The sequence below is a fragment of the Vigna unguiculata genome, chromosome 7 (assembly GCF_037176805.1).
Source record: "Vigna unguiculata cultivar grain cowpea cultivar isolate G323 ecotype 2 chromosome 7, ASM3717680v1, whole genome shotgun sequence".
Lineage (NCBI taxonomy): Eukaryota > Viridiplantae > Streptophyta > Magnoliopsida > Fabales > Fabaceae > Vigna > Vigna unguiculata.
The window spans coordinates 33,374,970-33,630,919 of NC_140798.1; the positions used below are offsets into that span (position 1 = coordinate 33,374,970).

The 255,950-nt window shown below is 30.8% G+C and overlaps 26 protein-coding genes and 1 pseudogene across 37 annotated transcripts in view; 9 read left to right on the forward strand and 18 right to left on the reverse strand.

Annotated features, from left to right (window-relative positions):
- The window catches only part of LOC114190712 (sucrose nonfermenting 4-like protein), a 9,671-nt gene extending 6,098 nt beyond the window's left edge, over positions 1-3,573 (forward strand). For both annotated transcript variants that reach the window (XM_028079693.2, XM_028079692.2), the window contains exons 9-15: positions 943-1,074; positions 1,405-1,549; positions 1,616-1,789; positions 2,327-2,390; positions 2,508-2,577; positions 3,056-3,173; positions 3,260-3,573. In XM_028079693.2, the coding sequence (XP_027935494.2) occupies positions 943-1,074; positions 1,405-1,549; positions 1,616-1,789; positions 2,327-2,390; positions 2,508-2,577; positions 3,056-3,173; positions 3,260-3,354 (798 nt within the window). In that variant the 3' untranslated portion in view covers positions 3,355-3,573. The remainder of the gene's footprint in view (positions 1-942; positions 1,075-1,404; positions 1,550-1,615; positions 1,790-2,326; positions 2,391-2,507; positions 2,578-3,055; positions 3,174-3,259) is intronic.
- Positions 3,574-8,257: 4,684 nt separating this feature from the next.
- Positions 8,258-21,967, reverse strand: LOC114191618 (protein ALWAYS EARLY 2). 5 transcript variants are annotated; one of them, XM_085676145.1, is made up of 20 exons: positions 21,721-21,967; positions 20,765-20,875; positions 20,302-20,397; positions 20,078-20,140; positions 19,570-19,647; positions 19,070-19,232; positions 18,152-18,414; positions 17,605-17,977; positions 17,373-17,450; positions 15,962-16,221; positions 13,928-13,978; positions 12,196-12,477; positions 11,912-12,090; positions 11,532-11,814; positions 10,827-10,982; positions 9,984-10,115; positions 9,707-9,847; positions 9,409-9,621; positions 8,797-9,090; positions 8,258-8,667 (listed from the first exon to the last, which is right to left on the reverse strand). In XM_085676145.1, exons 1-20 carry the CDS (start codon positions 21,727-21,729, stop codon positions 8,503-8,505), a joined length of 3,390 nt encoding a protein of 1,129 aa, XP_085532271.1. In that variant the 5' UTR covers positions 21,730-21,967; the 3' UTR covers positions 8,258-8,502. The 5 variants fall into 5 exon arrangements, with proteins under 5 accessions (XP_085532271.1, XP_027936714.1, XP_085532270.1 ...); XM_028080913.2 differs by having other exon boundaries at positions 20,302-20,400; XM_085676144.1 differs by lacking the exon at positions 21,721-21,967 and adding an exon at positions 21,170-21,188 and having other exon boundaries at positions 17,605-17,974; positions 20,302-20,400.
- A 2,541-nt stretch (positions 21,968-24,508) lies between these two features.
- LOC114191620 (putative linoleate 9S-lipoxygenase 5) lies at positions 24,509-29,946 on the reverse strand. The gene is made up of 9 exons (XM_028080915.2): positions 29,660-29,946; positions 27,555-27,850; positions 27,218-27,458; positions 26,741-27,079; positions 26,532-26,617; positions 26,274-26,381; positions 25,869-26,173; positions 25,514-25,777; positions 24,509-25,436 (listed from the first exon to the last, which is right to left on the reverse strand). Exons 1-9 carry the CDS (start codon positions 29,850-29,852, stop codon positions 24,683-24,685), a joined length of 2,586 nt encoding a protein of 861 aa, XP_027936716.2. The 5' UTR covers positions 29,853-29,946; the 3' UTR covers positions 24,509-24,682.
- Positions 29,947-38,686: 8,740 nt separating this feature from the next.
- Positions 38,687-41,170, reverse strand: LOC114192353 (peptidoglycan-binding LysM domain-containing protein). Its single transcript, XM_028082051.2, has 2 exons — positions 40,640-41,170; positions 38,687-39,666 (listed from the first exon to the last, which is right to left on the reverse strand). Exons 1-2 carry the CDS (start codon positions 41,063-41,065, stop codon positions 39,292-39,294), a joined length of 801 nt encoding a protein of 266 aa, XP_027937852.1. The 5' UTR covers positions 41,066-41,170; the 3' UTR covers positions 38,687-39,291.
- A 392-nt stretch (positions 41,171-41,562) lies between these two features.
- On the reverse strand, positions 41,563-43,598 carry LOC114190527 (microtubule-binding protein TANGLED-like). Its single transcript, XM_028079451.2, has 4 exons — positions 43,250-43,598; positions 43,020-43,162; positions 42,738-42,793; positions 41,563-42,619 (listed from the first exon to the last, which is right to left on the reverse strand). The coding sequence occupies exons 1-4, from the start codon at positions 43,328-43,330 to the stop codon at positions 41,742-41,744; spliced, it is 1,158 nt and encodes a 385-aa protein (XP_027935252.1). The 5' UTR covers positions 43,331-43,598; the 3' UTR covers positions 41,563-41,741.
- Positions 43,599-44,995: 1,397 nt separating this feature from the next.
- LOC114190177 (P-loop containing nucleoside triphosphate hydrolases superfamily protein) lies at positions 44,996-49,305 on the reverse strand. Its single transcript, XM_028078971.2, has 12 exons — positions 49,144-49,305; positions 48,995-49,069; positions 48,708-48,850; positions 48,481-48,577; positions 48,095-48,358; positions 47,718-47,997; positions 47,213-47,374; positions 46,716-46,931; positions 46,595-46,632; positions 46,315-46,478; positions 46,120-46,233; positions 44,996-46,027 (listed from the first exon to the last, which is right to left on the reverse strand). Exons 1-12 carry the CDS (start codon positions 49,148-49,150, stop codon positions 45,227-45,229), a joined length of 2,361 nt encoding a protein of 786 aa, XP_027934772.1. The 5' UTR covers positions 49,151-49,305; the 3' UTR covers positions 44,996-45,226.
- Positions 49,306-51,592: 2,287 nt separating this feature from the next.
- LOC114191122 (DUF1995 domain protein, putative (DUF1995)) lies at positions 51,593-54,887 on the forward strand. Its single transcript, XM_028080305.2, has 9 exons — positions 51,593-52,003; positions 52,340-52,427; positions 52,762-52,875; positions 53,102-53,184; positions 53,363-53,477; positions 53,754-53,845; positions 54,010-54,075; positions 54,295-54,388; positions 54,553-54,887. The coding sequence occupies exons 1-9, from the start codon at positions 51,738-51,740 to the stop codon at positions 54,655-54,657; spliced, it is 1,023 nt and encodes a 340-aa protein (XP_027936106.1). The 5' UTR covers positions 51,593-51,737; the 3' UTR covers positions 54,658-54,887.
- A 144-nt stretch (positions 54,888-55,031) lies between these two features.
- LOC114191121 (mannosylglycoprotein endo-beta-mannosidase-like) lies at positions 55,032-60,577 on the reverse strand. The gene is made up of 11 exons (XM_028080304.2): positions 60,350-60,577; positions 60,110-60,248; positions 59,745-59,972; positions 59,480-59,538; positions 58,945-58,993; positions 58,312-58,542; positions 57,787-57,956; positions 57,481-57,685; positions 56,537-57,208; positions 56,206-56,433; positions 55,032-56,033 (listed from the first exon to the last, which is right to left on the reverse strand). The coding sequence occupies exons 1-11, from the start codon at positions 60,484-60,486 to the stop codon at positions 55,227-55,229; spliced, it is 2,925 nt and encodes a 974-aa protein (XP_027936105.1). The 5' UTR covers positions 60,487-60,577; the 3' UTR covers positions 55,032-55,226.
- A 12,854-nt stretch (positions 60,578-73,431) lies between these two features.
- On the reverse strand, positions 73,432-76,005 carry LOC114192715 (rRNA processing protein-like protein). 2 transcript variants are annotated; one of them, XM_085675503.1, is made up of 3 exons: positions 75,916-75,999; positions 75,778-75,799; positions 73,432-74,657 (listed from the first exon to the last, which is right to left on the reverse strand). In XM_085675503.1, the coding sequence occupies exon 3, from the start codon at positions 74,650-74,652 to the stop codon at positions 73,783-73,785; it is 870 nt and encodes a 289-aa protein (XP_085531629.1). In that variant the 5' UTR covers positions 74,653-74,657; positions 75,778-75,799; positions 75,916-75,999; the 3' UTR covers positions 73,432-73,782. The 2 variants fall into 2 exon arrangements, with proteins under 2 accessions (XP_085531629.1, XP_027938308.1); XM_028082507.2 differs by lacking the exon at positions 75,778-75,799 and having other exon boundaries at positions 75,916-76,005.
- A 3,669-nt stretch (positions 76,006-79,674) lies between these two features.
- MIRO1 (MIRO-related GTP-ase 1) lies at positions 79,675-88,181 on the reverse strand. 2 transcript variants are annotated; one of them, XM_028080820.2, is made up of 15 exons: positions 88,019-88,181; positions 87,697-87,936; positions 87,006-87,138; positions 86,588-86,737; positions 86,292-86,468; positions 85,878-86,126; positions 85,689-85,757; positions 85,523-85,578; positions 83,879-83,960; positions 83,193-83,404; positions 83,038-83,107; positions 82,768-82,880; positions 82,011-82,161; positions 81,430-81,616; positions 79,675-80,059 (listed from the first exon to the last, which is right to left on the reverse strand). In XM_028080820.2, exons 2-15 carry the CDS (start codon positions 87,912-87,914, stop codon positions 79,986-79,988), a joined length of 1,941 nt encoding a protein of 646 aa, XP_027936621.1. In that variant the 5' UTR covers positions 87,915-87,936; positions 88,019-88,181; the 3' UTR covers positions 79,675-79,985. The 2 variants fall into 2 exon arrangements, with proteins under 2 accessions (XP_027936621.1, XP_027936620.1); XM_028080819.2 differs by having other exon boundaries at positions 87,697-88,159.
- Positions 88,182-92,477: 4,296 nt separating this feature from the next.
- LOC114189912 (uncharacterized) lies at positions 92,478-95,983 on the forward strand. Its single transcript, XM_085675427.1, has 11 exons — positions 92,478-92,687; positions 92,776-92,868; positions 92,946-93,038; positions 93,130-93,568; positions 93,751-93,805; positions 93,905-93,994; positions 94,074-94,131; positions 94,208-94,252; positions 94,328-94,765; positions 94,871-94,931; positions 95,655-95,983. The coding sequence occupies exons 1-9, from the start codon at positions 92,478-92,480 to the stop codon at positions 94,457-94,459; spliced, it is 1,215 nt and encodes a 404-aa protein (XP_085531553.1). The 3' UTR covers positions 94,460-94,765; positions 94,871-94,931; positions 95,655-95,983.
- A 7,610-nt stretch (positions 95,984-103,593) lies between these two features.
- LOC114189562 (uncharacterized) lies at positions 103,594-105,623 on the forward strand. The gene is made up of 6 exons (XM_028078160.2): positions 103,594-103,696; positions 103,796-103,829; positions 104,035-104,121; positions 104,219-104,405; positions 104,866-105,133; positions 105,229-105,623. The coding sequence occupies exons 1-6, from the start codon at positions 103,640-103,642 to the stop codon at positions 105,433-105,435; spliced, it is 840 nt and encodes a 279-aa protein (XP_027933961.1). The 5' UTR covers positions 103,594-103,639; the 3' UTR covers positions 105,436-105,623.
- A 1,249-nt stretch (positions 105,624-106,872) lies between these two features.
- LOC114191661 (seryl-tRNA synthetase / serine-tRNA ligase) lies at positions 106,873-111,613 on the reverse strand. 2 transcript variants are annotated; one of them, XM_085676265.1, is made up of 10 exons: positions 111,372-111,613; positions 111,214-111,284; positions 110,962-111,123; positions 110,760-110,865; positions 110,193-110,386; positions 109,588-109,691; positions 109,318-109,501; positions 108,712-108,891; positions 107,723-107,926; positions 106,873-107,208 (listed from the first exon to the last, which is right to left on the reverse strand). In XM_085676265.1, the coding sequence occupies exons 1-10, from the start codon at positions 111,502-111,504 to the stop codon at positions 107,095-107,097; spliced, it is 1,452 nt and encodes a 483-aa protein (XP_085532391.1). In that variant the 5' UTR covers positions 111,505-111,613; the 3' UTR covers positions 106,873-107,094. The 2 variants fall into 2 exon arrangements, with proteins under 2 accessions (XP_085532391.1, XP_027936785.1); XM_028080984.2 differs by lacking the exon at positions 106,873-107,208 and having other exon boundaries at positions 107,502-107,926; positions 111,372-111,612.
- Positions 111,614-113,130: 1,517 nt separating this feature from the next.
- LOC114190914 (uncharacterized) lies at positions 113,131-118,486 on the reverse strand. Its single transcript, XM_028079991.2, has 9 exons — positions 117,803-118,486; positions 117,066-117,314; positions 116,670-116,963; positions 115,788-116,453; positions 115,636-115,704; positions 115,273-115,440; positions 114,767-114,983; positions 114,318-114,662; positions 113,131-113,716 (listed from the first exon to the last, which is right to left on the reverse strand). The coding sequence occupies exons 1-9, from the start codon at positions 118,397-118,399 to the stop codon at positions 113,628-113,630; spliced, it is 2,694 nt and encodes an 897-aa protein (XP_027935792.1). The 5' UTR covers positions 118,400-118,486; the 3' UTR covers positions 113,131-113,627.
- A 261-nt stretch (positions 118,487-118,747) lies between these two features.
- LOC114190682 (putative GPI-anchored protein At3g06035) lies at positions 118,748-119,711 on the reverse strand. The gene is made up of 2 exons (XM_028079659.2): positions 119,514-119,711; positions 118,748-119,425 (listed from the first exon to the last, which is right to left on the reverse strand). Exons 1-2 carry the CDS (start codon positions 119,641-119,643, stop codon positions 118,926-118,928), a joined length of 630 nt encoding a protein of 209 aa, XP_027935460.1. The 5' UTR covers positions 119,644-119,711; the 3' UTR covers positions 118,748-118,925.
- An 11,145-nt stretch (positions 119,712-130,856) lies between these two features.
- Positions 130,857-132,295, forward strand: LOC114191886 (NADPH-dependent aldehyde reductase 1, chloroplastic-like). Its single transcript, XM_028081332.2, has 4 exons — positions 130,857-131,030; positions 131,169-131,545; positions 131,619-131,977; positions 132,086-132,295. The coding sequence occupies exons 1-4, from the start codon at positions 130,908-130,910 to the stop codon at positions 132,106-132,108; spliced, it is 882 nt and encodes a 293-aa protein (XP_027937133.1). The 5' UTR covers positions 130,857-130,907; the 3' UTR covers positions 132,109-132,295.
- A 569-nt stretch (positions 132,296-132,864) lies between these two features.
- On the reverse strand, positions 132,865-138,432 carry AMI1 (amidase 1). The gene is made up of 10 exons (XM_028081331.2): positions 138,177-138,432; positions 137,895-138,047; positions 135,838-135,962; positions 135,552-135,677; positions 134,927-135,109; positions 134,568-134,715; positions 134,283-134,451; positions 133,644-133,778; positions 133,361-133,522; positions 132,865-133,151 (listed from the first exon to the last, which is right to left on the reverse strand). Exons 1-9 carry the CDS (start codon positions 138,284-138,286, stop codon positions 133,388-133,390), a joined length of 1,284 nt encoding a protein of 427 aa, XP_027937132.1. The 5' UTR covers positions 138,287-138,432; the 3' UTR covers positions 132,865-133,151; positions 133,361-133,387.
- Positions 138,433-139,091: 659 nt separating this feature from the next.
- LOC146884816 (uncharacterized) lies at positions 139,092-140,325 on the forward strand (annotated as a pseudogene).
- Positions 140,326-143,634: 3,309 nt separating this feature from the next.
- LOC114189960 (RING/U-box superfamily protein) lies at positions 143,635-146,036 on the reverse strand. Its single transcript, XM_028078690.2, has 7 exons — positions 145,826-146,036; positions 145,350-145,444; positions 144,943-145,022; positions 144,807-144,862; positions 144,582-144,694; positions 144,210-144,274; positions 143,635-144,140 (listed from the first exon to the last, which is right to left on the reverse strand). Exons 1-7 carry the CDS (start codon positions 145,998-146,000, stop codon positions 143,843-143,845), a joined length of 882 nt encoding a protein of 293 aa, XP_027934491.1. The 5' UTR covers positions 146,001-146,036; the 3' UTR covers positions 143,635-143,842.
- A 298-nt stretch (positions 146,037-146,334) lies between these two features.
- Positions 146,335-148,664, reverse strand: LOC114192813 (root phototropism protein 3-like). Its single transcript, XM_028082634.2, has 4 exons — positions 148,338-148,664; positions 148,174-148,243; positions 146,961-148,052; positions 146,335-146,881 (listed from the first exon to the last, which is right to left on the reverse strand). The coding sequence occupies exons 1-4, from the start codon at positions 148,469-148,471 to the stop codon at positions 146,513-146,515; spliced, it is 1,665 nt and encodes a 554-aa protein (XP_027938435.1). The 5' UTR covers positions 148,472-148,664; the 3' UTR covers positions 146,335-146,512.
- Positions 148,665-156,049: 7,385 nt separating this feature from the next.
- LOC114192288 (HSP20-like chaperones superfamily protein) lies at positions 156,050-158,235 on the forward strand. Of its 2 annotated transcripts, XM_028081966.2 has the most exons (3): positions 156,050-157,047; positions 157,606-157,687; positions 157,792-158,235. In XM_028081966.2, the coding sequence occupies exons 1-3, from the start codon at positions 156,147-156,149 to the stop codon at positions 157,793-157,795; spliced, it is 987 nt and encodes a 328-aa protein (XP_027937767.1). In that variant the 5' UTR covers positions 156,050-156,146; the 3' UTR covers positions 157,796-158,235. The 2 variants fall into 2 exon arrangements, with proteins under 2 accessions (XP_027937767.1, XP_027937766.1); XM_028081965.2 differs by having other exon boundaries at positions 157,606-158,235.
- Positions 158,236-159,964: 1,729 nt separating this feature from the next.
- On the reverse strand, positions 159,965-161,879 carry LOC114189548 (nuclear transcription factor Y subunit C-3-like). 2 transcript variants are annotated; one of them, XM_028078141.2, is made up of 2 exons: positions 161,620-161,879; positions 159,965-161,042 (listed from the first exon to the last, which is right to left on the reverse strand). In XM_028078141.2, exon 2 carries the CDS (start codon positions 161,039-161,041, stop codon positions 160,256-160,258), a length of 786 nt encoding a protein of 261 aa, XP_027933942.1. In that variant the 5' UTR covers position 161,042; positions 161,620-161,879; the 3' UTR covers positions 159,965-160,255. The 2 variants fall into 2 exon arrangements, with proteins under 2 accessions (XP_027933942.1, XP_085521294.1); XM_085665168.1 differs by having other exon boundaries at positions 159,965-161,045.
- An 18,558-nt stretch (positions 161,880-180,437) lies between these two features.
- On the reverse strand, positions 180,438-183,131 carry LOC114191476 (Heavy metal transport/detoxification superfamily protein). The gene is made up of 3 exons (XM_028080656.2): positions 182,819-183,131; positions 182,647-182,722; positions 180,438-182,367 (listed from the first exon to the last, which is right to left on the reverse strand). Exons 1-3 carry the CDS (start codon positions 182,846-182,848, stop codon positions 180,776-180,778), a joined length of 1,698 nt encoding a protein of 565 aa, XP_027936457.1. The 5' UTR covers positions 182,849-183,131; the 3' UTR covers positions 180,438-180,775.
- Positions 183,132-195,476: 12,345 nt separating this feature from the next.
- On the forward strand, positions 195,477-198,880 carry LOC114191648 (Protein kinase superfamily protein). Its single transcript, XM_028080954.2, has 6 exons — positions 195,477-195,927; positions 196,211-196,458; positions 197,200-197,585; positions 197,863-197,992; positions 198,148-198,237; positions 198,358-198,880. The coding sequence occupies exons 1-6, from the start codon at positions 195,624-195,626 to the stop codon at positions 198,529-198,531; spliced, it is 1,332 nt and encodes a 443-aa protein (XP_027936755.1). The 5' UTR covers positions 195,477-195,623; the 3' UTR covers positions 198,532-198,880.
- A 1,057-nt stretch (positions 198,881-199,937) lies between these two features.
- ERCC1 (nucleotide repair protein) lies at positions 199,938-203,463 on the reverse strand. 2 transcript variants are annotated; one of them, XM_085676087.1, is made up of 9 exons: positions 203,193-203,463; positions 202,976-203,096; positions 202,677-202,780; positions 202,139-202,238; positions 201,917-201,993; positions 201,358-201,457; positions 201,134-201,205; positions 200,971-201,039; positions 199,938-200,831 (listed from the first exon to the last, which is right to left on the reverse strand). In XM_085676087.1, the coding sequence occupies exons 1-9, from the start codon at positions 203,408-203,410 to the stop codon at positions 200,517-200,519; spliced, it is 1,176 nt and encodes a 391-aa protein (XP_085532213.1). In that variant the 5' UTR covers positions 203,411-203,463; the 3' UTR covers positions 199,938-200,516. The 2 variants fall into 2 exon arrangements, with proteins under 2 accessions (XP_085532213.1, XP_027936756.1); XM_028080955.2 differs by having other exon boundaries at positions 202,961-203,096; positions 203,193-203,461.
- Positions 203,464-214,971: 11,508 nt separating this feature from the next.
- Positions 214,972-216,591, reverse strand: LOC114192535 (E3 ubiquitin-protein ligase ATL6). Its single transcript, XM_028082283.2, has one exon. It carries the CDS (start codon positions 216,406-216,408, stop codon positions 215,305-215,307), a length of 1,104 nt encoding a protein of 367 aa, XP_027938084.1. The 5' UTR covers positions 216,409-216,591; the 3' UTR covers positions 214,972-215,304.
- A 29,390-nt stretch (positions 216,592-245,981) lies between these two features.
- Positions 245,982-247,492, forward strand: LOC114189603 (transcription factor bHLH94-like). Its single transcript, XM_028078216.2, has 3 exons — positions 245,982-246,564; positions 246,705-247,115; positions 247,217-247,492. The coding sequence occupies exons 1-3, from the start codon at positions 246,073-246,075 to the stop codon at positions 247,310-247,312; spliced, it is 999 nt and encodes a 332-aa protein (XP_027934017.1). The 5' UTR covers positions 245,982-246,072; the 3' UTR covers positions 247,313-247,492.
- Positions 247,493-255,950: the final 8,458 nt, after the last annotated feature.

Here is a 255,950-nt window from a genome sequence, read left to right on the forward strand (position 1 = left end):
CGTCCAATTACCAATCATTTTGGCTTTACATGCGACTAGTTAATCTCATGAAATATTTTAGTGAATTTTTCTAAGGAGAACATTGAATATGTGCCTGCTGGATCCTTGATGCTTTGTTCTTGTGAAACTTTTAATTCTTTTTCCCCTCTCCTCACTGTGTCCTTGTTGCAGCAGCAGTTGTATATCTTTTCTTGCTTCTGTTCTGTCCTATTTGTCACTTTTGATGCCAAACAAAACCATAAGTTCTTCCTGAATTCTTTAACTTAACACGGTATTGGAGCTGAAATTGATGCCCTCTCCGTAGTTCCCAGTGGTTTTTTTCGCAGTCAAATTCAAACCTTTATTCTTTTTTCCCTCTCCTTCTCATTGTCCTTGTTCTAGCAGTAATTTTTCTATAGATATTTCTGGACTGCATCCTGGCTGCTGTTCTATTCTATTTTCTGTTGTTGACGATCAAGAAAACCCTAATTTCTTCAACAAAATCTTGTTCTATTGTGACCCTATAGAGCTTTTATTAATGGAGTTGTTTTCATCTTCACAAACGGCGTGCTTTGTTTAGTCACTTGATGGTTTTCTGACAACCTGGGTGTAATGCTAGATATCTACCATCCTAAGTTATTATAGTGTATACCTGTCCAGAAGACTTTCCATTCTCTGATTGCTCTGATTTTCTTTCTCCTAGAAAGCCCTCATGAGCAAATCAATGGAATCTGTCATGCCTTGCCCTGTTGGCATGTGAAGATCGTTACTGGCCCTATACTGGTCTACACTTCTCGTGATTCAGTTACACGGATAAATTTTTTCTCTAAAATACCATCTGATTCAACATCTTTGATTTTTATAGCACTCTTATAGAGAAATACACAGCTATATCACTCTTATAGAGAAATACACGGCACGTTTCTGTAAATTCTGTGGCTCATCTAACATGCTTAATTTCAGTTGGGGATTCATGAAACAAACATGACTGAAGAACAACTTGAGACACATACTATAGCAGCATGGAGAGAGGCAAAGGAACAAGAAGGCGCAATTGATAGCAGAGGGAAAAAATACCCTCAACATTTAGTTCATGTAAGTGCTTCTGAGCAGTTGCGACAAATATTCCACGTATCAAATTTATTTTCCAATTTCATATATTCGTGATATTGTTTACATTTTAGGTAAGTTCAAAAGGTCGTATGCTCTAGAAATAGGGAATTAATCCGGGATTCCACTACATATGATTGACTAAAATTATATTTATTAATCGATAGATAGATAGATAGATAAATTAAATGTGATTTCAACATTATAACTTTGATGGGATTGCTTGTTAGTCATGTATTTCCTGCTGATTGTGATTTCATGTTATCTTTTATGATTGTATAGTATTTCATTGCTATGTTTATACATATTCTGCAGGCTGGGCCCCTTGAGTGTCTAAAAGATGTTGCTTTAAAAATTTTGCAAAACAAGGTGGCAACAGTTCCTATTATCCATTCCTCTTCAGAGGATGGTTCATTTCCTCAGCTGCTACACCTTGCTTCCCTCTCAGAAATACTAAAATGTAAGCTTCTAGATTTATTGGCTAAGCATAAATGGTTTGGAACTAAAGTATGGACTTACTTTTCAGGTATATGCAGGCATTTTAAGCACTCTTGGGATTCCTTGCCAATTCTTCAGCTACCAATTAGTATGTTACCTATAGGTACATGGGTGTCAAAATTGGGGGAATCCAATAAACAGCCACTTGCTATGCTATGGCCACATGCTTCTCTTAGTGAAGCTCTGTCTCTGTTGATTCAAGGTGACTATTCTTCTCTTTCAAAGCAGGTCAAGTCTTTTGTTCTGGCTAGATGTTGAATGGTCATTAAGTTTGTTTCCTCAAGTTACAGTTATTTTTCCTCCTCAACAAAAGGAATTCTTTCAAAGCCTTATATTTAAAAAGTGTGTATCACTAAAGGAAGGGAACAGAAAATCGAAAGATAGATTTTTGGATAGATGCATCTGATGCACCATTATGCACCGAGTGTCTAAACCTATAGAAACAAGTAGTGAGTTGGTCAAAACAGCATGATGGGACTCAAATCCGAAAATATCATGTCAATTGTGTGTTTTTATTATCCAGCTTACAGAGAAAATGATATACCACTTCTACCTTGGTATTTTCAAATTTGGAGTTTTTCATTCTTTGATACGGGAATAATTTTCCCCTTGCAATAGGAACTAAGAACTTCATAATTCTTGATTTATTATATAGTAGTGGTATTAATGTTAGAAGCAAAATAAATCCATATTAATTATTCTGTATCTTGTGGTATCTTATGTTTGCTGTCGTTTGCAGCTGGAATTAGCTCCATACCAATTGTGGATATTAATTATTCATTACAAGATATCTATTCTAGAAGGTAGAAAATCTCATTTTTTTCCTGTGTTCACATTTGTGATTCTCACTTTTATGCTTAAAAGGAGATGTTCCATAAAAATAAGCATCTATGTGATTTGTATTGATATTTTCTTCTCAGGGACATTATTGCCTTGGTTAGAGATAAAATTTATGCAAGGATAGATCTGCATGGGTTTAGTATCCATCAGGTAATTCCTCTCTCTCTCTCTCTCTCTAAATTCGTGTGACTCTATTGGTAACTTATCCTTAATTATTGTATTTTTTGTAATGAAAGCTAATCAATAATGTAATCTTTTGTTTTGATGACTCTCAAAGGTCACCGCAGCCTTTAGTCCTCTACATCTAAAAGTGAATCATTCCTAACCCACTAGCAATGATCATATTTTAATGAACTGTATCTCTTGTGTGTTTTTCTTTCCTCCTAATCACTAGTTGCACACGTATCTTGTGGTATTTGAACCTGAACCATATAACATGCCACTTCTACTTCAACCTGAGACTGAGTCAGCATGAATGTTGTTTAGTTGAGCATTCTTGTATTGAAAATATACCTAAGGTTTGGACTCTAGTTTTGGCTTATTTTAGAGTGTGCTTAATTGATGCCAAAAGAAAAAAAAATCGTTTATTGTGTGATGAACTTGTATAAATTGGGCTTTATGGTTGCAGGCATTGCTTTTGGGACGAGATGCAGGTTTTCCCAGCGGGCTCCCGAATGGGCCGAGATGTCATATGTGTTTGAGATCTGATTCATTATACCAAGTGATGGAGCGGTTGACAGACCCTGGTATTTCTTCTGCACTCACAAACAATCCCCTCCCTCCCCCTTTCTTCATCAAAAACAAAAAACCAATAAATAGATTCTCTTTACAGGTGTTAGAAGACTGGTGGTTGTGGAGGCGGGTACCCTGCGTGTGGAAGGTATCATTTCCATTGGTGACATCTTCAGATTCTTGTTATGCTGCTAGTTGGGGAGATATAGCTATCATTTTGAATAAAGGGAATAATTGCAGTGCAAGCCCCGGAAAGTACTTGTTCTATCAAAACTATTTATTTTATCTCAGTTATTTATGAACCTGCCATCGTTATTTGCTTCATTTTGGTCTTTGGTTACTTACACGGGCACCTTCAGCTGTGACCCGAAAACTACTCTAAATTCAGGGATTAGTTATTTATCCTTTAAACAACTTCACAGTGTCATGATTTTCTCCTTCGTGCTGTGCTAACAGAAATCAAGGACGAACAAAAAAAGAAAGGACCTGTAATAGGGTAAATATTTTGCTGGCACATCACTGGCTGGCTGATCCTATGCGACTAGGATTAAAAGTGGATTAAAAAGGTTTTTAGCCTCTAAACATTGACCTCAAATTTGAATTGAATCTCAAACCAGATTTTGATATAATTTAATTTCTAAATTTTAAAAAGTAAATTAAAATATTCTGACCAGGTTAAATTTTTTGTTTTGACGTGTAAAATATTATTTTAGACTGATGTTTGAGCTATCACAACCGTTCGACACTTTTTAAGTCAAATACTAAGATATAACACTATTTAACATGAAAAACTTAAAGTTTGGGTGAAGAAAGTTATATCTATCTAGTTTCAAAGTTTGAGAATAGATGAGTTTTATAGACCACGAACATGTTTAACTACAATAATGAATTTTAATTTGATATCAAATTTAGAAACCACGAACATATTTAACTACAGTTATATCTTATATGTCATTCATGGTTCTGAAAAGTCATTCTCTTAAAAGAAATCCTCAAGCTCAAAGTTGAATGATTCTTTCTCTGTTAATATTTAGCACACACCATAAGCCTGTTACTTTGGTGCATTTTTTTTTTTTTTACTTAGTGCAGGTGGTGATTGAAACTAGGCAATTACTTTCTCACTTTCATGATTCCTTCTTTAACTATACTTTTTCAAAATTCTTACATTTTTTTTCTTAAAGAAACTATCTGTAATATAGTTAAAAGTTCATAAATAGAACTTTTAAAGGTATTTCAGAAAGTTTTATTTGAAAATTTGGAATAAATTGTATACTATAGAATCTGAAATTAACATTTAACAATTTTAAGGTGAACATTAACATTACAGAATTTATTTATAAAGTGAAGTTCATAATTTCATATTTTTTATGTATAAATTATAATTTAGTTTATTTTTAGTTAAATATTTTTCAAAAGTAATGATTTTAGAATATTGTTTTCCTGGAGCAAGTAAAACATGGGTGAGAAAAGAATTGGTGTGACATACACAGGTTGAAGTCCCGCGAACTCTTTGAATGGATTAATTCAGAGTCCAAAATTTCTAATGATGTTTTTGGTGTTGATTTTTATTGAACATTAAAAATATATCGTATTAATATTTTAAATATTTTTTTAATATATTTTAAAACGTTAAAATTAATAATAATCAATATATTATAAAAATACAATAAAGAAACAGTAAAAAAAAAATAGCATAGAGAATTCAAATTCGTAAATTCAATTTGGTCCAATGAATGGAGTTTACATGACTTCTTAATGGCGACTATTTTGATTTTTGTCTTTTGTCAAGATCGTATTTTGATTCAAAAGTTTTGAATCTTGTCTCCTAAAAAGTCGTAATATACAAATGTAACAAGTTTTGATTAGAAATAATTGAAAACGCGAAGGTCTTTGATCAGTTGTTAAAATATTTAGTCTATACAACCTATATTGTGTTATCGGTTGATAAATGATCTAATTGAATTCCATGAATAAAAACTCTCTTTTTAATGCTTCTTCCTAAAATGCTTCCTGTTTTTTTCTCAAATTATTATTGAAATAGTATTTTTGTGATGTTATCTAATAGTAATTAGTGTTGGTTTTTAATGTATTAGATCTTAATCTTTAGAGGAAAACTTTTTTTTTTAGCATTGAAGACATTTTTCTTAATTTTCTTCAAATTCTTAAGAAAATGTGATTAGATATAGAAGAGTAATGAGATACAAGGAAGATAGTATGGAACAAGTGCAAATAGAATACCTCAGCTGTTGGCTAAGGCTAGTCACCTCAAATGAGTGAATTTTCCTTTTTCATATGAATTAAAAATTTTATTTAATTTCTTTACATTTTTATTTATAATTTGTGTATAAAAAAATAATTTTATTTTTTATTTATATTCTTCGTCCTATAAATATTTTTAAAAACTGTTTGTTCAAAAACATATCTCAAAGTTAAGTAACTTAAGTAGTTACTTAGGTCTTGTTTGTTTCCAACGACGGAAACACGTTGATCACAGAAATGCGATAATTTTGATTAGATCGATGCAGATATTCAAGGAAAAAGTTGTGTAGAGTTTTTTTTTTTGCTGGTAAGGTGAAAAATACGAAGTTAGTGAGTTATTTAAATGTTATATTAATTTTTATTTATAAAATAATTTTATATTCAATTAAAAATAATAAACAAATAAAATTTTTATTTATAAAATAATTTTATATTCAATTTAAATGTAGTGGTTGTTATGTTAATCTCTTATCTTCTTTCCCTTAATTCAAACACTCTTACATTCATCTCATTTTCTCTTCAAATTTACTTAAATCCAGTCTTTCAAATCCATATTCAAATCTATATAGTGTTTTATGCTGTGTTTGGATTAGGGTGTGAATTTGGGAGAGTGAATTTGCGTTGATTTACAAGTAAATATGAGATTGTTTGAATTAAAGGAAAGATGATATGATTTGAGTGGATATAAGTGAAAAGTTTATGAAAGTTTATGTATGACGTGATTGATAAAATTTAATAAATAATAATTATTAAGAGAATAAATTGTATGATTATCATTTTATCCTTCAATATAAATAGAAGAAAAGATATTTAAATAAAATTAAAAATGTTATTTAAAATTACAAAAATAATATTTATCCATATTATAACCAATAACTTAGAATAATTATTATTATTCTCAATTATAACTTCAAATAATTTATAATATAGGTAGTTTAATTTTAACTCCACATTTATTTAAATATATTTTATTTTATACAATTAATTCATTTACAAAATATATTTATTTAAATAATAATAATATTATTATTATATAATACTAATTATTATAATAATTAAAATTAAAATTATATATATAATAATAATAATATACAGTGTTATTAATATCTATATAATTATTATATATATTATTTATTATATAATACTAATTATTGTAATAATTATAATTATAATAATAATAATTGTTATTATATATATATATATATATGTATATTTGTTATAATATGTATATTTGGAAAAAAAGAAACTAATAAATATAATAAATATAAGTAAATTAAATTGTTAAAAGAGAGAGACAATAAAGTAATTTTAATACGATGATTTGGCTTTCTCCGCACTTCTCTTCATTTTAGAGAGTGTCAAAATTAGCAACTCACTTACAAATCCACACTCAAATCATCGCAAACAAACAGGTCCAAACACGTTTTGAAGTCACTTTCCATCCACATGAACAATATTCATGCGGATCCAAAGACAACATTAGTGATAATTTAAAGAATGATGAATTTTTATGATCACAAATTTAGTTTTCTTTAAGAGTTGAATTTTCAGATAATGATCTGTGTATCATTAACATACTATTTTTAAGTGTATATAAACTACAATAAAAATAATTTTATGATTATCAAATTGATAAAAATAATATATTAAAAAATGGCATTAAAATTATTATGGCTATAAGTGATTCAAGTTTAATTGACTTATTAATTTTAACCCAATCTAGTTAATATTATCTAAATTTATCTTCTATTTTAATTTAGCATCTTAATTATCATTAAGTTATGTTGGATTATTAGATTGAATGATCAAAAAAATGTCAGCTTTTATTAAAGTAACCTTTGCGCAAAAACATGTGTATTGTACTTGTTAATGTATGTAGACAACATCTTTATGGTAAATCAATATAAAGATGAAAAGGCTTAAAAGACCTCGGTGAAGTAAATACTTGGGATGAATTCATACAAATTAGATAATGAAAAAAATTACATTTATGTCACTAAGTTATTTGAAGGTGGATGAAAATTTAAGATGCATCAATCTAAATCAGTAAGTAACAATTCTTTGTTATCCAAATTTGTGGTTTTGAAACACGTGTGCACGAAAGATTATTATTACAAGTGACTTCAATTAGAATAAGATCTTTCAAAAGTCAGATTAATCAAAAAATTCGACGAGGATAAACTATAAATAAACCCATATAAGAATTTTTAACATCACACCCAATGTAAAATGTGAAAAGTTAATATTATATCTTGACCATTTTCTATTACATTTGAATATTATACAAAAGTTTTGTTTTGATAGTTTTATTATAAATAATTATCTGATGTGTAAGTGACTTTTTTTATTATAAGTGGTTATTTTAAGTTTAAAATAAATAACTATTTAAAGATAAAATTGAAAAAATTATATAAAATAAAAAAGTAGTTAAACATAAAATAATATGATTTCTAAATAAATAATAATATTTTGATTCATTTTAACCTGTCACTTTAATTACCCTTTAATTATCTATTTTAATTTCTTTTAAAAGTGTAATGTGATGATCTCAAAATGAATAATGAATTAAAAATAGATAAAAATAAATAAATCAAAATATCACCATCCTTTTTAAATACTCATCGCCAACCCCCAAAAATGTCTACTTTGACCACCGAAGGTTTATTTTTCCTCCGGCGCGCAGTTACAAAATAACCCATATCAAAGTTTAAAAGATCCAATTCCCATCAAACCGAAGCTTTACTAGCTTGTCTATCTGCAGATTAAGATGTTTCCCTAAAACAGATAAGAAAAAAGAAAAACATAGTGTTTTTTTATTAATTACTTAAAGAAAAGTAGATTTTGAAAATAATGAATAATTTTTATTGAATATTTTTTTATTAAGAAGCAGCATTTGACGCAAGATTAAAAAGACAGGGCAGTGAATTGCTTGCATGATTTCTACTACCACCGTTTGACCTATTGGTGTGGAGTAAAAGAAATTATTGTAGCTCAATAAAAAGACATGACAAAGTGGGCAAAGAACCCGTATGTGATCTGAACAATATTTCAGATCATATGTACATCAGCTACATTGGATACAAATCAAGTAGGAATCAGAGCTAAAATCTGTGTTTTGATTCTTCCCATGCACATTTGAATTTCTCTATAAATAGGAAGGTTTTGAGGACAGCATGGATGCAAGCTGCTAACTGCAGAATCTAATATCTGAGCCACGTCAGCTGGAGGGTATTGCCGTTCAGTACAAGTCTGCGAGTCAAAACAACATTCCTGTTTCGTTAACAAGATTTGTTCCATAAACTTGAAATCTTTAGAAAACAAGTTTGGCCGGATCAAAAATATATACAAAATAATCAGAGAAAAGAATACAAAAATTACCTGAATCATGATTAATGTAGCAACACATGAAGTGATAAGATCTGATGGAAGTTCAGTATCAAATTTGTCAGAATAATTATGTAGTTTTGCACCAGATGGATCATTAAGTATAGACTCTGATACACTGCAAGTTGAATTATTAACGTGATAGAAACTGCCATTTGCGTTCACTTGCTCTTGAGACCTGATCACAGGTAACCTAGACTTGGAGGCCAACTGCTGATGATTAATAGAATCCAATGCTTGCCCAATCTTCACGAAAGCATCTTCACCTTCCTTTGTCAAAGACAATGCCTGAATTATAGCATCCAAAAGGGTCAAAAGTTTTCACAAAAATTAGAGTTCGAGAAAATACTTGAACGATGCTCTATTGTATAACATGTTTCACTAGTCTAGAGCTACCATTACATCTGACTTTCATCAAATATGGTTTAAAGATCTGCGGCTAAGCCAAACAACAAATCATCGTTTGTAAATTTGTAACTAGTGATGCAATGCTGGATCAAGAATAGTGGGAGAAAACTTATACAATACATTTAATGTAAAGTTCATAACAATAAATACAAAAATATGGAGATGGGCAGCGGCAGAAGATCCATAGACAGGACATACCTTAAATGCAGCATCTACCATTGCATGTGCCCTTGACCTGGATCCTTTAATAATTTGAACAACAGTTGACCCAATCTCTTGTGTAAGAGAACCATCCAACATATTGGGAAGATCGTCATGAACACTAAAACCTGCTTGTGGCTTCATCCATGGTGGCAGAGAGTTTCCTCTGTAGGTATTGCGCTGCCTCAGTTGTAACATTGCATCAGAAACCTGTAAGTTACAACCAATCAAAATTTGGTTCAAGATTGATGCAGAACGTTGTAATGAAAGAAATAATCCATTGGAAGCCACATGCCTGCCCACTGGCTTCCTTTAGCTCTACCAGTACCGTGGCATAATGCTTCTTGAAAACCTCAGAATCGTTTAAGCATTCTATGCCATTTTGGTTTTCCAATATATCGCTATTTGAACTTCGAAGTTCCATCAACAATGTCTCCTGTAAGAGCAGCCAACAGAAAAGTAGGTGCAAGTTCACCCATAGCAATGTAAATTTACGTATAGGATAGACTAGCGCAATTAATATTAAGAAAATAACAAATTGATAATAATTGTCTACTTCAAAAAGTATAAACCTTTTTATCTAGAGCACGCTTTAGTTCAGAAAGTGCATGTATGTCAGCTTCCCTAGCTTGATGGTGTGTTACTTTACATGGTTGAACACAACCTGCTTGTGCACAGAAGTTATCGACGGTAGCAACCATAGCCTGGGCAAATAACATTATTAACAACGTGCAAATGAAAAAATAAATTCGTTTGCTTATTGGTTAAATGTTTCAAGCATCAATGTTTCACCCATTAGTGGTGAAATCTGGAGTGCCAATCCAAGCAAAACGGATGAAAATTTCAATAACCACTACAACACCTGTATTGTGAATTCCTTCAGCCAATTTTATTTTAACTTCAGAAAAGTATTAGGCAGGTAAATCCATCCAGTTAACCACAGAGCAGAACAACAGGAATATATGTGAATGTTTGTCCACTACTCAAAAAAGTCATAGTGAAATAACTGGCATCAATCATCAAAAGTAAAAACAATGAAGCTCTACCATCAACTGCTCAAGCTTATTTTATTTCAGATAAAAGGGCAGAAAAATATTATATTTCAATGAAAAAAATTAAGCGCTTAATTTTGATGCACTGTTATCTTAAATATTTTTAACACTACTATAAAGTGATCTGTTAACAGATGATTATATGTTGAACCTTTAGAGTAGCAAATATTACAGTTAAACTCCTTGAATAAGTGAAAATTCATGAAGATAGCTGAATCAAATTAAACCTAAATTCTAATGTCAGTATTTGAATGTATAAAATAAAAGGGTAAGCACCAAATTTAGGTTTAATATCAATACATTGATACGTGTTAGCAATCTAACCTTTCCATGCATTACTAAAGCACTTGATGAAGTATGTACCTTCAAAGGTGAGGAATGATTTTCGCACCCCCCAAAATTTGAATTTCCATTAATATGTGGCTCTATAGGCATAAAAGATCCTTTTCTGTCATCAATATGCCTCCTCAGAGCTTCTGGCATATTATCTAATGGATTGAAAGGCATACAATCAATGTCCTGAACCAAAAATCCACTCATCAAAAACAAGAAAACGAGAACCAAGTTCATGCTTCAAAATATCAAGCTAGTTTATTCATCTGGAACAAAAATCTTTAGTTAAGCCTTTCCTTATTTATTTACAGCATGTGGCACACGAAGACCATTTATATATTTTATAAATACCAAAACAATTTCCTTCATTTGGAGTTGCCAAAATGTGACCTGTAGAACACACTGTCTTGAAATCGACCTATTGAAAAATGCAAGGCTACCTTCAATACACACATTGGGTCCAACCTTTCCCTAGACACTCTGAATTGCAGGAGCCTTACAGCACAAGGTAGTTTTTTTTACTGTTTATTACAATGGCACGCATATGGTTCAACTTATTTTAAGGAAACAATGACTTTTCGGAATCAACCGAAGAAGCTTTTGGAAAAACAAAGTAAAAGCAAATTTTCCCCCACAATTAAACTGAAACAAATGTGCCACAAACTGATTGAAATGTCCTATGGAAGAATGGCCATAACATTTAAAAAGCAGCATGATAATAAGAAATGTCATTACCATTACAAACTCAACACCTAATTCAGGACGGTCAAACTGAATCCTGCACTTGTCATAATCAACAGTAAGCACGCTACCATCATGAATCTCTCTTGTTTTTGGATGAACAGCAATTACTCTCTGTCCAACACATAATGGTCTAGCTAAATCAGTTGGAAGTCCATCCCTAATACCAGTCCGCAGTTCAGCATAATGCTTTCTCACTGATTCCCGATACTCTGCAAGTTTTTGCCTTTCATCACGAAGAAAATGTTCAGAAAGCCGCCGAGGTTTGCCAAGGGAACTGCCAAAAACAAGTACAGTACGGCAATTTAAAATAAATCCTAAACTGTTCACAAGGTTTAGCAGAAGATCATAATAACCTTAACTGAATTTCATACCCTCTAACAACACTCCACTCAACACGAGTTAACCTTGGGATATTCCCTAGTCCGACATGATTTAAGTATTCCATCAATTCCCTTTTGGCAAACCATGGATAATCAATTGCACTATAAAACCATTCAAACATAAACCATCTGCGAACCATATTAGATGACAAGCAACTAGAAAGCTTTTCCTGCAAGTTATAAAAAAGATATTATTTAGACAAAAAATATTGAAGTCGCTCAAAGAATCAAAGCACACAATCAATTTAAATTTAAAAAAAAAAAAACTGCTGTACCTTTAGAGCAGAGTGCTTGTTAGCTTGACTTTTCAATATGGAATCAGAAGACTTTTCCTTAGCAGAGGAAGTTCTCTGTAAATTCATCTTCCGTCTACTTCGTTTAGTTGGTAAACTAACTTCGTTCAGAAGTGGAGTCTCCACCACTGGTACTGTCAAATCTTTCTGATCAATACACAAGGAACTCTCTGATGATTTAACGGTCTTCAATTGCTTTGGTAGGGTAAAAACCTGATCACCATGTTTTCCTTTAACTACTGGTTTTTTCTCGTCATCTAAAGCCTACAGGAACACAACTTTGATGAGTAGAATATTTCCCAGCATTTTCTAAGATCAGGAAATAAAATAACTTCTACAACAATTGGACACATTACTATATATTCAAAAAGAAAATACAAAAAATTGGATTTTCTAGCTTCACATGAATGTGATTTAATGTTTTCTTCAGATACTTTTCTGTATCTATATCAATATAAACAAGGTGAGCATATCTAACGATACCAAACTTAACGTGGCTATCCACCAATGGATTTCTTTAAATAACTAATTGTGCCTATACATCAATGAATTACAGGGCACAAGAAATGAACATCAAACTTAATGTGGCTTAACATACAACAAACTATAGACCTATATTAGTGGCCAAAACAGAGAAAATTCTTGTTGAAGCTAGCCAACAATTAAACCTCAATCCAAATGCACCCAAACACTTCATGTGACTGACTGGCTATTGATTTTATAACATATATATGTAGTGAATGTGATCCTGGAAATATTGGTATTTTCCCTTGTTTCGACTGCATAAACTCCTTAAAATTCCTAGCCAGGCCACACCTCAAGCATGCCCGATTAGATCACACTTCCAGCCACACCCAAATTAAATACAATGCCGCTTTACAGAATTAGAAAAAAGTTGAGTTGAATGTTTTATCAACTGAAAACTTAAATGGCGTTTTAATCAAGAATTCCAGATCATCTGTCACAGACCCAGTAACTAAAGTGATCTCCCATTCACATATGAAACTTTCCTGTCATGCTTTGGAGGGTGGGGAATGAGGGATTTATGCCATGAAAACGTAGGCAGGAAATAAAATTGAAACTCAAATAGAATGAACATGTTAGGAAACAACCCATTAATAAGGTCTATATTAGAAAATGGCATAGGCATTTAATAACTAATGTAACAGACTGAACTGCATAGCTACAAGTGATTTACAAAAGGAAAATTGAGTGATTTATCCAAACCAATAAAAGGAAATCATGGACGAAAGTTGACCTATATAGTTACAACAAAGGAGTTAGGAAGAAGAAAAACATGTACGAAAAGTTGAGAAGCCAGCGAGGGTCTCCCAAACACCCTGTACTACCTTTCGTGTATGTACTTTTGGTTCTGGTACTGCCATCAATTGGTACCAGAATTAAAATAAGAATAAGAAAAATTACCCCAGTGCAGAGTGTTTTGATCCAGTCTCTAACAAAACATACTTTGATGTGAAGTTAAATCTGACCAGAATTAAATTAAACTATAGTTTTAAACATTTGTAAACCTTTAACAGATAGAATGCACAATTCCTGAAACTATTTTTTAAAATTGACTAGGCTATCCACACTATATTAATAGTCAAGCTCCACTTCTATCTCTTGAAAGGGAAAACTAAAATTTTAATAACATTAAACTTCGAAACTGCAGAGGTTTACATATATAGTCCAGAAAAAAAAATGACTTGCATACCTCATCTTTCAAGGGACCAGTTGGACAAGAATCAAGCTTTGCATTTGCAACCTACAGCCAAACAAAACCTTCCCTCACTAATTGAGTTGTTACAAAATGTTATGAAATTAAATTGACAATTTGAATTCATTGGATACATAGAAAAACAGACCAGAATTAATTGGATCAGAAAAAAAAATTGAGAATGCATAGAAAAACTATCATGACGGTCAGAATACATTATTCCGCAATGCAATAACAATATGAAAAGTGTCGTGGCAACTATCACTTGCATACATACACATGATTGGCCTTGTAAGAGACAAGGCCTAATCAGCCAAAAAAATCATCACAGCAAGACTATCAGACACCCACACATGTTTATAGCAATCTTCAACCTTAGTTAGCTTTAGCTTAAGGGGAAGAGTTGAAATATCTCTAATGTCAATATTATATTAAAGTTATCATAGGATTATTTCTTAAGATATTTTCTTAGTTTCCACATATTTTAGAAAGTACAGCATAATTTTGCACATGATATAGTGTTGATTGGGGAATCAAGAGGAGCGATTAACACTAAAATTGAGCTTTTGAGACAGACTCGGGAATCAAAGAGTTTTTCTTTTGTAAGAGTAACAGAGTATATGTATTGCAATTTCAATAAGAAACAAGAGAATGACTCGAATGTAAAAATAGGAGAAAATGTCTGTTAGTAACAGGTCTCACATTAGGAGTTTATGTAAGAAGATTTAGGAAGGAATTGGGCCCAAAAAGCTCAAAGTTCAGTAATTAGTGAAGTCCATAGTATACAGTAAGAAGGAGGAGAAGATATGATATTATGAGGGTTTGATCAGGCTCTTGAATTCCAGTAAAACATTCTTCAATCATTTTACTGCAGTAGGGATATTATGTTCCCAAGTAAGTGAATAAAATAAAGATCTGTTATTTCTTCTATACTTTCTATTATATTCAATCCTTTCTATACCACAAGTTTTTAAAAGTTATCAAAGATCAAAATTCAAAACTTAAAGGAAAATTATCTAGTTGTCACATAAGAAACAAACTAGAAAGTTAAAATGGAGAGTAAAGGAAACAAGGATTATTTGTGATTGCAAAGTACCTACCAAGCACAAAGGAAAGTTTATTATAGTGATATGCATCCAGTATTTCTCTATGATAATGAATGTTGAACTTTAAAGGAACAAGATAAAAAGGAAGGAGTAGCATAAATGAGAATTTTAAGGTGGGTGCATGGCCTTCATGAAAGAACAAGATACAAAAAGATGTATATACTGGTCTAACACCGAGGTAAAGATAATAGAAAAAATAAAAACTAAGGTGGGTCTGCAAATGTAATGTAAGCTACTACCAGAACCAGTGAGGAGAGTACAAATAATGTGCTATTTCTAGTTTTATGAAAACGAAAAGGGAAAGATCAAGTAGGGCATTGGTGGCAGCTTGCTAAGAGGACTTTTGTAGTGAGTAATATCTCAGAATTTGATATTTAATGAAGTCCTACGGTATTGCGATCCTTGTAATCAACCTCCCTTAGTACAATAAGGATTTTGTTTTTGTTGTTTTTCATGTCTTCTAATATTTTGTGATTTGCTTTTAATTTTATTGGGATAATTAGTATCAACAAGGATGAGTTTATTAACACATTATGTTTATTGAGGGTACAATGGCATTTATTTCCAAAACTTCTAAAATAATTTTAAACAATCACTTTCAGGAATATTTTTGTCAAAAAGCTAGAGCACCAGAATTTTTTGCTAGAATTGTTTGGCATGCTTGTTGACACCTAGTAAGGTGATTGATCCCTGGCGCTAACCCAATATCCATAGCAGGGTGATATAACAATACTATTTGTTTTAAGGCTAGAAGTTGATATTATTCAAAAAGCAATTAAGTTTCTGCAACAACATTTATTTTATTAATCCAAGTTGTTCAAGAGAAAATATTTTCTTGACTAGAAAGCTGTTTTGAAAAGAAAACAAAAAACAAAAAGACTCTATATAAAATATGTTCAAAAAAGCATACAAAAGATGTATTTACCTTCGAAACCACAGACTTCCGTTTTCTTTTCCATGTTGCATCAGCAAAAGGAAGTTGTTCTTTTGATTCAGAAAGCACGCTAGTATCCTTTGTTGATTCCTTTCCAAGCTTGGACTTTTTGGAGGTTGAAACCTCAATTTCAGGCACTACACTGTGTTTATGTTTATGTCTCTTATGGCTTGTTAATGTTCCTTCAGGTAGAGCAGACTTACCATCTTTATCAGTAGAAATCCTGTCTCCCTTCAATTGGATAGATGATTCTAGATGGGCAAGGGGGAAACAACAAAAAGAAAAGAAAAAAAAGACCTTAGATTTGTCTGATAAAGAACTGATTTTTTTGTTAAATCTCACTAATGACTACAACAACAAACATGATCGAGGGCAGAAACAAAAAGTAGACCCCAGGCTGAGCGTTTGAGTTGAATAAGGGAAAAAGGCAGTTCAAATAACACTTTTTACATTTCTTTTTGAAGTGTCATTTAAGGTTCTTTTGGAAAAAGCAATAAACTTTCTTGATCTTAGTACAATATTTGTAAGAATTTTTTTAGTTTACCACTTTCATTTCTATATCACAATAAATGCATATATACAATATAATATGAGAGTAGGTGAAAAGTAAAGGTATAGATGAAAAGAGTTATTAATGTTATCTTGAACTTCGAAAAATGACAGTAAAACAAAAACAAAAGTCTTTCAAAAATTCAACAGTCAAAGAGAAACAGAGGAATATGAAGTGAGGAGTTAACTTAAAAGTGCAGCTAATAACATTCAAGGAAGATGAACCAAAATAAGGTAAATCAATCTCAACTAGTACTGAACACAGAGAGAAAGAAAAACTGTATGATTGAATTTTTGAATATTGAAATGTGAATACTAGTCAGTTTGTATAGTTTATAGATGCCTTTTGTACAACTGTAGGTTTACCTGTAAACTACTTAACTACTTTGTACAGCTGTAAGTTCCTATACAGCTACTGGTGAATCACATCTATAAATACATGTTCTACTCATCTTTTTAAAAGTGTGATACAAAATAAAAATATTCAGTTCATGTTTGATTCTCTCTCTCTCTCTATTTTCTAATCAGCTTCTCTAAGAGAATGATTACAAAAAAGGGCACTAAGCTTCAGTGCACCAGAAATATATTTGAAGTGTCTAGCAGAAAACTATATCTCCATGAGGTGACAACTGTGACGGTTATTACCGTCAAAATGCCAGTTACAATTGTCCGACAGAACTAAACAAAAAAGAATGACATAATATCCTACAATTGTGCAATAGCGTTGAATGTGAAAACAATAAAGTTTGGATTTTTTTTTTTGTCTGGTTTAGATATTGCTCTGTGGCACATGCATGCAAAAGCCTCTTACAATTACATTTTATTGAAGATAAATATATCACTTTATACTTACCAGAATCTATTGTAGATATTGGCATCATTAGAGACAGGTCTGCCAAAGTTTGCAACGCATTCAAGGCAGGGGTTTCATCTGTCAAATGAAGTAATTAAATATTGTAAGTACAAAGATGAAAAGGAAAAGTCAATTTCACAGAAGTCCAACCTCACCTTGACCAAAGGCTAAGGGGGGGAAGGAACTAAAAGTGGCACAAACAATTTGCATACATGTCTAGTGACAGAATTACCTCCAAAGAAGAGTTTCTTGTTCCGTTTCCTCCCACCTTTTGGAGAGATTTTTTCAAGCTTTTCATTAGTAACCTCAATATCAACCATTTCCTTTAGTGAACAACTAAGCCCTTCTTCAGTGCCGCTGCATGCTTCCCCGCCATCATCAAGCTGATGGTTTCCAACATTTTTCACTCTCTCTTTCTTTCTGTAAATTTTCCCCCCTTTCTGAAGAACTTCAACTGTTCCTGTGCCCTCCATATCTATCAATGAACTATTATCTCTTGCATATTCTCCATTGTCAGCTCCCCTGCTTTCTATACTACCGTCTAATAACTCTTCATCCACTGAAAGATTGTGTAACTTGGCACGAGCTGTCTCTGACAGTTGCTGCTAGTTGACAAATTGTAAAATAATAACATTATCAAAATAGAATGTATCGAACACAAGCATATCATTCACAAAGATTACCATTCCATTGTATTGTAACATGCAAAGTTTGAAGTAATAATAATACAGCCAACAAATACAAGATAATGGAAGAAATGGGCATTGAACAGTTAATACCTTTCTTTCCCAACGCTGGACAGGTGAGGGTTTTTTTTCTGCTCTTCTACATGGTGATTGAGAAACTTGGGGAGACCCTCCTCTCTGTGCAGCCTCAGTTAAGGCCAAAGCTACAACATGTGCAACTTCATCATCATTAGCATCAGTAGTTGACTTTAGGCTTCTTCTATAAGGCGAAACATAATTTTCTGTATAATCTTTCTTATAAGAATAAGAAACTGGGACGCGAGGAGTCCTTTTACCAACAGCATGAGGCACAATACCTGATTAATTGATTAATCGTTAATACTGCAATCCAGTGCAGAATATTTTGCATAACATGATTACAAGGAATGTGGGCAAGATTAACAATTTAGAATAATCAATAATGTTACTATATAAATATTTGGGTTTAAAGAAGTTGAAATACGATAATATTCTTCCTGTGCATTTTGTACCATTAGAAATGAACTGGAAAAAGGAGGGGTAGTTCAGGAAAGGTTTAAAAGCATTATCTGAAATTCAATTTAGATGAATGACAGCAGCAAGGATTGAACACTTGGCTACTTGGTTGTAAAAGGCTTTGATAACACGTTATAGATCAACTCTCCTTAAAACTTAAGCTATTACGTAAAGAAACTATTTGATGAATTTAATATCTTGCAAGTGACCTTCTACTAGCATAAAAATAAAGTCCAAAAACATATATTAAATCTGTCATAAGAATCCTTATTGGAGTTTTTGTATAATATGAAAGAACTTTGCTGGTATCCATTTGTTACATAACCACTAGTCTACTACTTTCCGGTTGCAAGGATAAAAACCACAGTAACGTCTGTCACCTGGGTGGAATAAAAGCAATTTGTAGAAAGGCAAACCAAAAATGGTTCTCTGGATGAGGAAAGAACAGAGGAAGTGGTACCACAATGGGTATTTTACCATCTAAGCGTCTCTTCTTCAATAAAGAGAGGCAACCATCACTGGCAGCAATTGAATGAGACTGATCTTTAGAGACACTAAGCTGAACTTTTTCCCGCTTTCGTTTTACAAATTTCCGAGATCCTAGTGCATCATTGCTCTCCATTTCACTGTCACTCTCTTCCTGTCAAATTTGAGTCCAGAAAATGACAACTCACAAATGCATAGTCAAAGCCAATATAACATACCATGAGGAAGGGAGCAAGAAAAAAGGATGTAACTAGACAGAGAAGAACACAGCTTACACAAATACTAATATGTTCCAATAAATATAAAGACAAATGCAAATCCAAAAGTGAGCATGAAATACATCAATTGTAATGTCGCGATGGAAAAAGAAATTGAAAAGATTATAATATAACAAGAGATGCCATGGCAAATAATGAGAACAGAATTTTGATTAAGTTTTCACCTTCTTTCTAGCAAAACATATCTACTAAAAAAATCAACTTTTAACTTACCAGGACATTGTAGTGATCAGTCATCATTGCTATGAGGCCAACAACAGAAGCCGTGCCCTCTGGCAGAGAGAGGTATGCCTGTAGATTACAACTTGTAGTTTCAATGACACTTACAACAAAATCTACACAAAATTAATAAATCAATTTGTGATAGCTAGAAGCAAGAACTTGTACATAAGCAAGGACCTAAACATGTCAACTAGCCTTATGGGAGCATAACCATTACAATTTCATGGACTGAAAGCCATAGCTTGATATCACATAATGTCCCAGTTAAAAATGGTTATGAAGAAAATAAGGGTAGAGTAAGATGGAGCAAAAGAAGAGGAAGAACAAAAGTTTTAAGTTCCATTGGCAGATTCAACATATATTGTCATCTAGGCTTTTAGTCAACTCAGTTACACCAAAAAAAGCATGCACACAAAGGAAAAATGTCAAACAAAAGGTAGAATGTTCAAAAGAAAAATAAATTACTACTATAGATTAAGGCTCAATAATATTGATTTACCCTATTCATATTGTAAAGAGCTTCTACCGTTTCAGTGGTTCTATTTCGTACAACACTAGCCACCTGCAAATCGAAATAAATAAGAACAGAGAACAGTAACAAAAACTCTACCTGTAATTGACATGATAATGATAGGAGAAAAGGAAAGAACAAACCCAATTGTCCTCAAATATCCTAATAAACAAGTATGATGGTGAGAAAAAAAGACCACAACAAAAGCACACCTTCTTCCAGTCTTTCCCATACATTCTATATGCTTCATAAAATCTCTCTAATTCTTCCTTGCTCCACTGAGATCCCAGTTTATCAGTCAACTTTTTCTTCTGTGCAAATGACACACATTAACAAGGATTCAAAATTTCAAGACTAAAATGATAAATGAAATCAAAAATAAATTTGTATTTCATATAATATATGCAGCATCTCATGTCATAATTTTCAAAAGATATAATTATATCTGTGTATCAAGTCTTATCATTGGTACCTGTGCAACATAGTTCACAACTTTTCAAGTTAAATGCAAAAATACTGACACCAATATTCTGAAACTCAAAAACTGCCACTTTAGCATGTTTGTAAAACTATTCTAAAAAATAAGCAAGATGCAGTATTGTATTCATATATTTTAATTTTTGTGTCCTACTACATCTAGTTTCAGAATGAAAAAGTCATCTGATCATGACATACCCGTTGCTTGTTTTTGTTTGAACTAACTCCATCTTTCTCAGGAGAAAGATCATTTGAACTTGAAATCCGCTTATTAACACTTCTAGATTTCCTTGTTGGTGCCATTGAGCCCTTATGTCGTTGAACCCAAAAACAAAGCCACAATCAACAATGTTAAGTTCAAACTCCGCTAATGAACTAATCAATAATGCAATAGAAACAACAATAATTCAAGGCAATATAGAAGCATAGACAAGAGCTAAGTTCTTTTTTGTGGACCAATGAACATCAACTCCCCAGCTGACAATTAGGCATTCAAACTTTTCAAAAAAAAATCAAAAAAATACAGACACTTAGATCATATTGCTACTCTTTTTAATTAAGGCAGCAAATTCCAAACCAAATTAGGAAATTACAGTTATTTACCCCCCACCACCCAAGAGAGCCGAGCATCAGTTAAGTCTATACTGACAGCAAACTAACATATATGCGGCAAATTCAGAATGCACCTGAAACATTTTCAAACTGTCAGGACAGACAGCAAATTGAAATAGTTGCAAGCTACACACAACTACCTGACAACAAAGATCCGCATCTTCCAAACTGAACTCACAATCACATTGAATTTACTAATTAACAACATGCTTCACAACATTGAAATCTCCACCGGTTAAAACATAAAACCTTCACCATGGACCACCTCAAATATTTTCTAAATAATCGAAATAGAAGGCAGATTCAAAATTTAGAAAGAAACAAATTCAATCATCACACGACCGGCTCCAACCAGCTTGTTTCTTCAGAAAAAGAGACAAAAGAAAAGCAAAGAAGCAAGCAAGAACAAAAACTACCAATAGCGAATGTAAGCGGACAAATTACTTCTAATTAACAAAAAGATTAACCAAATTGTATTTTCCTTTCCGAATTCAAACCCTAGATTACAGATCGGAATGAGGAGATGGTGACGTGACACTCACCCCTCTCATAGGGTTCCGATACCCGTTGAAGCACGATGCAAGAAGAGAAAAACGGGAGTGCCAGGGTTTACACGGAAAGAGATAAAGAGTAACGCATTGCCGCGAAACTTGAATAAAACGAGGGCATTAACCAATGGGATTTTTTGCTCTCCGCATCGTCCACAGCACGGTCGAGGAGGGAGAATACGGATCCGTGTTATCATATCACTCACCCTACACGTCAGTAGCTACCTCCCATCAATGATCAACATTGTGCGTCTCAATGGGGATGCATAGTTTCGTTCGTACAGGATTATATTTGAAATTTTGGAAGAGAATCTTGCACATGTTTCCCGTCATTTTCTGTAAATTTGAATTGAGTTTTAATTTATGGTTGGTGTAAAAAGAGTAAAAAGAGTAAAAAGATGTTATTGTTATTTATTATACTATAAAGGGAATTTTTCTTCTGCTATATATATATTTTTTAATTTTATTTACTAACTAATATTTTTAAATTAAAAAAATATATTTTACTAATTTTGTTTTTAAACTAATATTTTAGAAATTTAATTATTTTTATTTGACTATTGTTTTAAATTAAAATAATTATATATAAAAATGTATTTGTAAATTATTTAATGAAATAAGGAAAATAATTTATTTATTTTTATAATTAAAATAATAAATTTATTATTTATTATTTATTATAAAGAAATAAATTCACGTGCATGTACATATTTTCAATGATTTATAATAACAATAATTTATTTTATTTTATCTTATTATTCAATATCATATCTATAGAAGAATATTACTAAAAAAATAATATTGATTAAGGGATTATTAAATTATACCAACCGATCACAGGTTGTGTTTGCTTTTTTAATGTTATTAATAGCAACTTATTTGCAAATATATAATGTAATCTTTTTTTAAAATAAAAAATATTAAAATAGTTTAAGAAAGTGATTCTTGTTAAATAACTAAAAGATTGTTGAAAAAACAAGGATCAATTTGAAAATTTTAGGACTAATATAATAATTTATAGTTAAGAAATTAATTGTAAATTTTTGCATGGTTATTTACAGTTTGCATAAGAAATTTATATTTTATTTTTGGTTGATAAATTTTCAAACAATATTTTTTATTCCAATATTTTCTGGAAAAAAAAAATTCTAAAAACTGTATTTTCCTGCGTAGTAAAATATAGGTAAATATTTTGCATACTTTTTTTTTACAAATAATATGTTACATTTAAGGAAATAGAGGGAATAGTAATATCAAATTAAATATTTTATAGCATTTACATTAAATCATTTAAACTCCTTCTTTAATGTTGTTTTTATTGCTTATTATTTTATCACTTGAAATTTTAAAAATGTTTAATTACCGATTACTGTTGAGTAAATTTTTAATTTAATAGATAATCAAACATGTCATATACAGCTAAGATGATGTTGTCAGTTCAAAACGACATCATGCGGGGACACATCATCTTGGAACACACATATAGATTGTGACAATTCATCAATTTATAATGACATTATATCGATAGACACATTTCAGACATAGGAATAGCACGTATCTCAATCCTGTTAAGTGACACAAATATTAGAACATGAGATGAAATGGTAAAATCTTAAGCAGCCTAAGAAAGATAACCACCTAGTTGACTTAGGTGAGCGGATAAAAAGTTGATGAAATTATTATAAATAACATTGTTCATCAGGTCATTATTATGAATTCATTATAACATTACGCACAAGTCAGATTACACTAATGATTGAGAAAGTACATCTCAGTCTCGAAACATAGAAAAAGTCATAAGTATTTTATGGGAATCGTCAAAGTTATATTTCAATCCTACAAAAACATCAAAATAGTTTATATACTTTTTTTTATTTAAAAAAAAAGTTTTTTACTATCTCTTTAGAGTTTGATATTCAAAATCTTGAAAACATTTTTCTCTCTCAATGTTCTCAAAAGTATAATATGTTATACTTATCATGAAATTTTAGTTACATTTAATTGTTTACTCTCGTATATAAAGTTAAATAAATTATTTAATTCCAACATTTGATTAATTTTTCAATGCAATTGTGATAATTTTAAAACTTTTTATTTAATCTCTAACTTAATTCAAATAAGTCAACATGATCCATTTTATTATATTCATGTGGAGTGAACACAACTTGTAATAAAGTGATGACGTGAGGCTATAAACATCAAATGAGAGGAATAAATAACTAAAATTATTAAAAATGCATCAGTTTTTGCTGTATATCCTTCTGATTACTTGAAATTCAACTCGTTACACTTATAACCTCTCATTTCATTACCTTTATATTCAATAAAACAAACATGTTTAAGACGACTTATAAGTTATTTACACTTTTATATTCAATAAAACAAACATGTTTAACGAGTCTATACAAATTAATGTCATTAGGTTAAAAAGACTATATTCAATTATTTTTATATTTAATTATTTCTGAAGTTTTAAATCAAGATATATCAAAATTTGAAACAATGACAAATTTTAATTTCATATTTAAATTTGAGACTAAAAATCTATTTAAGCTTTTATTTTATTTATAATGAGATTTGAATATCAAACTTTTAAATATGCAAATTTCAAAGGAGCAAGGAGATTCCGTGTAGACAAATCTATGGGGGAACATCGTGAAGATAGTCCCGAGTGAGGTTAGTTACATTATACTACAAATACTAAACCTAACTACCATTCTGTTTATAAGAAAGAAAAAAAGAAACGAAAGTTAAAAGGTTCATATGTCAATGAGAATGAGCGTTAGAGTGTTCATCTTTTTCTTTATTTCCCGAATGCAGTTTGCCTAAGTCCAAATAATTAAAAAGTTCACGGAGCCAAAGAAAAAGGCGAAACAATCTACAACATAAATCATGATTCAAATTAAGCAAGCCCCGAAAGTTCATTATTATTTATCACAACTAAAGACAAGACCCTTCAGATTGAGATACTATTAGGAACCCCCATGCCAGTTAGTCCACCTTTACTTGTTGGATAAAGCAAAGTGTATGGCATCTTAACCGGACCAAACCGATTTCTGAATTTCTCATCACTGTTCATTCTCAAGATCCTTTCCTCAATGCTCGCGAGTTTTTGGCCAAATTTCTCAAACGCCTGCAATGGCTCTGCATCAGATGTCCAATCTGGAGTCTCTCTCTGCCCAAGGTAAACCTCATCACTAGAATGTTTGGACAAGATTTCTACAAGTGAAATGCCAAGAACAGCCTGAAACTGTGAACTGATTGTTTTCAGATAACCCTTCACAGGATCTGCCACCAGTTCATCGTATTCTGGAGTTCCTTTTTCTGGCATGAATCGCCGGCTTATAGCTGGGCGACTTGGTGGGAAACCCCCAAATGGATACTGTCCGAAGTTGATTGCAGCATGGAGAGCTGAGGCAACCCATATGAGAATAGTGCAGGTCTGAATCAGATCTTCACATGTCTGCATCTTTGGCCACCAAGGTTCATTTTTCTTGTCTCCATGACCCACCTCTCTTATTTCCTTCCACCAAGATTGAAGTTCATTATCTTTCTTCACTGCGTCATCCTCCCTGTAGTAAAAGGAGCAGTAGTCCTGAACCCATGTTCTGATAGCAAACCAAATCTCTAACCCATCAACCGCAAAAGGGTAATCCTCAATCAGTAACCGAAGACCATATTGGGAAGTTGGGTCCTCCACAGCCACTCCTCTGAAAGAAGCAAATATTCAGAAAATGAAAAACAATTGATGATTCTAAAGGGTGTTTTGCTTGAATGGTTTAGTTACCTCTTGAGAAGATCTTCAGGCAGTGCCTGCTCAGGGAAAACCCAGTCCTTGTAAAGAACAGATGAAAACTCCATAGAATACCTAGAGGGGCAAACCGTTGATTCTAGAGCACCACCTGCATTAATGAGAATCTGTCTTCCTAGTGCATTTATATTCATGGTGTCACGAAAGTGAGGCTGCAGTAGTTTATGAATAGGGTGAAGCACACTAAGCTGTCTATTTGTTGCTAGAATGAATGGCTCAATGACTGCATGAGTATGCAACCTGTGACAGTGACACAGGTGTGACATCTAGAGTTAATTTCAATAGTACACAAACTAAGATTGTATTTAGTTTTTCTCTGATAGAGTTATACCAGTGGCTGATAAGTTGATGATAGCCTGAGTCCACTACCACTACATAAGCTTTGGCTAATTGCCAGAACGATTTTTCCACGCCTTGCTCCTCTGGAGTGTAAACTTTGCTGATTGCACCATATTGATCTCCTTCAGGATGAGGCAAACTCAACTCAATGGCTAGGGGCTTTAAAATTCCATTTTTTTGCAAGAACAGAATTGTCCTGCTGGCATATGTCTTTGTAGAAGTAGAGTTTATCCTTCTAATGTATGGTATCACTGCGTCATGGAGATCTAAAATGAACAATCTCCTTTCTTTAATTGCCTATTCAGCCAAATGCAAATAATTAGTATGCATCTCAACATTGGCTAAGAGTAAAAAACTATGTTTTAACAACATCTTAATGTGAAGACTGAAAAATTACCTCATCTACAGTGAGCCCTTCCAGGTTACTTTCGATGTGTTCCTTGGTTATTGTACTGGTTTGATTACCATAGAGTTTAGGATCTAACTTGCTTGCAGGTGGGAACTCCTGCAGTTATTTAGGATGACAGTGAGTGGGACAATTCTTAATTGGATACTGATTCTGAAATACATTAGAAATGGTAGATTTGACAATCATGACAAAGATCCTATTCTTTATACCAATCATTAACAATTAATTGAAAACACTTGGACTTACATGGAGACCACGAATTATGACAGGATTTATACCAGCCAGCATTTCCCTAGCAAATTCTTCATCTGTTTGCCATGCAGATTTATCCACTGTTCCAAAAACCCACATCATAAGAACACCACTTTTAAATAGTATTGGTTTGCAAAATGCATGATTTGGTTTGTTTTTACTTGCAAAAAACATGCTATATTATCCATTTATTTGTACTACACCTGCAATCACTTGAGGCACGGGAAATTTGAGGAACCTTTCGCCATCAGATCGGAAAATTTCCTTAAGCATCTCTGCCGGGATGTTATCCCTAACTTCAGTAAGTATACCCTCGGGCACCTCAATCCCTCCTTCATAGAGTTTGAATACATCTTCAAAACTGTCAAACTCATTAGGGGTGCTGTCAAATAGAGATTCCAACTCCGGTTTCAGAACTTGAACAATGGATTTCAGTGCATAGGCAAGAAAATCTGCCATTTTCAAGTGACCGAATCTTTCATCCCTAGGAACATAGACGTCTAAGCTTGACGCAATATTCAGCCTACTCTCACATTTAGGATCTGCCAAGAAAACAACAAAAGAAATTGACATCTCTATATACAATATTTGAAAGTTACAACAAATGAGTCCCTTTTAAGATATGACAGTGGTTAATAAATATTCAATGAATAAGAAAACAACAAAAATAAAAGCCTTACCTGATTTTGTTGGTGGTCTACCAGTTCTTCCCCTACGAGGGTAGGGGTATTCGTTAGACCCTCCTAGAGTAGGACGAGCATGTTGTGGACCCTTATCTGGATTTCCCAAATCATTGTAAACATCATAATCATAGACCCTGTCCCATTCTTGGAGCTGTCCCTTCCCGTTACCTCTTAAATTCTCCAGCTCTTCCTCTCTGTACTTAAGTAGTGGCACTGGTGTTTCACTCGGAAGATATGCCTGCAATAGGTACAAAATATGTAACTTGCAACAAGTCCCATAATGAACTACAATGATTACTAATAAAAATGTGACATGCTGTGTTTGTAAGTGTACCTTGTTGGAGAAGAAAATGCGATCCTTTTCATATTTATCAGCAGGGTATACCCAAGAGTTACAGATAAAGCGAATGACACCTTGGCCAGGAACATTTTCAAGTGTGAGACTTTTGAGGTAGAACTCACTGTGATGATTGTTCCTTATAATAAAGGCTCCTGGTGTTCCTATCTCCTCGTCCCACTCAAATGTAACCTTGAATGCTGTTTCTCCCACAGTCAAAGGTGCTAGTGTTGTAATCCAGTCTTCTAGAAAAGCAGGTTTCCCAAGTTTACCCTTCAAGCCATTGCTATTCCCTACAAATTATTCATAAATAACATTTCAACTTTGGAATAAATTTGTGATAAATGATAGGAGTTAAATATGATTTTATACTATAGGAGAGAGTTAATCCTTAAAAAGAGAATGATAGAAAAGTTTTACTTTTTATGGTGTAGAAGATGTAAACTGACTAAACAATATAAGATAATATCCTATCAGGTTGTTTGATATAAAAAGACAAACAATGGTTTTAGTCGGTGGGAAGTAGGATGTCATGTTCCATGGCCCAGGTCTTGACAAATGACCCTTGAGATTTCATGCTATGGAACTTAATAGATGACAACAAAGTTAACCAACAAATTAAATTATACGTGACAAAAGAATGTAAACTCGGCAAAACCAGTAGAATAGGATAGAACAAATTAATGTAAAGTTTATATGAAAAAGAGAGATAACAGAGAACAGAAACACTGCAGTAGTATTCTTGTTTTTTCTTTTTTTCTTTACTTTTTTGTCAACTTGGTGGCATTATTCTGAAAGTAATTTTCTTTCGGTCTACGTCACTAATCACAAATCCACTGTTTTATATTTTTCTTATTTTACGTTGTTTTTGCTTCCGGAAAAAGAAAAAAAAAAGAGTAACTTTGGAAACCCTATGAGATCATAGACACATATTGATATAATATTTCCCACCGTACACCGACGAATAAATAAATTTAGAAGCATATTTATTTACACCTTGTCATTGACAGCTAGGCTAGGTATATGCAAAGTTTCTAAACAAGTATTTTCAGAAAATAATCTTATTCAAACTTAAAGATTTTACTATGTTTTATTCTTTTATTTTTTCGCCTCTAAGCTAAACAATTATAAACAAGCAATTATTATTTGGTTTAAGATGAACTGAAATTGAAATATTTATAATGATATTATTAAGCACAAGATAAATTGTTATATAAAGCCATTGGCTGAAGACTACGGAAGTTAACCAGCACTACGAATCATTCTTTATTCCAGAGTCCAGCAAAATCCCAAATCCCATGCAAGCCAAACATTTTGTGATAAAGAATTATATTATTATATTTTCAGGAACTATATTATAAAAATAGTATATTTTAAGATATTATTTTCGTATAAACATACTTGTTTGGTTATTAATATACTTTCAGAGAAAATAAAAAGTGAAGAAAAGGTATTAAAAAATAAGTAATAATGTATAATTATATTATTCAAACCGTGTACTTATCCTATATGGATCTGATCTAGTGCGACCCTCTTTTCTTTAGGTAAATAATATTTTAGTTCGTTTAAAAAATTAATGTAAAAAATAAGAATTAAGTTAACAAACCTAATATTTTTTTTATAAAGATATTTGATGTCACTGAAATCGAAAAAGAATTTTTCAGTTTTTAAAATAAATATCCAGAATATTTAAAGTTTCTCTTCCTTCCTCTGAATTTCTTTCACTCGTGTTCATGCATGTACCCCACCACCACACCTAGTCATCTTTCAAATCTATAATATCTTTTATCATCTAATTCTTTTTAGAAATATTTGTAAAACATAAACACACAATCAAACCTAAGTTCCACTCACAATTTCAGAGTTTTAAACGAAAAGTCTGTTAAAAAAACAGTACTATGTTAGAAACTCTGTCATCACTTGAAAAGTATAGAGCTAGTACGAGATGTGTGTGGTGGTTCATCGAAGCTTGTGATTAAATGATTTTGTAAAAGAAAAGAAAAAGCTACACAAGATGTTTTGAAGATGAAAAGAGTAAAATTTGAAGTTAGAGATGAGGGAAATGAAGAGATCCAAGTCAAGCAGAGAGGAAGTGAACTGACCAGGGTCGACGTTGACGGCACTTACGAGCTGAAGAGAAACTCGTTTACCCACAAACTCGTGAAGACGATCGAGGAAGGAGGCACTGAAATCGTTGAAGTCCAACACATTCTTCTTCATCAGCACCACCGTTCCTTTCACCCGGTGCCGGAGTTTGTCTTCGCCGGCGAAGACTTTCACGATATTCTGAAACATTATGCGGAATCGAACTCCAAAACTAACACAAAGAAACAGTAACCTTGGAGGTAGATGTTTTGTGAATGAGTAATAATAAGTGATGTTTGCCTTTTATAGACACAGTGTTAACAAAATTAACCCACAGTGTCTGTGCTCAGAGACCATGTTCTGTCTGTTGTACAAGTTAACTTTCTTGACTCGCTAATTCACTGCTTTATTTGCCAATTATATCTATGAATAAGTGGTTTTCTGCAATTTTACCACTAAAGTTTCTATTTCTGTGAATCAATTAAAAGTACCTCTTGTATATTTTTTTAAAGTCTTACATTTTTTTTTACCTAAAATTTTAATGAAAATTTTAATTAATTCATTTTTAAAATTTTGATTCGATTTAATTCTCGAACTTTAAGACAGTGAATTTAGTATTTTTAATCAAATTTTATTAAATTTATTTAACGTTTCAAATATGTTTCATAATAGTTTTTTAGTTAAAATTGAAGTAAAAATGTGTTAAACGGAATAAACAACTCAAATGATATCATAAAATATGTTTGACATATCAAATAAACTTAACAAAAGTTAGTTGAAAGGATTAAATTCACGCAATTCTAAAATTGGGGGATTAAATTGAATCAAAATTTTGAAGAAGGATTAATTCCAATTCTCATTAAAAGTTGAAAACAAAAAACATATTTAATCATTTTTAAAATAGTTTCAGATTCCCTTTAAAAATTGTTTAAATATATTTCAAAATCGGTGATCATTAATATATTTTAAAGACACAAGAACCATACAAGAAAATCAAAAAAAAAAATCCAAATTCGAATTTATATACGGTAACATGCATAGATACACAGATAAAATCAAACGTTCTATAATCCATGAATTTATATTTTTTTTATGACTTTTTTTGTATTGTTTTCATGTTTTAATGATCATTAATTTTAAAATTTTAAAATGCATCAAAAAGATTTTTAAATTTTTTTTTAAAGTATTAATATAATATATCTTTAATGTTGAAGAGATGACAGTACCAAATAAATTCAGTAAAAATTCTGAACTCATAACTAATAACTAATGCTTTAAAATTTAAAATATCAGTACAAATATTAGTTTAATCACTTGCTTATCTTAATTTTTAACCTCGATTATAGCATTAATTAGTCTTGTTAAAAATAATATTTTTGTTGCAAAAATATACTGATTTAAAATAATCGCTTTGAAGCTTTAACCTGACATCACGTCTTTAAAATATAAACTTATTCTATAGCATGCATAATGCTGTGAAAATGCACAATGTTTTATGATAAAGAAACAATGAACATTAATTTTCCGGGCATTTTCCATAAAGTTAATGAATAGGGAGTAAATAAATTATAAATTTCAGAAGCGTACTATATAGTTTTTCCGGTTTTCGTGTTTTTTCTCCGAACCCATCAGCTAAAAAAGTTGCGATCGAGAAGCTACTAAAGAGTTACATCATGTTTAAGGACTTCAAGGCCTCCTCTGACCTTTCATTATTTATTTATAATATATATTATTTTCGAACTAAAAAGGTATTTCTATCTGAAAATAATAATGAGTTTATTAATGTATTTTTTTATATCTATATGATAGTTTAATAGCTAAAAACTATATATTAACTTTGTTTAATCATTACAAAATTTACGTAATTATTCACAAAATTTTAAGAAAAAAAAAATTCGTTGACGAATTTAATCATCATTTTTTGCAATTTATATTATAGAAATTGTTAAATTATTTTTTTTGTCTCTCTATTTGTCATAAAATTTTATTTTGGTCCTCAAAATTTCCGTTGTCTCAATTTGGTCCTCATTTTCTTAAAAATGACTCAATTTGGTCCTTACCGTTAACTTTGACCAGACGGTGTTAAGTCAACGACACATGTTAATTTCTGATTTTTTTGAATTTTTTTAATATTTTTTGAATTTTTGTTTAATATTTTTTTTTTATTTTTGACACGTGTCACTTCACAATTGTGTCACATGTCAAAGTGACTCAATTTGGTCCATATATTTGTTTTTAATTTCAATTTAGTCACAATTTTTGTAAAAATGAAGCAATATTGTCCTCCTTGAGACTCAATTTAATATTTGTATACAATATTCTTAATAAAATTGATATTTTTATTAAATATTTTTAAATAAGTTCTTTTTTTAGTTTTATTATTAAACAAAGTTAAACCCCAAACTTAATTTCAAAAGTTAACAATTTTGTCGTCATATATAAAGACATCAAGTGTATCATATTATACAAACTTAGTAAAAATTAAAAATCAAATAATTTGTCACAGATAAGTTTAAGAACTAAATTTCAAGTTCAAAACAAAATCAAAGTATAATGTTTTGTGTAGAATTTAAAGTTAATTTAAAATAGCTATAGAAATATTTAATAAAACATTAATTTTAGTAAGAATATTACCATAAAATTTATAAAAAAGTAAATTTAGTGTCAATTTAAGGAAGGACAATATTGCTTCATTTTTACAAAAATTGGGACTAAATTGAAACTAAAAACAAATATAGGGACCAAATTGAGTCACTTTGACACGTGACACAATTGTGAAGTGACATGTGTCAAAAATTAAAAAAATAAATAAAAAATTTAAAAAATTAAAAAATATTAAAAAAAAAAACAAAAATTGACATGTGGCATTGACTTTAACACTGTTTGGTCAAAGTTAACGGTGAGGACCAAATTGAGTCATGTTTAAGAAAATAAGGACCAAATTGAGATAACGAAAAACTTGAAGACCAAAATGAAAGTTCATGACAAATAGATGAACTAAAAGAGTAATTTAACCTATAGAAAAAATATCTATTGATTATGAATTTATCGAAATTTTTTTGATAAAATAAGCTGGTAAACTATAATTTTTGTGTACAATGTCTGATAATAAAATTTATAGGTAATTTATAGTCTTTATTTTTGAAAAACATTTTTAACAAATTTTATGTCAAGGTATATATATATATATATATATATATATATATATATATATATTTCTTTTTATATTAAAAGGTGTTTGACCAGAATAAGAAGAGAAGGAAGAAAAAGTGGGAGAGATACCAAAGTTCTTGGCAATGACGATAATATAGAGACTCACAAGCAAAAGAAAGAACAAAAAGTAGAAGAAAAAAAAAAGAACTAAATTATAACATTTATTAACAGATTTTATCTACGATTAGAATTTATCAATAATTACTGATTGATTTATTATTATTGATAATTATTAAAAAAAATTATCATGGATAATTATTAATGAATTTTGCATTTTATCAATAAATTTTTTTATTATCGATATAATCTATCAGTAAACTTAAATTATTGACAAATTTTTTCTATTGTCGATAAATTGTATCTAATTATAATTAACAATTTCTTAGTGAATATTCATGTAAATATTTTTGAAAATTTTCATATCAATAATGCTACTGTTTATTTTATTTTCTCTTTCTTCTTTGTATTTTTGGTGTAAATTCTAATGCTTTAAGATTTAAGTGTGATGGTTTAGTTGTTACAAAAAGAAATAACACAATTTATTTGATTTAATTTATTTTTAAAGCTTAACTTTCAAGTTTACGAGTTTATGTTAATTTATTTTTTACTGTATATCTATGAACAAATTTTGTAACATGTGAAACTAATAATTGATTAACTTACTGCATTTACATGTTATATATATATATATATATATATATATATATATATATATATATATATATATATATATATTCTTATATTATTTTAAATATTAATTAGATCTTTTTTATAAGATAAATATAAATAACAGTAAATAGTAAATAATATGATATTAGTAAGGATTCAATGATAAAATAACATATATTTCTTTCTTCCCATGAAATATTAAGGAGTAAATTTACATAAAATTAAAATAAAATATACATAATATTAAATAATTATAAAAATATAATCAATTACATATAATTAAAGTTTTATAATAATTAAAACATAGAGAATTCTGAGTGAAATTTGTAGATGTTGAATGAATTAAATCATTGAAAGAGACAAATGAAAAATGATGTAATAAAAAAATATTCTTCAAGTGGAACGAACTAATAAAAAGAAAAGAAAACAAAATACAAATTTCTTAAATTATTTAATAAACTAATAATTTATGTAATATAATGCTGAAAATTCAAAAACAAACAGTAAATAATATAAATAATTTGATATAGTAAAATTGAGGTTTATATTTTTTAAATATAATATATCTTTTTAGTGGAACTGCATGAAATATAGAATTGAGATTGTGATGAGAAAGAAAGTACTTTTGAGAAATTTAGTATATTTGATGAATATCATAAATATTAAATAAGTTGAGTAATTTAAATAAAATAAAAAACGTGTTGAAATAAAGATTCTTTATAGTATAATAATATTAAAATTATCAAAAGAATTTCTTTTAAATTACCAAATTAACTAAAGTAAAAAATAAATACCGCTTTCTCTCTGAGTAACAATGATAACCTTATCCACGAAATTTACTCTCACATAATTGGTTTTCAATAACCCAACTCACTAACAAACGAAAATTTCCTGAAATATCATAATTTCGGTAAATTTAGTATTTCTAATAACAAATTACCAAATAAACTAGAGTTAAAAATCAAAATACTACTTATATTTAACATTACCGAAAGTGGAAATTGAGTTGTTTTTTCTATATATGTTCCACTATGATAATTAAATACGAAAATGTGAGAGCAAAGACACTTAGTTTTGTAACTTGTGGTGTAAGTTTTGTAGAATTAAAATTTGTTTTTGGTTCTTCTATGATGTTCCCACTTCTCTCTCCTTTACAATATTCTCAAGTGCTACTTTTTGTGCAACTCTTTAATCTTTTGTTTTTACTCTTTAATCGTTAATCTTCGGTGCTTCACTTCACAATATCCAACACTTTGCCTCTTTACAATATTCTCATCTCATACTTTTCATTTTCTGTAGTACTCATCTTCGCACTTTACAATGTTCCACGCTCTTTAGCAATGTTCTTTTCATAGTGGAATTAATTCTGGAATTAAATTCTCACTCTTTCTAAATATTGGAGCTTAAGATTTTTGTAAATTTCTCTGCTTCACCACTAAATGGTAACTGGCAGAAACATTACCACCCAAAAAGAACGAGCATAATTTCGAAGGAAATTTCAATCAATGGATTCTTTTTGCTTTTTTGAGTAAGTTTATTTATAATAGGTCTATTTAGCATTGATTACGAAAGTACTTGGAATAATTAATTCTTACGAAATTTCTAGTGAGGTTCAAATATGAATCAAGTTGATGGTCATCTTACGAGTTAGTCAACTCAACGTTCATTCCTAAGACTTTCGTTTGTAGTTATCAACCTAAACAATACTTCTTCATGTTCAGCTATTGATTCATGCAGCAAACATGAAAAAAAAAATGTAGGGTCTAAGTAGGATCAACACTTGACTCTCGAGTACTCTAAGTTTTATTTACACTAAGTAAATATTAAAAAGTTGAAAGATAATCTTTCATCCTTCTTACTTTTTCATGCATGATTAATAGATAAAAAAATTAAGAAACGTCTCATTTATTAACTTTTAATACTTGATTGATTTTTTTTAATCTTGATTTACTTGTTTTTATTTGATTTTATATTTTTTTTTAGTCCCTCACTATTATAAATTCTCATATTACATTTCTTGCAAAATTGTTAAAAAAATTTACAAGAATTTTTTTTTTCTGTCATTTTTTTTAAGAATTTTAATTGATAGGTAATTCTTTTGTGGGTAATCATTTCCTACAAAATTATAAAATTTATAAGTATTTCCTACAAAATTTGTTGCAAAAAGTGTTTTATACAAAATATTTTACAAGAAAATTGGTAGCAATTTCTTGCAATTTTTTTTTCTCAACAAAATTTGTAAGTATTTTTTACGAAAATTTTTTCAAAACAAAATTAACGGAAAATACGAATTTTTTTAGAAATATCTGATCTTGATCATAAAAGAAATGGCATACCAGAAATGGAAAACAAAATTGATGTTTCCTAAATAAAAGAAACTAAACTTCATTAGAATTAAGACAATAATACAGGATTACAGAAAAAAACAACGTATACCAAAAGCAGAAAAAAGGACTAAGGAGACAAAGCGAAAAAAAAAAAGTTTTACAAAACCTAAAACTGTGTTGGAGAAGATACAAACTTCACTTACTACATTAGAGCCTGACAATTGGTCCTACTTTTCTACTTTTGAGTTGATTAGTACTAAAAGAAGACACGTAGTGCTTTGGTGAATTTATAAGGCTATGGTAGTTGTTAGAAGGTATAAATGAGTTAGTTGAGTATAAAGAATATATAAATTTGGTTGCCTTGGTTGTCACACGTAAGTGTGAAGTGAAGTTGATTATTAATGGTGTATTGAAGGATTGTAAGCCATAAACTTATAAATTCTCATATGTTTATGAGGATAACATATGGGAGATTAACAACCATAAGCAATTGAAAGGTTGTGAAAAGGTTTATGAGAATCACACCAAACAACATGAAAAGATTATTTTATCAATCAGAATATGATCTGACGTGGGAACCTAGAAAGATCAGAGTGAAGTTGAAGTTTCACTTATTCACTATATAAAAAAAAGGGTCAATAGTGTTTTTTCTCTACACATTTATATAACAAATAAATTATTAGATTGTAGTACAAATATTATGTCCTACTTTGCATAATTTAAACACCACCCATAAAGGGAATGAGAAAGGAGATTAAGTATCAATACTTAGTGAATTTTATTTGTGTTTATGAGATAATAATTATTCATAATTTGAGAGTTATTGAACCTAAACATATGTTTCGGAGTCTTGAGATAAATAAAGTTATTTGATCTTATTTTGTTGTGTGCAAATTTCATGTAATCAAATTTGAGAAAAGAATAATCTTTACCATATTTTTTCTTAAGCAAAAACAATTTAGATCAAGCGATAATTGACTAAACCGACATGTTTTACCAATAGGCATTACTCAAACCAAAATAATCTAATTCAAGCGAGAATTGGAAAAGATGATTGTTGCTTTTAATGAGATTTTCACTCAAAAAAAAAATAGTGTAACTCAAACGAGAATTGTATAGAGAAAAAGAATTTTTTTTAACAATATTCTTACTCAAACAAAATGGATTCGTTTAAGTGAGAAGACATTTCTTCATATTGAAACACTCTCCTTGCTTGAGTGAGAATGAACTGACTCAAGCGAGAATTCATCAATCTAGTGAAAAATAAGATCAATATAAAAGGAGATACCAAAGAAAAAAAAAATCAATAAGAAACACTTCATATTAAATATACTAGAAGTAGTGAAAAAATTGGATATTGAGATGCCTTGTCACAATAAGTTACCAACTTAAAAAACTTAATGTGATACTTCAACAATGTATTTTTTTTTTTCATGTTGTGACTATTTTTAATAATTGATCTTTATCATTATGGATACTTGAATGGTGCTTTTTTTTTTGTCATTTTCCTTTTTGTATTTTGCTTTAATTGTTGTTTTCAAATTTTTCTCAAATTCTTCATTTCCATTCACATATGCTCCACATTGTGCATTACCATTTGAAATCAACGTTTTCAACTCCTTAACTCTAACCCCAATCTGTTTTATCTCACAAATAAAAGCAGTTCATCTATTCTTTCGTTTTCTTCCTTTAGTGAAAACTTCTACAAAATCTTTATCCCAAATGAAGACATTACACTTCTTATTTGATACCAAATAAAAGAAAATCATATTAAAAAACTTTAAATAAATCACCAGAAAAAAGATAATTTTGTTACTGTGTAGTACCACATTAGTGAGATTAGTATTATAAGTGCAGTTCCACATCCACAAATTGTGTTGACACTGTAAATTGACACCGAAAAAGCACCTGCAGAGGCTATCCTCGCCTTCTCTTCGCTCTTTCAGTTTTCTTGCAGCAATGAACAAAAACTATCTGCTAATAGAAAATAATCAATTGCTAATATAGAAGAAGCAACTCCTTCGAGGGATACCATTTGATCAAAATCACAATGTTAACAATTCTTATATTGAAAGAAAATTAACCTTAAATAGATTTCACATCAAGCCAAAAAGTGGTTAGATGATGTGCCAACGTAAAACTCACGTTACTGTCTTATTGAAAACTCACTTTACTGATAGTTAATAAAAATTCAAATGTATTGGAACTCGACAAAGTATGAGAAAGACCTAAGAAATTTTGAACTAGAGCTCAAAGTCCAACACTCATTGAAGTTGGAGCTAAAGACGCCATTAACCTGTACGCATAAATATACAAAATAAACAAAGAAGAGTTGAGAAATATTGTTTTTAAAAAGCCCTTCAAATGTTTTTAACTTTCAAGAAATAAAACTAAGATGTACACTGCATGCTCTAAATCATTCAAAGATTAATGTACTATTAAAGAAAAACAGTCCACCTGTTTCTTCAAGTTACACACACCTTTTCCCTTGCCGCTTGCTGACAATCTCTCCATCCCATTAAAATTGCAAAATAATAGCATGAATACTTTCAGTTCAAAAGTTCCAACATTTTCACCGTCGACCAATCAAGAAAGATGGAAGCTTTCTATGTTCATCTCATGGACATTCCTTGGTTACCAGTCGTACTACAATAGCAGGTAGGGTGGCTGACTTGAAATCAATCAAATCAAATCACCATTTTGATATTGGAGGATACAAGTTAACAGTACCACCGATTCAACATTCTCCATTCAAAGGTTCTTGCAACTGACAGCACAAGGCTTTAGAAAAGGCAGTAATTCATAAAGGCATAACTGTTACAAAAAGACAGGATGAGAATATAATATCAAACATTCGTTTCACAAATAGATTCTGATTCCTCACACACCCTTATCTATTAAGTCATTGGGTAGTATCAATTTAGCTTCTGAAAGGCTCGAAGTCTGCACTGGTAGGAAAAGGGAAAACAGGTCATCCTCGTATCCACTTTTTGTTCGAACAGCTTATTCTTGGCATAAAATTCTGCTCTGGAGTGGTAAATGTGAATGCTTACAAATGTGAACAAAATCAAACCTTTCCGCGCCAAGCATATAATGACTAGACTAAAATAATGCATCACTTTCTGTTATAAAAGAGTAATAATAAATTTTACACATATTCTGAACACACTTCACCACATGAGTGGCTGAAATCTTTTACACACGGCAACAGTATATGACTGTAGTTTTATAAGCAAATATGACAATCTATTTAGAACTCAAGCAGTATTCAATCAGAGGAGAATGAACAGATTTTTTAAGAGGCAACCTACTGAAGCATATACTTGCCTGCAACACATTTTTTTTAACTATTTATCTATTTACCTGCCAAGCAACCTCTTAAATAATTTGTTTTCCACTTGCCATCAACCTCTCAAATAACAAGGTAACCTTAAGAAAGACTATGAATGCCCTGCTTGCCTATCCCAGTTAAGGTCTGCAGAAAATTCGGCAAATGCCGCTCGTGGATCACCATTTGAAACAGACCAGTAATATTGAGCTGTTTCATTATCAACATGCATGCTTCTCTTCAAGGAATCAACCACCCTTTTGTTGCTTTCTTCTGAGGAAATTCTGTTTGACACATAGGTAGTCCTCGTGTCTGGTACATCATTAGGATACAGCACTGCTACTTCTCGTTTTGCATAGACATCCAGCTCAATAAAGCATGTTCTGTTGATCAGAATATCAGGATTACTAATAGGGATCAATAACCTTTCCCTTGAGTATATGCCATGGTCGCTTATCATGTTGTTCAGGCGCTTTATGCCCATTACCTATCAAAACATAAAAATATCATCCAATGTCAATGTAAACACAAGTTCCTTTTCTTTTTATTAATGGCATGTACAATCTCTGCTGTGTTTGAAGGAATTGTCCTAGTTCTAGAATGGGGGTTTTTGGGTCTGGTGTGGTGGGTTGTTGCGTCAAGATGATATTTCTTTTAGGATTCGTGACCGATGGTTTCTTGAATTTTTCTTTGAATCTGGCTAGTTTGCTGAAGTGGGGTGGCTGTTGTTTTTCTCGGAGCTGTTTTGTCATTTACTTGTTGCTGAAATGTGTTCACTTATAGTAGCAGATATTACTATTATTTGCCTTCCAGAAAAAAAACGTTTTTTTTTCACACTTTCACTCAATCAGAAATCATAACATGCTAGATATCACTTTTAAGATAACTATTGTGAAACTCAATAAGGTACTCTATATCTGATTCGATGATGTTTTATAATTTTTACCTTAGACGGCAAAAATGGTTTTTAAGAAAACTTCGAAAATACGATTTGTCTTTTACCCGTATAATTATTGTAAAGTTAAAAGAAAGATAAAGTATATATGTCAACTTGCGATTAGATGATAATGTAAAAACCTTTTACCCTACTACTAGATAGACTAATACTTTTCTATTTCACTGCAAAAATGGTCTCTAAGAAAACTATAAAAATAGGATTTGGCTTTTTACAAGCTTATATATAAACTTTGATTGAAAAATCAAGGGAATCATTGTTTAAATTAAGTAAATTGCTTTGCAAAAATGCTCCATAAAGTGAATGTGAAAATATACCAGCCTCAAAAGTCGCATACAATAACTGTGATTCCCGTAATTCAGTTAATAAATGAAAACCTAGCAACTTAGGATTACAGCATAATATGGGTGAATTTAGTGTTGTGGAAACTACTAAAAAATTTGATCCAATATTATTTTACTAAGTCAGGAAAGATGATAAACCCTTGTTTACAGGTGGCACGGACCTGAACAGAGTACTTGACGGCGAGGCTAGCGACGGTGTCGCCGCGCCAAATGTGATGGGAGATGGCGAATTTGGCTAGAGAATTGTCTCTCCAGAAGCTTCCAGAGAGCGGGTCGCCGATAACGTCATTCAATTTCCAAGGGGCGACGAAGGCTCTGGTGAGCATCTCCCTCTGGGAGGCGACGGAGTTCCAGAGACGGCAGACGCAGCTGGCACGGGCGAGATCGGGGATCGGAAGGTTCTGGAAGATGAGGCGGAGGATGTCGGTGGAGGAGAGTGCCGGGAAATGGGAATTCATGGGGGAGATCACAGTGGTGGCAGTGGTGGTGACGGTGACGGTAGCGGTGGATGAGGACGAAGAGGAGAAATTGGAATTGATGAGTTGCCGGAAAATGTCACCGTCGTCTTCGTCGCAACAACAACCCATTAATTGGAGTGAAATTGAGATATAAAAAGATGGCGTATGTGTAGGGGATGAAAGGGCACGTCTTATCTCACTGCCACAATCACAAACCCTTCATCGACTTGTCCACAAAGAATGACCCTAGATTTTTTATATCATCATTATTGCTTTTTAAAAAAACATCTTAATTCTATTTTATTGAAATTCACAAGACCATTTTCATAAAAAATCTTTATGACCCCTCTACAATTGCATGTCTTAATTGATTATTTTTTTTTTCCATAAATATCCTTAATTAGTTATACTAAATTTTAACTAAAAGGTTGAAGATTTATTTTCTTTCTCTTATTCATATCTAGTCGCTAATTACATAATCATTATTATCTCTACATATATTAATTAATTATACAATTTAACTAGAATGACAAAGATGATTAATTTATAGGTATTATAGAGTTTCTTTCTGTAAGAAAATATAAAAGCTATTTTATAAGAATAATATATGAATTGTTATAAAAAAATTTATACAAAGGGATGGAGTGACATTAAAGAAATGGTATGAACAACCATTAAAGAAAAATCCTTGCACCTTCTGTGAAAGCCAAAGAGGAAAAACCATAAGAGCACAAACAATTATGGACATAAAGAATTGACATGGTGATAAACAAGTACAAGAAAGTAGCCAGAAAACAGCGAGTTCTTAAATTCCTCTAACAGGGAATTGCATCGACGAGGCTGGGCGCTGTTTGAGTCCACTTACAATCCCATCATTTTTCTGTACAGTTTTCCTGCTCCTCAACGGTGAAAGTGAAACCAATCTGGAAGCAATTCTTGAAGGAGAGAAAGATCGACGGAATTTAGATGCAGTGGATGATGATGATGGTCTCTTGGGAGGACTCAATCTGCTCAATCTTACAGGTCTTGTGGGTGAAATAGACAGAGTTGGTGGGCCTTTGGAAGCTGACGATGGAGACTTGATCAAAAACTTGTGAGGCGTTCCACCCCTGTTTCTTGATACGCCAGGGGACTTGGTTTTGCAAGATTGTTGCTGTTTTTGTGGTGGTGAAGGTGGAGACTTGATAAGAAATTTGTGTGATGTAGTTGCTCTATTTCTTGAAATGATGGGTGACCTTGTCTTGCAAAACTGTTGCTGTTGTGACTGTGAAGAGGAGTGAGTGGAAAGGAACAGAGGGTTGGGGAAAAGAACTGTTTTTCTTGCCCATGGCCTATTCCTGGGAGACACCCTATTTGCCATATACCTGTTGCTTTCTTTATCAAATTCTCTGACCTTTGGAGGAGAAACCTTAAAGTTAATTCTGGAGCGAGCCCTTTGAAGTGGCGGGGTACCATCATTCTGAGCTCTTGTTTGCTTCTCTTTCTTCCTTCTGATCCTGAGCTGTGTGTTTTCAAGTTCTACTTTCTTGTTGCTTCGTTCAGACATTGGAGTTTTTGGGTCATCTGGGACAGTTTTCTTACCCACTGCTGAGACTATTTCCCTGGCAAACTGACTTGCCTGCAAAATTTCTCCGACAGTTTCGCCTACAAGCATTGCTGGCAGTGACATTCTTTTCCATTCACCTGCATAAGGGTTCACATAAACGATCACAATAATTAAAGATATCCATGTTGTCCTTCATCATGCCCAAGACCAAGTAAAGATTTCTCTTTGCAACTGAACAGAGAGAACAAACAAAACCTGTGTTTGCTGGAAACTTTCCCACTGGAGATTTCCTCGATGCACCATTCTTGATCCTTCATGACGGCAATAATACACAAAATTACAAATTGCAGCAACAAATGGCAAAACGTTTAAGAATAGTGATACATGTCATTCAAGCACAAAGTACCACATATGTGAAGTCTGTTAACTTAACACCGTTCACAGTGACTACCAAAGATGACTTTTTTTGATTGATTGTTACATGGAAACTAAAAATCAAAGTGTAAAGCTGCAATATGAAGAAAATCAAAAGCATACCTGAGTGACTCTTGCTTGCATCTGAGACTTGTTCTGAGATAACCTCTTGTGCTGCGAGGGCTGAGAGTCACCCCCGACACCACCTTCGTTCCACCGGTCACAGTGTACTGAAGTTCCTGCAGCCGAGCGACGCATTGATCCACCTTCAAACACCCACAACAATTTACTCACAAAGATTCAAAATTTATCTGGTGTCATCAGGGAACATCACTGGCATTAGCATGCATTACCTTGTTTAAGGTTTCTTTAATCAGAACAGGATTGAGAGCAGCCAAAAGCTTCTTCTGTTTTGGTGGGGTTCTTGCAACCATCTTCGGAATATCCGAGGAATGAAATCAAACACACACACAAGGTGGGTCTCAAGAATTTCACTCAGACAAACAATCTCTCCAACTTGTACCTAGTGCCCACCCAACCAAAGATTGGATCTCAATCTCTCTCTCACTCTATCACTCTCTCACTCTCTCTCTAATAGGAAGACACGGTCCCAAACCCTTTTGCTTTTGGTTGCAGGGTTTGGCTCCTAGGTGTTGTTGACGTTGAACAAACACGAACTCTCTGTAACGTTTGTTTTCCAACGGTCGACTAAATCTATGTATGTCTATCATTCTATCTAAGGAAGCTAATTCAACGCCAACGGCTATATGCAACTATTTTTTGTCCCTATTTTGGTTGGGCCCACGGGTGCTTACGTGGGACTGCTTCCATTAGTCAACAGTAAAGCTTCATAATACAACGTTATAAAGCTGACTCTAGAAAAAGTTTAAAAGTTAATTTCCTTTCGATACAAATTAAACAATATATATTGAAATATTAAATAAACTTTGAAATGTTACAGTTTTAAATTTCATATGCCGTGGGTAGAAAATTATTTACATTGTCAAGAAATGTTTTTAAAATTATTATTATTATACAATAATAATACTTAATTATGTCGTAATTTATTGTTATTAATAATAGTTTTTAAAATATAAATATGACTTGAAGTGTATTTTAATTAAATTCGATGTTAGAACTTTGCTTGATGGATCCACGTTTAAATGTGATAAAGATTTACTTATAATTAACAATTCTCCTTACAATACCCACACAGTACACATGTAAAAGTATGTGAATTACAAAATAGGATTATTTTTTATCGTAATTGGTTAAAAGTAAATGAATCTGATTGGATAAATAAAAAGGATATTTGGTAGAAGAATTCTCTTAGTTTATGGAGAATTCGAATTCAAAAAACATTGTTTCATGTTTTGTTTATCTTTTAAAAAATAACATTTAATTTAAAAAATGATTTTTAGTCATGCTTTTTTTTTTTGCAAATATAATTTCTTATGGAAGATGTGGGAACTTAACTTCGTAAGTTAAAAAGTTTTTTTGTTAGAAATAATACAAATTACTCTTGTCAAATTATTTAAGGTGATAACGAATTAAAGATTTTAGTAAAAATAGCCCTGCTTTCTTATTTCTAACAAAATTATAAGTATTATCCAAATAAAAATTGTTCAATAATTATCAGAAGATTTATGGGCATTAAACTAGTACCGTTATAAGATTATTGACATTTGACAATGATTAATTGTGTTTCATAATAAAAGTATATAAACGTGTTTATATAATTACTAATACATATTCGTAAACTTTTAATAATTAAATAAATCTCTGCACTGCAGACAATCCCTCCCATATCAATTCTAAACAAGTTAACTCATTAGGGCAAGTTAGTTAAATACCTTTAGATATTGGTAGTTCAGTTAATTTAAGGTTTAATAGTTTTTTTTCTAATATTTTTTAATTATTCAATACGATTATTTAATCTTTTTCCATCTTAATTCAATGTAATTTTTATTCTCCTTGTTAGGTTAGTGTTTATACTATTTTAAGAGTGGAAAAATTACAAAAAAAAAAAAGACTACGAGTAAAGAAAAGAATTTGACACTTAAACGGGGGATCACATGCACAACAAACACCACGAGCCATTTGGCTTGAAATAAGATCACATGCATTATAATTTGTTCAAAGAGCAAGAATTTGAAACTTAAATGTGAGATCAGAAATTTGATCGAACAACATACACAAGAGTATTGCATGACATGTTTTTGAGAAAAATTTAATTGAATCTCGGTTGATTCATAAACCAAACGCAGCACACTAATTTATACATGTTGGCTAAAAAACTCCACTGTTTCACATTGTTTGAGAAAACAATGTTACTGCATTTGGGTTGGGCGATACGGCAGGAGTGATGTCTTTCTGTTCATGGTTCTTAGCTTAAGAGGACTCCAGACCACAGGTTTACGTTGTAGAGCAAGACCAGGTTGATTCCTAGTGGGCCCCATCATTCTGGAACTTTCCTGTGTTGGACTGTTCATCATAAACTTGCTGCTGCTGCTCCTTACAGACATTGGTGTTGTCAAGACTGATTCTCTCAACTCTGGCAATGGGGCAAACAAACTTGAATACCTATCTTTCCTTTGGCCTCTTATCCGTGATTGCTGTGATTGCTGACTGTTTCCACCGGTAACTCGGAATGCTGAGGTACGAAGTGGAGTTGAAATGCCAGAAGTTGTGTGAGGAGGTAGTGTGGCAATGGAGACCCTCCTCCTTGGCTGAATGACCGGCGCTGTTGATGTTGAAGGTGGTGGTGGTCTCATGGCAATGGACACCCGCCTCCTTGCCTGAAAGAACTGCCCTGTTGTTGGTGGCGCAGCTTGCCTCACGGAATTGGTCGCCATTGAAGCCCTTCTCACAGAGTTTTCCTTCCCGTTCGTGAATGTGGTGTAATTCTTTGATCTTAGAGGAGACTGTGGAGGCAAGGAATTGGTTATTTTTCTCAGTGGTTGTCTGAATTTGGAAGGATTCAGTGGTGGCTTCTTGTCAGTCATTGTTTTCTGAGCTGTTGTATGTTGTGATGAAAATGAAGGTTGAGCCGAAGCAGCAGCAAGTGCTCTACTTTCTTGCTTTAGTCTGTGCTTTCTTTCTTCAGAGATCTGGTTCTCCAGGTCCCGAACCTGTCACGAAGTATATAAAATTATGAATCACTTTGAATAGAAAAAAGGCACTGATCATCTTGTCTGAGTAAACTTGCTTCTGAAGAATATACCTTTTCCTGAAGGGATCTACAATGGTGTTCTCTTGCAGCAAGCCTGAGTTGAACGATTTGCAAGTTATCCTGTAATTTCTTTGTTTCCTTCTCGTCTTGTTTGAGCTTTTCTACCTTTAATTATACAAAATTTCTGAGTTTCAGGAATTGAAAAATCACGGTTGTGTATATTAGAACAATTTCATGCTAGCTTACCATTTGTTTGTACTTAAACAGCTCAGTGTGGTCTACTTGCTTGCGAGCTGGGCCACCCTCGATTCCACGGACTCGGGTGGCGAAATTCAGTGAGCAAAGTGTCTCTCCCAAGTCTGCTGCGCTTGGACTTACCTGCACAAACATTAAGGTTTTGCAGTCTCCACCTGCATTTCAGCCACATATCAAACATTAACAGTCATATAAAACTGCAGGCATGAAAGAACATCGCAGTCATTTTCAAAGGATTGGATAAATTCTTGATGTTGAAGTCGAGTCTTACCTAACGAGCTTTGCAGCATATGAGTGAGTTTTGAGTTCCTGTCAAAACCAGAGTATACAGATAATAATTAGAAAAAGCATAATTCAGTTCTAGTTTATTTAAGAGAGGAAAAGAGACTTGCCTGTAAGGAATGTGGGCTGATTTAGAAGCAAGGGCAGAAATAACATCACCAAGCGCCGAAAGAGACTTATTTATGAATTGAGATTCCTTCAGTCTTTCTCCTTCAGCTTCAGTTTTTCCCACTCGCTCACTGCCAGCTAAGTCTACTAGCCAAAGGTGACTCTTTGTTCTCTGGCCATTAATTAAATTTTCCCCCATTACAGTTACTCGCAACAAGCTGCATGTAAAAGCACCTCATGATCATTTGTCTATAATTTTTAATAACTTCTGCCAAAATCGTGAGTGTCATTGACAAAATTATATTACACTCTACTGCAAAAAGAAAGTAACTGCCTCAGCTTAAAACATGATCTATTCACGGAAAATAGCTAATATTTAGTTTAATATGATTAAAATATTTAAGAATTAAGGTCTTCAAAGGTATAGAATACAAATAAGTTTAGAAGTAAATATGAAGTACAAGCAAGAATTAGTCTATCTGTAAGAATGTAGCTGTACCAGTGAGAACGGCTACTAAGCTCATTAGCGCTGGTGGATCCAACTGATCTGACTCGATTTCCAGTCTTAAGCATTTCCCACACATCTTCTGTTCCATAAACACGAGCTTCAATAAGTCCAGGGACATCTTGGGTTCCTTCGGCAGCTTGCTTTATCTCCAATCTAAAGTTTAGAAATTTGTTTTCTTCGTCAGTTACCAACATTTTATACAACAAAATTCTGTGCATCTAGTTGGGTAGAGTGTGAAGGAAAACTGGAAACTACATTAATTAGTTTATTAGCTAGTTTAAGATGGTTAGAAAACTATGCATATCAAAAGAGTGCCTTGTAGAACCACAAAACTACAGTGTCATTTTTCTATCCTTTCACACTCTTCATTCAGCACAGCAATGTGTCAAACGAATTCTCATATTAGCACATTAACATCATATACGAATTGACAGCTAAATTATTTTAAAGAGCAACAGACAACAACACTAATTACTCGGGGGATCTAAGCACTCACTTCTTTGTAGGTTGAGTTGAATTTTCCACCAACAGATCTCTTATCTTCTCATTGTAAACCTCCAGCATGCTGACAGATAATTCATACTTCATTGTGCCATTTCTCTCTTCAGTTATCCGAAATAACTCTTCCAGGGTTCGGTAGTTAACTCCCCTGTGTTCTGGTGTTCCTTCCATAGTGAATGTTTTCCCAGTTCCAGTTTGCCCATAGGCAAAGATGCAGACATTGTACCCATCCAATACTGATGTAACAATGGGTTTGGTCTGTTGAAAAACAGCCTCTGCATAACAAAAAAATGCATTCAGTTTCAATACTTTTTCATAAAAAAAAAAACTTTCTTCATTGCAAAACCAACAAAAGATGCAACTTCTCGTTACCTTGGTTATCTTCTGGCCCAAATACATGGTCGAATTTAAATTGCTTTTTAGAAGATTCTGCACAAATGACTTGAAGCTCATTATCTGAAGACGACTCAAAATTGACAACAGAAGCAGACCCATTAGCAATTTCACTCTCATTTAATGGTCTGCATCTGCAGAAAACTCTAATATTCCCCTTGAGTTCAATTACTTCATTGTAAAGCCGCCTTCGCTCAGAGGACTCGTCCAGGTACTTTCTTTTCAAGAGTTCATATTCAGCACCTGATACCATAAGAAAATCCCAAAACCTATTAAAATTATAATTAAATTAACCCTGGACAGAGAGAGTGAGAGAGAGTATTCAAATTTTCATGTATTTTTGTAGTTTTCTACTAGAAGCATACCGAGAAGCTGCACGGACTTCAAAACATCAGTGCCCGGAAAAGATTCAACCGTGAGCTTCACTTCATCAGACAGTGCTATATGATGCTTCTTCAAATCCTAATGCATGAACCATAAAACCCCGGTAAAATAAAGTTTGCGAAAGATAAACAGAATGCGAGCGAACAGTAAATCCAGAAATTTAAGGAAAAGAAAGAGACAGAATTCATTGTGGATTTTAAAGATTTACCTGAATTTTAGTGTCGAGATCAAGTATTTTCTTCAATATGGGAAGTGTGTGACCCTTATCCGGAGAAACTTCGTGGATTCCCTGTGAGATAGTGTTTTCATCCATGGAGTCTGAGTTCTCGTTCGCTTGCTTCGATACATCCTCTGTTGAAATTCCACAAATCGAAAAACCATCCAACGTCAGAATTAACAACGTATTTTTGGCTGAGATTAAGATCATTAATTTTCTTTTGGTCGATCCAAATCGAAAAGGGAAATTGAATAGAGAGTAAAGAATAGAAAAGGAACCTGGCTCAGAAGGAACGTAGTCAAGAACAAAGCGGTGGAATTTTTCAGCGAGCATTTGGATTTGAATGGATTGATCTGCAAGAACGGGTGCTTTGTGTTAAAGAAGAAGTGGTTAATTCAATTGGTTAGTAGAGAGAAAGTGAGATTACCGTTCATGGTTCTCTGATTCCAAGATCCAACTTCCTGAGCAACAGAGCAAGAGAGCAATGGAGCGCAAGAGAGTAACGTTTTTTTCTTTCTGAGATTTAGCAATACAGCGCAAGAGAGGAATAGAGTACTGTTTTTTTCTTTCTGAGATTTCAAAGTTTGAAATCACAACGGCTAAATGCCAATATCAAATTCTCAAGAGCGTCTACCACACCGTCTTCTATTTTGGGCCTTGAAATTTCAAAGCCCAACCTTTTCGTGGGAATGGGCTAGGCTGCTTTTATTAAACACCTGTTAAAATATATTAAAATATGTTTCAAATTTTCGTTATATATAAAAATTATGAACTGAAAATAGTATATATTAAATTTCGAAAACAGTTAAAGTATTAAAATATTAAATTCATAAATAAATGCAATAATTCGAAATATCTTCTTTCCTTTTAAATTTAGGGTTACAGAATCTCCTTTTGAGCGCGTCAATTTATCTAAAACATTTTTTCCTATAAAACCTCCACATTTACATGTCAAACTTCAACTTCAAACAAGTTAAAGATTTGGAGATTTGACGTTATATAACTCATAATTTGAAAATTGATAAAGTCTATGATGTGTTCCTTAAAAAATGTCTGAGGTATGACTTAATATTAATATCTTTTATCTTAAAACCTTGATTCCTCTTTTTGAAAATTTACAGATTTTAAAATAAGATATCACAATTGCCAATAAAAAACAGTAAATTTGTATTTTGAAATACATGTTACTATAAAACACATGTAATGTCCAAATTCTTATATATACACAAGCGAATACATAGACACGTATATGTGTTCGTATTTTTTAATTTTTAAGAAATTTAAGTTAAGATTAATAACAAATATATAATTTTTAAAATAGTTGTTAAATATAAAATTAAAAAAAAAAATATGTAAAAAAAATTTAAATAATAATTTAAGATAAAAGAAATTTCTAGAAAAATGATTAAAAGTAAATTATTTATAAAATAATTAATTTTTAAAATAATTAAAGGTAAAACGGATATTATAAAATGTGGATACAAAAAGAGTAATCCTCTTTATTGTTAAACAGTTGGAAATCTTTTCTTTCTACTGGCGAATATACAGGCGCGACAGCGCCTGTTCGTATTTTTTAATTTTCAAAAAATTTAAGTTAAGATCAATAACAAATATATAATTTTTAAAATAGTGGTTAAATAATATATATATATATATATATATATATAAAATTAAATAATGATTTAAGACAAAAGAGATTTCTAGAAAAATAATTAAAAATAAATTATTTATAAAATAATTAATTTTTAAAATAATTAAGAGTAAAACGAGTATTATGAAATATGTACACAGAAATAGGAATCCTGTATATATTTTAGGTTAAAATACTTCATTGATCCATGTTTTTGTTGAAAAATCTCAAATAGGTCCTAAGATTTTTTTTAGTCTCAATTAGGTCCATATTTTTTAAAATGTGTAACAATTAGGCCCATTCGGTGTTAACGGTGTTAAGGATGTGCCACAGCTTCTCATTTTTTTAAATTTTTAATTTTTTTTTTTTTGAAAATTATTCATGCCACGTGTCACATCACTATTGTGCCATGTGTCAAGTCAGTAAGATGACACATGTCAAGTCATTGTTTGAATCTCAATTTGGTCCATATATTTGTTATTTTAATTATATTTCAATCCATTTTTTTTTTAATTTTCAATTTCATCCTCTCCAGATTGATATCAAATTTAACTTTTTTTATATACATTTTATAATGATATTTTTATTAAATATTTTAATAATATTAAGTTTATTTTATATTTTGTTTTAAAATTTTAAAATATTTATTTTAACTTGTTATAAAATTGTTTTAAATAATTTATATACAAATGTTAGAGTTGGTTTAAAATTAACAATTTTATAAATTTAAATATAAAATTTTAAAACAATTTTTTAAAAAGTTAAAATAAATATATTTAAAAAATTTTAAAAAAATGGACTGAAATGTAATAAAAATAACAAATATATGGACCAAATTGAGATTCAGACAATGATTTGACACGTGTCATCTTACTGACTTGACACGTGGTACAATACTCACGTGACATGTGGCATGAATAATTTTCAAAAAAAAAAATTAAAAAATTAAAAAAATTATTCAAAAATATTCAAAAAAATTTTAAAAAATATGGAGCTGACACGTGGCACATCTTTAACACCTTTAACTTTATACTAACGAAATGAGCCTAATTATTACACATTTTCAAAAATATGATTTAATTGTGACTAAAAAAAATCTTAAAACCTATTTGAGATCTTTTAACAAAAACACGAATAAGGTTGTATTTTAACCTATATTTTATTTAAACACCAATATTCTACTTACTGTTGCTTCTACAAGTGAAAAATAGGATTTAAAATGTAAAATGATCAGTCAAATAAATATCTGGTTTTGTAATGGAGTAAGGATGAGGCTATCGAGTCTGAAGGCATGGAGCAAAACTGTAATTGTGGTTGATCATACCAAGTTGGAAGCAATTTGCAATATTGATGAAATTATCCATGGCCTTTGGGCAATGAACGACACATAAATGGCTTCTTCAACCATAGCCTGCAACTTCCGCTGTAACTACCATCCTTCAATACCCCCTCAAACCTCAGCCACTCCTTTTTCCTTATCTTTTTCACACCCTCTACTTTGCTCTTACAATGGCCTTTCCCTTCGCCCTTCAACCTCCACCTTCAGAGTTTTTGCCAAGTTTGAGAAGTTCCAAACCGAATCCCCAGAGCCTGACCCACCATCCCCATTAGAAGAAAATACTGTGACTTCTGTTAAGGTTGATGAGGAAGATGACAGGTATTACTACTTTACAATTTGGACTGTGTAGATTATTATTTTTGTCGCAATTTATATTTTTTGTAAATCTCAGGCAACAGTGGATGGATACTGTCAATATTTTCCATACATAGGACTCTTGTCTTTGTGAAGGATGTTTTGTTTAGTTCTGGGTTGTGTTCTACCAACTCAGACAACATGTCTCCCATGCTTAGGCCATTTAAGTGTGTCCATCAATTTTGAGCCACACCATATTTTGAATCACATAGGGATATAGGAAAAAGGTAGGTTGATGAAGTTAGATATAAATTCCAATGGGTGTATAAAAGTTGTTCACTTTTTTGCTTTCTGTTTCAGTTGCTTGCCTTCAGACTTGGAGGGTGCAGTGAGGCAATCTGGCGAGGCCGCAGGCTTGTTTGTATCTACAGGAGGGATGAGAGCCACAGTATGTAGTAGAATTTTGTTTTTCTTCCTGTCTTTATTTCACAAAAGATTGTCATTTGTTCCAAATTCTGCTCTGATAGTTTAGGTCACGCAGCAGTTCCAAATTCAAAACATATTTCTTTTATATTTTTTTGGAGGATGAGGATTTTATATTTTTTTCATCACTTTTCATCTGATGTAACTAAATGTTTAAGCCGAGACAGCTTGAAAATGCTGCTATGGAGAATGCTGTTTACTGAGCTGTTGCTTTGTCAATCAAAGTTAATAATTGTTTTCTTTCAGTTTCTTAGCGCCATATGCATCTTGCTCTAAAAGTATTTTTAACTGTCTTACAGGTTGAACTTTTAATCCCGCAACTGCAATTTTTAGATGACGAAGGTGCGCAGGTTGAACTCTGGGACTTGTCAAAGATTTTTTTGGATACACTCATTGAGAAAACAAAATCCCAGGTTGGTGGAATGTATTCCGGTAGTTGCAAACTTATAACACATGAAATTATTAAGGAATGTTTGAATTTGAAATGTTTTTCTATTCTCTATTGTTGATTGCAGTATGACATATGGCTAAAATAGAATATTTTAGTGGTTATGAATTCAACAAAGTTTTATGGTATGTGTAGTATTTATTTTGGAAGTTGTAAACTAGGTTGATAAGCTTCACGAATTTGATTGTTAGAGAGTTAAAGCCATATTTCCAGATGCTGGTGCAGCAGCCCTTCTGAAGTTTCGGTGGAAAGATGCTATATTTAGATTTGCAAGGTAAGTTTCAGAGCTTAGATTAACGTTTTGTGTTTTTTTCTGCTGGAAAAATTTTCGTAGGGTGTACCATCATGTATAAGATTCTGACTTTTGCATTACACTTAGCTGCTAAAGTACTTGTTGGCTATGCGGTTGTAGTTTCGTCCATAACATTTGAGTTCTTTTGCTATTTATCCAGCTTGAGTGACCGGAAGCCTGTGGAAGGCGATGATGAGATTGTGGTTATGGTTGTTCCAGATTATCAGATGTTAGAGTATGTGGAGAGAATTGCATCCAATCTCTCAAATGATCCAGTAAATCCCTTGACTTTCATGATCTTTTGAAATTTAAACATCCAACTGCTGAAAAATTTGATAAACTTTCCTCATCATGAGGTGAAGCAGTATGTGAAAGCTGCTTTTATGACAAGGGTTTGGTACTTCTCATATATGCCTTTCTAGAGAGCTATCATAGACTGGGAGAAAGATAGCCACCTCACTGCCATTTCAGCAACTTGCATTTAGTTTAGAAATTGTCATGTATGTTTGTATTATTTACAATTTTCTTTCGAACTACACATATAATGGCAGCCTAGACCCCTCATCATGTGGAATCCACGCCTGATTAGTGAGGATGTTGGAGTTGGCTTTAATGTCCGGAAATTAAGGCGCTTCTTTCTAAGGTACCATTTCTGAACCATCACATGGTTCACTACTTAGGCTTCAAATAAACTGCAAATGGCATTTGCATCAACTTGGTTTTTTCTACTATTATGTGTATTAGGTTCCTTGAGTGCTTTTCATTCTTAATACAAGACTGCTAAGCCCTGGTCTTTTTATTGTACAGTACTTTTACAACTGTCTATTTTATGAGACCTATGCCATTTGGAGCAATCTTCAGGTGTTATCCAGGGTAAGGTCTTTCATCCCATCTCATAAGGCTATTGTTATATAAATATTGTTCTTGTTGACATTCTATCTCGATTTATAAAGAAATAACTTTTGAGTTTAGAAGTGGATTATCTGGTTCACTTGAAACCATACAATGTTAATTGGCTCCTTGACATATTAATTGGAAAGCTGAAATTATTTATGATTTTTTGTTTGCTTCCTGTTCTGTTGATGTACTCAGAGAGTGGAAAGTGTTCAGTGATGACAAGGAAAGGCCAAATAGATATTTGCTTGCCAAGGAATTCGAGAGCCGTCCTGATGCTGAAGACATTGAGGTTAATAGCTTCAATTCTAGACTACCTTACCTGATCCAACCATTTTCTAAAAAAAGAAATTGAATTGAATGAAAATATCATTGGAAAAAGGAAAGAGAGCATATTTGTTTGGTCCAACTCCTAGTGATAATCAATATAACAATATATTTTCCTTCATGTTGCAGATTCTATTTGCCGAAGAAGAACAGAAGTCAGAGCAAGGACAAGGTTTGCTTGACAAAGCTGCGGGCATATTCTCTTCAATTAGCCGGATGATGAAGTCTATATGATGATTGATGATCTTGCATGCTAGTTCTCTTCATACCACATCCACACCCATTCATTTCAATTACATGTTTGATCCTTCAAAGTTAATTTTAGAAACCTTGCAACTTTCATTACCATATACTATGATGCAAGTTTACATGTTGTGATGTATTCTAATTTGTGCCAGACCACCACTTTTGTAGCTCAAGTGTTTATCCATCCCTACTCTGTATAGAAGAAATGTTTTTGTTTTTCCTAGTTCTTTAACACGATTGGCTAGAAGCATAAGACAATTGCCAAATTTGAATCGTTATTAAATTACAAGCCATAAAATGATCGAGGCATAACCTTCACTCCATTCCGAGGAGCAGCCTTAGCTTTCAAAAGATTATTCTCATTGAGACAATTTCCCCTTTGCTTTTTATTGCAAAATTTAATAAACAAAGTACTAGAAATATTGATCTTAGCAACATAAGGTGGGAAATATGAATTCCCGAATGTTGTATTAGAATGCCAACTTTGGCAGGTTAAAGGAAGAAAGTGATAAGCTCATGAAGTTCTCTCGTCATGCATTTGAAATACTCAGAATTGATCAATTCACAAGGTTGCCTGTGACATCACTGAAAACCTTCAAGGATGGCTTGTCGTCAAAATTCCAGCCATGCAGAGAAACTCGAGGACTGACACCTGGAGGGACCTCAAAAGAAATTTTAACAGTCATGGTCTCTCCTGGCACAAGTGAAAAATAGTTATCTGAGTAATGAACAGGGAGAATTCGTGTGTCTTCCCCTTCCTTGTGGTCTTTATTCGAAGCATGGACAGAAAAATGTAGAAAGAATGCAACACCTATATCTTGCCCATTAATTTCAGAAACCTTCAAACCATCACTTTTCCCTGCAAAGCATTTGTGTATCCTTGTAAACCAACCAACTTCTTGCTCTTTTCCCTTCACATTGTCTACGGTTCCCGGTTTTTGTCTAGCCGTTGAACCGTGTTCCAATGTCAAACTGTTAGAGTCTGGTTTCTTAGATGTGTTTTGCACATGCATTCTAAGTTTGTAGGTAGATCCTTGAATGAAAACCTCGGATGTTATCTTGAGGGGTATTTTCTTCTCCCTATACGGCTCTAGTAGTTTATAATCTCCACCAGGAAGATGCAACCAATAAAAGTTTCTAGATAAAATTTTATTATCTGACATGTTGAAGAGTTTGAGAAGAAGAAAGTAGACTGGCTTAGGATTTTTTGACTTAGGATACTTCATCTCAACAATAGGTGTTACATTTTTTGGCAGTGCAGTGAGATTGTCATGAACTTTGTAGTGTGGACATGTGCCTTCGAGGTCCCACACTGAAACTTCCATAGCTACATTAGACAATTCTTCTGATGTAGTATTCACCACCTGTTTAAAGAAGAAAAGTAAAATGATATAAAACCTTGAAGAAACAATTCACCATTGGATCATCAAATAATTTGCAGAGGAAATTGTGATTATTCCAAGTTTCTCATTGTCAAATGATATTTCTATTTATATTCCCGATTCATAAAAATAGAAGTTCAATGTCGATGCTTACCTCTATAAAATATGTAGCCAGATTAAGCTGTACATGAATTGGCTCTGCAGCGGAACGACAACCAAAGAAACCTGCAGTTTGGTCAAGAAGATGATCATAAAATTGGCCTCTCAGACCAGTCCAAGGATTTTGTGTCTTCCAAATTAAGACTCCTGTATATTTTTTCCACATGTGAGAGGTCCATCCCTCCAGAAGAGCTCTATATTGTATGTAGTTAACTAGTTGAGCCTGGGAAGATTATAGTATAAAAAATAGAGTTAGCAACAGAACAACAAATGTAAGAGGATTGAAAGTGTATAAATAATGATCCACCTGGATAAAGTTTTCACACCTTCAAACAAAAATCATCAAGATCTTTCACATCACCATAAAGCTGAATTTGATCAGGAACCTTCTTGGTTGGATTTGAATATGGAATGTATTTATGGTATTTCCACAAGGGGTTAGGAACTTCTTCTACATAACCACTGGAAAGTTTCTTAAACAGTGGTATTTGCCATCCTTCTGAAGGCATTGTTGCTCTTATGGTAGCAGCAACTGGCATTCCTACAGAACCAACCTCAGGGTTGAATCCATACTTGTAAAAATCATCCTTGAAGAAATCTTCAGGATTTTGAATTTCATAAGGTCCATCAGTGAAGCCCCCTTTCCCATCTGCAAACCCATCCCATAATGATCCTTCTATGTAAATTCGTGTGCCATCAAGATATTGGCTAGGATCGCCCAACCTTTCGGACAAGCCACCGACAGGTTTTTCCTTTTCTTCTGCATGTCTGAAATAAGGATGAAGTTTCAGATCATTTTTCAGCGCTTTATTTATATCATCCGGTGGAGTTTGTTCATTTCCACCCACCCAGAGGGCAAGACTAGGATGATTTCTCAGAAGCTTGACCGTGTCCCTTGCACAAAACAAGAAAAGGTCATGATCCAGGGGACCATTTGGATTTGATACTGGGATACCACGTCCATCCACATCCCCGGTAATCCAGAATTCTTGCCATACCTACACGATTAGCAGCAATATGATCAATTATCAAAGCTAAAACTGCCACTGATGTAAGTCAAGTTGTATAGAACCAAACAGTGGTAGAGACTGTGATTTGTGTTTATTTCTCTTTCTTAATTATTATGCAAATTGATCTAGCAAAAGGAAAGAAACACAAATAAACTACATAGGCACACAGAAAAACAGCAGCAACGCAGTAAGGCATAAAAAGTATAGCAGAATATTAAGAAGCATATATAAAATAAGAATGAGTGTCTAGTATATCTTACCAGAATACCATAATAATCACAGTAATGATAAAACTCTGGCCTTTCAGTGAGGCCACCAGCCCAGCAACGAATCATGTTAAAATTCATATCTGCATGAAACTTGATATCTGTTTGGTATCGCTTTTTTGAAAGTCGCAATAGCCCATCAGACAATATCCAGTTCCCCCCTCGTATAAAAATTGGTTCTCCGTTAACTTTGAACAATCTATGAAACCATCCATAATACATATACAAAAGAAGTTTAAAGTGTGAAATAATCCCATTGAGGAAAAAGTAAAATATTACATTGAAGGAACAGCATGATACCTTCCACCAGTAGCACCATCAATATTGCTTTCAATTTTGCGGAATCCAAAGTGATGGCTCCATGAATCAGATTCACCATATCCTTTTACATCAATGTTAATAATAACGTTGTACAAAGATTGCTTCCCCATTCCATTTGGCCACCATAAATTGGGCTTGTAGAAGAAGAGCTGCAAAAGCAAATCATTAGCCCTTTAAAAGAAGAGATAAAGCTTAAACCCCAAATTATACGAGTTTAACAGAGTCAATAGAAAATGACCCTCCAAAATATTATCAATCCAGGACTGCAAATTTCCTCAACTTCGAAAGAAAAAGGAAATTTATCTACTTTTTTCTCCAAAAATGTTCATAGAGAAATTTATTGAAATAGACCTCATGCAAACAAGTTTGCACAAAAGCAGCCCAAGATCCACCAATACCAACGAATGATACACATAACTAGACAATAAGTCCACTTTTTTCTAAGTGTATCACTAATGAATGATTAAGTTTTAAGGACAGTGGATTAAACTGTCTAAGACTGACCTCAGGAAATGTATATTGAACCCTTGATGTTGGAGGAATCGAAAGATTTTGAGTTTGAAGCTGCTCTACTGAATGAATGCCCCCTTCGAGTTCTGTTGTCACATGGATACTCAAAGAACACTCTGCAGTCCCAGAGCTCTTGTTTTCCAACTCAGTTGTGGCATGTAGATATACTCTCTTATAGTTGTCAAAGAACGATGACACCAAGTGGGGATCAATTATTTTTACTGGCTGCAGCAAACACAGACTCTAAATCATGCTTACTCTGATTGACAAAAATGTTTACAATGCATAAAATGCAAAAAACTAATAAAGCAATTCTTATGATGTGTTTAGCTCATGTGTCTAATCTCAGTGACTGCCCAAAAATGTATCTAATCATTGCCATATTCGGTTGCATCTAGAGAAGTTCAGATGTATTTAATCATGAATTGAATAGTATATGATTGAATAGTATATGAAAGACAGAACTCTCTTTCTTTGGGGTTAAGAGCAAAGGACAAAGACAGTAAATTGAAAAATAGAAAAAAGACGAAGATGAAACACAGGCTTTCATAATTGGAAAATTTTAAGTGCATGGGAAAAAAAAACGACATGTTTTTAAAAGGATCCAAAGCAATTAATACAACTCACCCCAGTAATCGAGATGGAAACCTCATCCCATATTCCGGTGTTCCTATCTCTGCAATCATATTTAACACTTGCATTGGTTATTCATATACAGTTTGTTCACAACACAAGCAATACCAAACTGCTCCAAATTTTGTTTCACTTTCTTTTCTTTTTCAGTGCATAGGAGGACATCATAAAGTCATCAAAGGAAAATATAAACAACATATCCAAAGGAAATTTCAGTGTCATATTAGATAAACATGCTACTATTTTGATGCCTTATTTTGCCTTTTCAGTCTAAATGCTCTTTTACATTAACTTGAATTGTGAATGCAACTAAGTGACAAAGTAAAAGTGTCTCCAGCTGTCTAAAAAACATAAACATTCTGATAATTCAATCACACAAAAAAAATATCAAATTCACTGATTATTAATTGATATCAGAATGACAAGGATATTGCTAGTTCATTACCATAACCCAGCTAACCAAAAGGAACTCTGGTAGTTTCCAACGAAAAGAGTAAACGAATTATCACAAGAGTAGTAACAATTTCACCTTATGGGAGCCATCCAATCCCAACCTTGAACATATTGTGTGGCCACATCCTTCCCTATCTACACAAAAAGAACAAAATAAAAGATGAACTGTATATTCCGCATACATCATTCATTCTTCTTTCCTAGTCTTAGTCTCTTAAAAAAATTCAATAAACTTTAGAAGTTATCGACCACTACAATTTAAGTTTGACACTATTACATAACAGGAAGTTAAATAATCAAAAAGGACAAAATTAACCTGATTTATAAATTTAGTTTCTAACCTCGTGATCACCACCTTGTCCTCCCTGTGGAGGAATGCTCCCAGGATGATCCGGGGGGTGAACAAGAACTGCAAGCAGGTTACTACCATCAGAATGAACAACATCAGTGACATCAAGAGAATGTCTCCGAAACATTCCTTTCGGAAGTACCATCTTGTGCCCATTTAAATAAACATCAGCGGAGTAATTCACTCCTCGGAAGTTCAGATCGCAGTGCTGATTCCCTGACTGTAAAAAAAAAAAAGAATAATCAAAACAGAAAGCATCATATCTTAACAGCACATTAAAATTGAAATACACATCAAAGCAGTTCTGGAATTTGAAATATAAAATTGCGTTATATGAGAGAAAAGAATAATCCTCACCAGCTTACACTGAAAGGTTGTAAAAAACCAGAAGGTGTAATACTCTCTTCCAGAGTCAGCAATATCCAAGATTGCCTCATTTCCTAGTCCATAAAAAGGATCAGGAACCACTTTGTTTTTCACCAAGGTTGCCAGAACGCTGTCAATCAATTTAGAGTTAAGAATCAGTTCCAGCAAGAAAAGACAATGTGCATGCATTGCATCCACAAAGAGAGAGAGAGAGAGAGAGAGAGAGATTACGTTCCAGGGACAATGGCTTCCATCCACGGTTCTGTGGAAGCGGAGGGAGGGTGCGTGGTGGTGAGTTGAGCGCCTGTGAAATGAACCTCGGTGGACCTAGCTGCAAGCCATTCCGAATGAAGAGTGATCTTCGCCATTGTTAACAGAAAAGGTTGGAATGGAAAAACTGACAAATATCAACACAACTTGACTTGACTCTTATCTTCTCATGTCACTGTGCTCTCACTTTCTTTGCAAATAATGACCCATCACTTCTAACGAATCTTTATTAACAAAAAGACATACGTTAAAGATAGTTTCTAACTCAAAACAGTTATATAATTAACAAAATTATTGATATACAACAAAAAAGTTTAATCAACACTTATGTATAAAAAAATTAATGAATTTTTAAATTGTATAATATGAAAAGAATAAGAAAATGTAAGAAACGCAAAAAAATAAAATAAAATGTAGAATATCATTACATTATAATTAATTAATATATTATTTATTTATTACATTAAAATCAGGTAAAAAGCTAGAGTTCGAGCTCAAGCTAGAAGTACAATTAGAACTAGTAACTTGTAACTACAACTAGATCTCCTAACTACTAGTACTAACTACTAACTACTAGTTCTAACTACTAACTACAAGCTTTAGCTATTAGCTCTAACTACAGTTAGACCTACTCACTATTAGCACAAACTACTAACTACAAGCTCTAGTTACTAGCTCTAACTACTAGCTACTAGATACTAGCTCTAGCTACTAACTACTAGTTACTAGCTCTAGTTACTAGCAACTACATACTAACTACTAGCAACTAGCAACTAGCTACTAGCTCCTAGCTACTAGCTCTAGCTACTAGTTCTACCTACTAATTCTGGTTACTAAGTTTAACTACTAGCTCTAGTTACTAGCTACTAGTTACTAGCTCCTTACTACTAGCTACTAGATACTAGCTACTAAATACTAGCTACTAGTATTGAATGACTGACTTAAAAAAAAAAGGACAAATTAGATAGACAAATAAGTGAGGCACAATGAACACATAAGTAGGGAATTACGTATTACTTTTCCTACAATTTTTTAAAATTTATTGATCAATATATTTTTCTCATGCAATGGGATGCAGTTCATGTGTACCATGAATTTGATTATAAGTTACACAAATAAACCCTTATTAGGTGGATGGCTTGACAAAAAATAAAAAGGTAAAATCATATCTGCAACATGAGTGGGAAAATTGAACAAATGAGTGGGGAACTGAATATTACTTTTTGTACAATTCTTTTAAACTTACTAATCAATCTTTTGTTTGTTATCCAAGTGGATGTACTTCTTGTGTACCACATATTTGATAACAAGTCACAAAAATCAATCCTTATTACTTGCATTGAATGACTGAGTTGAAAAAAATTGGTCAAACCAGCTAGGCAAATAAGTGAGGCACAATGAACATAAAAGTGGGGAGTTGCATATTACTTTTCGTATAATTTTTTAAAATTTACTGATCAATATATTTTTGTCATGCAATGGGATGCACTTCTTGTGTACCACGAATTTGATTATAAGTTACAAATCAATCCTTATTGCTTGCACTAGGTGGTTGACTTGAAGGAAAAAATAGGTCAAATCATATCTGCAACATAAGTGGGGAAAAGTGAACAAAAAAGTGGGGAATTGCATATTACTTTTTGTACAATTCTTTTAAACTTACTATCAATCTTTTGTTTGTTATCCAATTGGATGTACTTCTTATGTACCACATGTTTGATAATACGTCACAAAAATCAACCCTTATTGCTTGCATTGAATGACTAAATTGAAAAAAAATAGGCCAAACCAGCTAGGCAAATAAGTGGGGCACAATGAACATATAAGTGGAGAGTTGTGTATTACTTTACTTACAATTTTTTAAAATTTACTGATCAATATATATTTGTTCATGCAATGGGATGCACTTCTTGTGTACCATGAATGTGATTATAAGTTACAAATCAATCCTTATTGCTTGCACTAGGTGGCTGACTTAAAGGAAAAAATAGGTCAAATCATATATGCAACATAAGTGGGGAAAAGTGAAGAAATGAGTGAAGAACTGCATATTACCTTTTGGACAATTCTTTTAAAATTACTAATCAATCTTTTGTTTGTTATCCAATTGGATCTACTTCTTATGTACCACACATTTGATAACAAGTCAAAAGTATCAACCCTTATTGCTTGTATTGAATGACTGACTTGAAAAAAAAAGGCCAAACCAGATATGCAAATAAGTGGGTCACAATGAACAAATAAGTGGGAAACTACGTATTACTTTTCGTACAATTTCTTAAAATTTACTGATCAATCTTTTTTTTTATCATCCAAAGGGATGTACTACTTAAGTACCACAAATTTGATTATAAGTCACAAAAATCAACACTTATTGCTTGCATTGAATGACTGACTTAGAAAAAAAATGCCAAACAAGATAGGCCAATAAGTGGGGCACAATAAATAAATAAGTGGAGAGTTGTTTGATACTTCTCGTAGAACTTTTAAAATTCAATAATCAATCTTTTTTGGTCAGCCAATGAGATGTACTTCTTTCTTATGTACAAAGAATTTGATAACAAGTCACAAAAATCAACTCTCATTGCTTGCATTAAATGACTGACTTGAAAAATAAAATAGGCCAAATCAGATAGACAAATAAGTGGGGCACAATGAACAAATAAGTGAGGAGCTGCATATTACTTTTCGTAAAATTTTTTAAAATTTACTGATCAATCTTTTTTTGTCATCCAAAGAGATGTACTTCTTATGTACCACGAATTTGATTATAAGTTACACAAATTAACCCTTATTGCTTGCACTTGGCTTGAAGAAAGAAGTAGGTCAAATCATATTTGCACCATAAGTAGCGATCTTTTGTTTGTTATCCAATTGGATGTACTTCTTATGTACCATAAATTTGATAACAAGTCATAAAAATCAATATTTATTGCTTGCCTTTAATGACTAATTTGAAAGAAAAAAATAGGTCAAATCATATATGCAAGTAAGTGTGGCATAATGAACGAATACGTATGGAGCTATGTATTACTTTTCGTACAACTTTTTAAAATTTACTAATCAATCTTTTTTTTTTATCCTCTAGAGAGATGTCATTCTTATGTACCATAAATTTGATTACAAGTCATAAAAATCAACCCTTATTTCCTGCACTAGGTGGCTGGCTTGTAGAAAAAAATAGGTCAAACCAGATGGACAAATAAGTGGGGCGCATTGAACAAATATGTGGAAAGCTGCTTGTTGCGCTCAATTTTTTAAATTATACTAATCAATCTTTTTTTTATCATCCAAAGGGATGTACCACAAATTTTATAACAAGTTACAAAAATCAATTTACACTAGGTCAAACTAGATAGGCAAATAAGTGGGACATAATAAACAAATAAGTGGGGAGATGCATACTATTTTTCGTACAATTTTTTAAATTTTATTAATCAATCCTTTTTTTATCCTTCAAAGGGATGTCATTCTTATGTACCACAAATTTGATTACAAGTCACAAAAATCAATTCTTATTTTTTGCACTAGGTGACTATCATGAAAAAAAAAATAGGCCAAACCAGATAGACAAATAAGTGGGGCACATTAAACAAATATGTGGAAAGTTGTTTGTTACTTTGCATTAAATTTTTAATCAATCTTTTTTTATCATCCAAATGGATGTACTTCTTCTGTACTACAAATTTGATTACAAGTCACAAAAATCAACCCTTATTATTTGCACTAGGTGGTTGGCTTGAAGAAAAAAATAGGTCAAACCATATAAGCAAATAAGTGGGACAAAATAAACAAATAAGCGGGGAGATGCGTATTTCTTTTCGTACAATTTTTTAAATTTTATTAATCAATTTTGTTTTTTATCCTCTAGAGGGATGTCATTCTTATGTACCATCAATTTGATTACAAGTCACAAAAATGAACCCTTATTTCTTGAACTAGGTGGCTGGCTTTTAGAAAAAAATAGTTAAACTAGATAGATAAATAAGTGGGGCACAATGAACAAATACGTGGAAAGCTGCGTTCAATTTTTTAAATTATACTAATCAAGTTTTTTTAATAAACAAAAAAGATGTAATTCTTATGTACTACAAATTTGATTACAAATCACAAAAATCAACCCTTATTTTTTGGACTAAGTGGTTGACTTTAGAGTTGTCAAGACGGGTAACAAATGTTAATATTAGATGGCGATTTAATAGTTGTGAATACATCATTTAGATCTATTTAATGTTTTAATTGTAACAGATGTTAATATTAATAAAAAATTAATCATAATATTACCAGTTTATTGGTGTTCATTTTTTTAACTTAGTAATTTAAAAGTATTGAAACATTCGGTTATTTTAATTAAATAATAATTCAATAATTTATTTTATTTGTCTTTGGCCCATATATCTACAAATAAAAAGGTATATTCTGTTGTTATAAAAATAAAATTCAAAATTACAACTTTTTGCATGCAATTGCTTTGTTCTGTACAGTATAGTGCAGACATTTATACTTTTTTCATTATATTTTCCTATTTTTATGTTAATTTGGATTCTTAGTTACTATTTTTCTTTTTCATCTTTCCATTTTAACATGCTTATTCATTAATAGGACATGATGGGACGAAAACCGAATAAATTTATTTGAAAAAGACATAATGAGTACATGCTATAGTATATTAAAAATATTATGAAAAATAAAATTGCATGTGAAATCAGGATTAAGTGAGCCACATGGGCTGAGAAAAGTATTAACAATACCAGCACCTATAACATTGTTTAGTTTATACAAATATTTACCAACTAATTTAAATATATATATAAATATATATATATATATATATATATATATAATTAATAACAAAACAGATAAAATTATATTTGTGATCCATTAATCTCCTAGTTGGATATATGAAAGAATTTTACGCTTGAAACTTTATGACATTATATGTATCTTTCGTTAGTTTGCACCGAATGACGGACTTGAAAAAATGTAGGACAAATTAAATAGGTAAATGAGTGGGGAGCTGCGTGTTATTTTTTTACAATTTTTTAAAATTTATTAATCAATTTTTTTTTTACATTCAAATGATGTACTTTTTAGTACTACAAATTTGATTACAAGTAAAAAAAATCAAAATTTATTGTTTGCACGAGGTGGCTGGTTTGAATAAAAAAATAGGTCAAACTAGGCAAATAAGTGGGCTACATTAAATAAATATGTGGAAAGCTGTTTTTTACTTTACGTACAATTTTTTAGATTTTACTAATCAATCAATCCTTTTTTAGCGTCCAAAGGAATGTCCTTCTTATGTACCACAAATTTAATTACAAGTTACAAAAATCAACCTTATTGTTTGCTTGTTTGCACTAGATGGCTGGCATGAAGAAAAAAAAAATAGGTCACACAAAATAGACAAATAACTGGGAAGATGCATATTACTTTTCGTACAATTTTTCAAATTTTATTAATCAATATCTTTTTTATCCTCCATAGGAATACCATTTTGATGTACAACAAATTTTATTACAAATCAGTAAATTCAACCCTTATTGTTTGCATTAGGTGGCTGGCATGAAGAAACAAATAGGTCAAACCATATAGGCAAATAAGTATGGCACATCGAACAAATATGTGAAAAAAGTATTTGTTACTTTGCGTACAATTTTTAAATTTTACTTTTCAATCTTTTTTTTTATCATCCAAAGGGATATACATCTTTTGTACCACAAATTTGATTACAAGTAACAAAAATCAACCCTTATTATTTGCACTAGGTGGCTGGCTTGAAGAAAAAAATAAGCCAAACCCGACAGGCAAATAAGTGGGGAATAATAAACAAATAAGTGGAGAGATGCGTATTACTTTTCGTACAATTTTTTAAATTTTATTAATCAATCTTTTTTTTTTATCCTCTAAAGGGATGTCATTCTTATATACCATAAATTTGATTACAAGTCACAAAAATCGATCCTTATTTCTTGCACTCGGTGGCTAGTTTGAAGAAAAAAATAGACGAAAATAAGTGGGGCACATCGAACAAATATGTGAAAAGTTGTTTGTTACTTTGCGTTCAATTATTAAATTATACTAATCAATTTTTTTTTATCATCCAAATGGATGTACTTCTTGTGTACCACAAATTTGATTACAAGTCACAAAAATCAACCCTGATTGTTTGCATTAGGTGGCTGGCTTGAAGAAGAAAAATAGGCCAAACCAGATAGGCAAATCAGTGGGGCATAATAAACAAATAAGTGGACAGATGTGTATTACTTTTCGAACAATTTTTTAAATTGTATTAATCAATCTTTTTTTTATCCTCTAAAGGGATTTCATTCTTATGTACCACAAATTTGATTACAAGTCACAAAATTCAACCCTTATAGCTTGCACTAGGTGGCAGACTTGAAGAAAAGAATAGGCCAAACCATATAGACAATTAAGTGGGGCACATTGAACAAATATTTAGAAAACTACTTGTTACTTTGCGTTCAATTGTTTAAATTATACTAATCACTCTTTTCTTTTTATCATCCAAAGGGATGTACTTCTTATCTACCACAAATTTGATTAAGTCACAAAAATCAACCTTTATTGTTTGCACTATGTGGCTGACTTGAAGAAAAAAATAGGCCAAGCCAGATAAGCAAATAAATGGGGCACATTGAACAAATATGTAGAAAGCTGATTGTTATTTTGTGTACAATTTTTAAAATTTTACTAATCAATTTTTTTTATAATCAAAAGAGATGTATTTCTGATGTACCACAAATGTGATTAAAGTCACAAAAATCAACTCTTATTGTTTGCACTATTGGCTAGCTTGAAGAAAAAAATAGGCCAAACCAAATAGGAAAATAAGTGGGACATAATAAATAAATAAATAAGTGAGGAGATGCCCATTACTTTTGGTACAATTTTTTAAATTTTATTAATCAATCTTTTTTTTATACTCCAAAGGGATGTTATTCTCATGTACCACAAATTTGATTACAAGTCACAAAATTTAACATTTATTGTTTGCACTAGGTGGCTGATTGCTGACTTGAAGAAAAGAATAGGTCAAACCACATAGGCAAATAAGTGGTCACATTGAACAAATATATGAAAAAATGATTGTTACTTTGCGTTCTTATTTAAATTATACTAATCAATCTATTTTTATCATCCAAAGGATGTACTTCTTGTATACCACAAATTTGATTACAAGTCATAAAAATCAACCCTTATTGTTTGCACTAGGTGGCTGACTTGAAAAAAAAAAAGGGTCAAACAAGATAGGCAAATAAGTGGGGATAATAAACAAATAAGTGAGGAGATGGGTATTACTTTTCGTAATATTTTTTAAATTTTATTAATCAATATATTTTTTTTGTTATCCTCTAAAGGGATGTCATCCTTATGTACCATAAATTTGATTACAAGTCAAAAAAAATCAATCCTTATTTCCTGCACTAGGTGGCTGGCTTGAAGAAAAATTAGGCCAAACCATATAGACAAGTAAGTTTGGCACATTGAACAAATATGTGAAAAGTTGATTATTACCTTGCGTTCAATTTTTTAAATTATATTAATCAATCTTTTTTTTTATCATCCAAAGGGATGTACTTCTTATGTACCACAAAGTTGATTACAAGTCACAAAAATCAACCCTTATTGTTTGTACTAGGTGGCTGGCTTGAAGAAAAAAAATAGGTCAAACTAGATAGGCAAATAAGTGTGACACATTGAACAAATATGTGAAAAGTTTTTTGTTACTTTGAGTTCAATTTTTTAAATTATACTAATCAATCTTTTTTTATCATCCAAGGTAATGCACGGATTATTTTGGAAAAGATAAAATTTTCATTCATAATTCTAACATAATAAACTATCATACCATATGATGGTGGATACAAACACAAAAACATAAAAACAGAAACTGAATTGACAATATGAAGCTGGGTTAAATATATTTTTAGTTCTTAAACATTCACTTGTTGTCATATCCTAAACTTTGATATAATTTAATCTCAAACTTTAAAAATAAACAAATATAATCTTGAATACACAACTCCATTATTTTTTTTACATACTAAATGACATTTCAGATTGGTGTTTGAACTATTTATATCATTTGACATATTTTATTTGAAATGTCAGCTTACAAAGTTATTTAACACAAAAAAAGTTAACATCGTTAGGTTAGAAGAATTATATTCATTATTTCTAAAGTTTACAAGTCAAAATATATCAAAGTTTAAGATATAGATAAATTTCAATTTCTCATAATTTATAAAACTACAAACTTATTTAACCATTTAATAATTAGATAGCATTTTTTTCATAGATTTATAAAAATATTATATTGTAAGATGAAAACTCAATTTAAATATGATATGTAGATTTTTTTTTTTAATTTTACGAAATATTATATATTTGAAACTTTAGTTTTAATATTTGTTAAAGTAAAATATTATCATAATAGAATATTTATATATAAAATGTATGAATAAAAATTATAAAATAAATTTTATTTTCAATCTGGTCACGATGAAATAATTATAAAATATTTTTCAATATTATTTGCTAGATTCTTAAACTTCACATTCACAAAATATCGTTCATCATCTGAAAGTTTACAATTCTCTTTTATTGTATCGGAAGCTCAAATATTACTAATCTTTTCACTTCTGATTATATTCTTTACGTGACTCATGCAAATGAGTAATATTAGAGACAGAGCTGGATTTAAGTGTATTATTATTATTATTATTATTATTATTATTATTATTATTATTATTATTATTATTATTATTATTATTATTATATAAGAGACGTATTATAACAGTTTCACAATGTTACACTGATATTATCGCACACTTCTAGAGAAATTGTACACGTGTCACCTACTCTGCTCTTCATCTACATTAATTCCTTTCCCTCTTTTCACGTTTCAAGTCTTTCCTTTTGGTACCTCACCTTTCCTATTTGTATTTGGTTGATAATTTATGAGAATAATTTATTTATTTAATAAATTAAAGATATTTTTAGAAAATAAAATTTTTTATTTAAAGAATTAATAAAATATAAAATTAAATAATTTTAGGAACATGTTCTAAATTATTAAAATAATAAAATTTAATTTTCATAAAAGAAAGAAAAAGAAATTCAAATTTTACTCTTTTTTATACACATGTATGATGAAAAGAATAAACTATTGAATATCATTTGAATATTTAATTTTGAGTAATATTTTTCAGTAAAGTTTAATTTTAAAATCTACATTTTAAAATAAATATTTTTAAAAGAGAAATTCAATTATTTGATTCAAATAAAAAATTAATATAAATATTTTCTTTATTTTATTTAAAACGTTTAACGCAATTATTTAAATGTTTTAAATATTTGTATTTTAATTTTTTAAAATTACTGAAATTTATCTTCCAAACATAATATAACATATTACTAATTGCGAAGGAGAATCGGTTGATTCTGACTGGAACTAATGAGGAAGAATGATTCTTAAATTTCGCTACGGGTGTAACTTGCATATTTTTGTTACCTAAAATAGTAATATTTTATTTCCAGACAAAATGCATATATTTAATCTATAAATCATTATACTACTTACTTTACATAAATCGTTGCACTGATTTTGAGGGGAAAAAGCTGATTTGATAAAGCAACTATTCAATTAAAAATTAATAAAATTGGTAAATGACCAAAAAACACTAATTCCCAGCTGGGAATCAACAAAGAACAATGTAAAATATTTGTTATTTTTTTTTAACTAGTTTCGACGCGTGTGCAGGTTTTTGTTTTTTCAGATAATTTATTTATTTATAATATTTTTAATTAATTATTATTGTGTTGTTAGGTTAGGTTAATAGTCTTCGGTTCCTCTATTATTGTTTGGTTTTTTAAAATTAAATAAAAAATATGTCAAAATCAATATGTCTTTTCGGTTATCAGAATAAAAAATTTTCAGTTTTATAGACGTTTCCTTTCTCAATTTCACAAAGTAAAATAATATTTTTACTACTAGATTTTAACAATTTTTTCTTATAATTTTATATATCATTTTTTATGTTATTTTTATTTTTTATTTTGTCATTTTTAATATTCTAAAACTATTTAAAAGATACTACTTCATGTTGTGAAAAAAAATGTCAAAATATCATTGTCCTTTTATAAATACATTTATTAATATCCATTTTGGATATATTACACAGTAATAGTCTTTGTATTTCTTGGTTTTGATAGTTGATGTGAGAGAAATTAAAGTTGGTGTATTTTGTGCAACCCAAAAAAATTCGATTGATGAGATACATGTAGTGTGTTTGTTGACAGGTAATATTTTTTGAAATGCATAACACATATGTGTTTTTTTCGAAAAGATAGTTTATTTGTTTGGATGCATGTATACTTGTGTTTGTTTATATATGTGTGACAGGAGTTAATGGATTTTGAAGATTATATATGTGATCTTATTGTAATTTATTCACCAATATCTATTTATATTGTTAAAATTTAAATCCAAATAAAATTATACGTGTAATTTAAATTTGTGTATATTTAAATATTAAAGATATATAAAATCATATTATACTTTCAATTCTTAATATTATAAAATTATGAATTATCTTTTTTACATCAATGTATAGGTTATGTATATGTATATGTATATTTATTATTACTATTATAGTGATATTTGTTTAATCAAAGTTCAATTATTAAACTTTGTAATTATATCATAATTTGTTTACTTGGTTTAACCAGTTATCGGTGTTTGTCTTTTGTTTGTTTTCATCAATAGAAACACAAGACGCAAAGTCTGAAAAACGAGATGTTAAATAAGAAAATAAAAGAAAAATTTTATATTAGAAACTTTCTTTTCATATTAGAGTGGAATTGCGAAGGTAATTAATTACGATGAAAGTTGATTGTGTTAAATAAATAATTAATTATTTTAGAAATATTTTATTATCATATATGTTTACATATAAAAAATAGAATAATTATATTATTGACATTTTATGACATTATGTATTAAATATAAAAGTATAATTTTTTTTCTAATACTTTTATAATAAAATAAATATTAAAATAACATACTAAAGTAATAAATAAATTTAAATTTTTAATTTATTAAGATTTGATAATAATATTTTATTTTAATCTAAAGTTTAGTTTAACTATCTTTTATATTTTAAAAATTATTTTTTTAAATATATATATATTGTTAAAAAAACTCATCTTTTCTACCAATTTTGTTTTAAATTTTTTTTATAGAAAATACTTATAAATTTTGTTATAAAAATAAATTAGCAAGAAATTACTGTCAGTTAAAATTATTATAAAAAATAGTATGAAAAAATCTTTTCTTACAAATTGTTTTAACAAATTTACAAGAAAATTTTCGTATAATATAAGAATTTATATATATATATATATATATATATATATATATATATATATATATATATATATATATATTTCATTAAAAACTTAATTACTTACGAATTATTTCCTTCTATTCAAACAATCTCATTTTTTACACTTTTTTTTTCTTAATCCAAACATCACATATTTACTGTTTTTTCCTTCCTTTTTTTTCTTTTTTTTTTCTCACCTTCTGACAAAGGTTTTTCTTTCCAAATATTTTATGATCTCTAATAACACCCACAATTCCAATATGACCAAATCCATGTTTACCTAATGCCCATCACATATCAAATTCCATTTTTCATATCAAATTCTATTTTTCATATAAAAGATGACATTGGAGCTCCGTCTCCGATACCACACACAAATTACAATTAACAAAATAGCATCTTTATGTATCAATTTATCTATTGTCATCTCCAATTCCAAATATGCACTAGTTAAGGCAGTTTTGTGCAAATATTCCTTTCCTCTAAATAATTAAAAGACTAAAAAGGATAACTTGTTTTACAATGTTGATTCAAACTCTTGATGTATTTACCATAAATATACTAATACATCAGAAAGACCTTTTTTTATGAGCAAATGTTTTTGTTGTTAGTATACTTTTTAGTGGAGAGAATTTTGAATTCACAATCTTTTCCATAATTTTTTTCAAATCCTTCAAAAACAATTTTACAGTGAGTAAGTCAAACTCACAACCTCTCTCAAATTTCCTTTCAAATATTTCAAATCAATTTTTTCAAATCAATTTTATAACTCTTGTAACTTCGTATTAGAAAGTTCCTTCTGGACAAAAAATTCATTGTTCTAGACAAATTTAACTAAACAAAGTAAATAAAATACGCAAAAGGAGATAAAAAAATAAAAGATGTAGCCATCAAAATAGAAAGAGCAGATAATCATCACATCAAATATAAAACTTAAATACAAAAATCAAAGGAATTTATAAAGAATTTCTCTCACCAAAACTAAACTTCACTAAAAGTATGTTTGGTTTGACGTCAATCTAACTCATAATTGGTTTCAATGAAAAGCAAATAATATTTACTTCTCCGTCTAGAAGGAGTCTAGAAGGAATCGATTCAGATTCCGTTTTTTTGAACACATTTCCAAACACACACTAAGCCAAACACACACTAACACTCACTAAGTAGGCTCAACTTTAAGCTAAGACTTAAAAACTAATTCACTAAGTAGGCTCGGCTTTAAATAGTTTCTAGCAATGAAGATTCGTACAAACAAATAAAATGCCCAATAAAAACACAACACAAGAAATTACAGAAAAAAATTTATAAATTTTAATTCTGCTCTTGACCCTTCATTCTCTAATCAAACTACCGAGATCTTGTTTTGCTTTTTGTTATTATTTAAACAATGCATCTCTTGAAACCGCATTGACACTGATTGCCAGCCTTTTTTCCCTCCGGCACCCCTTCGATTAAAGGGCCAGATTAAGATCAAAGGATTGTTAATTTTAAAACCTGAAATCTCCAGCATGCACAATTAACTGCTTCAGCATTGGTCATCACGTCGAATCTCTCCCCATATAGAGACATAATTAAATGAAATTATCAACACTTAAGAAAACCGACTGTAAATACTCGATTAAACTAGTAAAATGAATGAAGTCAACAGGAATGGAATCCATATATGGTAGGATATCCTTAGTTTCTGACATTCCCAGGAATGAGTATCTGAAATAAAAATAAATAAATAGACAAACAAAACAGTACACCAAATATGTCTACTCTGGTTTACTCAATAACTACAACATAAAGAAACTAATCATTTAGAAAAACGTCAAAAACATTGAAGTAGACATTTTTAAGAATCTTCAGTTGTCGATAAAGCTTATCAAGTTAACATAAATTCATCCAAAATATAAAATTAAACTAGATGAAAATTCCTAGGTTTCGGTCATTGGCTCTTCCGAGACATCACTTCCTCAATACAACAAAAAAACACTGCATTTACCTCTTTCTCTTCTTGTTTACAGCAGCAGCACCCTTATTGAATTTACCATAATCATTCGTGGTCTCAGCTGTATTCTGCTTTTTCAACCCCTTTTTGCCTCCAAAACCAAATCTAGAATTCTTACCATCTCTTTTCTTTTGTTTCTGTCCTTTACCAAAGGCTTTCTTTGCCTTACCTCCTGACCGATCCCATGGAGCCACTCCTGGCCTTTTCTTATTTGACCTCTCAAATACTTTTCCATCCTCAAAGTCAAAAGCCGTATCTGCATCATCGCCATTGTCAGCAAACCCACTCTGTTGCCTCTGCTTCCTCCATTTCTTAACAGATTCTATATCTTGCTTTTTCTGCTTAGCCCTTTCTTTTAGTTTCTGAGCCTGAATCTCTTTAGACAATCTCTTGGCCTCCCTCGCCTTTCTTCTCTCTTCAGCCTCTTCCATCTTTCGTTTCTCTGTTAATAGCCTACCTTTAACCTTTTCCATGTGGACATCTGTCTTTACCATTTCAGCATAATAGTCTGCAGGTCTCAGAAAAGGTAGACCCATTGACTGAAGTTTCTCAAAGGCCTGCCTAGTTCCCTCCAATGCCTGTGTGTAAAATGCAAGTTCTCGCGCCAAATCATCATTCACATCTACTTCTTGCTCTTGATCAACATCAATGGATAGTTTGTGTATCCATTCCACATTCTCGGGCCAACTGATATCTCCAAGTTTATCTAATAGAGCATCTCTGTTATACACTGCATTTTTTGATGGTTCAGCTAACTTCACATCTTCTTCCTGTTCTGATTCAGACGATGACATTTCTTCACTCGTATCTTCACTTTCATTCTCAATCATTGTATCTTCATTTTCCGACGTCATCGCCATTAAACCTATACAAGCATTTAAAAATGAAAAGAAAGTTTGCAGTACACCAACACACTGTAGTTAGCATTTATAATATAACCAAAACAGAACATCATTTAAGATTTTAGGGACAAAGCTTTCACAAACAATAGGTGGAAAGGAGGCAATAAACTCAATTTGGGCCAAATGAACCATATTTAGGATATAATGCTATAAGCAGATCCTTAACATAATCAACATAATTACATACATGATAACATAAATAACTCACATAACACTATATCAACAATAACAAAATCAAAATTTTCCTCTTTCAACTCAAATAACCTGACATAATTATATGTCTAATGACAAACAAATAATAACAGACAACAGACACATCGAGCCGAGAAAGGAAATTATATCTCAAATTCTTCCAGTACAGAAAATCTCAATGCTCAGTCAAATATAGGTAGCAAAAGAAGTTTTAACATTTAACATAGTATTGAAAGCAATCACCTAAATGCCATGTTGACTTAATCTTAATCTGCTTTCACCGGCCTCTCACAACACGACTACTAAAATACTTCGCAAATTTGTTTTACAGGAGAGATAGAAATATAAGAACTAAGAACTTGGTAACACAAAACAAATTTGTTTTACAGGAGAGATAGAAATATAAGAAGAACTAAGAACTTGGCAACACAAGACGCAAGAGGAAAAGAGAAACAATAGTCCCTAGCATGTAATGGCTCAATTCAGCTCAATTCATGAACAGTGCAGGGTGGGATGGATTAAATTTTAGTAAATAATCCAACGAAGTAAAGCCAAAGATTTTCAAAAATAAAATCTCAATCAAGAATTCAGAAAAAGACTCCATTAAAAAGCTGATCCTTAGAAAAGAAGAACTGATGAGCTTCCTTCAAACTCCAAAACTAAAATTCAGTAATCACAAGCCCTGACCCCTCAGAAGAGAAACAAGAACAATACTACTTTTGCCCCCCTCTCCCCCAAAGCCTGAACTTTACTAACCCAAAAACAATCAGAATAAAACAACTGTAACCTTAATCTTGCTTTTTCAACAGAAAACACGTGTAAGATTGTGCTTTTGATCATTTAACCAGAAAAAAATAAAATACACATAGTCTGGGGGAAAACCACTCTAACCTCGCCATTGTTTGGTAACAATCTGGAAAACAGGAATAAGTTGAAAATGAAAAAAGAACAAATCCAATCCAGCGCAGAACATCAAAAGAAGAAGTGAGGCTTATGAACCAAAAGCAGAATCAGAAAGTGAAAACAAACCTAGGGATGCTGTGGAGAGATTGGGACGGCGGAGGAACTGGCCGAAGGTGAAGTTGAGGGGTTTTAGTTCAGGGTTTAGGTTAAAGTTGTGAATCAATTTTTTTTTTTTTTTGTTCTTTTAAATACTGCGAGTCTGAAAAAAAAAACCGGGTCGGGTCAAACTTAACTGAACTCTCGGATCAGGCTTCATTCTTGTGGTATATGAATTCAGTTAACTGATTCTTCAAAATTTTAGATTTCAAATATTTTTAGTTCTGAAATATAACTATATTCAATTTTCTTTTTCTTCATTTTTTATTTATTTTTAACTCTTTCTATATAACCTTTTTTTAGCTTCTATAATATAAACCCTCTATTTTTAATTCTTATCAAATATTTAAAAATAATTTTGAAGAAACAAATCAGAAATCTTTCTTATGATAACAATAAGAAATAAAGAAATAAAAAACAATTATTTCATATAATAATTATTAAAATAAAATGAACTAATAAATTTATAAAAAATATTTGCGAACAAAAATTACAAAATAAATAATTTTATAATTATATCATACGATAATTTTTTATTGTATATAATTAATTAAGTTTAAAATAACAATCATCTAAAGATAAAATAGTAAGGATTTATTGTTCATTTGTGTACATTAAACAAACATAGATAACAAGGAGTATTTTTGTATCAGTATTATAGATTAATATAGTTACAAAATTAAATATTATAATAATTACTAAAATAAAAAATTATTATGAAACAAATTACAAACTAAATATTTTTGTTAATTTTATAATGTTATATTTATATAACATTTATTAATAGTTATTATTTATAATAAATAATGTTTATAAATAACGAAGTTAATAAATTAGTTATATTAATAAGAATGAGTATATTAAAATAACTAAATTTTGGAAAGAGGTCCTACATTTTATTTATTTTCCTCTTAATTTATATTTTTAAATGCATTTTGACAATATTTCCTATGTAACTAATATTTAAATATATTTCTAAAATCTAAATCTTGAGAATATTGTATTAATACATGTTCTTAAATAAAGTTTAAAAAGTGATATGCACATTTTCACATCTATTTTTCATATAATATATAAAAGTTAGATCATGCGGTTAATTCTTATAGATTCATCCAAATTTTTTTATCTTTTTGGAATGGAATAGTTATAGAATCTCCATGAATAGGATCAAACTTTATTATGTGGTATTTACATAAAACTCTTTTCTCTTTTTCATTTTTAAACAAGTTTCCGAGAATGCTTAATTGATTCATGATTTATGTTTTATTTTTTATTTTCTTTTCATTTGTTTCGAGAGATATATTCATGAATTCCGATTCTTTTTCGATTGAGATATATAAATTCATGGGTATATATATATATATATATATATATATATATATATATATATATATAAACATAATATTTTAATAGAGGAAAATTTATACTTTTAATTGGTTTATGTCTAGTAGAGGAGTTATCTAACTGTCTGTCACTATCCGTCGTCCTTAATCATTACCATTTATCTTGAAGTTTTGTATTCCGACACTTGGACCTAGTGCACCTTGATGAGCGTGACTCAATATCATGGTTGCACATCCAAATCTTAATCGACACACTATCATGTGTCGTCCAATTGTCGTGTTGTCAAAGTATTATAAGTTTATTTTCGCCCCTAGTTCTTTGTTCGGAGAGTATTTTGTGAGTCTTCTAGTGCTGAACACAATTTCTCCCTAGATTACCTTATGCTCTTTGTAGCATTACATGATGTTTTCTCGCTTCGACCTATTTCAACATGTCTTTAGGGACTATCTCATTTATCATAGTTCTACTTGTAAAAAAGGATGTTGTAACCATAAAGGAGGGTACCCTAATGAACATATTATAAAAAAAATTGGTCATAGGTAAGGAATTTATTACTCTTTACATGACATTCTTAACAAAGATAATTGATTGAAACGTTTTTTTTATCATATTTCTTGTAATGCTTTATTATTTTTTTTTTCTATTTCTTGTCCAAAAAATCTTCATGTTATTACTCGATTCAATGGATCCAAAGTTTTTTCTCTAGTAAAATCTTCATTTTTTTCTTCTTACACCTAAAGCATGTTGTTATTATCCTTAATTGTCCTTTTAACCTAGTTTATTCAAGTTGATTAACCAAACCAATGAATTGTTTCATAAACTTTGATGACAATTCTTTTTGTCATACAAATCATGGTACAACTCAATTAATGGGAGAAGGACACGAATCTAAAGGATTTTACTACCTTGGTATTATATTGTTGATGTCTGGTTTAAAATTCTTATCTATAAAGCTTTTGCATGATTGATAAATATTCAATTTACTTATTATAAACGTGGTATATTTTCAAAAACTCAAATCTATATAAACTTAAAAATACAAAAGGAGTGAATAAAGAAAATTATTTAAAGTTATTGAGTTAAATTAGTGTTTTAATGCAAACAAATATGAGGATAAGCTAACACAATAAAGTATCAAAAGCTAGAGTTAAACAATTAAACAAGTTCAAATTCTCACCCTCACAATTACAAATTGATCAAAATTTTGAATAAATATTTTAATAGCATATTACACATTAAATACGACTTATTTTGAAATAATTTTATTGAAAGAGTTTTTAAACAACGCATTTAAAATATGAAAAATTGATTTCTATTTAAATATACTCCTATGACATAAAATTTAAGATTATTTTAAATAAAACAATGAATTACTTAACAAAGATAACAAGTTGTTTTCAAAAAGTCGAAGTATAAATAAATAAAATTTAGTTGTGAATTTCATAAGAAATTTGTATTAAAAATTATAATAAAGTCTTACAAAGTAAAAATAGAAAGATACACCTGAAGTTAAATAAAACTTCATATTATAACATTTGTCTAGAAGAAAAAATAGCTCAAAAGTCTTAAAAGATGAACCTAAAATCTAATAATTTATTACAAAAGTAATAAGGTAAATTAATAATGTGAAAAATTACTCTTAGAGTAGTAAAAGAAATACAATAGAAAAATTGAATATTTGTATATAATTTAAAACAACTAATGTTTACCTATATTTAGAAACAAAATTTTCATAGTTAGAAAATTAGTAATTAATTTAAAACTTAAAATAAAAATCATTTAGTTTACGTGTGACTTCTAATTAATTCCAATTTTTTACAAGTATTTACTAACAAACTTATCCAAACTAACTAATTTCTTTTTTAGTAAGAAACAAATAGAAAAAGCCTCAACTAAATTTATGTATATATTATGCAAGAACTTAACACTTAACAAATTATTCTTTAATTCCAAGGTTAGAAGCCATGAGTTGGCATGCCTATACATTACAACATCAGCCTAAGAAATTGACAAAACCTAAGGAAGGGCATTGGTTGGTTCACAACGCATTATAATAAATCAAACTATAGCAATTTGAAAGGAATAAACTAAACTCACCTTTTAATGGTAAGTCTATTTACCTCCTTAATTCATTTTTTTCCCCGTATGAATGATTATTAAAAAAATAACCAAACTATTTCTGTTTTGTTTTTGGTAAATTTTACTTCTAATTTTTATTGTAATCGTTTTTACACTAAATGTACATACTGTGAACGATGATTACACCGATTATAACCATGATTTTAGAATATTTGACAGGACCTGAAAAAGATAATTGCTGGTTCATACCACACCGAAAGAAAAAATAATTTAGAATCCCTACTGCACGAAGTAAAAGGATCTCAATTGCAATCTTAATACAGGATGCTTTCATTTTTTTGAAGTTTCCAGTGTTTAACTGGACCTGACAGGATATTCCATTATTGTGTACGTTACTACCACGAAGCCCCTAAGAAATAAAAAAGAAGCATACCGTAATTTGTAGAAAAAATGCTAAATTCCACCTCGGCAAATAAAAATTAAAGATAGTGATTTCATAAAAAGTAAAATAAAATAGCAAACTCTACAACAGGTGGCATAAAAAAGCCAACTGAATGTTGAACTTGACAAATCTAACCAGGAGCAGGCTGCATTGATGAAGGTAAATGGACTGTCCTTCAACCAGACGCGTTCTTCCTCGCAGAATATACCCTGTAGGCTGCAAGCCCAACTACGACCACTGCAGCTCCAACTGCAGTATGATGAATGATGAAAAATCATTAAATATTGAAACAAATGGAGGATGCATATCCAAAGATGATTGCTTGCTTATCAAATCAAAGCTCAAAATAAAGTAGATTCTACTTCATTATTTATAAGCTTTCAATAGTACCAAAACAGAAATTGTCAAAACAAGCTGAAACCAGAATCACAAAAACACGAAAGGAGCTCCAAAGACAGGAGCTTGTCATGTATGGATTCAGCGACTCCTTCACTACCATTGATTTTGATGATTCATTGGCTAATTCATCCCTAAATTCCAAGCAAAATCTACCCGACAAGAAACCGCTAACGCAAGAAGCACAACGAGATGAAAAAATTATAGTAATGATAATGGAAAACTACGACGCTCACAGTGGCTACCATTTCATTCTGTTCAATGATAATAATTCATTGCCAAACTAATCCCAAAGTTCCAAGAAACATCCAACAAACAAGAGACACAAACAAAGTAATGGACCAACTCAGGTGAAGGACAGAAAAAATGGAAATAATAGTTCTTAAAAAGAAACAGTTAAGAGACAAGACAAGCTTACGGAATTATGAGAGAACATAGGGAACATTACAATGAACAACTACACAACCACCCGGACCAACAAAACCTAAGGCTAAAATCCTATTTTGGTCCTCTAATACTTATGCAAAATTCAATTAGATCCCTAATTTTTATTTCATTCAATTTAGTCTTTTAGTTTTTAAAAATATCTAATTAAGTCTTCTTCGTTAGATTGACATTACTCCACCTAGAAGATAAAATTAATGTGAATATTTAAGTTTTACTCCACCTAGAATATAAAATTAATGTGAATATTTAAGTTTTTTAGATTGAGTGATTTGATATATAAATTCTATCACAAATCTAACATCGATCTAACAGGAAGGACCTAATTGGATAATTTTAAAAATTAGAGATTAAATTAAACCAAATAAAAATTAGGGATCTAATTGAATTTTATATGAATAAAAGGACCAAAATAAGATTTTAACCAACCTAAAATGATAAAAATATATTTATATTTATAGGAAGCTACGTGCGCTGCAACGCTCACAAAAAAACCTATAATAAAAAGCATTATACTCTTCATTCATTGATTGATATTGGTACCGAGGAGTGCATTCATTACCTAAAATATGTCCAGAAGTTAATAATGACCTTAAGTGTCTTAATCTAATTTTAGGACATTAAACTAAAAACCAAATAATATTCTAATTATATCCAATAAAATTCTTTCTTGTGGGCCACCATATAGCTTTTCTTTTAGTTAGGAAACAAGATTGAAGTTCAAACAACCTTAAAACATACTGTACGGAATAAATCTAGTCAACCTAAAGCTGACATACCTGAAACAGCCATTAGAGATCGATTAATAAGCCTGTGGTACTGCTTGCGGCTTCTTCCAGCTTCAGTTTCAGGAATGCTTAAATGAGGATGCTCAGCAGCGGTTACAATCTTACGGAACAGACCATTAAAATCGCCTAACTTGACACTGATTGGTATAGGAGCCTCTACTCCCATATCTTGACTAACCTACAAAACACATTGACATGTCAAAAGTGCCATTGCAGTTGATAAATCTATTGCTTTAAAATTTCTCAGCATGAAGCACACTTGTCACAATTACACATGCTAAGATAAAAAGAATACAATATTGACTAGATAATATGTTCAAACACTCGTGACTATGCTTATCCATCCATTACTTATAAAATTGTTGCCCATAAATAGAAAAGTTGTGCACTTGAATTATTGATGATCAAAGGATACGTATACAAAAGCCTATGTGGCATTTATGTTGCTTTTCAGAGGTTTATTGAAATCATAATTTCACAACATCTCATATTCCCTTCAAAAGTTTCTTGTCTAATAATTATGTATTGTAATATGCACACAATAATGCAAACGAACAAGTCAATAAAAATACCCTAGTTGACTCCTGGATAGCCATTGGAAATGAATCCAGATCATCTTTAGCTGCAACTATCAGGCAGGGCACCTCAAAGCCGGTATCTTCTCCATGACTAGCAATTTCAACCAGGAGTTCAGATGACGTTCTCCAGGAGGATTCATCAGACCTGAAATGAATATCTAGTCAGCTATATATACATTTTTGCAAGCATGAACTGAGTTGTCCACACCACCTGATCACAAAATGATAGTTAATTTAAAATACAGTTGACGAGTTGCCATTTTAAAAAGTGGTATTTATTTCAATACATAACATGCAATCTTGAGCATCTTACTTCTAAGTTGTTTAAAACTTATGCTTGAAAATCGCAAATGTTAATCTATAATGGGTCACCCAGAAATTACTTCCTTTTCAGCATACAATCTCTTTCACAAAGCTCATCCAAATGCACAGCAGATTTATTAGAAGCGCTTACGAATTATGATGCTGAAATAGTATATAAGCTAAAAATATTCAAACATACTACACAATCAATTAAAACATCCATTCACAGAAACGTGTAATGCCTGCGAATCTTTATGAGGCCTCTTCTAAATTAGTTATTTAACAGTGAAATTGATCCTCCACCGATGCATATACTAAAAGAGAACAGGAAATAGATATGTGGATCCATGAAACTTCACAAAAGTGACCTAAATATTTTTCATACTAGTTATGTAGCAAAGTTAATCCATGAATTTGATCATACAATGATCTCTGATATTAGAGTCACCTGTCATGAACAAAAACTGCAATGTCACATGATGCCAAAGACTCCTTATTGGACAGGAGCTTCCTAACTCCATCTTCAGGTATCTCTCTCAGCACAAGATATTTTTTGTTTTCCTGCAAAAGATACAATTTGCCAAGAGACGAAACAAAAGTTAAGACTTATAAAATGAATAAAATAGAAGCAGGGGCAGGTACTGAAACAGGTGAGCAAGACAAACTTTCCGCTCTGTAAGTAGTAGCTATTGAAAAATGTCAACCAGGTATCACTTACCATAGAAACATCAACTACATTTACACCATAACGATCTTCATTGGTTGGATTGTAACCTTCGGAATATGGCCTACATTATTGATTCAACAACAAGGTATAAGGTGTTGGAAATTATAATATCAATAAGCTTAAAGGTAATACAGAAAAGGAAAAACCTTCCAATAAAAGAATTCAATAATGCAGATTTCCCAGCCTTCCTAGGCCCAAAAACAAAGCACTGCAAAACGTTTCTGTCTGAATGTTGCTTCTTCCGATCCAAACGCCTCCTCCTAGTCACACGGATAGTAGATGATGGATCACCAGGATAACCAATGTAAATCAGATTCTCCATACTAAGAGTTGGGTTTAGAAGTGTCATAAGTGCCCACTGTCCAGAAAAAGTTAATTTTTGTTAAAACAAACAACAATCAATGTCAATAATAAAATGCTATCAGCAACTGTAAGACACACACACACCAAATATATAGTCATAGAATACATGTTTAAATGATATAAATTAAGGGAAGATGTAACAATAATGGAGCAAGTAAAACTATGCAACCTTGATTCTCGATGCATACAAGTTCAATGTCAGAACAAACAAACAACAATCAATGTCAATGCAAATAAAATGCTATCAGCAATTGTAAGACACCCCCCAAATATGCATAGAATACATGTTTAAATTATATAAATTAAGGGAACATGTAACAATAATGGAGCAAGTAAAACTATGCAACCTTGATTCTCGATGCATACAAATTCATGAGTGATAAAACTCCCAAGAGCAGCCAACAATTTTTTAAAACTAACATTCAACAATATGCAAGGTAGACAGATAAAGATAAAAACACTGGCTCACCTCTGACAAAAATGCATCCAGTGATAGTCCTCCAAAGGCATTTTTTTCTGCAGCATCTTCATATGGAATTCCAGTCCAAGGACTGCAATTCGAAACAATAAAATATCATATAGCACTGGAAGACTTAAAGTCCAATTTCTCTCAAGACTCCTGACCTGGTTTAACTGACTACACAAGTTGTTTTGAACAGCATTTTTATCAATGTCAAGTTATATAACCTGATTGTTGAGTGTTATAAGGTAAGATAACAGGTTCAAGATCAAATTCACAGGAAGAACATTTAAAGGAGAAAATTTAAATCAAACTCAAACCATTGAGATAACAGAAATAGACAGTGAATCAGGTAGACTCCAAAGAGGGTTCATGGTTGAGAAGATTAGAAATTGAAAACAAAATCATACTATGAACAATTCAGAAGTCTTCAAAAGTTCTGAACTAAATCAAGAAAATTTAGATAAAACTCCAACCATTACGACAACAGAAATATATATATATATATATATATATATATATATATATATATATCTCAAAATAAAATAAATAAATATATTTAGAAACAACATAATAACAACCTAAAACTTATAGCATTTATATAAGTCTTGTAATCTAATGATAGTCATCACGTATAATCTTTAACATAATTCATAAAAACACTAATATCTCACTTCTGTCATTTTCTTTGACAGTTGCATAACGTTTACGTTGAAACACTTTAATTTGCCCAAATAGGTTAACTTATCTTTTGATCAACTCTGGGAAGGCTAAAAAGCTGTCTGTATCTACTCATTGTATCTCTAATAACGTAAGAACTCATACACACAAACAAATAAGCTGAGAGATAATTTTCTCTAAAACATCATTGCTCGTGTTTTCATTCCCAAATTAGTATCAAGGAGGGTATATCACATTCAGTTTGTCACTGTCCGTTGAGAAAACTGCCACTTGCCACTGCATATGATAATTTCCTTTCCCAAACTTTACAATTTAATCCAGAGAAATATATTAACTATTTATTAGGTAGCTCTCCTTGCTTGCTTTTCTGTTTGTATCTTGATACAACATTACTCTAAAGTGTGGGCTGACAAGGCAAACTGTAGTTTGTGTACCAGTCAACTTCTAAGGAAAAGCCCCGCCTGGTAGGTGGGGGTTGAACATAGCTCAGGTGGACAAGGGAGACTCAATATTAAAATCTTATAAGTATCTATCTTGTAACCTTTACTCTTCGTTGATAGAAAGGATATGCTGATCTAATTTTCTTATATCTGAGATAATTTGAAAATATTTCAAAGATCTCCTACAACATTGATTCAACTAAAATGCTATGTTTCAGAAATTTTGTTCCTTGATCATATTGTATACATGTATCCTAGGGTTCAGACTATTATAAATAGTAAATATACCATTCTAATTCAAAAACCTAAGAAGACTCCCAGCTTCTCAGTACTTAAGGTTGCAAGAAGCATAATACAGTTCCAGGTTGCTAAATTTACCTAGAGATACAATTTAACCCCACTTGTGATCAGTTCTGCATCTTAAGTAAGATGATTAATTCCACATCACAGTGCCCCATTACAAATTCAAGAAGAAACTAATGCAAAATAATCTATAATAGAACGGTAGATAATATGACAAAAAGCTGTCTACCTTTCAGGGGCAGTAGAAAACAATTCTTCAAGTTCACGAGGTCGTAACATCCCATCCTGGGGTAACAAAAAATATTGTCAAAATAAAAATAGAATTAGGAAAGTTACTACTTGAAACCTACATCATAATAGAATCATCTGAAAATAATTGAAAAGAATTAACATACCCTATCACCATCAAATGCATCAAAAATTGCCTTTAAAAATTCAATCGCTTCATTTGTCAGCTCTACACTCTGCAGACATTAAAATCAATCTTAATCAAAACAGGATAAAAAATACCCAGTCATCCACAAATTGATTTCAGACAGGTAGAACAAATAAACCAGGGTCACAATTCATCTCCAAAGAAATACCTGATCAGGGGCACGTTTTACAGGTGGAATTAGATCATCAGCAAGTTTGATATCATCATTATATCCAAACTTCCTTAGCACAGTCCATGTTGTCTCCAGACGCCCTTTTTCTATGAAAAGGGCATGAAGAAATAGGAATCCAGTCAAAGTAAGCCCACGATCATTCACCCCTTCAGACATTTTTTCTTGTACAACCTTCTTTACACCCACAATTTCAGATGGTTGCAAAGGGGCGTTGAAACATTTAACCTGTTGAATGTTTTGTTAGTTTTTTGATAATTCAAATATATAAACTATCTTGTCATAACATAACGGAAAAATGCTAACCAAACTATAAGGTGCAAACTATAATACTTGATAATAAATGACTCAATTTGTGTGCTTAATATTGCCATCTTAAAAGGGGAATCCAACCTGAAAATCATTCAGCTCAGCATCACTAAGGGCACCATCTCTGTCATGGTCACAGAGGATAAAAATACGCTTCAAGGCTCGCACACATCTAGGCTTTAGAGTTTGCGACTCTTGATCAAATAATGGAGCTGTTGGATGAAGAACAGCCTTTTGTGCATAGTAGAAAACTTCGGGGACCTTCAATAAGGAAATTTAATAGGCAATGTATGAAACGAAATCCAAATACAATTGATGATCAGCACCTTAATAGTATGATGTCAAACCACAAACCAATGGTTGGTATAAAAGATAGATACCTGAATATGCCTACATGCTGAACACTCAATACAAGTTTCAATCTCTCGAAACTGTTGCATTATGGGCGACATCACCTGTTCTAAGCTCACCTGCTGATTTTCATCCCTTAAATCAAGCTTACAACCAACTACTATAACTGGAACTTTCACCTGTTCATTAAATTCAAATATCAACATTCATGCATATATACACCAAAACTGAAAAGACATAATTATTATTAAGCTGTGAAATGGATAGATGTATGCAAGCATGTACAAGTTATGTTCTTTTCACACGAGAAAAGAACATATCTGGTTTTAACAATTTGCAATACTCTAGTTGGGTCATTCCCCATCCGTTCTTTATGAATATTTACTTCTCGCCCCCCTTTTTCCTCTAAACTTCTAAGAAGATAAAAAAAAATAAAAAGATCAGAACCTCTAATTTGCGAAGATGTGGAAGCCAAAATGCACTCAGATTTTCAAGTGTCTCAGGTCGATCACATGCATATGTAAGGACTACTGTGTCAGCTCGCTGCAATTCTTCAGCAACTTTATCACTATCCTCAGCACTGAAATAACAACAACAATACTAAAAACAAATAATAGAATAAACCAATGAAGACATTCAGACTTAGGGTCGACATCTACTCAACAGTAAATGAATTGTGCATGTTTTGCTGGAAACTATGAAAAATAATTGTTCTTTTATCTCGCTGGCCAATGTAAAAAAGGATATTAATATTTTGAAATAAACTGAACCCAAGACAAATCTATAAGCATAAGAGTGCATTTATTTGGATCATTACAATATAGCTCTTCGGTTTCAAGGAAGAAAATACAACAAAATACTACCAAAAGGTTTAAAAAATTTAAGAAAAAAAAATCCAATTAGAACAATATCAAGAAAACCTAGCGCCGCTAATCAAAGCGTTCCACTTCAACCAGCTGTTATAAGGCCTATGAATCTTAAATTAAAAAGGAGAAAACATCACTTCAATAATCTCTATATGATTTTCGGCTCTTAACTAGAGAAAGAATCAAACGAATCACACATAGGCTATCCCAATCCAAAACCGCGTCATCAGTTTACTTAAGAGAAAATCTGAGAAACAAAAAAGAGAACGTACCGGGAGGAGGTGTCGATGATGGTGATAGGTACTCGATCCGGATAGAGATCTTCCGGCAAACGTGTGGGAGGCAAAACCGGCGGCACATTGACTGGAAAGTTATCCGCCGCCGCGGTGATGATGAGGCTAGATTTTCCGGTGCCTTGGTCTCCAGCGACGACAATACGAACTCCGGTGCGGCTGTGAGGATTGACGGTTCCAGAAGAGGGTTTTGCCATGGGTGATGTGAGGAGCAAGAGTCTAAAATGGAGAAGGGAAAGAGTGAGAGATTGGCGTTGGAGTGAAAATAAAAACCCTAAAGAAGGAAAGTATGGTGGTGTACCCTAGAGTAGACGGTGCTTGTAGGTGGCCACTTCTTCAGCGGTTAATATTTGTAGCACCTTTACTTTTCTTGCACCTCAGACTACTGTACCACACTACCAACAGAATTGGCCTTTTCCATAAACGACTGTCGTCTAATAACTTTGTAGTCCTTCTACGCTAACTCTAACGGCCCTCTTCTCTCAACCCAGCTTCTAAATATACTATTTTCTATAACTATTTATGGAATAATTTTTTAATTAAATTTTTTTTATTTTATTTTTTTACTTGTTTTCTACTCCAAATCAATCACATAATCTTTATACTCAAAATAATCACCCAAAACAACTTACTATAAAGTGAATGTAAATATTTCCCAATATTAAATCTTTTTATTTTTCCACACAATCCTTGCAACAAAAAATTCTTATTATTTTGATAAAAAAATAAATTGGTAAGAACACAACTTTTCTGGTGGGTAAAACCTTCTAACCATAGAGTATCCAATATAATCATTCCATTTTGAAGTTAACATGATATTTCGCAATATCTTTCAAAATATTTTTGTTACGTAAATTATAAATCATATGATTTATTGTATAATATATATATAATATATATATATATATATATATATATATATATATATATATTTTGCACTTATTTGCCCAACAAACATGCTATAAAACATAATCCAACTAGGGATGACCATGGAAGAGAGCGGATATGAGTTTTGTTATCACATATCCACTTATGCAGGAAAAAAATTATCTTCATACATTAACGGATATCAAATTTTTGTCCCATCTCTATTCTCATCGAATAACGAGTATATTCTCGTACATGTTTTCTTATTATTTCAATATTAATTAATTAAATTTTATAAAATAATAAAAAATTATGGTAAAGGAAACATAATATTATCACATATTCAATATTAAGAGGAAGGTTGTTTATTCGGTATCAAATATTTAGAAAGAAATTATAATTGTATACATCTCAACTTAGAGTACCAAATCAAATTTTACGAGAACTAAAACATTTATTAAATCTGGAAACATTAATGAAACGTTGATAAAATTTTAAAATATCAAATATCGTTAAATATGTTATTGGTCTCTTAACTTTCAGTGAATTTTATAATTAGTCTATTTCGAAACTTTTGACCAATCTAGTCCTTCATCTTTTGAAATACTTTGAAATACGTGAATTTAGTCATTTTAATCAAATTTTGTTAGGTTTATTTGATGTTCCGTACGCATTTCAGGATTGTATTTGAGTTGTTTATATCGGTTGACATATTTTTGTTTTAATATTAAGTCAAATACTATTATGAAACGCGCTAAAGATGTCAGATAAATTAAAATGACTAAATCCACATATTTCAAAATATGGAAAACTAAATTGGTCTAAAGTTTCAAAATGGACTAATTTCAAAATTCACTGAAAGTTGAGAGACCAAAAACATATTTAACCCTTACAAATATTTTAAAAAATATATAAAAAGAAAACAAATAATCAAACAAAAATATATTTTAAATGTTTGTTTACTTCAATCTTTTAAATTCTAATGAATTTCTTGTTTATACATTGATAAAAGTTATAATACATCACTCGATCAAAATCACGCAAAGAACAAATATTAAACTAATAACAATAAAATTTTAACTTAGATCTTGTATCTTTTGAACTTCAATACATGTTGGATAATGATAAAAAATAATTTATAGCAGTTACATTAAATTTGTATATTATAGTAAATAAAATTTATTTATACAATTATAGTAACAAAATTACAGTATGACTAATAATAAGTAAGAAATAAAAAATAATTATGTAAAGTATATCAAAATAGTATTCTACATGATAAAAATAAACAACAAATAAAAATATTAAAAATTATAAAATGTGTGTCTTAAAAATAATTTAAGAAAATATTGAATAAAATCACACAAAGCAAGACAAACGTATAATTAAAGTTTTGATAAGATAAAAATACCTTAGAAATCTAAGAAAAATTTTCAAATATCACCACAGTCAATCGTTGAGAAATAACGAAAAAAAATTTAGCGAAACAAATAGTTATTCAAATGAAACAAAGAGTTTCTTTAAATGAAACAAAAATTAATAATAATAAAGTAAAGAAGATAATTTTTTTACATTACTTAGTAAATGAAATGTTTATGCTATTAAACACTTAAGTTGAGAGTGTTAAACATTTTCAAGTGAAAGACAAATATACAATAAATAAAAATATTAAAAAAAACAGAAATATTCTAATGTGAGACATAAAAAATATTAATTAATATACATCATTTGAACATAATTGCATAGAGATTATGATAAGATAAAAAATATATTGGAATTGCAAATGAATTTCACGACAAATCAAACAATTAAAAGGTTAAAATATATTTGAAAAAATGTGATATTTGACATATTGTTTCACATCTATAATATAAATAATCATTTAGGTTTGTTTGATGTTTCGTATACATATCAGGATTGTATTTCAATTGTTTATACTATTTGACACATTTTTGCTTTAATGTTAAGTCAAATACTATTATGAAACACGCTTGAAATGTCAAATAAACTTAACAAAATTTGATTAAAAGGACTAAATTCACGTATTTCAAAAGATGAATGACTAAATTGATACAAAGTTTCGAAATGAACTAATTTCAAAATTCACTGAAAGTTAAGAGACCAAAAACATATTTAACCCTTTGAGTTTAGTATTATTGTTTTTTTCAAATTTTCTTCTGGTGCTGCAACATGTAAAAAAACCTCCATTTGTGATCTTTTATTGTTTATATTATAGTTGTGAAATAATACGTCAAATATCACATATTACTCATGATAATAATACTTTTTTCAAACATTTACAAAATGAAAGAATTCAAACATATCACAAATATATTGAGAACAAAGGTCAAAAGATAAATAAAAAATATAATACATCAATTTATAATTATGGGTCATCATCTAAGACCAGGCTATTTGATGGCTTTGATTTCAAGTTGAAATCTTCATGATTTCTTTTGATGGTTGGAACCATCTTTTAATGCATAGGGATCCGGTGTATGGTAACATCTCTCCAAACATTTATATATTGTTGGAAGTCCTATATCGATTAAAAATAATATAATTTTATAACATATAAGTGGCTGCAAACCTAGTTGATTTTATGGGGTTGAGTTAGATTTAAAATTCACTTATTAACATATTATCTTATAACAGATCACCCATTAATTTCTAATCAATCAGAGATAAAATAATTTTATAATATATAAGTGGGTGCAAACCTCATCTTACATATCAATTTTGTGGGATTGAGTTAAACTTAAAATCTGCTTATTAACATATGTGTCATCTTTAATTGTCTTGTAGCTCTTACTCTTATTGTCTTGTAACTCAGCCTATGAGAGAAGTGTCAAAGTTTTTTTTAACCTCTCCAACCACTACAGCATTTAGTAGCTACTGCAACATTTACCTAGCTACATTTATTAAAAATGTTACTATTGATATAATATAGTTACATTTCCTTAAAATTATTACTATAAAGAATATTAATATTAATATTGTAACACCTTTTAAAAATGTTACTGTACATATTACACTTTTTTCTATTTTTATTAACATTTGCATAATCACATCTACTAAAAATGTTACTATATATATATATATATATCCTAATATTGCAACATGTTTCAAAAATGTTACTGTAAATAAATAAATATACTAAATAAATAAATATATTAAATATATTGTATAATATCAGTATTATCAGAAATTAATTAAAAATAAAATAATAATATCGCATCGTTAAGAAGTAATTAAAAATTATTTTCTAGTCATTTTAAATTTATTTTAGAAACTAAATTTTAATCAATAAAAATAATCAAAATAGAAACTAACTTTTAGTTTTTAATTATTGTATTATTAAAAAATTGATTTTTTAATCTTTATTGTATAAATATTTTGTTGACATATCATTTGATGAATGATTTTTAAGATTTATATTTACAAGAAATAAATTTAATTAAAATGTATTATAATTATAATGTAATCGTTCGACCATGTATAATTAACTAATGTATTAAAGAGTATATAAAATAGAATATCATTTCTCTTTTATTATTATATTAAATAATAATTTTAGGTACTAAAATAACTCAATAATATTAAACGCAAGAAGCATCATCCCCCTTCACCACCATCGTCTGGATTCGATTTGGAGGGAGCTTCTTCTTGGATCTAGCCTCACCACCACCGTCTGTTTCTTCTACAACTCTTAAGTCCTCTCTCTGTAAGATTCTTCTCTTTTGGACTGTGACCGATTCGTTTTTGCCTCTCGCTTCTGATTACCTTTTGTTCAAGTTCTGGATCTGTTGCAAGTAAAATAGTTTCTCATTTCACTAACCTTTATCTTTGATTATATATTACCTAAATTCTAATACTTATTCATTGATTATGATATGCAGTCAAAATTTGATATTGAAGAACGTGCTAAAAAGTGGGTTTTAGGAAGCATATGTTCAAGTTGGAGGAACCACAAATGTCGATTGAAGACAAAGTATTTTTTTCCAAATATGCCACATGATTACAACTTCAAAAATCGACCCCCAAGTGTTCCACTTGAGCAGTGGAAAATTCTTATTAAATTTTGGAAATCTGACATAGCTAAGGTCTTATTTAAATGTTATTATATGTGGATTTGTACTTGTATATCTCAGTTGCTTATATCTTTTCTCATTTCATATTTTTATTATAAAGGTTCGCTGTGAGAAAAATAAAATAAGCAGAGCAAAATTTACTTCTGTACATACCACAGGAACAAAAACCTTTGCTGAAATACGATATGAAGAGGTTAGACTAATTACATAACTAATGTATTAATGGTTGTACCTTTTTTACACTAATATTTTTTCTTTTGTATGGTGTAGATGATGAAAAATATTGATGGAAGAGAGCCATCTCGTGCAGAAATGTTCATCATGACACATAAGCCTAAAAATGAGGAAACCAAAAAGATTATTGTATGATGATCTCATTCATTATATATATTTTTATAATTAATAGTTTTGTTTAATAACAAGTTTAACTTTGTTTTTTTCTTTCCTTTTTTAGTTAAAGCTTGAGGATGCAATTTCTTCGCATTCAATAGAACCAGAGAAAAACTCAACCCGAGATGATGTATTTTCCCAAGTCTTTGGAAAAGATCGACATGGTTATGTGCGCACATATGGAAAAGGGGTTTCACCTTCCGATCTATGGGGATCTAACTCCCGAGTTGGAATACAAAAATTAATTGATGAAGTTCAAAGGAATGCTCAGGTTGAACTACAAAGCATGAAAAACAGAATGCAAGAGGAAATGGAAATAAAGCTAAAAGAGCAAGTGAAGGAGCAAGTGGAAACCAAACTAAAAGAGCAACTAGAAGCAATGAAAGTTGAGCTTCTAAACAACTTCAAAATCGCTTTTACTCAAATCCCAAGTTATGCTCCAGAAGTAATGGTTTCAAATTTGAATAAAGAGGAGGTGGACATTGAAGATGATCCAACATTGAAGATGATGGATAATGATGACAACATCTCTCATAAAGGTTTATTTATTTCATAGTAGTAAATATTGATTTAGTATTAAATGTTTTGATCTTTGCATTGTTCCTTTGGTAGTTATTGAAGATCCTACAAGTGAGCTCGTAGAGAAAAATGCACATGCCTTGATCTTTCCATTCACTCATACTAGCCCCAGGAGAAAAAAAGGAAAAAGTGCAGAAAACTAACACCAAGTTAACTAAGAGGTTATTATCATATTTTTTCTTTATTTTTCTTTTATATTATCTATCAATTAATTTTGTTAATAATATTTTGGAACATATCTTACTATTTCTTTTATCCAGGAAATTAGAAGATCTTAATGTTGAAATTGTCACACTTGATAACGATCTTAGCATTCTCAAACATCCATCCAATGCCTTTGAGCTTTTCTTGTAAGATCTAGTTCTCTTACAATAAGCTTATAATTTTATTCTTTTCGGTTTATTGACTTATAAATGATCACTATTACAGGCAAGAATTTGCAAACAACTATAAAGAAACAAAAGTTGATTTAGACAATTTTGAAAGGGTATGTAAAGTTCAATACATTGATAAAGCTTCATTATTTGAATCACTTATTATTTAACATTTCATTTAAAAGATAGGTTAAGAAAAAAGTTGTTAAGGCATGGAACTCTCTGACAAATAAAGTAAGTCCAAGCCTTTTATTCATCCTTAAGAAATTTAATATTAATTGAGCTTCTTATTTATGATATTTGAATCAGGAATTAGAGTCTTATTTCAATGCAGCAACTAAACTCAAAAGAAAATTACATTTGAGTACATTAAAGGAAAGGTTCTTCTTCTTCTTCTTTATAACTTTAGTGTTGTTAACATTCTTGAATATCATGCCATAAGATGTTCTTATTATCCTCTTGAACATCATGCCAAAAGTAATTGTTGCAATCCATACATAGCCACTGCCCATCATTCCTAGCTTCTGAGCAATGGAAAAATGCTCAAACCAGTTTCAGGATTAACATCCCTCCATCTGTATAAGTAGTTTTTGTTTCCATTTTTGTTGTTATATTGATTGTTTGTTAATGAACTTTATCTAAGTAGTGTTATTGAAGGAAAAGAAATAGGAAAAAGAGAGCAGAAACCTAAAATTCATTTTGACGGGATTGACTTGAAAAAATTGAAACAAGAGAAATCCCACAAGTGTAAGTTTCCTCTAAGTCTTTTAGTAAATGATAGTAATAGTTTGATTAAAAACATTTATGTATTTGTTATACTAATTTATCAATTTTAATTATCTTTATATACAGTTGCTAAATGATGCACATACATTGTTACATGCAAATGAGCTGAAGAAGCGGCTTGAATAAGGTGTGAATGTTTTCTATTGGATACAATAAATTGTCACAGGATTCTGTTTTTTACAAATAGCTACTAGATCTGAAATAGGAAGAAACAAATTACAGTGTTGGATAAAAATGAACCAACTCTTCCTCGCCAACCTTGTCTTTTTGTCATTACTTTTATTATCTCATTGAAATATATTCCCCACTTTTAGTAATTAAACTAGTGGATAAATAATAATATTAATTGCAATAACTGAAATTGCTTTACTTGTTTATTTTGTGTGTGAAGCTTTCAAATTAATATGATTTTTTCTTTCATATCCATCAAAGTTCTCTGGTGCATAATGTGTAAACAGAAGTATATTGTTACAAGGGTGCACATTAACCCTAGTAGGCCATTAGTACTTATCACAGTTTCTGTTGAGTAGGCAGAGCAGCCAAACCTTCAAAAGAAATTAAAATGATTATACCATCCACTTGCATGAACACTTTAGAAGGAATTATCACTTGAATATCTTAAACTGTTCCACTTATTATTATTTATTAAACCAATATCACCAATTCTCTTCAAAATATGATCATATATTCGTATATATGATGAAACTGTGATACCAACCATAGCTTTCATTTTGCATGCATCATGCATGAATGAGACCATGTTCATAATAAAAGTTATTGAAAACTGATTTCAGTGCTCTCTGCAAAATTGTCTTGCTTTCAGTGCCTACTGATTTTAAGTCTTTAACAGGTAATGATCGTAGGAAGTTCAACATCAAAAGATTCTGAATCAGGAAGATGATGAAGAATAAGACTGAAATTAAAGCTAATTCAGTATCATATCTCCAAGAAATTCTGAACTGTCAAAATAAAAATCCATGCATTAGTAACAGAAGAAGAGAAGGACAGTTCAATTTATGTTGATGGTTATTAAGATCATATTTTAAACTTGAGATTTTCCATGTTTTAGTTGAGGTATATTCTTTGATGTATTTACTTTTATTTTTAATGCAGAACATGATGATGTTGAGAATCTTAAAACTCGGACAAAATTTAAACACTTCTTTCACCTGCTCTTAATTCTTGTTTATCTATTATGTTGAAATATAGTAAAAGATTTTTTTCGTTATAGAAGATGATATTTGCCTCTTTATACATATAGGAATTAATTTAGAAAAAGGACAAATTTTAATTTTACAAATTAAAAACGTAATTAATCCTACTGATCTGTAAAAATTAAAATCAAACTTTTTTAAGACTACAAGAGATCAATTGGTCAAAAGAAATGTTGGTGTGACTATTTATATTAGTGACATTTTTATAATGTTACCTTAAAAAAAAAAGTTATCACTAAATTTTTTTAGTAACAATTTTAAAATGTCTCTTTATTTAAAAAAATGTTTGCAATGATTTTTAGTAACATTTTTATAATGTCACTCATTTATAAAAGAATTATAACTAAAAGAATTTAGTAACATTTTTTATAATGTTACATTTTTATTAAATAAATGTTACTAAAAGTATCTAGTAACATTTTTATAAATGTCTCAATTAATATGTAAAAATGTCACTAATATTTATTAGTAACATAGGGTATACGTAACATGTGGTATAATGTTACTAAATTATATTTGTAACATTTTTTACAATACAGTAACATTTTTTAAATGTTACTAAAGAATAAATATGTAGTAGTGAACTCTGGTTCATTCACTCAGCATGAAAATACAAGTACGCATCATCAAATGATGATATATTTTTCATTATAATATCAACACTATAACAACAATCAAATGGATACAAAGCACATAGGAAGAACCAGGAGTATCAAAACTAAAAAAATAAGAGTATGTTTGAAAGTCACATTTATCATAATCTTATGATTCATGTATCTTGCGGCACATGGATGAATGTACACAATTTCGTATTATGGATACGATACATTTATTCTTATATTTTTTATTTTTCACCGATTCTTATAAAAAAAATGGTAGAAAATGGTGTGAATGAACTAGAAAGAACACTTGGAAACTTATCATACTTGATTATTCCACCTTTGTTTGTCGTTCACGCATTCAATGCATTTGTTCCATTCAGCTATTAAATTCTTTATACCAGAGAACTTTATACCTTTTAAATGATAAATGATTAGACTCTTTTTTAGTTGAGAAGTGCATGCTCCAATGAATACAAAGTAAAAAAATCATCTTAAAATAGAAATTTGAGAGAATTAGTTATAAATCACATAATACTCATCCTTATCTAGGTCTTTCATTGAGAATTTAATTTGGACGATAAATCAGTAACCTAAGTAGAAGCATGAAATAACAATATCAAATGCAACATCATGTTATTGATCAATGTTTACCAATATAGTTCAAGAACTTATTGATCATTCTAAACTTTTGAATAGGAAATCGCATTGCACTAAATAACACCAAAGTTATTTTGTGTGTTTTAGGATGAATGGTATATGTCAATATTAAGATGAATAAATATATCAAAATTGTTATGAATCTAACCAATCACAACTTTGTTCCCCAAAGAATGAATCACCATCACTAGTGCATTTTACGCTTTCTAACTCGGATTTTATGACTCGATTATAGTGGAAACGAGACATATAAACATGCAGTGGCAATTTTGTAATTTATGTAACATTTTATGTCCCAATTACTAGTTGACCCAAAGCAAAAACTAGTTTTATGCTACGGTTTTGAGAGACCCGAGGCCTAAAGCCTCTCCAAAATTTCTCCCTCTCGCCACTTGGATTTTTATATTTAAAATTGTTATGACAAGATGAAAAGAAATAGATTAAGAGAAAAAGAAGACACACAAATTTACGTGGTTCAGTCAATGTGACCTACGTCCACGGGGCATTTCAAGAGTTTCTTATTTCTGAATAATGATAGAGAGATACATTATACAAATGCCTTTTAGCCTTATAAAAGAGTAAAAAATAACAGCTCCTTTAAACCTCATTACAACCCATAACTATATCATAAATATATGAAGTAAGGAAGATAAAGGGACAACGTAACATTCAAGGCATCTTAACAAAAATAAAAGCTTTATGCACCGGTTGATACTGACCCGAGGCAATAAGGCTTATATGCCTCGGTTGTTTGAACCCAAGGCAGTACAACTAGGTAAAATGGCCAGCCTTAGGCCTAAATTCCTTTCTTCAATCCTTTGCAAGAAACCCTAAAGTCGCACCGCAGACGAACGTCTCCCCCACCAAACTTCTTCTTCATCCTTCCATGTGGGAATGTCTCCCCCACCAAGAACTATCGTCCTCTCCTTCGTCTTCACCACAAGCAACCACCTTTACAGGTGGGCGTCACTCCCCAACTCCACTTCCACCGTCAGCCCACTTTCATTCCTAGGTTTATGTTTTCACTCCGCTCCTCCTTTCTCTTGTTCGTTTTGCATTTCAAGAAGGGTTCGACAACGATGATTCAGGCACGTTCGACTTCGTTGCAAAGAGCTAGACAAAATCGTGAAAGGGGTGGAGGAGAGGCATTTATGCATCCCGGTGGCCATCAATCGCATGAAAGGGGTAAAGGAGAGGTGCTTCTTTGTTGCGGTGGTCATGAATCGTGAAAGGGGTGGAGGAGATGCGGTCCTACAACTGCGGTGCAATGGTCGTCAATGAAAGGTGTGGGGGAATAAGTTTTTCTTCCTCAATGGCAAGTGAGTGATGGGAGATCCCTAAAATTTTTTTAGGTTAAAAGTTTATGTCTTATTTGTTTTTTCTGTCTTCATTTGCAGTTGTGTGGAACCTACAATAGGTTTTTGGAATGGTGTGTTTGGGAAAGATTAATCCTCTGCAAGTCAAGAATCTAGTGGAAGAAGGGGTTGGGTCGTGGAGTTGTTGGGGATGACAGAGGAATGAAGAGAATTCCTAGAACCCCATTCAATTGTATCATTTCTGATTTTTTTTTTAAATTTTGAACGTCTTAGGCCTCGGTTGCATAAGAACCGAGGCAGTAATAGAAAGATATGGCTTCGGTTCTCAGTAAAACCGAGACATGAAATGGGTTTTCTGCCTCGGGTAACACCTGAGGCCAAAAGCTAACCCTTTTTAGCCTCGGTTCTAAAACCATAGCAGAATAGCAAAAGTAACCACAACCAAATATTCTTCCTGCATTGGTGCATGTATGTATGACATCAATGATTGCATATAGTCTAACAAAAGATTAACATATGTCAAATATAATTTGGTTAAATCAAGTTACAAAGGTTAAAACATCTTAAGTATAATTTAGTTAAATCAAATTATAATGGTTAAGACATCTCAATCGACAAGTCTTTGTCAAAGAAACTAAATTTATCTCGTTAAAATATTACAACAACCTGAAAATTATAAAAAAATCTCTAAAGTCACAATAGAGATGAAAACTTTTATGTATGTAATGTAAATAAGTAATGACACTAGATCAAGCTGATGTATTAGATTGTTGAATAGTCTCTTGATTCATTATAAACTAAATAAACTTGGTCGTTCCTCCTTGTATCTCCAACAATTTTTTCAGCAACAATTTCCAAAACAATTTTTTGACTTTGACGCTAACTAACCTACACCCCTAACAGAATTTCGAAATTCGGTTAAAAAAATTACTTAACCAGATTTTGACATATGATATAACAATGTTTATAATAATTTAGCTTAAATTTACATGTTCATATTTTCATTATTTTTTTCAATTTAGTTTTCATTTTCGTTTTGCATTCAATGTCATTTTCGTCAAATTTTAATCAATTTAGTCATTTTTACTAACGATATTTAAATAGTTAACGTTTTTTAACTGTACATGTCACGTGTCAGCTTCTAGTGTTTTTTAATTTTTTTTTTAATTTTAAAAAAATTGTTCACATGTCAAGTCATAATTAGGGATGGCAATTAGGGTCTGGCCCGCGGGCCCGGCCCGTAGAAAAAACGCGGGGCGGGCCAAGATAGTGGGCCCACGCGGGCTTGGCCCGCATAGGCCCGCGGCCTGCGCGGGCCAGCCCGCAAGCCCGCATAAAATAAAATAAAATAAAAATTTGCACTTGTGTATATTAATTACTTCTTTTATGGACTCTTGCATTAACATTTCAAATTCTTGTATAACTGGAAAAGACAAGTATTATGTAACTTTTAATGTGCTAAAATTTAAAGAATACATTGTGTATGTCATAGTATGAATATGATGAAAATGTTGAATTATCAATTTATCATCTAATTCCCCAAAGTCTTTACTTAATTTTGTGAACTTCTTAAAGTTTCCCAATTTTTAAACATTGAAAGTTTTATCATAAAAATAAATAAATAAAAAAAAAAAAAGCGGGCCGGCCTGCGGGCCCGCGGGTCAACATATATGCGGGGCGGGGCGGGGCGGCCCGCGGTGTGCGGGCCTTATGCGGGGCGGACCTAAACTGGGCGGGCCGGCCCGCATTGCCACCCCTAGTCATAATTGTGTCACATGTCAATGCTAGTGCCACATTTGAATTTGTGGTTATATCACTTTTTTTTTGTTTAATTTAGTTTTTATATTTGTTATTTTTGTTAATTTTTGTTTTGATTTTGATTTAAATGAATCAATTTTGTCCATTTCAAATTCAAACCAAATTTAATATCTTTTATAAAAATTATACTGATATTTTTTTCTAAAACTGACATTTTTATTAATTATTTTTTAAATTCAATTATAAATTATTAAATTTAATTATAATTGATAATAATTCTTAGATTTAATTGTTAAATATAATACAATTATTTAAAAGATTATTATAATATAATTAATAAATTTTTTCTTCTAATATTTATATCTTAAAATACCGATACTTTTAAAATTAATATTTAAAAATATTACAAATATTATAAATATTTTAGAAAAGTAAATTAATATTTAACTATAAAATATTTTTGATTTTAATATCTAAAATGCAACAAAAATATTAAATATTTTGGATTTAAATGTCAAATTTAAAAATATTAATATATATTTTTAAATATTTAAATTATATTTATTTAATAATTGGATCTAAGAATTATATTTAATTGATTATTAAATATAATAATTTATACTTGAATTTAAAAAATAATTAATAATAATATATATTTTAAAAATAAATATATGATATTTATAAAAAATTAAATTTGGTTTTGAAAGTGAAAAAATTGTTCCTTTTTAACAAAAAGTGACACTAAATTGAAGAAAAATGACGAATATAGGAATTAAATTGAATAAAAATAACGAATATTGAAACTAAATTGAGCAAGAAAAAATAATACAATCACAAATTGACACATGAAACTGACACTGTGACTTGACATGTGAACAATATTTTTGTAATTAAAAAAAAAAATAGGAGCTGACACGTGACATGTATTATTCAAAAATGCTAAATATTTAAACACCCGTAGTAAAAATTACCAGATTGACCAAAATTTGACAACAATAAGAACCTAATTGAATATAAAAAAGTATAAAATTAAATAAACATAATAAAAATAGGAACCAAATATATATTTAACTCCAATAATTTTTTAATTATTAAATTTTACTAGTTAACTTTTTATTATCTTATCATTGACAGTTCATATATATATATATATATATATATATATATATATATATATATATATATATATATATATATGTGTGTGTGTTATGTAGTTATGTTAGAATGAATTTTGTTTTTTTAAAATTAATATTGGTACTGAGAATAACAATCTTTAAGAATTTGGGGTACGCATTAATTTCATAACATATTTAAAAATATTGAGTACATATTTTCTCACAACGTAGTTTATTTCATATTATAAAATCATAATGATTCAAATATTATAGCACCTAAATGTAATAAGAGTTAAACGCTTTTAATTTGTAAACTTTATCGTAAAATTATAATTTGTCAATATTTTAAATTTTGGTACAATTTGATTATTAAATTTAAAAATAAATAAATATAGTCATTCTAATCTAATTGAGTTAAATTTATTAAACATATCAAATGACATTTCAAATTGATATGTAATCTCTATATAATATTTGACACATTATAACTCAAATGTTAGTCTTTAACACCATTTAATATATAAAAGAATTAATTTTGTTAGATTAAAAAAACTATATTCATCCAATTTTAAATTCAGAATCAAAATATATCAAAATTTAATACATAAACAAATTCTAATTTTACTTCTAAATTTAAGAAATGTAAACATATATTTAAATTTAACCAATGGAATAATGATGTTTAACTTATTCAAACATGTAAATTAGATTCGATCGAGAGCAAAAGAAAAATTATTGACAAAAGAAAGAAAAAAAAAAGAAAATTTACTTTTTGATCATTGTTACCTCTTAAACGGTATATCTTCATTCACAGCCCCTAAGAAATCACGTTTCTATGATTTGTGTGTATTTATGAATAAATTTTGAAATGGCATAAATGTTGCTCATTTATAATTTGATGGGAAATATAAACAAATAATAAAAATGAATTTATGTCTTATATATTATGCTGAAAAAGAAAATAAATACATTACTAATGTAAAAAGATTTAACCTATGAAAATTAAGAAATATTTATTTTCAAAGGAATTATAAAATTATACTAATCTTCCAAAAATTTATAAAAAACGCGGTTAATGCTAAAAGATAAACACAACTATAACATAACCTTAAGTTACAAACAAAATTTAAGATGTAAAGCTGATCATTTTGAAATTACCTTGATTCTTAAAATTATTTTCGTTTTTTATTATCTCTTCATTTCTGAAAATTAACATCAAGCGTACCAAGATTATAATTAAAATGAAGCACAATGGTATGTGTAGAAGAAATCAATAAGCATTAGAACCTCATCACTCGTTTTACCCTATACCTCATTTAGACATATAATAAATGGATAAAAAAGCACAATAGTAAAATTTCAAATAAGAAAGACAAAAGAGCGTATTTAACTAACGACCCGCACCTCTATAAATTTCTACTTGCACCCCATATGAAATTAATTTATTTTTACTTTTTCAAATTCTATAATTTGAAAGTTAAAAATGACTTTTATATTATCTACTCTAACAATTAAAAAAAATTAAAAAAAATTGAAGAGGGTTAAAGAAAAAAAAAGAAAGCTTCGAAATTATATAATTTGAAATTAAAATAATACTCAGATTGTATAAATCAAAAGTCAAATGACTTTGAAATTGAAATTGTACAATTTAAAAGTTCTTTCAAGAAAATAATAGCTTACAGAATGTATATTTGGAAGTATTTTTTATTTTCAAATTACACAATTCGAAAAAATCAAAAATACTTTCAGATTATAGCGTCTGAAATTTCTTTTTTATTTTCAAATTATATAATCGAAAGTCTTTTTGTAAAGAAAAAAAAATGACTTTGGGATTGTACATATCGAAAGCCAACATTTCTTCGAAAGACAACTTTTAAATAATACAAATAAACAAAAATAGATTTTTTATTTGTTTTTTGTATATTTCAAATAAGCTCATCCTACGTCACTGCCAATGCCATAACATAATTTTTTTGTATTGGGTGCATGGGAAATTTATAGAGGTGCAGGAAGAATCTGCCAGTAATGAGTTATCATGACCCAATCCAATTGTGTAGGTGGGCCCAGCTACACATCCAGATTAACAAATTCACAGCAAGAACATAAGAAAAAAAAATGAACATGAACACAGAGTTAAACAAAGAAACTTTGGAGTGAAAGAAAAATATTAAAAATGATGTCAGGACATTACACCTCCATTGAAAATCAAAAGGTTTCAGGATCGGTACCTGTAAGTTACCATCATCATCATCATCATCAAATATTCTTGTAATTCAATTCATCTTCCATTTTTTTTTTATCATCACAATTCATTTTTAATTTCATGCAGGCCGTTACAGATCCCCCATCCTTCAAATTTTCAGGTTCATTCATTACGAAATCCACTTTCATTTTCATCTTTTGTCACTTATAAAATGTTGCCCTTGCCATTGAATAAATAAAATCATTAAATTACCTTACACGAACCTTAAACAAAGAAATAATGGATATATAACGTAAATTTTTCAGTGTCACGCATTGATTTTATAGTTTTTAGTTTGTAAGATATTTTTGTATTGATGGATGCAGATCCAAATCTTCAAACATTTCCTCCTTCTGCAGCACAGGGCAACATTGGTGGCAGTGGTGGCTCAAGGCCTCCACCTATTGTTGATGGTATTTTTATTTATTTATTTTCTGTATAACTGTGTTGCAATTTATCACTTGCATTGTAACGAGAGTTGTATAATTGTTTTTTATTTTCGTTATACAGATACATTTTCAAAACCAGTATCTGGGTCTGATGAATCCCAGCAACTTAGTTGGTTTCAGGTTTTTTCACTGTCCACTTACAAACCATACTTTGATATTGACACTATAGATGTTCTCGATCGAATTAAAGATTCACTCTATCCATTCAATGGGGCTTTTAAAGAAAAAACTTCTTCCAATCCTGATTTGTAAGTTTACTTTATTCTCTCTAATTGTTTCTTTAGTTACCAAATTACAGATCACTGGTTAGTAACCAACTTCACAGTTCTTTCATTAGTTACTCTTTTCTTAAGAATGAAAACCTAGGTTATGATAAGAACTTTTAGTACTCAGCAACTTTTAGTACTCAGCTTCAACTAATATTAGATCCACTTTTTATATTGAAATAGGATAAGACACTGTCAATCAATTTCATGTTCTCCAAACTGTAGAGGAAGAACAATATATAGTTATTAGATGAAATGGAATGCATTCAATTTCACTTAATTGTGTTACTTTTGCTTCATTTCTTATGTTATTTCACAGTAGTGTTTGTTGCTGCTTGATAGAACTTGGTAGAACAAGTACTTTTTTTTATCCATAGAAGGTATTATGTTATTTATATATGAGGAAACACACAATTTGAATTTCACCAGAAATGTGGAACAGGTATGGACCATTCTGGATTTGCACCACCTTAATATTTGTAGCGGCTTCTATTGGCACATTTGTGACATACATAGCTCACAAATTGAAGCATCAGGAATGGAACTATGACATAAATGTGGTGACTTGGTCTGCAGGCTTGTTTTATGGTTATGCCATTTTTGTTCCTCTTTGTTTGTATCTAATCCTCAAATACTTCTCTGTACCTTCTGGCCTTGTCCAACTACTTTGTCTTTATGGATATTCCCTGTTTGTCTTTATCCCAGCACTGGTAAGTGACTGCTATTCAAAATTTACCTCTCTCAAGAAAAATATGAAATTTGATATTTTTTCTTTGCATCTTCCAAACCCTTTTGTTTGGTGCAGTGTTTGTCTGTTGTGCCATGGGAGATATTCAGATGGGTGATTGCTGGGGTGGCTGGGTTCATGTCTGCAACTTTTGTAGCACTTAACCTTCGGGCACATATTATGTCAGCTGGAGAACGATGGGTTTTGATTGTTGCTGGCATTTTTCTATTACAGTTGGCTCTATCTGTTGCACTTAAGATCTACCTCTTCAAAATAACAGTATGAAAGGAAACTAGTATTGTTATCGATCAACATCAATGAAGTGTAAATAAAGAGAGTTTTTGTTGTTTTTAATTTCAGTGATACGATTTGTATGTTGAATAACTACTAGCAATTGCTTTGGTGTATTACATCTATAACATGTCTCTCTAGTAAGAACATTTAGACTTGAAATGGATACAAGCTCACCAATGTTGTGCCAGAATACCTGAGAAAAAAATTCAATACCAAAATGGTGGTGAAGTATTCTATAATTTGTTGTATAGAAAAACGTGGCAAACTTACATTACTATTGGGAGAGGAAGAGATGGACTAAAAAAGAAGTGAAGCAATTTAGTTGATATTTTAATATAATATTTTCCTAAAATACTATTTTTAAGAATAAGAATAGTAATGGAAAAAATATGTAAAATAAAAAAAATGGGATGAAAAATAAACTTTGCAGTGGTTACTTATTCTAAAATAAAAATATCCAATTAAAATTGTGCGTGAAAGTTGGATAGAATAGTTATAGATAAATTATAGATTTTTGTTAAATATTATTACTTTTGCCATCGAATTGTCATATTTATTTTAAGATTTAGTATTTTGAAGTCTTTTAGGGCATATTATTAGCCTTCTAAAGTTCCAAAAGAAAAAATGGATTCCTAGCTTGGCTAAAAATGATGTTAAAATTGGTAACAAGAGAGAATAGTTTTAAGGTGTAGTAGAGAGGAAAAAAGTGTGTAGGTGACAGAAAAGAATAAAAATAGGTGAAAAATGTAATAAAACTAGACATATTTGATCAAACTAAATACAAACAAAATATAAATGATTTTTTTTTTGAATAAGAATAAAAATACAATATTTTTTTGTAAATAATCAATATATTTAATCTGTGTGTGTGTTTGTTTTGCAACAATTTTCGTCTAATGATTATTCTTTTTCTGTTTTGCAAATTGTGAAGAAATGGGGTGTCTCTTTATTCTTACACTGGTATAATTTAGCAGTTCCTGTTTAAAGCAAGGAGCATTTTGGGAACAGAATACAAGCTAGATGTTCTTACAAGCTAGGTGATTAATTCAATTGGTTGAATCCTCTGACCTTACGAGAGGTTTTTCCTATCATAGTTCAAGTTTCAGAACTGTCGGTTTTACTACTATTTTATTTTCCCTTTCATTATCGAACAGTCTTAAAATATATTGCCAAAAAAAAAAAAAACTGAAGTTACCTTGTCATTTCAACTTTGGAAAGTGGAACTGTTCAAATTCTGTTTATTGAAATTAACTACGTTGACTTGTATTAAGGCTAATTCTGCCTTACAATACGCAGAAACATACCTGCTTGAAAAATTACAATACTATATGCTGTTTCTACCTTGTAGGAATCTCTCACCACTCTATGAGGATTATTTATATTGACGGAATCATGACTAAAGCGTATTGAAAGTTGAGACCCTCACTCTTCTGATAAAGAAAATTCCAATTACCACTGACAAATCCATGTCAGAACACAAGAATAAAAAAGGAATCCTAGTAGGTTCTGAAAATATTTTTCTATTAAACTATTTGACCGTCGAGCAATAGAGATTCAGAAACATTAGAATCATTCCACTGCGTAAAACCTATCAACGTAAAGGGGGGTAAAACAAGTCAGAGAAAACCCACAAAGTTCACCCTCCCCCCACTACAAGACTAGGTTAAAAACTCTAGCCCCCATTTTCCAGACCGCATTCCTCTTTCCCACGAAATTTGTAAATGAATTTAGTATATGAGCAGCTCGATTAAATTGAACGTGTTTCTGTTTCAATACCCTGCAAGACAAAACCAATACAGGCTTCAGAATTCTAATCCCATCACCCAGAATTTTCCTTGCACTTGTACAGAAATTGAGCTTGATATTCGTATTTCACAGGATTCTGGCACGGTGATCAAATTATTCCCGTGACCCCTATGGAAGAAAAAGATTTATGCTGAATCAAATAATAACCTCTACTCAAAATAACCAGACTTTGCAAGGAACGAAAATAAAAACATTCTGACGCGTTTAGAGCAAAACCACATCAGGACCTATATTTTTTAACCAGTTCGCAATGAATAAGAACATCAAAATGCAATTAAAAATGCACAAATATTTTAGAGTATGAAGTACAGAGTGTATTATGCTGTGTACTTTGACCAAAAATTTGTGCGTGCACCTAAAAATAAAAGATGGCAGTTGTAAACAGTGTGTGGTGGATAACAAAAGGGTCGTCATAACCTACAACTCTGAAAAAACTTTTCATAAATATCACTGACTTAAAATGCAATTAGGCCTTCGATTTCTTCCCTTTGGCTTCATTAGATGGTTGGTTCTTGAAAGGCAGGAAAGTCTTTCCTCCCATGAATGGCCTAAGGACTTCTGGTATCTCTACCCCATCTTCCTTCTGGTAGTTCTCTAGTATGCAGCAAATGGTCCTCTCAGTAGCCGTGAGAGTAGAGTTCAACAAATGAACATATTGCTTCATCTGCTCGTTGCTCTGAAACAGATAAACCGATGCAAAGTCCAATAGTTAAACTTTTGAAAGTATATTCATGCATAGGGGTATTGGAATAAGTTAAAGCTAAAATGAAACACTATTCACGGGAAATTCTCAGCATCACACGATGATCAATTCAAAGTTTAATTTTGGAACATCATAGGGTCTTAACACAAAGAAGTATCATCATCCCTCATGATTATTCTCAATATAAATCTTTACTTGTCTGCCAAATGAATTTCACCAAAAGCCTATACTGGCACGAAAAGTAAGAAATTGGAGATTTCCAGACAGAATGTGCTTCGTAGATATTAAAGAGCCAGAACCAACTATATGAAGAAAAGGTAATGAACAGTCGGTGAAAGGAGCAAGTCACTAATGATTTATTTCTGACTAATAACAAAAAAGGGCTATTGTGGAATGAACAACAGCCACAGAGCTGAGCTCCCACAGAGGGCTAATGCTCTCTGCCCATAACTAATTTGATTACCCTCAAAAGATACTCTTTCTCCTTATACCCAACCAATATAACAGAAACCCCCTCAATCAAATTATGTTATTCCAACTCTCTACCACGTCAACACTCTCTCCTTCCCCCTTTTGTTTCTCCTTACATACACTCCACCCCTTAAGCCTGGTCAGTCGACATATCTATTAATAAAAGAAGATTGAAAGATTTTACATAAAGAAAGGTCCCATTTTATAAATGGAAATGAAAATTTACGTGAAGTTAATAAATAATGTTTACTGAAGTCATTAACATAATGAAATTAGGTATTCCTAACCTTTTTCTGTCCATATCGAATCTCTAATCTTCTGGCCTGATAATCTGTACAGTTTGAACAGGACACTAGCTCTCTGTAAGCTTGAGAGGCTGGAAACCATGCTTCTAGATCATACTTCTTTGCTGCAGCATCATTCAAAGCACCAGATACAATGGAAACAACTTGATACGGAAGGTTTAACTGCAGTAAATAAAATTTAATCACATGAGAAACAAAAAAAAAATAATAAATTGGGGAAAGTAAGAAGTCAATTATAGTCAGACGACCAACCAAGACATCAATCTACATGCAATGATATCCATAAAAAGTAGAACGTGGTAAAATTAAGTCATCACTTGGCCAATACAGAGGGCAAACAATCATCCAAGTACAATGAAGTTGTAGATATAAAAAATTTAGAAAAAAAAAAACAAGGGGGATGCACTAAAGTTTCCCATGGTTAGATATATTTGGCATGTCAAACAACATATTTTCCCATTTATTAATGGTACCGTGGGATCACTGTTTCAAAATTGTATATTACATGTTTATTTGAAATTTGAACTCGTTCACAGAATTGCCTTGAACATTATTTGATTAATGATGAGAACTGTGGCTGTATCATACCGCTTTGTAGAATTCCTCGGAGTTCTTCAGCATTTCCTCATGCATGTTCCACGAATCATTGTCATTTGGGCTAGTGAGGCAAAATTGCTCAACTTTCTCAAATTGGTGAACTCGGAATATTCCTAAAGTGTCTCGACCATGAGATCCAGCTTCTTTGCGAAAGCATGATGAATACCCAGCATATCTGCAGAAAGCATATTTTCGGAGTTATAAAGGTAACATAGTCCTCTAGGTTCCAGTGTTAACATGTGGGAAAATAAATCATATTACCTTATTGGTAGCTGGGATGGGTGGATCCAATCCTCTAAGTGATACGCACAGAGCGGCTGCTCTGCTGTAGCAATCAGATATTTGTCATCTCCTTCACCGGTTACCTAACACAATAATCTTTTTGATGAACTCAAAAAACAGCTAAAGTGGCATTTGTTTTATATCTATTATCTATTATTATTTACCTTAATAACAACAACAAAAACACAGCATTTCTTTTACTGTGCTGCCTGATCTCAATGTTTTAAGAAGAAAATGATTTTGTTTTCTCCATTTTTCTTCAACTTTTTTTTCAAATGAAAATCGAATGAATACAAGGTGGCATTTTGTGATTATAAATTTAAACATTTCAACTGAAACGAAAAGGAGAAAAAACAGACCAAACCAAACATCATGTAAGCATTAAAACTTTAAACAATACAGTACAAAAGGGCTATTGACAGTTTGGCACTAAAAGATTATGGATATTATTCAACAAAGCAAATAGGCACATATTTATGTCATAAAATATAAAGATAAATTATATACAAAACTATTTATCAAGGTCTTAAAAATCACAAATTGCATTTGGATATAGGCAGATAATGAAACTTACTAAGTTTTACCTTATATAGTTCTTCGTCAAATTGGGCTAACTGAGCACACTTTGACATTATATCTTTTCTCATGAAGAAAGGAGTGTGCAATAAAGTATACTCCCTTTTGTCCAAAAAATCAAGCCCAAAGTTGATAAGAGCTTGATTAAGACGAACACCATCTCCTTTGAGATAGAAACCTCTACCTCCAGCTATATCAGCTCCTGTTATGTATCAAGCAAATTGAGATAAAAGATTAGGATGCATGTGAACAATAGGAGTAGAAACGCCCAAATTAGGGAAAGCATTGGCTACCACTGTTGAAATCTAACAGTGTTCGTAGTCTGCAGTATTAGATTTTTGTGCCACATGCAAAACGGTATTACAGACCAACAATACTCATAAGTTTCGCAATCAAGATGGTGTCAGCAAGACCAATCATACACACTGCTATAGTTCAGAAAGTAGATTACTAAGAGGAGAAAAGAGTTCGGGGACAACAATTACTTCAAAAAGTAAAACCAAAATGCTTGTCACCCCATAGAAATGAGTAGAACAGAAAGTCATCACTTAAACACCATATGAATAAATTCACACCTTTCTTTGTATCTGCTATCCCGAGAAGCTCAACTAGATCCACATGATTCTTTAGTTTAGGCTCCACTCTTTTCTCCCCCCACGATCTAACCACAGCATTGTTGGCCTAAAGCATAGAAGACTCCGGGATTTATTATGAGCATTAAAAACAAACAGAAGTAAAATAATACTAACAATTATAACAAAAGGGAAAAAAAAAAACCTCATCGTTGCTGACTGGAACCGAATCGTGTACGAGATTTCCAATAGTTTCCAACTTGGAATTCAAGCGATTTAGAGTTTCCCGAACTTCAACCTCTTTCTCCGCTATCAATTTCTTGGTCTCCTCCGATTCACTAATGAACTTAGAAGCGTTCTCACCAGCCTAACATGCAGAACAGAATTAAAATGAAACCATTAAAATAAACATCTTAATTAAACGAAAAATATAGAAAAGCCGAATGAAGACACTTACACGCTTGAGTTTGGAGACTTCCTTATTGATCTTGTTAAATTCCTTGCGGAGATTCTCCAACTCGAATTGACCTGAAAAATCGCACATAAGATATGCCATTGGTGCGAGATTCGATAGGTTACAATGTTACTGTGAAGAGAGAGAGAGAGAGAGAGTACGCTTTCGCCATTCTTTGTCGAGATCGATGACCTCGTCGACGATTTCGACGGGAGCGAAACGACGGCGTTGCGATTCGCGGATGAGTTCAGGGTTATGACCCTTCTCCTCCCTGAATAGGTTGATGTCCAACATGCTTCTTCTCACGCCGCCACCACTGAATGTAAGAAATGAGAAGCAGGGTTTCACGACTTTAACCAAGAGGGTTTTTCTTTTCTAGTTTCTTCACTGCCAAAAGAACGTTATGTCATTACATTTTTTTTAATTCAAAATGTAAATGATTTTTTATTTCCAATTGTTAATAAAAATAATAATTGCGACTCCAGTTTTTTTTTTTTCTTTTTTAATTCGAAGTTCCATGGATATATGATTGGTAATAAAAGTAATCCCCCCATACATCTAATTTTTTTTTTTTCTAAAATCATATCAATATCTATACCTGCATATTTTGTTTTCATTTTCTAAAGAGAAAGTCCATAGCATTTATGACTCATTTTGTTTTTCATTTTCATTAAAATCAAATTTACGATCCTTTCAAGGTATACTTAATTAATTTAATTTATGCAGCTGGTAATTGGTTTTGGATTGAATTCATGGAGTTCTTTGATAAATTACATGTACAATAGAAAGCAAAGGTATATTTCTGTATATTAAACTTTGAGGTTTAATTCAATTGTTTTCTAATTCGTAATTTCAGCCCTCGTTATTTTTCTTGAATTTCTCCTAACCAACATGCGCGTAAGAGTTCTAAAAATTCACATTATATGATATAAATGTCAATTAAAATTTGATTAAGAAACTAAAAATAATGGAATTTTAGATAAACATAATTCATCATAATCCTTCTTGCCTTAACTCAATAAAGCACAAATATAAAAATATATATCATGCTAAAAATAACCATTAAGTTTAGTTTTTAAATTAAACATATATGTTTATTGCTTATATTAAGCTTAGGATTGATATATGAGAGAGAGAGAGAGAGAGAGAGAAAGAAGTAAAGAAAGTGAGAGAAAAAGAAGAGAAGGAATTTTATTAAAAAAATGTTTAAAAATAGATATTTAGTTTAAAAGAAATATGTGGAAAAAAAATCTTATTTAAAACTAATAAAATAATATATATATATATATATATATATATATATATATAGATAGAGAGAGATTAGAGATTATTCCTATAACTATGATAAAATTTATTATATTTATTAAGCAGAAACTTTTATTTTATTTATTTGATGCTATTAAACATAATGGATGTGTTTTATTAAAAAAAAATGTTTAAAAATAGAGATATTTAGTTTAAAAGAAATATGTGAAAAAAATTATTTAAAACTATTAAAATAAGATATTTTATAATAATATTTAAAGAGAGTGTTGAATATTTATATTGTATCTTATTTTAGTTTACATATTTAATTGTGTTTGTGCTTACCTGTATTTTTTTTATTACATTATCTTATTAGTATTTTCAAGAGAGATATATTAAACATAATGGATGTGTGTTTTACATATTGATATTCGATGCTTTAAAATATTTTACTAACACTTACATAAAAAAAATATCTAATATATAAAATAGTAATATTTTTATGATGATAAAATCTATAAATTTTTTATTTTTATAACATTTAATATATTTGATTTTAATTTGGATTCAACATTAACAATTTTATATTTATCATATTTTTAAAAAAAATTGTACAATGTGCACAAGGGACAAATATGACACTTGGTTTTAAAATTTAAACAAAACTATTCATAATTTAAATCATGCCAAAAACCATTATGTAAAATTGTGAAGGAAAGAATACCAGTTACTTTACAACACCAGAATCATACGATAACTAAGCAATACAGTTCCCTCTGCACGACTGGATTGTATCCAAAATTATACTCTAAGTCGTAGTATATAATTCTTCGTTATCACTAGTAATAATACATCTTACACCTGTGTAACAAATCCGGCTATTGTTCTAAAGCTTTCCCTGAAAGAATGGTAACCTATTGAAGAAAGAATGAACTTAATTGGTAACTTTGCCTGCTTCGACTCAATAGAATGATTTTCATCCCATTACATAATCTCCCTTCACTACAGCTGCTGTTAGTGGGCCAAAGGTCTCACCCCCACTAACAAAACAATGGGTCCCGCCACAATCTCACTCACTGTAACTTAAGAGAGATAAAAACTCCAAACAACCACTGCAAAAGTGAAATAGTCCACTCGTTGTGAAGGGACAGTTGAATTGGCAGGTGTCACTTCTAGGGTGAATCTGAACTTATTAGGTTGACCCACAAGTTTGCAACCTTCACCATACAATGCTTCCCGTTCCATGTCACCAAATTCAACCCTGATCCAAAAAAGTCATTTGGTAAATAAATTACAGAGCCAAAGTGGTAGGTAGGTACTTGAGATTTCCACACATTGTAGCTATTGATCCAAACAGATACTAAATGCAAATGTAAATTGGTGTTAACGAGATATAAGCTGTTCCAATATAATGCAGCAAGAAACTTTCACACAATATTATATTTTTCCTATTCACTAATAATGGACATTTGGACACCTTTATGTACAGTAACAAACAGTAAGGAAAAGATTCTATCAAAAAGTAATTTTAAATGGATTTGGATTCTCCCATGTTTATCGTTAACAGGAGAGGTCTCGCTAAATAAAATCCTAACCATTTATTACATTTATTTCAAATTCAGTTGAAATAAAAGCCAACTATAACTATAAAAGAATGGGGAACATGAGTGCTTACTTCAGTGGGATAATTAGCTCGTGAGCTTTTATTTTAACCGTGTATATTAAGTGATAAACACAATAAGTGGTTAAAATTTATTAACAGGACTTTACCTATTAAGCATGAACAGCACAGGATCCAGATTAATTTTAAATCAATTTTTATCACTTACATTCAAAGGAAGACAAAATTATAGCTCACATACCTGGTATGCAACCAGCTGGCAAGGCTGACAACTGACAAGTAGTTTGTTCTCCGGAGATAACATAGCTACGAAGTGCATGTTCATCAAGCTCGTGAATATAATTGATGGATTCAACTAATTCCCTTGAAATCTCATCTGGCTCAAAAATATTCTGACTTGATATACTCAAAAGTGCTTCTTGAAGTCCAGAAGCCAACCATATGCTATAACACTCGTCCAAAAGGAAACATAAACTTTTATGATCTGTGTAATCTGATAACATCCAAGGTTTGTGAAGTTTGATTGAAGCTCCAATGATTTCTGCAACTCTATAAATTTCCCCGAGTGCAATGATATACTGAACACCTATGTGAACCCACCACCCCAGAAAACAAGGGTTATTGCAGATTCCTTAAGTTCATCTACATCGGCAGCATATGTATTAGGCATGACATAATTATGTAGCTTACCTTTTTGGTTAGATAATATCTGGACATGGACATTCTGTAGTACGGCTTGCTTCCAAACATTAGCACCATGCTTCAGCTCCTGAGAACAAACAGAGACTATTTTGGACCATACGGTAAGATAATTACACTGTTCTTCTCTTGATCCCAACTTGAGAATCCTTAACGTGGATACTGTATCTTCCAAAAGTTCAATAGCAGATTTAATATCCTTCTCAGCCTATTAAAATACAAATGTACAAGAGTTGTTAAGCTTAATGGTCTAGTAAGAAAGAATGTTATCAATAAAGAAAATAAGAAAATATTAACTATTATCCATTAAATTAATCTCAAGGAAAATTGAGAAAAAATATCAGTACATCACTACTGACAGAAATGGCTAAATCAGACATTTAATCATATATTCTGTTTGAAACTATCGAAATCATTCATAGTTAGGGTACTATTTGCACGTGCAACAGACTAAACTTTAAGAATTACAACAGAATATTTTCAAGAAATAGACTTACCGTCAACAACCTTGATGCTAGCTGGTATTCGGACTCAAAAGGTTGGAACTTAGGTTCTTTCAAAACTTCAAGAAGTTCATTAAAGCAGACATCTGTTGGGCAATAATCCTCAGAGAGATATTCAGTAGGGACACTCATTTTATCCTGATGAAGTATCTCAGAGAATTCCTATAAAAGACGAAAAGAGAGTAGAAACAGTGCTGAAACTATTAATAGCTTGTGCATTTGATTAATGACAAGGAAAAAAATCCACCCATTCACCTATCCCTTTCCCAGAGTTTTACATTTACAGTAAGGGAAAAATAAGCAAAAGGCACAAAACATTAGATAGGAAATAGATAACAAAATAGTTCATATACTGACCTGAATTTGTTCCTCAAGAGCTTTTGCTTTGGCATCTTCACCCGAACGGGTAGCATCATTTAGATTTTTCTAAGAACATTAATTTATAAGTGATTTCAGTTCCAGTAAGTTTTAGCATTATCAACAAAGAAAGATCACAGAAGGTTAGTTACCTTGAGATTCTGAAGATGTGACAGAACATAATTGCTCAATTCGTCCTTCAATTTGCTATAAAACTCTGCATAGTCACTCTGCTCTAATTTCGTTGATAACAAGGTCACTGGTAAATGTGTGTGATCTAGAGTAGATGTCTGATCTTGACTTTGTGTTCCAGAGATGGCGGCATCCTTGAATTCCCATGAATCATCCTCAAAATCATCTTCACCGTTGGCCAAATCAGAATTTAGAACAGTTGGAGAAGAATGCAATCCATTGTCATTGACTTGCGATGTGTAACTAGAGGAAGTTTGCTGTGAAGATTCATGGGTGAATCTTGATCCAGTTGAAGCATCCTTAAAGTCCCAGAAATCATCATCTAAACCATCATTATCAGTAACCAAACTGGAGCCTGATACTTCAGGTAAGGCAAGAATCTGATTTTCACTTGCTTTTGGAGTCAAATTTGGAGAAGTTTGTTTTTCAGCTTGATTATACAAATTCCATATGTCATTGATAGATAAGTTGGATGCAAGGCTATTGAAATTGTTCCTTACTGGGGGTGTGGGTGCATAGTGAGATAGATCTTGAGGCACAGAATGTTCATCAGTATCTGGTGTCTCATCACCAAAAATTGACAGAGACAAGGCTTCCCTACGATTCTCCGAGCCTGTTAGGGGCTTCTGGAAATAGAAAGAATAGTAACAACAGCATTATGTTTAAAAAGTATGAACACTTAAATGAGCATAAACAGAGGAATGAGTCATAAGACAAACTTGTGAAATTTTTTCATAAAACCAAAGTAACTCAAGAATCAAGATTGAAAATCCTTCTTCAAGAAGTTAAACCAATACAATGCCACATGATATGCAAAATATGACATCATACTGATTCAGTACCTCTAGTTTTGTAATAGCACCCTCTGATTCAAACAAATTGACATCTGAATTGACATTTATAGTTGGCGAAGCATTGTTTATGCTGTTATCAGCCTGATTGATTTTGGTTTCGATTCTTTTCAAGTGTGGCTCTGAACTATGATTGTCTTCACCCACAGAACTGGAATTGAAATTAACTCCCAAGTTCCATTCATCAGATTGATGAGATACTGATGCAAGGGATGAACCAATTGTACTGTCAAATTTGAGTAATTCCATACTAGTGGGATAAGTGTCAGCCTTCTCCGGTGCTTTCTAATACCACAAAACCAGAATCAGATGGTGTTAATGGATATTCCTCAATAATGTGAATGAACAATGTAACACAAATTGAAGAATTATGTGAAAACAACTGACCAAATTTTGATTTGATCCTGACCCTAAATTCAACTCCCCAAAACTTTGGCTGGGCACGGCAAACCCAGTTCCGACAACTTTTGATTCACTATTCAGACCTAGTCGTGGGTTAATATGATTTTGCGAAGCAAATAGTGGACTTGACTCAAACTCCAGGTGCCACCCGCCAGCTTTGTCCGAAATCCCATTGGACGAATCCGACGCAGTAACAATATGAAGAGCACCATTATCATGCTTTTGCACTTCAGCCTTTAAAATACAATACAAATTATCAGGGAAACCAAATTCATCACACGAATGAGAAAGTATGTGTTTATCTGATGTAACAATCTCTAGCCCAACAAAATAGCGCCTTAATGCACTTTAAATCAAAGATATTGGCGGGCAATGGAAAAAACGACCCAAAACACAAAATTTAAGCATGCATAACAACTGATCCATACCCACTAGCACAATTTTCCTACCCTTTTCTGTTCTCTTTTAGGGAATTAACTCTTGCTTCTCACATGGAAACTACTAAAAATAATCACATATTACTAGCAAAAATAAAAAGCAATCACATAATTCATATGGTACAATGCTTTCCCAAACCCCGTTTCAATAGTACAAGCAATATAAAATATCCACCGACAATTCTGAAACTGAGGAAAGAAAAATCAATGATACTTATGAATTCCAGCACTCTCTTCAGCTTCAAGTTCAATAATCCCCTAACTTAAATAAATTCGCTCTATTACCTTAACATCCTGGCTCTTGATTCCAGTTTCCCATTCCGCAGACTTGAATTCCCACCCGTCCTCATCCTCCTCATCCTCACCCTCTTCCTCATTCAATTTGCTTCCCTTGGAGTTCGCGGGATTGGGAGCAGCACCATTGGATACCGAAACCGATCCGTTGAGAGAATCCATCTGAGGACGCTGCTGATTATACAAATTGGAAATCAAATCACTGATTCCAACGGACCCATTCGAACCAGATCCCCCTTTGACAACCCCTCCGTTGGGGAAAACATTAGCAGGAGTGCGTTCCTCCTCTTCCTCTTCCTCTTCCTCCTCCTCGCCGAAGATCGAGAGCGGAATAGCTCCCTTGGGCTTTTTCGCCGCCTCGGCTTGAACTGCGACCCCGTTGTTGCCATTCACGTGTTTCGTCGTGGGATCGGGTAAGGGTTTCGACAGGTCGTTGTTGATCTGGCCGGAATGGTTAACGAAGTCGCCCCAATCGTTGTCGACGAGGACGTTATTATTGTCGTTCGTTGTGGAAGGGAAGGGTTGACTCGGAAACGACGCGAAGGTGAAGTCGCCGAAGCTCTCGTCGTCGTCTTCCTCCTCCGCCATAGCTCCCAGACTCGCTAGCAATTGCGTTTCTTTCGTAGGATGTTAATAACGTTTTCGCGTATGTGTAGCGAAAAAAATGGTGAGATCAAGTGTCACGTGTGAATTATGTAATGCCACTGCCACCACACCACTACTACACCCATCGTCTGATGTGGATTTATTGCGCTACACTAATTCACCATATAAACATTAATTTATTAGAAAACTATTGTTTATTTTATTCTCTTCCATTAAGTTAAATTGCACAATAAATATTCATTTCAGAATTACACACTGTTAATCAATTATATTTATTTCGTCATGTTTGAATAATTTTTTTACAACATTATTTAATAAATACAACATCAATTAAACATAAACTCTTATTTTTACTCAAATTTCAACCCTAGAACACCATGTCAGATACCAATATACATGATCAATTACAATTACAAGTACGTGAACGGTGATGTTCTCACATGCAAATTGCGAATGTAAACAAAATTACAGCAATAAATGAAGAAAGGGGTAAAAGAAAAGAATGGATTCAGTTGAAGAAAAGAAGAAGCGTGGTGAAGAAGAATGCGAGCATGAGGAAGTGAGGAAGCAGAGAAGACGCAGAGGAGAAGGAGAAATCTCCAGAAGAAGTGTTGGTGCTAACAATAAAAACCATCCAATCATCTTCGGAGCCAACCCCTGCAGATTTATACTTGGAACTATTGAGGTATTTGGTGAAGCGATTGGATTTGGTGTAGTTGGAAAACAGGTCATCGAGGCTCAACTTGGGGACACAGAGAGGCATGATGACCCCTTCTGCGGTGGCGTTGATGTTGATGTTGCATTTGTCAATGTTCTTTTGGAAGTTGGGGATTTTGGAGTTGTTACCAGGCGTAGGGTAGTAGTCACGAAAATCTTCACAGTGCGCGTGTTCTAGATCGTCTGCAATCTCCTCAGCTAAGCACGAAGCCTTCTTATTCTCATCCAGAACAGGAAGGTTCAAAACTTTTCTGTAAGTGTTGATGTCACGAAGCAGATCCTTCTCCTTGTCTGCAGTGGAAACCACACAAATCAACCATCAATAAAATCAGAATTGTCACAACATTAGATTTCCAAGGAATTAAACAGACATAGTTACCATCACAGGCCACTGGACTAGGAATCATGTGGAAGACGACGAGAGAGGCAATGAGAAGGTAAAGACCAACATTGAAAGAGAGCATGATTGAATTAATGGAAACAGAATGTGTGTGTAACAATGTGTTCATGTGATTACGATAGATTGTGAAAACGTGTATTTATAAATATAGATAAAGAAGTCCCCATGAGGATGAAATATCAGAAACTTTAGAATTAGAAAGAGAAAAAAAAAAAAGAGACTTTGGTGAGGAGAATGGAATAAGAATGAAAAGATTCAAAAATTTCCATTTTGAATTTGATGTTAGAAAATTTCAAAATATGGGGTTAAACCCTATTTAAATATAATACATAAATAGTAATACAATGTATTTTTATTGAATTTGGATAGATGTCTCAACTCTTGGATAATGTGATAGTTTGAGTATATCAGAGTAAATAACAAATGTTTTAATTAATTTCGAAATAAAGATAAAAATAATTAGAGTAAAGTTGTATAAATTATGCATGGAGAGTTATTTAAGAGAAATATAATGAGTGTGTGGTAGTTGGATGATTCCTTATGCTTTAATAGCATAGAGGGAGTTCCTCCTTACTTTTTCTGGTACCTTGCGTCTGGTGTGCATCTTTGCAATTATTCTATTTGCTTATGGGAAAAGTGGTATTAACAAGATAGGCATCATGATTTGGAAAAGTTGTTGTATTTTTCATTCTAAATAAATTCCGAATGCATAATTTTCTCTTTTTTTCTCATCTCCAATTTCTTTTTTTCAAAACTTTTGCCTTTGTTTTGTTCCGATGGGACGATTCTGTGAGGTTAATTGATATTTTTGAATTTAAGTTGAGTTAAAAAATTATATATAAAAGTATTTTTTTTATTCACAATTACTATTTTTGTTATTTTTTATAATATTTATTTATTATTTAAAGATTAATAGTAATTTTTATATACTTTTAATAAAACTGTTTTAATAAAAAAATTATTTATTAATAATTATTTGTTATGACATTACAATATTATTGTCTAATAATATAAAATTATGTTTAAAAAATACATACACATAAATACGGTAGCACGTATGTTTATATTAATATTGATCTATTCTATAACAATAAAGGACATTCTTCTTTTATGTCCACATCTCATAATACCTGTTTTATCCTTAGTTATTTTAAAAATTAATTATTTTATAAATAATTTATTTTTAATCATTTTTTTACAAATCTCTTTTGTCTTAAATCATTATTTAAATTTTCTTTTTACATATCTTATTTTTCTTTAATTTTATATTTAACAACTATTTTAAAAATTATATATTTATTATTGATCTTAAATTTCTATTAAAAAATGCGAATACACAGGCGCTGACAGCGCCTGTGTGTTTGCTAGTAATAATAAGGGTTAAGTATCTTTTTAGTCCCTAAACTTTGGCCAAAAATTGGAATTCGTCACTGGTCAAAACTTTGATAAATTTTAGTCCCTAAACTTTAAAAATGAATGAATATAGTCATTTTAACCCAATTACTTTGATTTTTTACAACATGTATAATGTGTTTCATGTTAATACTGAAGTTGTTTACGCCGTTTGACACATTTTCAGTTCAATATTTACTGAGAAATGCGTTCGAAACCTACAAAAAAAGTCAACAAAATTGGGTTAAAAGGACTATATTTATTCAATTTTAAAGTTTAGGGGTCAAAATTTATCAAAATTTTGACCAGAGACGAATTCTAATTTTGGATCAAAGTTCATGGACTCAAAACATACTTAACCCTGATAATAATAAGGATGGCAATAAGATTTATGTAATACTCCATGTAAGTTCATTTCTGTGGTCATGTTTTATCACATTATCAAATTAACAATGAGAAAATAAAGAAAAATAAATAAATATGAATTTTGTAAATATAATTTAAAGTATGTACACACATGTTAAGGACATACTGTTATATTGATAGTGTCTTTTAGCCTCTAGTTGTTTTTACCGATAGAGTGCATATGGAATAAAGATGAAAGTGTGAAAAACTATTTAAATTACAAAAAACGACGTAAGTTTCATCCACAAACTTTTGGTCCTTCTTAGAAGGGATTTGCGAAGAAAGTGTTAGATAATAAATTGTTAAAAAACATAAGAGATTATTCTGAATATTTTGTTATTTTATGTTTATATGATTAATAAAAATATTATTAATGCTCTATAACCCTTTTAATAATTATCCAATTAGTACTTCACTAATATATACAAAACAAAAATAAAAATTATTAAAATAAGAAATAAATTAATTGAATTTAACTCATTTAAATTTTGATATTTTATCTATTTTTATTTTATGATATAATTTTTATTCATAAATTATTTTTTTATTTTACATTTATTTAAATTTTAATATATAATTACATTTATCTATCTTACCACTAACACAAAAAAGCGTTATAACGTCACTCCTATAACGTCTGCCCAAAAAATGTCCAACGTTAAAAATGACCGGTGGCATTTTTGTAAATTATCGGACTTTTTTAACGTCTGTCTATTCCAGGTCAGACGTAAATTGACGTCTGTCTGTTCCAGATCAGACGTAATTTAACGTCTGCCCAAAAAACCCCGACGTCATTTAAAAAAGGACGTCAGACTGATTTTCCCCCGACGTCACTTAACGTCGGACTCCTTCACCACCGACGTTAAGTTTTACTTATCTCTACGCGAAACGCAGAAACCCTACGCTGTTTCACTGTTTCCGTGAGCGTTTTCCACCGGCGACCCCCATTTCGACTTTATCTAGGTGAGTTTTGAACGTTTTTCACCACCAAACTTGTTAGGATTTGATTATGAATTGATTTTAGGCATTTTGAACCGAATATTTTACGTTTTCATCTCCATTTGCAGCGTTTTGAGATTCGTCCCACTTGCTCTTCATCCCCATTTGGCTAACAGCGTGTAGAGACCTTAAAGCCACCTTCTCCAAGTTCGTCTTTCATTTGCTAGAAGGGGTTAGTTTTTCATTTCTAAATTTAGGGTTATTACTAAATTGAGTGTTAATTGTGATTACAATGGCATGATGCATATTGTAGGTAATTCTTTTCATATGTGTATGATTATAAGAAGTGTACCAAACACTCTCATGTGGATTGCCTCCTTTTAGACTTTTAATTATGCATGCCGTTTGAAATTGAAATTGAAATTGAATTAATAACCCGTGTATCTAATTTGGAGGGTAAATGAGCGTGATGTGGTGATCAATGTTGTGAACTCCATACGAAAATGAGTCATAATGAATTTAGGGTGGAGTGAATAATGAAGGATGACTCATTCCATGAACTATAAAGTTTATGTTTTCATTACATGAGAGTTCTTAGTATTTTTCTTTTTTATGAATGATGTTGAAGTGTTTACATTTCTTTAAACTGACCTCTAAGTTGCCTTGGAGTAATATTTAGGTGGTCACTCCTTGATCTTTAATTCTCCATTAAGAAGGGTGAGTGAGGTAAGGTTAAATCAAGGACCTCAAAACCAGCAAGTAACTGAGGTAATGTTCTTTTTCATGTCTTTTGTTTCTCTTTGGTTTGATTTTGTTATGAGACATCTCTTGTAATCTGCTAGAGTTATTTTCTTCTCTCGACATAAGATTAAGATGATGGCATGAGGATAACAAATACCTAACAGATTTATGTAGTATAAACTATCATAGCTATGCAATATTGTTGTACTCATTTTTTTTTAAAGTACAAGGCATTTGATTCAATGGCTTTTTCTAGTTATTGATTAACTAGTAGTTATGGAATATAGAAGTTAATACTCTTAAGAAAAGCGTTTAGAAACTATTATGGATTTTTTCTGATTTTCAGGTGTGAGAATGTTGTAAAAACAACAAAACTTTAAAAAAACAGCACTGTTTGACGTCTGGTAGAACCTTGACAGACGTTATTTGACGTCTGACTCTCCTGGACCCGACGTTAATTAACGTCTGACTCTCCTGGCCCCGACGTTAATTAACGTCTGACTCTCCTGGCCCCGACTTTAATTAACGTCTGACTCTCCTGGCCCCGACTTTAATTAACGTCTGACTTTCCTGGTCCCGACGTTAATTAACGTCTGCTCTCCTTTCCGACGTCAATTTTGACGTCACCCAATACGACGTCGGTGTTTGGACAGACGTCAAAAACCGAAAATATCAGACGTTAAAAGCCTTTTTTGTATTAGTGTACATTAATTTATTTTAATTATTTCTATTTTGAAATATAATTTTTATATTTTAATTTAAAATTTATTGTAACTTCAATTTATATTTTTATTTACAATTTTATGATTAAAACATTTATTATCTGTCATATATATATATATATATATATATATAATATCAAATCATTCACGTAATTTATAAAATAAACTTTTATTTTTTATCATTTTTTTAATTCCAACAATTTCAATGTCGCTTTTTTTTTTTTTTTCTCAAATCCACTAGTTTTTACTATTTCAAATCCATACTTCCATCTAAACTCAAGCTTAATAAGATTGCAGTTTTTTTTTTATCATATTAAGTTATATCAATTTTTGTAACGTAATAATTAAAATATAATTAGAAATAGTCAAATGGTTGTATTTTATATTTCTTTATGATTAATTCACTTATTAATATAAGTTAATTTATATAATATCACAGCTTTAAAGTATGATTTGAGTGAGAGAAAAAATCAATAAGTAAGGTGTTACTGTTTTTAAATATTGATAAAAAAAATATAAGTATAGTCATAACTGTTATAACCATACTTAATACATTGATATTGTCTTTTAATCAAATTGTATGACATTTTTTATATCATTAACTTGTATAATGTTTTCGTAACTTAATAATGAATACATGATTAGATATTGTGTCAAATTGTTATATCTATAGAATTGTAAACCTAAGAGATGAATTGGATTAAAATATATCTATTTGTTTAATAAATCTTTATTATAGTGAAATGGAAGTGGAGACCAGAGACGATGGAATATGGATTGTGGAAGGATATCTTAGAATCAAAATATAAGTCTTGGAAAGGTCTAAGAGGACATAAGAAAAAACAGTATACATCAAGGTAATGGAAGGACATATATGATTTATGTGGTGTAGAAGAAGGAAAATGGTTTAACCAAAACTTGGAGTAGAAAGTAAGTTTGGGATCTAGGATTAAGTTTTGTGAAAGATTAAATAAAATGTCTACGTATAAAGCCAACATTTGTCACATGACAATAGCAGTGTGTTAATATAATGTCACGTGTAAGTATCTTTCGTCTTTATATTTGTTATTTTTGTTTGATTTAGTTTCATTTTTTTTTAAAATAAAATAATTTTGCCATTTCCAAATTGAGACAAAATTTAATTTTCATATAAATGTTATATTGATACTTTTATTAAAATTTACATTTTTACTGAATATTTTTTTGTTTAAGGTTATTACATCTGGTTTAACATTATAACGAAAATAAAACTATCACCATTAATTTAGATTTTAAGAGGTTAAAAATCACATATAGTATTTTATAAAATTGTCATACAACATTACATTAATTGATTATAAAATAAAATTATCAAATTTAAATATATTTCTTTTTATTTTTTAAAAATATCTTTTTAGATTTTCTTTCCTTTATTTTTTATTACAACAATAATTACAACATCAAAAAATATTAGAACTAGATCGAACAAACTCAACAAAATTAATACTAAAAGATAATATAAATAATTACAACCATTTGTGATAAAAACTAAATAATAAAGAAATCGTTACTAAAACATACTAAAAGAGATAAGAAAAAGTGTACAGTGTAAATGACAAAAAAACATCATAGAAAAGAAAACACCTAAAAAATGAAACACATACCCAAAATTACAAGTGACATATTCGCCGAGCTCACAAAGTGAAACACATACCCTAAAAGAAATATTTTGACGAGCAAATATTTGGGATTCTTGTAATCCTTTCATTAAAAACAAATATATACTTTTTTTCAAGAAAAATTATGTTGTACGAATTAAAAGTACCATTGGTTGAGCTACTCAAATATATTTTTTTTTTCATAACTCTTTCTTCTCCCTTAAAATACAATTTCAAACAAGTTTAATTCTTGAATTCCTGATTCGTGGGTTTAGGGTTTATGAAATTCAAATCATACTTTATAGCTATGATAGTATATAAATTAGTTATTATTAATAAACCAATTAATCAGAAAGAGAAAGTATGGGGTACTTAACGCCAAAATTTACAATTAAATCTGATTTGAGGATTCTGTATTTGTTCTCTCTCTCTTTTTTCATTCTAGTGAACAGTTTGCATTATATGGGAAAAAACTGATTATGATTTTTGCTGGATTTTTTATTTTCAAGAGCCAAAGTTAATATTATTCATAACCTTCCAGATTTTGTGTGTTTCCCATATTTTTGTGAGATTCTTCACTTCAACACACAGAGGTTACTTTTACGATTGATATTACATTTATCAATTGGTTTTGTTACAAGTACAACTTCATGAAGCTACTCAAACTCCTGAATTACTCTCAGAATATTCTAAAGTTATATATAAACCCATATGGTACATTTCGCCAATTATATATATTTTTTCTATCGGTAAAGAATATCAATAAATATAGATACTTTAAGAGTGTCTCAACTCTACTGAAAATGATTTTAAATTGAAGTTCTTGAAAAACTAAAACGACCTAGGTATAGTAAAAAAATTAAAAGTAAACAGTGGTCCTTACACGTTCAAAGTGCAACACCATTTCAAGAATTTCCTTTATTGCTATTTTATTTAATATTGTCCTTCACGACGATGAAACTACCTTTATACTCCAAAATATATTGATCATATCATAACTTTTCTTGACAATTGGAGTTTTTAATTTCAAGTATGTATATTTGACTGTGAATTTTTGTTCCTCATCTTTCTATACCCAAAGGTCCTCTCATTCTCTTTAAATTTGTGTTTGATTTAACATTTATTTAAAATCTTTAATTGAGGCAATTCCCACTCAAACCAATCTTTTCTCCATTTCATCATCCATACCCATACATTGTTAGTCTATTCACCAAACTCCCTTAACTCTACTGAGTTTTTTGTGTTGTCCTTTGCTGAGTATTAAAAACACAGTGTTTTAGTACTTTAAAAATAATTTTAATATATTTCAAAATTAATAGCCATCAGTGTATGTTGAAGTAACAACAGAGAAAAATCAGTAGAGAATCCAAACTCTCATTAGGACCATGGTCCTCCCAAATTATTTATTTATTTTAAATATATGTAATATATTATATTAATGAAATTAAATTGGATAACTTTTTATTTTTTACAAAATAATATTTAATGTTAATAAATAATAAAATACAAAACTAAATATAATAAAAAATAACAAAATTTATTGAGATATTTTTATTATGTTATATCTTATTGTCTTTTAAGTTTCTCACATATTGTATTCATCTACTACTCTTGTTGTGTTTTCTTTTGTTTCGAAACAAAAAAAGTTAGACACAAATTCATTCTTGTTGCTCTCATATTTCTCATATGTCCTCTTTCGTTTTTTGAAAATAAAAAAATACAACTATCTCTTGATAGTGAAATATTAGTTTAATAGTTACTATTTTTTTCATCTCATGAGTTTTTTTTTATATATTTTTATGATTATGAAGGAAAAATGATGCGGTATATGTTTTTTTATAACCATTTTTTAATTCTAACTTATTATCATAGATTTATTTTAGTAATTACGTTTCTCAATTTTCTATTAGATCTTGATAAATTAATTTCCAGTCTTACACTCTTTATTTCAAATAAAATATATTGGAGAGGAATAAAATAATACATTTTTTAAGAGATAAAAAAGAAGATACCGTGAAAATATAAATAAGACAAATTTATTTCTTAACATATTTTCAAGCATGACACAATCCAATTGTTGAATTAGATGAATCATTTCTTAAGATTCAAAGAATTAGAGGAGTGGAGTTTTATATTAACTCTTTGAAATTTATTCTAAAAAAAAATTTTAAATATGGAAATATGCAACAAAGGGAAGAGATAAAATTATAAAAACTTATTTAAAATGAGTAAATACAACTTCAAAACTATCAATTTTTTAAAAAGAAACATAAAAAAAGATTTCAATACTAAATTATATATACTTGTTATATTAGTGATAATAATTAAATATATAAATTTTTAGCAAATTATTGTTACTTTCTAAAAAATTTTGTGTGAAGATTCCTGATAGATAATATATTCAAAAGTTTCATTCTTTAAGAAATAAAATTAATGATAAAAGAAAAATACTTAATCATATATCTTTACCTTAGTCCATGTTCGAAACAAATATTTTACTAGGTGTCATTATAAAAATCTGAAGTTTTTATTAGACAAATAAAAAAAGAAGAAGGAATACGATGTTGTCAAAAGATCATATTTCCTTTTCAAAGATGATACGTTAATACTTTTTAACAAGATAATGACAAAATGATAAAGATATATATTTATTTTATATATACATATTAAACACTTTTTCAATTTTTTTTTTCATATCATATCTCGTGTGTGAATTTATAATTTTTTTAAGTATATATATCATATTAATGTTTTGAACTTCACTATAAAATTATTAAAACATATAAAATGAAAAGCAATTAACTATCATATTAACCAAGTTAAATATTATTCTATAAACTAAAATTATTAATGTCTAATATAGTATTTATTATTAATAAAAAATTATAATTAGTTTATGAATTATCTTTAATATTAGCTACCTAATTTTGAACTATTTATTATATTATAAGAATTTTTTAAAATAATAATTAATTTGATAAAAGAAATTAATTCCTATAATCATTAATTTAAATATCAATTTATAAACTAAAAATTATTGATAGTTAAAATAGTTTCTATTATTAATAAAAATTATAATTGATTTTTAAGTTGATAATTAAAATAATTTTTATTATGAATTAGTTTTTAAATTGATCACTAATATTAGTTAGAAAAGTTTTGACTAACAAGGTTAAAAATATTTTGGCTACCAAAAAAAATATTTATAATTTGGTCTCTAATCAATTAATTAGAGACCAATTTATAAACTAATGTTAGTGACCAGAGACCAATTCACAATTGAAACTATTTTAGTTATTAATTTAGAAATAATTATGTGACATCCTAATTTTAGCAGCTTAAATCAAACTAATAAAATAGAATTGTTTCACTATAGTAGTCAAAACAAAATATCCAATATATTAATACAGTCTTATAACAGATAGGAATCTAAAAGTATAACTTTTATACAAACTAACTAAAAACCAATTCTAATTCTAAGCACACACTACTCACTTATAATGGTTCCCACAAAAACCTTCTATCAACCTAAAAGATGGTTCCTCATCATCCAGAGGTGCTCCAACAACTCCAACCACATATACTCCCATCGAATAGGTGATCATCGCAAAAGAAAGACAAACAACACAAAACAAAAACACAAAAGAAGGGTAAACTAATGTAAACAATGAAATATTCATAAAAAAACTTAACTCAATTTACCAAAATAACACTACATATAAACATAGATACAATTGACACTAAACTCAATTATCCGAATACAATTGACACTTCACACACACACACACACACACACACACACACACACACACACACACACACACACACACACACACACACACACACACACACACACACACATATATATATATATATATAATTCAAATACCATTAATATTAAATATATAAAACATACAAAGTTTCTAAATTCAATTAATTGATATCTGTTCAAGATTTGACATACTCGCTAGTGAACGTATCCTCTCGTTGAGTGAAAAGATACTTTGACCAACAATCAGGTCGTTTGTCCAATGAGTATTTCACTGGTCCAAAGGGAATGTTCGTCAATAATTCACCGAGCGAGCTACTAAATCAACAATATTGATGATTAAAACTACACATGTGAGCGGAAAAAGACTCGCATGCAACAAAAAACAGAAATAAACCAAAAAGGAGGCGAAAACTCAACTTATGTGAATAGAGAAACTGATCGACGACGGTCCAACTTGAAGAGCTCACTGAGAGGATCAATCATATGGTCTCGGTTCTTCAATCAGATTATCAGAGAGACAGAACTCCTAGACGGTAGTCTAGAAAGATGATTTCTAGAGAAATAATGTGTTTTAAAAATACTGAAACTCTTTTATAACAATTTTATTTATATTAAAATCACCTTTTAATACTGAAATAATAAAAAATAATTGAGTCACTATTTTTAAAACCATCATATTTTTAAAACGTCATTTTCTAAAATCTTACAAATTATAATTTTTTATTACTATTTTAATTATCAATAATTTTTAATTTTATAAATTAATATATAAATTGGTTATTATAGTAATTAATTACTTTTTATTATAAAATTGATTATTTTTTAAGAATTTTTTATAGTATTATTTATGATTCAAAATTATACTTTTTATTACTAATAAAATTAATTTCAAATATTTTTATTTTTATTTTATAAAATAATATTTAATTTAATCAATATAATAGTTAGTTATATTTTTGTCTCTCATGATTTTTAGTGTGCCGTTCATCAATTATTTTCCAAATCATGCAACCGCTTAACAATTTATTATATTAACTATAATTCTTTATATATATATATATATATATATATATATATATATATATATATATTTGGTTAGAATAGGTTATTAAATGTGTCTAGTAATTTTCCTTTCCAAAGTATGTGAAATAAATTTGTTTCAATGAATTCTATGTCCACGCTATCGAATCGAATGACAACGCAAATAAATCCTAAATTGGTAAGTGATAGTAAAATATATATATATATATATATATATATATATATATATATATATATATATATATATATATATATATATATATTAATATCATGAAATCTAGTAAGTTGTAATTTAATTAAACCCATCACACATTCAGTATAATTCCTTTTAAAGCAACTTTTTTCTAGAGTGAGCCTCTCAAAATATAATTTACTTAGTAAAAATATTAGAAAAAAAATGAAAAAGATGTATTAAACATTTAAAAAACATATATCGAATAATATGAAAAAAAAAAGTGGATTAAAAACATAAAAGGAAGACGTAGGGAGAAGCATAACTTTTTGTTGGTCGAGAATGTCCGTTTCCTCAGACGGGTCCAGTGCATGCGAGTGAAAGGACACGTGAACACCTCCTTGTGCCACTCTTCACCACGTTGCATCTTCAAACCCCTTTTCATCAACACATCATCACCCTCACCTCTTCACACCGTCAAATCCAATCCTTTATATATATGCATGCATCTTTCACAATCATCACCTTTCTTCCAAAACCTTCTTTCCAACAATGGCTTCCTCTGAACAGAAATTCCCCCCTCAGCAGCAAAAAACACAGCCGGGCAAGGAACATCTCATGACTCCACCACCCCAATTCACCAGCCCCGACTACAAGCCGTCGAATAAACTCCAAGTAGACACACAAACAACCTTCTTTTGTACTAATTTTTTAGTTTAGAAAAGATGGTGCATGCATGCATGCACGTTGCGTTTTGTTTGTTTGGTGTCACCGCTCTTCATTCTGTGTAGAAAACTGGATTTTCTTTTTCAGGGGAAGGTTGCAGTAATTACCGGTGGTGATTCTGGGATTGGACGAGCAGTGTGTAACTTGTTTTCGCTAGAAGGTGCTACTGTGGCCTTCACATATGTGAAGGGGAGTGAGGACAAGGATGCAAAGGAGACCCTGGAGATGATAAAGAGGGCCAAGACTGCGGATGCCAAGGATCCAATAGCCATACCAACTGATTTGGGTTATGATGAGAATTGCAAGAGGGTGGTTGACGAGGTGGTGAGTGCTTTTGGTCGCATAGACATTCTGATCAACAATGCAGCTGAGCAATACGAGTGTGGAACTGTGGAGGAGATAGATGAGCCTAGGCTTGAGAGGGTCTTTCGAACCAATATCTTTGGCTATTTCTTCATGGCCAGGTAAAATCGTGAATCGTGAATGATATATATGTGATAGAAAACATTGAATGATGTGGTTTTGTTATATATGTAGGCATGCTTTGAAGCACATGAAGGAGGGAAGCAGCATAATCAACACGACTTCAGTGAATGCATACAAGGGGAATGCGAAACTTCTGGATTACACTTCAACTAAGGGAGCAATTGTGGCCTTTACGAGGGGACTATCCCTTCAGCTGGTTAGCAAGGGAATTCGGGTAAATGGGGTTGCTCCAGGACCCATTTGGACTCCATTGATACCAGCATCTTTCAAGGAGGAAGAAACTGCAGAATTTGGAGGTGAAGTTCCCATGAAGAGAGCTGGTCAACCTATTGAGGTTGCACCATCTTTTGTTTTTCTTGCTTCCAACGCGTGCTCCTCTTACATAACTGGACAAGTCCTTCACCCCAATGGTAACACTGCTTATGCTTATATTTCAAAGCTATGGACTTTATATGGACTTTATATAGTACTCTACACTCTGGTTGACTTACTGATTAACATGGCATGTGCTTTTTCAGGTGGAACCATTGTCAATGGTTAAACTGCATCAGTGATACTCTAATGAAGTACGGTGTAACGTTTTTGTGTGAATCAGCTTCTCTCTTCACTGGTGAAGGTGGGGATGTTATCTACTTTTGAATGTAGAAGCTAGCCGAATAAAATAAGTCTTTGTAGCGAAATATGAATAGTAAAATCATGCAATAAAGTTCTGTATGCGTTAAGCTGTACATGTGTCTGGTTATGGAGATGCGTGTTGCATTCTACTTAATCGAGTTTAACCAATAACTACGAAAAGATATCAAAGGTTCCATAGCCACAGAAATGAATGGTAATCGAACTTCATCAGAAGGGGAGAGAAATATCCTATTCTGAGAATACAAAAAATAAAAAAATAAAAGGTCATAAAATGGACACTCACAGCAAATCCAAGCATTAACACGCCTAGCTCTCCCTCTTCGAATTCGACATTATTTCATTATACTATACGTTAATATTAGTTTTTATTTAATTCACAGCTTTTCGGTCTAATCACTATCAGCATTCCAAAAAATATTCCGTTTTACTTGGCTTATACTTGATTCCAAGCTGAGTAGTGCCTTTCTGGTACCTAAGATCATGTATGGATGAAGTGTGTGTGGTAAAGTAAAGTTCCAATTAAACTTCACATTTGATGACATGCCAGCCAAATTCAAGAAGAGAAGGGAGAAGTGTTGGTGTGTGATAAATGGATGTTGCTCTCCACGTGTGGATGTGAGGTTCCCATAAAGCTTATTTCTCTGAGGCTGACACAGCTGAATATCAAATGCATCAACAACTAATTATTTGTTAACATAATATAGTATAGTACTATTGAGGTACTACAATCAATTTCAATTTGCTTTCATAGCCAAGCAGCATAAGCAGACTGGTATGACTTAAGGAATGATTGAACTTAATAACATCCGAAAGAAACAAGACTGACTTAAGGAATGATTGAACTTAATAACATCCGAAAGAAACAAGACTCTGATAAGCATGAATTTCCTTTACGCAGTTTCCCTCCTTACATTCCAGCTTTGACATTAGTATGCATACTCAAAGCATCTGCAAAAGATGGGAAGCATATTATTGCGCATAAACCTAAGAATGTATGTGTAGACACAGAAATAAACAGAAAGCATCTAGTATATATCTGACTTCATTTTTTGTTCAAACAAGCACATAAAAAGGAGGAACTAAAATGTGACGGCACAGAGATCTCAAAGCTTCTATACATTTGTTTTTCCCGGTTAAGGTAAAAATATAGAACTTACATCTATATCAGTAACTGATGCTCTCTGTTATGCAGCTTTCTGTTCTTTGATGCTAGGATAAAGATTCTCAACAAGGTGAAGCAAAAATTTATCTGCACCATGTCTGGCCACCAGAGAAATTGATAGGGGAAGATCATTATACATCCCTAGTGGTATGCTTACCTACACAATGTCAGGAAATACATCATTGTTATAACATTCTGACATACATTCTGATATGCAGTTTAATTGATTGAGGAAAATATGAGTCCAAGTGCTCATAAACACTAGAGAGAGGGAAAACCTGGCAAAATCCAGATACTCCAGCAATGGACAGCAGGCTAAAAGCCCTTGCACGAAAGATTTCTAATTCAGACGCATTTGTTTGGAGTTTTGGGGGAGGCCCTGGAACTGTGGGGATCATGAGAACACCAAAATCCTGAAATTTTTTAACACAGTATTATAGTAACTTATACAAAAGGCAAGCTTCCAAAAATAAATGTGTTGCTTAATGACTACACTCCTTTATTTTTACAAAAGAGAGTTGGAGGGAGAATCTATGATCTTCATCGTTGAATTAATTGTTTCCAAAACAAACACATTCAAGCTAGATAATAAAAAGTAAAAGTACAGAGTAATTCTTACTTCTGACAAATGAAAAGTTTTGCTGAAAAAAATGTTTAGCCCAGAAGGGTCTCAAATAGTATTTCAAAAGCAAAATTGATCTATGATTTATAACAAGCATGTTTGAAATTACTTCCCAATGGGCAAAAAGTAAAGGAGGCTTCCATTTTTTAAGACTTAAAGAGAGAATCTATGCCACACACACAAACATATTTCATGTTCATATGTTGAAATACGCTGTTTATCAGTAAATTATGAGGATTCCAAATATCGTGCTATGGTCTGTGTGCATGCCTCGTGAGTCAAAGAGAAAGAATACCCCAAGAAGAGCCGCAAGGGCATCGTGCAGTTCTCTTTTTACTGAATAACAGGTATCAATGTTCTCCCCTGTTGTCTTTAGGGCATCTGATACACGTTCTGAGATTCCAGGACCTAAATCTGGGTTGACCGCTGTGATCCATTCACCATGGTTATTCTTGAACTCATAGCTACATTACAAGTTAAAAATAAAGCTACAATCAAGTTTCAATCTAAGGCAACCCACAATCCGCTAGAAAATTACAATTATCTTTACTGAAGACTAGGGATTGATGGTCAGCTATACCTTTGAAGTAACCGCATGGCACTTGAAACTGCAGACAGTGATGGAATGTTAAATATTTGGTCTGTATTCTCTTCACTCATGAAATGTTTCAAACTTGGAACATTGGTCTTCACATAGTCTCCAAGGATTTCCTGCTTTATTACATCCCCTGCAATAGTGGATACAACAAAAAACCTTCTCACTTAGTAAAATAAACTTTCCCAAAATGCATATTATACATCATTAGTGGGATCAAACCACAAATAGATTTACAACTAAATTAAAAGGGGTAGAAGAATTCCTATCATTGGAATCTTTTGTTTTATAATTAACAATCAATAACATTGAATTGACAGCAACGGATCTATCGGATCATTCACCTCCATAAAACTTCTCTATTGCTTTCACGACAGTTTGTGTAGCTACATCATATGGAATGAATGAAAGCTGGAAACAGTCCTCTGCAATGATGAAGCAAGAAGGTCTAGCTGGTGCTACATCTGGCAATTGTAGAATTACACCGCCTACTTTGCTCAAAAGCATTGGATCCCTGGCAAACCATCCTAGATGTAAAGATGAGGAACAAGAAAATGAGTACCGAGAAGAAGTGCTCAACAGCTAGTGGAGCTATAATTTCAACACCACTACTTGACATCATATCAATAGGAGTTGAAATGTAGAAAAGGGAAAATTCAAACATAAAGTTTGGAGGAAAAAATTCATAGCTAACTTCGTATTGCTAAATATCATGAATACCTTTTAACCAGATAACTAGAGAAAAACAAGTACTAGAACCGTGAGGTAAAGGTTTTACATAAATTGTTATGTAAATTTCAGAGCACTGGATTGAAGAAAGAAACTTATTCATCGTAAACTTTAAGAGAAACTGATAACTAACTCCCCTAGAGACTATCTAATCACAATTTCATCATGATACGTTTAGGCTTTAAAACAAAAATTATGAAATGTAGAGATTTAACAGTCATCAAGTTACTGGATTATTACCCACAGTGTCAAAACTTTGTGCCATAGGGATAACTCCTGATACTGGAATAACACCATGAGAAGGACGAAAACCAAAAATCCCACAATATGATGCGGGCACTCTTACACTTCCTCCGGTATCAGTTCCTATGATTGAAAAGAGCACTTCAAATAATTAATCAAATGAAGCCAAAATGAAACTCAACGGAAAATAGGAATAGCTCACAGTTGATGAAAATGTAACAGCACTTGAAATTATTAACAAAATGTTGACAAAAATAACCGATGGAAGGGAAGAATAAATGACCTAATGAGAAATCAACAAGCTTTGCACCAACTGCAACGGCAGAACCACTAGAGGATCCTCCAGGAACCCGGTCTGCTGCACAAGGATTTCTAGGCGTGCCATAATGTATATTCTCCCCGTTTATACTGCCACGCACGAAAGAGCAGTGAATCATGTGACTAGCAGAAATATGGTGTTCAAAATATGCACATATCCGAGACAAAAAAATACAAATTATCAGTCATTTTTTATAAGGTGAAAGCTCAATCAAAATGAGCAGAAGTGAGAAAGCTAAGAAAGCTCAATCCATTTAAATGAAGTGCAACCTTACTTGCGTACTTTTGAGACATCTTAATTATTGGGAACCTTGTCCTTTCCGTATGATCTACATAGTGACTGAAAGCTAAGAAAGTTATATTTCTTCCAACTCTAAGATTTATCCTAAAATATCACAGTTTACACGAAAATGATAGATAATAGTCACTCTTTGAACATTAAATTTCCATATAGTCACAAAAAGAAAGTAATTTTCTTTTTAGAAAATGACATAAGACCCTTATAATTTAAGTGTCCAGATCTCTAGTTGCATAGACAAGAGTCATTTTCTTCTCTAACCATCAGGTTAAGTTTTCTCTCGTAATTAAGAGAAAGTGAAAATTCTGTTATTTGATATTTTCACCGTAGCAACTCTTCTTTCTATTGAATAAAAGAATTTGCAGTACTGATTCTAAAATCGAAGAGACTAATCATCTTCCAAAAGTTGGCCAGTGCCCAACAAATTTTCACCTAATTTTATCGTATATAGTATTATGAATCACCTTACCTCTTACTTTGTTGTAACTCCAATGCTTTCTATGTCTTTCATGCCAACATACTTTCCATTGCCTAATTTAAGTTTTGAGGAAAATGAAGAATCTATGTTAACAAAAACTTTTCTATCTTTGGTTATGTGATTGTTGCAGCCCCCAAATACCATAATCTCTTATGCTCTTGAGTTGTTTTTTGAGAAGCAAAGATCACGCTTCATTCACCATTTTATGCTTCTGCAAATGAATCGTGATGGTGATCGTCAAAGTGACATGATTGCTCTTTTCTTACAAATTCCATACCATTTTATGCTGCTACAGTTATAATTTCCAAAGTGACATGTTATGCTTCTACAATGTTATAAGAGATTCCATACCATTTTATTCTTCTACAATTATAATTGTGACATGATTGTTGAGATAAGCCATACCATTTTAAGGCCACAATTTTACAAAGTGAAAAGTGACACCAAAGTCACAGGTCACCACTGTACAAGTCACCACTTGTGCTTTGTCCCATTGTGACTGTGTTAAAAAAGACAAGCCATAGATTCCATACTAACCATTATGTTAGTATTGTGATTTATGACATGGTTGTTATAACGACAGTTTCTTTACAAGCATAACATTTTGGACTGTCTTTATTCCAATAATATTTTTTTTTTTTATGATTGTTCTTCTTACATAGTCCACACATTTGCTTGATCTCCAATATTTTCTCTTCTGCCATAATAGTTTCTTCCTCTTCCAAATTCGTCACCCATATCTCAGTTCATTTCTTTTGAGATGATACAATGAGTTTTGGTTGAAACATGCTTCACACCTATGAATCTTTCGAATTCTTGTTAAAAAGTTTCTCATGTTTCCTTTGCTTTTTTTTTTTCTCTTACGATCTTTGGAAATATAGCTAGTGAGACTCTCTCAATCATCCCAAAAAAACTCTAGCATACGTGATTTCCTTCTTCTTCAATGTTGCATGTTTTATACCCAATTGATATTAGATTAAAAGGATCTGCAGCTCCGGTACCCCTCTATTGGTGGTATGCAGAAGAGATGTTGAAATCTAATATTCAACGAACTAAGTTTTGTGGTGAATGCTATAAAAGTTACATGTATAAAGAATAATATAAATATTACTGAATACTCCTAAAAGGTTTTCATGAAGCATTCAATTTCCACTAAGTAGGCACATCATTCAATATTGTTTGGAACTATAGAATAGAACCCTATGGGTTTTGGAATAAGCCAAAATATGAGCAAAGAAAACCAAACCTGTAAGCCATTTCATCCATGACAGTTTTACCGACACAAGTGGCACCTGCTCCGAGTAGAGCCAAAACTGTTGGAGCAGTAGAAGTGGCCACGGGATGTGTCCTTGCCCAGTCAGGGTTTCCGAAGCCGGTCACATATCCTTCCACGTCAAATCTGTTCCACACAAACACCTCCTTCAAGTTCAACTTGCAGAAGCATTATCAAAGTCTAGCTGACTTAGGCGTCAGCAAAAGTGGAATTTTCACTACAGAAATGTTGTGGCTCGAAAGGAAAAATACATACATATCTTTGATAGCGAAGGTGAGTGAATTGAGGGGTACATCAGGAGCAGAATTTGGTGGTAAAGTGAATTTCTCCATGAATGCCCCGTAGTCATCTGAAGCTGTCTCCATTCCTGTTGTAAAGTTCCTCTCTCACGTTTACAAACCGCTAATGGATATGGTGATGCTAGTAGATATAACAATGACTGAAGAGCATCTCAAGTAAGAATAAATTTCATAGCATTGTGTTTTACTTCTACGATCCTTGTAAAGATAAGGTTAAACTTTGATTGGCCAATCCAAATATCAGCCACATTTGTTTTCTACTAACCTACCATTTAATATATTTCATTTTCCACACCATTCTCATTTTCTTGAAGTCCTTGTCCACTTTTGCTACTTTTAAGTTTAAAAAACGTTTTATTTTTCACTTCTGGCATCATTCATTCATTTGTACTATTATCCTTCATAGTTTTTAGTTTTTCCAACATGAGATTTTTCTTCAACCTACGCGCACCTTATTCACTTCATATTAAATTTCTCGCACCATTTATTCGTGTTGATTCATTTATGTACTCCTATCGATCATACTTTTCTTAATGTTTCCCGCAGTCAGCTTTTCTGATTTAAACTTAGTTAGAGAAAGTTGTGATTCTAATTATTAGAATCAATATCAGAGATATTATGTCAATATAATATTATTCCAATATCTCTGATATTTTGTCCCGTGTGTGCAGCCATCATTATCAATTATTTTATGTATTATTTATTGTATTCAATGATGACTTTATTATAGAGATTATTATTGTACTATATTGTGTTTATATAAACACAACATCCATCTGCAATACAAATACACAGATTTGCATGACAATATTCCTCCATTTTATCTTTCTTGGTTTCAGAGCTCTTAAACTTGAAGGCTCTCAATCCAATCATGTCTTCTGCAACCAACACAAATCACAAAAATGACTAACACACAACTGGTTCTGTCAGGTTGGACAAAGATAACTATCTCCTATGGAAGTCATAAGTTTTTCCATTGATAAGAGGTTGCAAACTTGATGGCTACATACTAGGAATAAAAGAATGCCCAGAACCGTTTGTCACTACAAGTGACAAAACTCAGAAAACCAATACTAACTACGAAGAGTGGATTGCACAAGATCAAGCTCTCCTAGGGTGGCTAAGGAATTCAATGGCCATTGATATTGCAACACAGTTGCTGCACTGTGAAACCTCTAAGGAACTTTGGGATGAAGCCCAAAGCCTAGCAGGTGCAAACACAAAATCATGGACAATCTACCTCAAGTCAGAATTTCACAACACTCGCAAAGGAGAAATGAAGATAGATCAATATCTTCTCAAAATGAAGAACTTGGCAGATAAATTAAAGGTGGCAGGATCACCAATCTCCAACTTAGATTTGATAATTCAAACACTAAATAAATGGATGCTGATTACAATCCGGTGGTGGTCAAATTATCTGATCAAATCAATCTTAGTTGGGTTGATCTACAAGTCCAACTATTGGCTTTTGAAAGCATAATAGAACAACTGAACTGTTTCAATAACCTTTCAATGAATACTTCAGCAAACCTTGCAACCCAAACTGATTTCAGAAGCAACAAATTAGGGACACAAGGTAATTGGAGGGGGTCTAACTTTAAAGGAGGTAGAGAAAGAGGTAGATCTAAATCAATATGTCAGGTATGTAACAAGATCAGACACATAGCAATGAATTGCTTTTATCGTTATGATAAGTCATACACATGTTCAAATCATAATGTTGAAAATAACAAGAGAGAAAATCACAGTGCTTTCATAGCCTCTCCCTACCACAATCAGGGCTATGAATGGTACTTTGATAGTGGAGCTAGCAATCATGTGACCCATCAAAATGAGAAACTTCAAGATCTCAACGAAAACAATGGTACGACTTCTTCTCTCTTAGTTGGAAATGGTGAAAGATTGAAAATATTGGCCTCAGGCACAACCACATTGAATAACCTCAACTTGCATAATGTTCTATATGTTTCAGAAATAATAAAAAAATTGTTGAGTGTGTCTAATCTAACTGCAGACAATAACGCTCTTGTTAAATTTGATGCAAACTATTGTTATGTGAAGGACAAATTGACAGGGAAAATACTACTAAGAGAGAAACTTAGAGATGGATTATACCAACTTTCAAATGTCAACTCTCAAGTCAATAAAGATCCATGTGTCTACATATCGCTAAAGGAGAATTGGCATAGAAAGCTTGGACACCCCAACAATAAAGTCTTAGAAAAGGTGCTGAAGAATTGCAATGTCAAGACATCATCACATGATCAATTTTCATTTTATGAAGCTTGTCAATTTGGAAAACTTCACTTGTTACAGTTTAAATCATCTTCCTCTCATGCTAAGGAACATTTAGAGTTGATTCACAGTGATGTATGGGGACCTGCCCCAATTTTATCTCCCTTTAATTTTCAGTACTATGTTCTTATCATTAATGATTACAACAGATTCACTTGGACTTTTCCTTTAAAACAAAAATCAGAAACAATACATGCTTTCAATCAATTCAAAAGCCTGGTTGAAAAACAATTTAATAAGATAAAAGCTCTTCAATGTGACGGTGGAGGTGAGTTTAAACCTATCCAGAAAATAGCCATTGAATCGGGAATTCATTTTAGAATGTCTTGCCTGTATACCTCTCAACAAAATGGTAGAGCTGAAAGGAAACACAGACATGTGACTGAAGTAGGGCTCACACTTTTGGCACAGGCTAAAATGCCTTTACACTACTGGTGGGAAGCTTTCTTTACCTCAGTTTATCTCATCAACAGATTGCCTTCATCAGTTAACCCAAATGAAAGTCCTTTTTCATTGTTATTTGAAAAGAAACCTGATTATCATGCTCTAAAGTCATTCGGTTGTGCCTGCTATCCTTGCCTTAAACCATATAATCAACACAAACTTCAATTCCACACTACACAGTGTGTATTCTTGGGATACAACAACTCTCACAAGGGTTATAAGTGCCTCAACTCTCATGGCATAATTTTCATCTCGAGACATGTGGTCTTTAATGAGAATCACTTTCCTTTCCATGATGGATTTCTTGACACAAGAAATTCATTAAAAACACTGACTGGAACAATCCATATTATTCTTCCTTCTTGTCCTACAGGTACCATTACAAGCCACACAGTTGAATCAACTCACATGGAGGTAAATCATTAAGAAGGTGACTTAGTTTCCAATGAAGAGCAACCAACTCTCGGTGACTTAGCTGTCAATGATGATCAACCAACGCTCAATGATATCTCTATTCATGTAGATGAGGCAACCTCACATGTAAATGACACACCAGAAGAAAATAACCAACAGACTCAGCAGGACAACACGCACTGGATGCAAACCAGAAGCAAGACAGGGATCTACAAGCCAAAACTTCCCTATATATGGCTGTTAGAAACAGACACGGAAGACAAGGAACCAAAAAATGTTAATGAAGCTCTACTCAGTCCAAAATGGAAAGTAGCCATGGATGCAAAATTCAAAGCTCTAGCAGCTAATCATACGTGGACTTTGGTACCATTTCATGGTAGAATAACATCATAGACTCCAAGTGGGTCTTTAAAACTAAATACAAGGCAGATGGCTCAATTGAACGAAGGAAAGAAAGATTGGTTGCCAAAGATTTTCAACAAACTGCGGGTCTCGACTATGATGAAACCTTTAGTTCAGTGGTCAAGTTCAGCACGGTAAGAATTGTCCTATCCATTGCAGTACATTTAAATTAGGAGGTTAGACAATTAGATATAAATAATGCATTCTTGAATGACAATCTTAAAGAAAATGTGTTCATGCATCAACCTGAAGGATATATAGATTCAACCAAGCCTGGTCACATATGCAAATTAAACAAGGCAATTTACAGACTGAAGCAAGCCCCAAGGGCTTGGTATGACAAGTTGAAAGATACTTTATTGAGATGGGGCTTCCAAAACACCAAGAGTGATTCGTCATTATTTGTTCTTAGAGAAAATGGTCATATCATACTCCTTCTCATATATGTTGATGACATAATAATTACAGGGAACAACAATAAGTCTTTAGAGACTTTCATTACTCGATTAAACATTGCTTTCTCTCTCAAAGACTTTGGCCTTCTACACTACTTCTTGGGAATTGAAGTACACGGAGATGTTGGTAGAATGTACCTTAAACAAACAAAGTACATTAGAGATCTACTCAAGAAGTTTAATATGGAAAAAAGCTTCATCTTGCCCTACACCAATGGTAACAGGGAAACAATTCATTGCTAAAGGTTAACTTATTGCTAACCCTACACTATACAGACAAGCTATAGGTGCATTACAATATCTGACCAACACTCGACTAGACATAACATTTTATGTCAACAAAGTCAGCCAATATATGAGTTCCCCAACCATGGATCACTGGCAAGGAATAAAAAGAATATTGAGATATCACCATGGCACAACAAATTAACAAATTTTTGTCTCCATATCAAACCCTCAACCGATCTTGATATAGCTGGATTGGGCCACTAGCATAGATGATAGGAAATCCATAGCAGGGCAGTGTATTTTCCTTGGAGAGACATTAATCTCATAGGCCTCAAGAAAACAAAAAGTGGTGTCATGATGAAGTATTGAGTTAGAATACAGAGCTTTAGCTGACCTGACAGCAGAAGTAACTTGGATCAGATCACTTCTAGATGAGTTGAAATTTCCTATGCCTAGAAAGCCGATTTTGTGGTGTGATAACTTGAGTGCTAAGGCACAGGCATCCAATCCAGTGATGCATGCTCGGTCTAAACATATTGAGATAGATATTCACTACATTTGTGATCAAGTGCTTCAGAATCAAGTCACAATAGCCTATGTGCCCACAGCAGATCAAATTACAAATTGTTTAACCAAACCTCTCACACATACAAGGTTCAACATATTAAAAGACAAACTTAGGATAACTAAGTCACCTCAGTTTGAGAGAGGGAGTTAGAGAAAGTTGTGATTCTAATTATTAGAATCAATACCAGAGATATTATGTCAATATAATATTATTCCAATATCCCTAATATTTTGTCCGTGTGTGTGCAACCATCATTATCAATTATTTCATGTATTATTATTGTATTCAATGATGACTTTATTACAGAGAGTATGATTGTACTATATTATGTTTATATAAACACAACATACATATGCAATACAAATACACGGCAATATTCCTCCACTTTATCTTTCTGTTTTATTGATTTATGTTGTGTCGCACATTGGAGATGACTACACGTTTCACACCCCATTGGGTAACACCCCATATGATACATTAAACCAAATAATCAAGTGTGTACATGCTTTCTTTCTTTATTAATTTTTGAAAGTGAGCAAATGTTGTTAGCTTATAATTGCTTAAAGAATCAAGCTTTTAACATGCTGGAAAAGGAGCCTCCCCTGTTTTGTTACAACTGCATAAAATTAGACTATGGAAATTGTTATATTAACAACAAGCATGTGTTAAACAACTTTACACTCTTGGGTGGAGAATTGCACCTTCTGCGGTAACTGAAGAGGATCAAGACCACTCATTGAAGTGTGAAAAAGTTCTCCTATGCTATTCAGGAAGAAATTACAGCAAATACATGAGAAGAACAGAACAAATAATCTACTCATTTTCATCAAAGTCACCATCAAATATGTACAGGTATGGAATCGCAGTTGTGCGATCAACTAATGCACTGTGAGAAACCTCAGTATTTATCCCGGGAGAACTCCAACCTAACCGTTGTACGTATACAGCATCATAAGCTTCAATGTTCATTCCTGAAGCAAGAAATAGTTGAATCTCGTATACAAATCTGTCCGTTCTTGCAGCCAGAAATCGCTTTGCAGCTTCAGAGACTGACATCTTGAACTCTTCCTGTTTCTTTTCGGGTGCAATCACGAGTGACTTCTGCTCTCTTCTGTAATTCAAAAGTTATTACTAGTCACCATCCATGTTTTCCACACTCAAAATGCACAAAGAAACTTACCTTGTATATAATGCTGCTTTGACCACGCCAATTATATGGTGCACAATGATGTCAACATCCTCCTCCTTTAGATTGGAAAAAGCAAGTTTAAGTCAAGATTTAACACACCTATGCAATTACTATAGAAACCCCCACCCCCTTTTTCCTCCCTCCCCAAGAAAAAAGTGATTAAATGACAGAGGGAAGGATTTGAAAGAATCAGAAATTTCACTTATGATTAAGCACTTACATACGATAGCACTAAAGAAAACGCAACAAATGTGGATCAATATACGTGTAGCAGATAAATCACACTGTTACTGGATATTTTTCCAGGGTCAAGGCCTGAGAGAGAATGCACCAACAAACCACTAATTTGATAAGTTTACTAACCTGGATAAGAGCTTGAATTTCTCTTCTTAACCAACTTTCAAGCCAGAAGTTTGGCTGAGAGTACTTACGAGATCTCCAATATTGTGGTATATTGAATATGTCATCTAACAAACCTGCTCACACCGAGTTCATAAAAAAAAGTAACATAAAAATATCAATAACGAATATTTGACACAAACCAAAGGATAGACAGGCACCATTATCTCATAGAAGTAGGACGAACACCTTGATCAGTGTAATAGCACTGTAATCTATATCTGTGCGCTCTTGACAATATAAAACTGCACACACAAACAGAGGAGCAAAGTATAAAAAGGATAAATCTACCAAAAATTTTAACTTGGACTGAAACTAGACAAACCTATCTTCAAAATCCTTATTCACGTAGTGCCGCTGAAAGCAACTTCCTTCCACTTCATACACGATAGATAAATTTTCTGTCTGCATATTAAACACGAACAAAGATGTCAGCAGGTCACTTGATCGAGCTTGATACTAACTTCTACTACCATTCACCCACTTGATTATCATAAATCATCATCCGTAATGTTTTGCGAATTTCGACATCCATAAGAAGCATTCAGGGAGCAGTAAATTGAGATCACTTAAAAGTACTGAATTGAAATTCTTTTTAAAGGGTGTAAAATGGAGAGAATAATTTATACTCGATCAAAGTCAAAAAGGAAAAAACAACAATATAACAATGGTAATAGCGCACAAAAATATATGATGTTCTAGAAGTTGAAAAATGAAGGCATTTAACCGAACCTTACAGAGGGGGCATTTTACGGAAGAAGGAAGAGAACGGTGCTTGCCAGCAACCACCTTGGTCCAGCGTAAAATGCAATTGAAGCAAAACTTATCTGCCACAAGAATAAGTTCATTGATTAGCTAGGAATAATAACATAAAAAAACAGTAAGAGTGTCAAATGGTACAATTGCCTCTTTTTTGCTTCTTGAATCTCAACTCTCAAGCATTGATCCTAATAAAATAAAGCTTTTTCTTGATATAAAATTTGCCAGGGTGATTTTCGAACAAAAGGGTTCCCCAATACTACAAGTTAGAGCATCCAACCAAATCATCAATCAATCAGTCAAACCCATTGAAGGGTCTCTACAACATGCAATAAATTTATAAACTTTGGGATTAGAAAGACAGAAAAGTTACCATCATCTTGCAAAAGAAGGTAGAGATGAGATGGTTATCAAGAAACAGAGTAAAAGGGAATAGTTTGAGGGCATACGAAAACATTTGTCGAGGTAAGACAGTTGAAGAAATGGCCCCAAGCAGATTGGGCAGCAGCAACTGGAATCCTCCGACTTCGAGTCCGATGAAACATGGTCGCTCGCCCCAATCGCTGCGTCATCTTCCATCGTTTCCAACCCTAATTTTCCTGCCATTTCATACGCTTTTCTCATGTATATTACTAGACAAGATGATACATATGATAAATTATATATTATAGTAAAATATATATTTATTGTATATAAAATTTGAGATAAAGATTAAAACTTTTTAGATTATATTTAACTTTTTTTTTACTTTCAATAATTGAGTATTTAAATGTAAAGTTAATGATGATTATAAAGAATTGATATGTTCTAATAATTTAATGTAATGTTTAAATAATTTAAACAAAATAAATTATCTTAAAACCTATATATAATTGATTCTTGAAAAATTCAAACATTCTTCCTTGAACTTATTTTATGACTAACGAGTATTAGACAGAGGAATGGGGTTGGAATACAATGAAAGAGGACAAAATGAAATATATACATTTTACATTTTACATCATAGTTTCTATTGCATTCAAATTTCTTCACATTATTCTGAGAAAAAAGTTAAGTGGCATTTATATTGTACATCATTCTATCAATCTATCAAGAAGGTTTACAGAAGTGTTTTTACATAATAAACTAACTCTCTTTCAACGAATGCATCCCTTTAGTTGCTTTTGGAGCTTTAGTTTGCAGCTATACACTTTCAAGAGTTGTGATTTTATCATTTCAACGTCTTTTCTCATCATGTTTATCTCCTGGGCATTTACTATTTCCCTTCTTTCCAAATCTTTGTTCACTCTCATGATTGTCTGAGCCTGTGTTCTACGGTAACTTGATCCATTACTTGTCATTGATGTTGTCATATTCACTTGCTCCAAAAGGACAAATTCCGTAGTTAATTTCAAGGGCAACCTATCATTTTTCATCACATGCTTACGTGCTTCTTGTGACAATCTATGGTATTCCAAGTTTCTACAGATATCTGTTCGATCTTCTTCTGTTAAATTAGGATGTGCCTGCAAAATTAAGTCACTTTAATGAGTCTCAGTGCTGTGAGAAACAAAATGAGATCTTAAGGCTTGGAAATGATATTACCTTGAGGTACATGTCAATGGCTCTATAGAGGTTGTCGTCACAGTGTCTAGCATTTTGTGGCAATGCTTCAACAATTGATTTGAAACTTTCCATTGTGAGATTCTCATCCCTTGCAACTTGCACGAGATACCCATCAACTAATCTTCCAACACTGTTTGGTTTTGCTTTTGCTGAATGATTACTTGACATGCCACAAACATAAAACCGTAACACCCTAAGTACAACAGTTACATCATACAAAGAATGTTTTTCATGTTGGTTTTTGACCAAGAGATCAGGAACACGACATTTGTCCAACATTAAGGCTACCCTTCTTTCTAGCACACACAACAACTCAGAATTTATTTTCAGCATCACCCCTGCCTTTAGTAGATGAAGCAAAAAGTTGCAAGTAACTGAGTTTTCTTCTGCAGGAAGTATGTTAATCAAACACTCAATGGATATTCTGTGCAGAGTTAAGGATTTTGGAGTCTCCTTATCAAGTCCAAGTCTGATTTGAGAAAACCATTTTCTTGTCCAATGTTCTATACAAGAACTTACAAGTTCAGGTTTGATTCCACATCTTTTGATCGATTGAATCACTTCAATAAAATGGTCTATTCGTAGAAATGACACATCTTCAAACCACCAATCATGAACACTGTTATCAGTTTCACTTAAGGGTCTTTCAAAGTTAGATGCATTTGAATCTGCACACACTTTCAAAGCTATTGCCTGTGAGCAACGTTTGACTATTTGTAAGTCCTTGGCCCAATGGGAAATAGATTCAGTGGTTTTAAGTATTTGAAATGTGTCTTTCCATGAAGATATTATGAGAAAAGTGAGAAATGCTTCTGTCTTGGATATGAGATTTCCTTGTTGGAGATCTTCACTCATTTCCAAGAAATGTGCAGCACAATACAATGGGGCAATGTTGGATGCAGTTATATCAAATTTCCTTCCATAACAGAACTTGACTATGGATTTAAAAGACTTTTTACCACCTGGAAGATTTTTAATTTGGATGATGAGGCTCTCACCACCACTTTCTCTATTGCTTCCCCTCTCAAACACAAGCCGGTTCAAATATTCACTTCTTGAGGCCATGACAACCTGAAAATCAACCACATCACATACAACTAAACTTTTAAGAATATTTCATGGAACATTGTTTTTTTTTATTTGACAAGAATACATGCAAATTCCCATATAATGAAAGGTGTGATTGACCCACCTTGTGCAAGTGGAAGCTAGAATCACCAATTTGTATAATTAAATCAGTAGGGGAATTTGACCTAGCAATCCTGCATAATGAGACTAATTAGTTAAGATGAAACAAGCACACATGTTTATAATTTTGACTCTGTTTGCAAGTAGAAGGAAGAGACATTAATTTACCAGTTTGGTTGTGTGTGTTCCAAGGTATGAGCAAGAACAGGAAGATTAGGTGGTAGAAGGTTACATGGGTCAACACTTTTACCTCCCACTGTACCTTTTTCAAACACTGCAAACTCAAACTCTTTCTTCATCATTCCTAGCTTTAAGAGCTTCAGTGGTGGAAATTATATGAAGGGGTTCGGCATGGATTGTAGAGAATATATAGACAAAAAGTCATGCTTTTAGAATAAGAGTAGAAGGTGTTACTGTTCCCTCATTATTATGATCATCAATGATGCCATCTGTGTGAATTTAATTGGTTGAAGCAGTATTTGGTTATTTTGGAGACACTGTTGAAACATTAGAGCAATTGGAATATTGGAGAGTCAACAACAGTGCAATCTCATCCACTTATTGATAAATAAAAAACTACACTTCTTCATGGTGTCACCTTCATCAATTAAGAAGTTGTTTCCTGCAGGTTGTACCAAATTAATATGACCTCCTAAACCTTCTAACCCAAACGGATTCCAGCCTCATCATTGTGTGGTCACAAAACCTGTTCTTTTGTCTCCTTTTACTATTTTAAATCATAACCATGGCCAGAAAAAAAAATGGAAAGCTTTTTCTCTCATTGGTATGCACTTTTTCTTGATTGTGTACATGTTTTTGCAAGGCCGGACGATCTCCGCTCTACTTATCCTCAAAGGCTCATTGGAAGTCCCTAGATGCATAATGCAATCCGGCATTTAAGTCAATTAGCGTCCGAGTAAAGAAGTATTAAATATTGTATGTTTGTGTGGGAACTAGAGCCGTTAAAATCGATCGGAACCTGCGAGCTAATCCGGCCCACCATAAATTTGGATAAGATTGAATTGAAAATTTTCTATAAATTTTAATATGGGTTGATTTTTGACCCGACTAAACCGGTTGAATCTGTGATGAGGAGGGTTGGCTCATCAACCAACAAATAAAAGGTTACAAAGTATTTTTTGTTAAGTTAGGCTTTACATTTGGGTCATGTTAAATTGTTTTTTAGTCAATACATAAATAATTCGTATTTTTGTTATTTTGGTTTGTATTTGAATTATATTAAAGTTTATTTAGATTTTAATTATAATTTAGTTATGACTGAAAAAAAAATAAATTGTATTTTTTTTAATTAAGTAAGCTAGTGAGTTCGTGAGCCAACCCGTTTAACCCAACAATCTATGGTGAGTCAGGCTGGATTCGAATTTTTTTGGCTCACTAATAAGTGAGTCGGATTGAGTTGACTCACTAAATGATTAATCTGTGGTGGATCGAGTCAGGACGAAACATATTACAGGTTTTGAAATAGTGTGAACGACCATACCTTAAATCTTTATTCATAGTAGTTATTGGTCTAACTTTTATTCTGCAATTGATCAATCTTGCAAGTCGGTTAATATATCAACCCCAAGATGTAATGGTCTATCTTGACAGTTAGTCTGAGTAATCAGTTTACCAGTCGATTGGTTAAAATAGTTAACCCACTAATGAGTCAAGATGGTCTATCCATAAGATTGGTCAGAGTGGTCGGCCCACCCTAATGATTGACCCACCAGTCGATCAAGATGATTGGTAAAAAGTGTGTTGATGAGCTCCCCGTGGATATGACTTATTGAGCAAAAGGGTCTTTACATTACACAACACAATGCTCTTGCGGTTTTGTTAATGCATACATGAATGTGGAATTCGTGGTATGTGGCCATTAATCAATTTCAGAAGAGATGATGTTGAAACCAAGTGAGAGAAAGGTTGCATGTAAATATGATATATACCTACTTCTATAATTCAGAGGTGGAGAAATATAGAACATATTTCGTGGATTTATAAGTGTTTCTATAAGATAAAGGAAAAGGACTAATTAGATTGAACAAATTGTTTCTCAAACTTTATTCCAATTACAAATGGACACCTCAAACATTATTTCTGTTGTAATTATTCTTCAGCTTTATTATTTAAATAAAGACCTAATATTTTAATATTATCCGAATCAATCTTTAAAATATTTCAATTTTTTTTTAAAAATAAATGTTTTTTAACTTATTCAAGTTAAATCATCTATATTAAATTTACCGATAAGAAAATAATCTGTCTGATATTTTTATTCTAAAATTTATTATGTTTTAATATTTTAGGCAACGACATATCTAATGTAAAAGTATGTATTCTGTTATAATTATTTTCAGAATTAGATTAATGGTATTTTTAATAGATTTACAATAGAAAATTGTATACACACTTCACAGGTATTTAATTGAATGAATAGTATATTATTTAATATAAATTTAATTTGTGTGAAATGTATTATAATACTGAAAATTTTATATTGAGTCACTTATATAGAATCAGATAAATAAACTAACAGCAAGATTTACATAAAAAAAAATGCCTAGTGAGGGAAGAAGACTGTGAACAAGAATGTATAAATGAAATATGAATATTTAAAATATTAGCTTAGAAAAATTTAAATTTGGTCTCAATTTAAGAAGGACAAAATTATTTCATCTCAATTTAGATTAAAATTAAAGTTAAAAAGAATAACAAATAAAGAGACTAAAATGAACATAAATAACAAATATAGAAACTAAATTGAATAAAAAGAAAATAATTCATCCATAAACTAACACATGATATGATATCGACATGTGACACAATGATAATTTGACATGTAAATAATTTTTTTAAAAATTTAAAATTTTATAAAATTTAAAAAAGAAAAGAAAAACCAAGAATTCATATGTGACATGCATTGGTCATTTCTATTAACTATTTAACATTGTTAACAAAAAGGATTAAATTTACAGAAAATTAATAAAAATTAAGATGTAATTAAACACTAAATTAAAATGAGGATTAAATCGAAAAAAGTGACGAAAATGAGAAATAAATTTGTATTTAAACATTGACCGCATTGTATTTGATTTGAAATTATTTGAATATTCTAGTGCTCAATTTTTTCCACGCTAAGGTTGCAAAATTAATGAACAAAAGGATATACTTTCATACATGACTTTAAGCGGCGTGAAAACAAGTTCTTATCTCCAGTTTTTAGTTTGATCTCATCTCCACCTTCTCAGACTTGGATTTCTCTATCTCACTGCATATCTGTACTGAGAGACGAGATAAAAGATTAAAATAAATAAATAAAAGAATCACGTCTTAAAAGAAATAAAAAATGGGTTAAATACGTTTTTAATTCTTAAATTTTAATTTGAATCGAAATTTGTTTATGTTTTAAATTTTTGATATAATTTTTGTTTTTGAACTTTAAAAATAATAAATATGATCATTTAATCTAATTATTTTAAATAGTTTTGATATGTTAAACATATTTTACGGTAACAATTCAAATGTTTATATTATTTTAAATATCGACTAAAAGATATGTTTCACACGTTAAAAATTTTTAATATAGTTAAGTTAAAATAATTATATATATATATATATATATATAATTATTTTTAAAATTTGAAAATGAAAAATGTAAATTTTAAATATATACAAATTTTAATATTGTATCAAAATTCAAAGACCGAAAATATATTTAATCCTAAAAAATTAGCATAAAAAGAAAATAAAAACATCTACAACATACAAATAGAGAACCAAGAGGAATGAAAATAAAAACACTCAAAAACACAACCAAAATAAGAAATTAAATAAAGTAAAAAGAGGAGAATTAATTATCTCCCTGAAATGCTATTTTAAAATACCCAATGAATTGAATAATTTAAATATGCAATTAGTTTAACCATTTAGAAGTTTAATTTGTCAGATATATGATTTTTAAATTATATTATGAATGCAAAGTGTTACTGTTTAAATATTCAATGTGTTAAATGTAAATTTTAAAATATGTAAATTAATCAAATAATCTGACTGACTTTATTGCATGGAGAATGTAAATGATTTTTAAGTTTCATATTTTATTCTTAATTAGTGATATTCATGAGTTTTAAAGTACATGAATGACATTAAATAATTATAATGTATTCCAAATATAACAAATAAGAAATTTATATATTAACAGTCATCTAATCACATAGTGGTTAGGCAGGATAAACTTTTTCAATATTTATTTTAAATATCATATAATATAGTTAATTATTATACTTATATTTAATTACATTATACATAGGATAAATATATGGTTTTTTATAATAATCATATTATAAATTGTAAGTAATTTATAATTTCACAGTATATATATATATATACTCAGTATTCATTCTTGTATGTGTTTATTTTATACTTTAATTCATTAAATTATTTATATTCTATAATTAAATTATATTCCTCTAAAACTAGATTTTTTTTAATAGAATTTAAAATCTAAAAAAAAACTAAAAGAAAATTAAAATTACAATTTAACTTTATAAGATTTCAACAAGTTTAATGTAAATAAAACGAATGTTTATAACTTAAAAGTAAAAAAAAAAAAATGGAATACTTTATTAAAAAAAAAACTTTTGTCGAGTGGATAATTTGTCATTGAATTTGAAAACAATTCAAAAACCAGAAGCCTCCCTGGAGGGATTGAAAATTGAATTTGGGATTTGGAAAAATACCCAAATAAATATACCTTCCTTCATCTTCTCTTACATTTCTTCTACATTTCTCTGAGATAACGGTCATCATACAATAGAATGCTGATACTGAAACCCTACATGCGCGGAACCCAATGTTCCTTCTCAATTTCAAATCACCCTCTACCATCTTCAATTTCTTCAATCCAAATCAATTCTCACATTCTCAATCCTATCTCGCTTCGCCTTTCGCAATCCTATCCATGTCTCACAATCGCATGCGCTACAAGGCGTGATTGGTCTCAACCATCCAATCGAACAATTCTTCAACTGGCTTCCACAGTCGCATTCAATCTCAAGATCTTACCCGAGCCTTTCAATTCCATCGCTGGAGAAATCGCGCGCAGTGATTCTAATACTCTGAGTCGCCTTATAGGTGGCCGGAGACGTAGAGTGGCTGGAAAATGGAGGGTAAGGAAGAAGGTGTCTGTGTGGTTTGCATTAGTTTTGACCTGCATTGTAAGCGGTTTGTGGTCGTGGAAGATTGGAGAATTTGATCTGTTTATGAAGATTTTTTCGTTTTGTCTTGCAGCGGTTTCATTGATTAGGTACTTTTTAAGAAAGAAAGGGGTGAAAGAATGGTTTTTAGGGTTTTTATTCGGGATAGTTTTGATTTTGAGTTCTAAATTGAGTAAAGAGGACATGAAATTTTGGATTCAGAAATTCTCTTGTTCTCCTGTTAGTGTAATTGTAACCAGGAAGAGAAGTAGAGTCCGAAAATGGAGAATATTCAAATGAGTGAATGAATAGTTACATCATTCTGTGTAAAAATTCTCTGTTCTTTAATTCAAAATCCAAATATTGACTAATGAATTATTGGGATTGTGTTATGTCTGTAGTGACTATCAAAATAAAGATGGCACTTGTGAGATCAATATCCCTACAAGATGATACAAGTAATATATTGTTTGGATTTTAACTTTATTAATACCAGTAAAAACACATTTTTTTTATGTTTACTTTTTTTATTGTAATTTTTTTATTAAATTATAAAATACTATTTTATTATAAATGATTATAAAAATTGATAATTTATATAAATTTTTATTAAAAATAATCAATTGAATTAAAAAAATGTTATAAAAAATATAAATTTAAAAAATTATATTTTATTTATGAATAATTATTTAAATTTAGAAAGATGGTTACTGAAAATGAAATCGAAAAAGAAAATAAAAACACAAAAAATATATGTTTTTTTTTGTATAATATTATAAATAAATATATTTTAATTATATTATCATTTAAATTTTGTATCTATTTTTATAGTTATTTTTAAGAATGTACATTTAATAAATTTAATAACATTTTTATTTTAATAATAATTATATTAATTAATTTATTTATATTCATAATAAGATAAAAGAAGCACATGTAAACAGAATAATTTTGTTACTTAATGAATACCACTTTAAGGAAATCAAACTTAAATAAGGATTTACTGTGCTGATTTTTATCGGATACTTTATCATTTTTTTCAACCTAAGGAAATTTAATTGTAGAAACCTAAAATTTTTAAGAAATTAAATAAATTGGTAATTTTATTTTATTTAAAATATAATATTGAAATTCTGCACTTGAGATATTATTTTTTGAAATTCTGCAATATTGAATATAATTGAAAAGTTAAAAAATATTTAAATAAACATAGTTAACAGCTTTCTTATAAGAATAATCCTATTAAAAGTTATTTGAAATTCTGTAGTATTAAAAGAAAAGGTACAGACTCTTTAAATTTATTTTTGTCATCTCTCTCCACTAACAAATTCTTATATTAATTAATTTTTTTTTCATTTTTTTTTACCATAATTTTGTTGATTTTGAAATCCAATAAATTAATAGTAGGCATTGAGTAGCAAGCTTGCCTCCCAAGTTTGATTATGTTGGCAACTAATTATCAATAAAATGCATTTAGTTCCTTTCACAATAGTCATCCAAGGATCAATATTGAAGCTAAAATTACCAGTATAACAAAATGATAGATTTTTAAGAATTCCTTGACTTAAATAAAACAAATCTTGAAAAAACGATTATTAAAAGAATCTTACTTGATATACCCAATTTATTTAAATAAGAAAAAAAATATTTTTATAAATATAGATTTCCAAATAAAGCTAAAGAAATAGTAAATATGAATTAAAATATAAAATATACAATCTTAGAAATATTACTTAAGAAATGTTTTATTTTAAAATGTAAATCAAAAATAGAATATAAGATTTTGTAATCCCAAATTCTGGTAAAACCAAACATCACTGAGTTGAAATAACATGACCTTACCAATATTAAAAAGAGTACAAAATTAATAAACAAAAAATGAAGAAGAAGTTGCTGGGTTGAAATTTATTAAAATGTATTTTTCCCATTTTTTTCTTCCCCCATCAAATATTTTATATTAAGCCTTAAATATATTTTTTTTTCTTCAATTCTTAATAAAAATTATTTTTTTTTTGAAAAATCTTAAATTATTTTAGTCTTTCATCTGTAATAGAGATAAGTAAATTTAATTCTTTAAATTAAATTTTATTAACTTTATTCAACGATATAATTCTTAGTTAACATTAGAAAAAATATATGTCAAACCAAATTGTGTAAATAAATTAAAATATTATAATAAAACGTAGTTGAAATGTTAAATATACTTAATAAAATTGGGTTAAATTTATATATTTTTAAAAAATAAAAAATTAAATTTGTTTCAGATTTCTAAGAGACTAATCTTAATTTTCAAAAAAAACAAACATATTTAATTTTTATATTAATTATTTCATTTATTTATTTTTATCAATTTTGTCATTGAGACCAACAATAGATGATTGATTACATATATTATATTCATTAATTTATTGCTTAAAAAAAATCTACATACAGTTCTCAACGGGAATCATTCTCTCTCTTAAAATGTAAAATTTGTCACAAAAGACTGACAATGTTTTGATTTTGAAACTGAAAAACAAAAATTAATGAAGGATCATGTGCAAGGGTAGGTATTGGGTAAGCTTGCGGCACAAGTTTGATTATTGGTTGGATTTTCGGTGGGCCCAGGCCCAAATGTAGTTCCGAAAGAAAAAATAACCACAATCGACAATTAATAGCATTAAAGTTTCTATTACGCTGACTCTTGGTGTAACTCCTTCTCTACACTCTGTGCTATGCATTGTGCATGCTGCTACTCTGTTTCTCACTGTGACAAACAAACAAACAGGGGCGGTGCGTGATGGTTTCCGAGGCTGACCTAAAAAATGTGACACCCAATGATGATCAGTGTTTTTTAGTGTATTTCATTGTGGGAACCTACTTTGGTCCTGACGTCAAATCCGAAGCAGCCACCAAAAAATCAATATTGCAGAGAGTAGCAGAAGGGTTTCCTCCATACACATTGAATCAATTAACCAATTCTTTCATCAAAGTTGTTGAATTGGAGCGTGTTTATTATTATATACTCGGGAAGAGTGATAAATCACTGATCCTTAAGTTAACCTTTCTGCGTCGGTTCTTTCAAGGTCAGAGTGGAAATACCAATTACCCCCACTTTCTCGATTTGTTCCCTCCCCACTTACACCCTCACTCCCGCTTCCAAAACCGCTATAAAATCATTCACAACGTTCTGTTTATTAACAATCCTGATAGCAGGTACATAAAGCCAGGGGACGTTGAGAGGTTCAAGAGACTGAGTGGGGTGGAAGAGTTGCATGTGGACAGAGACGCTGTCAGGTTGCAACTGGGTGTTTCTTCTTACGACAATTGTGTTCTAAACAACTCTAGCAAGCCCATGGGGAAGAATGACAATGAGTTCTCTGGTAGGTTTTATAAATTTCAGGATAATGTTAATGGTCGTGTGAGGGATACTACAAGTAATCGACATCAGGGTGGTGGTGATATTGAAGATGATGTGAGTAATGATCCTGAAGAAGTTGGGGCAGCTATGTTGGTCCTTCCTACACGTCCTTCTATGGAGGAATTGTCTGACATGGTGGCTGCTACAAAGAATGGATTTGCCTTAACTGGAAGTGTGGCTAAGGCACAATTTGGTCCCAGCATAGGACTTCTGGACATTGGAGAGTGTGAAGACTCCTACCTGTTTCGCGTGTCTCTTCCAGGAGTCAAAAGGGATGAAAGTAAGTCTTGTTCAGTGTCAACTCTCAAGAATTCATTTTTAATATAATGGCTTCGCTAACTGAAAATTTTTCATGAAAATTGTGTAGGACTGCATATAAAATTTAGAAGAACACATTTTGACATGAACCAGTGCGAATAACTGGATAGTGTTTGTCTTGGTGTATGTGTGTTCTTTTAATTCTAAGGTTTTATGATGTATATACCTGAATTTTGGGAATGTCTATTTTGTGTAAATGTTGTGAACTTTATTGCTAAAAGCTTTTGATTGATGAAATGAATTTGTTAAGTGTCATGCTAGCTGATATGGATTGTAGGAGGAATCTACCCTTCTGGAAGCTTATTATATTTGATTTTTTGTAATTTGCTTTCTTGGATATGATCAATGATGCTTTGATGTGCTAAGTAATGATTATGTATGTCAAATTTCTAAATGGGCCATGAAAAGGATGTAATTTTTGCTGGTAAATAATAAACTGTTTGATAATTTTTACAGCATTGTGTCTCAGATATCGCTACTGATAACCGATAACTAACATAACTGAGGTTTATTCCTGCAGAGGAACTTCTATGTGATGTTGAGACTGATGGAAAGGTATTGATATCTGGAGTAACTATAACAGGAGAGACTACAGTATACAGGTACTCTCATGTTTTTGAAATGCAAACTCAAAACCTTTGTCCACCAGGTCAATTCACCTTGTCCTTCCGGCTGCCTGGTCCTGTTGATCCACATCACTTTTCAGGTAATTTTGGCACTGATGGAATTCTTGAAGGAATTGTTATGAAAGCGAAATCAGGATGAACAAGTTGTTTGGTTAGAATCATCTCTTTTGTTTCACTAGACACCATTGAAAGTTACTATGGATCGATACAAAATGTCAAATAGCTGTGGGTTGAGTGACAATATCCAGTATGGTAGCTACACTATCTTCACTTTCAATATCCAATTGTCACATGATTAGCTAATCCATTTTATCCACATATGAAAGAGTGGTTCACAGACTTGTGTTAATTTTGTGCTTACTACTCTGCAACTTAAACACACAATCCCTCTTCATTTGGTAACTCTATATGTAATTTATATTGTTCCATCGATCTGGAACTAGGCCCTCAGTGACTGCACATGGAAATAGTTATGATTTATCAATGATTTTGGATAACAGTAAAAGTTGAGTTCTTTCTTCTTAGATGGTTTCAGAATTGATTTATGACACTTTCCTACTTTTTTATTTCTGAAAGAATGCAAGCCATTATTACTGAACTTTGAAACTTTTAAATGTCAACTCATTATATCCAAGTCAAAAACACTGCCACTGAATGATTAAGTTCATAAATTACCTATGGAAAGAGATTGGTTGATAATTGACACCTTCACATATTACAATCTTAACACTCAGACCGCGATGGATGACTGTGTTGTTCTTGAGGGTTCCAATCCTTGAAATTTGAAAGCTGTATTGTTCCGTGTTTAGTGTTATTTAACTCCATTCTTATTGTTGACACATTTTCATTCTGATCCTTAAATGAGTTCTCAATTCGGTTTCAGAAACATGTACTTTTGTTTTACATGTATAATAATACTGCAATAGAAGCTGAAATGTCAAAGAATTGAGGGTTTAACATTTTAAGTGTTACATTGATTAACTATTTGATTCATATATATATATATATATATAATTTTTTTTTTCACACTTTCCTATATGAATTATTTAAATATGTTAATATATGTTTATGGTTGAAGAATGTAGTATAAAGTATATTATAATTTTTTTTGGTAACAGAAAAAGCTTAATATGTCAAAATACTGTTAACCATATTTTATAAATATACTTTTTAAAACTTTATATACCAATACAATCATAATCAAATAAGGTAGCCATTTTATTACTTGCCGGTTTTAAGCATTAAGATCAATAATCTATTTACTTAATTTTTGTTTTATGCTGTTAATTTTTGGTCCTTTCTACATCCCGTATTGTCTTCTGTAACTATCAATCAAATTATTATTATTTTTAAAGTAAGAAAATACAACAAGTGATATATTGTTATCTAAATTCAGTCTATTAAAATTGGAATTGGTCTACCACTAAAATTCAATCAAACAACAAGATCAAACAAGATTGTTGTTTTATTTTATCAAATAATTTCATTTCAAATATCTATACTTTAAAAAAAAAAAAACCATGATAACTGGGTTAAAATACTTAACATGCTATTCTGGCTCACACTAAAACTTTAACATGCATTTCTTTCTGTTTTTTTTTTTTTTGGTTTAATGTTGAATTTTTAGAAAAAGATTTTATTATACTTATTTGTCATTTTGTAAAAAACAATATCATACTGATTATTCTTTTATTAATTGTATCCATAAATTTTCAAATAGAAAAGTAAACATTTGCTTTATTTTATAATTAAAAAACTTTACTGTCTTTATTGTTTTTACAAAACAACTCTAAAAAATAGATGAAAAAGGAAATGGAAAAATTATGATTTACTTCCTCTATATATACTATCATTAACATCATATAAAATGGAGTATCCTATGTGGAACTTCAGCAAATTATATACTTATTCTCGGAAGAAATTAACAGGTACTTGCAATCTGTATATTTTACCAGGAAACAAAAAATCAAAGTAATTTGAAATTTAGAATGTATATTATGAAGTTGATTCATATATTTTATTTAGAGAATCGAATATGGTTGATTATTGAAACGTTCACCGCTATAGTAATCCCACGGCTCATGTAAAAGACTGGGAAGGAAATGGTGAAGAACTATTTAAACATGGGAGGGAGGGAAAGAACATTCAAATGTTCAATCAAAACATGGACTTCTTCATCTTCAACACAAGACAGGACAGTCACTAATAACATCTAAAAGCCAGATGCTTTCACCAATGCAAAGTCAGGTTGAAATAACTACCAAAACCATAATGCTGTTTCGTGACCAACATCAGTGGCAACTATAACTGTTAAATCATAAACATTATTGACAATTTATATTTGCCATACATCAAGAATCTCTATGAGAGGAAATAGGAAATTCCATAAAGAAAAAGATGGAAAGTACAACTCAAAAACTGCAGACTTAAATTTTACTATAATGTACTGAAATGAGCAGTCCAACACCAAATTTAAGATTTAAATCCGTGGAAAACTAATTAACAAGAGAGAAATAAAAAGGAAGAGCCTTTTATAAGAAGTAGCTACTGGTCTGATGATGATTGTTGTTGTTCTGGTGGTTGTGGCCACATTTGTTGTGCCATGTTGTATTGATGAGACTGTTGAGCATAAGGGTCCATGACAGGCTTATTACTCATCATGACACCAGCAGCTCCTACTTGTGCATGTTGAGGAGGCATGTAGCAGTAAGGAAGTGCCTCAGGGGGGGCTGTAACAGGTACAGTTCCTCTTGGCATTGATGCAAGCACTTCATCTTTATAGTCCTCCCTAGGCACAATATCAACCAAGAAATCAAAGATATCAGTTCTTGTGATGGCTGCTGCAATGTCATTCTTTTGAAGTGTTTTCCTTTTGTTCTCTTCAGTGTGGTTCCAAGAACGCAGGGTTAACTCCAATATGAACATTTCACATGCCCTTGCAAATATGACAGGTGCCTCAGCTGATATCATTCTCACATCCTCATCTGCTTTCATGATCTTTTTTATCCTTGCCAAGGGAAGGCTGTGGTTCTTGAAATCAGTGACTTTCTCAATTTCTTGATATTGATTTGTCCAAAAGCCTTGGAGTCTCTGCTGCATCTGCTGTTGTTGTTGCTGATGCATGTGCTGATAAGCAAGTTGATGCTGTCCTAGTTGAGTTGCTGCTGCTTGACCAGTGGATGGAATGGTCCCTGGTGATGCAACAACCATCCCAGGTGAACCTGTTAAGTGGCTTCCTTGGTATGGATTAGAACCATAAGTGAGTTGAGTTCCACTCCCAACAACTCCCAGAGATGGGTTCTGCCCATGCCCATGCCCTTGATGATCCATCCTGCTTCATGTCAAATCAAACAAATCAATCCCTGCACAAAAACAGAGTATGCAAATGCAGACAATTTCATCTTTGGATTACCATTGCTCCCCTTCTAAATGTACATCCAGACTCATAGGTACAAAAATACCTATATCCAAAACTACTTTCATACTTGAAAGTACACAGAGAACCCTTATTCAAAATGTGGAATCATATACACAAAACCATATTCTTTATACAGGAAATACTGGAGTTGGAGGGAGGAAAAAAAGACACATTCTTTTCTCTGTATGCATTAAGCAAAATCGTAAAAAACTATATAAACAATTCATCCTTAGATCTTGATCTTCACTCAATTCATTTACATATTTACAAGTTCACCAGTCGCATACAATAGTATCCATCACAAGAAAAATGATATTATTTCATGGTTTTGGTAGATAGACAATGGTATACATGTCACAAGTACTCATCCAAATTTCGGGGTTTGGATTGACAACAAGGTAGATAATGGCAGGTTTCACTACACCTAAATGCCCTAAATGCATGAACAGAATTACGTAGATATGTGTATTCGTGTAGCTAGAGTTGCTACCTTCTCTATGACACGTGATGCTTTGTTCTGCAAATATTAAGAATCTGCACGGGATTACAAATGAATATAGAAAGGAGAGAAGAAAGGCAAAACCATCAGAAATTCTCTATACAGATCTATTATGCCCGAGTTTTAGTGCACCAAAAACACATTGTGGAATGTTTTCCTGCACGCTCAAAGATCCGAATCCTTTTTCAGGGTTTCATAACAAAAGACAGAGCTTCGTAACTATTAATCATGTTTTCTTCGAACGAACCTAGGAGGGCAAGTACCAAAAAAAAAAGTGTGATCTATTCAGATTTTTGTTGTAATAATAATAATAATACCTAACAATTTTTCTTTCTTTAGTGAACCCAACATTACATTTGCTATTTTGTTTTTGTTTATAATAAATAAATATATATATATATATATATATATATATATATATATATATATATTATAAAGGAGAGTTATTATGTTGTTGCTTATTCCTATAGTTATTACTATTATTTTTCCATGTAATATAACTATTTTTACATAAAATAAATAAAACCAATATGGTTAATTACTTCACTAAACGAAATAAAAAATATCTGTGTTTTTTGTGATATTAAGTTTATCTATAGAAGCTATAATTTTGTGCTAATTATATATTTATGTGACATTCAAATATTTCATCACCGTTTAGTATTATTTTTCTATTTATTTTATAATATTGTATCAAATACCATTGTTATTCAAAATCTGCATGATATATCATTATGATTATTTTAATTTGAAAGCAAAAACTAATAGATTAAAAATAGATAGTCGAGTTAAAAACGTTTTTTATAATATAATTATTCTAATTTAAATATTCGGAGGAGGTAAGTTTGTCAAGAAGTAATAAGGACTACATCCTTACTAATTCTGTCAATTTGGCTTGGATTTCGATCCGTGAGTCAAGGGTCGAGAAAAATATAATATTTTTAAAAGTGGATTCAACTCATCTCGGCTTACTTAATTTATGGGTTAAATAGATATGTCAAGGTAAGCTAATCTGGCTCACACGGGTTGACTCACCACGAGTCGAGTTGAAAATGAGTGAACCCCGGCTCACTTTATGGTGAGCCAAAAATTTTGTAACCCAGCTCAACCCATCATGGGTTGGTAGGTTAAATGGGTTGGCTCACTAACACACCTAATTTTTTTTTAGTATTCAAATATTTAAATAAATTTTTAAGTAACCCATGAGATGACAATCATAGTAAAATCAAGAACCAATATTTTGATCATGCTCACTACCAATATATGAAGAATTATTTCCAAGAAAGTATCCATATAGTCTAAAAAAGCATGACTAATATTACAAATTTTCTATCATGCTATTCAACAAAATATAAATAAAAAAACTATACATTTTTTTCATGCTAATTTAGAAAAAATTGTTTATAAGACGGTTACTTGAGTAATTTACTATAAAGATTATAGTTAAGATTAATGTATCAACATATATAACCTGACAATCAAATTAATTAAACATTCAAACTATTAAAATATAATTAAGCAACATTCTAGCATTTAAAAATATGAAATTGTGAACAAAGATAATAGGATTAATAAATAATTATTAGAAAAATTAAAAGAAAATTTAAAAAAAAAATTGTAAAAATATGTTGGTGGGTTAAGTGGGTCAACCCACCTTCAACCCGTGAGTTAAGTGAGTCGGGTTGAATTTAACCCACTTTTAAAAAAGTTGAATTTTTCTCAACCCAACCCGGCTCGAACCCGTGGTGAGTCGGGTTGGCTCACGGGTTGAAACCCATTTTGACATCTCTAGGGTTAAACGGGTTTGAACCGAGTTGAAGGTGAGTTGGCTCACTTAATTCACCAACATTTTTTTACAATTTTTTTTAATTTTCTTTTAATTTTTTTAAAGTTTTTTAATAATTATTTACTACTCCTATTATATATGTTCACAAATTCATATTTTTAAATGCTAAAATGTTGCTCAATAATATTTGAATAGTTTGAATGTTTAATTAATTTGATTGTCAAGTTACATATGTTGATACTTTAATTTTTAACTATAATGTTTATAGTAAATTACTCAAGCGACCGTCTTATAAACAATTTTTTCTAAACTAGCATGACAAAAATATATAGTTTTTTTATTTATATTTTGTTAAATAGCATGACATAAAATGTGTAATATTAACCATGTTTTCTTAGATTATATGAATACTTTCTTGAAAACAATTCATCATATATTAGTGGTGAGCGTGATTTTCTTGATTTTACTATGATTGTCATCTCATGGGTTACTTAAAAATTTATTTAAATATTTGAATACTAAAAAATAAATAAATAAATATCTTTTTTATGTGAGTTGGTTAGCCAACCCACTTAACCTACCAACCCATGGTGGGTTGAGCTGGGTTACAAAATTTCTGGCTCATCATAAAATGAAGCGGGTTGGGTTACTCATTTTCAATCCAACTCGTGATGAGCCAACTCGTATAAGCTGCGTTGGCTCACTAGCAAGAATTATACCAATTTTCTGTTAAGGCTTTAGGCATTTATGCATCATATTGTTCCATCCTTAACATAAAGAATAGGCTTTAGTTTATGCATGTTCTAGAAAGTATGAATTGTAGATGCTCATGAACATAAATATTGTGAGAAATTATAATAAATAATAATAATAATAATAATAATAATGAATTCAATAACATCCTTTCTATCTCCTAATATCCTAACAAGGATTCCAATTGGTTCTTGAATACATTTAGAACAATAAATAGCAAAAACAATTTTAGATGTCAATATTGAACCGTTATAGCTTTTGCCACCACTTCACTGTTTTTTAGTGTTTGTTCCATTTCAACATCATGACCTCCCTGACTGACCAACCCTGTGAAGTATACCCTCATGCAAGGTTGCTTGGAAGCAAAAGAAAAAAAAAATCTTTTTGTTAAGTAATGAACTAAAGGTGCCACTTTCAAAACTATAAAATAATAAAGTTTTTAATTGATGTTCACTCTAAATTTCACCAAAAATAATTGCAGGTTATACACTAAATACTCCCATTATCGTAAGCTCAACATATCCCAACCAAATTTTGAAGTCAATAATATTACACAGACAACCTATCCTGATAACTTCTGCAATTTTTTTGCTTGAAACTTTTATGTCTATTGTATTGAGATAATGGCTTAATATATCATTAAGAAAATCTTTTTATTTATTAGACTGTTTTGACAATCAAAGGATCCATAGTTAAAAAGAGAAGTAGTAATCAAACAATGAACTAAAGGACCAAAAATCAATAAAAAAACTTGTAAATCCTCAATATCTTCAAGAAGCTTAAACTCATCAATGATTTCATGGCCAAAATATCTTGAAGAACTTCATAACCAATTGGAATACAATCAAACCACTAGTTTAGAGTTAATTATTTAATCTAAAGTAATTTTAAAAATAATAGCATATAAACTTACCACTAGGATTTTCAAAAACTCTATATAACCGATTTTGAATACAAATCAACATTTACACATGAATAAGAAGAACGAAGCTTCTAACTTTTGAAAGTACATGTCCACCTTTACTTAAAGCTAACTCTGATGTCATTATAGTAAACGAAATATTGAGCACATCTTGAACCATTATAAACAATATAGGAAAACTTGTCTCTTTAGTCTTTCAATATTTGAGTACATCAAAATCTTCATTATCTTCATAATCATCTATTGTTGGTTCATCTAAATAAACATACATTTCCTTTCTGCATCACATGATATCATTACGGTACATGGAGATCAAAAGACATAATCCAAGAAGTGCATGAGCGTATATATGGATATCACTCAAAAGTGAGAACCATGGCAACATGAGTGTTAGGAGTCAGTTACTTATGACTGACTACGAAGGAAAACTCATCGAATATGTGAAGAGATGCATACCATGACAAAAACATGGTAATTTGATTCATGGAAACAAGAGGGGTTGCATCATATATTCTTTCCCATGACCTTTCGCAAAATGAAGGATGAATATTATAGGGCCCTTCGCTATAGGAAAGGATTAAGTAAAGTTTCTACTAGTAGGCGTCGACTACTTCACCAAATGGATCAAGGTGGAATTGGCAACCATTACAGCCCAATGGGTACATATAGGGTGTCAAAAAATTCATAACCACAGGTATCCATGGATAAAACCTGTAACGGGTAAGAAATGGATATTCAAAATGGATACCTGTGAGTAACAAGTACGAATATTTTTTATATCCGCATGTTAACGGGACGGGTACATGTATCATAGTATCTGTACCCGTGGATACCCGTATCCGCTATACTATAATTTTAATTAAAAAAATATAAAAAACAATGATTAAAACATTACTACATTGATTTTGAATGAGTTATTTTTTATTAATTGGTTTTAAAAAATCTCCATTTGTTTATAAACTGTCATTCAACACTATTTAAATGCATTATTTGCACTTTGTTTGAAATTTATAAATATTATGCATTGTATTTTTATTTGAATTTATGATTAAAATTTGGTGTTGAATATTAAAATTTTCTTTTTGTAAATACCCGCAGGTACCTGTGAATATTTAAAAAGTATGCGGGTACCTGTATAACGAATAACCGAAGTACGAGTACAGAATGAATATTTATCTCACAGGTAGGGCACATGGGAGTTACTACTCGTACCTTACCTGCCCTGTTGACATCTCTAGCTACATACAATCGTCACTACTAATGGAAGGTAGGTCTATATAGCGAGACAACTAAAAAAATACAAATTTTCTTTGCACGTATTAGCCAAACAAATACCGACATCATATTGCCAATTTGAAGACTCAAAAGAATATCATGTCTATCCTTGATGGCTAGTGTAATATATATACTTAGGAGGTGACAAAATAGCCCAAGTCCGACATGACAATACTGGTTATGTTTTGTAGCCTATGTTATGTAAACACCTCGACCACTTGGCTTGAAATGTCCTCGGCCTAAATGTACTTCTATAAGAATGACATCATATCGGTTAGGTCATTAGCAATTGTAGATGATGGTTAAGGTGAAGTATTAGCTAAATCATATTAGCAAAATATTAGACAAAGTTAATCAAGGTGATTAAACACGTGGACCAAGCCCATCTAGGTAAAAGCCCATGAACACAGTATAAGAGGATGTCGCAATTGAGATCGCGATGGACGACGAAAATAATTTAAAAGAGGAGTCGCCACTATAGATTATTATGGGAAACTATAGAAAAACCTTAAAAAAGAATGGTCTTTGAAATCAAATTTGGGTTCGAGAGTCAGTTACATGTGGGGAAGGTATTAACACTGCACAATGCACGTCTTAAGATGGTTCCCTCTTGAATTAAGAGTGCAAGATAGAATTTGATGTTTCAAATATTTGTTGTTCCCCAAAAAATCAAACAAAATAAAAAACACATAAAAAAATAATAAAGATTAAAAATAAAATTATTTTTTTATGTTTTTGGCCCGACGAGGATTATACCTCACTCGTACTGCACAATGCACGTCTTAAGATGGTTCCCTCTTGAATTAAGAGTGCAAGATAGAATTGATGTTTAAAATATTTGTTGTTCCCCAAAAAATCAAACAAAATAAAAAACACATAAAAAAATAATAAAGATTAAAAATAAAATTATTTTTTTATGTTTTTGGCCCGACGAGGATTATACCTCACTCGTACGTATTTTCATTTGGAAAATTAGGGAGAACATAGTTCTTTATAAAAAAATTTGTTGTTTGATATTATTATTATTTTTAATTTTTAGATTTTAATTTATATATTTTTTATTAATATCAAGAGAATCCGAGATTCAACATGATAAATGACTTAGTTATCAAACAAATTCGAGACTTGACATGATATTAAAAAATATTATTTATTTATTATCATTATTATTTTAATAAGAAAAAGAATTAAAAGCCTATGAAGGAGTGTTTGAATTATCAAGCAAGTTTGAGACATGGTATGGTATTTAATACTTATATAAAAGAAATAATATTATTTTTTTTTTAAGAGAATTAAGAGCCTAGGAAAAAATATTTCTAATTACCAAAATAATGGCATCGCACATGAAAGGAAAGAGAAGGGTTGAACATATCAATGACGAACCCAAACCCAAAATCACCTAACATTCGAACCCCAGACACATTTAGCCATACAACGGGTCAATCAATCATACACTTGATATTATAACATAGTCTCGGCAATACATGAATAACATTGTGAGCAAGAAAAATTTACCTTCTAAGGTCACGAATAGAGCAAAACCGACTGAAAGGATAGTAAGGTGACTCCTTTATGCGTGTGTGCTCTGGTAATAAAAAAGAAGAGAGGTTTTTCGATTTTTTTTTGTATTGGAGATGTTTTGTGCTTATATAGATACCTTTGATACCACTGAAATCCTAGTCTTTAATTCTAATAAATATATTAGGAAGGAATTGGTCCCAAAAAAGCATATTATAGAAATTAAATCGTTTCATAAGGTATTGATTATAATTATTAACAAAATATTGGTGCATGTAATTACTAGAATCATATCATGAAGATTAGGATCAAATCATAATATATTATTTATATAATTGATTTTAAATATTACCAGGAATATTTTCTTCCAATTATTAAAATCGTACCATTTTTTAAAAAGCATTATTATAGGGAATATTTTCTTCCAATTATTAAAATCGTACCATTTTTTAAAAAGCATTATTATCGGGAATATTTGTTTTTAATAATTAAAGTAATATCTTCTAAAAAAATCAATGAGACACATCCATCACATAAGTATAAATTCAAGATATTTATTGTAATTATTATGAACAATATTGCTTCTAATATTATACCCTTCTCTACAAAACAAAGATTATAAAATAGTAAAATATCCTTTACTGACATGACATATCATGTGTAGAGTGTAAATAACAAATGAGGAGTGAAGATGAAAGTATGTACAAAACATTTGGGCTCATGAAAAGAGTGTGATAATTAAAGACAAATTAGATTATCCTGTGTTCTTCTTTTTTTCTTTTTTTTTCCATGGTAGAATTAAAGTTAAAAAACCTACCATCAATCAAAAACATATTATTTTATTTTATTTTTTGTTTATTTATTTATTTTTTTTAACAAAACAAATGCATTCACCCACGAAATTGGGTGGTGATAATTTTTTGTATATGGCTAATGAACTTGTAAACAGATTTGCTTTTAAATATGTAAATGAATTGAGTGAAGATCAAGATCTAAGGATGAATTGTATATATAATTTTTTACTTTTACTGGTTTTGCTTAATGCGTACTTAAAAAAGGGTGTGTCTTTTGTTAAAGACATTTAATATCATTACAGTCAAAATATCGTCTTTAAATGCCTTATTTAATCATTGTTAAAAGTGTTTCCCACAATAGTGTGAGATTAAATGAACCAGACATCATGTTTGTAATCTCATAAATTGGTTTTAAGAATTGACACATTTTTTCTCCACTATTTCATTTCTTAGAAGATGAACAATTTTTAAAATTTTTATCAATCACTTTGATAATTTCATAAGCTTTCTTATTTGATTCACTTTCAAACATAACATAAGTTGAATTCTATCTTGTAGTCACATCTAATCTCAAACGAATGCTCATATTTATGTCAACTTCATTATCATATTTTTTTTTTTAATTTGAAAGTTCTTATATCTGATGATTCAACATACTTAACACCATGTCTAACAGTATGAAGTTCGTCAACTACCTTTAAATCATCTTCAACTATATGTTTTACAAGATATTATTAGCATAAGCATTGTCCAAGGTAATTGATAAATTTTTCTAATGAGTACCATGTTGGTTTTGGAAATCAAATACAACACTTTCTAGTTTAACATTTGTGTATGGTGGTTTCACTCAACAAAAGTTAAGAATCTTACTTGTTAATTTCCATTTTTCATCAACAAAGTGTGCAATTTGACAAATACAACCCTTAAAAGTAATTTTCTTAACTTTATCAATCTCTTCTATTTATTCCTTTTCCATATTTAAAATAATAATGTTCCTACATTTCATGTCAAAATTAGGACTAATTTTTTTATCCGCTCTCTAATTCTTTCATGGTCAACAAAATTATAAAAAATACCGTGTTTAATTATGACTCTCACAAGTAACTTAAGATGAATCTTTTGATTGAATTTTTGTGTCCCAAATTTTCCTTCTAGATAAAGATTTAAATCCAAATCTAAGTTTGCAATACTTTTACATACATTGACATGCCAACTTAAATGTGAAGTCTCATAATTATTTTTAGTTATAAGGTTTCTGGCAACTTTGTAGTTATGGCCACAATATTTACGCATGGTCTTTTCAATGTCATACTTATCTTTCCTTGTTCTTGTGAAAAAATTCCAAACATTTTGGACTTCTTTTTCGTTTATGACAACACTTACATATGTACTTAGAGTATTAGATACAATATCACCAACCAAAATCAAAGGGTTACTCTTAGAATAGTCTATATTTAAAATCTATTGTAGAGTGTCAACATCCAATTTCGTCCAGAAAATATAATTAGGCTAAAAAAATCGAAAATAGGATGAAAATACAAATGGGTGAGATAAAAGATTTAAGAAAAAAAAAGGAATAAAGAGATAAAAACAATAAAAACATACAAAAAAAATGTTAAAAAAGAAAACTAATAATAAGAAAGGAAGTTCAAAGGCATTGTCATAAGTGCATTGCATGCTTACAAGCCAAGGCTAAAACTATGCCTCATGGCTTATACACCCCTCTCCCAATTGCTTCATCCCGATGGAAAAACATTAGCATGAATTTTATCTTTGGTCTACCTAAAACTCAAAGGGGATTTGACTTTATCTTTGTGGTTGTGGATAAGTTTAGCAAGATGGTTCATTTCATACCATGCCACAAGGTAGATGATGCAAGTTACATAGCAAAACTCTTATTTAGAGATGTGGTGAAACTCCATGGTTTGCCTACGACCACACTACACACCCACACCTCACATAATACGCTCACACACACTCTCTTCTCTCACCCACATTCACTCACAGCAACGCACACACTCTAAGCCCCATGCATACATTAAACCTCACGTAACTCATACGTATCTCACGAGACACTCACACGCATGCACTCACTCACACTCCCTTCACACACTTCTCACACTAACTCTACGTTAACCCCTCACACGCATCTCACGTACGCTCAACTAAATTAACTCTATGTTAACTCTCCGCTAACCCACAATCACTAACACGCACTCAACAAAACTAACTTTGCACTAATTGACCCCTAACCCATTCATTTAAATAACTAAAGAACTTAATCAAAACAACTAATTCCCGTTAATGGTTCAAGAAACCTATAACAGACTTAATGACGTTAAGGTGACGTTTCAAGTGCTAGGAGGAACAATATAAAAGGGGATAACTAAAAGAGAAAAGGGGATCGAGGGTTTTGGAGCATTCTTGGAGTTTTGGTGGTCTCTTTGGGAAAAGACGTGAAAAAGGTAAGGAGAGTGAAGCAGAGAAGCAGAAGAAGAAGAGTAAAGAGGAAAGGAGAAGTAACCGAGAATCACAACGACAAAGGTTTTATCCTTACCTAGTTTTCTAATTTTGTTTCGCCATAGGATGAATGTTTGTTTCATTTGTTTTCATTTCTACTATTGAGATGAATGTTGCAACTGTTTTGTTTTCGATTTCATTGATGTTGTGTCGTGATTGTTACTTGCTTTGCTTTGATTCATCCTTTTCTCCTCGCTAGCATGATCTGTAATAGTTGATAAAAAAATTTAATCAAGAAAAAACTTGATAAATTTTTTTGGAATTGTCAGATATTCAACTTGCATATAGTCTTACCAAAGTTCCAACAAACCAACTTTGTTAATCATCAATGTATGACATTCGTTTACTAACTCGAGGAAGAGTGTTGAAATGAACATATTTAATTAGGATAATGATATTTCAACAAAAGTATTTGACAAGCTTTTTACAAAGGTGACGTGACAGCGATTTTTTTAAATTTTTATTACGAAAAGGTTAGTTCACACGTGCGGCGGAAAGAGAAAAGAAACTGAAATTAAATGTAAGTTAGAGAGAGAAAGTGAAGAAGAGAGAAAGGGGGAAAGTGAGGCCAGGGGGTTGCGAAGTGAGAAATCAAGAGAGAGAGGGAGGAAGTAAGGTCGCCGGAGTTTCTAGTTCAGTGAAAGCGAGATTCCGGCAAACATTTCGCCGTCGTTAGTGGAGAATAGTTATCAGTGAAAGCGAAGACTCTCCCTATCATCCAAAAGACGAAGCTTTTGGAGTTGGTAGTGTTTTGCGAACTCTGGGTCCACCTTTCTTGGTCGGCGGCAACCATTTGTTTAGTATTGTCCCTATTGTTCGTCGTATCAAAACTTCAAGTGGTTTATTCACTAAAACTATATTAAACATCGTTTTGGGGAGTACCGCAAACGTATATGGGGAGCTACAATACACTGTATGTTTAAAATGTTTCAGCTTTCACTAAACTCAATCAAGTGTATCATTTTGGAACATTGAACATTCATTTAGTCTCTCAAAATGTAATTTCTATCATCAAATGGACATTCAAAGGAGCACTTGTCTAAATTCAGTATAGGAAAAACACAGTACTGTAACCAAAGTGGGGACTTACTCATTAATATGTGGGGAGTTACATGTATGTTTTTGCCAGTACAACGCAGACTGGAGTGAAGGTCATTTATATACTCAATTTGGATAATTGTTCATTCATTAAATGATTTCTAAAGTCTTCTCCATGCACCCAAGCTCCATGAACTGAACTCGGATCTTTGTCAAACAACACAAAACCGAAATAACAGATATCAAAACTAAGTGAGGAATAAGGAATACCTATGTGGGGAGTTACGCACAATTTTTTGATTGTACAGTGCAGACTTGAGTAAAGTTCATTCATATACGGTAATTGCATCATTGCTCTTTCATTCAATCATTGACAAGGTCTTCTCCATCACCCATGGTCCATTAACTAAACTGGGTGCTTTGATGAACAAGACACAAACCAAATAAAACAATCCAAAACTAAGTGGGGAGTAAAGAATAACTATGTGGGGAGTTACGCACAATTTTTTGACTGTACAGTGCAGACTTGAGTAAAGTTCATTCATATACGGTAATTGCATCATTGCTCTTTCATTCAATCATTGACAATGTCTTCTCCATCACCCATGCTCCATTAACTACACTGGGTGCTTTGATGAACAAGACACAAACCAAATAAAACAATCCAAAACTAAGTAGGGAATAAAGAATAACTATGTGGGGAGTTGCGCACAATTTTTTGACTGTACAGTGTAGACTTGAGTAAAGTTCATTCATATACGGTAATTGCATCATTGCTCTTTCGTTCAATCATTGACAAGGTCTTCTCCATCACCCATGTTCCATTAACTACACTGGGTGCTTTGATGAACAAGACAGAAACCAAATAAAACAATCCAAAACTAAGTAGGGAATAAAGAATAACTATGTGGGGAGTTGCACACAATTTTTTGACTGTACAGTGCAGACTTGAGTAAAGTTCATTCATATACGGTAATTGCATCATTGCTCTTTCGTTCAATCATTGACAAGGTCTTCTCCATCACCCATGTTCCATTAACTAAACTGTGTGCTTTGATGAACAAGACACAAACCAAATAAAACAATCCAAAACTAAGTGCGGAGTAACGAATAACTATGTGGGGAGTTACGCATAATGTTCTGACTGCACAGTGCAAACTTGAGTAAAGTTCGTTCATATACAGTATTTGCATCATTGCTCTTTCATTCAATCATTGACAAAGTCTTCTGCATCACCCATGGTCCATTAACTAAACTGGGTGCTTTCATGAATAAGACAGAAACAAAATGAAACAATCCAAAACTAAGTGGGGAGTAAGGAATACCTATGTGGGGAGTTACGCACACTTTTCTGACTATACAGTGCAGACTTGAGTAAAGTTCATTCATATACGGTAATTGGATCATTGCTCTTTCATTCAATCATTGACAAAGTCTTCTCCATCACCCATGCTCCATTAACTAAACTGGGTGCTTTGATGAACAACATAAAAACCAAATAAAACAATCCAAAACTAAGTGGGGAGTAACGAATAACTATGTGGGTTGTTACGCACAATGTTCTGACTGCACAGTGTAGACATGAGTAAAGTTCGTTCATATACGGTAATTGCATCATTGCTCTTTCATTCAATCATTGACAAAGTCTTCTCCATCAACCATGCTCCATTAACTAAACTGGGTGCTTTGATGAACAAGACATAAACCAAATAAAACAATCCAAAACTAAGTGGGGAGTAATGAATAACTATGTGGAGAGTAACATTTATGTTTTTGTATGGACAGTGCAGACTTCAGTCAAAGTCATTTATATATGGTATTTGGATCATTGCTCTTTCATTCAATGACTTACAAATTCTTCTCCATAACCCAATCTCCATGAACTACATTGGGTGCTTTGTCAAACAACACACAACCCACAAAACAACAAATCGAAAAATAAGTGGGGAGTGACGCATAACTAAGTGGGGAGTTGCATGCAAAGTTTAGTTTGTTCAGTGCAGACTTCAGTAAAGTTCATTTACATATGCTATTTGGATCATTCATTCATGAATTCAGTAATTTACAAATTCCTTTATCCATCATTCATGCACTGCCTAACATTCACATAAATGACAATTGACTAATTCGATTAACTCCCGATATCATTTTTCTTTTAACAAATGTCCCAACACAATATTAATTGTACGCTCGGGAAGACGAATTCCTTGTCGTCGACGACTTCTTCTACGACCTGTCTCGGTAACCCACCCAAACGGCGGCAATGACTACAATTATCGACCACTAATCTGCAATGCTTAACTCCTCTCACTCTCTCATTCTCGTTCTCACTTTATCCCTCTTTTCCTCTATCTTTCTCGCTTTCATTGATAACTATCCTCCACTAACGATGGCGAAATGCTTGCCGGAATCTCGCTTTCACTGAACCAGAAACTCCGGCGACCTTACTTCCTCCGTCTCTCTCTCGATTTCTCACTCCGCAACCCCCCAGCCTCACTTTCCCCCTTTCTCTCTTCTTCACTTTCTCTCTCTAACTTACATTTAATTTCAGTTTCCTTTCTCTTTCCACCGCACGTGTGAACTAACCTTTTCGTAATAAAAATTTAAAAAAACCACTGCCACGTCACCTTTGTAAAAAACTTGTCAAATACTTTTGTTGAAATATCATTATCCATTTAATTAACTAAATTATAGGTAGTATAACAATAAAAAATATTATATAATGATAACTTTCTCAATTTATTTCTAATTTAATAAAAGTAAAATATTATAAAAACAAAATGTATGAGTAAAAGTCATATTAACGGAGAACTAAGATAAAAATAAGGAACACAAGAATATAACATGGAAACTCTAAAATTGGAGGAAAACCACGACCACTAGAGAATAACATTATGTGAAAATTTGTACAACATATAGACTATCCTCTCATGTCCTTTAACAACAAGTACACACCCTCCAAAGCAAGAATTAAACCCAAACCTCACAACACTCTACTATAAGAGTATAAGAAAAGTCAAATACAAGCTTAAAGTGTGTTTGATTAAGGAATATCATGGACTTGGAGTCCATTATATCGTCACTAGCACCCACCCCCTAGGTTATCTTAGGCGATGTGGGACTTTTCAAGACATGTTATTTTCATCAGTCCAACATTCTTCACCCTGATTAAAATAAACACATCTTCATTGCCTATACCAGCAATCATACTCCACCATAAGGAGTATCACTTGGAATCAAACTATCCCAAAAATTTCCACTTGGAATCAAACCATCCCAAGAATTTTCACTTGGAATCAAACTATCCCAAGAATTTCCATTCGGAATCAAACCATCCCAAGAATTTTCACTTGGAATTAAACCATTCGAAGAATTTTCACTTGGAATCAAACCATCCCAAGAATTTTCACTTGGAATCAAACCATCTCAAGAATTTCCTCTTGGAATTAAACCATCCCAAGAATTTCCACTTAGAATCAAACCATTCCAAGAATTTCCATTAGATGCAAAACAACCAAACCTTGCAAAAAAACCACAAATCGAACATCCGCAATTCGCAGCCACCGTGCCATTTTACTCTCTCGCCAGAAAAGCAACACTTATCGATGTAATACCTGCTGACGTAGCACCACCATTGACTCTCGTCGAAGCAGATATGTAAATCGCAAAGCATTTCCTCCACACACATGTCACAAACTATGACTCACACAAATCAAATCTCCATCGTACATAACTCACTGGGCCATGCGAGCACCAACTACGATGTCCTCCGCAGATCTAGGAGCATCTCGCCACATGTGAACTCCACTGCATATCCAACACGACTAACGATCCTTGCACCTCCACGAACCCAGCTGCAGATTCACCGCGTCAACACAACATTGACAATGATCATTCCATCAAATTTCTCATTACAACTTTAGCAACCAAGGATGATTCTCGAATAACAAGGAATTAATCTTTTTTGATGTGGAAGATCAAATTACGCTGCAACCACAAATCATACTAAGAAAAATCCTACGAACCATAGTTCTTGATACCATTGTTGGGAAAAACCTCAGAGAATCACTTTATTAACAGAGAAATGAGATAAAAATAAGGAACGCAAGAATAAAACGTGGAAACCCTAAAATCGAATTAAAACCACGACAACCAGAGAATAACATTATTGAAAATTTGTACAACATATAAATTACCCTCACATGCCCTTTAACCCCAAGTATACTCACACTCTCCAAAGCAAGAATTAAACTCAAACCTCGCAACACTCTACTACAAGAGAATAAGAAAAGACAAATGCAAACTTAAAGTGTGTTTGACTGAGACAAGGAACATCATGGACTTATCGCTCATTATATAGTCATTAACACCCACCCCTTAGGTTATCTTAAGCGATGTGAAACTTTTCAAGACATGTTATTTTTATCAATCCAACAATGTAGAAAGAAAGTGTTCTTTATAGGAGTAAAAAAATGAGTTGACATTCCATTATGGCTAAATAGGTTGAAAATGTTGGTCCACCTACCCAAAGTGTGGTTTCACAAGATTGCCAACACACCGACCTTTTCATATATTTTTTTAAAGCTTTTTCATTTTTAAATATAATTAATAATATAAATATTTAATTAATCTTTAATTTATTATTTAATATTATTAATCGAATAAATTATTTTTACATGTTAAAGTATTTTATTATAATTAATTATAAACTAAGTTATATACATCAAAATAACTTAAGATTTAAATATGTTTTTTGTCTTTATTTTCGTGAATAAATCTCAAATTGGTTTCTTATTTTTTTTTTCTTAGTTAAATCTCAATCTTTGAAGAATTTTTGATATTTTCTTTTAGTATTGTACCAACAACGTTTTCAAGTGTCATTTGTGGTCTTTTATTTTAATTTAATTATAAAAGAAAATTGTCCACGTATTATTGTCGTATTATGTGGTCGTGACAGTGTAAAAATTAAATTTGGTCTCAATTTGATGAGGACCAAAATTACTTTGTTTCATAAAAATGGGACTAAATTAGATAAAAATAACAAATATAGGATCTTAATTGAATATAACAATAACACATGGCAGTTACACTAACATGTGACATTGTCATTACCACATCATATATTACTGTCATGTGACACGACGCCTGAGTTAACACGTGAACAATTTAAAAAAATAAATAAATAATAATAATAATAATAAATCATGAATTGATATGTAACATATTTTTAACATTGTTAGATAAAAGATTAAATTAGATTAATTTTTCAAAAATTGAAACTTAATTAAAAAAATGAAAAATCAAATTGAGATTTTCTCACAAAAATAAGGACCAAAACATATTTAAATCGTAATTTAAATTATAACATTATTACATATTTTCGTCCATAAATAATATAATATAAAAATTAATTTTTAAACTATTTTAATTCCAATTTTTAATTTTTCTTAGAAAAAAAAAGTTGAATGGTTAGTTTGTGAATCTTGACAGAATGAATCAGGCATGACCAATCAACCTGGACAAATTTTGCCAATCAGCCCTGAGTCAAGATTCATATGCCACGGGAGTTACTTCCCCCACCCCATCATTTTTCTTCTAACACCCTAACACTTCCAGAATACAAAAACATCTCCTGAAAAGCACCACCCTTATGCCACCTCCTTTATATTTAACAAGTGTTATGGCCCAATAGAATTTGGAGCCCACTCGTTGATAACTTCTAAGAAAGCCCTCTTACTCCTTTTGACAATTGTTTTTAAAAAATATTTTTATTTATCATTTTAAAAGTTATTATTAGGATAAAACAAATTAATAGTTATATCCATTCCTAATGAATATATAAGAGATGTCTCTACATTCTCTTTGATCCCCTTTCATGGATCTCTTTCATTCTCTTTTGTTTTTTCTTTCACTTTATGTTTTTTGGATTAAAGAGAAAGTGAATACTTTATGTACGATGTATCATTCATATTCCACACAATTATGATTGAAGTTAAAGAGAACTATACTATATTATAATTTATGGTAAGTCTTGGTTTTATGATTTCGGACTGAATTGGGATGATTCTTTTGGGCTTTTTGATTTATTGTAATGTTCGGTGGATCACTACGCCAAAAAATATTATCTCATGTGTATATTTGTCATTATGGTATAATAAATATTATAAACAATATAATATAAAAATTTAAAATTTAAAAAGAGTATAATTAAACCCTTGATAGAAAAAATATAAGAATAAAATTCTATTTGAGTAAAAATAAGGACTTACACAAATAAGTTTTTGTTTCTAATATTGTCATTATTTAAGAATTGAGTTCAAGAATAATTAAAATATATGTTACTCTTCAAACTTTTCGAAGAACAAAACAATGACAACTAATAATATCTCATATGTAATAATTGATTTAATGATGTCATCTTAATAAATTTAATATTAAAATTAGAAATATAATTATTTATTAGTAACAAAATTATTATAGGCTTTTTCTTTATGGTACCAAGTCAACACAACATCATTGTGAAAAAGTTGTACCAAGTAAGGGTAACAAAGTGGGTCTGCCCTCACAGCCCGCCAGCCTACTGGGTAGCCTGTAATAACCCGACCCTCACAGCCCACCAGCCTACTGGGTCAAGGTATCTGTCAAAGCGGGCCAGCCCGCAACCCTTTTAACAAAAAACTAAAACGCATGTGTGGCTCTAGCATCAAGGTTGAGAACACAAAGCTAGACCTCTTATCATTTTTCATCTACTGTTGCTAATGCATGTAATACTCAAACTTTGTTGGCTCACTCAACCTAAACACTCTCAATCCCTAAATTCTTCGCGTGCAACCCTACAGTCACAATCTCTAACGCCAATTCAGTGTACCCGAAAGTGAATTACACTTAAGTAAAATTAAAAATCAATTTTAAACATGTGATCTTGAACATGATCTCAGTAGTAACAAAACCTAATTCACAAGAGTAACATTGTTGTTCTTGGCCTTGCACGGTTTCACCATGGGAAAACAATGAGAAATAAAAATCAAATTTGAATCGAGGTATCTTCATTCATTGTGCGAGAAAGACGACTTTGGCCAGACAGAGACGTACAACGGTGGCACATGTGGTGCTTGTCCTCAGGCGAAAGAGATAGATGGAAGGCCTTGGTCATAAAAATTGGGTCTTTAAATATTGGGCCATAAAAAAATTCAACCAATCTATTGCAGCATAGTGAAAGAACAAGAACAAATTAGACCAATCTAGCTCGTCAGTCCGCCTAATTGCGAGACGAGCACCAATTTTTAATCTGTTTTCTCTTGTGGGTTGATCCATCCTGATCCGATTTTGACGAGTCAACAACAAGACTAGCCAAGATAGATTTATCTGTTTTGCTACCCCTAATGCCAAGGTGACATGACTTTAACTTGACATTTTTAAAGCTCTTTGTCTTAAGGTAACATGATTTTAATTCAAAGCATTTTAGATTGAAACTTTCCTGAAATATTCATATTTTAGAAAGTATTTTTTCCGATAAATTAAAAAAAATACACTAGTTTGAAAAAAAATGATAAAAAATTAACCATGTAAAAATTTAGAAGGTATAAAAAATTATTTAATTCTACACAGAAAATACTACAACATTCTACAATATATTTATTTATCAAACACTACTTATTAACAACAAACAATGATAATTTAAGTAATACTTTAATAATTGATCGATACAGAACTCTAAATCTAATTATAAATTAATAGCCAATAGTAGCACAAACAGTAATGCATTTAAATTTTGTACTTAAAAAAGTAACTAGTAAATCCGGTATATGTAAATGGAAACAAATTTGTCTTACATATACATTTCTCTTATTTTCATTTGTTTGAAAAGGTAAGTTGTGAGTTGAAAAGAATGAAACATTTGAAAGATGCGTATAAGAAAAGAAAAAGTTTTCAACATATAAGGACTGTGGTCCCACACAACTCTAGGCTTTTACTGTTCATACCTCGAAGGAGGAACATAAAAGTTTGAAGAAGTTTTGTTGCCTCTTCTGAATTTCTGTCATCTTCCCAAGACCCCAGAGAAAGAGTGAAAGAAAAGAAGATGCAGCTAAAGCATAGTGTAACAACGTGTGTTCAACTAATTATTTAGGTAAGGACTAAGATGAAGAAGAAGAAGCAACTAAAGCATAGTGTAACAGAACAGAACACCCTGATTAGAAACAACTTATAAAAAGAAATAAGTAAAAGTTGAATTATAGAATATTGTGAGCAGTGTGAAAAGGGCATATCTGGCCAATAGAATGAAGAGCATTGAATTTTACAGACCCATATGGCTGTATTTAATTTGAGGAAATTAAAAGGCCATGTGAGAGTCTGTGATGGTCTTACACCATGCCCTACACAGGACCAAAATTAAAACAAACACCACATCATATCTCTAGTACTCCTAAAATGTTGCACAGTTTTCTAGCACTAGGACAAAATTTAATGAACCCCCAAAACAAAATACTACAAACAAATACAAAGAAACCTAATTAAAACAAACTAGTCGCCACTAATAATTTACATGATACTGCAGCTCTCCGTGTTCTCGTCGCTGAAAACATGCGTGATAGGATCCGCCATCGGGTGCGACGGCATTGGTGGCGGCGGAAAGTAGTTCATCGACGGTGCCCTTCCGTACATCATGTGCGGCGGGTACATGCTCATGTTCGCTTGCTGTTGCTGCTGCTGTTGTTGTTGGTTCATCATCATGGCCATCAATTGTTGTTGCTGCTGCTGTTGTTGGATGTTGTAAGGGTTTGGTTGTTGCATGTGCATTGGCATCCCCTGCATCCCTTGATAGTACCCACCGTTCATCGCCGCCGCGGCTGCTGCCGCCGGTAATCCTTGCACCGCCGGGATGTTCATGTTCATGTTCCTCATATGCTCCATTTGACCCATCTGATTCATCGGGCCTCGCTGACCCATGGGGCCCATCTGGTGACTCATTGGACCCATGTGCCCCACATTACCATTATTGGCACCGTGACCCTTGCCGTTACTGTTTTTACCATTATTGCCACCACCCTTGCCATTTTTACCTTTGGGTGGTGAGATATCAAAATCTTGAAAGTCAAAGTCAATTTTGTCCATTTTACCTCCTCCATTTTTCTTTCCTTTGCTGCTGTTGATGATGTTGTTGTTTCCACCTCTGTTGTCTTTGTTCTTGTTTGTTGTTGTGTCGGGTGAACCTCCTCCCTTCTTGTTCTTTTTCCCAAGGCCCAGAAACCGAACAAGGAAGCCACCACCATTTTTGGCTTTGGGGTTCTTTTTCTTGTTACCATGGTTATGATTGTTATCTCCCCCACCGCCACCACCCTTTTGCTTTCCACCTTTGTTCTTTTGACCACCATCTCCATTGCCTTTTTTTCCTCCATTTCCATTTTTACCCTCGTTAAAGTTTCCACCTTTGCCCTTTATGGCTAGATCAATGACTTCACCCTTCTTCACACTCCCAAAATTCCCACCCCCGTTCCCTTTATGGCTGTTCATACCAGACCCGTTCATCATCATTCCGCCAGGCCCATGAGGCCCACGTCCATTCCCCATCTGGCCCATCTGGGCCATCTGGGCCATCATCTTGTTGTGTTGCATAGGATGCCCCTGTCCCTGGCCATGGCCGCGGCCATTACCATGGCCGTGTCCATACTCTTCCTCCTCATCCTCTTCATCAAAATCATCATAATCGTCTTCAAGCTCATCATAGTCATCATCAAAGTCATCAAAATCTTCATCACTGTCATCAAGTTCATCTTCTGATAAGTTGAAGTTGACAGATTTGTGATTCTTGGGTGGTACTTTTGACCCTTCCTTCATATTTTGGAAGTGTGGTAGTTGACCACCACCTCCAGCACCTCCTCCACCTTTCTGAGGAGCACCACCCTTGTGATGTTGAGACTTGTTGTCCTTGCCCCCTTTGGTGTTATCTATGTGCAAGTTCTTGAACTGAGGGTAGGTGGGGTAGTTTTGGTTGTACATCATGCCTCTCTGGCCACCCCAAACTTCGGCATGCTTCCCTGACCTCTTCAGCTTTTTTATCAGTTTCGCTGGATCTATGTGCCCTGACACCATTACCTTCCCCCGCTCCGCATCTATGTTCACGGAATACACCCCTGCACAACAATAACTCACTATGCTTAACCACAAAACTAAACTCTCAAATCTCAAATCTAATTATCTTTGCTTGCAAATACAGAAACCATCCCACCCAATAAAGAAAACTTCCAAGCTATGTACCAAGAAAAGAAAAGAAAAAAAGAGTAAAGTTGGAAGCTTTAACATGCATAAATTAAGTGACATGATAAAGTTGAGTTTAATGAAGCTAATTAGCATCACATGAGAATTTGAAAAAAGAAAAGGCAAAAGGGTGAGGGTGGGTGGTAGAGATGTACCATCAATTTTCTGTAGGATTTTCTTTACTTTCTGTTCGCAGCCATCGCAGTGGATATTCACCTTGAGAAGGCAATTCTACACGGGGAAATATAAACACAACACAGATCAGTTAAACAGAATAAGTTTAATTAAGGTATGAAGAGAAGAGTGAAAGTAGGAAGAAGTTTGCACCTGAACTTTGAGCATGTCTTGTTTACTCATCCTGGTGGTTGACACACACAGCGCAGAGATGTGAGTGGAGAAGTAGAGAACAGACAGTGAGAGTAGTGTTTTGAGAATTGTTTTTTAGAGAGAGGAGAGGGTATTGTTGGTACGCATTGGACACTTCTATATTTGTTCCCTTCCTCAAGTATCCGTACTGTTTAGGCTCACACACACGTACAAGAACAGCAAAGTCACATTTTAGAGAGAAAGAGAGAAGAGAAGAGAGAGAGAAGCTGATTTTGGAACCAGGGTAGATAGCTTCCTATGACTGTGAGTTGGCTTTATGTTTTATGCTTTATAATATATATATATACTTATAATATATATATATATATATATATATATATATATAAATAAATAAGAAACTCGTGAACCTTTCAAAGTGGTCTCTCACTGACAGCTTAATACTGCCATTGCCTCACCTAAATAATTAGGACCAAACTATCTTTTTAATATCTGTTTTCCTTTTCATAAAATGACACCCTGACTTACTTTGACCCTCCTTCTTTTACCCTATTCAGCCCGTTAACTTCTGGGCCGGCTCTGTTAAATTGGGCCTGCAAACATGTATATATTTTATATAAGTAATTTTTCTAAAAACTAAGGTCTTGTTCGTGACTTGACATGAATTGTTTAAGAGAAACTGCTACTCAACCAGTCAAAAAGAAGCAGAAAAATAAGTGACAAAAATACTGCAATAGCTTATGTAGCATGTGACCTTGCGTGAAAGCAGAGTAGAACTCTCCCTATCAAGAAAATTAGTCAATGAACTACTTGAGAAGTTCAATTCTTCAAAGGGATAATTTCTAAAGCATATTACGTTACAATCCTCTGCACTACACTCTAGTCAAGTTATAATTTGTAATTGGAAAGTATTTGTTTATGAGCTCATAACCATTTCATGCTAAACTTGGATACATGGGAATATTTGATTTTAGACTTAACCTAACCCTAGAAAATCGGATTCCAATCTATGTACATCTTGTGTATAGAATTAAACATCAACGAGTGGTTTTATAGCAGGAGAAATAATAGATCTAACAAACAACAAATTTTATTAAGATATAACTTTGATATTACGTTAAAAAGTGAACTTTAAATCTAATTCAACATTACAAAATCAATTTATAAGATGAAATTTATATGCACTTATATATTTTGAATTGATCTTATATAAAATCGACGTAAGATTTCTTTTGTGTTTGACTGTTTAGCTTGATGATCATAAAATAATTATTTGTTGTAACGTATATATTGTTTGTGGATTAATGTTCCGTTGTGAAAGTGTGCCACAAGAACATGCTTTTGGAATTGCACAAAGGAAGAGAGAGTTGTGAGTGAAGGTAAAATGGTGATTCTGAAATTTAAAGAAGGGATTTGGGTTTGTGTGTAAAAGCAAGGAACACAGGGACCTCTCAAAACCCATCCCGATGGTACTGACATATAATACAGCCAATCACTACACTCTAAAATAATGCACAATTTTTTAAAGTAGGAGAACACTGAACAATGATCTTCTGCGAGTTAGGACCCTGCTTTTCCAACCAAAATCATTGTTTGTCTTCATTAAAAGTCCAACCTGGTGCAAATTTGCTGTCCCCATGTCACCTTTTCTTTATTTTTATCCTTTCAAATTTTTAAAAAAAGCCTCAAAAGATTTCTGTAATCTACAAAAGAACCACCCCACCACCATGGCAAACACCTTCTCAAAAAAATCCAAAGTTTATCAAAATGCTTTTGTTTTTGTAGGATGTGGGGTTGGTTTAGTTTCACATAATTTCCACCACTTTCCATTTATCCTTTCTTTTCTTTTCTGTCTCCTTTCCTTTTTTATAGTTTGCTACCACTTGTTATTCAACTAGTGTGTATACTAAATCAATAAAAAAAAAAGAGTAGTGTATGTGCTAATCAATCTTTGTTTTTGTAGTGCTGCAAATTATATTATATGAATTGTACTTGTTTTCTGTTCATGGCCTAATAGCTAATAGACAACTCCTTCCTGTTGTTGAATTGAACATCTTGTATTATGAAAGGAATAGAAGATTCGTTTCTCACAAGCTTTCCACTTCAGAGTTTTCTTATTCATCATTATTTCACCCTTTAATTAGGGACCCTGCCACTGACAAGGACACACACAACTGCTCTTTAAGTTATACATTTTACTCATATTTTAACTAACACATCATTTTTGCAATTTAATACATAATTAAAACAAAACTATCAGTTCTTGGTTTCATATTTACAGTCTCCAATCTATTTGAAAAACTAAACAAGCAATGTTTGAGGTAAAGAGTTTACCATATTTAAACGTTTAAGACTGAAAAGTGAAGAGAATTTGGTGCATTATTGATTATACATGCCAATAAGAAGAGCTTCATAAATACCTGGCTGTCAACTAACCCATCACTCCATTATTCAGATACAAGTTTTAGTTTACAGATCCACCCAATTCACATAAATATATATATATATATATATATATATATATATATATATATATATATATATATATATATATATACCTATTTGACAAGAGTGATTGAAGCATATATCTCTTACAATAAATTATTTCATGTGCTATTTAATGTCTCATTTATTGAATTAGACTCTTCTCGTGTTTAAATTTTAACAAATGATATTTACATTTTTTTTTTTACCTTATGGGGTTGGTTTAAAAATATTATAAAAATGAGTACTTTTTGTTTTTTTGGACTCATTGTAATGCATTAAAAATTATTAAATGGTCTTTTTCAGGTTGGGGTTCCCTTGACTTAAAATTCAAACTTTGCTGGTAGTGTCACCAGGAAAATAACAAACAAAATGGTCCATAAAATGTGAAATCACATTGAGGAAAGGGATGAGGAAACCCATCACATGTATTGAAAGCTCAACTATGATAAATAATCCGCTAGAATTTAGCATATAGATTATTCATTCCAAACAAAAATAATTGATGGGGTTCAAAATTCTGTCTAAAACAGGCACTTTCTATTAATCCTTTCTGTCTGGAAAATGACCCAAAAATAAACTTGATTCCATTTTGAATTGATGTTTCACCTCCTCCGTTGTTATACAACAACACCTGTATTTGCCAAATAATGAACCCATTGAATCTAACATATCAAACTATCAAACTCCTGAAAATTATTAAAGATATGTTACAAAATGGAGAAAACGTCACAGTCCAATAATTTAGTTTAGTCAGTAGTGATATTATGAAAAAAAGAAGTTTTATTTTTTATTTATGCAACTATTATTATTTCGGCTTGAGAGTATTGAATTGAATTCCCTCCTCGTAATAAACGAGGAAATCAATGATCAAAATGGGAATCAAAATATCCCACCAAAATCTGGTTAAAAAGTGACACTTGCATAAAAGAAAAAAGGGAAAATCTTAGTGGGACGGTTGGTCTTAAGAACTTACATGTCGGTTCAATGGTGGATATTTGGTTGGTTGGTTATGGTGATGGTCACATACATACAGAATTGATATAGCCGAATTTTGGAAAATGGAGCAAAGAAAAATCTGACTTCTAACCCCAAAATTGTAGTCAAATAATTCACGCAACATGCATAAAGTTGTTGTTTAATATCTAGATGTATCAGTGCATGGCAAAAGTACTATTTTTATTGGCAAACTTTCGAAAGATGAGAGATTATTATCGTTACCAAACTTGAGCAACTTGAGCACTGCTACAGCAGATTAAGACGTAGTTGATCATGTTCACATTGATCTTGATTAAGGGTTGTTTAGTTTTTGATAATGGAGTGAGATTTGACATAACAAAAGACATGCAACAACACTTGCGGGGGCTAATTTAATCCTGAAGAAGGACAGTGATTGGTGTTGGGTGGTGGCAATGAAAACTGAAGTGAGGTCCTTATCAGAAGGAATAGGCTACCTTTCATAGAGGGACATGTGCCCTAGGGAGGCAGGGACTAGTTTATGAACTTGACAGATAAATTAAGAGCTCGGGACCCCAAACAGAAGGGCCAGGTTGGTACAGTGGAGTTGTTGGGTAATCACTTCAGAGTCATAAGTGCTTTTATGAGATTGGAGGAATCAAAACCAAAACCAAAACCCAACCTCAATTCCATTTCCTTTTTTATTTTCCTTGCAAAAAACAAAAAAAAATAAAAAAGTTATGTTCAAGACATGTTTGTTTCATTGTGAAATACTAGGTCTTTAGTATTTCAACTAACTAACAACAGAGAGAGAAAAAACATAAGAAAAGATGCTAAATTTTCTGCTAGATTTAACAGTGGTTGGTTTGAAAGTGAAATGAATTATTGGTTCTGTGTTGACACTGACACCATGTGTGGGTGTGGGAGTGGAAGGGAGATGCTGCTATACATCCTAACCTAATAAAATGGATGAATCGGGGTAGCATGGTTCCGTGGTGACCCGTACCCGACCCGTTAGACAGTACGCATGCTGAAGCTGAACTCATGACATTCTCGTTTGCTAATGTATGACAGTTGACCATGATGTCAGGTTTCAGTGAAATTTCAAGTCAGAAAGTTTGATCCTGCAAAGTAGCAATACAAAGAGCAAAGACAAATTATACTGTTGCTAATTTATTACAGTGTAGAACAGTACTATGATATAGAGTAGCATGAATTATATGAAAGCAGAGTTAATTAATAGATTGAAATTGATGGGAGAAGAAGCAGCAATCCCCAGAAGGTGGAATAGAATAGGATGGTTAGTGTCCGGAGTGGTTCGGTTTGCTTTAAGACAGGAATTAAGAGTTTCAGACATTGAGATTTGAGAGCACAGAGAGGAGTGTGCTTTGGGTACCTTTATTTGACTTCGATATTCGAAATTCTGAGAGGGTTGGATCAAAATTCAACTTTAAAGTATGTTAAGATGCCAAAGATACTGTGGTTTTACGCTTGCTTGTCGCGGTTGATATTCTATATTCCCACTTTTGTTCTGCCTTTTTATTCTCTTGGGACCTTGTGCAGGGAACACCCACCACAGAGTTTACTCCATCTATGATACACACAGACACACAAAGAAAGAAGAGAAAAGAAAATTTACAACATTAATGAATGCTATGCTCCTTCACAGACCATTTTGACTGATGTGTTCTTTACCTCACTTTCTCCAACAACGATGCAACGTAACATAACTTGATTGACCACTTTGAAATTATCCTCCTCTGTCTCTGTTCTGCTAAATAACTCACTCACTCGCCTCCCACTTCAATCTCCCTCACTGTTCTCTTACATCACCATACAGATAAAATTGGAGAAATAAACACCATGGATGATGTCCCACTTTCTAACCGAGGTAAAAATTGAAGTTGCCAATGATGTTCAACATTGTGCAAATTGCAGAACAAATCTGAGACTCAACTCTCTTTTGGGCACGTTGAAAACATTACTTTAGTTAAGTTGAAAATACTAATTGAGTCAAGTCAAAAAATATCAATTGTTGAAATCATGTAGTACTCTAGTTCACATGCTGTGTATGTGTGATTCCTTTGAGCAAACGGAACTCATATTCATGATGTTCACAAGAGTGGACAATATGCACAAGAACGTTTTTATTATGTATTTAAAGAGACTAGAGACTAGGATAAACAATAAATGAGCAAGAAAAGAAAAGGAAAAGATTGATTTATATATATTATTGTATTTTGATATTCTATTAGAAGTCAGACTAGAAAAGGTGATAACAAATGGATGTGAAACAGTGCAAACCTGTGCCAAAGAGAGAATAATCTCATTCCCAATTTGGCAACTTTGACCAAAGAAACTCATCAGAGACCATAAAATACCATGCCAACAGTTCTTCATTCATTTCACCTGTGCTAATTATGAAGATCACTGTATATTACCTATCACTTGTGCTAATTATCTTCTTTTAGGTTCAAAGAAATTCCAATATACAGGAATTGAACTGATAACTTCTGTTTAATTAGAGGCTATATATGAGTAGTGATATACCAGTAAGAATACTGTAAGACAGTTATCTGATGATTGTCTCAAAAACCCTTATCAGAAAATTTTCTTTATCTCAAAGGACATTATTGTAATTTTCTGTGAATGATATCTCAGACCATTATTAGATTCAGATAGGCGACAAATGATGTTCACATTTCAATAACGTTGCAAAGATACTGTTGTACAAGTAACATGTCAATGACAAAGCATAGCCTAGCTCCAGGGCCTAATTCATGGCATAAACCTTTGTGCAGTTAAAGTCTTAAGCCAAAATAAGAAACATACCTCTCTCAGATTTTACCTACAAGCTACTTCAACACAGATCTGGAAGGTCTTCAATTAATTCTCAAACTACAATAATCAGAAATCAAGGGTAGCAGAACATACAATAACTTTAGCCCTTACGTTCAACTAACTTGTATTGAGACTTACCATTGCAGGTCCAACATCAATTCAGTCCACATCAAATGATAAAAGTGTCAACTTTAAAGATGATTAAACTGCAACGATATCACTCAGAGATTGGTAAAAAAGTTAAATAAAAATTACTCAAAAAAGACACAGAATCAGCATCTGCAGACATTCACCGCCCCATCCACCTTACCAAATACTATGCCATCACAACCACATTCTCAATGAACATTCAAGTGACTGAGAAGAAAGACACTGTGTTACTATACACTGATTGGATTTTCAGCTACTGAGAGATGAGAATGTAGGCTATAGAGGGGTGATGAAATGAAACATGTTGAGTATATATTGACTTATGCTGTAACATTGCAAAGAATTAAAATCAACTCTTAGCAACGACAAAATTGGTTCTTAGTCAAAATGAAAACAGTAAATAAACAAGAGTAGTGGTGTCTGTAATGATTAACCAGCTTAAACATAACAACATTAGCCAACGTCACAGAAGTAAATAAGAGCATCATATTGGTATCTGATGTACACACAAAATCTCAACATTCCTTATTCAAAGTTTCATAACGTTTGATAAACTATGATTCAAAATTTAAATTAATGCCAAGTCAAAGTCAATGGTCAGTGTTATATGATTTTAACCCCTCAATGTTATGAGGTTACTTACTGTACACAGTTTTAACTGCTAGTTATTAGATCTGGTGATACTAGAGTAAGATAGTGCTGAAAACACATTAGTGGAAGAATGTGTTTGGTAAGATTCGATGAGTTTAGGATTTAGGATTCACACAACAATTTCCAAGATGCATTAAAATCTGTCTTAACATTTTTGTCACATTAATTTGTCCTTCATTGTGTTAGTGGATAATATCTGTTTCTTTAACTGTGACAACCTAGCCTGGTGCAGTTTTACACTCCCAATAGTCCTACATTTGCATTGGTTACCATAAAGTTTAATTTTTGTGTCTGCTTAAAATGTATTTGTAAGATCTCTCTGAATCTGGAGAAGTTTCAAATTAAACCAAACTAAATCAACCATGCAAGTCTTGTTGATGTTTCACAAGGTAACAGAAGTGATTTTCATCCATAAGTACAACTTGTTTTGTGAGGACAGAGAACTCCAAGAAAAAAAAAACATGTACCCACTTTCTCATTATTCAAATGGATATTGGGTCATGTGCTCCCACCAAGGGGGGTTTCAAGCACTGTTTAGTCTCTATAACTTCTGTCTCATTAGTTCTATTTTCCACTAGTTTTTTTGGGGTGTATGAATCTGGTTAAACCATTTTTGTCACATTTGGAACAAGAAGTTTGTGGTCTATAGTGGTTGCTTTAACAGCAGTGTTCCAAAGAAAAAGATAAAATATCATATCAAAAATCTTGAATGAGCTTCCAGTTGAGGCTCATTTAACATTGCTTTCTGCTTTCAAGTGCTGTATGATAACCCATTGCCTCCATAACAAATGCAAGATAAATATAACCAAAATTTGATGAAGGGGTCACTTCCCAAAATTTTATTCCCAGTCCACTATTATAATTTTGAGTGATTAAAGCTCAAAGTAAAGAGCTTTCTGTAAATTCTAAAAACCAATTTGTCCTGATAGAGTTGATAGGGCTGAAAAACAAAACCGGTATCTGACCGAACCCAAAGAAATTTGAACATATGATCCAGTTAGATGGAATAAATGGATAATGCTAGATAAATATAATTAACTAAGTTGAACTCAGATAGTGTGTAAGAACTTTATGGGTATCCGACCGGATCTAAATTTATATTTTAATATTTAAAAATTTAAAAATATAGTTTAAATTTCAAATTTTATTTTTAATATTATTCTATTTATTAAAATTTAGTAGTAAGTTATATAGAATTATAATTCATTATAACAATCATTATTAAAATTGAAAATGTGATTTTTTTTAATTAAAGATTCAAAATAGAAGAAATTTTTTTATTAAAAATATTTAACTAAATATAAATTTGCAATCCAGAAAATCTAACTTATTTAACTTGCAATCTAGAAGATCTAACTGATTTAACTTATGATTTGAACAATTTAAATTTAAATAATTTAATAATTTGAATGGTCGAATATAAATTTTAAAATATTAAATTTATGTATACTTAATTGGTCAGGTCAATTCGAATCTGATCCAAGACCGATACTTACCTCTAAAATTTGATAATCTAAATGAATATTTAGTGAGTAGTTTTTTTTTTTTTTGTGGTTGGGAGGTCTTGTGCATCCATAGGCCCATGACTGGAGCCCAAGGACTTAGTAAATATAGTGTTGAAGTAGTTGCTCTCTTACAACTTTTTTAAGTATTGAACTAGGATCTTGTGGATAAAAAACTATGGTTGAAATTTGTCATAGAAGATATCAGATTCTTTAACAGTAATCAGTATGTACTTTATTTGTATAAAATGGTAGCTAAAAAAGTTACTCTTTATATCAGATAAGGTTTTGCATGCGATCTTTTTCTTTCTTCAGGCTATGAAAAATCAATTGTAACAAATTTCTGAATTGTTTGTAGTTTGAAACATCATTCCGAATCCTTAACATTGTTATGATAGTTGAGGTTTTTGACGATGTTTGATGAGATTGTGTTGACAAGTTGTGATGAATTATGAGTTTGGATGTTGTCTCTTTTGCATAATCTATCTTCAATCTTGTCTCTCACTGTCCTATGTGTACTCTCCAATTCACGACTGTTAGCTGTCACGCCAATCATATTTCATGTCTTCTTCCTTTGCAACAAAATCTTTGGCTCAATGTTGCAGGCTGCATGTGTTTAGAGACCAAGCTGCGTATCACTGCCAAATAATATTATCACAACCTGCCAAACCCTAGGAGACTAAGATTTTACTATAAATCTCTCAAGTCACCAACAAAATCATAATATTTTGTGCCAACTCATTCTTCATAGTTTAAGGTTAGTTACGATGGTTAAAACAGGGGATTTTTTTTTATCATTTATTGTCTTTTTAAATTGAAATAAGTTGCTTCTTATAATATGTGAGTGAGAAGATGAATAGTTAGTGTACATGTTGAGAAATTTGTGTATATGTCTACTAAAAAACAAAATTTTGGGATTCGTTTTGTAGTGCGTGAATTTGTTGAGAGTATTTATAGAAGATAATATATTTTGATCTACCTCTAATCCACCAATTCAATCATTTATATTTATAGATTATCATATCACATCACATTACTAAAAAAATCAAAATAAATAATTAAATAGTGATTAAAATAATAAATTAAAAGTGAATAAAAAAAATGGATCAAAATATCATTATTTTTTAGAAATTCTTACTAAACCAAATTTCAATCTCCATTAAATTAACTTTTAAAATATGCTAAAGCTGAAGTTTCTAATGTCAATAGTTTACATTTTAGCTTAGTTAATTATGTAATAATTATAATAAGTTACTTCTGCTGTTTATCTTCGCGTGTAATTTTAATTGAAAGTGAAACTTTAACTTTGTGTGTACTTTGGGTCCAAAAGTAATACTTTGATCAGATGAGAACGTACCTGTATTCAGTTTGCGTGGCCCCACGACAACCTTCAAATTGGAAGAACACAAATAAAAAAAAGCGGGAAAGAACAAAAAGGAGAGACAATCCGACCAATAATGGGTCTTACTGGTACATCAACTGGGCCAGAGAGATTATGGGCCCAATTATCTGGGCTTCTATTCACATACTCAACGAACCACATTTCCCCACCCTGCTCAAGAATTAAATTAATTAAATTCACAAACCATTTATTCTAATTTAACATCACTTTATAAGCATTTCAGAGTTCAGTGAAGTCTTTTCATAATTCTGAATTAATTTTTCTTACCATTAGAAAATTTTCACAAGTTAAAAATAATTTACCCTACCAACGGACTTGGATGTAGTAAAAAGGACTGATTCTCTACGGTATCTACATTTATAGTATTCAACTGTGATTTGAGCATGATTACCTCTTATGAAGGGTATGTGTTTTATGGATTTATGTATAGATGAAAAATTGGTTGATGTCTATTTAACGAGTTAAAAATTAGGAGAGTTTGCACTAATAGATGTTTTATCAATCTCATCAATTGACTCTTTACTTGTGCTCAATGATTAGGAGTTATCTATGATAGGCATTTTGCATATTTCTTTCATAATCTCTTCACTCACATTTTAGATTGGAAAGGTTTTAAGATGGGAAAGGTGTGTCTTTAATAATTTTTTCTCCACGGAGATGATTTAATAATATAAATTTTGCCTCCTACAAGTTTTAAAGTAGAGATCACAACATAGATCCTTCAAATGGTAATCATGCATAAATACATAGATTAACACCATAATTCTTCCAAGACAAAATTTCATTAAGAAATTTTTTTAAGAAAAGATTACTTTTTAGGCACATCTTCCAAAAAATTAATCATTTAAATAATAAAAATTGAGAGTTATCAATCTCAATGAAAAATGGAGTCTGAAATGCAGGACACTAAGAACTAATAACACGAAATGATGGTTGTCAACAATGACTTTGTAAAAATCACCAAAGGCAAGAGCAATTCACATAGATTTAGTGGCTATATGTTCGATGCTTGCTTTAGAGGAAGAAGAAAAAGAAAGGGTCTTCTTAAAAGCTTTGTTGTGAAATTACTCTGTTTACATGAGACTTTAGGTCAAAAGAGGATATGTTGGTCTTAATTAAGTATTCAGAATAATCTTATACCGAGTAATATGAAGAAAAAAAAAGGTAAGAAACTAGTACTAAGAGCTTAAGAGCTTGAGTAATAATTTGAGAATTGTTAGATGTATTACCTACTATTAAGTAATATATTTTCAAATGTTATTCAAGATTAAAGTCTTTCTTAATCCATCTTTCTTAGTAGAAAAATATCACCAATGATATGCATGTGACTTCGTTTATAAAGATTAGAGAGAAAATTAAAAAATTAGAAACAAAAAAATATATATTCTTCACAATATAAAATTGACTCCTACACAATTTTGAAAGAAGTTTTCAATTAAAGAACTTGTATAAAATAATTTGTGAATAGTGGCATTTATATGTATAGAAAAGGTTTTTTTTTTTTTTTATGAAATGTGATATTAAGTTGATTGAGTGGAATAGTACCTGTGGGAAAAGGGTTTAATTTGATGTAGTGTTGGTATTTATTTAGTGGAGGGTAGATAAGTGTAATGTTGTGGTAAGAGGAAACGTGTTGATTAGTTGTGGGTTTGTAGCAAATGTTATTTGGTGAGATGGAAAAGAAGGTAGGTCATTAGCAAATGTGTTTAAGTTTCAGAGAATGTTTCCCCTTCTGGTCTTTTGACGACTCCACTTTTTGCACAACACAAAGGCATGTGATTGGGATCCATATGATTGCCAATCTTCCGTAACAATCCATGTGGGGGCTTCTTCTTTCCACTCCATACAATTTACCTTTTTTAAAAGGTTTAACTGGGAAAAAATGTTGCTATTTCACTCCAACATCTCCCTTAAATGGGAAAAAATAACTAATAGAAAAATGGTTTAATTAAAACAAATAAATGGATAGAAAGAAGAAAACTCAAGCCAAAATGTACAAAATCAGGTCCTCAGAACAAGCAGGGGGCAGAGAGCAAAGGTAAAATAGCATATTTCAGCTACTCATTTAGATTATTAGCTAAATGCAGCAAATGTGTTTGTCATTTTGTCCCCTTCTTTAGTTAGCCTTCAAGCCAAATGAAAAAACTAAACCATACAAAATGATGCATGATGGAAGTGGTTTACTGAACCTTGAATTCAGGGATGTTGAGTTATGCAGGTGGTAATTGGATTGTTGTTATTGGCAGAAAGTCACCTTACAAACTCACCCTCTTGCTCCATTCTTAACAGTGGTGGAACTGGTTGACCGGTGACCACTTCCTGCAGCAAAAGCAGATATAAATTGACTGATCAGCCAGCCAAAAGCATAATTATCTCTTTTGGTTTCTATTTCCAAAGAAGACTAAGAAAAAGATACGCTACAAATGCATTCTTGTTGTAGTAAAACAGAATGTGTATGATATAGAATTAGGGAATTATTAGAGAGCGCGAGAGTGAATGATTGTGCAAAAGCTTCCGAGATTTTCTTATGCAAAGAAAAAGACAATTCTTCAGAAAATAACAGAAGAAGAGACAAAGGAAGTACACCAAAACCACTTAATTAAATATTCACGAGATGGTGGCTTGCCCTCCTAGGAAAGGAGGCTTAAAACTAGCAAAATGCTTGCAACCCTCATTCTTTTGTTTATTACTGTAAACAAAATCCATTTCGGCATTCCCCACTCTCCCCCATCCTCTTTTATTTCCTGCCTTCCAATCTCAAACTTCTTTCTCACCCCAAACACACAACCCATTTACTTTTTTTTTCTCTCTATTGTCAGTCATGGAAGTTAATACTACAGCCACCGTACCTGCAGGGCCACCAGCTAAGAACCACTCTTTCACACAGCACCGCTCACATTCAGAAAGACATAGACATAGCCACGGCCATTTCCCCACCAAAACCATTCTCATTACCATCTCATTGGTTACCTTAGTTACGGTCCTGTTTGTCATTTTTGTGGTCCTATTCTTGATCCGTCGCCAAAAATCTTCCACCAAAAGTGGCAGTTGCAAAGAAGACAGCACAGAGCTTCATGACACAAGCAGCAGGCTCATTACTTCATCAACCTTGAATTCTAGCCCAGGTAACTAGTTGCCACATCACATGCTATCAGTTAGTTGCAAATAGTATCTTGAATACTAATTAGTGAAGCAAACAACTACCATAACTATATGGAAACTTAGAAGAGTTAATTTGCTAGCAATTACAACTGCACAACTTTCCAGACTGCAGATGATCATATAAATTTGTCTCTTGCGTATCATTAATTCAATAGTTGTTCTTAACATTAATTCAACTAGTCTTTGAGGGGTGAGGCTTTAAAATTCAGAAGCTAATCCATAAATGCTTGGAGACATTTATTGTAGAAGTGAAGAGTGGGTGTCTTCACGGGGGAAATTTGAGCAGGACCCCAGCATCTACATTTCGAGGAGTCCAAGTGTTCACATATAGGGAACTAGAAATTGCTACAGATGGATTCAGTGAAAGAAATGTGATTGGTGGTAATGGAGGACATGGCTTGATGTATAGAGGAGTTCTAAGTGATGGCACTTTGGCAGCAATTAAGTTGCTTCGCAGTGAGGGTAAGCAAGGGGAGCGTGCCTTCAGAATAGAGGTGAGTCAGTATGCTTCATTTAATGAGTTAATATATCCTCTTCTCTTTAGCACGCAAAGATTTAATTATTTCTTGTTGTTACTTGCACCCTCTCTCTCTCCCAATGTCTCCTTTCCTTGTATTAGATCCAGTTTGTTCAGAGACTTTGTTTTTGTCTTTTGTTAAGCTCAAACGTGTATTGCTTGCCTAACAAAGTTTGTAAGTAGTAACGAAATGTTTACATTAATGTGAAAGGAATTTTACAAACTATCACGTGACAACCTTAATATCCTACTAGCAGATTATTTATGCCTTCATGGTTTGACACTTGACTCTAGCAATTAGGGATATAAATTATTCTTAGGTTTTCTATATATAATATCTTAAATTTTTAACCTTTCTGCATCTTCTAACCTAGAAGATTTTGTAAACTGTGAAAACATGTCAAAGATTAAAAAAATCATTCACAAAATTAAAATAAGTTATAAATATTCAAGTCATTTGAATTATGCACTTCTATTGAATCAAAATATTAATAAAAGTTATTCATAGGTCATTAAAATACAGACAATAAGACATTTCCTGTCAGCGATTATCCTTTTAAAAGAAATCTCTGGCGTTTTGCAACCAAATTTGGGACCATGAAAATTGGAATGAACATTCATTTACCTTTCTATCAGTCCATCCCACTTGCCAACTCATATTGTGAGCTTTATTCAAATCCAGCACATGGGTGTGAAGACTAAATGACATTTATTGCAGGTCGATCTCCTAAGTCGCTTGCACTCTCCATATTTGGTGGAGTTACTTGGCTATTGCGCTGACCAACACCACAGGTTATTGATTTTTGAATACATGCCCGATGGTACACTTCACCACCATCTTCACTCCCCCAACGATCAAACTCAACCGTTGGATTGGTGGGCCCGGATGAGGATAGCCCTTGATTGTGCCAGGGCACTGGAATTCCTTCATGAACATGCAGTCTCTCCTGTGATCCACAGAGACTTCAAGACTAACAATGTTCTGCTGGATCAAAATTTCCGTGCCAAGGTGTCTGATTTTGGATTGGCTAAGATGGGATCAGAGAAGAGGAACGGTCAGGTTTCCACCCGTGTGTTGGGGACCACTGGATATCTGGCACCAGAGTGAGTATTATGAGTGCCCCATTTCATCTGTCATTTGGAACCGCCCTGCCTTATCTTCATCCCCACCCAATCCCATACATAACCTACAACGTTAAAAAAAGAACCATGCACATGGTCACAGTCAAGTCCTTATCAAGCAGGCTGTGATTTTCAATTTTATGTATGATACATGACATATAAAAAATTTATACTGCACACCATTCATGATATATTTACAGCTTCTTTCATAAATTATTGCGTAAATTTAATTCGTCCCTTGAATTTGGGCATGATGTAGGTATGCCACGGGTAAGCTTACCACAAAGTCAGATGTTTACAGCTATGGTGTGGTTCTTCTCGAACTCCTCACGGGACGTGTGCCTGTTGATATCAAGCGGGCCCCGGGAGAACATGTCCTTGTCTCTTGGGTTAGTAAATAGCACCCTGCATTTTGAATAGAATAAAATTGATTATGCAACTTTTGTTTAAAGAAAATCAAAGGAGAAAAAAACAGAGTTGAGATTTAAGTTTCTAGTATTGTCAAATATTAATTTTGTAACATAAGATATTATGCATTCACCAGGCTCTTCCACGGTTGACAAACAGAGAAAAGGTGATTGAAATGGTTGACCCAGCTCTACGCGGACAGTACTCTAAGAAGGATTTAATTCAGGTCAATTTTTCGTTTAGTCATAGTTATTCTCTCACCCTCATGTCTGTCACTTTTGTCTTGGACTAACCATACTTTTCCTATCAAGTAACATTTGCTTTCTGTTTCTATGGGATTTTGCAGATAGCTGCCATTGCAGCAATGTGCATACAGCCAGAAGCTGATTACAGGCCGCTCATGACAGATGTTGTACAATCACTGATACCACTTGTTAAGAACCCATCCTCCCTTAGTTCTAGTTCCCTACGATTTCAGAAACAAACCACAAAGAGCAGAAGCAGCCTAGAAATAAACTAACATTCGTGTTAGACTAAACTAGCCCTTGGACAAACATTAGGCCCCAAAACACGAGCAATATCACACACAATGGGGGGCACCACCGAATTGGCAAACCCTCATCTCTACAGCCTTCAATAGCGGAGAAGAGAGGATGGAAGAAAATGCAAACAGAAAGACGATCATGGAACTTGTAGTTCTAGATTTTGCTTTTATCATTTTATGATCTGTATTTTTTAGATTGTCTTTGTCATGAGAAACTTGCAAAGATACAAGGTAAGAAAATAAGAGGAATGTGAACTTTCTAATAATTACGTCGCTAATATGAACAGAACATTTCTCCTGCAATATGATGAAACTTAATATTCAAGAGTATCGTTTCCTGTAAATTCTTAAATCCCGTAACTCACCTCGTAGAAACAAACTTAGTGACATACCTAAAATCAGACTGGATCATCTTTGGCCAACGGAAAACGACCTTAAATATAGAGCTCCCCCTCTTAGAGACTGACAAGGAGATCGTGGAATTTAGCTTCTTTCTACCTGGCAATTGGCAAAGAGCTGAATTTTAGGCGGTGCAATATGAGACAAATATATTAAAAGCTAATTCACTTTTAGTATAAGGAGAAATACCAACATGCAGACGTGACGGACATAATGGAATAATGCTGACCTGTTTTAACTTGCATGACTGGTGTCTGACTTAAAGCAAGGATTCCCCACAAAGCATGTAGCACAACAAGGAACCCCGCTTGTCATATCAATGGACATTTCCTGATAAAAAAGATCAGCAAAATGATTGCGACAGTATTTGTAACCCGGACTTGGAGAACTAGAAGTCCTTTATAACTGTCTGTCGCATATTCCTTCATTCTCCATTAAACAATAAAATGACTTTTCTAGCGCCCTCTTGACAATGTCAAAAATTACAGAATCCAAATCATGAGCAGAAAATAACTAGGATCTAGATCATAGGTTCCGAAGTGGGGTTATAACTTGCTTGGGTGAATCTATCTGATTTACTTTTCTGATTTTATTTAATTCTGTTTCGTGTACCTGTTACTTTTATGTGATACACCAGCTAGTGTTATGTCACTGATGTATATATACATTATGTACCCTCTATCTTAAAATATAGTAACATATAATGAAATATCAAAATACTTTTCAGATTATATTTTGCTTATGGTACTCAATATTAAACATAACACAATTTTTAACATATTATTTTCTAAGTAAAAGTCAGGTAGACATTATGATATTACTATTGCATCCGGTAGTAAAGTTGAAAACTTCGAGCACCATCCAGAAATATGCACCACTCGTAAATTCTAAACCTGAACCCCAACACTACCCTAAAATGGTGGCAAGGCAAGATCCAAAGATAAATAATGCAGTAGACAAAAGAAGAGCTTGATAGGCACTAATTCAGAAAATAGGTTACAACTGATTGAAACATGAAACAACAAATCCAAAGTGGTCTCAGAATCAAGAAAATAAGTTAGACATAACGTACAAAGTACCTCTTAAATGGGTAAAAACTTATCTCAACAACCGAAAATCAGATCTTCCCTCTATTTGTTGTTATACCCTAAAGTGGTTTCAGAAATAGGCTACATCTTGTACAAACATTGGACAAAAAAATCCCTAAATGGTTTGAGACTTTAGAATAGAAGGTAGACACAATGTACAAAAGTGAGAATATCTCTTAAACAGGGAAAACTCATCTCAACACCGAAAATCCAATCTTCCCACGGATTTTTTTCTCCTCCTTCCCATTTGAGTAAAGACTCCTAACCTCCTACAAGTTCAGCTGCCATATTATAACAGTTACCTCTTCACTTGTTACAAGTGTTTCCCCCATTACCGTCCCAAAAGAATCTCCATGGCTTCACATGCATAGACATAATAACTGAAGCCTCTAAATATCATAAGATTACGCTCAAGGGTAAATTATTGAACAACCAGTGAAAAACATCATGGTGATTTTATATTTCAGTTTCTGATTATTTGAAAGCATCTGATTCTCCTTTTTCCTCCACTTGTGAAGTTTCTTTCCTCTTTCCAACTCTATCGGAGTACTTGGCAAAAGCTGCAGAAAGGGCAGACTTGACAGTAACTTCGGGTTCTTTCTTCCTACGTTTGCTCACATCGTCTACATCATCTTGTTTGTCTTCAATCAAGGAGGAAGATTCAGTATTGTTCCTGATCGATGAGCCTGGACTAGCTGGCTCATTTTGAACAGAAGTATCTGGAAAGGCCTGCCAGCTTGAGTCCACCCGTTTGAAAGGTTCATGAAAGGCGTCAAACAAGCGCTTGACCTGTCATTGGGAAGATTCAGATTTTGTTGGTTAATATAAGTGAGCAAAATGGCTCAAGATCATGCACCAATGCTACAAAAAATGGGCAAGTGCAAATCAATTGCCCTTTGCAATTTCACTATTGGTAACATTAATATACCTTGCGCTCTCCTATGCCAGGGCAACGAGCTAGATCTTCCATAGATGCACCCATAATGTTAGAAAGAGACTGAAAAGACAAGAAAATAGCTTGATGAAAGTGCTTTCGTGAATTAGATCACTCTACGTGTGTCTCTGCGTGCACTAAAAGCCAGCATACGTACCCCAAATGTGGTACCAAGGGTGACAACATCAGTCTTGTTAACATGCCGTACTGTTGTAAGGGCATGTGTTAGCTACAGTTGAAAATAAAATAGCTTCAGCACAATTGGTGGCCATGCATCGAATGTAATCAATTTACGAAAAGCATCCTTTATAATTTACTTTTGAAATTATTAAATAAAACCCATAAAAATTAGCAAACATAAAAGAAGAAATATAACCATACCCGTGATAGATAATCTGTATCCATTTGGCCTTGAATAATGTCTGCAGGCTTGTTTTCATAAACTTTTATGGTCTCCAAGTACCGGCCACATTCCTCCAGACTATAACAACAGTACAATGGAATCACATAAAACCGATTAGACAGGTAAGAGAAGGGAAATCTTGGCAGATGCTACTACAGATATTGAAACTCACATGCATGTTGATGCTACATTAATCTCAAGCTCCTTTATATGGAAGAAATTCTGCTAAACCAAAAGCTCGGAAAGAAACTACGATAAGCATTTCTCCTTCCAAGGTGTATGTATTAATTGAGTCACAAAAAAAACAGTTGGAAAATAGATAGTGACATTAACATGCTTCATTAAGTTGCAACAACCAACTTTTTTCCTTAACAATAAATTTTGATTGCATGTTAAATTTTCTACTCAGTTTGATAACAAGTTCACAAGAGTGTAGTAGATAACAGCAGCAGACTCGTGCTCCTAACAGTAAAGAAAAAAAAATTATATCTTCAGTATGCATACTTCACAAGCAGTTAAAAGTAAAGTCAATTGCACCTCCATCCACATAGGAGCGTACAGTCGTGAAGCAAAGCTGTTTTTGTAACTTCAAGTAGAGGCTTTATTACATCTTCCTGCAATCAACAAGAAAACAACAGAGAAATGTCACTTCCTCTGTATAGATAGCAAAACAGGTATAGTTAATTATAAATTTCTAGGTAGATCACTGGAAAACATAAACTAAAATAGATGGTATAGAAGTTTGAATGAGTGCCTGACCACATCAACATGGCATAAAACCACTCGAAGCTTGAAATTCTTCTGCAACTCCCTAATTCTATAATACAAGTAGTCTGGATGCAGAAGATGATACCGAAGACTGCATTAAATCATCCAACTAAGTTAAGTTGATGCAAAAAAATAGAACTATAATGAACCCAACTAGTAAAGGAGGAACAACATGTAAGATATTGAAGTGACCATGGATAGGTAACAAGGAATCTAGAATAAAAGCAAGCCCACAAGGATAAACTATATAACATAGTCAATACACTGAATTGAATAATAAATATTTTTTCCAGTCATGAAAACATGCAATTATCCCACGAAACGCCACAGTAAAACTAATAGAGCATGCATCAGGATATCCAGTGTCGATTGACGCTTTGATATGCATTTTCAACGACTGATATTTTCCAGAAAACTTAGAAGAATCACTGTGTATTGGCGTTGAAACTGACGAGAGCAAGTGCGCAACAAACAAACTCTAGAACATCTAAGTTCAGAAGAGAAACTTAATAAGAAAAGAGAAAATAACCTGAGATAGAGAGCACAGGAGCTTTGGCCAAGCATGTAGTCACAAACAACATCGGCAAACGCCCATCTAACGTTCCTAATGTGTTTGAGCAAGGGGTTTCCCTTCTGCAAAACGGAAAAGAAAATTCACTTCGTGACACTAATTAATAATACAAGAAACACGTTGACAAAATAATCACCTAAGATTATGCACGAGAAAAAAACAATATGAGAATTGAATTAGAATGCGCTAAAATCATAGCGATTGTCGTACTTTTACGATAACAATTTTAAAAGGCATTCAACCTGTCTGTGGCTCACAAGAATTGAAGTGCGATTTTGAGAGGCCTGAGAGGAGGGTAATTTTGATGAAGATGCAGCAGCAGCAGTAGCGGGAGACGGTGTCGAGGTTGAAGATGGAGCATCCGATTGAGCAGTTTCCCTAATAAACAAAAGAATTAACAGAAGGAACAAAATATTAACCGTTATGGCGATAATGAGTAAAGAATTAGGATGCAGAAATTAGAAGCGTGTATACCTGGGTTGTGGAGGAGGTGGTGGAGGAGGAGCGTAGAACTCAGAGGATTTGACGAAGGCGAAAGCTTGGGAAAAGGATTGGGAGGGAAGGAAGAGAGATGGTGGAGTCGACTTTGCCTGTGAACTTTCTACTACTTCCTGATAAGAAGGTATTCTTATCACCACTGAACTCTTCTTCTGCTTTCCATCACTGTTTTTCTCTTCTTCCTCCTTCTGCATCTTTCTACTTTCTCCGCTTGCGCCTTCAATTCGCGCGAACTTCCTCCAACTTGTTTTTCACGGTCCTCTTCACGTGCGAGTGTCAACTGGACTTGGGCTTGGGCTTGGGCTTGGGCAAGCCTCATTGCAATGTTCGGGTTCATTCTTCTTTTACCAATTGAACCGTGGGAAAATCAAAATTTCACCAATATCCAGACGTACATACAATTTGAAATTTTTCGTAATTATGGAGACATGGGAAGAAACCATGAGGGTGTTAAGAGAAAGAGCCTAGATTGGGCCTTTTAAAAAGCAATGTTCTTCTCAGGACCGTACAAAGACCATGAAAAAAAAAAGTCTGTGGCAAAACATTATTATTGATGGAGTATGTCTCACCACAGTTTTGTTCTTAAAAAATATCTAAAATGTTAGAAAGAAGAAAATATTTAAACTATCTTAGACCTTGATTTTTAAATGATGTGAGATTATTAGACTGTCTTTAACCTAGAAGGATTGTGTAGCCATAACAAATACGGATGACAAAGTGGACCGGTCCGATTCGTTTAGGCTCGTCCTGCACTTGGCATACAAAATGCAAGTCGAGTTGACCCGTTCCACATTAAAAATGCAGGCTGAAAAGTCTAATCCACTCATATAAGTTTTGGCCTACGAGTCGGCCTACTTTTTTATTTATTTATTATTTAAAAAATTATGATAAAGCTTTTAATATTTAACAAATTGAAAAACTTTAAAGAGTTCACAAAATTAAAGAAAAGTTTTGGAAAGTTAAATGATAAATTGATAATTTAATATTTTCATTATATTCAACCTCAAACTTTGATGTACACAATTCAAATTTTAACACATTTAAAAATAAATAATACTATAACACTCACATTTTCTACTCGTACCAAAATTTGAAATGTTCATACAGAAATTTAAAAAAAAAAAAATCGATATATATTTGCCTCACAATTTTTTTTTTTACGAATCTGTGAACCGACCCATCGACTCAGGTCCACGTTGTCCCCCTGCTGACAAATTTGATGTTGAGGAAATGTTAGTATCAACACAGAAAGAGATTAAAGTTTGGTGAAGATGTTCACGTTATCCCAAGGAGTGAGTTGGTGGGTATTGAAAGATAGGTGGGTGGATACTGTGGCGTATGTAATTAAGGATTTGTGGGTGAAAAGGGTAGAAAGTAGTTGAAAACTGAGAGAGAAATTGAAAAAGTGATAACAAAACTCAGTCACGCAACGTGCCTACTCCGTCCAATTAATTTCTCTACTTTAAGGCCTTCTACAACTGTTTCTTACCAATGGTCCCTCCCCAATCTCTACCAAACATTATTCATCGTTTTTCTCAACAATGGCTGTCTTACATGGCTGCTATATTATTAAAAAGAGGTCGTAATAATGGCCAACAACGACTAATAAGACCATCCAGTTGAACCAATTTGGATTCTTTATTCAATTTTCATGTATTGTTTTTTAATCGTGTCTTCATAATATATTAAAACACTTTTTAAATGCTAGTGTATTTTTATTAAACAGTTTACAAGAATACAGAGAAGGCTTAAGAATTTTAAATTCAGTTCAAATTAAACGGCTTAAGAATTTTATATTCAGTTCAAAATTCAGTACATTTATTATGAGATGTTCCGATATAATCAGAGGGAAACTTTTACCGCAATAATATTTTTGAAAATCTAACATAAAAATAGTTAAAGTAATTACCACATTTTCTGCTAATGTATACAGATACTTTAAACTCCTGTAATAAAGAAGAATAAAGTGAGACAGAATAAAAAATTTAATGTTATGTCTAAACATTATAATGTTTCCAACATTTAAAGACCGGATAATTTAGTTCGGATGAAATGTGTGTCACCTATAAATAAATATGAAATAAATAAGAGAGAATAATTCAGGAAAAGTAAAAGATTATGATATTTTCATAACCTTTCTTTTTTAATAAAGTTTATTTTTTAAAACACGTCAAACTTTTTTTTTCTTTGAAATCATATCAAAATTTTCTTTCATCCATTAAATAGTATTATTATTATGTGTACATTATAAAAAATTTATCAACAAAATTTTATTAAAAAATAATTTTTCAAAAGAAAAGAACATTAAGATGTCTACGGACATTTCAAAATTAAGCTTTCAAGTTGTTTTTCAAAAAACAAAATAAACTTTCTCTCAGAAAAAAGAGAAAGAAAACAAACTAAAAATATCATTATTGAAACAGTATAGAATAATTGCTGCAATAGGTAATGGTCGTAGCCAAGAACCTTCCATATTTGATTGTCTATTTTTCTTGGGTTTATAACTTTTATTTTTAATTAATTAATTTTTTCAAGTTTATAAGTCTATAATCTTAGTTTTCATTTAGTTTACTCCTTTTTAATTATTATGTTGACTTGGTTATTTTTCAAGGTAATATCTCTTATAATAGGATATAATGTCTTCTGATAAAAAGTTGAAAATATGTCTATTGGTATATATCTTTTTTGTCTTGGATATAGAAGAAAAAACTATCTCAAGTCGGCGATAGATTTTGTAATAGTCCACTGATGATAAATGTCAATCTACGGAAGTAATAATATACTATATTAGTTTTACTTTCATTAAATGCATACGAAATATTTTAACTCATTTTAATTATGAAAAGCATTTATCCAAAAATAAATACTTCAAGTCAAATTCCTAGTTATAGCTTCTAAGTCAACCCAATATTTATCTTTGATAGCACCACCCATTTCATTAAAATATAATGGGATGAATTTTACTCAAATGTGGTTAAATCATGTTACACTGTATTTTTATCTTCTTTTCATTTTTTACAAAAGCAACCGGTGACCTACTCATTAAAAGAATATAGTATTATTACAAACAGGATACAACACGACAGGTAAAATAACTTTTATTATTCGTAGGATAAATATTTTTTTTACTCGTTATTATATTTATATTGGTATCCATTATATAGATATCTGTTATTTTTTTAATATCTATAGACATTAACAAATATTTGTAAAAAAAAAAATTAATAACATATTTAACCATAAATTTAAATTATAATATATTACATTACAAATAACTCATTTAAAAAAAGTAAATAACAATTTATAAAAAAATTAAATTTTTTTAAAACTAATTAATAAAAAATAATTCATTTAAAATTTTTATATATTTTTATCATATTTTTTCTAAAAAAAGTTAATTTAAATTAGATTATAACATACATGAGTATTAATTATGATACTCGTACTCATCTCTTTAATATACAAATATAAATATTATTGGTATTCATTATATATTACATATGAATATTCATTTACGATATTATCTTTTATTGGGTTTTATTGAGAGTGAATGCATATTGTTTTAACTCTAGTTACAAGTGACATTAATATTCTTTTCTAATAAATTTTAATTATAAATATTATGAATGATATAGTATGTTTATAGAGATTTTCTTGAAGATATCTATTTATGTTTTGAGAGACTTTTTATGTGATTTTATTGAAAGTTTGAAGTCATGAAATGTCATACGAAAAGCATTGAATGGTAACTGGGTATTTAATTGCAAACGTCAAGGATTGTGTTTTGGGGTATTTTAAAGTCAAATAAACCATCATTCTAATTTAGGTCATTTTTCCACCCTTGCCTATAATTCTGGCTGCCACAAAACTTTAATTAATTGACCGGGTCAAATTATGTCAATGTTTTAAATTAAAAAAAGAAAGTCGCACTTTTATTAAAATAAAAATTCTTTCTTTTCGGAATTCGTTATTCTTGTTGTTTTTATATCGTTTCTTTTAATATTCGATGAAACAACATGACACAAATATAATTAAATACAATAAACAAAAGATATAAACCTTTTTTATATTCTCCTCCAAAGATAAATTGCATAAAAAAAATATTCTTAATTACTGAGCAACAAAAAAGTTTTTTCCATAATATTATTAAAGGTTAAATATGTTTTTACCTCTCAAGTTTTAGTGGATTTTGGAATTAATCTCTTTTTAAAATTTTTTATCAATTTAGTCATTCATATTTATAAATGCATTGATTTAGTTTTTCTTACCAAATTTTATTAAATTTATTTGACATTTTAAACGCATTTTATGATAATATTTGAGTTAACATCAAAGCGGAGATGTGTCAAACGATATAACAATTAAATACTATCATGAACTGCGTTTAAACCGTCAGATGAACATAACAAAATCTGGTTAAAAGAATTAAATTCATGCATTTTTAGAGATAAAAGACTAAATTGGTCAAAAAATTTGAAAATTGACCAATTTCAATTTCACTAAAACTTAGGAACAAAAACATATTTAACCCTATTATTAAATTATAACTATACAAAGTTATAAATACAGTTAAAAATATGATTGTCGACACATTCATAATGTATTTATTATAGTACTAACTACTTTCACTAATCAATTTTAAACTGATTTTAGCATTAGAAAACTTAGCATATATTCACCAAACAAAATTCCCGAACATAAAGAGAATCGCATTATATTTAGTATATCAAAAGATTGTTAAGTGGACGTTGAATCCAACATCCAAAAATAATAACTAATGTAAATATTTAGCAAGTTGGCCAAATTAACTTTATTGATTAAATTTAAATAAATCTTGGATTAAGATCAACTTAATTAGAGTTTCAAAACTTATAAATTAATCTTGTCTTATATAAATTTTGACTTTAATTAAACCGGAAATGAAACTTTTTTATCTTAAAATGAGTGAAATTATATCATCTCTTACTCTCATGATGCCACTCTAATAAATTAAACTCAAGGTGAAATGTTTTGACTCATCAATTTACCTAAAAAAATCATTTATTTGAAGAAATAAATTAGTACATTTATCCGTAAGAAACACGAGATTTTTCTAAAAAATCTAAATTTAATTTTTTTAATTTTAATTTTTTTAAAATATTTGAGTTTAAGTTTATAATTCTTTTAATATAATAATATCATAGTCGTCGATTAGAGTTTATCCTATCAAAATTTATTATTTATTACCTTTATTTTTTCAGATACTATCAGATCACTCATTCATACCAAGTCTCACATCAAAAAACACACATATATATATATATATATATATATATATATATATATATATATATATATTACTTATCCAATTTTATTCTTTAACAAATAATATTTTTTAAAATTAAAATAATTATCACACAAAATTATTATTGTTTTTTAAAAAATATTTATTTTTTAAATTAAAACAATTATTAATAACAAAATTAATTATTTAGAAAATAAATAAAAAATATTTTATATTTTAAATAAATATATATTTAATTTTATTATTAATTTTTTATTATTTATTATTATAAATACGTAAAAGTTTATATATTAAAAATATATTATTATTAAAAAAAATAAACACACTAATTTTGTAATTATATATTTTCATATTTCGATATAGTATAAATAACTTTGAAGGTAGAGATTTTGAAACGAGTTTGGCCCGTCAGTCGATTCCTTGTCCGTCAAAAAAATGTGGGTTGAGTTGGAGTTACAACCCTCGCATAGCTTGTTGGTCCATCTTTTTTGTTTGATTTTTAAAATTAAAAATCATTAAAAAATTAAATCTCTATAGTATATTTTTGTATAAATATAAATATGTAATATTGTTATAATTTAAATCATTGACACTTACAAATTAAGTTCTAATTATTGATTATAAAAAAAACTTTAATATGTAGATATAATAATTATTTTAATTTATCCAATCAAAATATTAATTAATCAATTATAAAATATTTATATGATTAAATATGGTCTACATATTTATTTATAAGTATATATACAAAAACAAAATTATAAATAAAAATATTTTAAAAAAAAGTTATAAAAAACAGTAAAAGGTTAGCCTTGTTACATGTTATGTTTTTTGACCCGTTTTTTTGAGTGGTGATTCAACTCAGATTGATTCTTTTTTATGGGTCAAAGACTGTATAAGTTAAAACGAACCGGGCTGAACCGTTTTGCCACCATATTTGAAGGTATTATATTTTCATATACTATATATTTCCATATACTATATGTTTCTATTTTCCATATTTCCATAATGTATTATATCAAATGATATTATTCTTTGAATACATACATTACTTATTCAATTTTACTCTTTAACCAATAATATTATTTTAAAATAAACTAATTTTAATAAATAATTATTTACTAATTTTACTGTTAATTTTAAATTGTATGTACTCGTAATAATACATATATTTCTATTTACTATAAATAAAACATATAATAAATCAAAGCCATATCTTTTAAATAAATGCTAAAATATATTGATTGTTAAAATGTGAATTTAAATGATTTAAAAAATAGAAAAATAATATGAATAATGTATTATTTATAAAAAGCAATATATAATTACTACTGCCATCAATAACAATAGGTTAATATACATAATACATAATATACAGTATATAATATAATATAATATATAACATTATATAATATATGATATTTAATATAGATAATTTATTTTTTGTGTTTAAATATCTAATTTCTACAAATATTTTTATTGAACGCTATGAAAAATAATGTTTTATTTAAAAAAATTAAGAAACTTCTGCAAATAACACTTTAGCACGAATGAACAATGTTAATATAAATTTCCATCACAATATTAACTATAAACCATTGGGAACAATATATTTGTTATTAAACTAAATTCAAATGCAACCCACGTGATTTTTGTATAAATCTAAATTTTATTTTATTTTTAACTCAATATAATTGTTTATAAGACAACATAATTGTATCTGAAATTATTAAATAATAATAAGTGATAATTAGTAATTTAACAATTAATATTGAATTGTGAATCAAATTTTATTAATTAATATATGATATATTAAAAAGGTAATTCATGTTTGGTTTTTAAAAAATGTAATTAAATTTAATTAATCAAAAAACAAATTAATCATATAAATTAGTCTGTATAACTCTTAATGTTAATAGTAATAAAATATACCTAATATTAATTAGTCATTACAACGAATTTTTTCATTAAATATAATTAATAATTTGTGAATCTCTCTCTCTCTCTCTCTCTCTCTCTCTCTCTCTATATATATATATATATATATATATATATATATATATATATATATATATATATATATATATATATATAATACAAATACACATATTATACAAATTGAACTTGTTGGGAATATTTTAAACACGTGGTAGCTCCTAACACTTCTTTAATTCTCTCTTAAAAAAACTCGACAATAAAAACTAATATATTATTCGAGGCTTTGATAGCATTTTTGTATTCTACATTAAATTTAGAAGCGTCTCAACACTTTCTTAACATAAATTTAGAAAATTATTAGTAATACTTTAATTATAGTAATAATGATATATATATATATATATATATATATATATATATATGTATGTATAAATGGATTTCCATTATTAGTAATATTTTAATATTTTAATTATAGTTATAATATTATAAAATAAAATGAATTTTTTAAATCTCAAGAAAACTAAACAATAAAAACAAATATATTATTAAATTTGATAACATTTTTATGCTCTACAATAAATTTAGAATCATATCAACACTTTCTTAACTTAAATATGAAAGATTCTTAGTAATATTTTAATTATAGTAATATAATGGTATTTATAAAAATGGTTTTCCATTATTAGTAATATTTTAATATTTTAAATATAGTTATAATGATATATATAAAAATAATTTTTCATTAATAGTAAAATAGATAATTCAAATGAATAAAATTTAAAAAAATATCGATATTTTCTCAACATAAAATTTGATAAATTCTTTTGAAATGTTGCGACCTTCAAGTTTATTCATAGGATATAAAAATATATTCATTACGAAATATATGTTAATTTTATTTTCGTTTATATTGCATTTTATTTTTCTTCCCATCCTTCTAACATGTTTTCGTTCCATTGCATATACAAAATCAATGTTAGAGTTATGGATAAAATATATTTAACGACTTTTGTGTTATTTGATAAAGATATCTCTACATTATTCAATGAATCATGTTATAAGATTTTTGAAACTAATGGTACATTCTTTAAATGCGTTTTTTACACTTTTCTCATTTATTTATATTCTAGACCCTCATATTGAAAATTTGGAAGTTTGACATAATTTGTATTCTAGATACAAAAAATTAGATTACATTGTTGGAGATGAATTTGAGAATATGGAATATAAATCAACAAATGTAGAAACATCTCTATCGAATAGCACAAAAGTCGTTAAATCTGTTTCATCCATAACTCTAGTCTTGATTTTATATACGCAAGTAATGGAAAAAAAAACATGTTACAAAATGCTAATGAAAAGGAAGTGCAATGAGAATGAAATTATCATACATTTTGAAATAAATATATTTCCATTAGTACAATAAAATGCTTCATTAATAATCAAATTAGTCACCAAAAATTGTTAGTCATTATTAATGGCGGATCTTGACCAACATTGTTGGGGGAGCCAAAATAATACACCCAAAATTTATATATTTAATTATCGTTATTAATACAATAAAAAAATAAATACATAATTTTGTATAATGAACATTAACAAAACAAAAACCACAAAGGCTTTCATTATATTATTATAGTTTATTAGGGGTGGGCATAATATACTGAATTGTACTGATCCATGGTTAACTGCATTGTTTTATACTGAACAAAACTGAACTATTTGTAATTAAAACTGAACTTAACTGTTTTTCAGTTCAGTTTCAACAAACCAAACTTATATCAGTTAACCTATGTACGAACTAAACTGGGTGTCCCTTTCCTATTCTATATTAGAACAGTCTCCATTTCTTTTGTTTCAATCAGCACCAATTGTTACAGTAAAAAAACTTAGATTTTTATGTTTGAAAGCTAATAAACAAGGTTCAAAAAATACAGACAATGATAAACTTTAATGAGAAAAAGAACCAATTTGGATGCATGTTTTTTTTGCAAAGAAACCATTAAAGTTATTGACGTATTTGTTAAATATGGACTTCCTCTACAAATTAAAGAGTATTTGTTAAGCACCGATAGGATGTTAATATGTTTTTCCATTTCTATTTTAAAAATATATATCTTTATTTAAATTCAAGTCCATGTGAATAATAATTCAGCCCTTCTTACATTTATATATATATATATATATATATATATATATATTTCTTCTATATTTAAATTCATCACTTGTATTTTACTTAAACATACATTTTATAATGTATTTACAACTAATAAGATGGGTATTAAGACATGTTTAAAAGAAAAAAATTAATAAAGTTGTAAAATTAGTTTTCCTAAACACTTTCAAACTTTGGTTTAAAAATAGTATAATTTAGTTTAAAAGTAGTATAGTTTGATTCAAAATTAGTATAATTTAGTTCAAAAATAGTATAGTTTGGTTTAAAAAATAGTGTAGTTGATTCAAAATCAGTACAATTCGATTCAAAACAGTGAAATTCAGTTCAAAACTAGTGCAATTTAGTTCAAAATCAATGTAATTCAGTTCAAAAACAGTCTAGTTAAATTCAAAAGTAATGCAGTTCAGTTAAAAAATAGTTCAATCCAGTTCAAAAATAGTGCAGTTCATTTCAAACTTAGTGCAGTTCACAAAACAGTTCAGTTTATAACAGTTCAGTTCATATTATAGTGCAGTGCAGTCCAGTACAATTCAGTTTATTAGAAAAAAAAAACAATGCAGTTCAGTTCGTCTGAATTGTTTTTCAGTTCAGTGCAGTTCAGGCGAACTATTTTTTAGTTCAGTGCAGTTATTGATAGTGCAGTGCAGTTCGGTATATTTTGTCCAGCCCTATAGTTTATAATGTTATTAATGTACATAGATTGATTCAACAAGTCTTCACAAACTTTCATTGCATTGTTATGCGGTGAGCAATGACTATCTCCAATGTGGTTGAGAAATGCACATTTTTTTTCTTGCATTAACCTTTTCCGATGATCTAAAACCTTGTTTAGTAAACACATCTAACCTAGGACGACCATATAGCTTTGAACTGAATAGATAACATGCCAAACAATAAGCTCTATCATTAGTTGGGGAATACTCTAGCCATGAAAGAAAAATTTTAAACCAATTAGATTGAAATCTCCTTGGATGTTTTTTCTTTAAAGATAGTTTTCAAGTTGTATTTCATATGGATCCCATTTTAAATAAGCTCTTCTAATTTCATCTTTTTGGCTTATTGGATATTCCCATATTTGAAGAAGTTGTTTTGGATTACTTTCCAAATAATTAATATGAAACTCCTCACATATAATTCTTTGAACCTTAAGAAATGGCTCCTCTAACTGAAGAATTGGATCATCAATATCATGATTCAAAATATCTAAAGAAGTTGAATTTGTCGTGTTTTCATCTTCAGATATATATTATTTTTAATCTATTCTTTATCATTTATATCTATTATTCAGCCCTTTATCATTTTAAAAAAATAAATATATTCTTTTATTCTTTATCAATATAACTATTTTAAAATACAATTAAGACTAAAATATAATTTATCATAATCTAATAAAAAATTGAGAGACGTACAAGGTAAAGGAAAAATTGATGATAAATTAAATTTAGTTATAGAAAAACACACAATATAATATTTTTTCTCCTATGTTCATAAAATAAAAAATTAATATATAAGATTTTCATGAAATAAATTAATAAACTAATATTTCACTATCAAGTGAGACAAAAGAGAATTACCTTTTTTTCTTTTTCAAGAATAGAAGAGAATACATGAGAAATGAGAGAAAAAAATATATCTTTTTTTTTTCAAAAACAAAAGAAAGCAATTATAAACAAAATGTTGTACTTTAAAAAAAGCATTTAATTTATTATTAATTTTTAATAATAAAAAATTGATTACTAAAATAGTCATTAATATAAATAAAAAATTATAATTGATCACTAAATTTGTAGTGCATGTACTATAAATAAACTTGAAGGCCAGAAGAATTTCTGAAATTTTATGTTAATAAAATATTGATATTATTTTAAATTTTATTGATTTGAATTTCAATTATCTATTTTACCGAAAATTATTTTTATTTTTATTAAAAAATGTAAAAATTATTATTTTGTTAAGATGATTTTATCCTTATAAATATTGTTAAATGGTATCATTTTTTTTCCTTTTTTTTATAAAAGAATCTCTCCTATTTTGTCTTTGTTTTTTTTAAGATAATACATAATTCTTAAAATGTTATTAATAAAAAAAAGCGATTATAAAAAAAGAAAACTTTATTTTTTAACTTATAATGACAAAATTTACTAATCAAATACATTATTATTTTTTTCTACATCTTATTTATGTCGGGTTCTTTTCCAGGCTGGTGAGGACAATTTCGATTTTCTGACATGCATGTTCTTCCTCCTTCGTTGTGGTAGCTTTTCTTTTGAATCTCCTTTTCGAGTCTCATCATGTTTTTCGTTTTCATTTTTTATCTTCCTTCCAGTTACCCAAACTCACTACAAGAATCACCAAAGTAAAAAAAAAAAGAAAAAAATAACAAGGTTCATGTATAATCTGTACACGTAATGTGCATGCCATTTTCCCTGCGGATCTCCTGTGCCTCCAAACAAAAATCTAGCTTTTTGTTCTCATCGCTGCCAAAGCTTTCTACTTTCTGGGCATTCCCTTTTAGCTGAACCGGTGACAAAGATTATGGCTTACGAAACCATCACAATTCACGACTCCAGCTAATTTTCTTCAACGCAAAACAAGTGTGGCAAATATTATACACGTCTTCCCAATTTCAGACCAAAAAATAAACCGTGGCAGAAAAAAAATCGATTAATTCAATAAATTAAGGAACAAATTCAAACAGAATCCACAGCAGCCGGCGGCGGAAAGGGCGCAGCAGCTGATGTTCCTGCGCCGCCGTTATTGGCCACCCTTGGCGACCTAACGGAAGAGGCCCTCACTAAGAAGGGCGGCGCCATAGTGAAAACCCAGCGGTCGGACTTAAAGCCCTGGTCCAACCGCCGCGAAGACCTCCCTCTGCTACTTCCCTCGCCGGTTCGATATCCACGCCGCGAACTACCTTCCCTTGGCAACATAACCAAGCTTCTCGCTCGATGAAGTTCCGGGTTGAGAAGTATCTGTTTTCTAACTTCCTCGGGAAGCCTCAAGGTGAACCGCTCAGTGTCCTCGCCGGGTTGAATCAGCGAATGACCGGTCGAGTGAGAGCGGGGGAACCGGCGGGGGCGGCCCGACCGGGAGCCTCTAGTGCGGTTCCGGTTCAGCGTCTGGTTTAGGCTGAGCAATTGAGGGGGTTCAGAGGAAATTGGAAGCTTAGGCTCTTGCTGCTGTTCGGGAAGAGGCTCGACGGCGTCGTCGTGGGCCTCGGGTTGGGCTTCGGATTGGTCCTCGATGTCGTTCGGAGCATTGAGAACTGGAATTCCCCTGACGGAGTCTCCGGGCTCGGGGACGAGGTTGGCGCGGCAAACGGGGCAAGTAGTGTGGGAGGCGAGCCACTCGTCGATGCACTCCGGGTGGAACACGTGATCGCACTTGGGGATCAAACGCAGCGTTTCGGTGTCTTCGAACTCGTTTAAGCACACCGCGCACTCCAGCGTCCCCTTTCCAAGCTTGTGGATCTTCACCACGGAGTACTCGAGCGTGGGGAACGTGTCGATGACCGCCTGGTCGAGGCCGCGGCGGGGGCGGGCGGTGGCTCCGGTGAGGTTGCGGATGCTGGCGGAGGGGGTGTCGGCGCAGTGGCGGATGTAGATGGAGAAGAAGCCCATGAGGAAGACGGCGGCGATGAGGATGACGATTATGATGGCCATGGAAGGGCTGAAGCGGTTGTAATACGATTCGTTTTGGTTGTTAGGAGATTGTGCAGCCGCAAGAGGAACGATGAGGAGGAGGAGAAAAAGGTAAATTCCTCCATTTTCTCTAGAGCCACTTGAGTTCTTCATTTGGCTCACTGTGTAGAGGAAGGTGAAACTCTAGAGAGAGAAGAAAAAAAAAAGGGTATGAGATTTTATAAAGTGAAGAAGAAAAAGAGGAAGCGCTTATAAATGATTCGTTTTTGTTGAGTGATGAAGGGGAAGAGAAGGTTCATAGGTTATGAAGTCTTGGTTGAAGTTACATCGGATTTTGGTCAGAGACGGTGTTCCACAGTAACAATATAATTCGTGTAATCACCCCAGAAACTTCCAAACTAAATCATATCATTTTCTAACTGCCTTTTTTTTCCTCATTTTTTTATAAAATATTACTTTCTGTTTTTATTTAGTCAACTATTTCATTCCATCTTACACACGCGTCTCTCTCTTTTTCCTCGCTCCTTACATAATCTATTACGTTTCTTCTGTAACTATTCAAGGAAAAAAGTAATGTATTTTTTATTTTTAATTTCACATCTATTCAACTCTTCACCACCTCGACTAATATCAATTACTTCTGTCTATGTATTGAATGAGATTCTCGAATATATAGCTTTATCATGATTTTCTAATGTTAATAATACATGTAAACACCACCAAAAAAAATGTTACCAATTTTAAAAAGAATACAAAATACATTAATTTTTTCCCTAAATGATGTATTAATTATAACTTTTGTACTATATTCAACCATGTTAAACAACAAAAACAACGAAATAGTTTTTTTTTTATTCTTTCTTTTCACTCACACTGTCTAAAATGCATATTCTCATTAATCAAAACTGAAAAATAATATTATTTTATTTTTTTGCATGAAGAAGCACGTCCCTGGCCATGCAAAATAAGTAAAAAAATGATTTTGTGGCATTTGTAGCACAACCACGTTGAACTCCACTACACTCCAATTCTGAGGATTTTGTCGTTTAGAGTTAAGGGAAAGTGAGAAAAACTCAAAGGATTTCTCTCATTTGGAATTTTATGAAACTGTTGGTTTTCTTGTACCTTGAAATCTCGCAATCAATTATATGTTTGGATAGATAAATTTCAAACTAAACCAAATGTTATGAAGGAAAATATAACTAAATGAGAACCTCTAGACTTCCCAATTTTTTTATATAAAGATCATTTGTCTGTCATGTTTTGTAGTATCAATAAGTAGTTGACTTTTATAACAATGAAACATTTACACCATTATGTCTTTTACACATATATTTAATATTGAATGGAGGATATTAATGTTACACAGAAAAATATTAAAATTAATAAATATAACTTATAATGTGTTTGTTTGAATATAATTTAATGTAATATATAGTAATAACAATTGTAATAAATGTATAATAATATTAACATTTGTTAGTAAATACAAATTAAAAGATTAACTATTGTGTATTTATTAGATATTCATAAATAGCATACACTAACATAATATCAATAAGTACATATAAAAACAATATTATAATTAATATTAAAGGATATAATTAGTCATTTTTTTGTATTAATAATGTTAAATATATGTATTGTATATTATAAATATTACTATCGGTTCAGATGGCTTTTATATAATTATTAGCATATGATGTATTTATTATCATAAGTACAGAATATTATAGCATATTACAACTGAGATACGTAGAAAGATCCATTTCGTGTAATTCAATTTGACGCCACTAAAAAAATGTTTTACAAGGATACGAAACTTCTGTTACCAAAATCGGATACATAAATATAGAAACAAATATTAGTAACTATATAATCGAAATAAATAAATAAAATCTATTTCAGATATGACGTGTAGAGGCGAAAATGCCTATCGCTACTATACTTTGTCTGCAAATTCGTCTATGAATATTCTAATTATTTTTAGAGACAAAGTTGCACGATGAAGTTAGTCTAATAATCATATATACTCGCACGCTTTTACTCTTTAATATTTTCATAATTATAAAATATCAGACACAAAAACAATATATGTCATAGGAAAAAAAATTTGATTGTGTAACAATATTTCAAACTAGTTTATAGTAAAACCCTTTGACAACATTTGATTTTATACACTCAAACAACATTATGTTATGTGGAAAAAATATCTGAAAACGAATAGGAATCATGTTATTACAATCCTACTAGTTGATAATTACAATGAATATAAAATCATGAGTGATAAGGTGAATTAGTAATTAGATGAAAGAGAAAAGTCCTGACTTTAATTCTAATAATTTAAAGAAATAAGATTGATTTGAAGGATGTATAAAGAAGAATGAGAGAAGTTGTGAGTTTAATTAAAAAAATTAATGTTAAAATATTTTATTGGTCCATATTTTTGTACCAAAATCTCAATAGGTCTCCAAATTTTTTAGTCTTAATTAGGTTCATATTTTAAAAAATGCTTAACAATTAGGTTTATTCGGTTAATATGGTGTTAACATGGTTAAGGATGTGTCATGTGTCAGTTCCTATTTTTTTAAGTTTTTTTAATATTTTAATTTTTTTTGAATCTTTTATATTTAAAATTTTATTTAATTTTTTAACTTTTTTTTTTGAAAATTATTTATGTCATGTGTCACGTTAGTATTGTGCGACGTGTCAATTCAATATGGTGACACGTGTCAAGTCATTGTTTCAATCTCAATTTGAACCATATATTTGTTATTTTGATTCCACTTCAGTCCATTATTTTTTTTTTAATTTTTCAATTTCATTCCCTCCAAATTGAAACCAAATTTAAATTTTATATTAATGTTATAATGATATTTTTATTAAAATTTATATTTTATTAAATATTTTAATAATACTAAGTTTATTTAAATTTATATTTTACATTAAACTTTATTTATATTTTGTTTTAAAATTTTAAATATATTTATTTTAACTTGTTACAAAATTGTTTTAAGTAATTTATATATAAATGTTAGGTTAGTTTAAAAATAACTATTTTATAAATTTTATATTTGAATTTAAAAATAATGTCGCTAACATCATACTAATGGAATGAACCTAATTGTTACACATTTTTTTAAAATATAAACCTAATTGAGATTAAAAAAAATCTAAAAATCTATTCAAGATTTTGGTGAAAAAACATGGACTAATGAAATATTTAAAAAATAAATAAAACGGAATGGTAATGAAAAAGATAAATGGAAGAAAAGAGGATTTTTGTCTCTTGTCACATATCGCAACATGAAGTATGAGGACAAACAAATTCAACAACTTAATGTATCCAATAAGAATGGAGAGAAAAAAAGTAGTAGGCTTGGGTTATATCCAAAGCAATATTATATAAGGTCTTTCTATTATGACCCCTCGTTTAGAGAAAGATGTATAGAATTGGGTGTTAAACGATCACAATGTTATAAGCTCAATACAATATTTTTATTATCTCTAACCGAACACCTAGATTAGATAGATGAAATTATCGTAAATCCATAATAATAATAATATGTAATGGAAATTCTCTCTTTTTCGTTTACATTTTAAAATTTCAATTTTATTAAACTTTTTATATAACCATTTATCTCTATTTTTTTTTTTGTATTTATAGTTATTTTTCCATTTTTTTTTGATATATTTTACTTTATTTTTAATTTTTAATAAATATATTTATAAAATCTTACACAAACACAATAACGCCTAATCTTATGTATATAAATAAGGTTGATTTAGGATCTTGCTCAGAGGCACGATTAAATAAGAGTTAGCTTGCCAGAAATTGCGATGAGGATAACATTATTAATATTTTAATAGTGAACAGTGGATAACAATATGAAATGAATATTGATATTTTGATTCCTTTCTAGAACATGATTTCATTGTCTCTCTTTTCGTTTGACCTTGTTTATTTATTTTAAGTTTCTTGCTGGCGATTTTCTTGGTCGTGCAATGAATTTGATTTTGGAAGTTAAGCCACACAGCGGTCAAATTCTAGAAACGTAGATTGGACTTTGGTGGCTAATAAACTGTTGTAACTTGGGAGCTTCGCACCATACCTAACACTTCATTTCAAATCTTATCATCTCCTCTCTTTTTTTTTTTTTTTCAATACATCAAAAACATGTGTATGTGTCAATAGTAGCACTCAAGTGCTTTAAATATCACAAAAACCAACTCAAAATTTTAGGATTCATCAAACTGCTCAATCCTTTATATTAATTACTTTCGTTTCAGTCATAGTTACTCTTCATTAAAAACAGAATTGACTGACGTTATCACAATTTGATAAATATTGTATCTTTAATTGTCTAAAACTAATTTTTCTTTTTATCTCGGTAAAAAGTAATCTCTTTATTGAAAAATGTTGTTGATTTAGCAAAATTATTTCAAAAAATGACATGTTTAATATTGTTTTTGACTTTTGTAAAATCTTAGCAAAACTTGTTTTCTAATATTTTTTAGATAACTACAAACTGCATACACGTGTACATAAATAATTATTATGAAAATATCACGTTTTTCAAATTAAAATTAATCATGAATAAGTTTAAAGATTTCAGAATGCATAACCAAAGATATAGTTATAAAAATTACTCTCCAGCGAGATGTTTGACTATTATGGTTTGACCCTGATGACACAAACTTTGGTTCTGCTATTTTGTCAGATAAACTATTAGTACCTACCATGTATACGAACTTAATTAGATTATTAGAATCATATATAAAACTATTTTATTTTAAATATACTTTATAGAAAAAATAGAAGAACTCACATGATTACCCTATTAACATTATGTTCGCTTATACTTGTGATTGGGATCTTGTGTATCATTAGAAATTGTATGGGTCAATAAGATACAGTAAGTATTGAAGTTATTAATTTATACAAAGGTCAGAAAAGTATATCTACAATGTCATGTACAATTAACATGATGTTATTTACTGTTCAATAATAATTAAGGACTATATGCCCTATTATGAAAACTTTCTATGTTTAAATACAATCAAATTAATATATAATTTACTTGTCCGGCTCTAATAGATAATTTGGTTCACTAAGGCGCAGTATTATAGGATATTTCTATTTGACATAGCAACAAATTTTGTCTGTATGATTATGTTTGAATATCAAGTATCCCGTTATAATTGGTATATTTAGCAACAGTGGCGGAACTTGAACAAAAAACTTAGAGGTGTCAAATTCAAATTTGTATATATAAATTATTTTTTTTAATTAAAAAAAAATAGCTCTTCATTCTCTCCATTCAAAACAACATGATAATAGAAGAAAAAAATGAATATCATTCATTATCATAGCATAAAATAACCATAAAATAAACACAAAAATTTATAAATTTTTACATTTAGGATTATATTTCTTTGGAGAAAAATATAATTATTGTTTATATCAATTTCATAAAATAATTCCTAAAATTGTAATCGAGATTCATACTAATTTGGAAAACACTTAATTTGGGAGAGATTATGTAAGAATGTGTTATCAAATCTCTCTCTAAAAGATAATGTGAAAATACGTTTTTTAATATCTTTGTTCTTTAATATCCCTTTCTCAATTTATCTTTTTGTTTTTTTTTTCCTCTTACACTTTCTTAATAGTTTACCTTATAACTAGAAATAGAACATTAATTTCTTATATTAACAAAGTCTTTTATCAAGTTAATTTTTATTTTATCTTTATTTTATTTTTTATTATAATTTTTCATAATATAAACTTAATTTAAATAAAAAAATATTGTATAAAAATAATTTGAAAAATATATAAATATATATAACAATTAAAATAAAAAAAATTTAGGGGAGCCATGGCTCCCCTTAGTCATAACCAAGGTCCACTCTTGTTTGGTAAGATATCACGGTAAGTTATTATTGTTGGATATTGGACTCCTGTCCTATGTGAACAAAAAAACTCAAAACTTGAGAAGCTTATGTCTCACTTAACCTAGTGGAGAGAGGGCTACAAAATAAATAGAAAGGCAGAATAATAGAGTTAGAACATACTGAAAACTCCTGGCACGTAGAGAGAAAGGTAGAGCAAAAAATCTATTCACGTTTTTCATAGAGCTGCCACCGTAAAATTGGTACTGTGGATTCGTTCACCGTTGGATCAGACTGAAAATTTTACAGCAGGTTCGAAACACATTGTTCTTCATTCTGACTGGTCGAATCGTTGATACAAGGTCTGAGTTGGAAGATATTAATTTCACACTGTAGGCATAATTTTATAGGTTTTTCTTCCCTTTTCACGTTAAAAGTATTGGTGCCTTCATTTGTGTTTATGATGATTTATTATTGCTACTCTTTGATTGTTACTTCTCATAGATTGGCTAGGAACAACACAAACAATATACCAGATAATACAACGAATATAATTTCCTAACTTGAGGAGCAACGATCAAAGAGCAGCAATAATCAATCACCACAATCACAAATAAAGGCATCAAATGTGGAAAACCCCTCAAATCAAGCGTAAAAATCATGAGTCGTCCAGACCAAAGAAATAGTTTGATCAACAAGAGTACAAAAGAGTATCAATCAACACCACAAATTAGTGTCAATACCCAACCAAATTCCAAAGCAATAAAGCTTTCAAATAGAGAAGAACAAAAGAAAAAAAAAACCTATAAAATTATTGCTGCAGTGCGAAATTAATATCTCCTAACTCAGACCTCGTATCAACGATCCAACCTATCAGAATGAAGAACAATGTGTTCCGAACCTGCTGTAAAAATTTCAGCCTGATCCAACGGTGAACGAATCCATGGTGCCAATTTTACGGTGACAGCTCTGTGAAACACCTGAATAGATTTTTCCCTTTACGTCTCCCCCTATGTGCTAGGGTTTTCAATGTGTTCTGACTCTATTGTTCTTTCTTCCTATTTATTTTGCCGCCCTCTCTCCACTAGGTTAAGTGAGACATAGACTTCTAAAGTTTTGGATCTTTTTTCCACATAAGAAGGGAGCCCAATATCCAACAATTATCTTACTGATTTATCACATGAGTCTAAGACTCAAAGAGAGTATTATAAATAAGTATAGGAAGAGGGACTCTATGACGTGTTCTCTTTTCATATAGTCATACTCTCTCTTTCTATACAAGATCATATTCTCTTATTGACTTAACGTTTGCAAGTGAATCTTTTTCGCTTGGAGCAAGAAGGGATTCAATTTCATTCATCAGGAATATTCAAGTTACTACTCGGATGTTGTCACTTATACAAAAGTCTATGTTCCAAGTTCTGATATAATAATAAAAGAAACTGGTCCATTAAAGGAAATCAATGAAATTAAGGATTATTAATTCTTAATGTTTATTTCTAAACCATGAGAAAATTAATAAATTATAAGTAAGAGTTTAAGACTTTAAAAGTGTTTTGGGTGGCATCAATTGTTCTGTGGTAGAGATCAAGTGAGCCGGGTCACAATCGAATTGTGATACTTGGACTGTTACACTCTTAAGTAAAAAAAGTTGCGCCCGTGACTAATAACTATAACTTTTGACCTAGTGGTAATTGTTTATCTTAACAATTGTGACTAGTAACTATAGTTTTTGGCCATGTTGTTTAAGTGATCTTCTAATTTATTTTTTTTACCACAATAATTATATTTTTGTTCAATAAGACATAAAAAATAAATCAATGAAAAAAATCAGATAAATGTATTAATTTTTAAAATAAAAACCATCAATAATTACGCAAAAGTTCTACTTGCTTATTTCTTTTATAGATATAAAAATATACGAAAGAGACCATAAAGAGGTTAAAGTGCAGCACATTTTTCTTCATCAAGGCCAAACCATTAATCATTCCTTTTGTTTGTCATTAACTAACATCGACAAATTAATTAGACATGTATTTGCTATTAATGCTGACACTGTGGATACGAAAATAAATATGGTTTTGAAATTTTTACTACTTTTTTTAAATCCTTCTAATTTCTACTAAGGAGTAACTTCCTTTGCTATTTATTTTTATAACAGTAAGTTATTTCACACTTAATTTGACAAAAATTTGAATCCGACCAAGAAACAAAAATCGCTGTAAATGCTAATCAATTGGTTCTTTCTTTTCATACATTATTACTTATTTATGATAGGTGGCTTAAATCGATGAGATCACACACATATCACAAATAAGAAGTACAAGAAAAAACATGAAACAGAGAGAGGAAAATCAACGGTAATAACTCTCTTATCCATAACCGATTTGTGGTTACTGGTTACCAAAATGATGTTTTTGTATTAATTAATTAACACATTTAAGTCATGGAATGTAGACTTATATTATGTGGTGAATAATATGCATCCTAAGGTTAGGTTTGGTCCACAATTTGATTTAATACGTGTCTCTCAACAAACAACGAAGCAGTTATCTTTCGTATTTCTATCAACCTTATTCACACACACACCCATGTTTTCAGGGGAGGATCATTGTAGGTGCTGGGAGGGGCCATGCCCCCCCCCCCAAGATTTTTGAATTTTTTTTTAAATTATATTTATTTTAAATTTTTTGATTTTTTTTTAAAATTTTTTAAATTATAAGTAGTATATTCTATAAATAGATGAAAATTAAATTGTTTGTATTTTTATTTTTTTATAAAATATAACCAATTAATGTTAATAGATAATAAAACATAAAATTAAATATATAAAGAATAAAAATATTTAGGTTTAATTAATCTTTTGGCTTTTAGTAATGTCAAGTTAGTCATCAAATTTTTTCTAGTCTCAATTTGATATTGACTTTTAAAAAATTGATGTAATTTGATCATTCTCGTTAAATTTATTGAAGTGGATGAACAATTTTCATCAAGATTGATAGTAAGATTATGTTAATTACACCAACAAAACAAACTATCTTTATTTACAACTTTAATTTTAATGAAGAAGCATCAATCCATTTCAAGAAATTTAATGAAAATAACCAAATTGCATAAGTTTTTCAAAATTCAGAACCAAATTGAAACTAAATAAAATTGGATAACCAACTTAACATTTCTGAACTAAAATAATAACCAAAAGAATAATTAAACAAAATATTTATTAAGATATTTTTTATGTTCTTTCTTATTGTCTTGTTAGTTTTACAAAAATTATACTCATTCCTCACTGTCATATTTGTTTTAAAGAAAAAAGATAATTATTTTTTCTCTCATTTCCCATTTATCTTATTTCTTTTTTGAAGAAAAGAAAAGTAATTATCTTTTATCTTACTTGATAATTAAATATTTATTTAATAGTTAACATTATTTCTTTTATCTCATAAACCTTTGATAGATTCATTTTTTATGAATATAGAAGAAAAAATAATGTATTATGTGTTTTTTCATAACCGATTTTTAATTGTAACTTAAATATACTATATTTTTTCTTTAATATTTACACTTCTCAATTTTTTTAGTAAGGTATGATAAATTATTTTAATATTATTTTAAAAAATAGGTATATTGATGAATAATAAAAGAATAGATTCATTATTCAAAAGTGATAAAAGTGAAACTATTCATGAAGATGGAAACAAGATAGATTATATTTTTCATAACATTATACTAAAGATTAAATTATTTAGTTAGAGGAACCAATTTTTAAAACATTATTAATGATCCAACAATTTAATAGTCAAATAATTATATTATTTTGGCCCCTCCAAAATTTGTGATTAAGATCCGCCATTGCATGTTTTCAGTTTTGCAATGAATTGTGCTCGTTCGCGACATATCCTATATATAGTTCAACAACAACACCATAAAAGTATTAATGTTATAAATCCTTTAATATTATTTTCTTGTCCTTTTATGCATATGAAAACACGTTTTCCTGATTATAATTAAGAAATACAGATCCACTTTAAATATATCAGTTCGTTGAGAGTAAAATTGTCAAAATGAGTTATACAATGCAACTCATAATAAGTTGGTCATTTATTGAGTTAACCTAATCCGGCTCACTTATTTGTGAGCTAAAAAAGTTTGAATCCGGCTCGATCCACCACGGGTTGATGGGTTTAACGGATTGATCTACTGGTTCACGAGCTTACTTAATTAAAAAAATATATTTTTTTTTCTTTCGTCACAAAGAAACTAAACTTTAATTGTGATTAAAATCTAAATAAACTTCAATATAATCCAAATACAATCCAAAATAATGTTCAACCCCAAATACAAACTAAAACCACAAAAAAATATTATGTTTGCATTTATCAACCCAATATATTACCTAAAAAAAAGCAACCCAACCCAACTTAAATATAAAAATTTTGTGCGATCATTTATCTCCAAGTAGGTTGGTGAGTTAATCTGACTTATCATGGGTTCAACCTAGATGAAATGAATTATTGGTGGATAAGGTAAAAATTAACTCATAGTGAAATTTGTAAAAAGATTCAATTCTATCGAGCTTGAACTCGTGGTGGACTGAGTTAATGCATGATTTTGATCTATTTTGACAACTATAGTTGAAAGTTTATAAATAAAATAAAGTAATCATCAATGCATGTGCAAGACTATTAACAATCTAAGTCACTCCATTAGGCAAACAAACTAATCCTTAAAAAGAAGGGTTTTTGAGGACTTAAATGAATAGTTTTTTTTTTATTATTATTATTGAAATTAGATTATAGCACATTAAATTTGGTGAGCCTTTTCCATCTCAATAAAAACTCCTTTAGAATATTGGTTATAACGTTTGACCTCCTTAAATAACGAATCATGTTATGTAGTATTAATAATCACTTAAAGCATTTAGATTTATGAATATTTCTTGAGTAAAATTCAGATTTATAATATGGTTCATTTTATTACATATTTTATTGCGTATAAGGCTAGATATAAAGGCAATATTAAATGAAATATATATGTATCTAAAGTCTTCATATTACTAACCATACCAAATCTATATGTCAAATGTCACAAGAGGAATATATTATTTTTTTTTAATAAAATTGACTTATATTACACTTCTTTTACTTTAAGTATGTAATATATAGGACACTTTTAGTAGTATGTAGCATCTCTTAGCTGGTGTGGGTGAGGAAAAAAAGAAGATAAATTATAGTTTAGGCATCTATGTTAGCTTTTCTTGAAAGCTAAAATATAAAATAACTTTTGTGGGTTACAATATTTCGTATATTCTCGATCATGTGAAGATTTCAAATCAAATGAAAAAAAAATTGATTTTTTTGCAAGTAATTATTGCTTATCTATAATCTAGAATCACCTATTTTGTCACCACTAAAAGAAATTGATATTTAGGAAACTTTAATAGTTGTGTTTAGCATTATTGTCTTCATTTTTTCAAATAAAATTACATGGAAGATAGTTACTTTTATATACTTTTTACATTTTAAAATGAGATGGAATATAAAATTCGTAACAAACATTAAATATAATTTTCTATTCAAATTCTATTATTTAAAAACTTATATTAGAAAATTGACTTTAAAAAATCGTGTCGTTATTATTAAATAGTAATATTCTCACTCAACTATGACAAATATATTATTATATTACTTGTCTATCACAAACATGTAATTATAATAAAATATAAAATAAATTATTTATTGCGTATGAAGCATTGGATATAAAAGCATAATATACCCCTTTGAAATTACCCTTTTATGAGACTGCTATAATAAGGACTTGAGGGGTTTTTCTTCAAACTTTTTTTTTGTCCCTTTTAACTATAAAATAAAAAATCACTAATTTAAATTTGGTATTCTTTTTTCTGTCTGTCAAAAGTTTCCGAATGTCACAAAACTACATGGGCCATCTTTTATTTATTTATATGAGTGTATCAGATGGGCCTTATTATTTATATGACTCTATCAGGCAGTTTGTTCCTACATCTCCATAACTTTCTTCCTGCACTCCTACTTTAGAAAACTTCATTTCGCTCTTTTTTATTGTGTAATCCAAAAAAAAAAAAAAACTTTTAAATTCTGTGATTGTAGACATTATTTTAAGAAAAATAAATTTTAAATTACACATTTTGAATGTAAATTTTTATTTTAGATTATACGATCTAAAAGTTAAAAATCACTCATAGACTGTACAATTAAAAAAAAAACAAAATGAAAAAAAAAATTATAGGGACAGAGAAAAAAAAAACCGTTACGGAGGTGCAGGTAGAAACTACTTGTATTACAAGCCTTAAAATTGAAGGGATTTTTTCTCTGCATCTCCAAATTTTTTCTGCACTTCCAAATTTTTTTAAATCTTAAAAATATTTTTTGACTATTTTAATAAAGCCACAGAAATTACATCCCAAAATTCGAATGTCAGATTTCTAATAAAAAATACTTCCGATATCATAATATATTATCGAAAATCGATTTCTGAAATATATATATATATATATATATATATATATATATATATTTAAAATTATATTTTTATTATTTTTTGATTTATTTATTTTATAAGTATTTTTATAATTATTTTATTTATATAATTAATATATGTACTTTCTTTTATTTTATTTAAATTCTTTTAATTCTATTTAAAATTTAAATTTAAATTATTTTTTCTTATATTTTTTAATTTTTAAATTTAAATTTGGTTTAATATAATATGTTTAAAAAATGAATAAAAGTAAAAAATAAATATAATTAAAAAATAAATAAAATTCAAATTTAAAAAAAATAAAAACGAATATATATATATATATATATATATATATATATATATATACATTCCTGATATTTGGGATAAAAGCTGTGATTGACATTTAACGAGTTTTTTAAACTGATACTCATCACTTACATGAGTTTTCCTTGATGTGTGTACTGAGTTGATAGGGTCAAACATGAGTTGTTACTCGTAAAACATACATAACAACTCTTGTGTTTAGGTGATTAAATTAATATCTTTACTAAAAATTACATTACTAATATATTTTTTGAACGACCTTTTTCTTTCTCTTCTTTTACATACTTATAAGTAAACATTGTCAATTTGAGGTTGTTGAAGGGAAAACGTCAATTGAAAACTTTTTTATTTTATTTATTTATATTTTAAACGAAAAATTTTAATTAAATTTCTGTTCTGGACTTAATTGGTCAAATATATATAATGCTAATGTTTCCATTCTTCTATGAATATGTTGAATTAACTTTTATTTTTATTTAGATATTGTTTAGAATGATTTAATATTTATGTTTGGTATGGGTATTGGCATAATATTTAAAATTATCATTTATAAATATTATTTAATATATATTAACATATGTTGTGGTTATTATAGTATATTAGTATGATTTTTTTCATGATTAATAAAATAATATAGAATTTAGTTCAAATTTGTATATAATAAAAAGTATATTAGAAAATTCTAAAAACTACAATGCTTTAAAATCAAGTGAATTTAATTTCTTAACTAAATTTGTTCTGAGTCAGACTACTTTTATCTTTTTAATTGGCAAATAAATTAATAGATGTTAATATTTTTTTTACGTGTTAAATGGTCTTTGAAACTTCTATTTTAACTAAAATATATCAAATAATATAAACAATTTTAAATATAACAAACAAAAAATGTCATTTGAAACATAAAAAAAATTTAACGTCATTTTAATCACAAATACTATAAACATTTATTTTTTAATTTTGAAAATCAAATTGTTTTAAAGTTTTGAAAAAATAACTTTTAATTTCGTATTAAAATTTAAGAATTAAAAATATATTTAACTTTGAAATAATCAACCTCTAATAATTTTATATTGTATTATTTAAAAATATTCATTGAATTTTAATATATAATAGCTTTAATTTGCTTTAATAAAGTCAAATTAAATTTAAATTGTAGATAAAGAGGAGATTTTCATGTTTTCATTTGGATAAAATGGAAAACAGAAGAAGAATAAGCTCTAATAATTTGATTGTGTCATTATATGTAGTACAAGTTATCATTATGTGTACTACAAGATATGGATGAAGAAAATTATTGAGGCAATTTGGTTATGTTTGTTCTTTGGTTGTGAAATTATTTGAATTTAATAATGATTTTGATTTCAAATTCAGAATATGGTGTTGTATTGAGCATTTAGATATTTTAGAATTCATAATTATATCTTACTAAAATAAATAGATGTTTGAAAACAATAATAAAAATATGTGTATCTGTTAAAGGCACTTTTTAGAAGATAAGAAATGTTTGTTTGGGTTTAGAAATGAAAGTAAGGAAATAAAGAGAATGAATTTTGGTGGGCCCCCTTTCTTCTTTCAAACTGTTCGGCTCATGACTCTGGCTATATCTTGTTCTTACACGTAACTCTTTTTTCTTTTATCATACACATAAAGTTCTTTTATTTTTTATTTTTTATAGAAATATTTAAAATGTTATCACTAGATATTTTAATATATTTCAACGAACATATTTAAGTTTGAACATATTTAAGTTTGTTTTATTTTCTGTAAAAAAATAGTTTTCGTTGATAATTTTTGAAAAAGATGAAAATTTTTCAAATATATATTTAATATGTTCAGCATATATTTTTAATTTTTTAAGATCCTTACTTATAATTTCTTTAAAATTTAAAATATTGTGTTTTTTTTTCTTTTATAAAACAATGATTCGTTTTAATATTTATACTTTGTATCTCTTATTTTTTAAAATTTAGAGTTACTTTTTTTTTCTTAATTTTATTAAAGATAAATCAAATGTAATTAATTGTTTTTTCTTAAGTTGGGATACTAGTTGTATATAGAGAAGTCAAAATGAGTTTCAAGAGTTAATCCGGCTCACCACGGATTCGAGTTGGGTTGGATTGAAAAAAATTCAGCTTTTTCAAAAGTTGGTTGAGCTCAATCCGGCTCACCTAACCTACGGGTTGAACGGGTTCAACTCGAGTTAAGGGTGAGTTGATCCACTTAACCCACCAATATTTTTTTACAATTTCTTTTAATTTTTTTAATAATTATTTATTATCCCTACTTATATAGGTTCACAATTTCATATTTTTAAATGCTAGAGTGTTGCTCAATAATATCTGAATATTTTGAATGTTTAATTAATTTGATTGTCAAGTTATATACATTGATACTTTAATCTTTAATTATAATATTTATAGTAAATTTCTCAAACAACGGTCTTATAAACAAAATTTTCTAAATTAAAATGACAAAAATGTATAGTTTTTTATTTATATTTTTTTAAATAGTATGACAGAAAATGTGTAATATTAATCATGTTTTCTTCGACTATATAGACACTTTATTGAAAACAATTCACCTTATATTGATGGTGAACATGATAAAGACATTTGTTCTGATTTTACTTTGATTGTCATCTCATGGTTTATTTCACAAATTATTTAAATATTTGAATACTTAAAAATAAATACATAATTTGTTTTTGTGTAGGTTAGTGAGCCAACCCACTTAACCTACCAATCCGTTGTACGTTGAGCTGGATTGAGTTCATTCATTTATAACCCAGCTCGTGGTGAGCCAACCCATTTGAACCGGGTTGACTCACTTTGACATGTCTTTTATCATAATCGGATGATCATTTCAGATTTTATTCATGTGGAAAGAGTATTTTTAATGCAAGAATTGTTAGATATGTGTAAGTCATGAGAGAAAGAATAAAGGATGCATACAAAAAACGCACAAAAAAAGTTTGGGTGAAAAACAATTTAAAGAGAGAATATTTGATAATAATAAAAGAGAATCAAATACATGATATCTCTATCGATATGAATAAAAGCAAGAGATATATAATATCTTTATAAAGAATCTCGTAAAATCTTTTTACTAAGCCTTATTTTATTTTAATAAATTCCATTTTGTCACATTATTTTAAAAATATTTTTATAGTTTTCTTTCAATACAAAGTATTATAACATTTGCATTTTTTTTTTTTTTATCCACATCTTAATTTTTTTACAATTTAAAAATTAATTAAATTATTATATCAAGATTGAAAAATAGTTTTTTACTTCTAAAATTTAACATCTTAACTTTTAAATCGTTTTAGTTTTTACAACTTAAAAAATTAATTAAATTAAAAATTTTAAAAAAATATTGTTTAATTCTCTACAAATTCAAGATCTCTCCATGTCATGTCAAATGTTCGACCAATTATAACATCTCTACGAGAGATGTTCTAGTACTTAAACTCAAAATAAAATAATAATTTCAAGAGATAAATAAATAGTTGTACATTTTTCCAACAATAAAATCATACTTAATATATATATATATATATATATATATATATATATATATATATATATATATATATAAAAGATGTAAATAGTTGATTTAAAATTTTAAAATATACTAATTTTAAAATTTATTTAAAATTAAGAAAAAAAATATATTTAACCCTTTTATATTTTAAGAAAAGTGCTAATAATGAAAAAAACAACTTGCATTAAACAAAAAACTAATATAGTTAGTGAATTTTAATAAACATCAATAAAATAAATACTAACATCATGCAAACAGTCTTTATACAATCTATAAAACTTTTATTTAATTTATTTTCTCTTTTTCTTAACCAAGCTTTCATTTCATTTTTCTTTAGCGTGTTGTTTTAATATGTTAAATTAGTCAACGGACAAAGTTAGAGTTTTCACATTGGAAATTAAATTAGTTAGATTTAAGTAGCGCTGAAAAATAATAATTAAATATAGTGACGTCAATCAAAATTTGAGATACATTTAATTTTTAAATCGAATAAAATAAGTGTCAAACCTTTAATACAGAAATTTGTAAGAATAATTCAACTCCATGAATACCATAAATACGTTGGATTTTTATCTTTTTCGTAAGACAAAATGAGAATTTAAAGTCCAATTCGATGATTACCATGTAATACAAATGAATGACGTTAGTTTTAAGGTAAAGTTGAAGTATAATTAGTTTATAACTAATACACTAATTAGTTGATAAAAAATATAGTTCTATTTTTTTTTTATAATTTAAATAAATTTCAATTAATATTAAATTAAACTTCGGAGAACATTATTGGAAGCGAGTTCCGACATGTGTCCTTGTCGCACCTGCTTATTCTTGAGTGTCGCCGACACTTTCTGTCTCAAATTACTGTATATTTAAATTTAATTTAAAATTAAATTTGGTTAAATTTAATTTAAAATAAAAAATATTAACTTTGAAATTGGTTAAAGTTTTAGATAATTTTCTTAATTCAATTAAAAAAATACTAACACACATTAACACAATATTTAAATAAAAACTGAAACTTGCGGCCCTTACCATTTTTGTTTCTATGTATGCTCCTCACAATCTTTCAATTATTGTTGTGTTGCTGATATAAAGATATATATAAATTAAAACCACTAATTACTTTTGTAACATTAATTTATAGACGCGTGTCAAACTTTTATATTTATGCCACACTATAATCTGTATCTAATAGAGGAAAACAAACCTTCTTTTCACACTTGTTTTTTGTTTTTATGTATAATATAAAATTATTTTATTTAATTATCTGTATTTAAGTAATGCTGTCAACGAAAGCTTCAAATAAAAAATGATAATATACATTGTAACATTCCTTTCTTATACATTTAACTTAATTTATAAAATATTTTACATTCTCTTCTTTTACCTATTTTTATATATTTCTTCTAGTTAATTATAAAAGAAAACTTAACAAAATACGATTTAATGATAAAATGTGCCTATAGGTTAAAAAAGTTACTAGGGTCAAGATACTTTTTTCTTCCCTTCTCGTTGTGAGGTGTCCCAAACAATGGAAGGAACCAATTTTAATTTGTTATCGTGTGTGTGAATACTTACGTTCATAATAAGTTTAACCTATAGGTATCAAATAAAAAAGCGTTCACACATCGGATTAAATTTATAATTTTTTTTCATAACTTGAACTAAACTAATTCAATCAAGAGTTTAATTTAGATAAAACAACTCCCTACTATATTACTTCTTTTTAATATCATATATATATATATATATATATATATATATATATATATATATATATATATTAATTTTTATAAATTAAGCAAAAAATATTTTTTATGCATGTGAATTAAGAAGATGATTTATTATAGGGTGTTAGAATTATTTCCTCCGCTCTTTGGATATGCATCTAGGGATAAACTTTCTTCATTAGTAAGTTTAAGACTCCTAAACTTAATACATGATTTTACTTGTTGATGATCAGAGGGGTTAAAATTTGATGAGTTATCATAAGTCCAAAGTCTTTAGAAAGATAAGATTTGAGTATATTTGTGAGTTAATTTTAAAATTGGAATTTAGATGTTTGTAAATGTATGATAATATAATGAATGAAATTATGTATTAACAATTGTAAATATTTTATGTTAAATTTTTGTTGCACATCAAATATTTGATAAAAAAAAAAAAAAATTCTTTGTGAAGTTTGTTGTCTAATTAGTGTGAATTGTGAAAGTTGTCAAGTGTTGGACAAATATATTGGAAAACCTATATTTGTACTTTTTACTTTACTTGTACGATTTGGTACATTTACCAATATCTATAATTGTTGTAAGGTGTCTTGAAAATAAACCGTGTGGTTAAATATATAAACAACATATAAATATTCAGAATTCATATGAAAGATAAAAGATTTGTTTTAAATTTGACAAAATAGAAATTGGTTACAAATGAAGATATAAAATAAGGATCAAAACTAAAATAAGATAGATATTTCTTAAAAAAGTTTGATATGCAAGTGAAGAAAGTAGATGAAGATTCACATTCTAACATTCATTAAAGATCCAATGTTACTAATCCATAATAAATAAAAAAGATGATGTTGATAGAAGTAGAAACACAATGAAGAATGTCACATTGAATAAAGAAATCATCCCATGAAAGAAAAAAAAAACATAAAATATACAAACAAAAAAGAAGGAGAAAATAAAACATTAAAGAAAATTAATCAAAATTAAAAATATTGAGAATATTGAGAATATTTGTGTAATATCTTTTTATTTAAATTAGCTTTTGAAAACATTTCAATTTTAGAAATATCTTTTGTATAAGATAAAAATATATTTAGTTATTTAAATTAGAGTTATTAAAATAGGTTGGAGTTGCGAGCCAACCCGTCTCAGCACGGGTTCAGACTGGGTTTGGTTGGAATTTTTTAACAAATTTTAGTATGGATTAATTTTTGACCCAACCCACCTTCAACTCAGCTCACCTGGGTTGAATCTGTGGTGAGCCACCAACCCGCAGATAAAAGGTCATACAAGTAATTTTTTTATTATGTTGAGCTTTGCATTTGGGTTGAGTTAGGTTAGTTTTTTAGCCAACACATTGGTACTTTTGTAATTTTGGTTTGTAGTTGGAGTTTAAATCTTTTTGGATTGCATTTGAATTATATTGAAATTTATTAGAGTTGTCAAAATGGGTTGGAACCCGCGAGCCAACCCGGCTCACCATGGGTTCGGGCCGGGTGAGCCGGGTTGGGTTGAAATTTTTTTACAAATTTCAATACGAGTTGATTTTTGACCCGGCTCATTTAGAATCCGGATCATCCGGGTTGAACGCGTGGTGAGCCGGGTTGGCTCACCAACCCGCAGATAAAAGGGTCACACAAATGTTTTTATTTATTTTTATTAAGTTGAGCTTTATATTTGGGTCATGTGAAGTTGTTTTTTTATCCAACACATCAATAATTTGTATTTTTTATTATTTTGATTTGTATTTGGATTGTATTAAAGTTTATTTAGATTTTAATTAGAATTACAATTTAGTTTTGACTGAAAAAAAAATAAAAAAATATTTTTTTTTTAATTAAGTGAACCCATAAGCCAACCGTTTAACTCGCCAACCCGTGGTGAGCCGGGTCAGGTTCAAATTTTTTTGGCTCGCTAAAAAGTGAGCCGGGTTGGGTTGACTCACTAAATCATCAACCCGTGGTGGGTTGAGTCGGGTTACCCGTTTTGACAGCTCTAAAATTTATTTAGATTTTAATCAGAATTATAATTTAGTTTTATAGAGACTGGAGGAAAAAAATTGTATTTTTTTAATTAAGTCAGCCAGTGAGCCAACCCGTGATGGGCCAGATCGGATTTAAAATTTTTTGGCTCATTAATAAGTGAGTCGGGTTGGGTTGGCTCACTAAATGACTAATCCATGGTGGGTCGAGTCGGGCCGGGCCGGGTTACCCGTTTTGACAACTCTAATTTAAATTTAGAAAATCAAGATTAAGATATTATAAATATTAAACTTTTTTTACACACACACATACATACATACATATATATATATATATATATATATATATATATATATATATATATATATATATATATATATATATATATATATATATATATAAAATAATAAATTTCTCATATTTAACATATATCTCATATTTTTAAAATTATGAAAATTTCAACATCATGAGACAAATGTTTTAAATGAGAGAGGGAACAATTGTTTAAATATTCATATATATATATATATATATATATATATATTATCATATATTTAATTTTTAATTGTTTAATTTTTTAAACTATTGTTTGTATTTTATTTTATTAAATCTATCAAATTATTCCTAAAGTTTTTTCTTAATTCCAAGAACTTTACTTTCAATTATATATTATTTTCTTTACTTTATTTTTACTCCCTAATATAAAATTATGAGCTTTTGTTAACAATTTTGACAAGCGTAAAAAATCCTTGAAGTAATAGAATGAAAAGTTCAAATATCATAATTTGAAGAGACTTTTGTTGTTTAGAAAACCATGACTCTTTATTATTTTAGGTAAAAAATTTGAATGATAAAGCAAATATTGAATATTGAATGTTCGAAAAATTTTAAAATATAGAAAGAACATAAATTGGTGAAAGCTTCTATGTGATAAAGATTTCATTGTGGTTGGATTTCATGCATTAAATCAATATGAAAACACTAACAATATACTTTTAATTCCCGACTCTAGCATTTACACCACTATGTAACAAGTTTTAATGTCTTCGAGACAAGTCTAAACTTATTAATAAAAACATATGTCTTAGATTTTTTCTTACTACAAGTTTGCATAAGCCTTAAGTTTGAATGTTAAGAATGACCGATTAATGATGAATTTTATGTCTACATGCCTAATCAATTGGTTGTTCTATTATAGTTTAGGTTTTAATATTGTGTCGAATGATTAGATACCGACAAATATACAATCAATAATTATCATGCAGTTAAGATTGAAAATAGAATATGAAAAAGAAATATGTTGAATATAAGAAATCACAAAGAGTTAAGATACGTTATGTACAACTCCATGAATACGGGAGTTCACTACAAGAAATTATTAATTTACCTACCGATTATTACATATGGATAGGAACGCCTCCAATTTCCAGAATGAGCCTTTGGCAAAGAATCTTCGATTGATTTTGGAATGATTTTCAACTGTATCAAACCTTCTATTTATAAATTTTCGCAGGGCTCGTGGGACGAGTGAACATCTATTTGGTGGATGTTGTAGAAATATGCTTTATCCATTTTTTTAATAATCTTTCTAAATCTCTACAATTTCCACTTGTTTCGCACAATAATGACTAAATACTTATCTTTTTCAAAATTATTAAATAAAATCTTAATTATTTTTAAAAAACTAATAAAAATATCAATAAAAAATAAAAATAAATTAAATAAAAAACATAATAATATCAAATATCTTAATTTGGTCATGTAATTCATTCGCTTTCATTATATTAAGGTTTCAAAAAATTTAACATCATGCTTGGAGTAACCGCTAATTTTTAATTCATCTGCATATATACCTGCAGCGTAAAAAACACACATTAGCAACTGACCCAAGTTTTAGCGAAAAACAATCATATTTGAGTAAAAAATTATACACAGATCGTCACAACTTTCTTTTATAAAAGTCTGTATTATAAAACAATCATCTTGTACTATATATAATTAAATTGGAGATATGCAGTATTTGTTTTAAAATATCTATGATTTGATAAAATACGATGACGACGATATATATATAGGTATAGACAGTTGAGGTATTAGCAGTGGTAGTAGCGTTGGTAGTATCTGTGACATAATTCAACACATCTAAATAAATAGTTTGTGAAACATCCTTATCAACGTCAATGTCGAACTCAAAGAGAAGGGTAGTGAAGGTGTTTGTTTGTTTCCAGAAACCAGATGGAAGGTCGAAACCAGTTTCCACTTTGGCAAAGGTGGTTTTCTTCTCTCTAGCCGTTGTTTTGATTCTTGTCCCTGCCCTGCTCCATCCATGACATGAGGTAACTGTATAGTGATGTTGTAGCATCATGCAGTTGCATCACAACTGGGGAAATGTATGGTCCAGATGCCTACATCATGTGCTATTCTAATTCATAATGACAAATTCCTTTATGTCCAATCAAACACCCCAGAGCAATAACAAATCAGGTTAAGATATGTTTGGTCTGCATGGGGGCCAAACACTACCTCTCTACCTTATATATATATATCTATATACACATCTATGTCTGCTTCCAAAACCTTAACCATGCACCCGCTCTTCACTCTTCCTTCACCAATCATCATGCATATATACAGTAGAGAGAAAGAGAAACTTAGTGCATTAATGAAGAGTGTTAATCATCATGATTTGTTGTTTTATATATACAGTGGTTCTCTCCACATACATTTATATATAGTTTCTCAGTTATATATATATAATGGTAGGTGCGGTAGTGAAAAGCAACAAGGATATATACCAACCATGTTTTGCTAGGTAGCACGTGTGGTTACAGTGGGAGGGTAATGAAAGAGGTTATAATTATGGTCCATATATAACACAAATTGAGCATTCCATTCCACTATGCATAATGATGTTTTAGAAAACTGGAGAAAGCTTCCTATCACCTGGAGACACTAATAGCCTTGAGAAGAATTTGATTGGATGTGGATGAACTTTTCACTATAAAGAATCACAATAATTATTCAAAGGTATTTGGGATGGAGACGTAAAGAAGGTAGGTAGGGATTGTGGGCGGTCCAAGAATTAGAGAGTAAAAACCCTTTTTCTGTTTTTTTTTTTTTCTCTTAGGATTGAAATTGATCTTGGGGAGGAAGAAAGTGTTTACCTTTTGCGATTGATTTTCATGCTGAACTGGCTTCTGAAATTGACCAACGTGGGTTTGGTTCATTGGCACAGATTGAATATCCATCAAATTTCTTTTTGGATGAGGATGATATACTCACTTCACTGCTCTTGTGTCTGCACATTAATGTGTGTGTATATGGAAAGAGGTGAGAATAAAGCATTGATTATGAGGACCCCACATGAAAAAGGATTAAAGGGTCATAGTTTTTTTGTATGAATGAATCACACAGACACAGTTGCTAGCTATAGTTATAGTTCCTCAAGTGAGAATAAAGCAACGACTTTTCTCTCATTTACTTGTCATTTTGAACCCTCTCTCTGCACTTTATTCTATGCATTAATATTGACACCCAGCTACAAGACAAAAAGGATATCGAGTAAGTTATTCACTCTTCTCTTCTCTGCCGAGTTAATTTCTGCTCCTCTATAGCTATATTCACGTTCCACAACAGAATACCCGTGGATATGTGTTTTGGAAACCAAATCAATTCAACCTTCTTTTCCAACAGTTTTCCCAAATTATGCCTTTTTCACTCATCACTTTCTTCCACATTCTATCCAATTAACCAAAAACCAACATCATTTTATTTGCAATTGGTGAAATCCATGGTCTTACTCAAACCTAATAGTTAGCAGCACCACAACAGTAACAGTAACACCAATTGCACAAAGACAAGAGGTACTGACAGCATCCTAAAATCTTGGAACAATGCCCAGTTTGGTTTAAATAATTGACTCAAAAAGCTTGGACTGTGGATCTCGAATATTATACACGCAGTTTTTGTTGTATATATATTTATATACAGAGATGAAAACATCAACTAACATGATTATATATGTTTCTCTCATAAGCAATGACATAAGGGTGAGCTGTTATACATTAGGAGAAAAGAGCAGTGGTGTTTTTTTTTTTTCTTTCTATAAGCCAAAAGATTAACATAAGTGGTGATGATTAAATATGTGATTAGTTAATGTAATTTTAATAGATATATAGGATGGCATTGATTAGGGACAAGAGCAGTGTAGACCAGCAGGCATGTGTGTTTCGTCTTTCTTCGGCAACAACAAAATCTGAATCCTTGAAATTAAAACCTCATTAGGGACAAATTTTTCGGTATCTTTTACCAAGATTCCACCAATGAACCAATTCCAAACCTTTCCTTCATTCTGAATTAGTCTTCAATTAACCCTATCTCAGTGATCCTGAAGCAAAGGTGAGAGCAAGATCTGAAACAACTCTGATAATCTTACCCACTCCCTCGTCGACGCGGCATGCATGCATTTGCTCAAAACTTATCCAACTTGAACCCTAGAGTTAACCAAACCAAGACTTCGACACACACACACATAAATATTCGTTGTATCTGCCCAATGGCATGCATGACAAAATACGCATATCTTCATATGTAAAACCTAATTGGTTTACCTTTGATATAACATTAAATTAAGGTCGTCAATTTATATATACATGTCCAATGAAGTTGATATATGTGTATAAATCAGAACCATTAATGCTTCCATATACCTTATTTCAAAGGAATTGACCAGTGAGAATAAGTCTCCGGCTTCTGGATCAAACCGGCCTAATACCTAAATAATCTTTCATAGCCCTAACCACATCCACTTTTATTAATTAATAATGGTTGTAATTTAGTGTGGATTTACCTAATCAATATCTCATTTTCTTTGATCTCTGGCTTCAATTTCTTATGGACGGTACTTGCTTTACACAGCTAATTAATCATATATATGTAAGATTCTTTTTTGCCCTAGCATGGTAGCATGTAACCAACTAATTTAGATTAATATGATGCCTATATATGTGGGTTGCCATTTACTTTAATTCTACGCTGTAATATTGATATATACTTGATGATTTGAGCTTTGTAATTACTTAATTAATTAATTAACATTGAAGTGAGGTTTTGAAGGCATCAAATGACAATATATATTTAAAAATAATTTTGACATACAAGTCATGACTTACGACGCCAGCAACGCCATTTTATTGTCTATATTCACTTTGTTTTGTATGAAGCTCGGATTTATCACCATGTACAAAACGACAAGTATAGCTTTGTGTACAGAGAAAACAAAAAGAAAGAAAAATTAATTAATTCAAACTAGGTACACTAATCCAGTAATTAATTTATTCAGATGTTTTACTCGAATTAAATGAAAACGTGATATGGGGACTAAATTATATAAATTATGTAACCCCACATATTCTATATTCATTATTTATTACAGTATATGTACTCACTCACACACGCATTAAAAAAAAGCTGCTACGTAGGGAGACCTATATCAGACTCTCCCGAAAATGATTATTAGTTTCTTCTAATTCACGTTTTAGTTAAAAATAATTCAGTAAATTCCATGCATATATAAAAAAAAAATGCCTATTTCGTTGAGAGAGAGAGAGAGAGAGTAATCTGAAAATGAATTTTAAAAAATGGTTCTTTGCATCTACCCACTGCACTTGAATATGTGGATAACCTCGATCGGTAGTCAAAAGTAAAGTCGATATTTCGACATGTCGTGTTTTTTTTTTCTATTTTATTTTCTTATTTTTGTGATGATACGTCTTCACTGTTCCACCTCACACATGCAGCAGCAGTCACATTAATGTATACATTACATACATATGCTCCTGTTGTTGTTTTTATGCATGAAAACAACCACAACAAGCCATAAACGTACTGTACTGTCTACTAATGCCTATTAATTAAAAAATCTAAAATATCAATTCTTAAATCCACACCCAATTAGAGAGGCCCCCACTAAAATTAATCACAAAAGAATATGTGACCCACAGTTCCCTCTGTTACAAGCATCTTAACCACATGATCAACGTATTAGTGCTCACAACTGCAACATGCTTATAATATATACATATATACAGACAAAATAAACATATTGGGTTAATTGTTAATTAGCACTCTTCATTTTCAACGTATATATCTATTATGTAACAACACTTTTGAATCGTTCAAGCGATAGTGCCAGTTGGGTCTAACATTTCTTTTATAATGGTTCTGTAGGTTGGCCAATACTAACAGTGGTGCTGATTAAACAATATTAATTATCTGGTTTTGGGGAAAAGCCATTTTTTTTTTGTGAGTTTCTGATATATACTAATTCCTCTATTGGTAAGTTTCTGGTGTAATTAACCTGAATGGATTCTAACTTGTTGTGAGCAATTTGGGTGAGAAAGTTTGCATGCACGTTGAATCTGAACATTGTGTAACCAAAAGAAACCAAATGGCACCTTCCATGGCACCATCATCACTGTCTGTCGACCAAGTTTATGTGTGTTATAATTGTTAATAATTCAAGTGTAAGTCCCACATTATCTACAAATGAAAAAGTAAAGCATCCTATCAAAATAAAAATCTATAAATTCATTATCTTAAGGTTTTAGATTGAGAATGATGTCAATGTCTTATCTTTAGTCGACATGGAACTTCTAACGATGTGTTACAAAATTCAACTTAGATTAAACAGTTGTAGGCTCGTAGGTTACGGATGTATTCGACCAAAAAAAGAAAAGCTCAAAGTTAGGTTTCCTTTCCCTATTTTAGAATTTTTTGGAAGCTTTGTGGTTGCTTTGAAGCACATGGCTTCTCTGCAAAATTCTGACGATGGAAATGTACTGCACTCTCTATCTCTCTCTTTCTCTCTGAGAGTAAAATTCTTAAGCCTTATAGACTCTATGTTTTGAATAAATCTATCAGTAAAATGAGGCATACGTATCTTTTTTTCCTATAAATCTTCAGTTTCTTTTCTTCTTCCTTGATCTTACTTCTGACCGCGTTATTCCCAAATCAATGACAGAGCCAATTTCTCTTTATGTATGGAAGATTGTTGTTTCCTCTCACAAATCACAGTGTTGGGGAAAGTCCATGTGCTTGTGTTCATTGATGGTCGCGTGCATCCAAGGATTGGAAGCTGAACATTTTTCAATGTTTCTTGTGAGAAAATATAATGTTCTTGTGATTATATTTCCCTGTCAGCGTGAAACAAAGGACAGTGATAATGGAACAGCTTAACATATTCTTCATTCACATGCTACTTCATTCCATTTTTGTTCTAGTGAGGATGTGTCATGGTAATGTTAGCAAAATTCATATGAATAATGAGTTTTCTTTTGTTTTTTTTTGGTTAAATTTATTGCTGAAAAACGAATTCAACATTTTCCTTTGAGTACAATAAAAGATAATTCTTTTATACGTAAATTCATAAAATAAAATGAAATGCGTGAAGTTGGAAAGTAAAAGTTGACAGGGATAATTTTTGAGAGGGAAAAAAAATGGTTTAAAATAGTTATTGAAAAACATTTTTTTTAAATGAAAAACCTTTTATCTTATTATTGGCATCTTAAATACGATTATTATTATTAAAACAACCTTTTGTTTTCACTAGAAGTGCTTGAAATGTCTCCAAAGCAAATGTTATCGACAAGTGTGAAGAGAATTTTTTATGTTAATATACACGTGATCCGTACATAAAAGTTTTTTTTTTTTTTACAAATATATTATATTTGCAATACAAAATTAACAAAAAAACTAATACATTGGAGCTATACATTTTAATCAATTTCGAGGGTGTTACTCTGGTAAAGTTGAGCTGCTTAAGGGAAGACATTGTTAAAAAATTATCATGAATAATAAATATATTACAGCATAATGGAGATTCTCTAATACTTCTATATTCATATTACTGCCCCAAAAATAATTTTAAAATTAAGCAATTTAGATTTTGCTCCCTAGTCCTTCGAGGCATGGCTTCAAGAGCCAGTGCCCATTTCTTGGCACTGTGTAATATAAATTAGATTTTTAATTTCTTATTGAAATTTATTTATAGATTATTCACACCTTATTGTATGAATTTAGTAACCATTTATAAATGGATATAAGGATAAATGGTTACAGTTTATTATACAAATTGAAGCGTTTTTAGATACACTGAATCTTTATATTATTAAGCATAGTATGGGGACCCACTTATGAGTAACACTAAGTGACGAATTTATGGATGAAAAAGTATTGTTTCTAATAAATTAACGTATAGATATTAAAATTTTAAATTTTCATCACTCATTAATTTCTTTTCGTGTTATATATGTCGTGGGCACTGGACTGGACAATCACAACACAGAAATTTGTATACTTAATTGGAATAAAGTTTTAATACAAAATTAAATCAAGTCACCAACATCTAATTAGTAAGATGAGAATATAATATATTGTGTGAAAAATAAAAATAAAAATAAAAAATTAAATTTGAAAATTTTGGAAAGAATTATTTACGAAAATAAAAATAAGAAGGATTTACTGAAATGGAAGTGGCTACAAGCAGAATATGAGACCAATGATTAATCCCAACATTTTTCCGTGTATAGGGGAACTTAACTCATTATGTTCTTCGACATATCATTTTCATACACAAATACAGACATGACCGCAATTGTTGTAGAACTGGTGCCTGTGTTCTTTTATTTTATTTTCTTTGACGTTAACCATCTTCTTTATTCATCATATACACCTACCACATTTTACCTAGTTAACTAATTTACTTAATTCTTCAAACAATTTCATTTTTTTCATTCTCATTTTAACACTTTTATAATTTACTGGAAGCAACTATGTTTCATTTTCCGTCAAAAGAAAACCGTGTTTTATTTTATTTCTTAATCTCTGCTGATTTGTCATCTCTTACTCATTCACTAATTAAAAGTAAAAAGAAGCATAACTTATGTCTCTGTCACTGTGTAATCCCAAAAGTTTCAACAATTTTTTTTTTATTCGGAAAGCTTCCAGATGTAACACTAGTGCTCAATAACATGAACTCCAAATAAAGTGACTGAAGTAAATTCAATTTTGTTTGGATGTTTTTGTTTGTTGTTATTGAATGATAGACGGAGGTCGTCTTACAGAAGAAAAAAAAATCAAAACTACTATAACGAATCTTCACATTTTAAGTTTTTGGTTTTTAACTTTAAAATTATATCTAACACAAACAATATTTTCTTTTTCAATGATTCTATATGTATCAATTAAACGTTAAACAATTTTATATCATCATTCAATGTTAATTTTTATTACAACAATATTGAATTTTGCATATTATAGAAAATTAAAAGTTTTTCTTGTATAAAAAGCTGCGAAATCTTATTTATACACCGGTCTGTTATAACTAACAAAGCAAAGAGACACATTTGTACAAGTGGTATGAGAAAGACACATGTTTCTTAACATAATTGGGTAAACATTAGACGATCAAAACAAACGAACTGAGACAAGTCGTTCAATCTTAACTACATATAATAACTATTGAATTATATATCTAAACCATATCAATCTTCACTCAGTTGAATACAGGTATAAAAGTATATCATACACAATCAATAAACTCATTAAAAAAAAGAAGAAGAAAAAGATGATTGAATATTGTGATAAGTTATTTTGATGTTTTGTAGTGTGTAAGTAAAAGTTACTGTATTTAACATTGAATTAATTGTATTTCACGTGCAAAGCAGTGAGCATTTTTGGGGGGCTTTATAAGGCAAAAACTGGTTGCAGAGAGGACCCAACACAACACAACACAACACTAGTGGTGTTTTCCCTTCATCGTCTTGCTCTTGAAGGTATTGAGGTTGTTTGTTATGTGTTTGCCAGAGGGAGAGAGAGACAGAGAGAGAGCCATGGCACTGGAAGCAGTGGTGTTTCCACAATCACAAGACCCATTTGGTGGTTACGGGTCAGTGAAGGACTTCTACAACTGCACCTTCTTGGCTGCTACTTCACCTAACTGGGGGGACTATGAACACATCAACATCAACATCGACAAAGAAGAAGAACAAGGTTCCATCTCTACTTTTCTAGATAATAATAACAACAACCCTTATGGAGGAGATTGGACCAGCTCCTCCTCCTCTATCTTACCCCACTTCAATGAACTTCAAGAAACCACAGACCCCAGTAACACCACCTTAACCACTCGTCCCAAGAGGCGCAGAGCCAAAAGCAGAAAGAACAAGGAAGAAATCGAGAACCAGAGAATGACTCACATTGCTGTGGAGCGCAATAGAAGAAAGCAGATGAATGAGTATCTTTCTGTTCTTCGCTCTCTCATGCCAGACTCTTATATCCAAAGGGTATACTTCGCTCCTCTTCCTTTTGTTCTTACCTGTTTGTTTCTCTCTTTGCTTCCTTCAAAAAATAAAAGGCTTTATCTGAATTTTGTTTGTTTTGTTTGTTTGTTTGTTTGTTTGTTTGGTCTGGTTGGGAATTGAAGGGTGATCAAGCTTCTATAATTGGAGGTGCTATCAACTTTGTGAAGGAGCTTGAGCAGAGGCTGCATTTTCTTGGTGCTCAGAAAGAAGGAGAGGCGAAATCTGATGCTGGTGGTGCAACGAACATGCCCTTTTCTGAGTTCTTCGCCTTTCCGCAGTATTCAACAAGTGGGGGTGGTGGTGGCTCTGAGAATTCTGCAACCGTAGGTGAAGACGTGGGTGAAGTTAAGTCTGGCATTGCTGACATAGAAGTGACCATGGTGGAAAGCCATGCAAATCTCAAAATAAGATCCAAGAAACGACCCAAGCAACTCTTGAAGTTGGTCTCTGGTTTGCATACTATGCGCCTCACAATCTTGCACCTAAACGTTACCACCACTGGTGAAGTTGTGCTCTACTCTCTAAGTGTTAAGGTTTGTCTTTGTTGGTGCCTTAAACTTGAGAGATACTTTTAGTTAATTATTTTCTTCTGCAAAAATGTGCTGATGAGTTTTTTGTTTTTGTGTTTTTGCAGGTAGAAGATGATTGCAAGTTGGGATCCGTTGATGATATTGCTGAAGCCGTGTACCAGACGCTGGAGAGGATTGAGCAAGAGGCAGTGTTGAATTAAGATGAAACCATGACCACCAAATTTGGGTTGCTCCACTTGGTTTTTAACCTTACTTCATGGTGGATGATTATCTCTTGCTATTTTTCTCTTTGAAGATGTACCTAATTATTGCAACTTCTATTCACTTCACCCTTTTTTAATCTACTGATGTGGACTCCTTGGAGGAAGTTTTTTGGTTTATTCCTTCTTGTGTATGTCTTTGTAGCTCACGAACTTACTTTTGATCTCTCTCTCTCTTTCTCTTTCTCTTTCTCTTTCTTCTCTTTTTCTCTGAGGTAGGGGTGGAGGAGGCTCTGTGGTATATTGTTCTTGAGACATATTCTAGTGCTTGGTCAATTTTGCCCACTTTCCTTTGAAATTGGTGGGTCTTGTCTACCTCAACTATAAGCCAAAGCCAAAGTGTCAAGCTGAAATTGGGAGCATCTCGAAATAAAATTGAATGAAAATGAGAGCCAAAGATATTTGGCAATTGTCACATATAATCAAATACTCCATTTTGTTTTCTTTTAATTGCCTCTCATATAATCAAAGCAAGGAATTGAAAAGGCTTAAAGCTCCATCACTTTAAACTGATTCCATGTTCATCATCAGAAGTAACATGCACTTACGTATATCAGAGGTTCTAATTTTTTGTGTAATGAGAGTTGTGTTGTGCATTATTTTCTGTTCCGGATTTGTAGCAAAAGGTTGTAACTGTCGAAGGAGACCCACCTACACCGTAGTCTGTAGCAAGTAAGTACTAAGTAGAGTTGCATTGCAGGGGAAGGCTGCGGAAAACAGCTTCAAAAGGGGTTACCTTTCTCTGTGCATTGTGTTGCACGCAGAACAATAAATAAAGGGTCCATCTTTTATCATCATTATCATCATCATCATCACCATCAAGATGGCTATACTGAACTGAATCCATGATGCATGTGTCTCAGTGTACGTGTATGTATTATATATCAGGGATTCTGTGTATAATTATTTCGTAACTTAGAAAAAAATGCAAATGATTAGCACATTGAAGGCAAAATAATGGCCCCATGAGGCTGTTGTACTATGTTGAATGCAGAATCCCTAGGTGAAATAAAACATAAAATTACAGATGGTGGTGGGATCTCCAAGACCAGAATGAAAAGAATAAAGTAACAGATGTAAAAAATTAAACCAAAGTCCTTTTTTGCGGTTAACTTGTTGAATGGAGGTGTGTGTTGCTGAGTGATTTGAGAGCAGATAGAGTAAATTGTCTGGGTGAAAAAGTTTTTCCCTTCATCGATGCACTTTATTTTGTACACACACTTTTTGTATGCATTGGAGGTTTGTGAGTTATCGTGATGATTGCTGGAGGAGGAGTAGTAGTAGTAGTGAACTGTGTGACTTTTTAAGCAGAGGCGTGATCTCATTATGTGATATTTTCTCAAATTTAAAACCTTGTTCTGTTCCCCATTTGAGTGAAAAATTTTGATTTGGGTCAAATCCAAAACAGTAATGACATAGATTCATGGAATACTTTCCAACTTTGTAAAAGGATTTCCACAATTACTTCAAGTATGTTAGGAGTAAGCATTTTGAATATGTGTTCCTTTTGAACTATGAGTGCCACCAACCAGCAAAGGTAGCCAAAAGTTGCTATCTTGCTGAGAAAGTTACAGAAAAGTGAATTGTGCAACTCCTAATTTCTTGTACAAAGAAAAGTCCTGAACAAGTATAAAATCTTCTCTGATAGTCCACTAACTTTTGCACCTTTTCCACAGCACACCACAGGTAATTATTGTTGCAAAGAAAACACATCATAGCCCTGTAAAATCCTCTCATATAAAAATATATATATATATATATATATATATATATATATATATATATATAAAGTTTAAGATTTGATTGTTGAATATTTCGAGAAAAGATAACAGGAAAGATCTCATATTAATAAAATATGAGTTCAACTCATATAAGGGTTAGATACCATTTTCAATAAAAAAACTTATGACAATAGATTTATGAGTCTTTGGTACTCAACTTTCTCACCTGTATTTAATGTGGAAATTAATCTTATATTTGGATTCTCAACAATCTCTTCCTTACGTGTGAGTCCCTCTACATTCGCACTTCTTCCACGAGCTAACCACAAAGTGCCCCTTACTTGTACCAATGTCAGGAAGATTTTCGATACAATGACTCATTTAAGTCAGTCAACGAGACGAACCTTCGGCTATAATACCACTGTTGGGTCTTTTGAGAGAGGATTATCGAGAAGATACAACACTAATGAGACATAAACTCAACTCATACATAAGAGATTGACACCATTCTCAATCCAAAACCTTTAAGACAATGAATTTATGAGTCTTTATTCTTATATAATGTTCAACTTTTTCATTTTTATTCAATATGAAAAAATAGTCTCACACTTAGATTTCCAATAAATATATATATATATATATATATATAAATCAAGTCCTACTTTCTCTCATCGATGGCCTTTTAAGTTATAAAACTAGATGTCAACATTCTCTAAAATAACGAGTATTCATCTATTTAATTTTTAAGTTGATATATTTTATTAACATCTGGGACTAGTTTAAAAAAAATCAATGTGTAAATGTACTCGAAAATTATTAATATTTTTCGACTTTATCCTCTATTTAGTAAGAGAGAAATAAAGAGGAAATATAAAAATGAGTCCAAATTTTATGTTAGGTTGATGAAAAAAAAAACAGAGAGAAAAAATGAATTTAGATTTTTTTCTGAATTTTTTAGTATTGTTTTCTACTGTGATTTCAAATTATACTTTAATTTTTTTAAAGGCACAACACAGAAAAATTTAATTGAAAATTTAAATTTGAAAAAAAATAGAACTATACAAGCTATTTTCATTATATTTTGCTTAATCTACTTATTTATTTCTCTATTTTCATTTCTCTTAAAATATTTTAATTTCTATTCAACTTCTTACATATTCTATATTTTATTTTTATTAATTCCATCCCTTACATGTTTGTTTGTTTTTATCTAATGGGCCATTAAAGAGAATAAAAAATTAAGGAGGAAACATACCATTTATTAATTATTTTATATAATTTTATAGTACAACCTCCATCTCCTTTTATTTAACGGGACTCATAAATATAACATAAACATAATAGTTTCATTAAGATAAATTTATTTGTAATTTTGTATCAATTACTTTTTTAACTTATACAACGTCCTATTGGATATGCAAACATGTTAAATACTTCAAAAATATCCTCCAATGATCTTATTTAACCCTACTAAAATTTATTTATAAATATAATACTTGTAATTAAAAAAAAATGTCGATGGTGAAGATACTATTAATATATTAGCACATGGCAACACATTAAATTTAACCTTTCACATTGAATAACTATATGATCATATTTTTACATTGACTTTTAGCTTTATGTCCTTCATTTGCCCTAGGGATCTTATTCCTCTTCTATGGAAGCTACTTTTGTTGTATTAAACTATTAGTCTAATAATTTATCTAGCTACTACATATAGGTATAGATTTAAAAACAAAGTCATCATCATTATGGTGATTGAATTGGCCAAGTTGTTATTATTTTTGGTTAAATTAGAGGGAATGTGTTAAATATACATTTTAAAAAATATATAAAAATAAGTGTGTTTTGTTTCAAATCATAACTTTATTATGTAGAAATGGTGGTAGAAGAAAAACAAAAGTACAATTGGGAAACATGTGAATTTGAGGTCCAAAGTACTAAAAGATCTCCAAATAGATTGAGGAACAATGACCCTAACTATTAAATTCAATGAATGATGATGTGACAAAGGAGGATTGTGGAGGATTTTCGATATTATTTCTTTTTTTTTTCTTGTGCTATTTGAGTTTTTTATTTTTTCATTTATAATTCAGCTCATTTATTGATTTGTCCATAAATTACAATGGCTATTAATTTTGATTTCCTTGTGTTCCAAATAAGACATATTGATCTTCTTATACACATTCAAATATTGTTTGACTTGATTATTTAATGACAGCAATAAAAAAAAGTACAAGTAATATGGCATATATGAAATTGATGAATCAATTTCAAATAAGTCCAACAAATATGCCAAATATAAAAACATAGCTTGTCATGATGTCAATTATGAATATAAATAAAGAAATATAATATTTTAGATTCTTTACGTATACCTAGTTTATAAATAAATAAATAACTTCTTGTTTTTTATTAAAATACGACGCTTTTGTATTAAAAATGTTTTTCGAACACTACATTTTTTTTTGAAGTTGCTCATTTATATAATTACGAAAGTAAATTATCCCATTTCAATAAATTTTCCAATTAATCAGCCCGCTAGAATTTATAATCTATAGATACAAAACGTAGTTATTTAACTGATTGAAAGAAAAAAAAATTCAATTGATTGAACCGCTCGTCTATAGTTAAATTATTCTTTAAATTATTTCTTTGTAATTTCTTATACAAAATTTAAAAATTTAAAATGATTTTATCATTAATTGCTAGTAGTTGTGACTTTGTACGAATATGCTGTGTCATCTCAATGATCGTTGAACTAAAATGATTAAATATGTCAAAATAGTACTTGTTATTTTCAAATGTTAAGGTCTCCCAAGATTAGAAGAATTATTTTAAAGGACCATGGTTAAATTTTAATATATTTATAATAATTAAAAACATAGTTAAAGCTTGCCATGGCAAATAAATTTCAACATTTTATACATATTGGTTAGTAATTTGCGGTTTTTATTATTCATTATAATTTACAATATACTTTTTGTTACTTTAAAAGAAATTTGACCCTACAAAATGTAAAATAAGTAATCTGAAATATTGATGAAAGAATCAATATTTGATATTCTATAGCTTATAATTATCATGTCATACGTTATATTGGTATTTTCTTTTCTTTTCAACAACTAAGTTTACTTACTTCTTTCTTTAAAGTTTATTTTTTCCTTTAGAGGAACTTAATCGTTTCAAAAGAATAATAAAAAAGACCAGTCTTTTTTTCTTTTTCTAAATCACTGGTAAAAAGATCCTATAGGATTGTCTGACAATGTTTAAAAGAAAATTATATCATCACAATATTTAAAGCAAGATTTTCTCCGAAATGACTAATTCATTTTATTGTTTCAATTGTCGTTTTTCTTAACGTAAACCATTGATATTTTTTTATTAAAATAATTTTATTCGATTAAGTTCATCCATACATAATAAGATTAATTTCCCCCAGGATTTAAATAAAAACGTTCACTTGAAAATTGACCCATACCAACATCATGATTTTTTTTTTTTAATTTCAAATGTCCTTTGAAATGAATGATGTACCTCACCTTCTTGTTTTTACTCTCTTTTTAAATTTTTTAAAATAATATACTTTAAACTTAACATTTTTTTATGATAAGATCGAACATATCAGAATATAAAATTAGATATATGTAGAATGAAGTGTACACCTTATTCTATAGTGTAATTTGATTTGATTTCTATAGAAGTGAAATTCAAAATCTATATTTTCAGCTAACTAAGCAAAAGAGAATAATATTACTAATAATAACAAGTGAATATGTCACTGAGTAAGATAAATATATTTACTTTTACAAATTTTTTTAATTATTTTATATCTATAATACAAAATTTTAATATTTTATTTTATATAATTAGAGTCTCCTAGATATAACACATATATATAACCGCATGTTATTATGTTAGTATAATAATATTTTAACCCACATTTTTATACACTTTTTGAATTCATTACTCTTATCATTTTTATATATAAATTCTATTGCTATCTTCTCATCATTCTTATATATCAATTCTATTGGTATCGGACATAGAATTTGAATATTTTGTAATTCGGTATACTCGATAAATTTTATATTATCTAAAAATAAAGTCAAACATAATTTAAATACTTCATCTTTCTTTCATCTGGAACATCTAGCTAAACGGATCATACCTACCTAAAAAATGTAATGATTATTTCTTGAAGGTTATCGTTGTATTTCATAAAATTCCAAAGACCTTTGTATTTTTTCTTGTTGGGGAGAGTGGCATTGATAGATTCCTACCCTCTCACACTGTGTCTCTCTCTTCTGATTTAAAATTTTGTCTGTTAACAAAAGGACGAGATTGAAGCAAGAGGTTTTTTGGTAGGTGCCACTTATACCAAGACATGAACATTAGGTTTGGATTGCAGTTCCAAGAAATAATAAGCACATAAAAAGAGAATCATCGAGAATAAAATTTTGAATGGGTTGAGTTCAGTTTAATAAAGAAATATAGATAAGATTTGTTGATTCCTTTCTTTGATGAAAAAGTATAAACAAAGTAATAGTGACTCCAGGAAAGGAAAACGAAAAGAAAATGGTGAAAATGGAATAGAAAGAAGACACTAACTAATAATTGGATGAAAAAGGAGCAGAGTGATAGAGAATATACCCTAATGTTGTTGCTCTGCACCAGACATTGTTCAATGCCTTTTTCAATTCTCAAAATGAGGAAATAAGTTATCCTTTGCATCTTATCTTTCAAAATTCTATAATGGAAGGAAATATGTGTGATGAGGTCTTTTATAGATACTGGTAGTGGTTGAAATAAGTGAATAATTAGACCTTTTATTAATACAGCATTAGTTGACATCAGATTCCAACTAATTCATAAATTAATTAAATAAATTATTAAGTAATATATATGAATCTTATAAACTCGTTTGAATGTTGAATTTCTTCTATATTTCAATTTCATCTTAAGTGAATATATATATATATATATAACATCTTTTCCTAATACTTTTTTTTTTAATTTTATTGGATATATTGTTAAATCAATAATTTAAATTTAGTAAATATATATATGGTGGAAACATAAGTGTAAGTGACGTTGAGTTAAAATGAAAAAAGTTAAATACTATATAATGAATAAAATTTATAAACTTATTATTAAAGTTCATTTAAGTTAGACTTATATCTTATTATTATTTACTCTTTCAATAAATTCTTTTGAAAGACTATCAACTAATGTTGGTTCTCTCAAACAAACTAGAAAAAAAAAAGACCTTTTGCATAACTAAAAGGATAGTTTGTTTCATAGAATTCTAAATGATGATATCTATCCGTGTGAAAAGTATGGTTGAAAAAGTATAAAATATGGCATTAGGAACAAAGTGATACAAGGCTGAATTCGACCATATGAACTAAGGTGGAATATTGTCTTAATATGTCTAAATTGTTGAAAATTTTTCAGATATGTGATAGTGATATATGGGATAATATAAGCCAATTATTTAAGTGGATCATTTGTCCATCAATTTTATAATTGTTGCATAAATTTTGATACTATAATCTTATATAATTGACATTAACTTTTTATGACAATTACTCTCTCATGGGAGAGCTCTATAAGCTCTATAAATTCCACATTTGCTTTATGCTTTGGGTCATAAATATGCTCTCTTATATAATATATTGTATCATCAACTTTAGAGAGTAAAGGGTTGAAACTAAAGAACACATTAAAAGATTCTCGTGATACTGGTGATAGTGATAGAAGGTTGATCCTTATTCTTTTTTCGCATTAGTATTCATTTGGTAACATAGCAATGTTAAATACCTTAACTTGTTTTGAATCTATCATGGTTTTGCATCTCTTAAAAAATTTAGAGAATGAGAATCTTGAGGTCTCCTTAAAATCCATCTTCCTAATTTAGTTCAGATCCCTTAAAGCAGACACCCTGAAGGATCATTAACGCTAAAGAAACTTGGTTCCATGTTGTAACAATCATTAATTTTACTTTGATAAAACTCTTATTCAGATTTTCCTCATTTTGTTTGTACATATTTGTTTATTTTGAGAAATTTCGTTTGACCTAGAATAAACATGTAGTTTATTCATTATACTTAAAAGTTTTTGAGGGGATACTTGATATATTGTGATACATGGTAGATAATACTCATTTTGAAGGATCCGTCACCATGATCATTGTGTTTAGTTTCTTATATTGATTGATAATGAGATAAATGGACAAAGTGGGAAAATGTTGAAATTTTTTCAAATATATGATATGTGGGATAATATGAGATATTCATATGGTCAATTATTTCCATATATGTTATCCATTTGTCAGTCAATTTTATAATTGTGGCATAAATTTTGATATTATAATCTCATATAATTAACAAGAATAGCAACAATTTATTATAACGACTACTATGTTGTTTAGAAAAAACTATGATTATTTACTAATTAAAGACAAAAACTTTAAAATAATGAAAAATATTTTTTTTTCTTTGTTTATAAAATAATTTGAAATTATAAAAAGCAAATTAAATCAATAAAATTAAAATATTTGGTAAAAACTTCATTAGAATTGGATTTCATGCATTAAATCAATATGAAAACACTAAAAATATATCATTTGTACTTGAATAAATTAAATTATAATGAATAATTTTTGATATATTTTTTAAATTTTGGAGATTCCATATTTTGATATATTTTCAAATCTTATGATTTATAATTAGTTTTGATTTATAACCAAAGTAATGAACTTGGTTGATAACAAAGATTTTGATTTTTTTTATATATTCTTTTAATATTTAGATTTTTTTATTGATTGATTAATATTCATAATGTTCTTAAAT

Bases quoted from the DNA above. Each gene is read 5' to 3' on its own strand.
- LOC114191618 (XM_028080913.2), bottom strand. The intron at 17,451-17,604 runs GTAATTCTGTCA...TTCATTTGACAG, and splicing joins CAAGAAACTCTTCTTTGGAG to ATGAAACCCCTGCCTTGAAT. The intron at 9,848-9,983 runs GTTTATACTTTT...CTGCTCTTACAG, and splicing joins AGCGTGCTCTAGATAAAAAG to GAGACATTGTTGATGGAACT.
- LOC114191620 (XM_028080915.2), bottom strand. From the start codon at position 29,852: ATGTTTCAGAATATCGTGAAAGTCTTCGCCGGCGAAGACAAACTCCGG. The intron at 27,851-29,659 runs GTCAGTTCACTT...AATAATTTGTAG, and splicing joins TGCCGTCAACGTCGACCCTG to GGAATAGCAATGGCTTGAAG. The intron at 26,174-26,273 runs GTAATTTTTCAG...TTGGCTGAATAG, and splicing joins AAGGGCTCACTGTAGATGAG to GCAATTAAAGAAAGGAGATT.
- LOC114192353 (XM_028082051.2), bottom strand. From the start codon at position 41,065: ATGGGTTGTTGTTGCGACGAAGACGACGGTGACATTTTCCGGCAACTC. The intron at 39,667-40,639 runs GTCCGTGCCACC...ATGTTTTGATAG, and splicing joins CCGTCAAGTACTCTGTTCAG to GTAATGGGCATAAAGCGCCT.
- LOC114190527 (XM_028079451.2), bottom strand. From the start codon at position 43,330: ATGGTTGCAAGAACCCCACCAAAACAGAAGAAGCTTTTGGCTGCTCTC. The intron at 42,794-43,019 runs GTATGCTTTTGA...GCCGTCATGAAG, and splicing joins TGCAAGCAAGAGTCACTCAG to GATCAAGAATGGTGCATCGA. The intron at 42,620-42,737 runs GTTTTGTTTGTT...ACCCTTATGCAG, and splicing joins AAAGTTTCCAGCAAACACAG to GTGAATGGAAAAGAATGTCA.
- LOC114190177 (XM_028078971.2), bottom strand. The intron at 46,932-47,212 runs GTACAGCTACAT...TTTTACATGCAG, and splicing joins CTTAGTAGCCGTTCTCACTG to CTTGTTGCGAGTAACTGTAA. The intron at 46,234-46,314 runs GTAAGCTAGCAT...GTATAATTAAAG, and splicing joins TGTTTAAGTACAAACAAATG to GTAGAAAAGCTCAAACAAGA.
- LOC114191122 (XM_028080305.2), top strand. From the start codon at position 51,738: ATGGCTTCTTCAACCATAGCCTGCAACTTCCGCTGTAACTACCATCCT. The intron at 53,185-53,362 runs GTAAGTTTCAGA...CTATTTATCCAG, and splicing joins GCTATATTTAGATTTGCAAG to CTTGAGTGACCGGAAGCCTG. The intron at 53,846-54,009 runs GTACCATTTCTG...TTTATTGTACAG, and splicing joins TTAAGGCGCTTCTTTCTAAG to TACTTTTACAACTGTCTATT.
- LOC114191121 (XM_028080304.2), bottom strand. From the start codon at position 60,486: ATGGCGAAGATCACTCTTCATTCGGAATGGCTTGCAGCTAGGTCCACC. The intron at 59,973-60,109 runs GTGAGGATTATT...TTTTTTTTACAG, and splicing joins CAACCTTTCAGTGTAAGCTG to TCAGGGAATCAGCACTGCGA. The intron at 58,994-59,479 runs GTGAAATTGTTA...ATATGATTGCAG, and splicing joins GATTGGATGGCTCCCATAAG to AGATAGGAACACCGGAATAT.
- LOC114192715 (XM_028082507.2), bottom strand. From the start codon at position 74,652: ATGGCGATGACGTCGGAAAATGAAGATACAATGATTGAGAATGAAAGT.
- MIRO1 (XM_028080820.2), bottom strand. From the start codon at position 87,914: ATGGCAAAACCCTCTTCTGGAACCGTCAATCCTCACAGCCGCACCGGA. The intron at 85,758-85,877 runs GTATTTCTTTGG...TAATGTCTGCAG, and splicing joins TAAAACGTGCCCCTGATCAG to AGTGTAGAGCTGACAAATGA. The intron at 83,961-85,522 runs GTAGACAGCTTT...TTCGAATTGCAG, and splicing joins TTTTCTACTGCCCCTGAAAG to TCCTTGGACTGGAATTCCAT.
- LOC114189912 (XM_085675427.1), top strand. From the start codon at position 92,478: ATGCAGTCAAAATTTGATATTGAAGAACGTGCTAAAAAGTGGGTTTTA. The intron at 92,688-92,775 runs GTCTTATTTAAA...TTTATTATAAAG, and splicing joins GGAAATCTGACATAGCTAAG to GTTCGCTGTGAGAAAAATAA. The intron at 92,869-92,945 runs GTTAGACTAATT...TGTATGGTGTAG, and splicing joins CTGAAATACGATATGAAGAG to ATGATGAAAAATATTGATGG.
- LOC114189562 (XM_028078160.2), top strand. From the start codon at position 103,640: ATGATGTCAGGACATTACACCTCCATTGAAAATCAAAAGGTTTCAGGA. The intron at 103,830-104,034 runs GTTCATTCATTA...TGATGGATGCAG, and splicing joins CCCATCCTTCAAATTTTCAG to ATCCAAATCTTCAAACATTT. The intron at 104,122-104,218 runs GTATTTTTATTT...TTCGTTATACAG, and splicing joins GCCTCCACCTATTGTTGATG to ATACATTTTCAAAACCAGTA.
- LOC114191661 (XM_085676265.1), bottom strand. From the start codon at position 111,504: ATGTTGGACATCAACCTATTCAGGGAGGAGAAGGGTCATAACCCTGAA. The intron at 110,866-110,961 runs GTTTTTTTTTTT...TCTATGCTTTAG, and splicing joins TTCCAGTCAGCAACGATGAG to GCCAACAATGCTGTGGTTAG. The intron at 107,927-108,711 runs GTTAGGAATACC...TATCTGTTTCAG, and splicing joins TTCGATATGGACAGAAAAAG to AGCAACGAGCAGATGAAGCA.
- LOC114190914 (XM_028079991.2), bottom strand. From the start codon at position 118,399: ATGGCGGAGGAGGAAGACGACGACGAGAGCTTCGGCGACTTCACCTTC. The intron at 117,315-117,802 runs GTAATAGAGCGA...TGTATTTTAAAG, and splicing joins TCAAGAGCCAGGATGTTAAG to GCTGAAGTGCAAAAGCATGA. The intron at 113,717-114,317 runs GTATGTGAGCTA...TTTTTGGATCAG, and splicing joins GCCAGCTGGTTGCATACCAG to GGTTGAATTTGGTGACATGG.
- LOC114190682 (XM_028079659.2), bottom strand. From the start codon at position 119,643: ATGAACACATTGTTACACACACATTCTGTTTCCATTAATTCAATCATG. The intron at 119,426-119,513 runs GTAACTATGTCT...TTTCCACTGCAG, and splicing joins TAGTCCAGTGGCCTGTGATG to ACAAGGAGAAGGATCTGCTT.
- LOC114191886 (XM_028081332.2), top strand. From the start codon at position 130,908: ATGGCTTCCTCTGAACAGAAATTCCCCCCTCAGCAGCAAAAAACACAG. The intron at 131,546-131,618 runs GTAAAATCGTGA...TTATATATGTAG, and splicing joins GGCTATTTCTTCATGGCCAG to GCATGCTTTGAAGCACATGA. The intron at 131,978-132,085 runs GTAACACTGCTT...GTGCTTTTTCAG, and splicing joins ACAAGTCCTTCACCCCAATG to GTGGAACCATTGTCAATGGT.
- AMI1 (XM_028081331.2), bottom strand. From the start codon at position 138,286: ATGGAGACAGCTTCAGATGACTACGGGGCATTCATGGAGAAATTCACT. The intron at 134,452-134,567 runs GTATAGCTGACC...CTTGTAATGTAG, and splicing joins GCCATGCGGTTACTTCAAAG to CTATGAGTTCAAGAATAACC. The intron at 133,779-134,282 runs GTATTCTTTCTC...AAAAAATTTCAG, and splicing joins CCCTTGCGGCTCTTCTTGGG to GATTTTGGTGTTCTCATGAT.
- LOC114189960 (XM_028078690.2), bottom strand. From the start codon at position 146,000: ATGAGAAAAGCGTATGAAATGGCAGGAAAATTAGGGTTGGAAACGATG. The intron at 145,445-145,825 runs GTATGCCCTCAA...TTCTTGTGGCAG, and splicing joins TTACCTCGACAAATGTTTTC to ATAAGTTTTGCTTCAATTGC. The intron at 144,141-144,209 runs GTAAGTTTCTTT...TTTGAATTACAG, and splicing joins AAAGCAGCATTATATACAAG to AAGAGAGCAGAAGTCACTCG.
- LOC114192813 (XM_028082634.2), bottom strand. From the start codon at position 148,471: ATGATGAAGAAAGAGTTTGAGTTTGCAGTGTTTGAAAAAGGTACAGTG. The intron at 148,244-148,337 runs GTAAATTAATGT...CTCATTATGCAG, and splicing joins GAACACACACAACCAAACTG to GATTGCTAGGTCAAATTCCC. The intron at 146,882-146,960 runs GTAATATCATTT...TTAATTTTGCAG, and splicing joins CCATTGACATGTACCTCAAG to GCACATCCTAATTTAACAGA.
- LOC114192288 (XM_028081965.2), top strand. From the start codon at position 156,147: ATGGTTTCCGAGGCTGACCTAAAAAATGTGACACCCAATGATGATCAG. The intron at 157,048-157,605 runs GTAAGTCTTGTT...TTATTCCTGCAG, and splicing joins AGGAGTCAAAAGGGATGAAA to AGGAACTTCTATGTGATGTT.
- LOC114189548 (XM_028078141.2), bottom strand. From the start codon at position 161,041: ATGGATCATCAAGGGCATGGGCATGGGCAGAACCCATCTCTGGGAGTT.
- LOC114191476 (XM_028080656.2), bottom strand. From the start codon at position 182,848: ATGAGTAAACAAGACATGCTCAAAGTTCAG. The intron at 182,723-182,818 runs GTGCAAACTTCT...TTCCCCGTGTAG, and splicing joins AAGACATGCTCAAAGTTCAG to AATTGCCTTCTCAAGGTGAA. The intron at 182,368-182,646 runs GTACATCTCTAC...ATTGTTGTGCAG, and splicing joins AATCCTACAGAAAATTGATG to GGGTGTATTCCGTGAACATA.
- LOC114191648 (XM_028080954.2), top strand. From the start codon at position 195,624: ATGGAAGTTAATACTACAGCCACCGTACCTGCAGGGCCACCAGCTAAG. The intron at 196,459-197,199 runs GTGAGTCAGTAT...CATTTATTGCAG, and splicing joins AGCGTGCCTTCAGAATAGAG to GTCGATCTCCTAAGTCGCTT. The intron at 197,993-198,147 runs GTTAGTAAATAG...TGCATTCACCAG, and splicing joins AACATGTCCTTGTCTCTTGG to GCTCTTCCACGGTTGACAAA.
- ERCC1 (XM_028080955.2), bottom strand. From the start codon at position 203,410: ATGCAGAAGGAGGAAGAAGAGAAAAACAGTGATGGAAAGCAGAAGAAG. The intron at 201,994-202,138 runs GTCAGGCACTCA...TGTTGATTGCAG, and splicing joins TTTTATGCCATGTTGATGTG to GAAGATGTAATAAAGCCTCT. The intron at 201,040-201,133 runs GTACGTATGCTG...TTGTCTTTTCAG, and splicing joins CCCTTGGTACCACATTTGGG to TCTCTTTCTAACATTATGGG.
- LOC114192535 (XM_028082283.2), bottom strand. From the start codon at position 216,408: ATGAAGAACTCAAGTGGCTCTAGAGAAAATGGAGGAATTTACCTTTTT.
- LOC114189603 (XM_028078216.2), top strand. From the start codon at position 246,073: ATGTGTTTGCCAGAGGGAGAGAGAGACAGAGAGAGAGCCATGGCACTG. The intron at 246,565-246,704 runs GTATACTTCGCT...TGGGAATTGAAG, and splicing joins CAGACTCTTATATCCAAAGG to GGTGATCAAGCTTCTATAAT. The intron at 247,116-247,216 runs GTTTGTCTTTGT...GTGTTTTTGCAG, and splicing joins TCTACTCTCTAAGTGTTAAG to GTAGAAGATGATTGCAAGTT.